Raw genomic sequence first — 257,235 nt, 5'->3', positions numbered from 1 at the left:
CTCATGGCTACATATATTCATCCATGCTACACATATCCTAGAAAGGGCCCCGAGTGGCCGAGTGGTCTAAAGCGCTGTCCGTTACGGATCACTGCCATCTCACCTCTGTCTGCGTGGGTTCGAGACTAGGATTCGGCCAATGTGGGTATGTGAGAAAGCTTGCCAGTAGCTTCTCGTGGGTCGGTGGTTCTTTCCGGGGTTTTCCCGGGTTCTTCCTCCACCATTGATACTGGCAGCCATGCATAGCCTATCGTGTGCTGAAAATGGCGTTAAACCCCACAACAACAACAACATATCCTAGAATGTCTTTTCTTACTAGTGCAAGTTGAATAAGATTAACTATTTTTATTTAATGGAAAACGTATGATAACGACTACTCTTCTTTCCATGTTTATAATAAGTTACCCTCGACAAGTAGCTGTATATTTGAACGCCTGAAGGAAATATGTAAGTAAACTGAATACTGTTATGAGATGCATCAGCAACATGGCCAACTGACACATAAAACAGGTCGAAAGAAAGGAAAGAATATACCCACTGCATGATAAACCCTGCGTTAATGTTCTACTAGTTAAAAAAATAATGAGTACTTCAGTCTGTATTTATTTTCTGCATATTTAACGGTTGATATCACACTGGTTCTTATGTTGGAAATTTTAAGACTAAATTTAGAGTATGAAGATGGTTATGGTTGTAAAGTATTTCTTTATCGTTTGTGCAAACGAAAACTTATGGTATTAGACAACAATAATTTTTTCTGGTTTCAAGTTCGTTACAGTGCAGATTGGTCTGGAACATAGTGTTTTCATCAGGGGATATTGAAAGGTTGTAATATCCATTAGGTTTGCAAAACGATTGTAATCGAAAATAAAAAGTTGCAAATAATTGGTTTCTAATTAGTATCTTGAAGCGCAAGGAACTGGTAAGGCTGTTTTTCTACTGTATGAACAAACTTTAGTTTGTTAAGATCGACGTAGAAATACCTTACAGACAGCCTCAAAAAGTCATGATGCGAATATTTGGCAAATTTGCTGAAGATTTTAATGCACTTGAATTTTAAAATTATAAAGAATACACTACAAAGTATTTTCAGTAAAGTCGTTAGTAGACAATTGAAAGACTCGGTCATAACAAATATACATATTACATGGAAAAGTTCGAGCAAAAATTGCCATTTTCGACAGCTAAAGCTGGGCCGAGATCAATACACAAATTATTATATCACTGAGTTAACAATTATCACCGTACTATTTATTTTTATTTAGAAAAATGGATAATCTGTAAATTGTCATATTTTTCATAAATACATTCTAGCATTTGTTTTCAAATATGGCTGATGATGTTGGCATTTGAAAGTAAAATAGCAAATGTCTTGTAGAGCTTATGCAACCCCAACCATCGCTTTGCCACCATGTTTTACGTTATTCGACCACTGGGACTAACGATTTTGGCCAGTTTGCAAAGCATCTACCTTAGTTTGTAACCGTTCATCGTTACATTTTTACTCTCAGTGACTCTTTCAGTGTGATTCCCACCACATTGAAGTTTGCACATCATCTAATGAAAAAGCACAATACATAAAACATCCACATAACATAATGAAGATTGCACACCGTATGAAGATTGCCACGTCATACAGTAACAAATGCTCAGCAAATATTATTGAACGTAAAGCACACAGAGGGCGCCAGTCAATAAATATAGCAGGCCAGGGTAGAAGAGTGAAGAAAATGTGGTTAACAGACATTGTCGCGCAGAAATCCAGGGGAGAAGACCGATACAAAAGTGAAAAGAAGTTTACTGGGATTTTAACACACATGATGACTGGAATTCGATCTGCATGTCTGAGGACTTATCCAGAGAGGATAACGAGACGGACTTTTCCTAAATTTGTTAAAACCCGTTTTGATAATGCTTCTTCAAACCAAACATTTGACAGTTTTTGAACCGACTTCCAGGAAAACTTTCTCCTCATGGGCCATACAGATCGAATCCCAGCGGATGATGACTTGAGATGAAGGCCACCAAGACAAGTAGGCTGGAATCGTATGGTCTGAGGCGCCTAACCTGAGAGGTTTGTTGGTCAGTAAAGGAACCTGGTGACAGAAAACTCGCAAGTACTTTTCCAAGGAAACCCAGATCACTGGAAAAGATAATATTCTAATCTTTCTTGCCCATCAAGTTTGTATTGTGTTCATGTTTTATGCATTTATGGTTATGTATATATGTATGTTGCTTTCAATTAATGCTTAAAATACCCTTCACCACTGTTTGTATGTAAGGGGATAATAATAATAATAATAATAATAATAATAATGATAATAATGAGGACTTTGTATAGCTCCTAATCTTTAGAAGCTCAAAGCGCTTTACAACATTAGGCAACACCTATAAGATAAAAAACATATAATAATATTATTTCAAAAACAAACACCATGAAATTAGAAAAAACATTTAAAAAAATATAAAAAAAACATGCGGAGAATATTTCAGGTAGGAAACATTATTAGATCTTTAAGTTTGTTCTTGTAGTCGAAATAAGTGAGTTTTGAGAGCACTCTTGAATGTGATCACTGTGTCTTTGTGTCTAAGTTCAGTGGGCAATTCATTCCACGTTGCTGGGCCTTGATATGCAAAAGAACGCTGCCCATATGACTTTGTTTTCATAGTGGGAATACTGCGTATGTAGTGTGTCAGTAAACACTACCTTTGTGTTCCGTAGAATATTTGTATGTTTGTGTATAAAGAGGGTGTGTCTGTGTCATCCAATTACAGTGATATTTGTACGTATATCTGATTGAATTTATATTTATTTTAATTGTATTGTTTGTTTGTGAGCTTAAAATTATTGTATTCTATTATATGCTATTATAATATAATCTTGTTTACGTGATTTGGAATTTGTTTTCAGAAAATAGTTTGACCGTGACTGTTCATTTGTAAACACTTAAAGCTGACCTAGTTCCTGACCTTAGTTCAAGATTAGTAACAGTCACGTGAACAAGTTCTTTTCTTATTTATTTTTATTGTGAGAATAATAAGGGTAAGCTCGAGGCTGTATTGGATTTGTAGGTAGTTTTTAGTGACGTACACAACATTTGTTTGTTTTTATTCTTAGAGTAAAATGATTGGTTTTTGTCAGGTCATGTTGAGAGTACCTGATGTAAACATGATCACGCGACTCTCAACTGGGCATATGATTTGCGCAGTATTCAGGTTTTATACCTTTGTTTATAGAGAATTTAGTCAGTCTGGGCTTAAAACACTTGATGTCAAGTCGTTTTCTTTTGTTGTAGCCATTTCTCGAGTTATATGCTAATTTTCATTCAGATTATTTGGATTCTAAAAGATTAATTTGTTTCTCTGGAAATATTTTGAGTGCTCATACAGAATTCTTGAACAAAGACATTTCTTAAAACTTTTATTCGGATTTCCAACACCGGAGTTTTGTGTCTTGCGTTTCTACAAGGAACTGTAGATAACAGCACTGTACAGAATATAGCATACGTCATCATCTTCCGTCTTAGATTCTTCGACGGGACTCGAACTTGAATTTATTAGAACATTTCACTATTAGGACTTTAAAAAAATTATTCGTGGATTATTCTTTGATTATTTATGGAATTATTTATGGAATTGGTTCTTAAAACCGTTATTACTTTTGTATATTTTACAGAATTTTTAAAAGCTTGTTGTTTTCACTCATTCTTGGGTTACTGTTTTTTCTAGCCTAAACACGTAACATAAGAGTTAAGTGTTCGTCTTCAAATTTTAAAAAAAAAATTTGTTAGAATATTTCAGAAAACTTTGCTTTTTGAAATTTAAATTCCCCTAGTTTTTGAAATATTTAGTGAAATCGGCAAGCTTTTTCTAAAATGTCATCAAAAATGGAAATCTTTCTTCAAAATCTTACCCAGGAACAATTTGACCTTTTCAAAAAAGAAGAATTAATTCAAATTGCCAGAAAATATTATCTTTGTGAGGTAAAGCATTCCTTAACGAAGCAACGAAGCAAGAAACAAAAAAATATTGTGGTCCAGTACTTGGTAGAAAAGAATGTTTTGGATAAACAATGCTTTGGTTTCGATCAGTAGGTCTGTATCAGACTCTGATATGAAAGTAAAGGAATTAGAATTAAAATACAAAATGGAATTGGAGCTGATGAAGCTGGAACTTGAGAAAGATAAAGAAGAAAAACAAATGCAATTGGAAGAAAGAGAGAAAGAAAGAGAAATGCAGTTACAAGAAAAACAAATGCAGTTAGAATATGAGAAAAAGGAGCGAGAGACGAAAAAGAGAGAAAGAAAAATATATGCAAATGTAGTTACAAGAAAAACAAAAAGATTAGGAAGTAAGGGAGAAAGAGAGGGAATATTAATCTAGAATGAAAGAAACGGAACTGTCAAGTACATTTATACTTCAAATCCAAATTTAAGTTTTGATCTTGCAAAGAATATTAGGTTAGTGTCCCCTTTCAGAGCAAAAGAAGAAGACAAATATTTTACTCCTTTTGAAAAAGTTGCTGAAAATTTTGAAATGGCCACGGGGGCATTGACTCAATTATTACAATGTGTACTTAATGGTAAGGCTAGTGATATTTACAATTCACTGTCAGTTCACCAAAGTGGTAACTATAATGTGGTTGAGGAATGCATCTGAAGGGGTTATGAGTTAGTCCCTGAAGCGTATCGGCAAAAATTCAGAAAATAAAGAAAAGAAGCTGGACGAACTCATGTCGAATTTGTTAGAGAAAAAGAGAAGTTATTTGGTAGATGGTGCTTAGCCACGAAAGTTGAACAAGATTATGAAAGTCTCAAATAATTTGTATTACTTGAAGAGTTCAAGAACTGTGTCCATAGTGACATTAAGTCTTATCTTGACGAGCATCAGATCGAATCCTTGGAAAATGCTGTTCATTTTGTTGATGAGTATTATTTAACTCATCAAGTTCCTTTTGTAAGTAAGACTTCTACTCAACATTCTTCTGGCAGAAAAGTATTTCAGCCAAATACAGGCCCTTCTAAAACTCAAACTGGCACAACTTCTAACAATCAAGCTTCTGATGAGCTTGATTCAAGATCCGTGTCTCTACCTACCTACATATATATATATATATATATATATATATATATATATATATATATATATATATATATTGAAAAATAGGCATCAGAATCAAGACAGACCTATTCCAAATGCTCATATTTCTAAGAGGTCAAGGTCACGGTCATGTATTGAGAGCAATACATTCGTTGGGTATAATAAACCCCAGTCTGCCTTAATTATGGAGAATTTAGAGCCATTAATATCGAAGGGTTCTATACTACTCTTGAGTGATTCGGCCAATCTTATCCCTATTAAAGTTTTAAGGGACACGGGAGCTTCTGAGAGTCTTTTATGGTCAGGTAATGTGCATTTTTCTGAAATGTCTTCTGCGAATGAGAGTGTTCTTATTCAGGGAGTATCGTGCGGTTTTTTAATGTTACTCTCCATTGTGGACATTTGTCATCAGATCTAGTCTCAGAACCCGTGTCAGTCGGCACAGTGTTGTTTTACCCGTTGAGGACATTCATTTATTACTAGGCAACGACCTAGCTGGAGACAATGTTGTGGTTAATCCATTTGTAACTGACAAGCCTTGTTTTGATCGAAAAGGTTGATCAAACTGAGAAAGAATTCCCTGATCTTATCCCCAACTTGTGCAGTTAGCAGAGCTATGGAAAAGAAAGCTCTCGAGAATGATGTTGATAAGAAATGTGTTCCTTTAGCTGACACATGTATTGGTCAGGCTTTTGATGAGGTCACTTTCACTCCTCCATTGGATCAATCAGAATGTATTGATCGCAGTGATCCTCTTTATACTACTCATTCTCTTTATTCTAATTAGAGTGACAAACGACACTCACTTGTCGTCGAATAGGGAAAAGATCATCAGATCTCCTGTTTGTTTCAAAAGACCATTTGTGAAACTGAAGCCATTGAAGTTCCTGTGTGTTATTTCCTTAAAATGGTATTCTTATGAGAAAATGGAGACCTACCGATGTACTTGCTGCTGCTGAGTGGTCAGTGAACTATTAAATTGTAGTTCCAAAAGCTTACAGACAGGAAATACTTTGTCTGGCTCATGAAATTCTTTTGGCTGATCATTTAAGAATTGATAAGACTTATCACAAGATCTTTACTCACTTCTATTGACAAAAAAGCAAATGTGATGTTAGATAATACTGTTAATCTTGTCGTACTTGACAAATGGTGGGAAAACCCAATCAGAAGATACCTAAGGCTCGTCAACGACATAGTCCTGCCTTTACGAACCATTTAGTGGAATTATGGTTGATTGTGATGGTCCCTTATCTTAGACCAAGTCAGGTAACCAATACCTGTTGAACATTATGTGTGCGTCAACAAGGTTTCCAGAGGCAATTCATTTGAGAAATATTAAAACTTTAATGAAGGTTTTTACTCAGTTTGGCCTTCCCAGATGTGTCCAATCGGGTCATTGGTCAAATTTTAGATCTGGAACTTTCCAGCCTATAATGCTTGAATTTGGCATTCAGCAATTCAAGTCAGAAGTGAACTTAAGGTTTGACAGAACTACAATGGATAGAACTTTTGAATCTGATAATAGAGTTCTGTCTCTCTTGCTCATTCTTCAAAATTTTCTTCGGATTAGATAGATATTACGGCCCTTACAAGGTTACGAAGAAAATGAATGAGTTAAATTATACTATTAGTACTTCTTGGATCTAAATAAATAATAGGAGTACGAGTTTATTGAAAGAGATAGCCAGGTTAAGCATGCAATTAATTTAGTTGTACTTGTCCCACTCAGTGAAGATTTAAGTGAAGGAATATCATCGGAATATATTGATATTGGAATGACAAATCTTCGGAAGTCAGAAATTATAAAAGACCTGGACCAGAAATTTTCACATTTGCAATTGTAAGAAAGAAATTATTGTTGTTGTTGTATGGTTTAACGCCATTTTTCAGCACAAGATAGGCTATACATGGCGGCCAGTATAATTGGTAGAGGAAGAACCCTGGAAAAGCCCGGGAAGAACCACCGACCCACGAGAAGCTACTGGCAGGCTTTCTCACGTACCCACGTTAGCCGAGCCTGAGACTCGAACTCAGGGAGACAGAGGTGAGATGGCAGTGATCCGTAACGGTGAGCGCTTTAGACCACTCGGCCATTCGGGGCCCCAAGAAAGAAATTAATTGATAGAGTTATTATTTACATATCAGATGGACATTACCAATATAAAGTAATGTCGTTTGGGGTGAAAGGATCGCCAAGTACGTTTCAACGTATCATGAATATGATTACCTCTGGTATAGACAATTGTGATGTTTACATCGATGATGTCATCATCTACAACGACATCTAGAAAGAACATTTAGCAAAATACGGAAATTCTTTATTGTTGCTGTTGTTGTTGGGTTTAATGCCATTTTTCAGCACACGATAGTCTATGCATGGCGGCCAGTATAAAATGTGGAGGAAGAACTCTGGAAAACCCCTGGAGGAACCACCGACCCACGAGAAGAAATTCTTTGACAGACTCACTGATGCATGTTTGACAATTAATTTATCTAAAAGTGAGTTCTGCCGTGCAAGTGTAATTTTTCTAGGACCTATCGTGGGACATGCACAAGTTAAACCTATATATGCTAAGGTCAAGGCTATCTCTGAATTCTCCGTGCCTATTAATAAAAAGCAACTGATACGACTTTTAGGTATGGCTGGATACTATCGGACATTTTGTTCCAATTTTTAAAAAATTGCTGAACCCCTGACAAATTTATTGAGTAAGAAAAACAAGTTCCTTTGGACTGAAAATGTCAGGAGTCATTTTTCAAGTTAAATCCCATACTTAAAAGCGTTCTTACAGCTCCATATTTCAGCCAATCATTTAAACTGTCTGTTGATGAATTGATGTTGGGGATGGATCAGTTTTGATTTAAGAAGATGAAAAAATAGTATTGATCATCCAGTGTGCTATTTTTCTAAGAGATGAAATAAACACCAAAGAAACTATTCAACAATTGAGAAGGAATGTTTGGCTTTGATATTGGCATTACAACTTTTTGAAGTTTACAGTAGTTCAGCTTCTTCGATTATTGTGTTTAGTGACCACAACCCCCTTACTTTCATCGGCAAGATGAAAAATAAAAATCATTGACAACTTAAGTGGAGTTTGTTATTACAGGTATATGATATTGACATCAGGCACATAAAGGGGAAAGATAATTTAATAGCAGATGCAAGTTCCCGTGTATAACTATGTATTATTTCTCATACACTGTGTAATTTATAAGAGTTCTTTTTAACCTCATCTGTAATTAATTAATGGTAAAAAGAAAGCTTTATCATATAAAGCTTCTTTTTTCTTTATGAGGGGGAAGTGTTACGTATATCTGATTTAGTTTATATTTATTTTAACGTTATTGTTTGCCAGCTTAACATTTCTTATTATATTACATGCTATTATAATATAATCTTGTTTACATGGTTTGGAAATTTTTTCCAGGAAATAGTTTGACCTTGACTGTGCATTTATAAACATTTAAAGTTGACATAGTTCCCGACCTTCTTTCAAAATAAGTAACAGTCACGTGAACAAATTCTTTATTTTTAAATTTATTTGTATTGTGGGAATAATTAGGCTGACACCAAGTCTGTATTGGATACGTGACCCTCGACTTTTAAATAGTTTTAAATTGTAAATGAGTGCGTATTGAAACAGCTTTTCCAGTTGGTCTGCAATTGATGGATTTTGTTTTTATGCTGAACTGACTCAACTTTTCGTTTTTGCTTGTGACGGACTGGATTTTGTTTATAGCTGATATAATTCCATGCAATGTAAATGTGAATTTGAGAAGTGGACAGGCATTGAATCAACCGCACCTCTGTTTCTGTTTTGACATTGATTGTTTGGAATCATAATGTGCGAATAAAATATTTCATCATTATAATCGATTCTACATAAGTATAATATACAGGGCAACGGAGGCCAGTGTCTGTTGTTTACAGCCAGTTGACCATTCAGTAAATGAACATGCAGCTTTATTTGAAGGCAGTCAAAGAACCCTCGAACGTTTGCGTGAAAAACAGAACAAAACAAAAAGACCAACAAATAACCAAGCGAAAATAACTTGGATGTGTGGCGGACAACCGTCTTGAATTTTATTAATTAAAGCAAACTTCTCACATAACGGGATCACGTGCAAAAATACTACGTCACTGCGTAGATACAAATTAAAGTCTTAAAAAATAACAAAACAAGATTAGCATGGTTAATTGATCAGCTATTTCGTTTATATGCGTTCCGTTTACGTACATTCCGTAAACAGGTTGCCGGCTGCACGCTGTGCTGTTTATTATTTTATTTATAACCAAATGATGAAATCACTACCACCACCACATACATACAAAGTATTTTCTGGACTGACAGAAAAGGCCAAGGTTGCTCCAATTTTGTTTGAACTGTCAGATAATGTTGTTTGAGTATGTGTAATGTGAGTTTCAGAAGGCTATGTCAAAATCTTGTTATGATTATTTTTAATGAAATAATTTAAGTTAGTATTTGTCCAATAGACCCTTGTCGTAATTTCCAGTAGAAGAATCATTGGCAATTTCTTCTGTGCTAAAAACATATAAAGAAAGAGCCTAAAGGTGTGAAAAACCTCAGATGTGACGCTACAGAGACATTTAATTTTCATTCACAAACAACGAGCATAGCACGTAACAAAACGACGTGATGAAATGCCACTTACCTGTGTATACGAAGTATAAATTACTACTTCATTAAAATAAAATACAAAAGCTGCTTTCAGTTTATTATATATTTTGAAGCTTGAATATTTTTAACTGGCCTGTTATTGGGTCCATATACGTCCAAGAAACATAGCGTCAGACCATAAGCTTTGTCTTACTTAGTTGCGGAAGGATTTTGTGATGCTTCGTGTTTTGTTTTTCTTTGGAATTTTCATTATTATACAGGTCATTTACTTCTGACTTAACATATAAGTTTAAGGAGAATTCTGAAACTAGCATTTAAAAACTGGTCCAGATTCTTTAAAATCTAATATTGTGTGTTCCATCGATTATATAGTATTCACCATGACCCAAACCTCTATCTGGACAGTGGTCGTCTTATTGGTTTCCACGAGGATAACAAATATAGCACCTTTATATAGTTCTTAAGCTTACTTTTATTCATCATACTAAATAGCAAACGACAAAAATATAAAATAAAACCCCTAGAATTTAATATGAGTAGTTGTAAGGACAGATTGGTTAACAGTTCGAAAAGTCTTTCTCCATTTGTAAAGTTTATTAGTTAGATCTAAAGTTGATTCTGGCTGGATTGTATATCTTACCTATATATGTTTGACCGGACGCATAATCAGATAATCAGGTACTTAAGCTTTGTCTGGATGCATAAATAACCTCATTCAGAAAGCCTCTATGTTGAGGCAAATGAAGTATCACTTATCTCAGACAAAAGAATTGGATATTTAGTATTGTACCAAACTATCTTTTAATCCATCTAACCTATCTTTATGCCAAACCTTGTTCACCCAATTCAAACTTCATTCCATCTTTTAGCATACGAATCCACTCTCACGTAAAAGCAGCAATGATAAGTGTTGCAAATATTCAAAAATGATGTGTTTCCAAGTCACAGCAGTGGTTATTAAAATCTCCCCAAAATAATATTTTACCTTGGCCAATTCAAGAAGTCTTCAACAAACGTCATCCTTTTTTAAATTCAGTTAAATAAGAACCTCCTATGATAGCCACACATACAAGAAGGTTGAATTAAAAATAACCATAGGCGATTTTGACATAGCCTTCGGAAAATCACATTACACATACTCAAATAACATTATCTGAACTTTCAACGAATACAAAGTTGGAGTTGATTTTGCAACATACCATGGTAATATCTCGATCCGGTTACTGGAGTAAGTCTCAATATAACACACAGAAATTACATACTGAAAGCTTTAAACACATTGAAATATCTCAAAAACAATTTTTTAAAAAAAATAATCTCGAATTTTGTTTCTATATTAGAGGTTTCTTTAGGATCATAAGTCTGACAACATGTTAAATGTCCCAGATAGAAGAAAAACAGTATGTGCTCATTCAATCTCTGGAAAGTATTCTGTAATGTTGGATGCCTAGCCACATCGCTAATAAAGTGGAAAGAACAAGCAAACAAAACAATCAAAGCTGTCTGCATTCGCTCGCTTGGAGTTTTCGGATGCTGACCTCGGATATTGCCTTAATCACCATGTTCGTCATTCTTGGAAAATCATGTGGAATGAAAACTCCGCAAACAAAATTAGGAACATCAAGCCTACTATTGGATGTCTTGATATTGTACCAACTGCATATAGGACACACATACCTGACTCATGCATGTCTCTTGAAAGGTGAACCTCTTCTGGAATGCATACAATGCCAGCGTACATTGGCAGTAAAACAGTCTTGTCGTTTGTGTCGATTTCCTCCTATATCGTTTCTACAACATAATATACCACCTCATTACAATAAATTCCAAAAGGATGCAGTAGAGGTTGACCAGCACTTTTTCTATATCACAAAAGTAAACTGACGTAGAAAAATATGTCTGGACGATCAGAAAAACAGACATTTGACATTTTGTCAAACTAATTTTTTTTAATAGAAATAAATACAAGCAAATTAAGTTTTTCTTTTCAATCCCATAAAATCTATAGTCTACCCTATCATACTTTTTAAAAGAAGTAACTTGGCCAAATTGGTCAGTAGCATAAAGACAATGCATACAAGTCTTTGTGGTTTTGGGAATATATTCCTGATTGTGGTTAACCCTAAAGGCGTGTGTGCGGTGGTGGTGGTTGTATTTTGGTGGTGGAATAATTGTTTTGAGGCCACTTGTGTGCGGCATAGACAATGAGCCTCGATTTTGACCAGATAATCAGATAACCAAGCGTTTTCATTTGACTATAATCGAATTTGAAACTCGTCCATTAGGGAATGATAGTGTATTTAGTGCGCAAATACACGACATTGAAACATGGTTACTTCCTGAAATCACATTTCTGGTAAAAGCCCAATATCAAACCAAGTTTGGTGTGCTCCACCTCCATTTACATTGTAACTGACGTCCTAAGCAATGCCTTTGCTATGATCAGGAGATAGTTGTGTTTTTTTTTATTAGTAAATATATTCGTTGTTTTTTTTATTCAAAAATGTATTCGTATTTTCAGGGAACTTCAAAGGCTAAATGTCTAAGTATATATTCTCATTCATCAAATGTGTTGTTATTGATTTCCCCATTTTATTTACAGCTCGTGTTGGCAAGACAGTTACACTCGAAACATAAAATAAAGGAAATATGAAAACGCACTCAGATTAATATTGTATGACCTCTCAACATCCTTGTGATGGAATGCTGCTTCAAGTCTGCTTCCACATTCATTAGGTTTGCAATAAATAGTTTTACCTTGTTTTAAATGTACTTCAAATGTTTGGAAAAGAACGCTCAAGGAACTGGTCTCCATCAAGCAGGTTTTTATTAAACCTACGTCATATTACCAACTGCTGTCATCCTGAAAGCGCGCACTAAAACTAAAATTCTCAATTAAATAAGCATACAGATGATCCACAATTTTAGTAACAGCCAATTATTACCCTATACATCAATCGTCCTCGACAGGGCCCGTTAACGAGTTCAGCTAAAACACAGCAAGCCTTTCAGAAAAAACACCTTCTTGAAATCTCTGTTATGATTTCTCGTTATGGTATTGATAGGACCGTTTTTAGACATCCGGTAATTAGCTGTGTTGCTCATTTACAAAGACTTGATATTAGAGTTAAACATTTCATGTGCTACAATAAAAAAGAGATATTGGGTCATTAAAACTTCATGCATATCCCGAGAAATTAGCATACTTAGGTTTAGTCTACGCATTATTTGGACCCTGACCACAATAGTCATAAGACAATGGTTAGTTAAGCATTTATACACTCAACCATTATATTTGCATTAAGTTATCCAAACGGAATTCAGGCTTTATGGGAACTTAACTGTCATTTGTCAGTCACTGGTATTTGCATAAGAACCCTTTCTTTATTAAAGGCCAACCATTAAGAAAGTAACAGACAACAACAGTCACTAAACCTCGGCAACAACAATCACAAAAGGTACTTTATTTCTTTTATGTTGTCTGAATTGCCTGGTTATAATATATTCATTGTGAACATTATAGATTTTACGTATCATTGCATTTGTTGCGTCGAGAGAGTTAGAGCTCCTCATTTATTGTGTTATTTCATATTTCCTTGCAATTGCAATTATTGTATCGGCATCAATCGACTGTATCGATACATTGTTATAGTACAAGACAACAAGGACTGATATAACGTCATATTTCTGGTAATTACATGCTGTGGCCTTTCTCTCTCTTTAACATGTACGTGAATAGTTTCTTCTAAGATGAGAATTTCTCCTTAATTTACTTTTCTGGTACTTCGACAAAATTGATTATCTGTAATGATGTTGAGAGGATCGAAACTGATATAATTACCCCTCTTCAGTGGATCTGAGTGCAAATCATCTCATTTAAACAGCTTATACAGAGAGAGAGAGAGAGAGAGAGAGAGAGAGAGAGAGAGAGAGAGAGAGAGAATATTTTTGTATCATAGATTGTCTGTAGTGTGACAGTTTATAATGCTATCTTGACACCAGGCCGACCAGTCCTAACTCTAACCGCTTAATGCTGGGCACCAACCGAGGCAGCTGTTAGTATCATTTTTTGTAAGTCTCTGGTATGACTCGACCGAAGTTCGAACCTGGGACCTCCCGCGTCCGAGGCGGAGGCTCTAACCACTAGGCCACCAGAGTGGTCTTTCATGAAAAGAAAAAAACAATTTGAAACTCCACACTGAGTAAGACTAGAAGCGCACAGAAGTTCTTCAAAAGTGCATTAAAGTTGCTGCAAAGTTGAATCTTTATGTTCGGTGACTTATTCTACAATGTCTAAAAGAAAGTGAGACTTGGATGAAATTGGAAAGTCAAAGAAATGAAAACTTTTTTCCAAACTTCTTATTGCCTGGAGTTTCCTTGCCAGATTCGTGAAATGATTCATATGCAGCGTTTTGTAAGACATGCAATTCAAGTTTAAATGTTTTAGTGGTGGGGGCAATCATCCTGCCTGAAATAATTGAAATCTCTGAAAATATTTCAAAATCTCCCTCAACGGGTATCTTTGGGGTTGGCAGTGCGTTCAAGTAATTATGTCATTTTTTGCTGCCTACTTTTGGATACTGTTCATACATATCACCAATGACAGTACATGTATATGATGAACAGAAAACAAAGTTTTACAAACATAAAGATAAACAAACACCAGACACGCAACCAGAGTTTATTTGTATAAAAAAAACTGTTAAGCTATTGCCATGGAAGAGGTCATTATTGGCAAGCAATAATATAATGCAACCTTGTTTACCAAGGCCACTTCAGACCAGCATTGAACTTTCCCAAAACATCAATACATAATCCTAACAATAAAGATATTAATTTTCCCGATATGATATACAGGAGAGATGACAGTTTTTATTAGTATATAATCATCCAGACAGAACAGTAATTATTAAATCAATCCAGCTACAGAGAACTTGTACAATTAATGAAAACAATTAGATCAGCCTCTCACACCCAAAATTTGATATTACATGTTATGTTGTCATGTATATTGTGTTGCAGGGGTTTATGCTTCATATTCTTGGGCATTCTGCATCTTACAAGGACTGCTCAGAGCCACTATCCTGGTCATTTAAAATATACAATTTGTTTTAAAAAATTGTACAGTCAACCTAAAATTTAAATAAATAAATTAAAACAATTTAATTTATTAGGTGTGGCTGATCAGCCTCAGACAAATTATGCCAGTGATCTGCGCCATATTCTGAAATCTGTGTTTGACATGAATTGCTCAGACAGCACCAAGACCTTGTCTTTGGTGGTCAATCATGAAGGTGGTCAAGATTCGGATAATTCACAGACAGAAATCAACACTGAAGCACAGCAGAGTCCCCAAAGAAGGCCTCGGAGGTCCAATAATCAACAAAGGCAGGAAGGTAAGAGTTAGGAGTGCTTTTTTGTTTTAGATAGGTCATCTTTTCAGGTTAACATTATTGCTGAGTATATCTGTTATCAAGGATTTTATGGGAGATGTTAGCTGGATACAAGAACAAGAAGACCTCTTCTCTTTTCTATAAATATTGAATAAGCATACTTTATCACTGCCTTGTTTAAAAGTATTTGAGAATAATAGATTTCATCATATGCATGAATATGGAATAGGAAAATCCCATCATATAATCATAATTTGTAGGCTAAAATGAGGCTTTTCCAGTTTTCCTATCCCATGCAAATTCATATTATAGTTATTTTATACCCTTTTGTAACCAGGAAAGAGTGTTGGAAAAGACTGTAGATCATCTGTATGGTTGTGGTCACAGAAATACATAGCATTATAGGAATGCCTGTACATCAAAAGAAACAGCATAACAAGTTTAATTTAGAACAGGATTACTGTTACTAAGTCAGCCAGTTGTCTTGAGTACTAATGCTGGTTGAAGAATTGTGGTTGTTTTGGACATCGTAAGCACAATAACGTGATCTACAGCATCACCGGGTTCATTGATGTAGATTACTTTTTCACATTATAGGCAAATTGTATCACACAATGTAGGAATGAAAAAAATGTCAGGAAGTTGTGTGGGATACACACATTCCATATACACCTCTCCCTCGATAACTCGCTCACAACGGGGTCCACAAACATAGACCACACTATAAGCGAGGCGCGAGTTACCGAGGGACCTCCAAAAATTGAAAAAAATCGCTTTGACGTCGAGAAAACCGTAGAAGCGTGGGTGGGTGGGAAGCGTTAGGGAACTGGTCTGTTTAATGACTGAATCCTCATTTTACAATCACGTCAATAATAACTTTTAATGATGCGCTTTTTCTAATGAAGTTGTTTATTATTCTGTTTAAATAACATTTTTGTTTTCTCAAAATATCCAACATATAAAAGATCGTTCCAACTGGCTTGAACAACCATTACGTGTGCGTGAAATATTTGTGTATTACGTCACTGCTTTTTGTTTTCTTGATGAGTCTGGTTCCCGTAGTGATATTTAATAGTATCTTGCAAAATCGGTAGTTCACATTTTGGAACTGGACTAACTGTTGATACACCACCAAACAATATTCCTTTTTTTTTTCAAAAACACGCGACATCTATTTCGTGACACGTCTACGTCTAAACTCAGTTTTGTATTGTTCAATTAGTAGAATGTTAATGTCGTGATTTCATTGGAAGTAATAAGTTATCTCTAAATGCCAGTTCAATAATTCTCTGAAACTCGCTTGCCCACAATGGTCTGTATCTATGAAATCAAGCTCTTTATTTTACGAAGTATTCTTCTCGCTTTGCTGCCTTGTTATCGTTGATCACAGAAAGAGTTGTTTAATTTAAGGTAGTTTCTGTTACATACACAATAACGTTTATTACAGTGTTCGATTGATCAAACGAAGTGAGTTCACCTCACATACGACAGAGGCCGCTAGATTTTAAGTTAGTCCGATTTTTGTACCTTTTAACTTTTCTTTTATTCCACATCCTTTTTTTATTCAAAAGACATAATTAGCATGAAAATATAAAGAAGCTTTTAATTCAGTGCAACAATCCAATAAATACTTCTGCAAGTCAAGTTATCATAACACGGTCAGCACTTAATTAGGTTCTCAGAGAAACACTGACGGACATAGCTGTTACGGTAGATTAACGCATTTTACGTTTAATTACAAGAGGACACATTGCACTTATGATGATTACACTTAAAAGGAACAAAAAGATGGAACTAGAACACAAATTTCAATTGATACAAAAATCAATTGATTTGTATTTATTTATTAAAGTACTGCCTCCACTCGGCGTAATTGACATTTTCATTGATCGAAATTTCGTTACATATCGTTAATTGCGGTGTACTAGGAATGTCGTTTGGAAAGAAAATGTAAATCAATTGTTTGACTTATTTTTAAATTTGATATTTCATAGTGTTAATTAATAATTTCCAGGTCCTATCTCCCGTTTTCAACGATAAAACGAGCGATACATCAGAGTTTCTGTTATCAATTTTGATCACGATTTTCTTCAAGTTCAACAAATAGGGATACATTTTTGGGGTATTTTCTGGTTTAAAAAATGGGATCCACGCCTGACACCGCGTTATAAGCAGGTTCGCGAGTTATCAGGGCACAAGTTATCGAAGGAGTGGTGTATGTTATCCAGTGACATCTTCTGTCCATCCACCTCTCTATTACCACATCTCTTAAACTGCTTGGTGCGAATTCATTGCACTCGGTTCTTACTGGAGCTGAAACAAATAACAACATTCCAAATGAAAATACCTTTCTTGCAGCTATTTGAATAGCTAGCAAGTGTGACAGCATTTTGTAAGAGATGCATTCAAAGTGAAATGTAAAGAGCAACATTGAACTGGTTGGCAAGTGGGCAACTTTAGTCTTGCATACCACCTAAAGTTTGAAATCCAACTCACAAGATAATTATCATATACAAAAAATTCAGAATGGCTGCATTGTTCATAGGCCCCCATTTCTACTCATCATTATTCAGACACTCTTGAAAAGATTACCTGTAAATAAATCAAAATTGATAAAGAACATGGTATAGAATTGGTATAATAGAAAATGTCACCAAAGCCTTTAAGTCACTTCTAATTGATTTGTACCTCTACTGCTCATAATCCAGAGCATCTATATGGGATGGCTTTTTGTCCATCATCTGCCATTCATCTCATAGGATGGCGTTTTGTCCATCATCTGGCATTCGTCTTATGGGATGGCATTTTTGTCCATCATCTGGCATTCATCTAATGGGATGGCTTTTTGTCCATCTTCTGGCATTTATCTTATGGGATGGCTTTTAGTCCATCATCTGGCATTCATCTTATGGGATGGCTTTTTGTCAATCATCTGGCACTAGTCTTATGGGTTGGTTTTTTGTCCATCATCTGGTATTCATCTTATGGGATGGCTTCTTTGTCCATCATCTGGCATTCATCTTATGAGATGGCGTTTTGTCCATCATCTGGCATTCATCTTATAGGATGGCCTTTTGTACATCATCTGGCATTCGTCTTATGGGATGGCATTTTTGTCCATCATCTGGCATTCATCTTATGGGATGGCTTTTTGTCCATCATCTGGCATTCATCTTATGGGATGGCCTTTTGTCCATTATCTGGCATTCATCTTATGGGATGGCTTTTTGTCATAAGTTGGCATTCATCTTATGGGATGGCTTTTTGTCCATCAATTGCATTCATCTTATGGGATCACATTTTGTCCATCATCTGGCATTCATCTTATGGGATGGCATTTTGTCAATCATCTGGCATTCGTCTTATGGGATGGCGTTTTTATCCATCATCTGGCATTCATCTTATGGGATGGCTTTTTGTCCATCATCTGGCATTCGTCTGATGGGATGGCTTTAGTACATCATCTGGCATTCGTCTTATGGGATGGCTTTTATATCCATCATCTGCCATTCATCTTATGGGATGGCTTTTTGTCCATCAATTGCCATTCATCTTATGGGATGGCTTTTTGTCCATCATCTGGCATCCATCTTATGAGATGGCTTTTGTTCATCTTCTGGCATTCATCTTATAGGATGGCTTTTTGTCCATCATCTGGCATTTATCTTATGGCATGGCTTTTTGTCCATCACCTGGCATTCATCTTATAGGATGGCGTTTTGTCCATGAATTGCATTCATCTTATGGGATGGCATTTTGTCCATCATCTGTCATTCGTCTTATGGTCTTTTTGTCCATCGTCTGGCATTCATCCTATGGGATGGCATCTTGTCCATCATCTGGCATTTGTCTTATGGGATGGTATTTTATCCATCATCTCGCATTCATCTTATGGGATGGCTTTTTTTTCCATCGTCTGGCATTGATGTTATGTCATGGCATTTTTGTCCATCATCTGGCATTCATCTTATGGGATGGCTTTTGTCCATCAATTGGCATTCATCTTATGGGATGGCTTTTTTCCATCATCTGGCATTCATCTTATGGGATGGCTTTTTGTCCATCATCTGGCATTCATCGTATGGGATGGCTTTTTGTCCATGAATTGGCACTCATCTTATGGGATACCTTTTTGTCCATCATCTGACATTCATCTTATGAGATGGCATTTTGTCCATCATCTGGCATTCATCTTATGGGATGGCTTTTTATCCATCGTAAGGCATTCATCTTATGGGATGGATTTTTATTCATCATCTGGCATTCATCTTCGCATTAGCACAAGTTTGTTATCATTGTTCTGCCTAAACTACTTGGAGGAAACTTTACACACACATTTATCCCAAGGTCTAGTTGGTTCTTAATGAAAATTTTGCTCAGACTGCCATAGTGGTCATCTTGAAAATCTTTTTATCACTACTCATGGTCATGTTACTGATCAAGGATGGAAAGTTATATCAGCATGGGATTTTACATGTGTCAAGTTTATCTGAAACAAACATTGTCCCAATCTGACATCAAATGTGGCCACCACAGTTTCTATCTTGAAAAGCTTGTTGTTGCTACTCCTCCTATGTTGAAAATATATAACCTTTGGTTTATACCAAGACTCATGCCGAGTTGGTGTACAATGAAAAAGATGCCAGACTATCATCCATTATGGCTGCCTTGACATCTTTAAAATCTTCTTATTGCTACTTCTCCTAAACAGAACGTCGTATCATTGTTGGGTTTTCACCAGAAGAACAATTTTGATGTCTAGTTAGTTCTAAATAATGGTGCTGATCTGACCTCAAACATAGCCACTTTGGCAGCCATGTTAAAAGTGGTCTTTTTGTTCCTACTCCTAAATGTAAAGTCATATTAAAATGATGTTTTCACCAAAAGACTTTATGGTGTCTAGTTTGTCTTGAATGAAAACGATTCCAGTCTGATATCAAGTATGGTTACCATGGTGGCCATCTTATCACTACTCTTCCAGAACTGATGGCCATTTGACATAGTGTTTTCATCAACAGACTTCTTATGATATCTGATTGGTCGTAAATGAAAATGGTGCCCAGCAGACATTCAGTATGGTTCCCATATTGAACATATTAAAAATCTTGCTCCTGAATGGATGGTCGTATTGGCATGGGGATTTCACCAAATGACTTGAATGATGTTTGGTTCGTCCTAAAAGAAAATGGTGCCAATCTTTCATTTGATATGTCCAACACAGTAACTGATTTGAAAATCTTGTCTTTCAAGCATATCTGAGATTGTTTCAACATTCATCAGTTAAAAAGATGTATTATCTTGAATTCCTGGAAATTCTGTTTGGACAGAGCATCATTCCCATTGAATAACTGTTGGTTTTAATCATTCCTAAATTTAACTGAGCAAGTGATTGAGTTAATGCACTTCTTATAGTTTCTCTATTAAATAGATTACCAAATAACATTAACATTAGGAATTACTTCTGCTACCTCCAGAATCCAGCTGTCCCTCAGATTTTAAAAGTCTTCCTATATTTTGAATAGGCAAAGGGAAGTAACTCTTACAAAATAACTCTGCTAACCTTGTTAGGTGACACTATATATAGGATATCATCAGTATCTGGGACAGGGTACTTACATTGAGGGGAGGGTTAGGAGGAATTTATAGTAATGCGACTGGGTAAGTATTTTCAGAGATATATAATTTCCTATTCAATTTCCTTTCTCTTTTGCATTAGATGAACGTTTTTGAATCATATTGAGTTTGAAGATAAACAAGGAAAATGAAACAATAACAACCTTGAATAAAAGCCTGAGAATGACAGTTTTCAAATGATCTCTACTGCCCTTTCTTCTAGTAATGCTTTCCTCTCTTTTGTCAACAGGTCAGCCTTCATGGGGTTAGTTTTAGTGCAAAAGAAGGGAAAGTTTTGTAGTAAATTATAAACAGTTTTACGACCAAGATTAAGTAAGGGTGTGGCAGATTATTTGGTTGTATATATAGTTTCCAGTCACTACACTCTACTAATACACAATTTATGATACCATACTGGGTCTTAACACATTAACCCCAGGTGGTTTTGGTCGTTTTCGCCTGAAATTCGAGTAGGAAACACATTTTGGAAGCTATTTCTGAAATAATCCTAAGAAAGCAACTTTCAAGTGATTTTCCAATAACATAATGCCTAGTTGTGTTAGAAACCTCGTTTTTCATTGGCTATTTGGCTCGTGCATAAGCAGAAGGGTAAAGTTGGAGTTCTTTTCTTTTTTTTGTTGCTTAACGGACCCATTATTTTCGTATAGAGACCACTCTTTATTCCAAATGCCCATCTTATCCTACTTTTTCCAAAGTTCATCTGTCTGTTTGCAGTTCATACCGGTCTGCTTTAGATCTGAGACCAAAAGTCTAAATTCGGACACAAAATTGGATTCCCTCTGTATTTTGTAGTCCAACTAGAAATTCCAGATTATTTGGCATCATTGTAGAGCTACATCTGTCTACCTTTCTATAATACCACCCACTTTAGTGTATCTTACATGACTTTGATGCTACATAGCTCGGCAGTAGGTTACTACCTCCTGCCATGTAAACTCGTCACCAGGGATTAATGTGTTAATCATCTACATGTTTATGAACCCGCTGAGTGTGCCAAACAGCTTGTAACAAAGACTTAGGATGTGTTGGATTATATGGTGTGTCTAGTCACTATAATTAAGTATTCATTTTAAATAGGCCCAAAGCCTGTAGGCTTTCTCCGGGTCACATAATTTATATTGATGATAAATACACAACAGTAAGACATTGTGGTTATTGGAAGTGAAAAACAATTACATTCTGGGACTAAATACCTTAATCTTTATGCCTATTTTGAATGCATCATCATGCTTTATACCTTTTTTATTCAGAACAGTGACCGAACAAGCTGTTTATATATAGCTGCAAATACAAAACATCACAATTTGCAATTACAGGCAACAGAATATTTATTATTTATGTGATAAATGGTATAAGGCATACTAACCCTTTGAAGAGCATGATAGAAAAAATAATTGAATGATAATTTTTTATTTGTAGTTTTAAATTCAAATAAAACCTTGTTATAGGCAAGTGTCAAGCAACAATACAGAGATTGTAAATATGTTTTTCTGCCACACTTTGCTCACAGCCCAGTTTGGCATACCGTGGATCATGCCCTGGGCTGGCATGTCAGGAGGCAAGTCCCTGGCAGGCATGTCAGAGGTCATGTCCTAGGTTGGCTTGTGTTTGCATGTCAGGGGTCACAAGGCAGGGTATGATGGTGTCATAAAGAAACATTATTAAAGAACTCTCTTAGAGACCTGTGAACAGACATTAACAATTTTCAAAGATAAACAAGAGAAAATTTTGGAAATTTTATCAGAATGTGGTTTATAAAAGAATTTTAACATTTTAAAGAGTTTAAATGTGTTATGGTTATCTTTTATTTTATGCACATTTAACAGAATATTTACATTTTATATTTTATCTTGTTGCATTTATTGATACAATTTTTTGGAAGGCTTTATTTTTGTGCTATTTAATTTTTACATTTTGGGGATATAATCTTTTGTTGGCACTTCACAGCCACTTTTGTGCTGAGGTGATATAAAGTACCTCATGCATGCATCCATCCATCCATCCATCCATCCATCCTTGCAGTTATGCATACATACATACATACACACACACACATACATACACACATACATACAGACACACATACATACAGACACCCTTATATACATACCACTCCTGTGGCCTAGTGGTTAGAGCGTCCACCTCAGATGTAGGAGGTCGTGGGTTCTATCCCCACCCGAGTTATACCAAAGACTTACAAAAATGGTACTAACAGCTGCCTCGCTTGGCATTCAGCATTAAGAGGTTAGTGTTAGGACTGATCAGCCTGATGCCAGGATAATGTGACTGGGTGGGACATCATGCTACATATCTGCGGTATGATGCCCTAGTGCTAGACATCACTATAAACTGCCACACTGCAGACATCATGGCTATATGACATTCAAATTGTTAAAGCTACGTTAAAAATCCAAATAACACAAACACACATTGTACACAAGTTATAGGAAATAAACCAGATTTAACTTGTGTGCAGCAATATAGGGGAGAAATTAAACCTGTGTCCAGAGCACCTGTTATAATGTCTTACAATACAACTCATAGCAAAGACTGGTTACCTGATAATGCCTTAATGTTAAAGTCACTTTTTTATGTACACCACACATTTAAAACCCAACAATAATTGCAAAAATCAGTCACTTTTCTCAGAGGAGGGCTAATACCTAATTATTAATCGATTTACTTATTTTGTAAGTTCCCTCCATGTGTGCCAGATGAGCAATTTGCAACCTGTACATCCTGTAGAGCCCCTTCACTGTATTCAGGCGGAGACATCACTGCAGAAACTGTGGAAAGGTAAATGAATTTCTTTGTTGTACTTTAATCATAAATTCAGATTAATGTAACTTAATGTCGTTTCTTAAAATATTGACATGCATTTCCATTTTCTAACACATCTGACCAATTTAAACCATGGGATGCAAAACCTTTCTTAGTCTTAAACAGGATCACTTGCAGCATGTTTTTCATTTCACCATACATCATACACATAATGTCAGACAAGCTGACAACCATAATAATTCTGTTCAGTTTCAGAAACTTTAGCTTCCACATCATAATGTTCTTAATCAGCAATGATTCATTTTCAGGGGTATATGACTATCCAGATTTGATGATTATGTATTGGCATGTAGCAAACTTATTGTTGTATATTTGACGGGAATTGTCTTTATTCTCCCCCCCCCCATCCCAGCACTTGTACAAGCATTCATCTAATTTTTTGGGTTATTTTTACTATGCTTTTGTTTATCACATAATGCGGTCAGCAGTTATCGACCCCAGCTACCACATTAAAATGAGTTTTCCTCTGTACTGAACCTCACATTGTGTCAAAACACCAGCAGATGTCATTTCCCAACCTCAACCCCCTCATTCTCACTTTAAGTCAGTTCAGTACATAACTTGGTCAGCAGTTATGGGCCCCAACTACTGAATTGTAATGGGATTCCCCCTACAGTGTGATCACAATTTACACGATTTCAATTTACACAAATTCGAAATGATGCGAGATGGGGAAAAATGCGAAAAAGATTGCTACTATTGAGATAACTTTCTCATACATATAGATTGTGCCACCATCGCAGGCAAACATTACCCACAATGCCCAGCTCTTATATCCCCATCATTGTGTTTATTGTAACCTCATTTCTGTGTACGTATGTACATGTACAAATGGTTTTTACAATTTTTGATGTTATTAGTGATGGCATCGAAAAGACAAGCATGTGATAGTCCGAAGAGATCAAGGAAGGCTATTTCTTTAGTGGTTAAACTTGAAGTAGTGAAACGGTATGAAGCTGGTCAGAGTACCGCCATGATAAAGCATGCTTTGAACCTTATTGAAAGTACATGTTGAACAGTAAATATATTTGACAGTGCTGAGAAAATAAAAGCAAGTGTGAAAGCTGGAACCTCCATTTCGAACCAGAAAAGACGAAATACCCGCCCCAGCATAATGGACAAGATGGAAAGGATGTTGGCGATGTGGCTTGATGAACACTACTGTTTAGTACAGCTTTCGTTTTTTAATTACACGTACATATGTTCTGTTGATTAAAATTCATAATTTCATATTTTTATTTTATGTTTCCTATGTTTAAAGTTTGTTTCCCTATGCTTTTTATGAAAAGGTTTGATTTTTTTATTTTAATCTACTTTGCAGAAGCATACCTTTGTTTGAACATACTGAATTTATATGGAGAAAATAATCTCAATTTACGCAAATCTCAAATTATGCATGTGCTTCAAAAATATAACCCTTGCATAAATCGTGATCACACTGTATTGTTAATTACACTGTGTGATAACACTAGCATATGGGATCCCCCCCCCCATGCCCCCAATCATTTTTGCTATATTGTGTGATTGAGTGTTTCAGTGAATAATGCAATATGCAGTTATGGACTCAAGTAACCATGTAATAATAAGATTCTATTTTATTGTATATCTCTCTGTACAGGCATATGGCACTGTCTTTGAATTTTGCAGTGTTTCCATAATGTCAATTAGTTGTGTTTGTTATACATGAAATTTAGAGAGGTCAAATAATGTAATATGCTACTTTCTGCCGGCATCTTATGGCATGCTAAATTTGTTCATTTAATAATTTTACTGTGCACAGAAGATTATCTAATATTTCAGATATTCTGTGCACGATGTTCTGCTAATGCGGTACCTCTGCCTCACTATGGTCACATGAAGCCAGTTAGGGTTTGCAACAGATGTGTAATGTTCAACGTAACACCCTTCACTGTGGATGAGTAACAGGATTATGAGAAGAGTTTGTTAATGATTTCAGTGATATGCCTGATTACCTTGAACAATTTAAAATTTTGTTGGGCAAGTACAGTAAGGTATATCATAAGAGAATATATAGAATGTAGGAATCAAGAAGTCATAAAAATCTCCACATAGTTTGATTATAAATTTTCAGGATGGTCATTCTTTTTCATTTTTGTGCACTAATTTTATGTGCTGGGAATAATATTCTGCGAGTAATTTTGAAGTGAAAACCACTGTATGGCTACTATTAAGAGTAAATTTCATTTATAGATAGTCACCACAATAAGACATCATTAGCTTCCTTAACTGTACATGTATGAGAAGCCACTGAATAGATGAATATACCATGATGGCTCATTAATACATAATCACTATAGATGATACTTCATTCTGTCAGGTTATTACTATATATGCATGGGCTGTTGTATATCTTTTGTTGGATAAATTACCTGGTGCTGTTCTGTAAATATCATGCAAATAAAATATTAATAGTAATGGATTTTCTTACCTTGTATGTCGGTAATAAATAAGTTTTCCAAAGTTAAGTCTCTTGATTATGCCACCTGGCAACTGTTAAAGAGGTGACATCTCAGGTAGAGTAAGTAAGCTATACCAAAAACTTATCCAGTTTTCATAGTTGAGTGACTTTGTTTTTTCAGGCTATCCACCTTGTTAGACACATTCAGTGTCTTTGACCCCATTTTGACAACACTCATGCAGATTAGAACATAGATGTATTTTAAATTTTTAACCCAAAAATGCCTTCAGTAGGACACTGAGACCTAAATTTTACTTCGAGAAACTTTTGTACTTGTTATGCACTTAATATTTTAGACTCAATTTCATCTACACATGATATGTTTGCATCTCTTAGTGAATAACCAAAACACTACCAAATCTAGGTTATGGTGTCATATTTTTTACACTTGTGTGTTTTTCATTTTTTTTTTTTTGCCATTTGTTATACCTCAGCATCTTACTTCCTGTTTAACCTTCACATGTGAAAATGGGTGTGTGGAGATATCTCAGGGTGAGTAATTCAGCTATTTCAGAACTTGGTACTTCTGACCTTAATGGCATGCTTAAATGACATATATTTTTAGATTTTTGTTGATGATAGCCTTTTTATAGACTCTGTTTAACCTGCACTCGTGAAAATTAGTATGTGGATATACCTCTAGTAGAATAACTCAACCATTCCTAAAATAGGTCACAGTTACCAAATATTCATGCTTCAACAATGTTTGTATTATCAGCTGGTTGTTTGTTACATCCCAAGTTTCTTCTTCAAATGCGTTACCAAATCATAAAACCTTAGGAGAGCTACTACTATCAACAAATGCTCTCAAATTTTTCCTTGTAAATGCCCTCTCAGATGCTGCTTTTAGCTAAAGGGAGCTAAAAGTAATCCCCTGGCTATGTAGCAGTCAGGCAGAGTAATTTCCAGTTAGGTATAAGACTTGGTGGCAAAGCCTAAGACCCTCTCAGTTACTACATCCACTTGTGCCAAGAAGCATGCTCTCGTCATGAGACCTATCAAAAGCTAGAATCCATGTAGAGGATATAGTACTACACGTTTAAAGAATTTTGTTTTACTTCTATGGAAAGTATACAAAATCTATATTTCCAACTTTTTCTCTTTCTATAATGACAAAGTTCTGCCTTTACAAGTTGCTAACACTTTGTTATCACACATTTAGGTACTTGTATGTGGACCATAGTTATTTTGTATGTGCAAATTTCCAGCACGTATGTAACTTCACATATGTGTAATTCCATTACAAATGGGTACATATCAGTGAGTTTCTATCCCAAAGCTTTCTTAGTGTCCAGGCATCAACTTCAATGTGTTTACTTTTATGGACAGTCTATGGGCTTTTTTCCCCTGCATATATATATAATATATATATATATATATAAATTGTTGCACCTACTGTGTATGTCTCTATAGCAGTGCCTCAGTTCCCTTTTCTTTGAAGGTTTTTTTGTGTGTAACGTAGACAATTGTGTATATTTCTGTATTTATTCCGCTGTTTTTGGACAAGTACAGGTCATCACTCTGTACATGTTTTATTCAGTTGAATGTTTCAATAGGTGACATTTGAGTTATGTTTTTTTCCATATCCAGTTCATCATATTTAATGAGTACTTAGTTGCTTGGACAGGTAGCCTATGAGACTTTACAAGTTAGGTTTGGGCTACATTATTTTATATGTGTGCATGACTTTATGCTCATAAGAGACTCTTTATATATGTATAATTCTTTTCTGGCACATACAGGGGAGTTTTATTTACACAGTATCCTTGGCCTTGGAATGCCACGCTGTCCTTGACGTTCTCAAAAGGTAGCATTGTATTTAGTCTTCTATTACCTTTTTACCAGGAAACCTTCTTTTGGTATAGCTCTGCACCCACACATTATTCAAACACCCATACAGATAGTATTGTCATCATATACTATACTGTTTTCAATTTCTGTGTCAACTTTTTCGTGCTTTTGCTGTGTTTGGATATTGTGTTCTAAAGACAGGTGCAGGACTACAGTTTGATATATTTTGCTCTCTTTTGTCTTACAGATTAGAACTATGAGCAAAGTATAAACAATAAACACATGAGGCCGAAGAGGTCATCAGTCTGCATGCTAACTTTTCCTCGTTATCAACATTTTATGGGAACAAGGGAGATAATTCAACTTATTCTTTAGTCATGAAGTACTGGACATTGACACGCTTGGAAACAGCTCTGGCACCCAAGTCATGGCCACAGGTTTTAGCATATTTGGAACTCCCTCTACCTTGCCTGCTTGGGATCTGACTTGATTTCTCTTACGGAACGGCGAGAGACAAAGCTAACAAAGAGCCACGTTCCCTCTCATTCAGCAGACATACAGACAGATTACATAGATCAAACATACCATAACCTGTCTCAACTGATAATCCTTATTATATGCTCCTCACACATATGGCCTGTTTCGATTGCGACCATCCTAGGCCATACAATAGGGGTAACGAAGGGTCTAACATCAATATTAGGGGCTCATCCAATAACAGCCCCGCTGCCGGTATGTCGAACCCAATCTTTACAGACATGTGCAGGGACTATTCTAACTCGTACTGCCTCAACACACTCATTTGGCATGATGCCACGAGTAGTTCTCATGCCTCAACAGATGTTTCATTCTGCCTCAAGAAGAGCCTCTTTACTGAGCTACTGTTTTGAAGTCACTGTTTCTAATTTAAGGCCTTCTACGAGTGTAGTGAGTGACAGACCTCATCACTCTTTGCCAGCTAAGTCTCAAGCGTTACAGGGAACCTTAGCCTCACCCCACACATCTAACATGCTGTTGCTTGTTCTCCAGTACTGTGATCTTTTCTACTCTATCTGATGATACTGGAAGATTCAGCCTTCTAAGCCTTCATTGAGGATGTTTTCCACCGCCGGAGCTTTCTACTTCTACCACTATTTCAACAACTCCAGCATCTTTTAATAGATGGAACAGAAGATTCTCATTTCAGTTACTTTTGCAGTCTGGCAGAATCAAAAATGTTCTGAGCTGCCTTCATCATCAGTTCATTGTCGGTTCTACCTTTGCCTCCCCCCGTCTCTCCTTTGGAACTACAACAATTGACCCTGAAGGTCCCTTTCCGTTTCTTCTACTGTCTCTGCTCTGATATTGCCGCTTTCGGGATGACATAGCCACACTCCATATGTATGGATCTTATGGCCTTTGTTGGCAATTGGCAGTTTCGTGTGCAATATCATTGCAGTGACTTTGTTGGACTTTCGTTCTCTCTGGCTATCTTCAACCAATAGAACATAGCCTATCTTCTCCTACTCTGAATACCTCGGGGCATTCATGGAAGTCAGTCTCAAGAATGGCCAGAGTACTGAGCAGAGCCACTATACACACTGGCCATTGCCATAATTGCAGCTGCCAGTCCAGTTGGCGGAACACAATTCAGTGCCCTCTGCTTTCACTTACCTGAAGGACCACTACACAGCCAAGCTAGAGCACAGCCTTTATCCTCTAACTTTTTTAACATCCCGATGGATGAAGTCTGCAAACAAGCAATTTTTCCCTCTCTTTCACAACCACAGTGTCAATACAGTGATAGTAGAGAAATCAACAAAGGGACCCAAGAGCCATTCATTGGACATGAACCTCAGAAAGCTGTCCACCCATCGAAAGTCACATTTTTTATGCATACCAAGCCGATATAGCACCGAGAGGGTTCTATCGTTCATTCCACATCTTTTCTTGATCCTAGTGGCAAATGACTTAATGTCTGGTGATCAGCCTAAGCACCCTAAATGCATTTATTCATGTCCATTGGTTCCCTCTGGAAAGACTACAGCGCATTTAGAGTGCTATCCATGATGGAGACTTAGCCATCACAGTGGACTTAGATGGCACAGACCTTCGTGTCTGTATTCACAAGGCTCCTAGGACATTCCAGTGCTTTTCCTACAACATTGTATACCTTCTCAGAGCAATCCAATTGGGGCTCAACATCAGCCTCTGGGTCTTCACTCATCTGACAAAGGGTGTAATGGTGATTGTCCAGACCATTTCTATGGCAGAAACATCAAGTTACCTGGATGACATCCTGCAGCAACATCAGCGAGGTAGCTCTTAAAAGATATATTAACCTTGCTACCTAGGGTTAAATATCTTGTATACCATCCATTGTCTCCCATCCAAGAGCCAACAGATTGGGCAGTTGATGCCCTTTCACTGCATGGGACCAACCTGATCACATACACCTACCCCCAACACCTCTGATTCTAAATGTGATACAGAAAGCAAGGTAATTGGCCTGTTGGCTCATCCCCATCACACCACTCCGATGGGAGAAGTTGTGGATCAACGACCTCATCAGTCTTGCAGTCGAAATCCTGCAGAAATGGCCCTCCACTCTGAAAGCATATGAAAGCAAATGGCACATTTTCACCCAGTGGTGCACAAACGAACATATACTGCCTCTCCAGGTATTGATACTGCAGGTAGCTAATTTCCTCCTCTGGTTCTTTGAAGAGAGAAAGTTAGCACTGAATACGGTCAAAGGTTACCACTCCATGCTCACTGACATCTTTTGTCATCATGGGAGAGAGGATATCTGGCAAACCCAGGACTTATCTGACTGTCTCATCAACACTGTACATACACTGCCAAAAACGCTGTCCCTGTGCCCAAAGTGGAACCTATCTTGGGTATTAAACTATCTGGACAAGACACCTTTCGAACTAATGTCAAGGGCATCTCTTGCACTCATATACCTACATAACCTGCTTCCTTATGGCATTAGTGATGGCAGGAGGAATTTTTTCATGTCTTATCAGTAGACCCAAATTACATGATAGTTCCTACATGATGGGTCAGTCTTACTCATGACACCATTCTCTTTTCATCACCATGAACTGTCTCCCTTCCACGGGTAACCAAACTTGGTTATAAAGCCTGTCTCATATGGACACGTCAACTGAAGGCCACGTACAAGACCCAGTCTGGGCTTTCATGTGGTGCCATAATAGAACAGCCGTTGCCTCGAGGGTGATCATGCTTCTTTCTACTTCTCTAAAAGGACAGGAGTATCTATCAAAGCAGACTTTTTCCTGAAGTAAATGGGTTATTGGCTCAGCATATAGGAAATAACACCAGCTCAGATGAACTTATTATGCACTTAGGCTCAGTAGGTCACCCTTCCAGATTGATCAACAGCTTCTTAAGATTTAGACTTCACAACTTCCAATGGATTTGCGGGGTTGAAATTTTTTCCCTTCTGACGCCTCACTCCAACAGAAGGAGTACCCTCTAGTAGGTTTACCTACATACCTTAGGGGACCTAAGATGATTTTGCAGGGGTATTGAGATGTACCTCCCTCTACCTCTTACCTATTACCCATAGGTAGTATGATTGGGTAATGTATTTGAAGAAGAAACCAACTTTTCCTAGTAAAATATGTTTCTTCAAGAATACTTGCATAATCACAATACACATATTCCCTCCCAGCTTCCCAGCAGTTAATCCCTAGAGAGTGCCTTCCACTCTAGTAACTGAAAGGTTCTTAGACTTTGCCACCAAGTTTTATACCTAAGGGGAGATCACTCTGCCTGACCGCCATCTAGCTCAGCAGACATTAATGCTCACTTTAGCTTAAAGTAATATCTGGGAGAGCTGGTTTTGCGAGGTAGTAGTAGTTCTCCTAAGGTATTATGATGGGTAAGTGTTCTCGAAGAAACATATTTTACTAGGAAAATTTGGATTGTTTGTTCCCATCTACAGACTTGCCATCCTTTACGGTGTGATCATAAGTCTTATGGAAATGACGCTTAAAATAAAGACTTTGGTTTAAAAGCAAAAATTACAGAAATTTTTGTGTTAAAATCTGGATACTGGCTTTTCTGTGTTTCATTCAGATCTGGATTTTATATTAGATTTGAGGGAGTTGTTCAGGGAACCAGACTGACTTTGTAAAAGTACCTCAAACGTTTTTAACTGATGATATCTTTACATGTAAAATGTCTGCATGATGAAGCTGTTCCTTTTATTTTTGACTTAATATGAAGTCCAACAAGTGATAAATGTTCAAATAGAAAGAGACGTTGAGCGTTGTAAAACAATTTTAGTCAATACATAAGTAAAATAAAGGAATATTCAGATTCTTCAGGAAAAAACAGGAAGGGCAGCAGTTGCATTTATTGGACATCATGTGTTGATTTGAGTATGTCCTATGGTGGGAGTGATGATTAACATCACCACATAAAGCTGATAAAAGACAATTATTACAAAAAGAAGAGAGATAGCAAGAAGTCCTTGCTTTTGAAGCTGCAGTTTGTTAAACAGTGCAGGAGATAATTTAAGTTGAGATGTACTCCGGAAACTTTCTAACTGAACATGATATTTATCATTGCTACATCAGCTGTGAATCACATCTGAAATTTATTCCAACTTGTCGGTAATTATACATGATATTATGTCCCAACTTACTGAAAACTGGTTGAAATTATGCCTTACTGAGAAGTTCTTGTTAGGAATGGCAGGTCTGAATCTAAATTAATTCAACTTCTTTTGGACCCTGCATAGACGAAACTTTATTTGTCGATGCATCTTAATAAATTAAGATTTTATATTTATTTCCGCTACATTATGACTTAATCTTTTGCTATGTCTCAAAACCAGCTTGTAATAGGTGAATCTTATCCAGCTATACCAGACTGAATCAGCTGCCATACCATATCTCTTTGCAAAGCTTCCATTGTCTGGCATCAATGCTCCATACTAGTCTGTCAATTGCGGACTATTCTGACTGGCAATGAAAATTGTTTATGAGTGAATACCTTGTTTATTTGAAGATTATTTAATCTGTGGGGTACAGATATTGTGATCCAGTGATCATATGTATTGCCGCAATTTCCCAAAAGCTCACAATTTATAGAATGTGAATGACTGAAATGAAATGAGTAAGAACATGGTGGGCAAGATCCATGTACATAAACTGTAATAATCTAGTATTACTCTGTCCAGCTGCAATCTTATTATGAACGGGGTCCCCAGGGTGTGCCGAGTGGTCTAAAAGCACTTGCCTTTACCGATCACTGCTATCTCACCTCTGTCTGTGTGGGTTGAGTCTTAAGTGTGTTTATGTGAGAAGGTTGATATTTACTACCCATCGGTCAGTGGTTCTTACTGGGGGTTTTCTGGGTTATTCCCCTTCCATTGATACTAACTGCCATATATAGCCTAACTGGCTCTGAGAAATGGTGTAAAAACCCAAAACAACAAAGGTGTGTTGAAAAGCTTATATAACAATCTATATACGTTTAGGATTTTTTTAAAGAAAGTTTTCTTGTTCACCACTTTGCATTGTTTTTTTTTTTGTTTTCTTTTTGTAATAAAACTTTAGATCATGGCCTGTGCTGTTGTAGTTACTATTTTATGGGAAGTGTAGACCCTGATTTGTTGGCACATTATGCAGTGTTAGATCTAGCTTCATATTCTTCATAGTTGAATGTTTCAAGATAAACACAGTATCATGTTATTTAGAGCAGTTTTGCAATGTTAAGCTTTCTTCATCAGTTTAAAAGGACAGCATGGGTTTATGTGTACATTATTATATTTGAACATTATATTAGAAAGAAAAGTTTTAAGTTTATTTGATGTTTATATAACATATTACATAGCAGCATAAAACTAGCTACTCAGATGCTGACAATATGAGTGAAAATTCAGAGATTATGACAGTGCAGGGAGCTCTGGGTGTTTTACATAATATATATTCAGCATAGTCTGTATCATATGTGTTACAATATATTTCATTATTTTGTAATGAAAAAGGTGAAGCTTGCTATTTAATATAGGATTCAATGTATATTTACAGGCTGCAAGAATCACATGTCTTACAACATAAACGTTTTATATGAATCACCTGCCATAAGCACTAATTATGGTGACAAAAATAGCTGATTACAGGATTTCTGCATATCAGTAACAAAGAGATTTCAAACAAACTTGACAGCATGCCTGCAGAACCAGTTTAATGTCCATATATGTTTGTCATTTTCAGCAAGTAACCGAGTGCATTGTGGTTTATGAATCTGGCAGTTAAGAAAGCATAAGTTGGTATGCTGTTATATTGAAATCACAAGACATTTTTTGGAAATTATAATTTTTGTTTGTCTTTTATAAATTATGTATATTTTATCACTCATTGTCTGGTTTTGTAGCATTTTCTAACCTAAGAATGTGCATACTTTGTTTGCATTCATTACTTGCAATCTTGCAAATGCATGAATGTATGTAAATATCGAAACCAAACAGTGACATGGGCACAAACACAAGGACAGTCATAAAAAATATCCATAAGAAAATAATAACTTTAGTTGCTAGTATCTCATCATTATGTCATATTGACATACTTTTGAGAAAGAAAACAAAAAAGTGTTTTTGCTCACCATTTTATTTTAAACAAAATTTCAAAAATTACTTTTAGAGCTACGTTAGAAGGACTTTGAATTTGATACTTTACACAAACAATTATGCATATTTCTTAACAGCAATTTCTTTTTTTATAAACACATATACCTGCAAAACTCTCTGATAGGTTATTATTTAACTTGGTTCACATATTACCACAGTACAGTACTCCCTGTTTCTATACAAGATTTCACAAGAACTAAAGTTAATATCTCTGTGTAGTGTTCATTTGTATTGCACCATCACCTCGTTTGCTTTCTACCAAATTATACATCATGCATTGCTATTCTCATTTTACAAAGAAAGTGTACCATATGTACTCGAGTATAATTCACATAAAACCTGCTAGTATGTAGACCCAGATTTTCCATTCCATAATGCATTAACAGATCAGGATTTACATGCTTGTTGCACCAATGATTTTAAATTAAGACTATGGATCCATATCTGTCACCTTAGGGTCTGTGTTTTTGTTTTGTATTTGCTCAAGAATGCATATTGTGGACAGGTAAATATGGTATATTGTGATCCTGTGTCAATTAATGATACGGTTTATATAAGTTCATTATGTTGCAATTCATCAAAAAGCAATTTTAAATAGTGACTTTAAACACTTGGATGTACAACATGTTATAATTCTGGATATCCACTTGAATATGTACAGAGCATGTAATAATTCTTAACAACCCTTTTAGATGGGAATAGTGGGTATTGGGTTTGCATTGGTAGACTCATGGGCAGTGAATAGTTGAAATGAAGCATGAGAATAATATTACTTAATTACAGGATTTTCAGTTGCTTTCTTCCAAGATGACATTTTATGATTCATGGTTGTAATTTACATTATATTTATATATCCATTGTCATGACATTGAAACTCTTGATGGCATTTTACTTCATTCTGAACCATTTTGTAGCCACAGTTTTATTTGATTACTATAGTTTCATGTACTTTTTATATCAAATTTATATTAAAAAAATTATACATGTACAAGCAGAGGAATATTTAAATCATTTGGTTGTGTTGTGTAATTTTTATTTGCCAATCTTGTTTTGATGGAGGGATGGGGGGTTGGGTTGGTTGGACAAAAGCATTATTAAACATACTTTACCGTGTATTGCTCACAGAAATATTCATCCTTTGCAATTATTCATGATGCAAAATCGTTATAAAAAAATAGTTTTTCTTTTTGGTTTGGAGGAACTTCAGTCTCCTTTTATCCTACAAGTATACAGGGCAATAGAGTTGTCACTATCTATCAGTCTGTCAGCCCATAACATGTAATTTTAGGGGATATAGCTATCACTGTGTCCAACAGTATGTCAGGCCATAACATTATGCAATTAAGGGGGATATAGCTATCATTAACATTATCTAATTTGGGAGGGATATAGCTATCACTATGTCTGATGGTCTGTAATTCAGTAACATTATGTCATTCAGAGGGATATAGCTATCTCTGTTTGATGTCTGTCATTGACATTATGTAATCCAGGAGGGATATAGCTATCACTATCTCTGATGGTCTGTCAGTCAATAAGACGTAATTCAGTGGGATATAACTATCACTATGTCTGATGGTCTGTCATTCAGTAACATTATGTCATTCAGAGGTATATAGCTATCTCTGTTTGATGTCTGTCATTGACATTATGTAATCCAGGAGGGATATAGCTATCACTATCTCTGACAGCCTGTCAGTCAGCAAGATGTAATTCAGTGGGATATAACTATCACTATGTCTGACAGCCTGTCAGTCCATAACATTTCCCTTTTGATACTGGTATAAATACTATAGAAATTGAAAATGCTGGAACATAGGGTACATTCAGTAGACGTCTTTACATAAGTAGAGGACTGGATGGGATAGGTCATCACTAGCTAACTTGTTAATATTTTTCTGCTATTGGCAATAATTTTTTGGCTTACTGCCTATTTTTCTGCCATTGGTAATATTTTTTGCCTCTAAAAAACATGAACTTTATATTTCGTTATCGAATTGTTTGTTTCAAGGGACATCCTTTTAGCACAAGTGGCAAAAAATTGGACCTTACTATGGTTCCTTCCTCTGGTAGTATCACAGCTTGGAGTAGGGAAGAAAAACTGTCACTAATGGCAATTGGCATTGTTCATATAAGTATGAAAGATCCTTGAATTTGAGGGGTTGCCTTGAAAACTTCACGTATTTAAAAAAAGCTGGTTTTATCCTGAAAGATCCTTGAATTTGAGGGGTTGTCTTGAAAACTTCATGTATTTAAAAAAGGCTGGCTTTTTCAGGATGAATTTGGTGATAAACTCCTTCAACCTTGCAAAAAATCTTTGAATTTATCATACATCAAACAAACTGCTCAAACTGAATAAAGTAAAGCACTTTTTAATTTTGTATTATCTCTAATTAACATATTTTCCCAAAAATAAAGAATAACACAATTGAGATAAAATTGGGTAGATCAAGTGACACATAACATTATTAGTTCTCAGAATGTAAGTAAACTAAATTCAAAGAATATCCTAATTGGTGATATGAATGTATTGTTTCTTCTACATTTGTAATTGCTAATGCTGTGGTGGGAAAGTCCCGTTTCTGTAATGAAAAATACTCATTTAGAACTTCTTGAAGTCCTTAAAAACTTTTTGAAAAGTCCTTGGATGAAACTGCTCAGAGTTGTAGGAATCTGATTGCTATTGTAAGCTCATTGGAGATGAAAAAAGGAAAAGGTTTCAAAGACAGAATGATTAATATTTTTCAGAATATTACTGGTTTGGTTATAATTGTTATTTTAAAACTTGAACATGAATAAATGTGTGTAACTCTCATGTTCATCCCTCTAAAGTTTCTCAAAATATTATTTGTATCAAGCCACCAGAGCCATTATCATTTTGAATACTTTTATTCTTTGACTGATGAAAGTAAATTTATTTGTCTTAGTTTTCATGAAGTACTGGAGGCCAGCAGAATTTTACCCTGCTGCCAAAACATTTGCAACATGTCTGATTAAATTAATGAATGTTTGGATACAGTTATATGTTCATATTAATTGCTCTATACACATTACAGGTCTTTTCACAACCATTATTTATACTCAGTAGAAAGTTTTCTTTCTTGGAGGTATAAAAAGGCCACAGTGACTTCATAATTTTATTTAAATTGCACATTTTGATTACATTTTTTGAATCGCATCGATTAAGTCCACAACTTTTGCGTTCAGATGGTATCTTTAAAAATGTGGTCTTTTTTTAAAACAATTATCACATTGTAGTGCCGGTTTTGCTGTATGTCTTTTTAATCTAAGTGATTCATTGATTCATTCCATGACTTAATCTTTTCCAGTTTCCATATTTCAAGCTCTCTTGTTATATTGCAGTTGTGATCTATATGTATGTTTCATCCATACGTTGACCATGTATTTAATCAGTGCCTGGGAAAGGCAGTATGTTCTTGGCATTTTGTAAATTTTTTAGAAGTATAAACACATCATGTATGTAATGTATGTCATTTTAATATTGTAGTCATGTTGTAAACTGACCTCATTTAATAAATGATACCTTTTAAACCTCGATTATTGTAATCTGTGGAAACGGTATCCTTTATTTTGTGCTCTCTTTAGACTTGTGGTCCTTGTTTTATTCGGGTTCATCGTGGGGTCAAATGTACTACTCATGTATTTGGTTTGCTTAGTGTTATAGCATCAGTGATTGGTTTATATTCCATACATTTGAGAAACTTCATTCCCAAGCTGACAAAACCTTTTAAATTATAAGAAAATTGCATTGGTGTCATTTTTATAGCTCAAGTCATAATATAATACTACAGCAGAATGTAGTCTTTCCTTATCAGTCACAAAATGACCAGATTGTACTATAGTTTCTTAAATGATATATATGTTTTCCCTTGGAACTATTTAAAATATACACAGGTATGTATCAGATATACTTTTTATTCAAGTCCATTTGGGACTCAAGTGCTTGACAAAGGGTACTGTTTTCGCTCAATAGACAGATGATTTGATTTGTCTCCATTTCATTCATAGATTCTATGTTAAATTAATGTGCAGAATTTATTCAGCACAAGTACCAAGTTTTAGGGATGTGTATGGTGACTGGAATTTATAATCAGTGCAAGAGATAGCTGATGCAAGGTGAAAAGGTAAGATCTTGAAATACATATCATGGTTATTGAAAACATCTTATAAGTACACCCCTTCCAGAAATCTGTTCAAAGTGTGACAATTGCAGATACCATATCCATTGCATTTGCTATTGACCGATCAGATGCCTAAATTTTTCTCAAAGGGTAATAAATGACTAGATTTTTTCTCAAAAGGTAATAAATAACTGCATGTTTTTGACATTGTCCCCATTGACAGATATTATCACTATCAACGGACACCGCTCAGGTGGCCTAGTAGTTAGAGCGTCCGTCTCGGATGCGGGAGGTCGTGGGTTTGATCCCAGGCCGAGTCGTACCAAAGACTTACAAAAATGGTACTAACATCTGCCTCGCTCGGCGCTCAACATTAAGAGGTTAGTGATAGGACTGTTCAGCCTTGTGTCAGGATAATGTGGCTGGGTGGGACATCATGCTACATGTCTACAACATGATGTACCAGTGCTAGGCATCACTATAAACTGCCACACTGCAGACATCGTAGTAATATGACTGACAAATTGTTAAAGTTACGTTAAAAATCCAAATCACACGCACACACACACACATCACTACCAACGGAGACCAACATTAAATGGTTGTATTAGTTGCCCATCGATTACCCGCTGTGCAGGCTGACAGTTCCGACGGGTCCTGCTTAACACCGCAAAGTCAGACAAAGGCAGACAAAGTCAGGCAAAGTCTGTTTATTTTTGTTTATGGTATACATATTCATATACATTATGATATATTAACATTGTTTTGATATTTAAATTCATAAAAATGGTACATACGCACCCTTATTTGAGTAGATAGGGTATGACAAAGTCATATAACACAGATAGCGTGTGACAAAAAGAAATCTCAATGTGACAAAGCCAGATTTAATAATTTTATATAATAATTATCTTATTGAGAGACACGTAATAATATTATGAAAGTAATATAAAATACATAAGTTTAATATAAGTATTTAATCGAATATAGTATGCCAACGTGATGTAATAAACTTAAGATATTGTATGACAAAGACAGATTCATTGTGACAAAGTAAGATGTACTAATACTTTTATTAAGAATCGATTATGTTACAAACAGTAACAAATTATTCTGCCGCTGTCTGCAAAATTAGACGATGGTAATTAGTGATATTCCGCACCTGTAGCAGCTCGTGGCTATTTTACATTGTCTCGAGCAGATACACAAATCTATTCATGCAGTACTCTTCAAACAGTAATCATTTAATCAAACTTTAACTATATACCGGAGTCGACAATCTCAAACATAGGTATTTTATTTTACTTTTGCATATGTATTCTTTTAAATTATTTTCGAATCCTTTGAAGAGTTTGTGGATTGGTTCGTTCGTATGTTTCCGTGCATAGTTTTGCATTTCCGTGTGGCACTTCGGATGTAGCATACTGTCCAGTATACTCGACAATGGCAACATCTCTGTTGAATGTACCGTCAACGTGTGTAACCCGCTTTCTATAAGATGGTTGGCGTTTTAATGCTGTGTAGTACCTGGTAAATATGATTATATCAGTCTTCTCTGGTTGTGGAACGACCTGTTTCACAGCTTTTGAACCCTTTTCGTGAGTCTCAGAGTATACTACTACATCGTCTTTCACTATAACCTGCACAATTTTTTTTTCTTCGGTCCGTCGCCTTTCATCATACATTTTGTTTTTACACAACGGCCATTACTTAAATCACCGATGTTCTTACTGGCCGTGGGGGTAGAAACATTGACAACATTTTCTTCATCGTGAAATATTGAATGATTATTTATGCGCGATTCATCGCACGTCATGCTTGCGTCATTTATCGATTTAGCTGGCGTACTGACCTTCTCTGGTTTGCGTGTCATCAACGGTACAAAATGATTTGGAAGCCATATCCTGCCACTGCAACCTAGTCTAGACCACATTACACAAAGCGCTTTAGACGAATTTTCATTATGCCGTGGCTCATGTGTTCTTGTCAGCAATTTAGCTTGAAAGTCCGCTTCGCCATTCACAAACGGATACACAGCGTTTATTGTACACTGCAACGCATCGGATGCGGATTGAATAGTCCATGCACAAGAGTATCCACCAAGTTTCGCACAGTTCGCAGTTGCTTCGGCGAGCGATGGCGAACATAATGAAAAATCCTGGGCGTAAGGTTGCGTGCTATAACAGTCACAATTCACGGACATTTCAATGCACGTGCGTGCTCTAATTTCTGCACTTAACGTTTCACTGCCATAAAGTCCAATAGACAATGCATTAAACAAACAGTTCCCATCACCCGTGGTCATAAACGGTTGGAAAGTATCGGTTTCGTTGCGTGAATTACATTCCAAGAATCCTAGAGCAGTGAAATCTGTACGAAGACTTGAAGTGTCCTTAACATGGCTACTTTTTAGAGGCGGTAAAAGACATTTTTCTCGACGGGCAATAACACGGAGATGATCGACACTCAATGAAGCAGCCTACAATCATACATATATAAATATATATAACTGTTATGAAAATATCTCCTTCCAAGTGACGTGCTATTAAATGAAATGATGTAGTCTAAAATGAAATGATTTAACTCAAGAAATGAAATCATGAATTCACATTCCAAATGATGTGGCATTAAATAAAATGATTTAAAGAACAAAACGGATTGATGAAATCTGCTTCCAAATGACGTTGTATTAAATGAAATTATATTGTCTAAAATGAAATGATTTAACCGCCAAAATGAAAAGATGTATTCAGAGTCCAAATGATCTGGCATTCGTTAAAATGGTCTGAAGAACAGAATGGAATGATCAACTCATATTCCAAATGATGTGGTATTAAATGAAATGTATGGAAAGTAAACGGTCTGATCAAAATGTAAATCAGCTAGCGTAAATCCAAACAAACACAGGGAGGCGCTGTTAGCCAGACTGATAATCGGCAGACGCCATTTAACAGCTAAGGCTAGTGTTTCTTCTCATTTGATATAAACAAGAACTATGTTTTCCAATCAGCATAAAGTGACTATCCACATTAATGAATGTGTGTGTATTTTTTTTTTAAATCTGCCTTGTACTGCACGAGTTTTCAATGCTTCAACTCAGCTAGATCTATCAGCTAAGGAGATTAAATCTTCATGTTATTTGATCAATAGTAATTATCATGTTTAATGACCTGACGTAGCATACACAGTAAACCAACAATCTGTTGTTCGCCACGTTTTGTATGTCTCATGCTACTGGCCATACGTGCATAGGCATTATTCGTCCCAGTTCTATATGTAAGATTTCTTCGTTTTTCCTCCATTTAATTTAGTTTGCCTTGACATATTACTGGGCTTTTTCTTTTAGTTTTCGTCTGGGAGATTGAATATAATTTTATTAAAAATCATGATTCGCGACTTTTATTGCATTTGAAACACCACACTCATTTCTAAACGTAGTGAAATTTGGGGGGGGGGGGGCCTAGTCACACATTTCGAAAGAATTATACGTGAACAATAAACATATGCCTCCTTTGGAGTGTTTTATGGCGAAGAAGAAACACGGATCATGCTTGAATAAACCCAACATTTAGCAAATGATGTATGAAAATAACAAGGAAAGGCGATGGATTCTATCAGAATTTAAAATAATAATAGCATCAACGATTTGTAAGTGATACCATGTAGCCTTAGGGTAAAAACGCTGTCGCTCTCCCTTCCTCCCCCCCCCCTTCTCTCTCTCTCTCTCTCTCTCTCTCTCTCTCTCTCTCTGTCTCTCTCTCTCTGTGACAGAGCGTCCAAGCTTGGGCATTCTGCTTTCTGCTGACTGATGGACCCTTGCTAGATTTTACATGACCTTGTATCCATCGATTTAGGTAGCAACTATTTCGGAATACATAAGGATGATAATGTCCTACTTTAGTTCAAATTTTGAATCATACTACATCATTTTATTAATGTAATTTTGGCGGCGACTGATTGCCCATAGTTATGGTCATATTTTAAAAATGTCATTGAACGTTTGTTTAACATTTAACATGCAAAATTAAGACAGAAAACCTATCGGGAAATTATTTATCTCAGATGAAGCAGTCGTGGGAAGAACAGCATTACAATGAACAAGATAGTATTGTACATGAATAATGACAATTGCTATTAGGTTCACAAAGTACATGTATTACCATACGGAGAAATATATACTCTAACAACGATACATACAACTCTACAACCTAAAGTCTCATTAAAAAAAATTAATATTTTCTTAGAACTTCTTCCGTTGTTCATTTTTAATCTCATCTGGAAAACATGATTTTTCTTCATATATCTGTACATAAAGCAGATATACCACAAACTATACAATTATTACTTACCTCGTTCAGCCGGAAGAGAGCGTTCATGTAGCTATATTCGTCACCATCATTGTTCTTAATGCAAACTCGGCACATAAATTTATAATTCCCGGAAAGAACATTTAATTCACTAAGTTTGATGCCTTCACACAATGCATGTACCCAACTTTTGCAATAACCACAATGGACCGAATCATTGGTACAATTCTGTTTGCAAACAGCGCACGGGTACTGATGGAGTTTAACACGCTTACGAGCACGGGCAGAATGCATTCTGACAAATATACACTTCTTTACCCAATAAAGAATATTATATGTAGAGAATGTTTAACACTTTAACACAGTTGAAACACTATTACACTACAACACCTATGTTTAAACAATACAACACAATATTTTAAATGTACCTCTAGACAACTTATTGTATCCTACACTTAGCATTAATCATTTGAAGCTTATTTTCTTTTTTGGGGCACCAGACAGATGCCCCCCCTTTCCTAATTACATAAATTGTTTATGTGTTTGGGTATTCCTCCCAGATGTGTTGTAGTGTTTTATTCCATCCTTTTTGGAAAGTGAATTTAGGAATTCGGGTATTTGTTCGGTCCTTAGTGTGTCTATAGAGGGGTTTATCCGAGAGTGATTTAGATTATCCTCTCGGTTTAACTTCCTCTTTTCGTTTTCTCAGTGACCTTGCTAGGGTCTCCTATGTCCCATGTATGCTATATGTTTGTGCTATTTGTTATGTATGTTATAATATCTTTCTGTTGGGATAGCTGTTAATCAAATTCTTGTAGTGTATAAGTTTTCCTACTATATTCCGTGTTTAAATACCACGGAAGATCTTGTTTGTACTTTTTGAATTTGGAAGAAAGGTGATTTCCCCTTAATTTTGAATCTTAATGATTCTTATGTATATGCTGTATCACCTTTCTTAATAAGATTAGACTGAGCTCCAGGGAGGGTTCACATTTTTTTTATTTTTTATGTTTCTCCCCCATGGAGCGGTCTATCGTGTAGTTATAATTGTATCTAAATATGTTCCAAAATAATATTTGAGAAATATGTGAGGAAAAAAAAAAAAAAAAAAAAAAAAAAAAAAATTTAAAAGGGTGTTAGTGATAGTATAGAAGAAATTTAATTTTTAAAATTTATTTTCCAAGAGGGGTTCTGTTCCAGATTCTGCCATGGGCCTTTTCACTTCGCGTAGCGCCATGTGACATAGCCCCATGGCCTCATCATCTGTACTTTTCCTCTTGAAATCTAATCTAATCTATTTTAAAATTTAATAGGTCCACATATTTTAATTGTATTTACTATGAAGCTAGAGATTTTGTATAATGTTTCTTTATTAAAATCGCCGTCTAAGTATAGTAAACTCTGCGGCTTAAAAGAGCTATTTTTATTTATTTCATTTATTATTAATGTTCTTTCATTTAATGTTTCTCTACAATGTAAAATAATATGTCTTTTGCTATAAAACCCTATTTTGCACAGCGGACATTTTGGCGGTACTCTGACCATACGCCGTCTCGCTGCCACCTCTCCTGTCAACCACGCATCATGCATGTATTTGAAGGCGAGGTTTTGTACTTTCAGGGACCCTAATCTAGACCAGTGCCCCCATGCTTTCTTCCAGTTCACATATAAGTTTTCTTTCTCTACTTTAGGTATTACATTTTTGGTCAAGTCGTTTCTAATCCAATCGTATGAAAGTTTTTCGTCTAAGTCCCAAAATTCTTTTTTATCTCTATACTTCATTAATAAATCTTTTATACTTCTATATTTTCTTGGTGCTTCTAGTAATTTCATGACATTATTATTTTTGTATATCCCCTCCCTATTTCTTAATACAAACCCAAACCAATATATGTATATCCCTTCCCATGGTAGTTTTGGAGTGTCGCTCAGTCTTTTAAATCTATTTAGTATATTAGTTGTTTTTAGAATTAGTGGGCTTGGTAATCCTAATCCCCCCAATTCTCTAGTTTTATACAAAACTTCTTTTATTACATAGTGTAGTTTGAAATCCCAAATATAATTTATTATCGGTTTGTCTATATTATTCAATACTATATTATTTATGTTTGTTGATTTCATTATATAATTAAGGTTACTATACATATAGGTTCTGGCCACTTGTGCTCGTTCCATTAAGCATAACGGCGTAAGCGCCCAGATATCAATATTCCGTTTAATCTCCCTTTCCATTTTTTTACAGTTGTCTTTCTCATCGTTTTTGCCAAAGCACACTCCGAGTGCTTTAACGGTATCTTTGAATATATGGGCAGGTATGCTTGAGTGCATGCCTCGCCAGTTACCTATCTCTAATATTTCTGTTTTGTCATGATTTATTTTTGATCCGGATGCTTGTCCAAATTTCTCATATTCCTTTATTAGAAGTTCAAAGGAATTTGGATCGTCTATAAAGTTTGTGCAATCATCTGCATGTTGCAGCATTTTCACTTCATCTGTAATATTTGGAACTTTTATACCTTTAATCTTTTTGTTTAGTTTTATACTAATGCTCAGCATTTCAATCGCTATTACGTATAATAGCATAGATAGTGGGCACCCTTGCCGCACTGATCGTTTTATGTCGAATTTATCTGTCATGGCTCCGTTATTTTGTACTCTAGACGTTATGTTATCATATAGTATTTTTGTCCAATTTCGGAAAGGCTCTCCGAATCCAAATTTTTCTAGGACTTTTTGTATGTAATTATGCTCTATTCTATCAAAGGCTTTTTCTTGGTCAAAAAGTACCATAGCAGCTTTTTGTTTCCTATTTTGTAGATAGTCTATTATTGTGCTTATGTTTAAGATATTATGTTGTATGTCTCTATTTTTTGGCCCACAGGTTTGATTTATGTTTATAATGTCCCCATCCCCTTTTCTATTCTATTACCTAGTATTCTACTCAATATCTTGTAGTCTGTATTGAGGAGGGAGATGGGCCTCCAGTTTTTTAAATCTTCCCTATCCCCCTTCCCCTTATATATTAAAATAATGATCCCCTCCTTCATTGTTTCTGTCATTCCTTTATTCCGTAAATAAATGTTGTTATATAACCATTCAAGAATGGGCAACAACTCTCCGCAGAATGTCATGTAAAACTCTGCAGAGAGTCCATCTCCTCCTGGTGATTTCCCCTTGTTCATTAAGTTTATACTCTCTAAAATTTCCTCTTGCGAGATAAACTCATCACATAGTTTTTTAAATTCAGGTTTAATTTTATCACACGGTATTTGGCTTAAGTATTTATCTATTTCATCATCTGCTATTTGCTGGGATTCGTGGAGTTTAGTATAATAGTTTTTAATTTGTTCCATTACTTCTTCTTTCCCCGTAAATGTTGTTGTTGTTGTTGTTGTATTAATTTTAATTTTATTCATAGTTTTATCTCCCCCCAATCTTTTTTCCTCCCTTTTATATAATCCTTCCGCCTTTTTGTAAATTCCCATGTATTTCCCTGCCCTAATTTCCCTACCCCTGTTTTCTAGTTTATTTATTTCTTCCAATCTGTTTTTTAGTCTAGTTTCGGTATCATAGGTGTTATTTAGGTTTTGCATTTGATATCTAATCGCTTCTCTTTCCATTTTTAGTTTCCTACTTTTTATGCTACAGTATTCAATCGCGATTTCTTTAATTTTTCTTTTAAGTTTCTCCCACTCTATAATTATATCTGCATTTTCTATACTTTTAAGTTTATTTATTTCAATTTTTATAGTTTGTATAAATTCTTCATCTTTTAAAATTGAGTTATTTAACATCCATCTACCTTTCCCCCATGTTTCTCTAACTTTAATTATTATTGTCATATTAATGAGTTTATGATCTGATATTTTAAAGTCAATAATATTAGTTTCTTTATACATATCTTTATCATAGTTATTGCAATAAAATTTGTCTATGCGGCTCCCTTTGTTTGTTTTGTATTCATACGTGTATTGTTTCCTTAATAAATTTTGTATTCTGTACACATCTATCAATTTATATTTTTCAATAAAATAGTCCATATCCGGTTTTATTCTGATATCATTAGGTGCTAAGTTCCCTTCCCTATCTATATTATCACCTACCCAGTTAAAATCACCCCCTATAATCATGTTTTCTGTGGCAAATTTCGCTATATATGTATTCAAATGTTCTAAAAATATTTTCTTTTGATCCCTATTTGCTGGCATGTAAATATTAATTATATGTATTTCATCAATTACAACATGTATCATCCTTCCCTTGAAAAAATTCCCTACTTCCATTCTATCCCATACTAGTCCCTTTTTGTTTTTAAATAAAATTGCCACCCCCCCTCTTACATCAGTGTGTACATAATCACTAGTTATCAAAACTCCATTCAGCCTACCCTCTATTAGTGCTTTCATGTTACCTTTAAAACCGTTATGAGTTTCTTGTATAAATAACACATCATATTTAAGATCTTCTGGAAATTTTAATATTTTTTCTTTACTTATGCCATTTACATTTATTGACAGGAGCTGCAAGTTTTTTCCCTCCATTCCTGTCATATACCAGGGTGTTGCTTTCCATTTCTTGCTGATTATTTATCTATTATGATTTATTTATATTATTGAGAAAATTCACTGGAGGGGGCACTGGTTTCCCCACCCCCCTGTATTGAGACCATAGTGCTGCCACTCTCGGCCGTACTGTTGCTTGTATTTTGTATTGTGCTGTTCGTGGTAGTCATTTGAGTTGATTGAGTTGATTCTTGTTTTCCTGTATCCGTGTCCATGTCCGTGTCCGTTTCCATATCGTTTGTCTTCTCTCCACTATCCCCCGTCTCATTTCCTTCTGGTTTCATTGTCTCCTTTTCTTCATCTTCACTATCCAGGTCTGTTTTTTCCTCCCCTGACTCCGTTTCTACCGTTTCCACCTGTTTTCTCTCTTCTTTGTTTTGTTTCCTCTTTGAGCTTGATCTTTCTTGCGGTGAAATTGTGAAGCTTAATACCGTAACTGAATAATGACAAAATGATTTTGATGACGATTTTTAGTCTTGGCCATTTTATAATAATCCACAAACTTAAAATGTCAGGTCTTTAATCAGTCTGCTAATTGATGCAAACAATACATACCTTTAATATTGCCCGAAACCACGGAAGGCGCGACATTTCAGTAACAGTACCTACGTTTGAGATTGCCGACGCTGGTATATAATTGAAGGTTGATGAAATAATTACTCTTTGAACAATACTGCATGAACAGATTTGGATAGTAAAATAGCCAGGAACCGCGTTTGATTTTGCCGACAGCGGCAGAGTAATTTGTTACTGTTTGTAGTATAATCACTTCTTCTCATCGTATACCGCCAACATTAATAACAACAGAAAAGATTTGTATTACCGCTTAAGACACTGTAATGTTTATGCTGAAACAAATTATGATATTAACATGTTAAAAGATGTACTGTATTTGTACTATCAATCCTGTCATGATCGATCTTTTTCGATGAAAGTACATCATGAATTTATGATTATGAATGTTAATAGAATATTTAATATCACTTTCATAATATTATTACGTGTCTCTCAATATGATAATTATTATATATTATTTTTGAATCTGGTTTTGTCATAGTTAGATTGCCTTTGTCATGCGCTATCTGTGTTATAAGACTTCGTCATACTCTCTCTGCCTTTGTTCTACTAAATGTACGTATGCACCAATTTTACTTTCAAACAACATTAAATCACGCTTTTTGAAAATTTAAATATCAAAGCAACGTTAATATAGTATAATGTATACAACTATGTAGAAATAAAACAAAAATTTGTCTGCCTTTGTCTGCCTTTGCCTGACTTTGCGGTGTTTAGTAGGACAGGTTCCGACTCATAGAAGTTTCTTAAAACTGAAAACTGGTATTGTTGCAAGTCACAGACGAAAATCGGCTATGATCTCTTTTCAACCGTGGCTGCCAGTGGTAGGATTTCGTCGTTTCTCATGAATATACATAAGCCAGCTCAACCAATCACTGCGAGCTCAAGAAATTTTTTATCAAAATGTTGATTCAGCATGACCTTCCATGTTGACTAAGGCAGCCTTTCAGATTTTCTCTTACAGTCAGAGTCACTTATCAATCAAGATGTAACTTCATGTATCAGATATTCAATGGCTCCTTGAAGACGTAATTTTGTTTATGCATATTCATGCAGACGGAGGAAATACTATCACGAGCAGCCGCTGATGAAAAGAGAGTGTATAGGAGATTTGCCAATTACTAGTGATGATGGAACATTCGAGACTGTCTCGTTTTTGGGGAAGTCTTTGTGAACCGAGTTTTGGGGTCCCGGGTAGCCGTTCGGTCTATAAAGCTAGCCTTTTTTAATCACTAACATCTCACCGCAGTCTGCTCGGGTTTTGAGAGTCGGACTTGGCTAACTCGGGTATGCAAGAAAGCTTGAATATAGATAGCTTCCTGTGGGTTGGTGGTTCCTCTCGGCGTTGTACCAGGTTCTTCCTCCATCAGACATTGGACGCCATGTATTTGCTGAAAAATGGCGTTACCCCACAACAGTTCACTGACTCTTAAGAGATAGGGAAAGATAGATACTACGTTCGATTTAATTAGATAATATCAGATAAAAATATCTAACAAATTTTTAAAAAAATATTTTTTTCCCTAGAAGCTGTAAGACATTTGTCTTAATCAGAACATCGTTGGCTTAGTAGTGACTGGTTCTGCATGGTTGTTGTCGATAGCTGTTTATCTCGCTATTTACGCTTGGGTAGATTCCACAAAAACACTTGCTTTAATACAGAATCTGTAGCTATCAATGACAAGAAAGAAAACCCGAACTCGGAAACTGTGTAAAAATACTTAAATGCCCAGATTTTTACTGGTTTTTTATATTTATTTTAAATGAAATCTAAGTGATTACTTTTTTTTGTTGATTTAACGTCGATTGTATTATAAATTCTATTTTTTTACGTTGTGTACTAAAGACGGACCAGTTGTTTTGGAGTCTTCGATTTGAGGAATACTGGAAAAAAACACCGAGTCTGGATGAGTTGCAACCTTGGCAGTCACTTTTTCGAACGAGGAACGGAAACATGGATCTCAGGGATTAAAAAAAAACAACAAGACAAAACAAAATACCAACACAAAACAAAACAAAACAAAAACATGCGTATAAATCATATACTGCCTAAACTTAGGTATTACATGCAGTTTAAACACAGGGACACATTCTACATGTAATAATATTTAAAAACAATGAAAAAATTCGAAGCATTTGAATTTTAAAAAAATAAATAATTATTTCCAAAGAATATCATGTACGTTTATTTGTTCAAGGAATCATAAACGTGTGACGCCAGATAACTTGATTAGCTTTGTAACCTAATCACGAGGGTAACTCGTAGACTGGAGCGCATGCTTCGTATTTTTGCTTGTTTGTGTTTTAATTGCAGGGTTTATGTTACCAAAAAGCATGAACTAAGGTGATCACGTCCAGTTTTATTTTACATATCGTTTAATTTGATGATTATTTCGACTTTGAAGCATCTTATATAGTTGTGTGTATAATTATTTTTACATAATATATTAAGCATGATTTATATTTGCATAAATAGAATAATATTTTGAAACAATAAATAAGAGCAAAACAATTGTCATCAATTACGTCCATATTTTTCTAATCAATCATCAAAGCTGCCTTTTCTGACAGTTTTGCACACAAAAAAACAGCAACAAAAAAACATTTGTGGATTCCGTTGTTTGTTTGTTTAGAAAACAAAAGAAACAGGGGAAACAATCTGACAATGTTATCGACCTGATGAGCAAAACATGAGTTCAGGGTTCAATGCATATCGTCCGAAATCTGAATGGTAAAACGGTGTATTTTCCTCCTTTTTGTCCGAAAATCCAAACTGCTCCCCAGTGGACATGGTGAAAAACAAAAACGCCTGTACAGATCTTTTGACGCCATGTTAACGCTTGCTCAAGCTTTGCAATTTACGTATTTTCATTTCCTATTTCAAATTTATAGAAAAGTGAGTATAAACGAGAATGGGCGTTTCTGCACAAAAAGTTGCAGAAATCAACTTATGCCGGTTCTGGCATTTCTATCAATGTAAGTGCGCCAACTGCGGATAAGTTTGTCAAACATTCAGTGTTTTTTTTTTGTTTTTTTGTCCTGATCATTTGCTGTAATCACCGAGAGTGTTCCTATTAATTGTTGAGCTGTTGTTCCCAGGAGCTTTTGCTTCATTAAAAAACGACGTTATAAAGGACATCGCTCCTGATGAGAATACGCAGTAGAGTTGTGGAATTTGCCCATTACTTTATGTATTTAACATCGATTAGGCAAGTGATTTGTAAAGTACTAGTAACTGATATCGTGTTTCCGATTGTCCAGGTACTGGCAGTAACCGGAATTGGCGAGGAAAAATTTAGTTTTGGTAGAGAACTAACCCTTCTTCCCAATAGCTGAATCATACAGGTGTGTGTTACCTGTACAATCAATATTAACATAAAACAGAAATATCTTTTAGAGCTTAATGTTCGAAATCCTAGTTTGCTAACGTGGAAAATTACTTCCTTTCATTGTTCTTTCCAGGATCATGACACAAATCGTTTGGTATATTGTTTCTTTTATACATAGATATAATATAGTCTTAGAAAAGGAACATAATCTCTACGTTATCATACTCTTATTTCTTACGCATCCCTTAAACATATTGGTGAAAATGTCATTTGTAGCAAGAATGAATCTTTGGTTTGGTCGAGATTTCAATAACGAAAACATGTATGTGCGTATTTAACATTTATATTATATTTTGCTGTGAAATTAAAGGTTAAAGATGTGATAAAATCAGCTAATATATCGTCTTTCGGGATTTAATCCTGTATTTTCTGCGTTTGTACAAGTGGAGTTTAAAATGAAGTGAAAAGAAAAGGAATTTAAATTTACAGAATGGAGATGAACAGTTACACTCTACTTAAAGACTTAACGCAACATGAAAATGTAATGCATGAATACGTGCCCAGAGTACTAGGTTCAGTTCCAGACGGAGTATAATCATGTTCAATTTAGATCCAAGATTTTGTGTTTGATTTGGATTTTTAACGTAGCTTGAACACTTTTTCAGTCATGTCGCTACGATGTCTGCAGTGTTGCAGTTTATAGTGATGTCTAGTACTGGGGCATCATGCTGCAGAGATGTTGCGTCATGACCCACCCACATTATCCTGACTCCAGGCTGATCAGTCCTAACGCTAACCTCTTAATGCTGAGCTCCAAGCGAGGCAGTTGTTAGTATCATTTTTATCAGTATTTTGGTATGACTCGGCCACAATTCGAACCCGCGACCTCCCATATCCGAGGTGGACGCTATAATCACTTAGGCCACCGAAGTGGTTCAAAGATTTTGAAATACGCTTATTAAGTATCACCCTTCCTGACCAGACATATTTAGTTATTTCATTAAAGGCGAATACATTCTCGAAAGAAAAGTTTTGCCGACACAAACCCCAAGAGTTATACAGATACAGGTAAGTTTATTGTCCTATGCATCATATTTATGACGAACAATTAACTTACACCATAGCTTCAAGCAAAACTACTGTTTTGTTAATTTATCCCTTCCTCCTCCTCCTCCCTTTATAAGAATGCACCCCCAACAAATTTAACACCCCCTTCCTAACATTAGGATCTCAAACTTGTAAGACTTCTGTGTATGATATATCTTTGTTATTTACAGTGTTATGCAGTTTCATTGGTCATTTTTATAGAACTGTGTATTTTATTGAGATGTTATTTATTTATTCATATATTTATTTATTTATTCATTCATTCATTCATTTTTGTTTGTTTGTTTCTGACTATATTTTTTATGATGTACAATGGTTTCCCTTGCATCCTTTAGTAAAGTTGTATAGTGTTGTAATGTATTGTTTACCTTGTGTTATGACTATGAAACAACTTAATAAAGTATTTTTTTATATTTTATATTTTTTCTTTTGATGCAATATTCCATAAATACCAAATAAAATAATTAAATTTATTGAATCCATCTGTGTATGTCACATTAAGGCTACAAACTGTTATTCAAAGAATAATCCAATATGCATAATACATGTATCCACAGTCATATAACCATTTTAATACGTAATTAAAGCCACAAAATCCTACAAATTAACGGTTATAAAGTTCATGTTATTATTACAAAATTATATGGTTTAAACAGATTAAAAGAATAAAGGTATTTTGCATAATACTTGTGTTATTGGAACAAAAGTACTCCCACATAATACCTTTTATTGCTGTCACATTCATTTACAGTTCATCGTGCAGTTTGGGTTAATTACACCTTTTTCTCAACCAAAGATAATTACCGACTTAAGCTTGCATAACTGCAGTTGTAAAAAGTTAATTGTTTAACTATGCCTAAGTGTAGATTATATAATTAAAAATATCATGCATGTAATAACAATTATATTACTTAGAAAAAATATATATATATTTTCTTATTGTAATCTAGAACTGAAAGTGCGTGATAAAATTGCTGTGAAAACCAAAATACAATTATTTATTGCAAGAAACGAAAACGTGTGTGTGTGTGTGTGTGTGTGTGTGTGTGTGTGTTATTGTCGTCCTCCTGGGTGGCTTTTCTCCTAGAGGGATTTTATCCTACCACTCCTAATGGGGAGGGCTTTCGTCCTATAGAGATTTTGTCTGTAAATTTAACACCCCTTTCGTAGCATTAGGATCTCAAAGTTTAAAGACTTCTATGTATATCTTTAAGCTATCACACCCCCACCCCAACAATGGAATCTCAATTACTTATATCGCCTTATGTTTCTGATATGTTTATATTAACTAAATCGCTTTAAAAAAAAGGAAATGTATGTGTGTCTTTATGTTTAAATATAGGACGGACGTGTCTTTTGCGTCATATTATATTTAATACAGTGCAGTAAGGAAAATAAAGACTGCAAACAATTACCAGATTCATATAATCGTATTCGTTCTATATGTATGGGCACCCAGCCATATAAAATTTCCCGTTTAAATCTATGATGAATACGTCACTAAATCTTGCCCAGTCTCATTGATACGGTATCTTGGGTATCCCTTGTATTCTTTTTCAGTCAATAACTCCACTAAGGCTGACATTTTACCTGTTAGTCTTAATGACGTAAACAACACCATCTATTTTTATAAACAGGTTCGGGCACAATCACCGCTTCTCACCAGGAAGTTTTATTTAGGTGTTTTTTGACTGTCGCCTAACAAGGACCGAGTTGAGCCTATCTTAGTACAGAATTTTAACGAAGCGGAAGATTTTCCTTCATTTATAGACGTATGAAGACCCAACGGTACTTCGGTGGTAAGTTGCTTGCTTGTAGCTAGATTATTTAATAGGTATTTAAGTTGATACCTTTAACAAAGTTCATGAATATGTATTTAGCACATGTGCATTGTATATACATATAAATGTGATATAGTGAACAAATAGTATTTAGAGCTAGATATCATTCTTTGTAGAAATGAATGTCAGTGATATGAAATACGTACTGGATTCAACAACAGATATCTAAAAATAAAAGTGATGGGTTAAAGACACTGTTCACATGGATTTGACAGCAAGTGACCATAGCTACACCGTAAACAAACAATTCTATCCGATAAATGTTTCCGTCATTCCGACAATTTACATACATCTTAGAGGCGTTTTAGCTCATATGTTGGTTCATTGGAATTTACCGTATGGTAGGGTTGAATTGACGAGAATTCGGTGTTCATATGTAGATTGGTAGGCTGGTAGTATATATCATTGTCCGTTGCTTTCTCGTCAATGTCAGCAAACGTTCTGCCTCATGTGGACTAAATATTCATATTATTTTTATGGGCGCGAGAAATAAAAGGACAACAGCGAAGAAGAGAGAGAGAGAGAGAGAGAGAGAGAGAGAGAGAGAGAGAGAGAGAAAGGGTTGGTGGGAGGACAGCCATGCACCTAATGTGTGTGTGTGTGTGTGTGTGTGTGTGTGTGTGTGATTTGGATTTTTAACGTAGCTTTAACACTTTTTCAGTCATATCGCTATGATGTCTGCAGTGTGACAGCTTATAGTAATGTCTAACAGTGGGGCATTATGCTGCAGACACAGCATGATGTCCCACCCAGTTACCCCGACCAGTCCTAACACTAACCTCTTAATGCTGAGCGTCTAGCGAGGCAGCTGTTAGTACCATTTTTACAAGTCTTTGATATTACTCGGCCGGGGATCGAATCCACGACATCTCGCATCCAAGGCGGATGCTTTAACCACTAGGCCACCGGAACGGTTTGCACCTAACGTAGTGTTGTTCTACCAGAAGGGGTAGAAAACAAACATATACCTAATTATAGTAACTTACACGGCACTTTCTCTTTCGTAAAGAAAACGGGTTCTTTTCTGCTCTGACCTGTCTATTTACCTTGGTTAATATATATATATGCGCGTCGAGCATACAAAGTTATGCGTATTCCGTGGATGTGTACGTATATATTTGTCCTTTATTTTGTTTATTGATTTGCACCATGGTGTAAATCGATATAATTCAAGTATGGTATCCAAACGCACTTAGCTGTTAATTATAAACTTACTAAATACGGTAATTTGATATTGTTCATAAGCAACAATAAGGAACTGAGTCGAGTTCAACGAAATCACCCATATCATGGCAATTTCTAGACGATTTTATTTTGATTATGTCGAGTTACAGTTTTATGATTAATTATTTTTCATTATTGAACATATATAGAATCCACTTTCCAATCATAGCACAATGGCGTGGGTAAAATCAAATTTGATAAACATTTTTGGTTTATTAATGAGCGTATATAATTCTGTTGTCTTTGTGTTTCAATATGAAACGAATATTCTTATCTTTGATCTTATTCCTGCTAAACAGCCTTACGTCGATGTATATCTAGGCAATGCTTAAATTTCATGGCAAACAAAAAAGATAACAGGGTGACGGAACAAGTACAAGAAAATAAACTGACACATTATCTGCCCAATGTCCATTCACGGACGAACAGAAAAAGTAATCTCAGTATCTTGGAGATTTTCCCCCCTAATGTATTGAAATCATATAAATTTTGACTGAAATACTCAGGCTCAAAGTAAAGCCTGTATTTATTTGTAATACTACTTAATAGGAACAAAGGTGTCAATACTTATTGCTGTTTTAGATTTAATGCAATTTGTAAGCAAATTATAGGTTATAAATGGCGAAGGAAGAGCCTGGAAAACTCCGGGAAGAACCACCGACCTACGGGAAGCTACTGGCAATCTTTATCACATATTCAAGGAACCCAAGACTCGAACCCACGTAGTTGGGATGTCAGTGATTTATAAGGCTGAGCGCCTTAGACCACTAGGCTATCCCGGGCTCCTGTCCACAAATGAATGTTTCGTTCATTTATTGCTGATAGCGTCTGGAATATTTGAACTGAGCGTGTTGAGTGATTTCCCAGGCTTAGTCTTCAAAGCTTTATGAATTCAAGGCCCAGTCTGCATAAAGTTCGTTCGCCCTCTATTTGTCGAATCGTGTCATACAAAAGTAAAGCTAAAGACGCTATACCAAACTATTACATCGAGATACAGGGAAATATTTACATAACGTGGAAGTTATTTCGGCTGTTTCAAAATACAGACATGTTGATATCTCTAACTGTGAAAGGACAATAAAGTCTCATTTATAGAAACAAAATAACGATGAGAGAGAGAGAGAGAGAGAGAGAGAGAGATATTAAAAGCCCGTCTCATTTTGATAAACAGTAACGATTCGACCAACAATCATGATGCTTTTGGAGCACGATTCGAAAATATCAATCATGATTGCTTAAAATTCGTCACGATCTGTGCAACAATCATGATGGCCCAAAATTTGCCACGATCTGCCCAAAAATCATGATGCCTCAAAATCCGATACGATTTGCCAATATAATCTGCAGTAAGTTCTTCCAATGATAAATGAACCAAAGTATATTGTCTGAACAACAAATAAAAAAAAAATCAGTTTCATACTAGTATGACAGTATTGTGATTGTCTCATACGTATTTCTTCGCGTTGAAATGATTGATGTTTAACTGGATGACATCATGTCTCCAGGATCACACGGTCACTTTATGCATAGATGTAACTGATAACTGATCATAGAAACCGAAGGCTTCCAAATCTATACATCTCCAAATTGATGCAATAGCTTTTTCTGTTGACCTTTAACTTCACTATAATGTAGTGTTCGAATACTATTGATTATTTGTCGTCATGATTTACAGATACAAATGTAAACAAGGAAGTTATATCTTAAGCTGTACTGATAAGTAACATGAAATCGTTGGCTAGGTCAAAGAGACATATATACATTTATACTCCGTTGCTCTTTTCTTGTACCAGTTGAATGTATGCTTATTTTCCTATTACTTCTTACGTCACCTAGTCTAGTCGTCTCATTGTTTGTTATGTGTGTGTGTGTGTGTGTGTGTGTGTATGTATGTATATATGTATGTATGAATGTATGTTTGAAATGTCTCAGGAAACCCGGAAATTACTTCAGTTGCTGAGATACAAACTAACTATAATCGAGAAGAGAAATTTGCGATGACAAGTTTAAGTAATGGCAGGAAATTTAAATACTTAATTGTAATCTCCACTTTTCATCGGATTCTGTCCCACTTAAGTGTCAAGTCTCACACCCAAAGCAATATATACATTGCGATTTTATCACACAGTCTCTAATTATCCCCAAGACAAAACGGAAACAAAATGATAATACCAAATTTAAAACATAAAGAAAAATCCATTTTAAAATCTTTAAATTAGTTATGAAAAGATTTGTTTGATCTCAGAGAAAATTATTGCCTGCATCAAGGCAGCACATGTGGTAGTTACCACCCATGTGGTTGATGGAGACATACAGGCTCACGCGAGGCAGAATACCTTCACTCCCCCAATCTTCTACCCCTGGAGTTTCTTTGTGTGACGGATGTTGCTGCAGCTGTTCATATCTCAGCCATTCACGAACAGCTCGCATTAGGTGACATTCTTCCTGCAAACCTGTTTCTCTTTTTCTTTCTCTGTTTTGAATACCCCCCACCAGTTATATAGTATAGAGTCCGATGGACTTCACAAGTCTTCTTTTATCCGTGATGTAGATCAAGTTTCTCTACCTAATTTACGAGGCTTTTGACATAGTCAGACGTAGTAAATGTTCATTTAATTGGTTTTGAATGCTTAAACGTATGATGGTTGTCTGGTTAGTGTGTAACAGTCGAATTCATCGCTTTATTTACCAGATGCACAACCGTAAAAGAAACACACTCACCCACCCAGAGGGAAAGAGAGAGTATTGTCATATCAAACTTTAATCGTTTACATCATGAAAAGTTCACATAACTGACGACATAAATAAGCAGCTACAACGTTACTATGGGTTGTTTTCACAGACGTCACGATTGAGAACGCAATTACCCACAATGCAATGCGATCGCACTTGCGCCGCCATTATGAGTCTCCAACAAACCTTTATCAACATTAGTCATCACGTATATTCAAGATAATAATCTGATTTAACTGTCGACAAGGACAGTTACTTCATTGAAACAATGCATGTATTAAACTTGAAATTAAGTGCCTTATAGAACGAAAATAAAAATAAGGCTAGAAGTTCCCTTGCTTTTATCGAAAGACATAATAGTGAAGCTGAACCGTAATCATGTATATTGCTGTCAAATAGAAATGCATTCTTATTTTACAAACAGGCAAAATTTACATTTTTAAAAAGTGTGTCGTATCATATCCCTAAGCTTGTCATCTTGAAAGAGTATTTCCGGACAACGATTTTCAGGATACAATATCAGTTATAAATTAAAATTTTACAGCATGTGTTTTATGCCAGAACTTTTATGTACAAATACTTTTGGCGACAACAGGTGTTTGTACCAAAGACAGTTGACAAATCAGTTTAATTAGACTGGTCAAATACTGTATTTGTTGTGGAGATGATGGACGTAGGGTGATACTGAATGAAAGTGATAACCGTTCAAAAAGACGTTACATCTTCACTGTATTCAAACGAAACACATGCAAAACCAAACATGACTTTGCGTCGAATGTCAAAACGAAATATTCCTGAAATGCTTTTAGAAATATTAAATTATATATTAACAATTAGCTTTTTAACTTGAAAGATAACCAAATGATTGATTTCATCCCATGAAAATTAAAACTTATTAAATGTTTCTGCTTGTTTGTGTATCCATTTGTTTATGCGTTTGTTTATCGATCGATCTTTTTGCTTATGAAAGAATAACAAAGATTGTTGAAATTTAAACGTTTTACTTGAAGAAAACAAGTAGAAAAGTCACGCATTGTCTCGTGCGGTTGACATGCACAACAGAATATGATGTATTATTATATTCTTACGCAAAAAATGAGACGCGCCTTTGTAATTATGCGGGAAGAACAATGTTATTAGATGCCGATTTGAGGGGCTAGGGGCTCAAAATGGCGGATATGGAAGTACACACGTTTTGTGACGTGACGTGAAAACAACGGATTTTATCCGGTGTCACCCCGCACTATAAGTGAAGTTTTGGAAGAAAAAGTTAATCATCGTCGTCATCATCAGCATTATATTCCTAAGGCTGAGTCTAGGTCTTCCAAGAAAGAAACTTTGTAGATGTCCTTTGAGGTTTTTTTTCTTCTATTCACTCGACCAGCAAGGTGAATTGCACAGAATTTCGAACGAATAACCAACTCTTACACCATCAAAATTAAGGACTTAAGTTCCAGGTCACCGCGGAGAAAGTGGCTGCGTTTGTTATGAACTGATTATAATTTATTTTGAATGAGACGGAACGATGTTGCCGAGGTGAAGATCAAGGTTGTTTGCGACTCTCTATTACCCATGGCAGTGTGTAATCTCCTCTATGGATAGCAGTTAGTAAATCTGCTGAATTAACACCTTCCGAAATAACCGACAACATTCCACCTGCACAACAATTGATCGGCGAAGTTTTTAATTTCCTATGGAAACTTCATCACCACACGATTGTCCTCTAAATTCATTCAGATAACGGAAATCGCACTCTTTTCTGTGGATTAACTCTCGATCATTAGAGAAAGTATTTTGAAAATTGACAACGACCAAGAACACGTGTGTTAGACCGCGCTATCATGTTGGCTGGTGATCATGCATATAGATGGAATGGAAATGACTACGGATGAACGTTAGAGAATCAAGCAACCTCAAACGGTGAGAAGAAGGAATTTCAACGGAATACAGTCTGTAGTTCCTACGCAATGCAGAAAATTCTAGAAGTAATTAGCCTCTTGATTTAAATTTTAAGTTTACCCTCAAGTGATTCGTGCAGATCTCCTGCTTGTAGGACCCAATTTTCCATACGGAAAATCACCTTGATATTATTACCGGTCTCAATGGATTTCTTATTTACCAATAATACATAGTGAAAAGATGAATATGGTTTTCATCAAACGAGAGGAAAACGTTCGGTGTGTAGAGAGATGTAACGGCTGTTATCATCGAGATCTTCATGACGTTAAACATTTTTATTTCTTCTGTATTATACTTCTATTCGGCGATTTAAGAGTCAAGCCTGTTATGACCGACATAAAATGAAACAATTCAAACAAAAGGCAAGCGTTTGTAAATTACCGGAAACTTGTCCACAAATGTGGATAAAAGGATTTCAATCATTAAAAAGATTTACACAAGGAAAGAAACGACGCCCCATAGGTCACCAGAAAATATCAGTTTGGAGCATTATTGTTACATTCGGCGGTATATTAGCGAACAAGACGATTTACTGGATCAATAAAAAAGAAGAAAAATAAACGGAACCATACCGTAAGCTTATCTTCCTTTACTCTGAATGTTCCTAGCACACTGCCATTCATTTCACTAGCCTTTGTGTCGTACATGAATGTATTCAAGAAACTTAATTTATCAGAACTGTAGAGTGCTCCAGGAGTGGACAACAGAACCTTCATACTCGTGACAGTTTTTTTTTGTAGGACGAGCAAGTGAGACAAATTGCTGTACGAAAAAGATGGAGTACAAATAAAATAAACATAGCAATACGTGTTTGTTGTCCCTTTCGGTCTGTAAACATGCTAGATTTCCAATATCACACCCTGAAATTTTGACAGAAGATATATATGTCGAACAAATTTGTCATTGCCACGATCTGATAAAATGTTAAGTTATTGGACCGACGACCTAGTACCATCACTTGTTGCTTCATCATTTTAAAAGAACACGGATGTTTCTATTATATCGTTACCTTGATGACCAAGAATACCAAGAATGCATGCTACCCTTGGAGTTAAGAGAACGCATTAACTGGAAATTTATATCAACATGAGCCTTTCACCAGAATATGTTGTCTACTTGTTCCTGAATGAAAATCATAATAGTCTGACATTCAGTATGGTCACCATGGCATCCGTCTTTGAAATTTTGTTATCGTTACTTCTTAGGAATTGATGGTCATATCGACATGTGGATTTCACTAATAGACTTCTTCTGATATCTAGTTGGTTCTAAATGTAAATAATGCTATGAAAACATCCAATATAGCTGCCACAAAGAACATATCGAAAGTAATGTCTCTGATTCCCTTGAATGGGTGGTCATATCCACATGGGGGTTTGAACGCAATGTCTTCTGGATTGCTCTAAATGAAATGTTTCCGATCTTGCAATTAATATGATGGCCATGGCAGTCAATTTGAAAATCTTAATACGCAAGAATATCAAAAATGGTTTCAAGACTTGGCAGTTAGGAGAAGATTTGGTCTTATCTTGAATTTCTCGAAAGTCTTTTCAGACAGTAGAGCCACAGTCCCTTCGATGTAATCTCATTTTTAGTCGCCATGAAGTCGTATTCTATGCGTTGTATATTTTTGGAAAACATAAATTAAATTTCGTTTAAGTACAAAATGTTTTGTGCCGTCTCTCTATTTTTCTAAAAATTAAACAACCCTCTAGATTGGTGACTACTACTTCCGTTCGCAAGATGATAATAATAATAATAATAATGAGGACTTTCTATAGCGCCTAATCTTTAGAAGCTCTAAGCGCTTTACAACATTAGGCAACACCTATAAGATAAGAAAGATAATAATATTATTACAAAAACAAACAACATGAAATCAGAAAAACATTAAAAAATAAAAGCATGCTGAGAATATTTCACTTAGGAAACATTATTAGGTCTTTAAGTTTGTTCTTGCAGTCGAAATAAGCGAGTTTTGAGAGCCCTCTTGAATGTGATCACTGTGTCTTTGTGTCTAAGTTCAGTGGGCAATTCATTCCACGTTGCTGGGCCCTTTTATGCAAAAGAACGCTGTCCATATGACTTTATTTTCATACTTGGAATAATGAGTATACGATTGTCAGAAGAGGAGCGTAAGTATCTTGCTGGTGTGTACACATGGGTGAGGTCAGATAGGTATGTTGGACTAGAGTCCGACAGTGAAATGTAGCACAGAGAACACATTTTGTGTTTGATTCTGGATCAAATGGATAGCAAGTATAGGGTACAGAGCAGCGGGGAGGTGTGCTCTGATCGTGGTACTCTAAGTAAGATCCGAGCAGCTGTGTTTTGAACTTTTTGAAGTTTCTGGAGTAGATATTGAGATGAACCAGACAGAATTGAGTTACAATAGTCCAGTCTTGAAAGTACTAATGAACATACAAGTGTTTTAGTGGCATCAACTGAAAGATATTTGCGAATTGAGCTGATGCGTCTCAGCTCAAGATATGCAGCCTTGCGTATGTTCATGACATGTTGGTGCAATGTGAGAGTACTGTCCAGAGTAACACCTAGGTTTCGTACTGATTGTGTGAATGTAATGTTGGCGTTGCTGATATTTATTGTTTGAGGTAAAGGATGTGAATGAGAAAGTCTTTGTGTTGTGATCAGAATGGCCTCAGTTTTATCATCATTCATCTGCAGCTTGTTACAAGTCATCCATGATTTCACATCAGAAATGCACCTCTCTACACCTTGGATGGTAGCATCAACTTCAGTTGGGTGGCTAGATTTGTATATTTGGGTGTCATCAGCGTACAATTGGTGAGGCACTGCATGATGATCTATGACACTTGAGAGCGAATGAGTGTACAGAATGAAGAGAAGATGATCCAAGAAAAGAGAGATCGCGAAAGTTTAGGACAATGTATCTTCTCACTCCCATTAATATGCTCATTGCTAAACCCAGCGATAATGTGAATAAGAATGTTTCAAGCGTTGGATCAACACAAATATTGATTTGTTGATCATCCACAGCAACGCATCATGCAGTGTTACACAAAGTGGCGCTTGCCTTGCCCGTAAATGAGAGAAAGAAGAGCACATTTCGTTTGTTGAAGATAATCCCCGTGAAGACGCCGGAATCGTTTCCGACTCTAGAGAAACACATCTCACCAATTTCAATTAAATATTAAGTGAAAAGAAATTAAACTCTGATTTACACGAACAGGATATAATAACAAAACTAGTATTATTTTCATTACCCAAACATTGTTTTTACAAAGTCCTTCACATCATCCGTCTTAATGTCCGTTATGTGGTGTTTTTTCAAAAGTCTTTGAGACAAATCTCAAGTTCAGTCATGTTGGCTAAACAGTTAGGAGCACAGTGGATGAATTCTGCTTATGACGATACAAAACGTTTGCTGAACATGTATATACTAGTCAATATTAAACATGCTACCAAGATTGCTTCAGATTTGGAATAGATTAGGAGTTATGAATGCAGCGATGTACACGTCACTTTCCTCTTTTTGGCCTACATCCGTAATCCCGCCCCCCACAACGTTTACTCCCTTCATTCCTAACATTGTTCAGTTTCATCTTGCTGCCATATTAATTCGCTTACTGTATGCCATCATGCATGAACAAGATGTACAAGCGCGTTCACATTGCTGGAGGCAAACCTGGAGGAAGTGTTGCGATGGCTTTCTTAGACGATATGCCAGTTGCTACAATGAATTACGCACATTCCTCATGAAAGGCAACGTTTTTGTTTCTCGAAAAGCACGGTTTCCAAAAACGAATAACTAAACCAGGAAAAGAGTTATCTTGAACTCTGGTGGAACTAAATTTCGCACAGAAATGAATATTCGTTAGGTTTCAAGGTGCGGTCCCAATACAGTATCCAGGGTAAAATGAAGCAAAGACAAACACCAAAAGAAAGATGACTAGGTAGAAAGGAGTGGTTAATAGTGCTACCCCACAATCTTCTTCCGGAACAAAGTTTACTCGATTTGTCCAACAAGAACTCAATCGATTTAGTCCATTCCAGTAAATTCGATATCTCGTCATCCGATCTGCATGTCGAACTCGTACCGCGCCACGACAACGTATAGTACCCGCAAAGAAGACAAATTAGAACAGAAGTTACCTAAGTTGTCTGGACAAGATTTCTTCTATCAAGAGTTCACAGCAGTAGCACCGTTGTCTAAAGATTCCATAAAAATAGAGGAAAAAGCGTCACTCTTTAGCAAAACATTGGGGGTATATTATCGATGCTAACCAACGCAAATACACCCATGTGGAAATTGGTAATTCAAAAAGGTCCTAAATTACTTATCGATACGGTATATAAATGTTGTTTGTACGTGTTAAAATAAAATAATTCCTTGACGAAGACACAAAAACAATAATTAGGATAACATCTTCAAATGCTTCGACCGATGGTGAAAATTAAACTCCAGTCAGTCAAAAGAAGAAAAAATGAGATCGTTTACAAGGAGTATTTTTTCCGACGCTGATAGCTCAGTTGTTAGCCTTAAGGTCTGCTTTCGTGTTAGAATAACCAGTCTGTCCTCTATTAAAGAGGAATGTTGTAAATGAAAATATAAACGACTGCCGTTTGTAGGGATATCAGTGATGTCCTACTTGACCTTATGAAAGGACAAAAATAAAATTTTGTCGGACACAAACGGTGGATGGAACTTCTCCGTTAAGATCAACATATATTCCACTTACCACAGAATCCTAAGCTTACGAAGATGGCTCGCTTACTTGAAGACATACAGTCGTTGATGGATCGAACAGACCTGTGAGAGACGGAACATTTGCAAGCGACTCTGACAATCATCGCTACCTCTTCAGACCTTTCAGTAGCAATCTTTATAGTAAACGATTGCACAGACTCTGAGTTCTCTGAAGAAATTGATGTACACAATAGACAAAACATCAGCTACATTACGCTGAGAGAGAGAGAGAGAGAGAGAGAGAAGATTGCCAACCAATATATGCTAACACCTTCACGCAAATGTTTTCAACAACGTTGACACTTTCACTTACACCGATTCGACAAGAAATGAATGGGACAAAGAGATGATAGCAAAGCTCTCTTCAACGAAAGTAAACAATAAAGGATGAAGACAGAAATCAAGGAAAAGAACTGATGATCCCTGTGGAGGCAATATTATCTACTGTTATTGCTCCTGGGACGAATAATAATAATGCTAATAATAATAATAATAATAATAATAGTTATTATTATTATTATTATTATTGTTATTATTATTATTATTATTATTATTATTATAGTTATTATTATTATTATATTATAATAATAGTTATTATTATCATTATTATTATTATTATTATTATTATTATTATTATTTAGTAAAGCGCCTAATCTTGAGAAGCTCTAAGCACTTTTCAGTATTATATAACACTTAAAAACATGTACAACGACAAGATTACAAAATTAAGATTCACGAAATTACAAAACAAAAACATGCCGACAATAGCTAAGGAAGTTAACATTATTAAATCCTTCAGTCTGTTCTTTTAGTCGAAATAGTCGAGTTTTATGAGAGCTCTTGAATGAGATCGTAGTGTCATTGTGTCTAAGAGCTATGGTTAATGCGTTACAAGTTGATGTCCCTGGTACGCAAAAAAAAACGTTGTCCATATGACTTCGTTTTAATTGTGGGTACAGTGGGAATGAGAGTGTCGAAAGAGGAGCGTGGGTTTTTAGATGAGGTGTACACATGAGTGAGTTGAGATATTGGACTGGAGCCAGTCAACGAAATGTTGCATAGTGAACAGATTTTGTATTTGATTCTGGATCGAATGGGCAGTCAGTGAAGGTCATAAAGGAGGGGGAGGTGTCCTCAATTCTTCATAATCTAAAGATGATCCGAACTTTTTGAAGTTTCTTTAGAAGATAATGAGAAGAATCAGATCGAAGTGAATTACAATAGTCCAGTCTTGAAAGTACTAAGGAACACATACGTAATTTAGTGACATTGAAAGAAAGAAAATAAATTGCAAATGGAGCTGATGCGTCTCAGCTCCAGATATGCAGCCTTGCATGTGTTCATTAGATGTTGGTGTAATGAGAGTGTACTGTCGAGTGTGACACCTAGGTTTTGCACTGACTGTAAATTTAATGTTGATATTGCTGGCACTTATTGCTTTAGAGGTAAAGGATATGAGCGAGAAAGTCTGCGTAGCGATGTGGGCATCTTCATTAGCCAAGGTTCTGATAACCCTAGCTACACCTTGGCGGATCGAACAGCTATATCGGTGCTTTGTCCTAGCAACATCTATTGGATTTCATGTGTTGCCCCCTCCCCCCCCATAGTATGTAATGACAACTAACCAATAGCGTGGTGCATTGTACATCGGCCGAAAACGGTGGTGGCAAAATGACCTAATAAGGATACTTTGTAAGTTTAATATCGAAAGTATGACTACGTACCAGAGGGAAGCCATTATAGGTCTAATTTAGTCAAAGCTATTTGTACAAACGCGGACCAGCACTGGAAAAGTACTTATTTATCAGTTCATTCAATTCAAATTTGAACAACTTAATTTTGATTCAAAGACCCGAATCAAAGAAATATCTGCTCGATATGCCAAGGTGTATATAGCTTTATAGAAACATTGGCTAGCGAAGATGTGATTTGGGTGACCTCAGTTTTTTCATCATTCATATTCAGCTTATTACATGTCGTCTGAGTCCCAGTGTGGCTTCTGAGCCGGCCGGTCAACTATAGACATGATCTCACTACGCCATCTGCAGTGATCAGCAGATGCCTCTCTACATCGCCTTCATAGACCTGACAAAGGCGTTTGACCTGCTCAGTTGGAGCGGACTCTTCAGGTTCCTGTAGAATATCGGCTGCCCCCCACGACTGCTCGCAGTGGTCATGTCGTTTCACGAGAACATGCACAACACAGTGTGCTTCAATAACGAAACATCGGAGGTCTTCACAGTCAGCAGCGGAGTGAAGCATGGCTGAGTCGTTGCGCCGACACTCTTTGCCATCTTCTTCTCCATGCTCCTCCAGAACACCTTCAAAGACTTCAGCAAGGGAGTGTACATCCATACCAGGGCTGACGGCAAGTTGTTCAATATCGCCCTTCTCTGTGCTAAGATAAAAGTCACAGAGGTTCTCATCTGTGAATTCCTCTTCGCCGACGATGCAGCTTTTCCATCACACACGGAATATGGACTTTAGCAGCTGGTGGATGCTACGAATTTTGAAACAAGGTCAGGATTTAGATCTACACTTGGTGTTTATAAACTAACAGTCAAGGTCAGACTATTTTCTAAAAGAAAGTATCATCTCTAGTGAATAAATTTATATTACAATATCATGTAATGAAATATTTTTAAGAAAAACATTTAAAACTGACAAACAATTAAATTGAAATAAATATATATTAAATCACATATAATTAAATCAAATATATATAACAGGACTCTTTAGCCACTCGCGAAGGTGCAGATAGGACAGCCAAATGGATAGCTCCACCATCGTCTCCCGAAGACGAACGGTTGCCGAGAGATACATGTTATCCATGACTTAGCATTGGAAATGCACCTCTCTACGCATTGGATGGTAGCTTCAAAATCAACTAGGAAGTTGGTTCTGAGTGTCATCAGCGTACAACTGGTGAGATACCTGATGTTTATCTATAGCTGAGTGTATATGAAAAAGATAAGGGGGACTAAGAACAGAGCCATGTGGAACATAAAAACATGGATCAACTGGGCTAGAATGGTTTCCATTTGCGGACACAATGTATGCCCTGTTGATTAAGTAGGACTTGAACCATAGTAAGTGTCGTGAATACCAAATACATGCTGGAGACAACTATATAATATATCATGGACTTTTGTTGATAATGTTAATAATGAGTGAAGCTTCGCTACTCGAGTTACCTCTTGAATCTAAGAGCTAGGGAATCCTGATATACCTGTATGACGGCACCATCTTAAACTATAAAGAAAGAAGTAGAAACAAAAATCCTTAGACTTAAGATTACGGAGAACAGCTTGGATTTAAAAGTTACATGGTTTTCCCATACTAAGTTTTTCGATTACCTTTAATAATAATGGTTGGACGGATGTGTTTTGGATCCAATATTCAGTTCCCATATACACCCACAATAATAATTCTCATAAGATCCCAAAGTGCTCCACAATGATAAACCTATGGACAATTTTGAAATTAACTTTCCTTTACCTCTATAGTGACATTTTCTCAAAGTGGGAGCATAATGTTCAAATTTCATAACCGTCATTCTAACCTACAGTGTTAAATTCCCATAACCGCCATTATGTCATCAAATATTAATCATATATAAAAAAAAAATCATTAAATTCCCTTCACCACAGTAGGGACATGTTTTCAAAATGGTGGCTTAATGGTAAATTCAAATAGCCACCATAGTGTCAGATTTAAAATCTTAGTGTCCCCAGAATTACTAATGTTGACATTCAGTCATTGGACTTTCATTCAAGGTTTGCAAAATTACATCAGATTTTATATAAACTTCATTTGCAATCACAGGCATTTACATTTCGTAAAGAAGTTTTTAATAGCTGTCAAATCTTGAGCGAGCAATCGATCGTAAATGTCTCCCAGACCTCTGAAACAACTCACCACCGTTCGAAATTAGAATGTGGGCTTGAAGTTATAGTAGCAACTGGTTACTTTATCTTGTTCCATACTATTGCTCGCGGCTAATATACACAAATTCCAACATTATACATTTGTCATGTATTCATCGCAAGGCTGTTGGATTCATAATTTATTAACCTGTTATAATTAATATCAACCAACCATTTGCCATTTGTATCCCATCATACCAACCGGGGTTATTTCTTGGTTTTTTCTTTCATTTGTGAATTCGTTTAGACTTCACTGCAAATATGCACACATGCTAACTTCGTATATTACTTTGTTTATAGTAATATCTCATATGGTTGTTATTGCACCTTGAAGTCTTTATTTATGTTTTGTGTGCATGTCCTTGCAATTTATGGAGCAACGATGCTTCCATTTTGTTTCCAGTTTTTTGCAATTTGTGGACCTGCAATGTCCAACCATACTTGCGATACCTTACCATTATATTGCTCTCTCGTATGACTTTTAAAATCCACATAAACCAAAACTGGGTTAATACGTTCACGTTCACGTGAACCGTGTCCGAAGATACTAGTACAAGTTAATTGCTTGCTTTCCATTTTGGTGACCAGTAGTGGTCACCTTTGGAACTTCATTTTGCTAACTACAGAGATTTAATTTTGGATAGTATGCGTTTCCTCTTATCACTGACATCACGTGAAGTAGTACACCTGATATCGCCTACTCCATCAAGAAATGCCCTCCTGCAGGAATGTTGTCTGATGGAGTCTTAGGTACAGTACGATTCTAGACCACATGATAAATACATATTTAAGTTTCTATTATTTATTTAAGTGTGCAATATATAAACTTATTGGCGTAATACGTTTCATACTTGTTTCATTCTTATATTCTCACATGTGAAAATATAAGTTTCCATCCGTTTGATTGTGTGTACCCACAGAATGTGTAATTGGAGCAGCATTTTGTGAGCTTGAGCAAATAAACAGAAACTGCATTACATTCAGACACGGAGATTAATTGACTCGACGCCGTTCGCATTTCTATGAGGTTATTTCCCCTTACATTGTTGATAACAAGATTGTTTTATGGTCAGTTTTGATCACATAGTTTACAAAATGTCATAAATGTGATTTACTGAGACAGATTAGGTCACTCTAATCCGATGATCTCTTAAATGACTGAAATTTATATTATCAACATATGAAAGTGAAATGAATTTCCAAAATGTCGGGGGTCGGGCTAGAGTTGTCCTGAAGACCGAGTTGAATCTTCTAAGTTTCGATTTGCAGCAAATCTGGTTTCACATATATATATATAATTAGCTTTCTACTGAAAAAACATGGGCAGCAGCCAACTCTAGGAAGTCAAATTGTAACCCGATTTCTCAAGACAGGTGACTGCTTAATACAGATTAATTTTTTCTGAAGTGATGCCATACGCAGAAGGAGAATATAACCTTTGAAGGACAGGTGATTTAATTATAGGGATGACCTTGGAAGGTCATATTATTATTGTTATTATTGTTATTATTATTATTATTATAAAGGCTTTTGAAAACTGATACCATGATTTGCCTTTCACGAATCAAGTAATTAATTTCATTTATTTCTTTATTATTAACATATAAAGTCACGATAATATTGATAAGATTTTTTTTTTCTCAGTTCTAAATTGAAATACGCCGTTTAATTCTAACAGTGTACATGTATAAAACTTGCCAATAGACGGTTGATAATATACTTTAGGCAGAGGAATGCGAGGTACTGTAGTCACCTGGCTGATTATCTTTTATTGATAATATGTGACTATACATATTTATTAAAAGCTATTCACCATGCAATTAGACTAATGAAAGTTATCAGAAAAAAGAACTCTGTCTTGCGTGATTATACTGTAATTAAGTTTAAAACTGTGAACAAATTACATACACTTGAATAAATACGGCATTGTGAGCACCTAATGATAAATATAGTTTTTACCTCACTGTAACTTATCTTATTTACATTTCTGTTCTTAGTGGTGGAATTTGATCTTACCGGATCTTAAAGGACAAAGGTCATTTTACATAACATGATAGCCCAAACCGGCGGGCTTACAATTTCGATGGTTACTTGAGGTAGCTGGCTTGTCAAAACGAAAATCCTTTAGCATCGATTAATAGATATATCGGAAAAATATGTTAAAAACATTCTAAATTATAAAAATTGAGTAAATTAATTTAGTTTACAGTGACATAAGTCTTTTTTACATAAGGTAGTGGTCAGTTTTGTTAAGAGACAAATTATGTATGTATGTATGTATGTATGTATGTATGTATGTCTTGACTGATAAAGTAATCGAAGAAGTCAATGAAAGGAAGGATGAAAAGGAAAAATGCGAGGGGATGTGAAACTTCAGCTACACAATTTATTTAAAATACAATTGATAATTAGCTATTTGTAATCTTCAGATATTGAAAACATCCCTAATTTAAAATTTAAAATATTTTCCATGCACTTTTAATCTATTTTCATTTCTTTCTTTTCTGAGTTAAATATTCTTTTCTGGCGATTATGCGCTAATTTTGTATAATCTACGCTCATTTACTTTCATTTTTGGAATTTAGGCACCACGTATGAAACATAGTAACAATCGTTACAGGTCATTTGTATTAAATAATTTGTTGCATCATGATAATTGTAATTAGTGCAAAAGGAAGTAAGCAATGTATTTTATTTACGAGAAATATTATGAATGCATTTTACTTAAAACAGAGTTGAGGAACTAACAGGAAATGTTAAAAATTAAAACTTAGAACATCCTATCATACTTGTCAGTAATAACACTGTGAGTGTCTTCAAACACAATCTATTGTGTAAGGGAAGGGTAAAAACTATGGGTATTGTTTTAACGGTATCCAAGTATGGTTGTAAGCTATTGAATTGTTGTTGCGGTAATAATTTGTATCGATACAACTTTATTGTTGCCGTTGTATCGATATTATTTATCATTACAAATTAATTTTTAACTTGAGTCGTTGCAACGGTATTTATAATTGTTGAAACAGTAATTATAGGTTACTGCATTTGTATGGGAAAATATGAACGAGTTTTTCGGATGGAAATACTGCACGACCTTGGGAGTGAGGTATATCCATCCGACAAAACCAGTTCATATTTTCTTATACAAATGCAGTAACCTTTTTATTATATGCTTATTTTCCTATTCTACCTAAGACTTAATTATATAAACAAAAATACACTACAAGAAATAAAGTAACTGAATGTATGCCATATTCCAAACTAAATACACAACCGCAGATTCATCATTATACAACAACAACATTATTAATGCGCACATAACTCCGACCAGATAAATTTGAACTTAGTCGCGCGCTAGACATAACTTTCGAAAGAAAATGGCGTTTTGGTCTACTTAAAATTGCAATTAGGAGTCATATTGTGAATGAATGCGCATTACAACAGCTTTTCCATTTGATCTGGAATTAATAAAATTTGGTATTTTTGCCGATTCTACGAAATTTCGTGATTATGGACGCATTTATCTGTGCCAGTTCTACGTGAAATACATCGGATTCAAGCAGAGAGGGAGAAGCGTGTTGACATCTGCAAGTGTGTTTCTGTTCTGTCACTGAATGTTCGAACTCATAATGTGGGAAAAATATGAAGTCTTTCAATTGCAATTATCAAAAAGACTCTTTGGAATTTAATATTTATTTCACTTTGAGTTCAGTACGGAGGATGTAATTGCACTTCGAATATAGTCGAAATTGCAGTATACTTTCGAAATGTGTTATCAAGCTTGAGAACCCATGACATGGCTCATGTAATTCGGATTTGCAGAACTAAGAAAGTACATTTTGAGGAAATTCAGGATGCAAAAACTGTTAAGTATATTTTTGCCATTCTTATTACCAGCTAAAGAAGACAGTTTATGCCTTGTCACTTGCATGTTATTTGTAGATACTCAGCAATTTTATGAAATCTGGCGTCTATCGCCCGCCTAAATCCGAAACATTGTATCAGAAAAGTTAACACGGAATTTAGCAACGCAGCTGGTATGCGGCAGTCCTCGAAACATCTGCTTTAGCTCATTCAGAAACAAATTTAATCAACCAAAACGTAAAGCGTCTACTACGCGAATGTAAATGATTTGTTTTACAAATCAAATGTGTTGGCGTCTGCGCCAATTATTTGTTTACAATAGAAAGTAATTCCTTTATGAGTGCAATATGAAGTGAGCGCGAGTTCAATATCGTAGAACACTAAACGATTATGAGAAAAGTTAACGGAGAAAAAAATGAGCACATAATAATTATAATTATTGCATTGATGTTTATGATTTTGGCAATGATATTTATAATTGTTGCTACGGTATATCGGTATTTATAATTCGTGCAATGGTATTTATAATTTTTGCAATGTTATTTATAATTGTTGCAGCGGTATTCATATACTATTGCAACATTATTCACCAACCATCAAAACAAATTTCAGATACCGATGTAATTGTAATTTTTACCAATTTTGTACAAAGAGTAGAAAAATAGCGGGCTATTATATTTTTTTTTTAAGTTGCAGGTGCTATAAAGATCAATGTATCATAAATTTCGTTATCTACTTTAATTGACCTTTTTCTTGTGATAGGTTAGTTGTAAATACCTTTTAATGTCTCGAGAACTGTAAAACACCAGTAGGGCACTGGCATGTATTTTATCTCGCGATATTTATATTGGAAAGAGGAAAGAGTAAACGTGAACACAGATATATGACTTTTCAGTGTGGACACTCCATGAGTTATCAGCTTAACATTAAAGCTAGATTTCAATGAAGAAGCATAAAATTGTACTTTACAGCATAATTCAAATTCAATTGCTCATGTCAAAGAGCCTCAAGAATATAGTTATGTAAAATGCCAATTATCATTTTCTATTGACTTCCATCAGTTGATATACTATCATTTTTCAATGTCATCGTTTGATTATGGTTCTTCTATCAGTCTGGATTCTTCTGTCGTCCCATACATTCACTTTATTCTGAACGTTTCTCTTCTGTCGGCATTGAAGGTACCATTGTTCAAGGACAATATGTTTTGATTCATTTGAATCCGTAGGCAAGCAAGTAATGATGACAAGATTCATAAAACAGCACTTAGATGTCTTTTCCTCTTTCTTCCCAACTGACCCTCTGATCCAACGCTGATCTTTTATTGTTGTTGTCTCTTCACATTACAGTGATTGTCATGACAAGTCTCGTCATCTTTTAATTCTGTTTTCCAATGTATACTTTTTTATTTTTACTGTAATGGCAGCAATGTTTCCGATGTTTGATTTGTTTTGCTCTTCCTGTTCCTCTAAACAAAAGACCATGGAAATTAATTTATGGTTTGAAGCTTTCTTATGGTCTACATCCAAATTGTATTTTTTATACTATACGTTCTTATGGCCACCTGTAAACAGGGAAACCATAGCTTAGAGATCTTACATCAACTTCTATACACCTACTGTATTTTCACTGTAAGGAGAAATTGTTTTCTCGCTTAATGGAAAATACTGGGAAAATGTTAACAGAGATCGTGGGAGTTAATTTCATGCAGAATGTAAATAAATATTTTAATCGTAAACTTATAAATTTTATATAGATGAGGAATGTGTTACACACACACACACACACACACACACAGATATATATATATATATATATATATATATATATATATATATATATATATATATATATATATATATATATATATTGAAATTTATCATGATGGAAGAATCATATTTGTAAATATAGTTAATATATATATATATATATATATATATATATATATATATATATATATATATATATATATATATATACTGTAAATGAAATCTACCAGTCTACCAGTCTATTTTTACGTCAAGGTCGAATTTATGCATTTACGATAAACGTTTGGCATAGCTATGCCACGTAAGGCAGTTTTGCTCTCAGTGTAGTGGTCTGCACATTCTAGAATTCTTGTCATGAATTGCCTTCTTCAGGAATCGAACGCAAGGATATTATTTTCAATTATGGTGTGCAAGAAACAGATATGAGAATTATTGCTATGATTGAATTTAAGGGGAAATGATTGAGTCTGTCGCACAGATACAAAGGAAATACGGAGTATGATCATGGTCCGAGCTATGAATAAATGCATATTTGTTTTTATTGTCAGCTCACGAATTCCAGCTCAAATGCTTTGTATAAACACACAATATCTTGGGGGTAACTTACACATAGTTTGAAATCACTTAACTTATTGTAGTCAGATTCTTAAAACAGTTCGTCGAAAATGGAACACTAGTTATTGTCTGATTACTGTCAATTCACATTTCCAGTTTATTACAGTATTCGTAGAGAACATATCTGAAGACTTATGCTTATACATATATACTCCTTTTAAGTAGTTTCGAAGGTATTAACTTGAGATAGATTAAACTATATATGTATTGAAATTTTTTGTAATCGTTGTGAAAATTCAATAGAAATTAGTTAACTTATCTGCCTATTCGTCCTAGTTCATGGTTTATAGACCGGTTCTGTTCTAAAGATTTACCTTATGCTGAATTATTTGAGCTATGATGCAAATAGACCGGTTCCGTCCCAAAATTCATCGAGTGCCGAATTCCTAGATCATTCAAGTAGACCTGTTCCATTTGTGAGCTTCATCGGATATCGAATAATTTGATCCATGATGCAAACAGTTTGGATCTGTTAGCTTCATCTAATGCTATCAGAATTACTTGATCCATTGTGCAAATATACCGGTTTTTACGTCCGTGAGCTTCATCGTATGCTAGCAGAAATACTTGATCCATGATGCAAATAACATGCTGAACTAACATTTCTACGTACAAATATACTGGTTCCGCCCTAAAGCTTTATAGCATGTTAAATTACAATATCCATGATGCAAATAACATGCTGACTTTATCTATGAAACAAATAGACTGGTTCCGTCCTAAAGATTTATAGCATGTTAAATTACATTATCCATGATGCAGATAGACTCAGTATGCCCTAATGCTCCATAGCATGCTGAATTAGTTTATTCATGATGCAAATAACATGCTGACTTTATCTATGATACAAATAGACTGGTTCCGTTCTAAAGCTTTATAGCATATTAAATTACATTATCTATGATGCAGATAGACTCATTCTGCCCTAAAGCTTCATATCATGCTGAATTAGTTGATTCATGCTGTAAATAACATGCTGAATTTATCTATATTACAAATAGACTAGTTCGGTCCTAAAGCTTTATAGCATGTTAAGTTACATTATCCATGATGCAAAAAAACTCATTCTGTCCTAAAGACCCCGTAGCATGCTGAATTAGTTGATTCATGCTGCAAATAACATGCTGACTTTATCTATGATAGAAATAGACCGGTTCCGTCCTTAATTTTCATAGCATAATGAATCACGTGATTGAAATTGACCGTTTTGTCCTAAACCTTCATGATTTGCTGAAATAAATGAGTCATGATGCAAACATAGACCGATTTCGTCCTAAAGTTTCATTGTATGCTAAAATAGTTCAATCAAGATGCAAACTTAGACCGGCTCAGTCTTCAATGTTTACAGCACATTGAATTACGTGATTCAAGTAGACCGTTTAGTCCTAAATCTTCATTACATACTAAAATAATTGAATCGTGATACATACATAGACCGGTTCCGTCTTAAGTTTCAGCACATGCTAAAATAATTCAACCATGATGAAAACACAGACTGGTTCCGTCCAAATGTTTCATCGTATGCTGATTTACTTGATGAGTTGCATTTGTCTTTAATGCTTATCACGTGTTATGGATCACTGCCATCTCACCTCTGTCTGCGTGGATTCGAGTCTAGGACTCGGCCAATGTAGGTATGTGAGAAAACTTGCCAGTAGCTTCTCGTGGGTCGGTGGCTCTTTCCGGGGTTTTCCCGGGTTCTTACTCCACCATTAATACTGGCCGCCATGCATAGCCTATCGTGTGCTGAAAAATGGCGTTAGACCCCACAACAACAACATTATTACGTATTATACAATTTTGAATGTCCCGGAAAACATTTAATTTCTTCATAATGTTATATACATATATATATATATATATATATATATATATATATATATATATATATATATATATATATATATATATATATATATATATATATATATATATATATATATATATTGTGAGCCTGACCTTCAACCAAAACTGAGGGTGTTAGATAGAGACTTTACATATCTGACTTTTGCCATAACTGTAAGTAGTAAACAAGATATTTTCTCAAACTTAATTTGAAGGCCTAACCTTGCTTATGAGTTAGTGAAATTTTCCAATATTTTTCCAGAAAATACTATTGCGTCGTAGGTCAAGTGAAATATGTATAAATAGAGGTTTGGTCAACAAATGATTCATTCCTGTTTTAAGATCTGTCTCTAGAATCGATTTACAGTTGTGTTCAGATATAATTTTTGGAGTGATTATTTATTTAAATTATTCATTGCAATTACAATGAGATCAATGACTTTTGGACTTGAACATTATTTTGTAATTATTGAGAGCTCATTCAAAGACATTCTTGATTCCAATATTTTGTACATCAGGACATTTAATAATTTGGTACATCAGGACATTAAAGGCTATTGCTACATAGGACATTCAAGACTATTTGAATTAATTCAGAACAGTAATATACTTTTAAATTTGTGATCGGACATTTAATATTATCTGGAATTTAATTCACAATACTGTAAGTGTCTCTTATTTTTTCAATTTTTAACTTAGAAATAAATTATTTGCTGATTTGACTCAAATTATTGGTTTCGCTTTCTTTCTGTTACAATATAGTTGTCACAATCGAGCGTTTTCTTGTTTCCTTAATATCGCTCTCATCACACGAACTAATTTGTTATCATCTCTCTAGAAATGAAAGCAAGGGGAAGAATAGTTGAAGGAATGCAATTTCTTAAATCGAGAGTAAACGTAATGCGTTTTTTAGGGATAAGATATTGTGGTAACATTTATTACGTTAACACCAATCTAAAAGAAAAAACAACAACAAACAATCACTGTCAATTTAATTTCGTATCTATTCCCTACCCTAAAATAACATTTAAAAGATCATTTACGAATATTTGTAATTTTACGGTATGTGAATACAGCGATTAAGTAGACAATATTGACTTTTAGGAAGGGAATATGATGTATGAGACATTAGTCACTTTTTTATTTGTTGGTGCTGTTATTCCTATGCTGCTAGGAGGAGAACTTTAAGGCCCTTGATGAATTCTGTGTAGGCATGTAACCAAGTGAAAAGGAATTATTCCCTTGAGCGCATGTCAAGCTAGAAAAAGCATGGTGCGGAGAGATAGAACGTTAATGTGCGTGCCATGAAAACATTTATCCGTTGGCAAAGTTATTCCACTACATTCACTCCTTAGTATCTATCCCTTATCAATTAAAAGCTGACACTGTAAACAAGTCAGTGCTTTTTATCTCTGTGCAACGTAAGATTATTTTGTACATAAATGACAATATTTCTTGGCTCGTGCATTAAAATGGAGTCAAGAGTTTGATCTTCTAATTTTCTTGGAAGAGTTCTCAGATATATCTCAGTCTGTCCTTTCCTGATTTTATTTTATGGTCTATAAAGAACATACACGTTCAGTAGATTTTATTATAATCGTCGTTGTCGTTATTTTAGTTGTCGCTGCTGACATGAATGTCATTTTTATGATTAATAAAATTAACTATTGTAAGCTTTCACTCATTTATCTTCTATCCGTATCAGTCCGACGAATATAGCTCGAAGTACATTCGTTATTTGTTGTTGTTTAATTCATTACTCACATTATACCACGTAAGGTACCTCATCATGTTCGATCGTTAATATGTTCTATACCCTCGATGGCGTCTTAATGTCCATTTTTAGTAGTGATTGGCCAATAGTGGATAAACCAATGGTTGTATTGAATGTTTTGTATTTCTGTCATACTCATCTTAGCGTCTTAATGGCCATTTTTAGTAGTGATTTGCCTGTAGTGGATAAACCAGTAAACCAATGGTTTTATTGAATGTTTTGTATTTCGGACATACACATCTTATCGTCCTAGAAGCCAGTTTTAGTAAAAATTTTCCAGTAGTGGATAAACCAGTAAACTAATGGTTCTATTGCATGTTTTGTATTTCGGACATACACATCTTATCGTCTTAATGGCAAGTTTTAGTTGTGATTGGCCAGTAGTGTATAAACCAGGAAGCCGTTGGTTCTATTGAATGTTTTGTATTTCGGACATACACCTCTTATCGTGTTAATGGCCAGTTTTAGTAGTGATTGGCCAGTAGTGGATAAAACAGTAAACCAATGGTTGTATTGAATGTTTTGTATTTCGGACATATGCATTTTAGCGTCTTAATGTCCATTTTTAGTAGCGATTGGCCAGAAGTGGAGAAACCAGTAAACCAATGGTTGTATTGAATGTATTGGATTTCGACGTACGTATCTTATCGTCTTAATGACCATTTTTAGTAGTCATTTGCCAGTTGTGGATAAACAAGCAAACCAATGGTTGTATTGAATGTTTTGTATTTCGGACATATGCATCTTAGCGTCTTAATGGCCATTTATAGTAGTGATTTGCCAGTAGTGGATAAACCAATGGTTGTATTGAATGTTTTGTATTTCGGACTTCGCATCTTAGCGTCTTAATGGCCATTTTTAGTAGCGATTTGTCAATAGTGGATAAACCCGTAAACCAATGGTTGTATTAAATGTTTTGTATTTCGGACATACACATTTGAGCGTGTTAATGTCCAGCTTTAGTATTAATTTGCCATTAGTAGATAAACCAGTAAACCAATAGTTGTATCGAATGTTTCGTATTTCGGACACACGCATTTTAGCGTGTTCGTGTCCAGTTTTAGCAATAATTTGCCAGCTGAGGATAAACCAGTAAACCAATGGTTGTATTGAATGTTTTGTGTTTCGGACATAAGCATTTTATCGTGTTAATGTCCAGTTTTAGCAATGATCTGCCAGTAGTGGATAAACCCGTAAACCAATGGTTGTATTGAATGTTTTGTATTTCGGACATACACATTTCAGCGTGTTAATGTCCAATTTTAGTTATGATTGGCCAGTAGTGGACAAACCAGTAAACCAATAGTTGTATTGAATGTTTTGTATTTCGGACATACGAATCTTATCGTCTTAATGTACAGTTTTAGCAATGATTTGCCAGTAGTGGATTAAACAATGGTTGTATTGAATGTTTTGTTTTTCGGACATAGGCATCTTATCGTCCTAATGGCCGTTTTTAGTAGTGATGTGCCAGTAGTGGATCAACCAGTAAACCAATGGTGGTATTGAATGTTTTGTATTTCAGACATATGCATCTTGCGTCTTAATGACCAGTTTTAGTAATTATTTGCCAGTAGTGGACAAACCAATGGTTGCATTGAATGTTTTGCATTTCAAACATACACATCATAGCGTGTTAATGGCCATTTTTAGATTTTTGTTGCCTGTAGTGGATAAACCAGTAAACCAATGGTTGTATTGAATGTTTTGTATTTCGGACATACGCATCTTATCGTCTTAATGGCCATTTTTAGTAGTGATTTGCCAGTAGTGGATAAACCAGTAAACCAATGGTTGTATTGAATGTTTTGTATTTCGGACATACACATATTATCGTCCTAGAAGCCAGTTTTAGTAGTAATTGGCCATTAGTGGATAAACCAGTAAACCAATGGTTCTATTGCATGTTTTGTATTTCGGACATACACCTCTTATCGTCTTAATGGCAAGTTTTAGTAGTGTTTGGCCAGTAGTGTATAAACCAGTAAACCGTTGGTTGTATTGAATGTTTTGTATTTCGGACATACTAATCTTATCGTCTTAATGGCCAGTTTTAGTAGTGATTGGCAAGTAGTGGATAAAACAGTAAACCAATGGTTGCATTGAATGTTTTGTATTTCGGACATACGCATCTTAGCGTCTGAATGGCCATTTATAGTAGTGATTTGCCAGTAGTGGATAAACCAATGGTTTTATTGAATGTTTAGTATTTCGGACATACGCATTTTAGAGTCTTAATGTCCATTTTTAGTAGCGATTGGCCAGAAGTGGAGAAACCAGTAAACCAATGGTTGTATTGAATGTATTGGATTTCGACCGGACGTATCTTAGCGTCTTAATGTCCATTTTTTGTAATGATTTGCCAGTAGTAGATAAAATGGTTGTATTGAATGTTTGGTATTTCGGACATACACATCTTAGCGTCTGAATGGCCATTTTAGTAGTGATTTGCAAGTTGTGGATAAACCAATGGTTGTATTGAATGTTTTGTATTTCGGACATACGCCTCTTAGCGTCTTAATGGCCATTTTAGTAGTGATCGGCCATTAGTGGGTAAACAAGCAAACCAATGGTTGTATTGAATAACTTGTATTTCGGACATACGTATCGTAGCGTCTTAATGGCCATTTTTAGTAATGATTTGCCAGTAGTGGATAAAATTGTTGTATTGAATGTTTTGTATTTCGGACATACGCATTTTAGCGTGTTAATATCCAGTTTTAGTTATGATTGGCCAGTAGTGGACAAACCAGTAAACCAATAGTTGTATTGAATGTTTTGTATTTCAGACATACGAATCTTATCGTCTTAATGTACAGTTTTGGCAATGATTTGCCAGTAGTGGATAAGCCCGTAAACCAATGGTTGCATTGAATGTTTGTATTTCGGACATACGCATCCTAGCGTCTTAATGACCAGTTTTAGCAATGATTTGCCAGTAGTGGATAAAACAATGGTTGTATTGAATGTTTTGTATTTCGGACATACTAATCGTATCGTCTTAATGGCCATTTTTAGTAGTGATTTGCCATTAGTAGATAAACCAGTAAACCAATGGTTGCATTGAATGTTTTGCATTTCAGACATACACATCATAGCGTCTTAATGGCCATTTTTAGTAGTGTTTTGCCTGTAGTGGATAAACCAGTAAACCAATGGTTGTATTGAATTTTTTGTATTTCGGACATATGCATCTTAGCGTGTTAATGACCAGTTTTAGTTGTGATGTGCCAGTAGTGGATCAACCAGTAAACCAATGGTTGTATTGGATGTTTTGTATTTCGGACATATGCATCTTAGCGTCTTAATGACCAGTTTTAGTAATTATTTGCCAGTAGTGGACAAACCAATGGTTGCATTGAATGTTTTGCATTTCAAACATACACATCATAGCGTGTTAATGGCCATTTTTAGATTTTTGTTGCCTGTAGTGGAGAAACCAGTAAACCAATGGTTGTATTGAATGTTTTGTATTTCGGACATACGCATCTTATGGTCTTAATGGCCATTTTAGTAGTGATTTGCCAGTAGTGGATAAACCAGTAAACCAATGGTTGTATTGAATGTTTTGTATTTCGGACATGCACATCTTATCGTCTTAGAAGTCAGTTTTAGTAGTAATTGGCCATTAGTGGATAAACCAGTAAACCAATGGTTCTATTGCATGTTTTGTATTTCGGACATACACCTCTTATCATCTTAATGGCAAGTTTTAGTGGTGATTGGCCAGTAGTGTATAAACCAGTAAACCGTTGGTTGTATTGAATGTTTTGTATTTCGGACATACTCCTCTTCTTAATGGCCATTTTTAGTAGTGATGTCCCAGTAGTGGATAAACCAGTAAACCAATGTTTATAATGAATGGTTTGTATTTCGGACATACACATCTTATCGTCTTAATGTTCAGTTTTAGTAGTGATGTGCCAGTAGTGGATAAGCCCGTAAACCAATGGTTGCATTGAATGTTTTGTATTTTAACCATATGCATCTTAGCGTCGTAATGATCAGTTTTAGTAATGCCTTGCCAGTAGTGGATAAACCAATGGTTGTATTGAATGTTTTGTATTTCGGACATACGCATCTTAGCGTCTTAATGATCAGCTTTAGCAATGATTTGCCAGTAGTGGATAAACCAATGGCTGTATTGAATGTTTTGTATTTCGGACATACGCATTTTAGCGTGTTAATGTCCAGATTTAGTAATGATTGGCCAGTAGTGGATAAACCAGTAAACCAATGGTTGTATTGAATGTTTTGTATTTCGGACATACGCATCTTAGCGTCTTAATGACCAGTTTTAGTAATGATTTGCCAGTAGTAGATAAGACAGTAAACCAATGGTTGTATTGAATGTTTTGTATTTCGGACATGCACATCTTATCGTCTTAATAGCCAGTTTTAGTAATGATTTGCCGGTAGTGGATAAACCAATGGTTGTATTGAATGTTTTGTATTTCTAACATATGAATCTCATCGTCTTCATGTATAGTTTTATCAATGACTTGCCAGTAGTGGATATGCCAGTAAACCAATGGTTGTATTTGAATGTTTTGTATTTCGGACATACGCATTTTAGCGTGTTAATGTCCAGTTTTAGTAATGATTCGCCAGTAGTAGATAAACCAGTAAACCAATCGTTGTATTGAAGGCTCTGTATTTCGGACATACGCATTTTAGCGTGTTCAGGTCCAGTTTTAGTAATGATTTGCCAGTAGTGGATAAGCCAGCAAACCAATAGTTGTATTGAATGTTTTGTATTTCGGACATACTCATCATTGCGTTTTAATGGCCATTTTTAGTAGTGATTTGCCACTAGTGGATAAAGCAGTAAACCAATGGTTGTATTGAATGTTTTGTATTTCGGACATGCACATCCTATCGTCTTAATGACCAGTTTTAGTAATGATTTGCCAGTAGTGGATAAAACAATGGTTGTATTGAATGTTCTGTATTTCGGGCATACGCATCTTAGCGTCATAATGGCCATTTTCAATAGTGATTTGCCAGTAGTGGATAAACCAATGGTTGTATTGAATGTTTTGTATTTCGGACATACGCATCTTAGCGTCTTAATGACCAGTTTTAGCAATGATTTGTAAGTAGTGGATAAGGCAGTAAACTAATGGCTGTATTGAATGTTTTGTATTTCGGACATACTAATCTTATCGTCTTAATGTACAGTTTTAGCAATGATTTGCCAGCAGTGGATTAGCCAGTAAACCAATGTTTTTTTTAAATGTTTTGTATTTCGGACATACCCATCTTAGCGTATTAATGACCAGTTTTAGAAATGATTTGCCATTAGTGGATAAACCAATAGTTGCATTGAATGTGTTGTATTTCGGACATACACATCACAGCGTCTTAATGGCCATTTTTAGTAGTGTTTTGCCAGTAGTGGATAAAGCAGTAAACCAATGGTTGTATTGAATGTTTTGTATTTCGGACATACGCATCTTAGCGTCTTAATGACCAGTTTTATCAATGATTTTCCAGTAGTGGATAAACCAATGTCTATATTGAATGTTTTGTATTTCGGACATACGCATCTCAGCGTCTTAAAGGCTTGTTTTAGTAACGATTTGTCAGCATTGATTATTTTGTATTTCGGACATACAGTTTTCTAAGATCTGTCGATAGATTGACGGACCACATGAGACCGATACAAAAATACATTGTTTGATTTGTGGATTATTCGTTATTCTTCGATAATATTGCGATGGCATGGAAATAATCTTATAGTTTCGTATAATTCAGATCGTCACCTAGGGTATAATTCGTATTCCTATTGCTTCTTTTAGATCGATAGCTCTAGTACACTCGAGCTTCTTAATCGGAATGTAGCGGATTAGGGGCAAAGTCCAGAAATGCTTCCCAATGATAACACAATCAGTGTGTCATGCAGCTGTTACCTTATTAATGGAGATAAAAAAAAAATTCTACCCATTCGTATGTCACCGCCCCACTTGCAATGATTCTTTGCTCCTTTTTCAGAAGTTATAATCCGATGACTAAGGAAATTCAAAATACTGCTTAAATTGCATCATACTTTTTCAATAAATTCGGTAGTCGATTAATTTTTAATGATTAGTGTGTACAATTGTCCACATTTGTACGTCTATTATAGAATGCTATCAGTAGAAATCATATTTTGAAAGAATACTACATTAATCTGTTGCGAATCTATACTCTTAAGATAAGCAACAGAAAAAGAGTGAAAGACAATAAGCTTTGTAAAATTTAGCAAATATTTTATTTCCCTAGAATACAAAGTAAAAATGAAAGAAAAAAAACTTACCGTATTGAGAATTAAATCCTAAAATAATCTAAAAATAACAGACACAAGTCCTAGTAATTTAAAGTACTGAATAAAATTCAGTAGAAGTCACGAATTAATCCAAATCTGAAGGCGATGATGTTTATAATAGCTCCTAGAAGGTTGATGTGCCAACAGTCGTTTTGTTAAATTACAGTAATTTTATTCCAGGTTTGAATTCACTATACATTTCAGTGAATGTCTTTATCCAAGAATTTTATCAGAGCACTTTTCTATTTCCAGAGAAAATAATCATTGAATTCATTAATTTGAAGAAATAAAATTCATCCCAAATGGACACAACATAATATACAATTTCAAGGTGCTATATCTTAAAGCAACTCATACAATCCTCTCAGTTACACTACATATAGTTCTCTACATGACCTCAGGTCACAATTAGCATGTTCTAAAACAAAACATTATCTGATGGAAAATAACCTTCTATAATGATCCTGATGTTTACAAAACAATGGGGGCCCCGAGTGGCCGAGTGGTCTAAAGCGCTAACCGTTCGAGTTCGAGTCCAAGGCTCGGCTAGTGTGGGTACGTGGGAAAGCCTGCCAGTAGGTTCTCGTGGGTCGGTGGTTCTTCCCTGGGTTTTCCAGGGTTCTTCCTCCACCAGTTATACTGGCCGCCATGTATAGCCTATCTTGTGCTGAAAAATGGCGTTAAACCGTAGAACAAAAACAACAAAACAATAACCTGGATTATGTAAAATTCACTTAGCAAATTCCAAAACATAGACCCTAATTAACATATTTAAATCTTCTATTAATAATAATACTTATTTTACACCCATACACACAGAGAATAATTGAGCTACGCATTAGTTGTTTGCAATGAATAAAATAAAATAGTCAATTTGGGTCAAGCAGAAATTAACTGTTTTGGATAAGGTCAAGTCTAACATTACATTAGCATGTAATGAAACAAAACAAAATAAAATAAAACTAACAAACAAAGCAAATTAAATATAAATAACAAATTGTATGCATTGTCCCTAACGGATATAAGTGTGTGTGTGTGTGTGTGTGTGTGTGTGTGTGTGTGTGTGTTTTGGAACTATAATGTAGCTTTAACAATGTTCGAGTCATATCGCATAGATGTCTGCAGTGTGACAGTTTATAGTGATGTAGAGCACTGGGGAATCATGACGAAACATCTAGCATCATGTCCTGTTCAGTCACATTATGCTGACACCAGGCCGACCAGTCCTAACACTAACATCTTAATGCAGAGCGTCTACCGAGGCAGCTGTTAGTACCATATTTACAAGTCTTTGATATGACTCGGCCGGGAATCGAACCCACTACCTCCCGCATCCAAGGCGGACGCTCTAACCACTAGGACACATAAACGGTTTGCACCTAACTTACTGTTGTTCTACCAGAAGGGGTAGAGAACAAGTATATACCTAATTATGGTAACTTACACTGCACTTTCTCTTTCGTAAAGAAAACGGGTTCTTTTCTGCTCTGACCTGTCTATTTGTCTTGGTTAATATCCATATATGTGCGTCGAGTATACAAAGTTACGCGTATCCCGTGGATGTGTACGTATTTATTTGTCCTTTATTTTGATTTATTGATTTGCACCATGGTGTAAATCGATATAATTCAAGTATGGTATCCAAACGCACTTAGCTGTTAATTATAAACTTACTAAATACGGTAATTTGATATTGTTCCTTATAAAACAATAAGGAACTGAGTCGAGTTCAACGAAATCACCCATATCATGGCAATTTCTAGACGATTTTATTTTGATTATGTCGAGTTACAGTTTTATGATTATTTATTTTTCATTATTGAACATATATAGAATCCACTTTCCAATCATAACACAATGGCGTGGGTAAAATCAAATTTGATAAATGTTTTCGATTTATTAATGAGCGTATATAATTCTGTTGTATTTGTGTTTCAATATGAAACGAATGTTCTCATTATTGATCGTATTCCTGCGAAGCAGCTTGCCGACAATGTATACCTGGTCAATGCTTAAATTTCATGGCAAACAAAAAAGGTAACAGGGTGACGGAACAAGTATAAGAAAATAAATTGACACATTATCTGCCCAATGTCCATTCATGGACGAAGAGAAAAAGTAATCTCAGTATCTTGGAGTTTTTTTCCCTCTCAGATATTGAATTCATACAAGCTTTGACTGAAATACTCAGACTCAAAGTAAAACCTGTATTTATTTGTAATACTACTTAGTAGGAACAAAGGTGTCAATACTTATTGCTGTTTTAGATTTAATGCAATTTGTAAGCAAATTATAGGTTATAAATCTCGAAGGAAGAGCCTGGAAAACTCCGGGAAGAACCACCGACCTACGGGAAGCTACTGGCAATCTTTATCACATATTCAAGGAACCCAAGACTCGAACCCACGTAGTTGGGATGTCAGTGATTTATAAGGCTGAGCGCCTTAGACCACTAGGCTATCCCGGGCTCCTGTCCACAAATGAATGTCTCATTCATTTATTGCTGATAGCGTCTGAAATATTTGAACTGAGCGTGTTGAGTGATTTCCCAGGCTTAGTCTTCAAAGCTTTATGAATTCAAGGCCCAGTCTGCATAAAGTTCGTTCGCCCTCTATTTGTCGAATCGTGTCATACAAAAGTAAAGCTAAAGACGCTATACCAAACTATTACATCGAGATACAGGGAAATATTTACATAACGTGGAAGTTATTTCGGCTGTTTCAAAATACAGACATGTTGATATCTCTAACTGTGAAAGGACAATAAAGTCTCATTTATAGAAACAAAATAACGATGAGAGAGAGAGAGAGAGAGGGAGAGATATATTAAAAGCCCGTCTCATTTTGATAAACAGTAACGATTCGACCAACATTCATGATGCTTTTGGAGCACGATTCGAAAATATCAATCATGATTGCCTAAAATTCGTCACGATCTGTGCAACAATCATGATGGTCGAAAATTCGTCATGATCCGTCCAACAATCATGATGGCCCAAAATTCGTCACGATCTGCCCAATAATCATGATGCCACAAAATCCGATACGATTTGCCCATATAATCTGCAGTAAATTCTTCGAATGATAAATGAACCAAAGTATATTGTCTGAACAACAAATAAAAAAATCAGTTTCATACTAGTATGACAGTATTGTGATTGTCTCATACGTATTTCTTCGCGTTGAAATGATTAATGTTTAACTGGATGACATCATGTCTCCATGATAACACGGTCACTTTATGCATAGATGTAACTGATAACTGATCATAGAAACCGAAGGCTTCCAAATCTATGCATCTCTAAATTGATGCAATAGCTTATTCTGTTGACCTTTATCTTCACCATAATTTAGTGTTCGAATACTAATGATTATTTGTCGTCATGATTTACAGATACAAATGGAAACAAGGAAGTTATATCTTAAGCTGTACTGATAAGTAACATGGAATCGTTGGCTAGGTCAAAGAGACATATATACATTTATACTCAGTTGCTCTTTTCTTGTACCGGTTGAATGTATGTTTATTTTCCTATCACTTCTTACGTCACCTAGTCTAGTCGTCTCATTGTTTGTTATGTATGTATGTATGTATGTATGTATGTATGTATGTATGTATGTTTGAAATGTCTCAGGAAACGCGGAAAGTACTTCAGTTGCTGAGATACAAACTAACTATAACCGAGAAGAGAAATTTGCGATGACAAATTCAAGTAATGACAGGAAATTTAAATGCTTAATTGTAATCTCCACTTTTCATCGGATTCTGCCCCACTTGAGTGTCAAGTCTCATAGCCAAAGCAACATACACATTGCGATTTATCACACAGTCTCTAATTATCCCCAAGATAAAACGGAAACAAAATGATAAGACCAAATTTAAAACATAAAGAAAAAACATGTTAAAATCTTTAAATTAGTTATGAAAAGATTTGTTTGATCTCAGAGAAAATTATTGCCTGCATCAAGGCAGCACATGTGGTAGTTACCACCCATGTGGTTGATGGAGACATACAGGCTCACGCGAGGCTGAATACCTTCACTCCCCCAATCTTATACCCTTGGAGTTTCTTCTTGTGATGGATATTGCTGCTGTTGTTCATATTTCAGCCATTCACGAACAGCTCGCATTAGGTGACATTCTTCCTGCAAACCTGTTTCTCTTTTTCTTTCTCTGTTTTGAATACACACACCCCACCAGTTCTATAGTATAGAGTCCGATGGACTTCACAGGTCTTCTTTTATCCGTGATGTAGATCAAGTTTCTCTACCTAATTTACGAGGCTTCTGACATGTCAGACTTACTAAATGTTCAGTTAATTGGTTTCTAATGCTTAAACGTATGATGGTTGTCTGGTTAGTGATGAATGGTGTAACAGTCGAATTCATCGCTTTATTTACCAGATGCACAACCGTAAAAGAAACACACTCACCCACCCAGAGGGAAAGAGAGAGTATTGTCATATCAAACTTTAATCGTTTACATCATGACAAGTTCACATAACTGACGACAGAAATAAGCAGCTACAACGGATTTTATCCGGTGTCACCCCGCACTATAAGTGAAGTTTTGGAGGAAAAAGTTAATCATCGTCGTCATTATCAGCATTGTATTCCTAAGAGTGACTTTAGATCTTCCAAGAAAGAAACTTTGTAGATGTCCTTTGAGATTGTTTTTTTCTATTCACTCGACCAACAAGGTGAAGTCCACACAATTTCGAACGAATGTCTATTCTTGCACCATCAAATTTAAGGACTTAACTTCCAGGTCTCCGCGGAGAAAGCGGCTGCGTTTGTTATGAACTGATTAGAATTTATTTTGGTTGAGGCGGAACGATTTTGCCGAGGTGAAGATCAAGGTTGTTTGCGACTCTCTTTTACCCACGGCAGTGTGTAATCTCCTCTATGGATAGCAGTTAGTAAATCTGCTGGATTAACACCTACTGAAATAACCGACAAAATTCAACCTGCACAACAATTGATCGGCGAAGTTTTTAATTTCCTTTGGAAACTTCATCATCTACGCGTCTGTCCTCTAAATTCATTCAGATAACGGAAATCGCACTCTTTTCCGTGGATTAACTCTCAACCATTAGAGAAAGTATTTTGAAAATTGATAACGACCAAGAACACGTGTGTTAGGCCGCGCTGTCATGTTGGCTTGTGATCATGCATATACATGGAATGTAAAGGATTGCGGATGAACGTTAGAGAATCAAGCAACCTCAAACGGTGAGAAGAAGGAATTTCAACGGAATACAGTCTGTAGACTCTACGCAATGCAGAAAATGCTAGAAGTAATTAGCCTCTTGATTTAAATTTTAAGTTTATCCTCTTGTGATTCGTGCAGATCTCATTCTTGTAGGACCCAATTTTCCATACGGAAAATCACCTTGATAGTATTACCGATCTCAATGGATTTCTTATTTACCAATAATACTTAGTAAAAAGGTGAATATGGTTTTCATCAAACGAGAGGAAAGCGTTTAGTGTGTAGAGAGATGTAACGGCTGTTATCATCGAGATCTTCATGACGGAAAACATTTTTGTTTCTTCTGTATTATACTTATATTCGGCGATTTAAGAGTCAAGCCTGTTATGACCGACATAAAATGAAACAATTCAAACAAAAGGCAAGCGTTTGTAAATTACCGGAAACTTGTCCACAAATGTGGATGAAAGGATTTCAATCATTAGAAAGATTTACACAAGGAAAGAAACGATGCCCTATTGGTCACCAGAAAATATCAATTTGGATCATTATTGTTACATTCGGAGATATATTAGCGAACAAGACGATTTACTGGATCAATAAAAAAGAAGAAAAATAAACGGAACCATACCGTAAACTTATCTTCCTTTACTCTGAATGTTCCTAACACACTGCCATTCATTTCACTAGCCTTTGCGTCGTACATTGGGGATGTCATGAATGTATTCAAGAAACTTAATTTATCACAACTGTAGAGTGCTCCAAGAGTGGACACAGAACCTTCATACTCGTGACAGTTTTTTTTTTGTAGGACGAGCAAGTGAGACAACTTGCTGTACGAAAAAGATGGAGTACAAATAAAATAAAACATATCAATACGTGTTTGTTGTCCCTTTGGGTCTGTAAACATGCTAGATTTCCAATATCACACCCTGAAATTCTGACAGAAGATATATATGTCGAACAAATTTGTCATTGCGACGATCTGATAAAATGTTAAGTTATTCGACCGACGAACTAGTATCATCACTTGTTGCTTCATCATTTTAAAAGAACACGGATGTTTCTATTATATCGTTACCTTGATGACTAAGAATACCAAGAACGTATGCTACCCTTGGAGTTAAGAGAACGCATTAACTGGGAAGTTATATCAACATGAGACTTTCACCAGAATATGTTGTCTACTTGTTCCTGAATGAAAATCATAATGGTCTGACATTCAGTATGGTCACCATGGCATACGTCTTTGAAATTTTGTTATCGCTACTTCTTAGGAATTGATGGTCATATCGACATGTGGATTTCACTAAGAGACTTCTTCTGATATCTAGTTGGTTCTAAATGTAAATAATGTTCTGAAAACATCCAATATAGCTGACACAAAGGATATATCGAAAGTAATGTGTCTGATTCCCTTGAATGGGTAGTCATATGCACATGGGGGTTTGAACGCAATGTCTTCTGGATTGCTCTAAATGAAAATGTTTCCGATCTTGCAATTAATATGATGGCCACGGCGGTTAATTTGAAAATCTTAATACGCAAAAATATCAAAAATGGTTTCAAGACTTGGCAGTTAGGAGAAAATTTGGTCTTATCTTGAATTTCTCGAAAGTCTTTTCAGACAGTAGAGCCACAGTCCCTTCGATGTAATTTCATTTTTAGTCGCCATGAAGTCGTATTCTATGCGTTGTATATTTTTGGAAAACATAAATGAAATTTCGTTTAAGTACAAAATGTTTTGTGCCGTCTCTCTATTTTTCTAAAAATTAAACAACCCTCTAGATTGGTGACTACTACTTCCGTTTGCAAGATGATCCAAGAAAAGAGAGATTGCGAAAGTTTAGGACAATGTATCTTCTCACTCCCATTAATATGCTCATTGCTAAACCCAGCGATAATGTGAATAAGAATGTTTCAAGCGTTGGATCAACACAAATATTGATTTGTTGATCATCCACCGCAACGCATCATGCAGTGTTACACAAAGTGGCGCATGGCTTGCCCGTAAATGAGAGAAAGAAGAGCACATTTCGTTTGTTGAAGATAATCCCCGTGAAGACGACGGAATCGTTTCCGACTCTAGAGAAACACATCTCACCATTTTCAATTAAATATTAAGTGAAAAGAAATTAAACTCTGATTTACACGAACAGGACATAATAACAAAACTAGTATTATTTTCATTACCCAAACATTTTTTTTTACAAAGTCCTTCACATCATCCGTCTTAATGTCCGTTATGTGGTGTTTTTTCAAAAGTCTTTGAGACAAATCTCAAGTTCAGTCATGTTGGCTAAACAGTTAGGAGCACAGTGGATGAATTCTGCTTATGACGATACAAAACGTTTGCTGAACATGTATATACTAGTCAATATTAAACATGCTACAAAGATTACTTCAGATTTGGAATAGATTAGGAGTTATGAATGCAGCGATGTAAACGCCACCTTCCTCTTTTTGGCCTACCTCCGTAATCCCCCCCCCCCCCCACAACGTTTACTCACTTCATTCCTAATATTTTTCAGTTTCATCTTGCTGCCATATTAATTCGCGCACTGTATGCCATCATGCATGAACAAGATGTACAAGCGCGTTCACATTGCTGGAGGCAAACCTGGAGGAAGTGTTGCGATGGCTTTTTTAGACGATATGCCAGTTCCTACAATGAATTATTCACATTCCTCATAAAAGGCAACGTTTTTGTTTCTCGAAAATCACGGTTTCCAAAAACGAATAACTAAACCAGGAAAAGAGTTATCTTGAACTCTGGTGGAATTGAATTTCTCGAAGAAATGAATGATCGTTAGGTTTTAAGATGGGGTCCCAATACAGTATCCAGGGTAAAATGAAGCAAACACAAACACCAAGAGAAAGATGACTAGGTAGAAAGCAGTTGTTGATAGTACTAACACACAATCATCTTCCAGAACAAAGTTTACTCGATTTGTCCAACAAGAAATCAATCGATTTAGTCCATTACCAGTAAATTCGATATCTAGTCATCCAATCTGCATGTCGAACTCGTACCACGCCACAACAACGTAAAGTACCCGCAAAGAAAACAAATTAGAACAGAAGTTACCTAAGTTGTCTGGACAAGATTTCTTCTATCAAGAGTTCACAGCAGTAGCACCGTTGTCTAAAGATTCCATAAAAATAGATGTAAAAGCGTCACTCTATAGCAAAACATTGCGGCTATATTATCGATGCTAACCAACGCAAATACACCCATGCGGAAATGGGTAATTCAAAAAGGTCCTAAAATACTTATCGATACGGTATATAAATGTTGTTTGTACGTGTTAAAAGAAAAATATTTCCTTGACGAAGACACAAAAACAATAATTAGGATAACATCTTCAAATGCTTCGACCGATGGTGAAAATTAAACTCCAGTCAGTCAAAAGAAGAAAAAGAAGATCGTTTACAAGGAGTATTTTTTCCGACGCTGATAGCTCAGTTGTTAGCCTAAAGGTCTGCTTTCGTGTTAGAAGAACCAGTTTGTCCTCTATTAAAGAGGAATGTTGTGAATGAAACTACAAACGACTGCCGTATGTAGGGATATCAGTGATGTACTACTTGACCTTATGAAAGGACAAAAATAAAATTTTGTCGCTTACAAACGGTGGATGTAACTTCTCCGCTACCTCTTCAGACCTTTCAGTAGCAATCTTTATAGTAAACGATTGCACAGACTCTGAGTTCTCTGAATAAATTGATGTGCACAATAGACAAAACATCAGCTACATTACGCTGAGAGAGAGAGAGAGAGAGAGAGAGAGAGAGAGAGAGAGAGAGAGAAGATTACCAACCAATATATGCTAACACCTTCACGCAAATGTTTTCAGCAACGTTGACACTTTCACTTACACCGATTCGACAAGAAATGAATGGGACAAAGAGATGATAGCAAAGCTCTCTTCAACGAAAGTAAACAATAAAGGATGAAGACAGAAATCGAGGAAAAAGAACTGATGATCTGTGTGGAGGCAATATTATCTACTGTTATTACTCCTGGGACGAATAATAATAATAATAATAATAATAGTTATTATTATTATTATTATTATTATAGTTATTATTATTATTATAATAATAATAATAATAGTTATTATTATTATTATTATTATAGTTATTATTATTATTATTATTATTATTATTATTATTATTATTATTATTATTATAGTTATTATTATTATTATTTAGTAAAGCGCCTAATCTTGAGAAGCTCTAAGCACTTTCAGTATTATATAACACTTAAAAACATGTACAACGACAAGATTACAAAATTAAGATTCACGAAATTACAAAACAAAAACATGCCTACAATAGCTAAGGAAGTTAACGTTATTAAATCCTTCAGTCTGTTCTTTTAGTCGAAATAGCCGAGTTTTATGAGAACTCTTGAATGAGATCGTAGTGTCATTGCGTCTAAGATCTATGGTTAATGCGTTACAAGTAGATGGTCCCTGGTACGCAAAACAACGTTGTCCATATGACTTCGTTTTAATTGTGGGTACAATGGGAATGAGAGTGTCGAAAGAGGAGCGTAGGTTTTTAGATGAGGTGTACACATGAGTGAGGTGAGATACGTATATTAGACTGGAGCCAGTCAACGAAATGTTGCATAGTGAACATATTTTGTATTTGATTCTGGATCGAATGGGCAGCCAGTGAAGGTCATAAAGCAGGGGAGGCGTGCTCAGTTCTTCGTAATCTAATGATGATCCGATCAGCCGTATTTTGAACTTTTAGAAGTTTCTTTAGGAGATAATGAGAAGAATCAGATCGAAGTGAATTACAATAGTCCAGTCTTGAAAGTACTAAGGAACATGTATTTTAGTGGCATTGAAAGAAAGAAAATAAAATGCAAATGGAGCTGATGCGTCTCAGCTCCAGATATGCAGCCTTGCATGTGTTCATTAGATGTTGGTGTAATGAGAGTGTACTGTCGAGAGTGACACCTAGGTTTCTTACTGACTGTAAATTTAATGTTGTTTTTGAGGGAAAGAATATGAGCGTGAATGTCTGCATAGTGATTTGGGCATCTTCATTAGCCAAGGTTCCGATTACCCTAGCTACACCTTGGCGGATCGAACAGCTATATCGGTGCTTTGTCCTAGCGACATCTATTGGATTTCATGTGTTGCCCCCCCCCCCCCCTTAGAATGTAATGACAACTAACCAATAGCGTGGTGCATTGTACATCGGCCGAAAACGGTGGTGGCAAAATAACCTAATAAGGATGCTTTGTAAGCTTAATATCGAAAGTATGACTACGTACCAGAGAGAAGCCATTATAGATCTAACTTAGTCAAAGATATTTGTACAAACACGGACCGGCACTGGAAAAGTGCTTATTTATCAGTTCATTCGATATGCCAAGGTGTATATAGCTTTATAGAAACATTGGCTAGCAAAGATGTGATTTGGGTGACCTTGTAGACTTGATCTCACTACGCAAGCTGCAGTTATCAGCAGATGCCTCTCTACATCGCCTTCATAGACCTGACAAAGGTGTTTAACCTGGTCAGTCGGAGCGGACTCTTCAGGCTCCTGTAGAATATCGGCTGCCCCCCACGACAGTTCGCAGTGGTCATCTCGTTTCACGAGAACATGCACAACACAGTGTGCTTCAATAGCACAACATCGGAGGTCTTCACAGTCAGCAGCGGAGTGAAGTAAGGCTGGGTCGATGCTCCTCCAGAACACCTTCAAAGACTTCAGCGAAGGAGTGTACATCCATACCAGGGCTGACGGCAAGTTGTTCAACATCGCCCTTCTCTGTGCTAAGACCAAAGTCACAGAGGTTCTCATCTGTGAATTCCTCTTCGCCGGCGATGCAGCTTTTCCATCACACAAGGAATATGGACTTCAACAGCTGGTATGCCGCCTCTTCCACACCTGTAATGAGTTTAATGAGTTTGGAGCTACCATCAGTCTGAAGAAAACGAACGTAATGCCACAGGACGCAGACTCCAGACCCATCATCTCCATCGATGGCTACAACCTAGACGTTATTGAGAATTTCACATACCTCAGGTCCACCATCTCCAGCTCGCTCTTAATTGATTCTGAGGTGAACGGCAAGATCGCCAAGGCAGTACCAGTTATGGACAGACTAAACCAGAGGGTCTGAAACAACCCCAACCTCACCGAGAAGACCAAACTGCGGGTCTACCAGGATTTCGTGGTCAGCACACTCCTCTACAGTAGCGAGACATGAACCACCTGTGGGAGGCACAAGAGGAAACTAATCAGCTTCCACCTGAGATGTCTGCGTCGCATTCAGCACATCCAGTGGCAGGACAAAGTACTCAACACAGAGGTTATGGAAAGCGCCAACATGAACACCATGTTCTCTATATTCTCAGTGCCTATTGCGGCGAGAAATACCTTCGCTGGCCAGGCCACGTCAAAAGAATGGACCCAGGCCCCATTCCCAAGTACCTGCTATAGGGCGAGCTAACAGAAGAAACACGATTGACTGAACGGTCACGTCTGCGTTACAGTGATGTCTGCAAGAAGGACATTAAGACGGAAAACATCAACGTCAACGACTGGGAGAGTTGCTCTGACGACCGCTTCACCTGGCGCCTAGCTGTCAGACAGGGTGTTAAGAAAGCCGAGGGAGCGAGAAACACAAACCTCGCTGAAAAGAGAGCCAAGAGGAAGGCGAAACAACAACAGCCTCAACAAGCATCGACGTTAACCTGCAGCAAGTGCAACAGAGACTGTCACTCTAGGGTCGGACTCTTATCTCACGTGTTAAGCCCGAATTTACAGGAACACAAGAAAGAGTGAAAACAACAAGCTTTAAAAAATATACAATAATTTATTTCCTTGGAAAAATTCTGTAAAAATAAAAAAAGAACTTACGGTTTTATATAATCAAATCTAAAAATAATCCAAAAATAATCTAAGAATAAATTTTCAGTAGTCCCAATAACAAAATGTTCTACTGATTTCGCGTTCGAATCCCGACGAAGAATCTAAGATGGAAGACGATGACGTATGCTGCAATTTGCCGTGTTGAAATCTACAGTTTCTTGTAGAAACAGGAACTATCACTCCTGTTTCTGATAGCTGAATACATTTTTATAAAAAACTGTCCTTGTTCGTCAATTTCACATGAGCACACGTATTTTTCATAAAAATAACAGAATTAGTCCTTTTGAATCCAAATAATTTGAAATAACTCCAAACAGCACAACATGCAACTTCTTATGTAAAAAAAGCCCAGCCGCAACTGAGAAAAATTCTCCAAAGCAGAGGTTATATGATCTGGTGAAACGTAAACAAGGGACTACGTGATCATCGAAAAGAAGGTTATAGAAAATAAGTACTTGTTATGGATCACGTCTACCCAGTGTGACCCTAACGAAAACCAATCATTTTACTCTAAGAAATAAAATAAAAAATACATTGTTAAGGACTAATTCCCATCATGACCTTGACAACAACCAATCATTTTAAAATAAAATAGAACTTGTTTACGTGGATGCTACGAGTTTTGAAACAAGGTCAGGATTTAGATCAACAATTGGTGTTTATAAACTAACAGTCAAGGTCAGACTATTTTCTAAAAAAAGTATCATCTCCAGTGAATAAATTTACATTACAATATCATGTAATGAAATATAAAAAAAATTAAAACTGACAAACAATCAAATTGAAATAAATTTATATTAAATCAGATATAATTAAATCAAATATATATGACAGGACTCTTCAGCCACTCGCGAAGGTGCAGATAGGACAGCCAAATGGATAGCTACACCATCGTCTCCCGAAGACGAACGGTTGCCGAGAGATACATATTATCCATGACTTAGCATTGGAAATGCACCTCTCTACGCCTTGGATGGTAGCTTCAAAATCAACTAGGAAGTTGGATCTGTATACTTGAGTGTTATCAGCGTACAACTGGTGAGACACCGGATGTCTATCTATCGCTGATTGTATATGAAAAAGATAAGGGGGACTAAGAACAGAGCCATGTGGAACATAAAAACATGGATCAACTGGGCTAGAATGGTTTCCATTTGCGGACACTATGTATGCCCTGTTGATTAAGTAGGACTTGAACCATAGTAAGTGTCGTGAATACCAAATACATGCTGGAGACGACTATATAATATATCATGGACTTTTGTTGATAATGTTAATAATGAGTGAAGCTTCGCTACTCGAGTTACCTCTTGAATCTAAGAGCTAGGGAATCCTGATATACCTGTATGACGGCACCATCTTAAACTATAAAGAAAGAAGAAGAAACAAAAATTCTTAGACTTAAGATTACGGAGAACAGCTTGGATTTAAAAGTTACATGGTTTTCCCATACTAAGTTTTTCGATTACTTTTAATAATAATGGTTGGACGGATGTGTTTTGGATCCAATATTCAATTCCCATATATACCCACAATAATAATTCTCATTAGATCCCAAAGTGCTCCACAATGATAAACCTATGGATAATTTTGAAATTAACTTTCCTTTACCTCTATAGTGACATTTTCTCAAAGTGGGGGCATAATGTTCAAATTTCGTAACCGCCATTCTAACCTACAGAGTTAAATTCCCATAACCGCCATTATGTCACCAAATACTAATCATATGGAAATTTTTTTCATTAAATTCCCTTCACCACAGTAGGGACATATTTTCAAAATGGTATCTTAATGGTAAATTCAAATAGCCACCATAGTGTCCGATTTAAAATATTAGTGTCCCCAGAATTACTGATGTTGACGCTCAGTCATTGGACTTTCACTCAAGGTTTGCAAAATCACATCAGATTTTATCTAAACTTCATTTGCAATCACAGGCATTTACATTTCATAAAGAAGTCTTTATTAGCTGTCTAAACTAGAGCGAGCAATCGATCGCATATGTCTCCCAGACCTCTGAAACAACTCACCGCCGTTCGAAATTAGAATGTGGGCTTGAAGTTATAGTAGCAACTGGTGACTTTATCTTGTTCCACACTATTGCTCGCGGCTAATATACACAAATTCCAACATTATACATTTGTCATGTATTCATCGCAAGGCTGTTGGATTCATAATTTATTAACCTGTTATAATTAATATCAACCAACCATTTGTATCCCATCATACCAACCGGGACCGATATTACATCCATATTTAAGGCAATTCATTCTTTATATTTATAGTCTTTCTTTTCTATTTACCTTGATCTTGAATAATATCGTTTTAAAACGATACTATCTCCTTGAAATGATTTTCTTGTAATTCTTATAATTTAATATTTGTATTAAAAACAAGAGGATTGAAACTCATTATGTTATTTTTCATAATTAATGACCCACAATAGACTTGTCTGCTACGACTCATTGATTCACAGCCTATACAGAGAGAGAGAGAGAGAGAGAGAGAGAGAGAGTTGTTGTTGTTGTTTAACGCCATTTTTCAGCACAAGATATGCTATACATGGCGGCCAGTATAACTGGTGGAGGAAGAACCCTGGAAAACCCAGGGAAAGACCATCGACCCACGAAAAGCTACTGGCAGGCTTTCCCAGGTACCCACGCTAACCGAGCCTTGGACTCGAACCCACGCAGACAGAGGTGAGATGGCAGTGATCCGGAACGGTGGGCGCTTTAGACCACTCGGTCACTCGGGAGAGAGAGAGAGTTCTGCTGATTTTTATTTAGCAAAGATAACTCGTACTGCTGCTGCTGCTTAAGATACTACTGCTGTTACGTACACGACCACTACTGTTACAGACATTACCACTACTGTTACAGACATTACCACTATTGTTACAGACATTACCACGACAAGTATTGCATCTTATTCTACAGCTAGTTTTGTAACTGCTTCAGCCGATGCTACCACTTCTACTATTTTTGCTGCTGTTTCTGTTAGTACGAGCACTATTACTGCAGAATTATATATCTTCTTTGTCGATAGGCAGCAGAGAAACATTTGGCATGTTATCAAGAGACGTACAAAAATATGTTTGGTTTGGTTGAGATAAGCAGGCGTTAAGGTTGTTGTTGTAGGTTTAATGTCAGCACATGACAGGCCATACATGGTGTCCTTTTTATCTGGTGAAGGGAGAACCGGAGAAAACCCCGGGAAGAATCACTGACCCACTGGAAGCTATTGGTGACCCATACCCCGGACAGATATGAGATGTTACAGGGATTTTCTTTCTTTGCTTTTGGGATGGGATGGGGGTGGGAGAGCTATATGTGTAAAGTGCATTGCCTAATAAAACGACGCAGACGAACAGGCAAATGACTACAAAATGTGTGATTTGGATTGTTAACGTAGATTTTCAGTCATATATCGCTACGATGTCTGCAGTGTGGCAGTTTATAGTGATGCACTGGGGCATCATGCCGCAGACAAGTAGCATGATGTCCCACACAGTCACATTATTCTAACACCAGGCCGACCAGTCCTAACACTAACCTCTTAATGTATGTATGTATATGTGTATATATGTGTGTATGTAGGTATGTACAGGCACGCAGGTATGTAGATAGATAGGTCGGTACCTATGCAGTGTAAGCACTGACCTACTTCTCTGATATCCAAGAGATCAGTGATATTTGCTGAGAAGGGAATACATTTAAATCGACCTTCGTCCCTCCTCAAAGAAAAAAAATCATATATAAAAATATAAAGTAAGGGAAAAGAACTATTACAAACAACATCAAAATTAGAGGTTTGTTTATGATTCACTTTGTACCTTTACTTTGAAACACCCCCTCCCCCCCAACAAACATATATTTTAAGTGCCTGCTTATCAAACTGCACTCCCCTACTTCCGTGACGAAAATCGACCAAGGAAAGTTAGAAATTAAAAGCGACACACCAAAGAATATATTATATTATTCATGATTAGGTATTTTTCGCGTTTTCAACTGAAGATTCCTTTTATTTTCTTTAAATTATATCTTTGATTTATTCTATATTTTAATTGCTCCACCAGCTGTCACCCCTTTATCATGCCTTATTACGATCGATGTATCCATGAATAAATCCACCATTTAAGTCAGATAAATTGGGAATCGATCGGAAATTGAGTTATTGTGCCACAGAACACAGGAATGATCTAACTGAAATTCCGTTGAATGACCTATATTGGGCAGTAGTGACATTTTGAGACTGTTGAAAATGTCAGGTACTTGGCGGTATGGCCGTCTCCTTCTCCGTCTTTTCTTACGGTGTTCATTTATCTGTCAACGACGATAAATGTATTCTGATGTCACACCGTCACTACTTTGTCCGGCTTGTAAAGAGGTTATTGTTGTATTGGGGTTTTCAGCACATTATAGGCTATACATATCGGCCACTATATCTGGCGGATGAAGAAACCGAGAAAACCCCAACAAGAACCACATACCCACGGGAAGCTACTGGCAAGCTTTCTTAAATACCCATATTGGCCGTGCGCGTGACCCGAACCCAAACGGACAGAGGTGAGATGTCAGTGATCAGCAAAGCGGGGGGGGGGGGGGGGGGGCTCCCTTCTGTAAGATATTTTGACAAGTGGCTTTGGTTAGGTTTTTGTTCTTTGCTTCGGTGGTAGGGGATGGGGGGGACTAGTGGTAGCAATGTGTCCTGCCTATGAAAACGACTCAGCCAATCAGGCTTCGTCTGCGTATCAAACCCGGTACCCACACGTAGTTGTGCAACTCGTTAAGTACTGAACTACCCTAACAGAACATAATGTAGGTTGAAAATGAACGGAATAAGCTAGGCAAATTTGCATAGTGGTTTTTAGTCGCCCGGTAAAAAAGTAAGTTTCCTTAGCACAGTGAGGTAAATGTACATTTTAAATGAAATCAATAGTCCCAACAAGCGGGTAAATACAGGTACATATATATATATATATATATATATATATATATATATATATATATATATATATATATATATATATATACATATCATAGACTCAGTCTCCTTGATTTCACCAGGTTGGTTTAGATATGGACCGAAGGCTTGTTTAATATTTTGTCCTGATTCAACATCCTTCCATGAAAGATAGTTATACATGTTGTAATCAACATGAACGTTCGGTTATTGAGCTAGGACGACTGTTCGCTCTCATGGTCCGTCTGTTATTAAACTCCAAATACCATTAAGATTTTTTATTGTGGTTTTCTTGGTTGTTTTTATACATAAAAAGTATGATGTATTTATTCTCCTCGTGTTTGTATAGGATTCTCCGAAGCAAAACAATGCCATGAATTTTTTAAAGTTATTTTTATTTCGTTTCATTTCACACTTGAAGGGAAATCACTACAAAGCCATGTTATTTCTTATTTTTTTCTTTCATTTGTGAATTCGTCTAGACTTCACTGCAAATATGCACACATGCGAACTTCGTATATTACTATTTATAGTAATATCTCATATGGTTGTTACTGCGGCTTGAAGTCTTTATTTATGTTTTGTATCCATGTGCTTGCAATTTATGGAGCAACCATGTTTCCATTTTGTTTCCAGTTTTTTGCAATTTGTGGACCTGCAATGTCCAACCATACTTGCGATACCTTACCATTAAATTGCTCTCTCGTATGGCTTTTAAAATCCACATAAACCAAAATTGGGTTAATACGTTCACGTTCATGTGAACCGTGTCCGAAAATACTAGTACAAGTTTATTGCTTGCTTTCCATTTTTGAGATGAGTAGTAGTCACCTTTGGAACTTCATTTTGTTAACTACAGAGATTTGATTTTGGATAGTATGCGTTTCCTCTTATCACCGACATCATGTGAAGTAGTACACCTAATATTGCCTACTCCCTCAAGAAATGCCCTCCTGCAGGAATGTTGTCTGATGGAGTCTTAGGTACAGTACGATTCTAGACCACATGATAAATACATATTTAAGTTTCTATTTTTTATTTAAGTGTGCAATATATAAACTTATTGGCGTAATACGTTTCATACTTGTTTCATTCTTATATTCCCACATATGAAAATATAAGTTTCCATCCGTTTGATTGTGTGTACTCACAGAAGGTGTAATTGGAGCAGCACTTTGTGAGCTTGAGCAAATAAACAGAAACTGGACTACATTCAGACACGGAGATTAAATTTTGCCGAAAACATTTGACTCGACACCGTTCGCATTTCTATGAGGCTATTTCCCCTTACATTGTTGACAACAAGATTGTTTTATGGTCAGTTATGATCAAATAGTTTACAAAATGTCATAAATGTGATTTACTGAGACAAATTAGGTCACTCTCTTAAATGACTGAAATCTATATGATCAACATATGAAAGTGAAATGAATTTCCAAAATGTCGGGGGTCGGGCTAGAGTTGTCCTGAAGAGTGAGTTGAATCTTCTAAGTTTCGATTTGCAGCAAATCTGGTTTATATAATTAGTTTTCTACTAAAGAAACGTGAGCAGCAGCCAACTCTAGGAAGTCAAAATATTACCTAATTTCTCAAGACAGGTGACTGCTTAATACAGATTAATTTCTTCTGAAGTGTTGCCATACGCAGAAGGAGAATATAACCTTTCAAGGACAGGTGATTTAATTATATGGACCTCCTTGGCATGTCCGATTATTATTATTTTTATTATTATTATAAAGTCTTCTGAAAACTGATACCATCATTTGCCTTTCACGAATCAAGTAATTCATTTAAATTATTTCCTTATTATTAATATATAAAGTCACGATAATATTGATACGATTTTTGTTTCTCAGTTCTAAATTGAAAGAAGCTGTTTAATTCTAACAGTGTACATGTATAAAATTTCCCAATAGACGGTTGATAATATGCTTTAGGCAGAGGAATGGTAGGTACTGTAGTCACCTGGCTGATTACCTTTTATTGGCAATATGTGACTATACATATTTATTAAAAGCTATTCACCATAGAGTTAGACTAATTAAAGTTATCAGAAAAAGAACTCTGTCATACGTGATTAAACTCTAGTTAAATTTAAAAGTGAGAACAAATTGCATACACTTGAATAAATACGGCAATGTCAGCACCTAATGGTAAATATAGTTTTTACCGCACTGTAACTTATCTTATTTACATTTCTGTTCTTAGCGGTGGAATTTGATCTTACCGGATCTTAAAGGACAAAGCTCATTTTACATAACATGACAGCCCAAACCATCGGGCTTACATTTTCGATGGCTACCTGAGGTAGCTGGCTTGTCAAAACGAAAATCCTTTAGCATCGATTAGTAAATATATCGGAAAAATATGTTTTAAAACTTTGTGAAGCATAACAATTGAGTAAATTTATTTAGTTTACAGTGACATAATATTTTTATACATAAGGTAGCGGTCAGTTTTGTTAAGAGACAAAGTATGTATGTATGTATGTATGTATGTATGTATGTATGTATGTCTGTCTGTCTGTCTGTATGTGCATGTATGTATGTCTTGACTGATAAAGGAATCGAAGAAGTCAGTGAAAGAAAGGGAGAAAAGGTAAAATGCGAGAGGATGTGAAACTTCAACCACATGCTTTATTTAAAATACAATTGATAATTAGCTATTAGTAATCTTCAGAAAACATCACTAATTTAAAATAAAAAATATTTTCCACGCACTTTTAATCCATTTTTATTTCTTTCTTTTCTGAGTTAAATATTCTTATTATCTGGCGATTATTAGCTAATTTTGTATAATCTACGCTCATTTACTTTCATTTTTGGAATTTAGGCACCACATGGTAACAATCGTTACAGGTCATTTATATTAGATAATTTGTTGCATCATGCTGATTGTATTTTGAATGCATTTGACTTAAAACAGAGAATTATTGCTGCGGTAATAATTTGTTGTTGTTGTTGTTATCGTAGTAGGGTTTAACGCCATTTTTCAGCACACGATAGGCTATACATGGCGGCCAGTATTAATGCTGGAGGAAGAACCCGGAAAACTCCCGGAACGAACCACCGACCCACGAGAAGCTACTGGCAAGCTTTCTCACATATCCACATCAGCCGAATCCAAGACTCGAACCCACGCAGACAGAGGTGAGATGGCAGTGATCCGTAACTGAGAGCGCTTTGACCACTCGGCTCCTCGGGGCCCCGTAATAATTTGTATCGATACAACTTTATTTTTACCGTTGTATCGATATTATTTATCATTACAAATGAATTTTTAACTGGACTCGTTGCAACGGTATTTATAATTGTTGAAACAGTATTTATAGGTTACTGCATTTGTATGGGAAAATATGAACGAGTTTTTCGGATGGAAATACTGCACGACCTTGGGAGTGAAGTATATCCATCCGACAAAATTAGTTCATATTTTCTCATACAAATGCAGTAACCTTTGTATTTTATGCTTATTTTCTTATTCTACCTAAGGCTTAATTATATAAACAAAAATACACTATTAGAAGTAAAGTAACTGAATATATGCCGTATTCCAAACTAGGTACACAACCGCAGATTCATCATTACACAACAACAACATTATTAATAAATTTGAACTTAGTCGCGCGCTAGACATAACTTTCGAAAGAAAATGGCGTTTTGGTCTACTTAAAATTGCAATTAGGAGTCATATTGTGAATGAATGCGCATTGCAACAGCTTTTCCATTTGATCTGGAATTAATAAAATTTTGTATTTTTGTCGATTCTATGAAATTTTGTGATTATGGACGCATTTATCTGTGCCAATTCTACGTGAAATACATCGGATTCAAGCAGCGAGGGAGAAGCGTGTTGACATCTGCAAGTGTGTTTCTGTTCTGTCACTGAATATTTGAAATCATAATGTGGGAAAAATATGAAGTTTTTCAAGTCAGTTATCTAAAAGACTCTTTGGAATTTAATATTTATTTTACTTTGAGTGCAGTAAGGACGATGTAATTGCACTTGGAATATAGTCGAAATTGCAGCATACTTTCGAAATGTGTAATCAAGCTTGAGAACCCATGACATGGCTCATGTAATTCGGATTTGCAGAACTAAGAAAGTACATTTTGAGGAAATTCAGGATGTAAAATTGTAAGTATATTTTTGTCATTCTTATTACCAGCCAAAGAAGACAGTTTATGCCTTGTCACTTGCATGTTATTTGTAGGTACCCAGCAATTTTATGAAATCTGGCGTCTATCGCCCGCCTAAATCCGAAACATTGTATCACAAAAGTTAACTTGGAATTTAGCAACGCAACTGGTATGTGGCAGTCCTCGAAACATCTGCTTTAGTTCATTCAGAAACAAATTTAATCAACCAAAACGTAAAGCGCCTACTACGCGAGTGCAAATGATTTGTTTGCAAATCAAAATTGCTGGCGTCTACGTCAATTATTTGTTTACAATAGAAAGTAATTCCTTTATAAGTGCAATAAGAAGTGAGCGCGAGTTCAGTATCGTAGAACACTAAACGATTATGACAAAAGTTAACGGGGAAAAATTGAGCATATAATAATTACAATTATTACATTGATATTTATAGTTGTTTCTACGGTATATCGGTATTTATCATTCGTGCAATGGTGTTTATAATTTTTGCAATGTTATTTATACTTATTGCAGGGGTATTCATATACTATTGCAACATTATTCACCAACCATCAAAACAAATTTCAGATACCGTTGTAATTGTAATTTTTACCAATTTTGTACAAAGAGTAGAAAAAATAGCGGGCCATTATATTTTTTAAGTTGCAGGTGCTATAAAGATCAATGTATCATAAATTTCGTTATCTTCTTTCATTGACCTTTCTCTTTTGATAGGTTAGTTCTAAATACCTTTTAATGTCTCGAGAACTGTGAAACACCAGTAGGGCACTGGCATGTATTTTATCTCGCGATATTTGTATTTGGAAAGAGGAAAAGTAGATATGAGCAGAGGTATAAGACTTTTCAATGTGGACACTTCATGAGTAATCAGCTTAACATTAAAGCTAAATTTCAATGAGGAAGCATAAAATTGTACTTTACAGCATAATTCAAAATCAATTGCTCATGTCAATGAGCCTCAAGAATATATTCATTTCAAATGCCAATTATCATTTTCTGTTGACTTCCATCAGTCGATATACTATCATTTTTCAATGTCATCGTTTGATTATGGTTCTTCTATCAGTCTGGTTTCTTCTGTCGTCCCATACATTCACTTTATTCTGTACGTTTCTCTTCTGTCGGCATTGAAGGTACCATTGTTCAACGACAATATGTTTTGATTCATCTGAATCCGTAGGCAAGCAAGTAATGATGACAGGATTCATAAAACAGCACTTAGATGTCTTTTCCTCTTTCTTCCCAACTGACCCTCTGATCCAACGCTGATCTTTTATTGTTGTTGTCTCTTCACATTACAGTGATTGTCATGACAAGTCATGTCATCTTTTAATTCTGTTTTACAGTGTATACTTTTTGATTTTTACTGTAATGGCAGCAATGTTTCCGATGTTTGATTTGTTTTGCTCTTCCTGTTCCTCTAAACAAAAGACCATGGAAATTAGTTTATGGTTTGAAGCTTTCTTATGGTCTACATCCAAATTGTGTTTTTTTTATAGTAGTATTGTCAACTATACATTCTCATGGCCACCTGCAAACAGGGAAACCATAGCTTCGAGATCTTACATCACCTTCTATACACCTGCTGTATTTTCACTGTTAGGAGAAATTGTTTTCTCGGTTAATGGAAAATGCTGGGAAAATGTTAACCGAGATCGTGAGAGTTAATTTCATGCAGAATGTAAATAAATAATTTAAACGTAAACTTATCACTTTTATATAGACGAGGAATATGTTATACACACAAACACACACACACACACACACACACACACACACACACGCACACACTCACACACACGCACACATGCATATATATATTGTAGTTCAAATTTATCAGGATGTTACAATCATATTTATAAATATAGTTAAATATATATATAATGTAAATGAAATGTACCAGTCTATTCTTACGTCAAGGTCGAAGTTATGCATTTACGAAAAACGTTTGGCATAGCTATGCCACGTAAGGCAGTTTTGCTCTCAGTGTAGTGGTCTGCACAATCTAGAATTCTTGTCATGAATTGCCTTCTTCAGAAATAGAACGCAAGGATATTATTTTCAATTATGGTGTGCAAGAACCAGCTATGAGAATTATTGCTATGATTGAATTTAAGGGGAAATGATTGCGTCTGTCGCACAGATACAAAGGAAATACGGAGTATCATCATGGTTCGAGCTATGAATAAATGCATATTTGTTTTTATTGTCAGCTCACGAATTCCAGCTCAAATGCTTTGTATAAACACACAATATCTTGGGGGTAACTTACACATGTTTAAAATCACTTAACTTATTGTAGTCAGATTCTTAAAACAGTTCGTCGAAAATGGAACACTAGTTATTGTCTGATTACTGTCAATTCACATTTCCAGTTTATTACAGTATTCGTAGAGAACATATCTGAAGACTTATGCTTATACATATATACTCCTTTTAAGTAGTTTCGAAGGTATTAACTTGAGATAGATTAAACTATATATGGATTGAAATTTTTTGTAATCGTTGTGAAAATTCAATAGAAATTAGTTAACTTATCTGCCTATTCGTCCTAGTTCATGGTTTATAGACCGGTTCTATTCTAAAGATTTACCTTATGCTGAATTATTTGAGCTATGATGCAAATAGACCGGTTCCGTCCCAAAATTCATCGAGTGCCGAATTGCTAGATCATTTAAGTAGACCTGTTCCATTTGTGAGCTTCATCGGATATCGAATACTTTGACCCATGATGCAAACAGTTTGGATCTGTTAGCTTCATCTAATGCTGTCAGAATTACTTGATCCATTGTGCAAATATACCGGTTTTTACGTCCGTGAGCTTCATTGTATGCTAGCAGAAATACTTGATCCATGATGCAAATAACATGCTGAACTAACTTCTCTACGTACAAAGATACTGGTTCCGTCCTAAAGTTTTATAGCATGTTAAATTACAATATCCATGATGCAAATAACATGCTGACTTTATCTATGATACAAATAGACTGGTTCCGTCCTAAAGCTTTATAGCATGTTAAATTACATTACCCATGATTCAAATAACATTCAGACTTTATCTATGATACAAATAGACTGGTTCCGTCCTAAAGATGTATAGCATGTTAAATTACATTATCCATGATGCAAAATAGACTCATTCTGCCCTAAAGCTCCATAGCATGCTGAATTAGTTGATTCATAATGTAAATAACATGCTGACTTTATCTATGATACAAATAGACTGGTTCCGTCCTAAAGCTTTATAGCATATTAAATTACATTATCCATGATGCAGATAGACTCATTCGCTCTAAAGCTTCATATCATGTTGAATTAGTTGATTCATGATGCAAATAACACGCTGACTTTATCTATGATACAAATAGACTGGTTCCGTCCTAAAGCTTTATAGCATATTAAATTACATTATCCATGATGCAGATAGACTCATTCTGCCCTAAAGCTTCATATCATGCTGAATTAGTTGATTCATGCTGCAAATAACATGCTGACTTTATCTATGATACAAATAGACCGGTTCCGTCCTTAATCTTCATAGCATAATGAATCACGTGATTCAAATTGACCGTTTTGTCCTAAACCTTCATCATTTGCTGAAATAATTGAGTCATGATGCAAACATAGACCGATTTCGTCCTAAAGTTTCATTGTATGCTAAAATAGCTCAATCAAGATGCAAACATAGACCGGTTCAGTCTTTAATGTTTACAGCACGTTGAATTACGTGATTCAAGTAGACCGTTTAGTCCTAAACCTTCATTACATACTAAAATAGTTGAATCGTGATGCAAAGATAGACCGGATCAGTCTTAAGTTTCAGCGCTTGCTAAAATAATTCAACCATGATGAAAACACAGACTGGTTCCGTCCAAATATTTCTTCGCATGCTGATTTACTTGATGAGTTGCGTTTGTCTTAATGCTTATTACATGTTATACAATTTTGAATGTCCCGGAAAGCATTTAATTTCTTCATAATGTTATACAGATTTAATTTATATTGTGAGCCTGACCTTTGTCCGTGACTGAGGATATTAGATAGAGTTTTTACATATCTGACGTTTAAGGCCTAATCTTCCTTATGAGTTAGTGAAATTTTCCGATAATTTTCCAGAAAATGCTATTGCGTCGTAGGTCAAGTGAAATATGTATAAATAGAGGTTTGGTCAACAAATTTTTCATTCCTGTTTTAAGAACTGTCTGTAGAATCGATTTACAGTTGTGTTCAGATATAATTTTTGGAGGGATTATTTATTTAAATTATTCATTGCAATTACCATGTGATCAATGACTTTTGGACTTGAACATTATTTTGTATTTATTGAGAACTCATTCAAAGACATTCTGGATTCCATTATTGTTGTACATCAGGACGTTTAATAATTTGGTACATCAGGACATTCAAGGTTATTGCTACATAGGACATTCAAGTCTATTTGAATTACTTCGGAACAGTAATATACTTTTAAATTTGTGTTCGGACATTTAAGATTATCTGGAATTTAATTCACAATACTGCAAGTGTCTCTTATACAGAAATAAATTATTTGCTGATTTGACTCAAACTGTTGGTTTCGCCTTCTGTCTGTTACAATATAGTTGTCACAATCGAACGTTTTCTTGTTTCCTTAATATCGCTCTCATCACACGATCTAATTTGTTATCATCTCTCTAGAATTGAAAGCATGGGGAAAAGTAGTTGTTTCTTAAATCGAGAGTAAACGTAATGCTTTTTTAGGGATAAGATATTGTGGTAACATTTATTACCTCAGCACCAATCTAAAAGAAACAATAACAACAAACAATCGCTGTCAATTTAATTGCGTATCTATTCCCTACCCTAAAATGATATTTAAAAGATCATTTACGAATATTTGTAATTTTACGGTATGTAAATACAGCGATTAAGTAGACAATATTGGATTTTAGGAAAGGGATATGATGTATGACAGCAGTCACGTTTTTATTTGTTGATGCTTTCATTCCTATGCTGCTAGGAGGAGAACTTTAAGGCCCTTGATGAATTCTGTGTAGGTATGTAACCAAGTGAAAAGGAATTATTCCCTTGAGCGCATGTCAAGCTAGAAAAAGCATGGTGCGGAGAGATAGAACGTTAATGTGCGTGCCATGAAAACATTTATCCGTTGGCAAAGCTATTCCACTCTATTCACTCCTTAGTATCTATCCCTTATCAATTAAAAGCTGACACTGTAAACAACTCAGTGCTTTTTATCTCTGTACAACGTAAGATTATTTTGTACATAAATGACAATATTTCTTGGCTCGTGCATTAAAATGACGTCAAGAGTTTGATCAGCATATTTTCGTGGAAGGGTACTCAGAATTATCTCAGTCTGTCGTTCCTGAATTTGTATGGTATAACAAGAACACACACGTTCAGTAGATTGTATTATCATCGTCGTTGTCGTTATTTTAGTCGTCGTTGCCGACATGTCATTTTTATGATTAATACAGTTAACTATTGTAAGCTTTCACTCTTTTGTCTTCTATCCGTATCAAACCGACTAGTATAACTCGAAATACATTCATTATTTGTTGTTGTTTAATTCATTACTCACATTATACCACGTAAGGTGCCTCATCACTGTTCGATAGTTAATATGTTAGGTACCCTCGTTGGCGTCTTGATGTCCATATTTAGTAGTGATTAGCCAGTAGTGGATAAACCCGTAAACCAATGGTTGTATTGAATGTTTTGTATTTCGGACATACGCATTTTAGCGTGTTAATGACCAGTTTTAGTAATGATTTGCCAGTAGTGGATAAACCAGTAAGCTAATGGCTGCAGCAGCAGGAAGGGCGTACAGACCAGTTGGTTGAAATATAATTTGCTTAAAACAAAACATCATACGAAAAAAAATAAGGTCACAAACATCTTAGGGTTTATTCTTCGTATGTACTTTGTTTACATATATGAGGTCGCGCTGTCCCTGCTGCTATTATTTAAAAAATTTATTGTTATAATAAAATGGTACATCCGGAATCTTATACTGCAAGAATAGCTCCAGAACGATTAGAAGCAATCAGAAACGTTCTTCCTGTTAGAGATTCATTTAGAAAAAACCTACAAGCGCAGCAGGAAGCACAAGTTGAGTACGAAGAAGACACTAAAAAACTATTTAAACCCATAACCACAGTTACTGAAAAAATAGCAGGGAGAACTAAAAAAATAAAAGGGATTTTACGACATCTTTCAACTGATATAGCTGCAGCTCATCCTTCACCCCAACCTCCACCTACTGTTACTGACCCTGTTGAGGGTAAAGAAGAACAAAAAAAAAAAGATATTACTTTTATAGAAAAATTTACTGATGAAGGTATACAGGCAATGAAAAGTAAATTTGAATTAAAAACTCATGACCATATAATTGATCTTGGTGTGTTTGCTACTTCAAGTTTTCCATATAAATATAATTTTTTACAACTTGAATATGTTAAAAGTACTAATCGTGAATCATGGATTGATTGGGTGTATAAAATAAACAGGGGTATTAGCCGGATAACTAAAGATAGATTTTATGATACTTTTAAAGAAGGAGTATTATTGCAAGAAAAATTTTAACGAGAAGAAAAGGAAAAAAAGAAAAAGGAAAAGTTGGAAAAAATTAAACAAAAAAGAGGAAAAATGGCACAAGAAGAGGAGGAAATAACACAAGAAATAAGTAAATTAATACAAAAACTTAAGGAGGAACTGAAAAGTGGGCTAGAAAAGCAAGAACCTTCATATCAACTTATTGTAGGACCCAATTTTCCATATGGAAAATCACCTTGATATTATTACCGATCTCAATGGATTTCTTATTTACCAATAATACTTAGTGAAAAGGTGAAGATAGTTTTCATCAAACGAGAGGAAAACGTTCAGTGTGTAGAGAGATGTAACGGCTGTTACCATTGAGATCTTCATGACGGAAAACATTTTTGTTTCTTCTGTATTATACTTCTATTCGGCGATTTAAGAGTCAAGCCTGTTATGACCGACATAAAATGAAACAATTCAAACAAAAGGCAAGTGTTAGTAAATTACCGGAAACTTGTCCACAAATGTGGATGAAAGGATTTCAATCATTAAAAAGATTTACACAAGGAAAGAAACGATGCCCTATTGGTCACCAGAAAATATCAATTTGGATCATTATTGTTACATTCGGCGATATATTAACGAACAAGACGATTTACTGGATCAATAAAAAAGAAGAAAAATAAACGGAACCATACCGTAAGCTTATCTTCCTTTACTCTGAATGTTCCTAACACACTGCCATTCATTTCCATAGCCTTTGTGTCGTACATGAATGTATTCAAGAAACTTAATTTATCAGAACTGTAGAGTGCTCCAAGAGTGGACAACAGAACCTTCATACTCGTGACAGTTTTTTTTTTGTAGGACGAGCAAGTGAGACAAATTGCTGTACGAAAAAGATGGAGTACAAATAAAATAAAACATATCAATACGTGTTTGTTGTCCCTTTCGGTCTGTAAACATGCTATATTTCCAATATCACACCCTGAAATTTTGACAGAAGATATATATGTCGAACAAATTTGTCATTGCGACGATCTGATAAAATGTTAAGTTATTGGACCGACGAACTAGTACCATCACTTGTTGCTTCATCATTTTAAAAGAACACGGATGTTTCTATTATATCGTTACCTTGATGACCAAGAGTACCAAGAATGCATGCTACCCTTGGAGTTAGGAGAACGCATTAACTGGAAATTTATATCAACATGAGACTTTCACCAGAATATGTTGTCTACTTGTTCCTGAATGAAAATCATAATGGTCTGACATTCAGTATGGTCACCATGGCATCCGTCTTTGAAATTTTGTTATCGCTACTTCTTAGGAATTGATGGTCATATCGACATGTGGATTTCACTAAGAGACTTCTTCTGATATCTAGTTGGTTCTAAATGTAAATAATGTTCTGAAAACATCCAATATAGCTGCCATAAAGAATATATCGAAAGTAATGTCTCTGATTCCCTTGAATGGGTGGTCATATGCACATGGGGGTTTGAACGCAATGTCTTCTGGATTGCTCTGAATGAAAATGTTTCCGATCCTGCAATTAATATGATGGCTATGGCGGTTAATTTGAAAATCTTAATATGCAAGAAGACCAAAAATGGTTTCAAGACTTGGCAGTTAGGAGAAAATTTGGTCTTATCTTGAATTTCTCGAAAGTCTTTTCAGACAGTAGAGCCACAGTCCCTTCGATGTAATTTCATTTTTAGTCGCCATGAAGTCGTATTCTATGCGTTGTATATTTTTGGAAAACATAAATGAAATTTCGTTTAAGTACAAAATGTTTTGTGCCGTCTCTCTATTTTTCTAAAAATTAAACAACCCTCTAGATTGGTGACTACTACTTCCGTTCGCAAGATAACCAAGAAAAGTCAGATTGCGAAAGTTTAGGACAATGTATCTTCTCACTCCCATTAATATGCTCATTGCTAAACCCAGCGATAATGTGAATAAGAATGTTTCAACCGTTGGATGAACACAAATATTGATTTGTTGATCATCCACCGCAACGCATCATGCAGTATTACACAAAGTGGCGCTTGGCTTGCCCGTAAATGAGAGAAAGAAGAGCACATTTCGTTTGTTGAAGATAATCCCCGTGAAGACGACGGAATCGTTTCCGACTATAGAGAAACACATCTCACCATTTTCAATGAAATATTAAGTGAAAAGAAATTAAACTCTGATTTACACGAACAGGACATAATAACAAAACTAGTGTTATTTTCATTACCCAAACATTGTTTTTCACATCATCCGTCTTAGAGTCCGTTATGTGGTGTTTTTTCAAAAGTCTTTGAGACAAATCTCAAGTTCAGTCATGTTGGCTAAACAGTTTGGAGCACAGTGGATGAATTCTGCTTATGACGATACAAAACGCTTGCAGAACATATATGTACTAGCCGATATTAAACATGCTACCAAGATTACTTCAGATTTGGAATAGATTAGGAGTTATGAGTGCAGCGATGTAAACGTCACCTTCCTCTTTTTGGCCTACCTCCGTAATCCCCTCCCCCCCCCCCACAACGTTTACTCCCTTCATTCCTAACATTGTTCAGTTTCATCTTGCTGCCATATTAGTTCGCGCACTGTATGCCATCATGCATGAACAAGATGTACAAGCGCGTTCACATTGCTGGAGGCAAACCTGGAGGAAGTGTTGCGATGACTTTTTTAGACGATATGCCAGTTGCTACAATGAATTACGCACATTTTTTATGAAAGGCAACGTTTTGTTTCTCGAAAAGCACGGTTTCCAAAAATGAATAACTAAACCAGGAAAAGAGTTATCTTGAACTCTGGTGGAATTGAATTTCTCAGAGAAATGAATATTCGTTAGGTTTTAAGATGGGGTCCCAATACAGTATCCAGGGTAAAATGAAGCAAACACAAACACCAAGAGAAAGATTACTAGGTAGAAAGGAGTTGTTAATAGTACTAACCCACAATTATCTTCCAGAACAAAGTTTACTCGATTTGTCCAACAAGAACTCAATCGATTTTGTCCATTACCAGTAAATTCGATATCTCGTCATCCAATCTGCATGTCGAACTCGTACCACGCCACGACAACGTATAGTACCCGCAAAGAAGACAAATTAGAACAGAAGTTACCTAAGTTGTCTGGACAAGATTTCTTCTATCAAGAGTTCACAGCAGTAGCACCGTTGTCTAAAGATTCCATAAAAATAGAGGAAAAAGCGTCACTCTTTAGCAAAACATTGGGGCTATATTATCGATGCTAACCAACGCAGATACACCCATGCGGAAATTGGTAATTCAAAAAGGTCCTAAATTACTTATCGATACGGTATATAAATGTTGTTTGTACTTGTTAAAAGAAAATATTTCCTTGACGAAGACACAAAAATAATAATTAGGATAACATCTTCAAATGCTTCGACCGATGGTGAAAATTAAACTCCAGTCAGTCAAAAGAATAAAAAAAAGAGATCGTTTACAAGGAGTATTTTTTCCGACACTGATAGCTCAGTTGTTAGCCTAAAGGTCTGCTTTCGTGTTAGAAGAACCAGTCTGTCCTCAATTAAAGAGAAATGTTGTATATGAAACTACAAACGACTGCCGTATGTAGGGATATCAGTGATGTACTACTTGACCTTATGAAAGGACAAAAATTAAATTTTGTCGCGCACAAAGGGTGGATGGAGCTTCTCCGTTAAGATCAAGACATCTTCCACTTACCACAGAATCCTAAGCTTACGAAGAGGGCTCGCTTACTTGAAGACTTACAGTCGTTGATGGATTGAACAGACCTATGAGAGACGGAACATTTGCAGTGGACAATCATCGCTACCTCTTCAGACCTTTCAGTAGCAATCTTTATAGTAAACGATTGTACATATTCTGAGTTCTCTGAAGAAATTGATGTGCACAATAGACAAAACATCAGCTACATTACGCTGAGAGAGAGAGAGAGAGAGAGAGAGAGAGAGAGAGAGAGAGAGAGAGAGAGAGAGAGAGAGAGAGAAGATTGCCAACCAATATATACTAACACCTTCACGCAAATGTTTTCAGCAACGTTGACACTTTCACTTAGACCGATTCGACAAGAAATGAATGGGACAAAGAGATGATAGCAAAGCTCTCTTCAACGAAAGTAAACAATAAAGGATGAAGACAGACATCAAGGAAAAGAACTGATGATCTCTGTGTAGGCAATATTATCTACTGTTATTGCTCCTGGGACGAATAATAATAATAATAATAATAATAATAGTTATTACTATTATTATTATTATTATTATTATTATTATTATAGTTATTGTTATCATTATTATTATTATTATCATAATAGTTATTATTATTATTATTATTTAGTAAAGCGCCTAATCTTGAGAAGCTCTAAGCACTTTTCAATATTATATAACACTTAAAAACATGTACAAGGACAAGATTTCAAAATTAAGATTCACGAAATTACAAAACAAAAACATGCCGACAATAGGTAAGGAGGTTAACATTATTAAATCCTTCAGTCTGTTCTTTTAGTCGAAATAGCCGAGTTTTATGAGAGTTCTTGAATGAGATCGTAGTGTCATTGTGTCTAAGATCTATGGTTAATGCGTTACAAGCAGATGATCCCTGGTACGCAAAACAACGTTGTCCATATGACTTCGTTTTAATTGTGGGTACAATGGGAATGAGAGTGTCGATAGAGAAGCGTAGGTTTTTAGATGAGGTGTACACATGAGTGAGGTGAGATACGTATATTGGACAGGAGCCAGTCAACGAAATGTTGCATAGTGAACAGATTTTGTATTTGATTCTGGATCGAATGGGCACTCAGTGAAGGTCATAAAGGAGGGGGAGGTGTGTTCAGTTCTTCATAATCTAATGATGATCCGAACTTTTTGAAGTTTCTTTAGGAGATAATGAGAAGAATCAGATCGAAGTGAATTACAATAGTCCAGTCTTGAAAGTACTAAGGAGCAGCCTTGCATGTGGTCATTAGATGTTGGTGTAATGAGAGTGTACTGTCGAGAGTGACACCTAGGTTTCGCACTGACTGTAAATTTAATGTTGGTATTGCTGGTAGTTATTGTTTTTGAGGTACAGGGTGTGAGCGAGAAAGTCTGCGTAGTGATGTGGGCATCTTCATTAGCCAAGGTTCCGATAACCCTAGCTACACCTTGGCGGATCGAACAGCTATATCGGTGCTTTGTCCTAGCAACATCTATTGGATTTCATGTGTTACCTCCCCCCCCCCACGTATGTAATGACAACTAACCAATAGCGTGGTGCATTGTACATCGGCCGAAAACGGTGGTGGCAAAATGACCTAATAAGGATACTTTTTAAGTTTAATATCGAAAATATGACTTCGTACCAGGGGGAAGCCATTATGGGTCTAATTTAGTCAAAGGTATTTGTACAAACACGGACCGGCACTGGAAAAGTACTTATTTATCAGTTCATTCAATTCAAATTTGAACAACTTAATTTTGATTGGATGCGGTGGCTTGCCTCCGCATCCAATGAAATTCAAAGACCCGAACCACAGAAATATCTGCTCGATATGCCAAGGTGTATATAGCTTTATAGGGACATTGGCTAGCGAAGATGTGATTTGGGTGACCTCAGTTTTTTCATTATTCATATTCAGTTTATTACATGTCATCTGAGTCCCAGTGTGGCTTCCAAGCAGGCCGGGCAACTGTAGACATGATCTCACTACGCCAGCTGCAGTGATCAGCAGATGCCTCTCTACATCGCCTTCATAGACCTGACAAAAGCGTTTAACTTGGTCAGTCGGAGCGGACTTTTCAGGTTCCTGTAGAATATCGGCTGCCCCCCACGACTGCTCGCGGTCGTCACATCGTTTCACGAGAACATGCACAGCACAGTGTGCTTCAATAGCGCAACATCGGAGGTCTTCACAGTCAGCAGCGGTGTGAAGCAAGGCTGAGTCGTTGCGCCGACACTCATTGCCATCTTCTTCTGCATGCTCCTCCAGAACACCTTCAAAGACTTCAGCGAGGGAGTGTACATCCATACCAGGGCTGACGGCAAGTTGTTCAACATTGCCCTTCTCTGTGCTAAGACCAAAGTCACAGAGGTTCTCATCTGTGAATTCCTCTTCGCCGACGATGCAACTTTTCCATCACACACGGAATATGGACTTCAGCAGCTGGTATGCCGCCCCTTGCACACCTGTAATGAGTTTGGACTGACCATCAGTCTGAAGAAAACGAAAGTAATGACACTGGACGCAGACTCCAGACCCATCGAGATGATGGGTCTGGAGTCTGCGTCCTGTGTGGCTTACGATGGAGATCATCGATAGCTACAACCTAGACGTTATTGAGAACTTCACATACCTCAGGTCCACCATCTCCAGCTCGCTCTTAATTGATTCTGAGGTGAACGGCAGGATTGCCAAGGCAGTAGCAGTTATGGCCAGACTAAACCAGAGGGTTTGAAACAACCCCAACCTCACTGAGAAGACCAAACTGCGGGTCTACCAGGCTTTCGTGGTCAGCACACTCCTCTACAGTAGAGAGACATGAACCACCTGTGCGAGCCACGAGAGGAAACTCATCAGCTTCCACCTGAGATGCCTGCGACGCATTCAGCACATCCAGTGGCAGGACAAAGTACTCAACACAGAGGTTATCGAACGCGCCAACATGAACACCATGTTCTCCATTCTCAGTGCCTCTCTCAGCGAGAAACACCTTCGCTGGCACGGCCACATCAAGAGAATGGACTCAGACCCCATTCCCAAGTACCTGCTATAAGGCGAGTTAGCAGAAGACGCTCTACTGATTGGACAAACAAGTCTGAGTTATAATGATGTCTGCAAGAAGGACATGAAGACGGCCAACATCAACGTCAGTGACTGGGATTGTTGTTCTGACGACCGCTCCACCTGGCACCTAGTTGTCAGACCGGGCGTTAAGAAAGCCAAGGGTGCGAGTAACACAAACCTTTCTGAAAAGAGAGCCTAGAGGAAGGCGAAACAACAACATCCTCAACAAGCATCGACGTTAATCTGCAGCAAGTGCAACAGAGACTGTCACTTTAGGGTCGGTCTCTTATGTCATGTCTTTAGGTTCGAATAAACAGTAACACAAGACAGAGTGAAAACAACAAGCTTTAAAAATATACAATAATTTATTTCCCTGGAAAAATTCTGTAAAAATGGAAAAATATGAACTTACGGTTTTATAGAATCAAATCTAAAAATAATCCAAGAATAATCTAAGAATAAAATTTTAGTAGCCCTAATAACAAAATGTTCTACTGATTTCGCGTTCGAATCCCGACGAAGAATCTAAGATGGGAGACGATGACGTATGCTGCAATTTGTCGTGTTGAAATCTACAGTTTCTTGTAGAAACAAAAATTATCACTCCTGTTTCTGATAGCTGAATATATTTTTATTAAAAAACTGTCCTTGTTCATCAGTTTCAAATGAGCACACATATTTTCCAGAAAAGTAACAGAATTAGTCCTTTTGAATCCAAATAATTTGAAATAACTCCAAACAGCACAACATACAACTTCTAATGTAAGAAAAAGCCCAGCCGCAACTGAGAATAATTCTCCAAAACAGAGGTTATATGGTCTTGAAAAACTTAAATAAGGGGCTACGTGATTATCTTCTTGAAGGTTATAGAAAATAAGTACTTGTTTAGGATCACGTCTACCCAGTGTGACCCTAACGAAAACCAATCATTTTACTCTAAGAAATAAAAAAAATAAAAACGTTTTTAAAGACTAATTCCCATTATGACCTAGACAACAACCAATCATTTTAAAATAAGATAGAACTTGCTTACATGGTTGCTACGAATTTTGAAATAAGGTCAGGATTTAGATCTACACTTGGTGTTTATAAACTAACAGTCAAGGTCAGAATATTTTCTAAAAGAAAGTATCATCTCTAGTGAATAAATTTATATTACAATATCATGTAATGAAATATTTTTAAGAAAAACATTTAAAACTGACAAACAATTAAATTGAAATAAATATATATTAAATCAGATATAATTTAATCAAATATATATGACAGGACTCTTCAGCCACTCGCGAAGGTGCAGATAGGACACCCAAATCGGTAGCTACACCATCGTCTCCCGGAGACGAGCGGTTGCCGAGAGATACATATTATCCATGACTTAGCATTGGAAATGCACCTCTCTACGCATTGGATGGCAGCTTCAAAATCAACTAGGAAGTTGGATCTGTATACTTGAGTGTTATCAGCGTACAACTGGTGAGACACCGGATGTTTATCTAAGGCTGAGTGTATAGAAAGAAGATAAGGGGGACTAAGAACAGAGCCATGTGGAACATAAAAACATGGATCAACTGGGCTAGAATGGTTTCCATTTGCGGACACAATGTATGCCCTGTTGATTAAGTAGGACTTGAACCATAGTAAGTGTCGTGAATACCAAATACATGCTGGAGACGACTATATAATATATCATGGACTTTTGTTGATAATGTTAATAATGAGTGAAGCTTCGCTACTCGAGTTACCTCTTGAATCTAAGAGCTAGGGAATCCTGATATACCTGTATGACGGCACCATCTTAAACTATAAAGAAAGAAGAAGAAACAAAAATTCTTAGACTTAAGATTACGGAAAACAGTTTGGATTTAAAAGTTACATGGTTTTCCCATACTAAGTTTTTCGATTACCTTTAATAATAATGGTTGGACGGATGTGTTTTGGATCCAATATTCAGTTCCCATATACACCCACAATAATAATTCTCATAAGATCCCAAAGAGCTCCACAATGATAAACCTATGGACAATTTTGAAATTAACTTTCCTTTACCTCTATAGTGACATTTTCTCAAAGTGGGGGCATAATGTTAAAATTTCATAACCGTCATTCTAACCTACAGTGTTAAATTCCCATAACCGCCATTATGTCATCAAATATTAATCATATATAAAAAAAAATCTTTAAATTCCCTTCACCACAGTAGGGACATGTTTTCAAAATGGAGGCTTAATGGTAAATTCAAATAGCCACCATAGTGTCAGATTTAAAATCTTAGTGTCCCCAGAATTACTAATGTTGACATTCAGTCATTGGACTTTCATTCAAGGTTTGCAAAATTACATCAGATTTTATATAAACTTCATTTGCAATCACAGGCATTTACATTTCGTAAAGAAGTCTTTATTAGCTGTCAAACCTTATGCGAGCAATCGATCGCAAATGTCTCCCAGACCTCTGAAACAACTCACCGGCGTTCGAAATTAGAATGTGGGTTTGAAGTTATAGTAGCAACTGGTGACTTTATCTTGTTCCATACAATTGCTCGCGGCTAATATACACAAATTCCAACATTATACATTTGTCATGTATTCATCGCAAGACTGTTGGATTCATAATTTATTAACCTGTTATAATTAATATCAACCAACCATTTGTATGCCATCATACCAACCGGGACCGATATTACATCCATATTTAAGGCAATTCATTCATTATATTTATAGTCTTTCTTTTCTATTTTCCTTGATCTTGAATAATATCGTTTTAAAACGATACTATCTCCTTGAAATGATTTTCTTGTAATTCTTATAATTTAATATTTGTATTAAAAACAAGAGGATTGAAACTCATTATGTTATTTTTCATAATTAATGACCCACAATTGACTTGTCTGCTACGACTCATTGATTCACAGCCTATACAGAGAGAGAGAGAGAGAGAGAGAGAGAGAGTTGTTGTTGTTTAACGCCATTTTTCAGCACAAGCTATGCTATACATGGCGGCCAGTATAACTGGTGGAGGAAGAACCCTGGAAAACCCAGGGAACAACCACCGACCCACGAGAAGCTTCTGGCAGGCTTTTCCCACGTACCCACGCTAGCCGAGCCTTGGACTCGAACCCACGCAGACAGAGGTGAGACGGCAGTCATTCGGAACGGTGAGCTTTAGACCACTCGGCCACTAGGAGCCCCCAAGAGAGAGAGAGAGAGAGGGAGAGAGAGAGATCTTATATATTTTCTGTGTCGATATGCAGCTGAGAAACAGTTGGCATCTATCAAGAGATGTACAAAAATATGTTTGGATTTTTTGAGATGAGCAGGCGTTAAGGTTGTTGTTGTTGGCACATGACAGGCCATACATGGTGTCCTTTTTATCTGATGAAGGGAGAACCGGAGAAAAGCCCGGGAAGAATCACTGACCCACGGGAAGCTATTGGTGACCCAAACCAACGCGGACAGATATGAGGTGTTACAGGGTTTTTCTTTCTTTGCTTTTGGGATGGGATGGGGGTGGGAGAGCTATATGTGTAAAGTGCCATGTCTAAGGAAACGACGCAGATGAACAGACAAATGACTACAAAATGTGTGATTTGGATTGTTAACGTAGATTTTCAGTCACATCGCTACGATGTCTGCAGTGTGGCAGTTTATAGTGATGCACTGGGGCATCATGCCGCAGACAAGTATCATGATGTCCCACACAGTCACATTATTCTAACATCAGGCCGACCGGTTCTAACGCTAACCTCTTAATGTATGTATGTATGTATGTATGTATGTATGTATGTGCAGGCACGCAGGAATGTAGATAGATAGGTCGGTACCTATGCAGTGTAAGCACTGACCTACTTTTCTGATATCCAAGAGATCAGTGAATATTTGCTGAGAAGGGAATACATTTAAATCGACCTTCGTCCCTCCTCAAAGAAAAAAAAATCATATATAAAAGTATAAAGTAAGGGAAAAGAACTATTACAAACAACATCAAAATTAGAGGTTTGTTTATGATTCACTTTGTACCTTTACTTTGAAACACCCCCTCTCCCCAACAAACATATATTTTAAGTGCCTGCTTATCAAACTGCACTCCCCTACTTCCGTGACGAATATCGACCAAGGAAAGTTAGAAATTAAAAGCGACACACCAAAGAATATATTACTTTATTCATGATTAGGTATTTTTCGCGTTTTCAGCTTAAGATTCATTTTATTTTCTTTAAATTATATCTTTGATTTATTCTATACTTTATTTGCCCCACCAGCTGTCACCCCTTTATCATGCCTTGTTACGATCGATGTATCCATGAATAAATCTACAATTTAAGTCAGATAAATTGGGAATCGATCGGAAATTGAATTATTGTGCCACAAAACACGGGAATGATCTAACTGAAATTCCGTTGAATGACCTATGTTGGGCAGTAGTGACATTTTGAGACAGCTGAAACTGTCAGGTACTTGGCGGTATGGCCGTCTCCTTCTCCGTCTTTTCTTACGGTGTTCATTTATCTGTCAACAACGATAAATGTATTATTATGTCATACCGTCACTACTTTGTCCGGCTTGTAAAGATGTTGTTGTTGTATTGGGGTTTTCAGCACGTTATAGGCTATACATATCGGCCACTATATCTGGCGGATGAAGAAACCGAGAGAACCCCAACAAGAACCACATACCCACGGGAAGCTACTGGCAAGTTTTCTTAAATACCCATATTGACCGTGCGAGTGACCCGAACCCAAACGGACAGAGGTGAGATGTCAGTGATAAGCAAAACGGGGGGGGGGGGTCTCCCTTCTGTAAGATATTTTTACTAGTGCTTTGCAATGTGTCCTGCCTAAGAAAACGACGCAGCCGATCAGGCTTCGTCTGTGTATCAAACCCGGTACCCCCACGTAGTTGTGCAACTCATTAACTACTGAACTACCATAACAGAACAAAGTGTAGGTTGAAAATGAACGGAATAAGCTAGGCAAATTTGCAAAGTGGTGTTTAATCGCCCGGTAAAAAGTAAGTTTCCTTTACACAGTGAGGTAAATGTACATTTTAAATGAAATCAATAGTCCCAACAAGCGGATAAATACAGGTGCATATATATCATAGACTCAGTCTCCTCCTTGATTTCACCAGGTTGGTTTAGATATGGACCGAAGGGTTGTTTAATATTTTGTCCTGATTCATTATCCTTCCATTTATTAATATTTTGTCCTGATTCAACATCCTTCCGTGAAAGATAGTTATAAATGTAGTAATCAACATCAACGTTGGGTTATTGAGTTAGGATGACTGTTCGCTCTCATGGTCCGTCTGTAATTAATCCCCAAATACCATTAAGATTTGTTTTTGGTTTTCTTGGTTGTTTTTATGCATAAAAAGTATGATGTATTTATTCTCCTCGTGTTTGTATAGGATTCTCCGAAGCAAAACAATGCCATGAATTTTTTTAAGTTATTTTTTATTTCGTTTCATTTCACACTTAAAGGGAAATCACTACAAAGCCTTGTTATTTCTTGTTTTTTTCTTTCATTTGTGAATTCGTCTATACTTTACTGCAAATATGCACATTGGCGAATTCGTATATTACTATTTATAGTAATATCTCATATGGTTGTTACTGCGGCTTGAAGTCTTTATTTATGTTTTGTATGCATGTCCTTGCAATTTATGGAGCAACGATGCTTCCATTTTGTTTCCATTTGTTTGCAATTTGTGGACCTGCAATGTCCAACCATACTTGCGATACCTAACCATTAAATTGCTCTCTCATATGGCTTTTAAAATCCACATAAACCAAAATTGAGTTAATACGTTCACGTTCACGTGAACCGTGTCCGAAGATACTAGTACAAGTTAATTGCTTGCTTTCCATTTTTGAGACCAGTAGTGGTCACCTTTGGAACTTCATTTTGCTAACTACAGAGATTTGATTTTGGATAGTATGCGTTTCCTCTTATCACCGACGTCATGTGAAGTAGTACACCTAATATTGCCAACTCCCTCAAGAAATGCCCTCTTGCAGGAATGTTGTCTGATGGAGTCCTAGGTACAGTACGATTCTAGACCACATGATAAATACATATTTAAGTTTCTTTTTTTTTTTAAGTGTGCAATATATAAACTTATTGGCGTAATACGTTTCATACTTGTTTCATTCTTATATTCTCACATATGAAAATATAAGTTTCCATCCGTTTGATTGTGTGTACCCACAGAAGGTGTAATTGGAACAGCACTTTGTGAGCTTGAGCAAATAAACAGAAACTGCATTCCATTCAGACACGGAGATTAAATTTGGCTGAAAACATTTGACTCGACGCCGTTCACATTTCTATGTGGTTATTTCCCCTTACATTGTTGACAATGTTTTATGGTCAGTTATGATCAAATAGTTTACAAAATGTCATAAATGTGATTTACTGAGACAGATTAGGTCACTCTAATCCGATGATCTCTTAAATGACTGAAATTTATATGATCAACATATGAAAGTGAAATGAATTTACAAAAGGGTCGGGTGTCGGGCTAGAGTTGTCCTGAAGAGTGAGTTGAATCTTCTAAGGTGACTGCTTCATACATATTCATTTCTTCTGAAGTGTTGTCATACGCAGAAGGAGAATATAACCTTTCAAGGACAGGTGATTTAATTGTAGGGATGACCTTGGAAGGTCTGATTATTATTATTATTATTATTATTATTATTATATAGGCTTTTGAAAAATGATACCGTGATTTGCCTTTCACGAATCAAGTAATTAATTTAAATTATTTCCTTATTATTAATATATAAAGTCACCATAATATTGATAATATATTTTTGTGCAGTTCTAAATTGAAATAAGCTGTTTAATTCTAACAGTGCACATGCATAGAACTTGCCATTAGACGGTTGATAATACGCTTTAGGAAGAGGAATACGAGGCACTGTAGTCACCTGGCTGATTACCTTTTATTGCTAATATGTGACTACATATTTATTAAAAGCTATTCACCATACAGTTAGACTAATTAAAGTTATCAGAAAAAGAACTCTGTCATACGTAATTATACTGTAATTAAGTTTAAAACTGTGAACAAATTGCATACACTTGAATAAATACGGCAATGTCAGCACCTAATGAGAAATATAGTTTTTACCTCACTGTAACTTATCTTATTTACATTTCTGTTCTTAGCGGTGGAATTTGATCTTACCGGATCTTAAAGGACAAAGCTCATTTTACATAACATGACAGCCCAAACAAGAGGGCTTACATTTTCGATGGCTACCTGAGGTAGCAGGCTTGTCAAAACGAAAATCCTTTAGCATCGATTAGTCTATATATATTGGAAAAATATGTTATAAAACAATATGAAATATAAAAATTGAGTAAATTAATTTAGTTTACAGTGACATAAGTTTTTTTTTTACATAAGGTAGCGGTACGTTTTGTTAAGAGACAAATTATGTATGTATGTATATATGTATGTATATGTGTATGTATGTATGTATGTATGTATGTATGTATGTATGTATGTATGTATGAATCTCTTGACTGATAAAGTAATCGAAGAAGTCAATGAAAGGAAGGATGAAAAGGAAAAATGCGAGGGGAAGTGAAACTTCAACTACACACTTTATTTAAAATACAATTGATAATTAGCTATTAGTAATCTTCAGATATTGAAAACATCACTAATTTAAAATATAAAATATTTTCCATGCACTTTTAATCTATTTTCATTTCTTTCTTTTCTGAGTTAAATATTCTTATTATCTGGCGATTATTCGCTAATTTTGTATAATCTACGCTTATTTACTTTCATTTTTGGAATTTAGGCACCACGTATGAAACATGGTAACAATCGTTACAGGTCATTGATATTAGATAATTTGTTCCATCATGATAATTGTAACTAGTGCAAAAGGAAGTAAGCAATGTATTTTATTTACGAGAAATATTATGAATGCATTTTACTTAAAACAGAGTTGAGGAACTAACAGGAAATGGTAAAACTTAGAACTTAGAACATCCTATCATACTTGTCAGTAATAACACTATGACTGTTTTCAAAGACAATCTATTATGTAAGAGAAGGGTAAAATCTACAGGTACTGTTGTAACGGTATCCAAGTATGGTTGTAAGCTATTGAATTATTGTTGCGGTAATAATTTTGTATCGATACAACTTTATTGTTGCCGTTGTATCGATATTATTTATCATTACAAATGAATTTTTAACTGGACTCGTAGCAACGGTATTTATAATTGTTGAAACAATATTTATAGGTTACTGCATTTGTATGGGAAAATATGAACGAATTTTTCGGATGGAAATACTGCACGACCTTGGGAGCGCAGTATATCCATCCGACAAAACGAGTTCATATTTTCCCATACAAATGCAGTAACCTTTTTATGATATGCCTATTTTCCTGTTTTACCTAAGGCTTAATTACATAAACAAAAATACACTACAAGAAATAAAGCAACTGAATGTATACCATATTCCAAACTAAATGCACAACCGCAGATTCATCATTACACAACAACAACATTATTAATACGCACATAACTCCGACCAGATAAATTTGAACTTAGTCGCGCGCTATACATAACTTTCGAAAGAAAATGGCGTTTTGGTCTACTTAAAATTGCAATTTGGAGTCATATTGTGAATGAATGTGTATTGCAACAGCTTTTCCATTTGATCTGAAATTAATAAAATTTGGTATTTTTGTCGATTCTACGAAATTTCGTGATTATGGACGCATTCATCTGTGCCAGTTCTACGTGAAATACATCAGATTAAATCAGAGAGGAAGAAGCGTGTTGACATCTGCAAGTGTGTTTCTGTTCTGTCACTGAATGTTTGAAATCATAATATGGGAAAAAATATGAAGTCTTTCAATTGCAATTATCAAAAAGACTCTTTGGAATTTAATATTTATTTCACTTTGAGTGCAGTAAGGAGGATGTAGTTGCACTTGGAATATAGTCGAAATTGCAGTGTACTTTCGAAATTTGTAATCAAGCTTGAGAACCCATGACATGGCTCATGTAATTCGGATTTGCAGAACTAAGAAAGTACATTTTGAGGAAATTCAGGATGCAAAACTGTAAGTATATTTTTGCCATTCTTATTACCAGCTAAGGAAGGCAGTTTATGCCTTGTCACTTGCATGTTATTTGTAGATACCCAGCAATTTTATGAAATCTGGCGTCTATCGCCCGCCTAAATCCGAAACATTGTATCAAAAAAGTTAACTTGGAACTTAGCAACGCAGCTGGTATGTGGCAGTCCTCGAAACATCTGCTTTAGTTCATTCAGAAACAAATTTAATCAACCAAACCGTAAAGCGCCTACTACGCGAGTGTAAATGATTTGTTTACAAATCAAAAGTGCTGACGTCTGCGTCAATTATTTGTTTACAATAGAAAGTAATTCCGTTATGAGTGCAATATGAAGTGAGCGCGAGTTCAATATCGTAGAACACTAAACGATTATGAGAAAAGTTAACGGAGAAAAAAATGAGCATATAATAATTATAATTATTTCATTGATATTTATGATTGTGGCTATGCTATTTATAATTGTTGCTACGGTATATCGGTATTTATAATTCGTGCAATGGTATATATAATTTTTGCAATGTTATTTATAATTGTTGCAGCGGTATTCATATACTATTGCAACATTATTCACCAACAATCAAAACAAATTTCAGATACCGTTGTAATTGTAATTTTTACCAATTTTGTACAAAGAGTAGAAAAAATAGCGGGCCATTATATTTTTTTAAGTTGCAGGTGCTATAAAGATCAATGTATCATAAATTTTGTTATCTACTTTCATTGACCTTTTTCTTGTGATAGGTTAGTTGTAAATACCTTTAAATGTCTCGAGAACTGTGAAACACCAGTAGGGCACTGGCATGTATTTTATCTCGCGATATTTATATTTGGAAAGAGGAAAGAGTAAACATGAACACAGGTATATGACTTTTCAGTGTGGACACTTCATGAGTAATCAGCTTAACATTAAAGCTAGATTTCAATGAAGAAGCATATTGTACTTTACAGCATAATTCAAAATCAATTGCTCATGTCAATGAGCCTCAAGTATATATTTATGTAAAATGCCAATTATCATTTTCTATTGACTTCCATCAGTCGATATACTATCATTTTTCAATGTCATCGTTTGATTATGGTTCTTCTATCAGTCTGGTTTCTTCTGTCGTCCCATACATTCACTTTATTCTGTACGTTTCTCTTCTGTCAGCATTGAAGGTACCATTGTTCAACGACAATATGTTTTGATTCATCTGAATCCGTAGGAAAGCAAATAATGATGACAAGATTCATAAAACAGTACTTAGATGTCTTTTCCTCTTTCTTCCCAACTGACCCTCTGACCCAACGCTGATCTTTTATTGTTGTTGTCTCTTCACATTACAGTGATTGTCATGACAAGTCATGTCATCTTTTAATTCTGTTTTCCAATGTATACTTTTTGATTTTTACTGTAATGGCAGCAATGTTTCCTAAGTTTGATTTGTTTTGCTCTTCCTGTTCGTCTAAACAAAAGACAATGGAAATTAAGTTATGGTTTGAAGCTTTCTTATGGTCTACATCCGAATTGTTTCTTTTTATGGTAGTATTGTCAACTATACATTCTTATGGCCACCTGCAAACAGGGAAACCATAGCTTAGAGATCTTACATCAACTTCTATACACCTGCTGTATTTTCACTGTTCGGAAAAATTGTTTTCTCGCTTAATGGAAAATGCTGGGAAAATGTTAACAAAGATCGTGGGAGTTAATTTCATGCAGAATGTAAATAAATATTTTAATCGTAAACTTATCAATTTTATATAGATGAGGTATATGTTACACACACACACACACACACACACACACACACACACACACATATATATATATATATATATATATATATATATATATATATATATATATATATATATATATATATATATTCAAATTTATCATGATGTAAGAATCATATTTGTAAATATACCTCAAATATATATACTGTAAATGAAATCTACCAGTCGATTCTTACGTCAAGGTCGAATTTATGCATTTACGATAAACGTTTGGCATAGCTATGCCACGTAAGGCAGTTTTGCTCTCAGTGTAGTGGTCTGCACATTCTAGAATTCTTGTCATGAATTGCCTTCTTCAGAAATCGAATGCAAGGATATTATTTTCAATTATGGTGTGCAAGAAAGAGATATGAGAATTATTGCGATGATTTTAAGGAGAAATGATTGAGTCTGTCGCACAGATACAAAGGAAATACGGAGTATGATCATGGTCCGAGCTATGAATAAATGCATATTTGTTTTTATTGTCAGCTTACGAATTCCAGCTCAAATGCTTTGTATAAACACACAATATATTGGGGGTAACTTACACATGTTTAAAATCACTTAACTTATTGTAGTCAGATTCTTAAAACAGTTCGTCGAAAATGGAACACTAGTTATTGTCTGATTACTGTCAATTCACATTTCCAGTTTATTACAGTATTCGTAGAGAACATATCTGAAGACTTATGCTTATACATATATACTCCTTTTAAGTAGTTTCGAAAGGTATTAAATTGAGATAGATTAAACTATATATGTATTCAAATTTTTTGTAATCGTTGTGAAAATTCAATTGAAATTACTTAACTTATCTGCCTATTCGTCCTAGTTCATGGTTTATAGACCGGTTCTATTCTAAAGATTTACCTTATGCTGAATTATTTGAGCTATGATGCAAATAGACCGGTTCCGTCCAAAATTTATCGAGTGCCGAATTGCTAGATCATTCAAGTAGACCTATTCCATTTGTGAGCTTCATCGGATATCGAATAATTTGATCCATGATGCAAACAGTTTGGATCTGTTCGCTTCATCTAATGCTATCAGAATTACTTGATCCATTGTGCAAATATACCGGTTTTTACGTCCGTGAGCTTCATCGTATGCTAGCAGAAATACTTGATCCATGACACAAAAAACATGCTAAACTAACTTCTCTACGTACAGATATCCTGGTTCCGTCCTAAAGCTTTATAGCATGTTAAATTACAATATACATGCTGCAAATAACATGCTGACTTTATCTATGATACAAATAGACTGGTTCCGTCCTAAAGCTTTATAGCATGTTAAATTACATTATCCATGATGCAGATAGACTCATTCTGCCCTAAAGCTTCATATCATGCTGAATTAGTTGATTCATGCTGCAAATAACATGCTGACTTTATCTATGATACAAATAGACCGTTTCCGTCCTTAATTTTCATAGTATAATGACTCACGTGATTGAAATTGACCGTTTTGTCCTAAACCTTCATCATTTGCTGAAATAATTGAGTCATGATGCAAACATAGACCGATTTCGTCCTAAAGTTTCATTGTATGCTAAAATAGTTCAATCAAGATGCAAACATAGACCGGTTCAGTCTTTAATGTTTACAGCACATTGAATTACGTGATTCAAGGAGACCGTTACGTCCTAAACCTTCATTACATACTAAAATAGTTGAATCGTGATGCAAAGACAGACCGGTTCCGTCTTAAGTTTCAGCGCATGCTAAAATTATTCAACCATGATGAAAACACAGACTGGTTCCGTCCAAATGTTTCATCGCATGCTGATTTACTTGATGAGTTGCGTTTGTCTTTAATGCTTATTACATGTTATACAATTTTGAATGTCCCGGAAAGCATTTAATTTCTTCATAATGTTATATATATTTAATTTATATTGTGAGCCTGACCTTTGTCCATGACTGAGGATATTAGATAGAGTTTTTACATATCTGACGTTTAAGGGCTAACCTTGCTTATGAGTTAGTGAAATTTTCCGATAATTTTCCAGAAAATGCTATTGCGTCGTAGTTCAAGTGAAATATGTATAAATAGAGGTTTGGTAAACAAATTTTTCATTCCTGTTTTAAGAACTGTCTGTAGAATCGATTTACAGTTGTGTTCAGATATAATTTTTGGAGTGATTATTTATTTAAATTATTTATTGCAATTACCATGTGATCAATGACTTTTGGACTTGAACATTATTTTGTATTTATTGAGAACTCATTCAAAGACATTCTGGATTCCATTATTGTTGTACATCAGGACGTTTAATAATTTGGTACATCAGGACATTCAAGGTTATTGCTACATAGGACATTCAAGTCTATTTGAATTACTTCGGAACAGTAATATACTTTTAAGTTTGTGTTCGGACATTTAAGATTATCTGGAATTTAATTCACAATACTGCAAGTGTCTCTTATACAGAAATAAATTATTTGCTGATTTGACTCAAACTGTTGGTTTCGCCTTCTGTCTGTTACAATATAGTTGTCACAATCGAACGTTTTCTTGTTTCCTTGATATCGCTGTCATCACACGAACTAATTTGTTATCATCTCTCTAGAATTGAAAGCATGGGGAAAAGTAGCTGTTTCTTAAATCGAGAGTAAACGTAATGCTTTTTTAGGGATAAGATATTGTGGTAACATTTATTACCTCAGCACCAATCTAAAAGAAACAATAACAACAAACAATCGCTGTCAATTTAATTGCGTATCTATTCCCTACCCTAAAATGATATTTAAAAGATCATTTACGAATATTTGTAATTTTACGGTATGTAAATACAGCGATTAAGTAGACAATATTGGATTTTAGGTAAGGGATATGATGTATGACAGCAGTCACGTTTTTATTTGTTGATGCTTTCATTCCTATGCTGCTAGGAGGAGAACTTTAAGGCCTTTGATGAATTCTGTGTAGGTATGTAACCAAGTGAAAAGGAATTATTCCCTTGAGCGCATGTCAAGCTAGAAAAAGCATGGTGCGGAGAGATAGAACGTTAATGCGCGTGCCATGAAAACATTTATCCGTTGGCAAAGCTATTCCACTCTATTCACTCCTTAGTATCTATCCCTTATCAATTAAAAGCTGACACTGTAAACAAGTCAGTGCTTTTTATCTCTGTACAACGTAAGATTATTTTGTACATAAATGACAATATTTCTTGGCTCGTGCATTAAAATGACGTCAAGAGTTTGATCAGCATATTTTCATGGAGGGGTACTCAGAATTATCTCAGTCTGTCGTTCCTGAATTTGTATGGTCTAACAAGAACACACACGTTCAGTAGATTTTATTATCATCGTCGTTGTCGATATTTTAGTCGTCGTTGCCGACATGTCATTTTTATGATTAATACAGTTAACTATTGTAAGCTTTCACTCTTTTGTCTTCTATCCGTATCAAACCGACGAGTATAACTCGAAGTACATTCATTATTTGTTGTTGTTTGATTCATTACTCACATTATACCACGTAAGGTGCCTTATCACTGTTCGATAGTTAATATGTTAGGTACCCTCGTTGGCATCTTGATGTCCATATTTAGTAGTGATTAGCCAGTAGTGGATAAACCCGTAAACCAATGGTTGTATTGAATGTTTTGTATTTCGGACATACGCATTTTAGTGTGTTAATGACCAGTTTTAGTAATGATTTGCCAGTAGTGGATAAACCAGTAAACCAATGGCTGTATTGAATGTTTTGTATTTCTGACATACGCATTTTAGCGTCTTAATGGCTAGTTTTAGTAATGATTTGTCAGCCTTGAACGTTTTGTATTTCGGACATACACAGTTTTGTTAGATCTATCGATAGATTGACGGACCAGATGAGACCGATACAAAAATACATTGTTTGATTTGTGGTTTATTCGTTATTCTTAGATAATATTGCGATGGCCTGGAAATCATCTCATAGTTTCGTATAATTCATATCGTCACCCACGGTATTATTTGTATTACTATTGCTTCTTTTGGCTCGCTATCTATAGTAAACTCGAGCTTCTTAATCGAAATGTAGTGGATTAGGGGCAAAGTCCAGTAATGCTTCCCAATGATAACACAATCAGTGTGTCATTCAGCTGTTACCTTATTCATGGAGAGAAAAAATAGCTACCCATTCGTATGTCACCGCCCCACTTCCAATGATTCTTTGTTCCTTTTTCAGAAGTTATAATCCAATCACTAAGGAAATTCAAAATACTGCTAAAATTGCATGATACTTTTTCTGTAAATTCGGTAATCGATTAATTTCTAATGATTAGTGCGTACAATTGTCCACATTTATATGTCTATTATAGAATACTATCAGTAGAAATCATATCTTGAAAGAATACTACATTAATTTGTTACGAGTCTGTGCTCTTAAAATAAGTAACAGAAAATAGTGAAAGACAGCAAGCTTTGTAAAATTTAACAAATATTTTATTTCCCGACAATACAATGTAAAAATAGAAAGACTTACGGTATTGCGAATTAAATCCCAATTCTCTCTCTCTCTCTCTCTCTCTCTCTCTTATATCCTAGGAAAGGAAGAAGATTGTACTGCATATTGTTATGCATATTTTACTAAAATATTAATTGGAATTATATTGAATTCAGATATACATAATTGGATTATAGTTTGTGATGCACAAAACTGCTGTTAACATATCACCACATTTCAGGCCATTGGTACATTAACGCATTTGCGACTACATGCACATTAATGCATTCAATATCGGAACTGATAATGGAATTCGATTGGAACTTTATGGTTTGGACTTTTGATAAAACTTTTAGGACTGTTTGGGATTTAATTCACAATACTGTAAGTTCCTTTTAAATTTTCATTTTGAATTATAGGGAAACGTTATTAGTTGAATTATACAAAACTTGTATGTTTTCGCTTTTTCTGTTATTTAGTTTAAGACCACAGAGTTGTAACAACAGATAAATTATTGTTTCGTCCCTTAAGTATGCGTTTTGTGTTAGCTTCACTTAATACCATTTTATTTCATTTCGGGCGCTCCTTATTGGACATTACGACTGAACTTTGCATTTCAGGGTATTGAAATTATTAGTTCGTGAAAGGGATTATGTCAGTATTTGTAATTTGAATACAGTGTGGAAGTTAATTGATAAATAAAAGAAAGAGGAGGACACCCTATACAGAGCACTGAGGAACCAGGTGCCTTTGATAAAACAGGATAGATTATACATTTCCTATAGAGACTTGTTACATCTTTTTACCAGAATATGAACTGAAACAATTACTGAGTCATTGCATAGTCATGAAATCTATAACATTGTAACTTGCTATCTTCCAGATTTGTTGTGTGTACGAAATGTCTTTGAGCTGATCATTCCCAGTGTAGTAGTATGAACTAATCCTTACTAGATTGGCAGGGTACATTAAATATGTCCTAATGGGACTTCATGCGCAATTGTTGCCGTGGACTGTTGTACACACCTTTTTTATGGGTCGCATCCAAAACCGATTCGGCACTTTCGCATCGAGATTTTGTAATGAATGAAAACATGCAATCCAGTCGCACAGAAGAGGTCATTTTCTTAGTAGAGAAATAAGACGTGCTCTTTTGTAGAAATAGAGATGCACGCAAATGGGGTTTTCAACTCGTCTGATTCACAGGAACCGGCTTTTGAATTGCTGTTCAGAATAAGAGTAATTTCACATAATTTCCGTCCAAACATCTGGTAGTTCTTCTATTCCTCAAAAGTGACAGTGATTATGCCGAACAATTAGCAAAGTGGTTATTTCTCTGCAGATCTTAGAAGGTGGCTATCACAAGTTTTAAGGCAACGTGGGAAAGGGTAATTTCTAAAAATAATGAAATGTTTCATTTAAACCACTACGGGGAAACATTACTACCAATAAGAAAAGAAAATATTCTAATAACAGTTACAGATGACACTTGTATATAGACGAGAAGTAATACTTTTCACCTTAGTCCTGATGCAAATAGACCGGTTCCGTCCTAGAGTTTCATTGCATGCTGAATTACGTGACATATCCTCTTTTGTCTACAAGGTGTAGAACATGTAGGGACATTTAGAAAGACAATCAAAGCATTTAATTTCTTCATAAACAATTTTTAGTCAGCATAAAATTGTGATTTACGTCGAGAGAAAATGTTTTATTAAAAAGTTAAACAATGTTTTGTTCTGTAGAAAATTTCACTTGTATGCAAACGATTTGCCATTTATTTAATAAACTCTGAACACCTGATTGAAACTGTTTTGTTTAACTCTGAAAAGTTGAAATTGAGACGTACACATCATAATTTAAATTGTTGATACTAAGGAATAATTAGAAAGAAATGTTTTGCATGACATCACTTGTATTAGAATGTAAAATAACATCCATGTTTGAATTTCGAATATGGATAAAATATCACAGTTCTATATTTACATTATGTTAATAGAAACTGTTATATATCCAATAATAACCTATCTAGACTTAGGTTATTTTCGTAGGTAACGCTGTTGAACTTACATGTAATTTGAAATAGTGGAACCTTTGAATAACGCAAGCTTTTTGAATCTGTTACTTAATCTGTATTTGCCACAAACGAACGTACTCTTGCTTACTTAATATCGTTCAGTTTACACCAGCTAACCCAAGCATCAACCTTGAATAATATACTGCAAATAGTAATTTCTAGAGATACAGTTTGCAAACCTTTCTAGACTGGTATAATTTCGTGACCATTTACTAGGCTTAAATACAGTAATTATTTCCAAGTGTTGTCATTTTGCAGTATTATGTGAAGACTGTGAGGAGTACATGTTAGTGAGATATAGGAAGAGGTAATTATACAAGAAACAGCATTTTTGTGTTATCATTCTTTAGTTGCTAGTGGGAGACATTTAAAGGCTCTCGACGGCTCCTACGTAGATAGAGCAACTACATAAAAGATTATTTTTTTGATATCATGTAAAGCTATATGAGCCACAGTGAGAAAGAAAGAGATCTTTACTTTGTGTAGTTTGGTTCTGTTTGTTTTGACTGAGCAATTTTCTCTCTTCAATATCTCACACTTATCAAAGAAAGTTGATGTGTATATACGATTCACTGGTCTCTCTAATCTAGATAAAAGGCACAGATTATCTTAATCTTTTGTTTGCTTAACCATAAGTGTACTAGCGTGAGCTTTATGTCTAACACGAATGCGTTAGATGCACAGTAACTTGTATTATCATAGTTGTTGTCAATTTTGTTGTCACCACTGCCGCATATGTCAATTGTAGGCGGAATAAATCCATCCGTATTCTCTTCTCTCGTTTGTCTGTGTTTTCCGTATGAGTCCACAGCATATCGTTAGTAGAGCACCAGTTTCTTTAACTTCATTATTCTCATTACACAGTGTAGATAACTGCATTTCTGTTTTGTAATAAAACTGTATAGTGTCGCAGTCGACATCAGTTTGTTCAGCTTCACTAATCATTGGTATGGCTTAGATAAAAGAGTAAAAATGAAGATGAAAGAAAAGAAAATCGAATTCGTGTTTTGTTCCGAATCTGAGAAAGAAAATGTTTTTATGGCTTATAAATATCCCTACGCCATAGGAAACTCATTCTTTTACCAAATTATTGAATGACGTTTCGTGTGCGCTTACATTTCCTTGCCTAAGAACCTATTCGAAACATCATTTCCCTTAACTTCGACTCTCTGAAAGAGACTACGAGGTATCGCAGTGATATTTCTCGGAATAAGTTTCTTGCGGATGAAGATCTGACTCGATATACAAGGAACATATTCGCATTAATTGATTTACATTGAAAATAAAACTGGACGATGTTTAGCAATCAATGATATTCGTGCAATTTTGCGATGAAACAAATTGAAGAAATTGTTCAGTTTCTATAGCCTTTAATAAATGCTTCCATTCTGTTTGTGATCATCATCTAGTTGTCTTGACGTCATTAATGACGTACTAACGATAACGTACATGGGGGTCGGTCAAAATGGTTACGATTTCAATAATCTTTAGAACAAAACCAAAACCAATATCATCAACAGGTAACTACAACAACTGCTTAAAATGCGACTTCAAAAATTGTACGTTAATTGGTCAGTGCTAATCGGCCTTTCTACTGGTTACTAAATATAACCGATACACCCTCTAAGATGAAAATGTGTTCGCAAAGTGATGACAGAACTCTTGGGCTTTTGCTAGATTGTGTGCATCATGATCACTTTAGAAAGTCATCAGAGGAAATAAAGCAGTCACGTATATAGATATTTTCCCTTTATTCTGTTACAGCAGTTGCAGATTTACTCCTTACGGCTTTGGTCTTCAAAATAGTTGACTTTGATGATAAATACAATATATTCAAATAGTTCCATCTAGTGACAGAATGGAAGAAGTAACGCTAATAATATATAAAATCCACTGATTTCCAAAACTTTTCTTTAGTGTTTAATTTTTAGGAATTTTACGACAGTATCACATGAGGGTCTGTATAAGACAAACAAGCAGGCTCGAGTTTCACGCTCGGCTAACGTAGGTACGTGAGAAAACCTGCCAGCAGCTTATCTTGGGGTCGGTGGTTCTTCAAGGGGTTTTCCATGGTACTTTCTCCATCAGTTATACTGGCCGTCATGTATAGTCTATCTTGTTTGTGCTGAAAAGGGCGTTAAACTCTGTAACAACAACAAGAAGCAAGCGAACAAACAAATACTACTACTACAACTACTACTACTAATAATAATAATACCCACATGAACTAACTTTTGTCACCACCAGGAAGAAGCCCCACATTGGAGCCATGAAAAATTATTTATTGGCAATACAGTACTTATGAACTGTTTTTGTTTTATTTCAATTAAACAAGTGCTTCCAGCTGTCAATGTTCTTAGCATGATGGGGTCATTCGTTTCTGATATAATCGGAACACGCAGAGAAATCCATAAACTTTCAATTGCCAACAATCTAATCAATACATATAACAACGTTCAGTATTAAACCCGATACCATAGAGGTGCAAAGAAAACGCACCACCGCTGTGTTGGCTATATCCCTGCATATATGTTTTAGCAACCATTCTTCTGTACCTCCTTGATGAATGTTAACTAGCCGTTTTTATCTTTTAGTCCGTTTCTGAAATAGTTTCAGTGTATATAAAACAAGGGCCATGAAAATAAAACAATTTGGCATAGTCCAAATATCAATGCAAATTGCAATAAGTGTTTTCTGTTGAACATTATCATTCAATTAAAAAAGAAAGGAAAAATTTATTACCTTGTCATGAACTCGGTATAACAAAGTGTAGCAATAAATTGTTCATCTATGAGGGTTGACGTCCAAACTTCCAAACTTATATAATTCGTTACAAATTCAAGAGAAAACAAATTGTTTCAATACAATGTTGAACACGGACACACTTAATGAGCATCAAAAAGAAACAACAGAATGTGTTACGAAATTTGGCAGTTAAAGTCAAATATAAATGATTGTGACTATATGGCAGGTCGAAGTGATTATCGAAATGCAGCTGTACATTATGCCGATACCGTGGTATGTGTGGTGTGTTGGGTGCTTCCAATATTTATTTAAATTATTATAGAAGTCCCACTCATGCTCGATTTTGGTTGGAAGTTAAATTAGTGAAAGATAGATGTAAAGCTCCGAGCCCCCAGTCAGAAATGCCGACGGTTAAATGATTGAATATACAAAAAGGTGAAATTCAACTAATAACAATTTAATGACCTTTCAATAATCAAACGATTAAAAGTTCCCAAGTACTCTCCTTCCGCTCGACCATGTGATAGTCTACTGCATCATTTGATTAATAGTGTGAGATAGCTTTCCAGCTGTCATTGTATTATATTCATCTGTGTATTCTTCGCTCCTATCCATTCAATTCCGTCTCCTCTTCCTCCCGACTTTCTCCAAATTCCTTTTTTCCACTGACTCCTCCATACTCCTCCTCCTTATCTACTTTCTCCTCCTTGACTCCTTTTCCTCCTCCTCCTCGACTCTACAGTGACTAGACTTATCGACTCCGACTGCTCTGCTAGTCTTACTTCCGTCTCCCCTCTTAGAGACTCGGGACTCGTTGAACCAGAAGTTCTGTCCCCCCAAAAGCTTCCTGTGAAAATACAAGGACGGTACAATATTCTCTTAAGCCCTCTCGTCTCACACTACATCCAACCTATCATCAGATAACGGCTATTACATTTCTTAGGTCAAGCATTCATTCACATCGAAATACTCATACGTTCTTGTATGATACAACAATGTGGTAATAAAAAACATGATAAATTGCGTCACATCAGTACATATTCCAAATCCTATTATACTAAACAATATCACAACAAACATACACATTTCTTTACATTGCAACTCATACAAAGTACACATATATTCAAATATCCTTGCTATGATATATCCATATTAACTAATCTTACACACTTCAACCATTTTCCAAATTCACAATTCAAGCATGTGTAAATTCTAACATATCACATGAATAAATGTACTAGTTTACTATGAAGTAACCTATTAGCGAAGTACAAAATTAATTCTGACCATAAGCTAACAATCTACAGAATTCTCTACATAATACTCAAATAGATTTCTCAAATAGGCATGTAAATTAAACACTCCAAAGGTAATTCTACGTACTAAACGATCCTTGTAATTAAGTATACATAAAAACATAATAACAATTACAATGCCGTTATATTCTGCAAGAATCGAGCAAATACCTTACTGACTTTACAAAGCTTTGTCTTTCCTGAGAATCTTGTAAGTTTTCCCGCCAAATTACGAGTGGCTTTCTCGGAGCAATCCTATTTGCTCAGCAATCTTCACAGGATAACTTAATTTCGCTTGCTGGTTAGAAGTTATAATTCGGATCGAGATTGTTACCACACCCTCCCTCTCAATTCTGATTGGATGTCTCTTTGATTCAATCCATTCAAACTTAGCTGACAATGTCCTTCTTGCTGTCTGTCCACGTAAGGACGGATTTAGATCACGTCCCGGTCCTCGCGGGTTCCTCTGATCTTTGTAACACATAGGTGGGAAGTCGCTCGATCTAACGCCTATGCCGATTTAAGATGCCGGGTCGTCTCTCTGGTCACGGTTACCTTGTGTAAGAAATTAACTAGCCTGCGACATGGTCAGACACATGGCTTGTAATAATAATACCTTAGTTTATACACGACTTACCAACTGGGGCTGACCAACGTGACAATTACGCTATCCATTGTACTACTGTTTGTTTTCACCATTATCAAAATTATTTAAAATGTGACATATAAATTTACAAGCCAGATCAAATGTGTTCCAGTCGAATAAATGTGACATTTTACTTGATAGCTGTAAGAAATTTTGAACTTCATTTCTTCTTTGTAACATATCTGATTGCCAGACAAAAGCTACGATGGAGTCCCTGCACCAAAGCTTTATCGGATTATCACAACCAGTGATATTCTCTTCTCATTCGTCCCTGATCACTTTATAGGAAGGATACTTGCAAGTAAAAAAACACCCCATTCTCATTAAAGTTACTATGAGGGTCTTTAGTAGCAAAATATTCACAAATTTGTCCACATCTAAATAAATCAAGTTTCAGGTCACAGGGCACTCGTATAAATTAGAACTGCTTGCTTGACAATTAACAATTTATTTCCGTCTACAGATACTGCAAAGTAATTTGGATGTCAGAACTGAATACCAATAATAAAGAAATATTGAGCACAGATTTAGAAAATACTTTTAAAAAATGGAGCAATTTGTTAGAAATATAATTGATAATAGCTGAATAATGTAACACCAGTAGGAACATTAAATTTTTATTTTGATTTCAGAACTAAGAAAGCAATTACTGAGATAAGGTTCGATATGTTGGGATAATAAGATACACTTAAAGAAAAATGCTGCATTAACATGATAAAGATAAAGAAATTTAGGAATGATATCGACCGTTGATTTAAAACTAAGTGCTTGCGGGTACAGGATAAAAGTTTGGGATATGCTGCCAACACGTACTCATTTTGAAGTGTCAAAAATCATTCAAACATGTCCAAGTTACTGCGCCGAAATACTAACCGACACGTTGACTCGTCAAAATTATAATTGGTTTTTTAGTAATTTATAGGTCCAAAAATCAGTCATGTTTCACACGAAGACTCTCCTCCAAAACATTGTTTTTCTTCACTTAATGGTGTGTGCAGTTTGATTTAGAGCCTATGATATGCTTTGTTTTTATATATGTTTTCAACTTAAAAATAATGATTGGTCAGTATATTCCCATCTTCTAAACTATTTGTTTACAAGAGACAAAGTCATCTCACTATAAATATAATTAGGCCATGATCGCTGAAATGTTTCCCCGAACTAAAATAAGCAATGATAATTAATACCTTTGCTTACAGTAGTAACCACTACTTTTGTTTCTTAAGTGTGTACCTTATAAGTAGTTAAATCTTTGAGGAAAACAAAAGAACTGATTAAAAAAATTTACTAAGTGTTATATAGATCCTTTTGAATAATAAAGTTAGTTGTCATAAAGATTATCTTGATTCTGTTTCTTATGATATTTATTTGAGCATTTTTTTGGATCTCTTATTACTAGGCTTCTTGTATATTGTATTTGACTAATGAAAAAAATTTCTTTTTTCTTCTGTGCTTGAGAAGTCAGATTAAACAGGGGAATAAAATAATTTATATTGAGACCATTGTTACCAACACCTTCAGTCTTTGTAACGTGCAACCACTAGCAGTAAGAGTCAATGCATGGGACATCTTACTATTGCAGTTGGTGTAATGTTTAGTCAGTTAGTCAGTTGTATTTACAATTGTGTTTTACTAAATAACTAAGTATGAGTTTTAGTCGTTGTGGTTTTGTTGCTTGAGTGTATACATTTGTGTATTTATTAGTGTTCTCTATTCTGATATTTCCATTTCTAAATTCTTTAAGGTCATACTTGGTTGCTTTATACCATATATGGCTGTTCTCATGTTAATAATCTTTGAAATAATAAACAAATTCTTTTTTGTACAAAAACATGCAAAACACATGTATATCACTTTTAGTATTACAAGTTGTTGAAAGATAAGTTTCCATTATCTCTGTGGTGATTCCTTTCGATTACTGTTTTAATATTCAAAATATGATAATGCCATCTTATATTATTACAGGTGTGATTAAAGTTAAAATAGGCTCTGTTGATACACAGCGTTGATTAAATCAGAATTAACCGAGCAATTATTGTTTCATTAATATTTAGTTTTGTTCCAATTGTGGGATAGGTGAATAAGGTAACATTATGGAGAAAAATGATTCTGGGTTAAAAATTAAAAAGTTAACGTATCCACTGCTGATGTTTTCTTATAAGAGTTCGTAAAATATGTTTACTATTTTTCTCCAATAATTCATTAACTTTCCGTTCACAAACTTATTTTTCTTCACCATATTGTAATTTTGTAGGTTCTAGCTCTGTAAAGAAGCTTTTTAATGCGCCATATATATATGGTCACCTTTTTCGACTTTACTTGTCGAGCCTATGTCTATTTAGAGAAAATATTTATCATAGTCATACTGTGTGTTTATATCCGTTACGATCCTTCTCGTCTATATATATATATATATATATATATATATATATATATATATATATATATATATATATATATATATATATATATATATATGCAACTGTGAATCAATGTCATTTACGTAAACCCTTTTATATTAAAATATTTCTCGCTTCTTGGATAACGAGTATGTAAATGGTCTGCTAACCTTTTTTTTACAAAACATTTACTTTATTATTTTCTTTTTTCTCTTAATTGAGTCTCATAATTATTTAATAACAACTTGCAGTATATATGCCAATCATATTGCTTGTATGTTATTCATTTTAATGATCTATGCTACTTTTAAACAAAAGGTTGGAATTAACTATTTTATCTTTGAAGAGGTGATTTTTCAACAACTTGAACGTAAAGCAGTGTACCTTAATTAATAAATGAATATGTTAGACTGAATATGTTAGACTAAATTCCTGTTGGCAAATATAGAAATTCTAGCCTCCTTATGGATCTGAATAAACTTCCTCCCTCCATTTGTCCATCTGAAAGTAATTTATTAAGTGTAATAGGGTGACAAAACATTGTTGTAAAAATCTATAAATTCACAAAAAGTTGATAATAATCATGAATTTGAATAAGTTGTCAATTAAAACAAATTCCAATCATTAAAACTGCAAAGTATGAAATACGTAAACATTGCATATTTAATATATTACACTTAAAAAACCCAACTTTGTCTTCTTTGATACCTGAAGAATTTTTTTCTAAATCTTTTTGCAATTGCTCTGAAAAAGTTGGAATTTACCAATATTAAAACCAGTTTTTAAAACAGTTTTTGACACTTCATTATTTGAATTGTTTCTGAAAAATTCAACGTTGAAAACAACAAACATAATAAAAAATACAAATCATTTATAAGCATAAAGACGCGCTAGAATATTTAGATGTGAAAGTTCCGGTATAAGCGACCAAGCAATTGGATGATTGTTTTCCATACATGATAATATGTCTGCTGTGAAATATCCATTTCATGCATTTGTTCCGTTTCCCTCTGTCTCTCAATCCCCGTCACAACAACACATACAAACAAAACAAAACAAAAATAGTCCCATAGTTTTGAAAATACAAATTATATATATATATATATATATATATATATATATATATATATATATATATATATATATATATACCAATTTCGTTATGCCACAATTGAATCAATTAAATATACATTGAAATATTAGTAGTTGATGTACATTGCAAATTCATTATCAAGACAATTAACGCTGAATGGATGATGAGTGAATAATCTGACCTAATTGACCTAATTGTTAGTGTTTTTGAAAAACCTGACCTCTTTAATTCGGAAATTTGAGAATTGTTTTACCCGATAAGCATTTGTGTGTCTCATGAGACTTGATTAACACTATATTGATACAGTGGTTTTGTCCTAAAGTCAGTTAAGTGAGAGCTTTGATACTCTGCTGTAATTCCTGTATTTAAATAGTGGTTCGTCAATAATAGCGCTTCAAGCAATAGGTATAGTATTTTACAAGTCGCCATTCAAACGGAATATTCATGATGACCTAAAGTGTTGGAAGGCTATTACGTCATAACTCCATTGAAATTAATACCAACCAGCTGTTTCTCAAAATGATGTATTTTCTAAGTATGTTAAAATGGCATGCATTGTGTTAAATTTGGAAAAAAATTGGTTGAGACACATAAAATGCTTCTTTGGAATGTAAATTTCCACCAATTTCCTCGTGTAAAGTAATTACATACCCTATTACATATTTATTAATGTCTTCACTTTGCCGAGACAATGTATCAATAAAGCTGTGGTTTCGAAAACTCCCGTGACATATACAAACTGTTAATATTCTTTGGCTTTAAACTTATCACAGGTCTAGTACATCATGATGTGAGATAGATAATTGCAAAGGAGCAGTTCTCCACATTAAAATAATGCCTAGACTTCCTAAAAGTGTCAATGTAAACACGAAGACAATTAAGAGATCAGAGTTTGGTGTGAAACAACGGATTCTTAATTTAGTATAGAACCATTGAGTCTCCTTACATGTGCATCTAAGAGGCCATGAACAAGAACCCCACTGTCTGCAACAATGTTTTCACAATGTGGACCCATTTTAGTACCAAGTATGCAATGTGTATAAAGCAAAGTTGGCTTCCTTTTGCAACATGTTCTGCACTGACAAGTAGACAGAATAGGCACAAATGATGAATGATTGACGCACCGTAACTGTTAAGCAATGGCGATTGTATCGAACTCACATCGGTTTGTACTCAGTGTATGAATCTGATTCAGCTTAGCCCAGAGACGACTAACAAAAAATGTTTCCTCTGCCATGCTATTATTTACCCTGTCACGACGAAAAGACCATGGCTTTAATGAGTCCTTAATCGAAACGTTTAAGATTTAGTCAATTTGGTTTAAAGTTTTAGAAACTAATACAAAAAAAAATAATAAATGTTTATGAAATATTTTACATATTAGGAATTACCACAATGCAATCTAGGTTCTCTTACCAGTTATAAATACTATTGTAATGCATAGTTTCTATTGCGCTCATTAACAGTCGCATGGCCAAAATATATGTCGCAGGGACTAAAGTGCAGATGTACACCGTGAATAAGAAATCAGTGAAATGACTTGCACACTCTCATAAGAGAGTATGGTCATGACAAGTCACTAACAGACAGTTCCACTGAAGATATTTTACCATCCATTTTTGTTTCATATAGTCAGTGAAAAACTTTATTTTTCGTCTTTTCAGCTGCACTTTCTTGTAATGAATATTATATTTGTACCGCAGTCATATAACATGCATTGAACCTTTTATATATTCAGCGATTAAAACGACAATGATAAGAGAACAAACCTCCTAAGCTTATATCTGCTATAGTGTGTAAGAAAAAGTTTTCATGCCTTTATAAATATATCTAGGAGGTATCCTATCAAGACCATATTTAACTTCCAATGAAGATTCAGCTGTACTATCTGCTAACACAAATTATATAGGTCACATGGTACTCTCTTGTAAGATAATATATCGTAATCTCACCTATGCGTCAGAGAAATCTAGCTGCTTAACTAACCTTGCTTTCCTTATCTCAATCTCGTTGTCTCTTTTAGGTCGCCTCAGTCAATGTGTTCAAGCGCTAGAAACTATAGAGCCTCGTAGAGAGTAGAGTAATATAACCCGTTGACTGGGATTTCCTTGTCTTGGTGCAAACCCCAACATAGCTTTTATTATATATATGGTCACAGATCGAAAATCACTTCCCTTCAGGTTACAAATGAATGTGTTAGATTTATTTGGATTTGCTCCGAAACACGAAATCTTTTTCTTCTTCCTCTTCTTCTTCTTCTTCTTCTTATTATTATTATTATTATTATTACTATTTCAGATGAAAGAAGCATGTACTTCTCTACCCAGGGAGTAATCAACCGTTTCACGTGAATATATCTTCTCGGAAGTTGAATGTGCCATTGACAAGGGAGAAAAGATCGTTGTTTTGTTTTGGACTTTGGAAAATATCTTCCTCCTGGATCGATGTTGCTTACAGATCACGTAGCCTTTCATATGCAACATTTCATGAATTGTCTATTTATGATGAGCTGAAATCGTTGTGATATCTTAAATCAATTCAGTGATTGGGAGTGAAATATTAAAGTAACGATTACTCCTCGTACAGATGTTTTCTTCTCTATGTATTGACATTAATACCAAACATGCCATATTCATGGAATATTAATGAGCATTTTCGTTGTGTAACTATTATTTAAAATTTGCTTTTAGCCATGGAAAAATCTTTTTGTGTGGTACTTGTATTCATTTCTTGTGTTACTACTGCAATCTGGACAGACTTGGCTCAATTTGCTAACATTAGTACGTCAAATACTTGTAATGCAAATAAATCAGACCCCTTTTGCAATGATACTTGTCAGGTCACAGATTCTACCGATAAAGGATACGAGAAACCCTTATTAAATGTAACAACCGACGAGTGTGTTCAAATTTCTGTTTCTGGGATACCTACTGCAGCAAAACCGATAAATGGTAATATTACATTTGGCGGTGAAAACTGCACACATACGAAGAATACTACGTTTGATGGGACTTCATGGACCATATCCTTTTGGGTAAAATACAATGGAACTTACACGAGGTAAAATTGACTACTACCACTACTTCTACTACTTCTGCTACTACTACTAATAATAATATGCTAAACTACCTTCATACATTAATATGCATCAGATAGATAATAATGATAATCTAAGCAACCATCATATATTAATATGCCTCAGATAATCAGTCCATCCATCACAGATAAAGCTGAAAACATCTGCGCTTGTGTCTCACTTATTTGACGGAGAAATACCAGAAGAGTGTGATTAGCATGTGTCGTACAGTTCACACGCATAGGCTGAGAACAAGGGAGGTGAATGGGACATCCATGTAAAGGGTGGGGAAAGAGCTGTATAGCAATTTAAGCATAATGCATACCATGTGGAGGCAATCCATTTAGTGCGAGTCTTTATGGATAACAACTAGGTCGAGGAACAAAATGAATTTGGTTTGTTGCGTTCAATAGAGGCGTGAACATACATTATATCTGTATGAATTCAATAGAGGTGTGAACATACATTATATCTGTATGACTAATATATAGACGAACTTGGAGCTCTACTTGAGTTGTATCAAATAATTTAAACAGACCGCCAAGTTCTCAAAATAGCGTTGTAGATCTTCAGTCAAACTTCTCCAAAGAAAACAATTCACTCACATCGTATACAAATCCTATAAGCGACTTCGAGTCGTTGTCCGAGTGTGACAATGTAAAAAGTCAATGGAAGAGTCAATGCAAGAATACCTTGAGGATATCTACACGATTTGGCCAGTGCAAACAACGCCGCAATTGTGGTATTTATGGCTTGCACGCAGACCAGTAAGAAAGTGGTGCAAGTCCGCCAAGCCTTTATGGAATTTATGTTGTCATGGCCTATATCCACATCACGTGCAAGCTGCCAGTCCTCTTCCACTGGTATCTACAAGTGTGACCGGAGACCCAACCAGGTCGCATCGCTTCTCCCTTTTCGAGGTAAAAAAAAGACAGGTTATATCCTGTTTCCCCATGATCTGATCTCGTGGAAAACATTGCAATACACACCAGTTATGCAGTTCCTACATTGATGTTGGCATGCTTATACCCCACTGGAGTGTTTATCAGAAAAAGTTCGCAGATTTTGGCTCAGATATAATATATCGACATTCTGAAGCAAGGCACAACATATGTTTTACCAGCCATCGCTACATCAAGGCCATTTCGGGAGCAGCTCTACAAAGACTCCATAAAAAATACATGCATATGTGAACATGAGATGGCGCCATACCACACTGTTGACGTCTACCATTTGAGATACAAGCTCTCTTCGAAGTATTATAGACCACTATCTCGACTGATTCTCGATGGTATCATTGTGCTCTTATACCGATTGGTCGTACTGAGGTGGCTAAGCGACCGGACTACATCTATACGATCCTCTAGTTCCAGAAAGCTCCTGAGCGCCTACTTTAGCTTTCGACCAAATTAACAGTGGTGTTGGTGCAACGTGTACCTTCTGCGCGTTGTCTAAATTAGGTATCCTTTTGTAAACGTATTTGACCAAGAGCCTCCAGGAGTTTCCCTGCTCCTATAACCCGACCATTCTTTATCAGCAGTACCTACTGAAAATAGACGACGGCTCGGATGACTCTAAGATCGCACGTCTTTTAAAAGCAAATTCCTCAAGATGACGTGAACTGCTACATCACAGAGCTGCTCAGTGTGACGGTGGTCATAACAAAAGAAATGCATTTCAGCGACCCCACTTCTAGCATATAACTGATACTGATGAATGAGTATTGCAATAAGACGGGATCTGATTGCATGTTCGCGGCTGTCTGTAGTTTTATCATGGGATTACATCTGCGACGAGATGCCTATATGTAGGCCGTTATGCTACATGTTTCTCGGTCGCTGCCAACGTTGCCACGTTTCAACCAACAATGTCTCGCCATACGCAGCGATCCTCTTCTATATAATGTATCTACACAACGTGCGCGAGCTCGAGTGAATTTGTAGGATCGTGGAAAAACAAGACTTTTACAACATCCCTGCGAACTGCATTTCGCACCAGAGCACTGTAGAGCAAGCGCTCAACGTGAACAATAAAAACCAAGTTTTCCGAATTGTTTGTCAGCATCTTGCCGATGATGTTTGAAGTGTAAGGACCCCAACATCAACGCCGACAAATACTCTACTGAGGTAGGTATCGCCTTCTGTGATGAGCTGATGACCTGCCCTGACGAAAAAAATCTTGTTCGTAGCATTGGCTATTATCTCAGCCATATGGTCATACGATATGCATGATCATGCCGCAGACGTTCCACAGATCATCGTCGTCACGGTATATCACGGTGTGATATACTCGCGTTTCCAGAAACGGAAGAATAATTCGAACGTCCAACTCACAACACAGACGGTCTTGGATACTCACCAAGGTGTGCCCTGACATTATCGATGGCTCAGCCTCAAGCGGAAGTATGAGCGGTCTCTCTGACTTCTTCTGGTGTCGCACAGGCTATGCAGTCTGATTCAAAATTCTAGGCGACACGCTTTAATCTATAACTCCAACACTCTTCTGATAATCGATAGAAGGCTTCGAGCAGCCATCACACGCTGGACGTCTTCCGTGCAATCCATATCGAAACCATGCCATTCTTCCAGTGGATCATATGTAATGACATCTGGAGCCACTAAACTGTGAACAACAACTTTTAGTGCGAAATATTGGTTCCTTTTCCGATACTGCATCACGTTTGAAAGCATTTAATGCCATGATCGTGTGACTTGAGTAGAGGTCCCTGGAAGTTATCACGTGACGTAAGAAACTCGCGAAATTGCATAATAGACGGATTGACTGAGAGTATTCTGGACAATTTTCAATGTAAATTACGCGAGTTTCATCAGTTTCACCCAAACCAGCACTACAAAGTGAGGAAATGTCATTGGCTATTATTCCCCTCTACTCATGCGTGAAATGAACTGATCGAAGAGTCCACTATAACGGATAATTCGAAATAGTCCTACTTGTCATTTATAGATTCCTACTTTTTTGCATCACGTGAGAGTCGCATGCAAAAATCCAGGGAAGTTCAAGTCGAGTCATATGGCTAAAAGCAACTGAAACGTTCATATAAAGATACGAGTGGAAGTTTCATCAGATATGTTTGTTGTTTCGAATAGAACAGCCCTATGCAGCCCCTGCAATTTCTTGTGATTATAAAGGCAGAATTGTGTTAATTCTTGTTTATTTAGAAATTGTCAAACACGATTTGATACTGGAATATTATGTACATATTGCCGAAAGGGCCCTTCAGCTGACCGAACTCAAGAGCCGCGATAAATACCGATAAGTGTCTCAATGCACACTGTTGTGTTGCGGATGGTTTTATTTACACCAATTGCAATATTGAATGAATAGATATGATTAGGCCATAATTTATTCATCAGTATTAATACAATTTTTGGGTTGCTTTATCTGCCCGGTCTTTTCTCTGCTTATGTAAATTTAGGCATATAATTTGATGCTTTTAGTTTACTTATTTTCTATCGTTGAGATGTTTGCTTTTGACATGTTCCTAAAGATTTCACTTTCTCTTCAATCAATAATCTAAGCTGGGATGAAGTTATTAATAGCTACTTAGCTGAGGTCGCTAATAGCAGTAATATGTACTGAACGTCAAAGTAAGTAACTAATAGTCACCAAAATTTACGAATAAGCACGAACTGAAAGCCGTTAATTGTCACCAACTAATTAATACTAAATTTAGTGAGAAACAAATCCTTATCGGAATAGTTTTAGTCAATATATACATACGTGTCTAAATGGTCGATGAAACAAAGGTTATTCTTAACAATATTGTGTCATAATGGAAAGTTACCAAATTGTCTTGTAGAAAGTGCAGTACGCAAAAGTTATCAGATGAATTTTCAAGGAAAGATAAATGTTTTGTAAACATTGCTCTCATAACGAAAAGGCTGAATGCAAAGGAAATATCAAAACACGATGAGGACAAAACAGTTTAGTGGAGAAGTTGAGGAATAGCAAATGTTCATTTTATGAGAATTCGCATAAAATTATATTTAATAATAAAAAGATACCAATTGCTTGCAAAATGAAAAATTAAATAAATGTACAGTTAAACATAATTTTCGCAAGATTCTATAACGTCCAGTAAATAATTTCCAGTGTCCCTGACACTTGTTTCATTTACGTTTTCTTTCCAATATTGATGAAATGTTTACTGCCTTATTTAGAGGACATCGACGTGGACAATACAGTTAAAATAATAATAGTTCATCCCTTCAAATATAGAAGTAATTTTAACTTAAAATTGATACGGCTGAAATATAAAATACTTCTGTAGTGCTAATATTGAAGAAAGATTAACTATATAAATTAACTATATAAATGAGAAGAATTAACAAATAATATGGCTGCTGGTTCAAACAGTTCTTTGGTAATAGTGACTTCTAAAATTCCTATAACTATTCACTGCAGATTAATACAACAGATTCATAAACTCAAGAGGAAAGAAGACGCGTCTGCCATTATTCATGGAATGTTTAAAAGGATACGTGAAGATTAACTACAATAAAGCAGAACAAAACAATAAAAATTAATGGTTTGAAGAGGAATATATTGCATTATGTTATATTACGCATTTTTGATGTAAACTTGCAAAACTACTGTACGAAAAATTAAATCCGCAAAAATGAAACATTTAGGTGTTCACATATGCAGATACAAACATTTTAACTCGACCGACATATTTCAGAAAAAGTATCTTGTGAGCGTGAGAAATACGGACAGTGTCCCAGACACGTATACAATTAAGCATGAAACTTAAAAATATGAATAGAGTTGCTCTTTTATTTTTTCTTTTTAAACAAATTGTCTGCCAACTTCTCAGATAGTGTATATATGTATGATTTATTATATGACATATTTTAGGTTTCATTTATGCAGTGTAAGTTTTCCTAATTGATAAATTGTAGATTACAATATACAAAGTAAAAGTTTATGGCGCAACTGATTTAATGGTTTGGTTAATTTGTGTGATAACAGTTAACTTAAGTACCAGCTTCTGTGATCCCTCACCTTCTAAACTAAGGCCTTGACGATGCATTATGTCGTATGAAACATGGAAGAGTGAGATAATTGCATTACAGAATTCTGCGGCTTTTCCTTTAAGTAAATAATACTTCAAACAAGATTTACCGAGGTCATGAAAAAATGGCAAATCCGATTGGTAAAGTATAATGATTGTTTTTAACCATGTTCATTACAGAACTTTGACAATTTAGAAAGCGAGTCTAATTATCACCCACCCCACCCCCGCAGGTTATTCGTGTTATCGAGCACTCCGAACAATACGAGTTACTAAAATTAAACAATCCAAACTATACGACCTGGATAGGTTCTGGTGGTACGATTATAGTTGTAAGATGCTAGATCCCGCAAAGAACGCACTCGCAGGTAAAACAAATAACAACAAAAACATTGGTTTTGGGAATGAAGGGCTCAGACAATGAACACTACTACTTCCATGCGAGATAAAGAATGCACATTTCAGAATATGTGCACTACTACATTCATGCAAGATAAATAGGGAATGCGGCGTTCAAACAATGTACACTACTGCTTCCATGCGATATACATAAGGAGTTCATCAGACGATAGGCAATACTGCTACCATGAATGATAGATATGCTTCTTTATTAGTTGCAGACAGAAGCAAACTTCTGGCATACTTACACGGAACTCGAGCATGTGCGGTGAAGCAATAATCTGTAAAGGCGACCATGTAACTTGATAACTGAGCTTGTGTTATTAATTATTAATTTTTATAAAGGTCATGTTGAGCAGTGAATCTGTACTTTTTGAAAATCGTTAATAGGCACTTGCTTTTCACATAGGAGAAGTATTCCATATAACTGCTTCAATTTATATTTTATCTGGAGAACCATTGTTCTTTTAATGATTGCAACATTTAATCATTTTCTCAAGACTGATGCATTTGAACTTATTAGTTTTCCTGTTGTCCTGGCTGAAACTCAAGCCTTTGTTATTCAAGAATAATTCCTTAAATGTTTACCACAGTTCTTCTGGGTATCCATTGTAACAGCATTTTTGGAGGTACTTGAGCTCTTAAATGAATAGTCACACAATGTGCTTTTTAAAAACGTTTAAATTTGCGTATTAGTACAGTCCCTAGAAATGAATTGTATGGACATTTAAAAATAGTTTTCGGTATGATGCCATAGGTATGGAAATTTGCTAATGAGAACTTCCACATTGCTATGAAGTGTTTGTATCTGCATCATTATTATGAAGAAACAAAAACCCAAATATGATCTGAAAAAAGGGTCTTCATTTGCAATATCATGGGGTGAATTTTCTTATCATTTCTCCATTCGATGTTTTTTTTACAGTAAGAAACTATCCTTTCTAAGCGTGCTTCCTAAACGAAGAAAAGTTGCCGATTTTGATGACAGCATTCTGTATGACTAGCAAAACCCTTAGGTGAATTAAGAGTCGTTGAAGAGAAAAACAATGAGTACAGACGTGATAATTGTGGATGAACATAGGACGTTTGAGATAATCGCGTGATAATTGCTTATATTAGAAACATTCTGAGCTGCCTAACACAATATGCCTTTGAATCATACTTTTCAGATTACGCGATGGAGTGGTGTTGTCGTTTATATAAATGTTACATTTTTATTGTCAACGAGACTGATAAAAATAAGGTTGAATAATACATTTTGTTTAACCTAACGATGGCTATTTATTTTTCAGAACTCTGTTTGAAGTGCGAAATAACAGTGCCACATTTGTGTCAATTAACACAAGCTATTATCAAATAGGGGTGAATAGTGGTGGCATGACCCTACGTGGTGATGAATGGACGTTGATAGTGTTACGGGTAAGATACAATATATGACAACTACTACTTCTGGTACTACAACTATCGGAACGGATGCTATCATCGTCTCCACAAATAAATATCTTAGCCGTTCATTTGTTCCATATAACCTCATATTGCTCCCACAACAAAATTTATAACACTAAAACATTACTAATGTCACTGTTATGAGCAATTCTGCTCCTACTAAAATCTGCTTGACATGTATTTCAAACTTGACTTTTCTACAGAAATCTTTGTTCAATATTATTCCATCTGTGCTTAATGCAATAAACGTTTCCAATGATTTTGACCCCATTCACAAAATCCAAATAGTGTTTTGGAAGGTTATAATAAATAATTGACGAAAGACAGAAAGGGATCTAAACTTGTAGTTAGCTTGAACTGGCCTCTTATAAATATTGTATTAATTAGCAACCAAACATGTAGCATTAATACACTCTGGAGGGTATGTGTAAGTAACGTCTCTTCCAGCGTTTGCTTAGAATATAATACACCAGACCTATTACCAAATTCTTGATCTTATATTTCTATTTACTTTTTACGACCAGTGTTCTCCTGGTTTTTTTTAATTAAAAGAAACAAACACTGGAATGGAAGGTTACTAATCTAAACCAAGCAACGACTTATCCTTGCTGATAATAATAATAATAATAATAATAATAATAATGAGGAATTTGTATAGCGCCTAATCTTTAGAAGCTCTAAGCGCTTTACAACATTAGACAACACATATAACATAAAAAAACATATATAATGATATGATTACAAACCGATACACACTGAAATTAGAAGAAGAAAAAAACATGCTGATAATATATAAGGTAGGAAACATTATTAGGTCTTTAAGTTTGTTGTTGCAGTTGAGAAAAGTGAGTTTTCAGAGCACTCTTGAATGTGACCACTGTGTCTTTGTGTCTAAGTGCAGTGGGCAATTGATTCCATGTTGCTGGGCCCTGGTATGCAAAAGAACGTTGTCTATGTGACTTTGTTTTCATAGTGGGAATAATGAGTATATGATTGTCAGAAGAAGAGCGTAAGTATCTTGCTGGTGTGTACACATGGGTGAGTTCGGATAGGTATGTTGGACTGGAGTCCGTCAGTGAAACGTAGCACAGAGAACAAATTTTGTGTTTGATTCTGGATCGAATGGATAGCCAGTGTAGGGTACAGAGCAGCTGGGAGGTGTGCTCTGATCGTGGTACTCTAAGTATCATCCAAGCAGCTGTATTTTGAACTTTTTGAAGTTTCTGGAGTAGATATTGAGATGAACAAGACAGAACTGAGTTATAGTAGTCCAGTCTTGAAAGTACTAATGAACACAAAAGTGTTTTAGTGGTATCATCTAAAAGATATTTGCGAATGGAGCTGATGTGTCTCAGCACAATATATGCAGCCTTGCATATGTTCATGACATGTTGGTGCAATGTGAGAGTACTGTCCAGAGTAACACCTAGGTTTCGTACTGATTGTGTGAATTTAATGTTGGTGTTGCTGATATTTATTGTTTGAGGTAAAGGATGTGAATGAGAAAGTCTTTGTGTTGTGATCAGAATGGCCTCAGTTTTATCATCATTCATCTGCAGCTTGTTACATGTCATCCATGATTTCACATCAAAAATGCACCTCTCTACACCTTGGATGGAAGCATCAAATTCAGTTGGGTGGCTAGATTTGTATATTTGGGTGTCATCAGCGTTCAATTGGTGAGACAGTGGATGATGATCTATGACACTTGTTAGCGCCTGAGTGTATAGAATGAAGAGAACAGGTCCAAGAACAGACCCCTGTGGAACACCACAACAGAGATTAACTGGGCTGGAGTGTATTCCATTTGCAGACACAATTTGTGTCCTGTTGACCAGGTAGGACTTGAACCACAATAAGGCTGTGTCATGAATGTCAAATACATGCTGGAGCCGGTGAAGTAATATATCATAGTCTATTGTGTCAAATGCTGCAGACAAATCAAGGAGGGTGAGGACTGTAATCTTTCCGCCATCCAAGGCAGAGAGAATGTCATTAACTACTTTTAGAAGAATAGTTTCAGTACTGTGGCAAGGGTGATATGCAGATTGTACATTGCTAACAAAACTGTTTGAATGCAGATGAGATAAATCTAGGATAGAACAACCTTTTCTAAGATTTTTTATATGAATGGGAGATTAGAAACTGGGCGGTATTTCTTTAAATCGTTATGGTCTAGTGTTGGTTTCTTCAGCAGAGGCTTTACAGTGGCAGTTTGGAAAAATGATGGAAAATTCCCTGATGAGAGAGAGGTATTAATAACATGAGTTAGTGAAGGCAATACTGGATCTCAGCACTAAAGCAGCAGTGATGTTGTAATTGGATCAAGTTCACATGACTTTGGTGCACTCTTCATTAGGATTGTACGTATGAAATCCATAGAGACAGGTTCAGTGCTGATAATGGTTGCCGCTGAAATTCTGTATCCCAACTGTATGGTGACGACGAGTCAATTGAATTGTGGTGTCAAGCTTGTCTCTAATGGTTTGTACTTTGTCACGGAAGAAATTTGCAAACATGTCCGGAAGGTCGACTGGAGAGAAGGTAGTTGGAATTGGTGTGGATTTGTTCCTTGACATTAGCTTGTTAGTAATCTCGAAGAGGTCTTTGCAGCTAGAACTTTCCATGATCTTAGGAGTGTAATGAATAATATACTGACTTGTAGTACTTATGTAGGTCAGTCTCTGTTAAAAACAAATTATAAATGAATACATATAATTTTATGAAGGCACCTTTCCATCGGATGGCTTTGTTACAGATTTACAATGTATAACACTTTACACTGCTTAATATGTTGTAATATAGCAGCTCTCAAAGGCGCAAAACGGTTCTAACTTTTAATGGTACAACAAACTGAATAGTATGGTATTAATACTTTAATGCCATCCATTAATACTATATATTCGATATGGTATTGGTCATCGTGGAACTCAAATGACGTCATAGCAACACAAGTAGGTCATAAAGGTGCCTAGATAATTGGAGTAATATGCTTAACATCAACACAATGTTTCCCACAAAATTTATTAATATTCTATAATATACCACAAAGCGAATGTGGGAGCTGCAACACACGAACCAATATACCTTTTACAGCCTGTAACTCAAAAGTGTGATGGTCCCAATAGTCATATGTAGCGTTATAGTCTTCCAATGCTTAAAAGCCGATTCAGAAGATTACTTACTGTTGAGCTGATATAATCTTAATTGAATAATATTGCAGTACGATTCAGAGTCCCACAAGCAGCCCTACCATGGTACTGTTTTTGTTTGGTCTTAAAACAAGTAATAGAAAAGGGTGTGAAGTAACAAGCATTGTTAAATTGAACAAATAATTTATTTTCATAGAATACAGTAAGAAAATTTAGAAACGGTATTTATGGTATTGCAAATTATATCCATTCAAAAAATCCCAGAATTACAAACACAAGTCCAATAATTAAAATTCTGAATAAACTTTAGTGGAAATCCAATTATAATCCAACACCCAAAGTATTCATGTGCCTGTTCTAGCCCGTGTAGTGATGATGTGCCAACATTCTTTTGTAGGATCACAATAATACAACCCAATAATATATCCTTCTTTGAAACTTCACTATAAATTCCAGTATCTATTTCCAAGAACGTTTTTCAAGAGCACTTTGTGTGTCCAGTGAATGAATGATTTGAATAAATAAAATTCCAGACTCAATAATATTTCAACTGGTTCAAGTAAGACATAAAACGAGAACGAAGAAAATATAGAAAAATAAGATTATATAGTCCTCTACTTGACCTATTAGCATTTTCGATTACAAAATGCTATCACCTAATGTAAAATAACATTCTAGAAGCTTCTTAATGTTTACTAGATAAAATTTCAGTTATAATTATAATATAAACTGTGCTAAACACAATGTCGTTGACTCAGGGAAATAAAATAAACCTGATAGTTAACCCGTACACAAAGATATCATATTTGCTATGTATTAGTTGTCTGCAATAATTTTTAAAAAAAAACTTAATGATACAGTCAAGTAGAAATTGGAATTGACTTTGGACAAAGTCAATTCAAACATTGTTGCATAATGAATAGCACTAAATGAAATTTAAAGAAAAATTAAGAAAAAAATATCAAAAATGCAAATTAAGTATACATAACAGTCAAATACTAATACTAATCCCTCGTTGACTTTAAGCTGAGATTTAAAGTTTGTTCTCTTGTCTTATATAGCGTTGCATAATGTAATATGTTATTTTAAGGAAAGAAGGTTGACTTTATTCCATTGTTTCTGTGAATCTAACTTAACCTTTTCCCCACCAATTTCTTATCCACAAGAAAATTGTGATGTGTTTTCAAAAGAGCCTTTTTCGTTACTGGAAAATGGCTCTCTACAATTTTTTTTTGGAGAGATAGAAAAAGATATAGTTGCAATTGCTTCCGATAGCAGCTTGATGGCTTAAGTATCATTTAAAAGCAAAGACTACCTGGTATATTAGTCTACAAAATAAACGTTGAATAAGCTGCGAATCATGTAAGAATGGAATCAATAAAAATATAGCATATGGCTTTCGTATAGATTGTGTTGGCAACAGCATTGATCAGTTAATATTTGCTCTTATATTGATTACCGTCAATTCCTATCCAAAAGAAAATAATTCGTATAGTCATTATCAGGGGCAAAACTTTGGGAATTATATTTTGCAGTTAAATGTTAAATTATTCACAGGAACCTCTATAATCAAGATTAAGATTAGCAACAAACAGCATCAACAAGATGCAAACAGTTTATCCTATAGACGGGCAAAATGTTAGAAAGTCATGCACAGTCATGTATGTGAAGATGGTTTTAACATTTTTAAAGTCCTTGGTCATTGCAGAACCTAGTTATTCCAGAATCTCGTTAATTACAAAAATAAAATAGTCACACATATTCCTTTGAGCCTACTGCAGTATGTCAGCCTTAAACATTTTATAGTTTGGTAATGCAAAGTAGGCGACACGAATTATTTACTAAAGAGTGAAAAATAATGCATCAGTTAACTCTCCAAGATACTTCAGTTCTAAAATTAAATAATACAGTGTAAGTCGACAATTTTTCGTGTCTACTACCTCATTGAATTTTGAATGTTAATTGTGTGCATAACAAATGTGTGAACCGTTTTCAAGTTTGTTTTTGTAACACGTTTTAAATGCTATATTTTCTTAATCAGGCGGTATAGGGCTGTTATTTTACACAGGTTTTTGTTCTTGCATACTAAAGTTCGGTGTTTTGTAAATAGCATATCAGTCTCCTACCCTGTAAGTAGTATAGACCATCAAGCCTGTCCAGTCTACATATCCATTGATAATTCTCCTGTCTATATTTTGTAATAAATTTAAATTCATTTAAATTCTTCAAATCCGCAGATGACGGTTCAAAAAGCAGTTTACCTTAACATTAATGGCAACAACAGGTTCGTCGGATTGGTGCCAAGTATTTCAAGGAATATATACATATTGTTTGGGCCGCAAACAAGTAAGATACATACATACATGCATGCATACATACATACATACATACATGCCTCCCTGCCTGCCCGCCTGCCTACCTATCTACCTACCTACCTACATACGGACATACATACATACATACGAACGTACTACATACTACGTACTTATGTATGTATGTATGTATGTATGTATGTATGTATGTATGTATGTATGTATGTATGTATGTATGAATGTATGTATGTATGTATGTATGTATGTATGTATGTATGTATGTATGTATGTATATGTGTGTGTGTGTATGTATATATGTATCTATGTATCTATGTATGTATCTATGTATGTATGTAATACATTATTGGGTTCAACATAAATTTCGTAGGTACATTCCTCAAAAACTGGTTTGATGTCAACATATTTTCTACTGAAATATCATTTTTATTGAAACAGTTAATTTCTCATATTCAAACATTACCTATGTTTAGTTTGTGTGAAAGGGTTTATTTGCTCTTCATCTCAGCTGACATTTGAACTAAGAGGGAGAGGTGTGTAACTAGTACCTCTCAAGAGTTGTATGTCGAAGTCATATGTTTAGTATCTCTTTCATTCGCATCAATGGTATGAAAACACAAAAAGCAATGTCATGTTCGTTGACTGAGATATACATCTAGGAAATGTTTGTAAAGACTAACAATACAGCTGTAAGTCACAAAACGCTTTGTAGACTTGACATTACAGGGCAAAACTGTAATATATTCAACGTCTGAGAAATATATTAGCTGATGATCCTTACATTAGAAAAATTCAGGCCTGAACTAATTTGAAAATGCATCATTTGTGTCGTTTTGTTGTTTAGGTTTTCGTGTATTGGATTTTCACTGATCTATTTGTTTATTTTAAGATTCTTCTGCGTATGTGGAGATGGTTGATGCTCGTATATACAACCATTCCCTGACTGACAGGTTAGTCTTTGTTGTCATTTTGGAAATAATGCTTATATCATATATGTGTTGGGCTTTTTAAAATCTGATTCATGTTTCGTTCTCTCGAGTAATTTTAATGATAGCCACAATGGCAAAATACATTGTGGCAAAGGGCGAATAAAACGATTTTGAATTAACTCCAAAATGTTTGATAAATTGAATCACTTTATTTGTAAACGTTTTTGTACTATTTTATCGGCAGCTTTTGCTTGATACAAAAGTTAGAAGGAATACAACGGTACATTAATGTAATTAGAATGATTTTAATGTTCCTGATCTCATTCACGTTATTTGTTTGTCTTGCACGAGCACAGTCAATTCGCCTTTTTACAATTGAAAATGAAACTACTCCTGAAGTGAAATATATTGTTATGTCGTTGGTGATCACGCACCACAGACTGCGCACTTTTTTTAATTTACAGCTTGTATATATCGAACTTCATACACGTTAGCCATGACTAATTGTAAAATACAAAGTATGTAGTATTTTTTCAGAGAAATCAAGAAACTTTACAAGGGAACCTTAGAGCCAACTCTAGCCCTTCAAGATAATTGCTTGTGTCCAAGAGACTTTCCAACAGTGCTTCCTGGTTCGCTAAACTATGGCATATTCTGCCTGGATTACACCAATAAATCTGTGTATCGACTTAATAACGAAACTTACCATCCTGTTCAATATGCTGCTGATGGTGACGAAGACACGTACTGGAAGTCAGCGACAACACAATCAGCAACTATTACGCTTTATTTGAAAAACGTATTTCAGGTGAGAGTTGACATACAGGACACTCTTCTTAAAGTATAATATTATCGCTATCATTGCCCTGTTAATTTTCAAGAATAATGATGAGAAATGACCTATACACATATACATTATGTTGTTTTATGAGAAGTAATGGAAATTTGCATATTATTTGTTTATACCATAAAACAGACTCACGAACTCACATGCGCTTTTCTTGAAGATGTTATTGCTGAGAAAATGAAGAAATATTATTTAATATGCATTTCTGAATCAACAAGTCAGAATGTATATGTGGAGTAACTATAACTTAAGAGAAGTTTAGACTCGTATAGTAAAGTCCCAAACCTTTGTAATATCATTCAGCTTAATATGCCTGAAATACAAACATTATATGCGAGGATTTAATAATGTTATTGATAAATTTAAGTGATTCTTCAAAGCTAAGAATCGTAACATAGTCTTAAAGCAATGAAAAGAAGAAGAAAATAAATAGAATAATCGCCGTTAGAATAGTGGTTGATTGTACTCATTTTGGAATATTTACATTTCACTGGGCCAAAGGGACTGAAATACAGCCTTTAATTCAGAGATCAAACTTATGTTTGCTTAACATTGGCTTCAAAGGGGAACAAATAATTTCGTTTAAACAATAGAACACAGCAAATGCACATTTAACTCAGAAGAGAATTCCTTCCAGACGAGAGAGACCGTTAGAATATGGTTAAATAATGTAAATTGCAACATATTATGAAGTCTTTTTTCTCTGTAGGTTTGTTCATGGTATATGCATCCGCGTTTTTACTTTATTAAATAGTTCCCCATGATTTTCTACCCTCTAGTTTTATAGGATGGCGTCACTAAAATCGATTTTAGGATGGCGTCACTAAAATCAATTTTGCAGTGCTCAAGTAATATCTAGTAACATCTAATATGTATACAGAGTTTAAATAATATTTTTTCTCTCCTTCTTATTATTCAATCTATAAAGTAAAACTTAAAATCAGTAAATTTGAAATGAATTTATATAATTTAAAAATTCGCACAAAGTTTATCATATTTAAAAAACAAATTTTGTTAGGTATATTGAATTTGCATTGTTTGTTATTTGTACTTTTTTAATTTTTTATTTCATGATGCTATTTTAATGTAATACTTTTGTTAGACTTAACATTGACCAAAATCAACCCTATTTCCTACATGACATGAATGATCGATTTTTGTTTTTGTATTTTATTCTGTAAACAACTAACACACATCTAAAACATTCTCTATGTGTATAGGTCATTATCAAGATCATTATTAATAGAAGTAAATATTATTATTTGTGTCTGGGTCTAGGTTATTGGTATACCTCTACAATTTAGCTGGTGTATCCGACATTGTCCAGGTTATATAGCATAACTTTAATAACAGACAGCTAATTACAGGTAAGATATTTTTGCAGACGTTACGAACATTCTGGAGGGTGATTTTCCATTCGGTAATTTTTGTGTGAAAATATGAATTGTGACTTGGGGTCATGTAAAAGACTATATAATCTTGTTACTGTAACAAATATTCATTCGTGCGTAATATTTAGCGGAATCAATTTGTATTACTGTATTGTTGTCTTGATGTTCTTTAGGGTTGGAATTTATTTCTTCAAATTATTCAAGTTATTTTTCTATAGAAATACAAACGTTCTTTGGTTACATTCTTGGAAAAAAGACTTGGATTAATAGTGAAGTCAAACCTGAAATTATATTACCGTGTCTTAACAAAAGTCTGTTGACACATCTCCATGATTCAGGTCATCACATGCACATCAACGCTTCAGCATTGGACTTAAATTGGATTTATATTTAAGTTTATTCAGAACATTAAATTATTAGGACTCGTACCTCTAATACTAGGCTCATTTTGGGACTTCATTCGCAATATATTATTGGATCAATAAGACGTATCATTAGATCTTGAATCACTTTTATAGGCCAAAAATTAAAATTGATGTTTGTAAATATTGTAGAGCTTGTCATTCTTGTAAAATGGTCGAAAAACCCAGTCAGAAAATGAATAAGGTTCATCTGCAACCAATTCCTGCATTTGACGAACCATTTAGCAGAATCATGGAAGATTTTGTAAGTCTTGTACCTAAGACTAAATCAGGCAATCAATAGTTGTTGTCCTTAATGTATGAGTCTTCAATATTCCTATATTTAAATCTTTTGAGGAATATTAAAACTAAAACATTAGTAAAATCTTAGATAAATGTTTTTGCACAATTTGGCCTTCCAGAATCTACCCAATCTGATCAAGGATCAAATTGTATGTATTAAGTTTTTTTTTTTTTCATTTTCACTTTATATTCAAGAAAAATCAGTTATTTGTTGAATTTTACAAAGCGTGTTGCTTTTCAGTCGTGTTACGGATTTTAAGAGCACAGACTCGCAACAATCAGAAAAGTCCATGTAAATCGCATAACTATTTAAGCTTATATATTTCCTTTGAAACTCACTATAACCTTATATGTTGTTTGTTTCAGCTATCGTCTATAGAGATAAACTTTTTGTTCGACACAAATCCGTCTGAACTGGTGCTTACTTTGACATATAATGGTAAACTCTCCATGCGTAAAATATGTGGATGTAATTCCTCCCTGCCGTGTAAACGTCTTGGGTAAGAATAAATGCATATTTGGCTCTATTATATCTAATCAGATTCCTCGAAGAATGTGTACAAATGTATCATCCATAATACGGTACTATACCGTACTGTAGTCTACTGTACTATACCGTACCATACTATACTATATTACATACCCATTTGATCTTACATGACTGATCTGGCGTTCGATACATATGTTCCAATATGTAATTCTGTATCGCACTCTTCAAATTTCCGTATCGCACACCCAGCATGAGATTACTTTTGCAAGGTAAAATGTTAAATAATAGGCCACTTCAATCATTTTCGATACAGGATGATCAAGTTTTGCTGTGACTATTCATCTATTCAGTCTTCTTTGTCCATAATCTGTTTTGATACAAATTTCATTTCAAAATATATCGTAAGCTTACTCAGTTGAACCTTTTGTATGCTTTTCTAACTTTTCCTCTACTCCTTTTTAAACTCTAGTTGTTGAATCTTTATTTCTTGTTTTCTTCATCTGGTACATTAATAGGTTTTAGCATCGCTTGAATAGTTAACTTATACGTGTCTCTAGATGTATGATGATAGCAATGACATTGTTTAGAGATTGATAACTATTTGTCTAGGCAAACGAAACATGTCTCTAAATGTTAAAAATACACAGTTAATCGCATTTTACATCACTGAAAATAAAAATAAATATAAATCTTACTTAATTAGACCTTTGTCTATAAATAGACAATTAGACAGAAATGCGTGTAACAGTCAATAACCAGAAGAAACTGTATCATCAATGCGCCAAATGGACAAATCGTGGGGAACGGTGTAACTAATAAATACAAGATATGATAGCGGATACTGTTTTTATTTTCTCTCCCATGGGTCAGAGCATCGTGTAATATGCTAAACATTAAAAATCCTAAAGTGCGATGAGCTTAAGGACAAGCGGTACGAATGGTGTAGAAAATTGGGCACCGGTTTCTGGAAATGGGTGTAATTAAAAGTATAAATGGGTTTGGCTGGCCAGGATTGGTTGATAATGAAAGATATATATCAGTAATAAAGAATCTTTTTAGAGATTATCCTTGATGTAAATGAAAACAAAGAGTCTTTGCTTTATTGATGGAGTTTCGGTCCTTAAACAGTATCTATTTGGAACACTCATTATTGAAATTAATACCTAACTCTTTTTTAGCAAATTCGAAAGCACATGTTTGAAACACACGTAAGCCCAGAAAATGCCGCGACCCATGTCCTTTTCTCTACACAGAAGCTGCCATACACGATGCATCTATACTGATAAATAAAAATTTGATCATGAGCATTCAGAAATTTTAAGTAACTGAATTTTTAATACCATATAGTTTGTGTAGGTTTAGAATGGGAACTGACTTAATACTGTCAGACCTATAATTCCAAATGAATTCCATAAAACGAATGATTGCTGAGAGTGGTGCAAGCAAAGTGCAAGAAAGAAATGCTGCATAGGTTAACTAAAATAAGGCTGTTGTAGGAGGAAACTTTACAATGTGGAGGTGTGGACATTTCTTTACGGGCTTATAGTGTGTTCACTCTTAAGCTAAAATATATTTAACATATCGGTGTCTGAATTCTTGGGAAATATATTAACAGTTTCTTTGTACTGATTGTAAAATAATCTCAGCGATCATTAAATTCTGGTAAGAAAACATCGAAACATATCAAGGTTTTGACAGAAACATATCTGAAAGTTTATTTTTAATTAAGTGGAAGTGATAATGGGTATACTTGTTACCTGAGGTTGAAAAGACAGAGTAGCTAAGACATGCTCTTGTCAAATGAGCAACATGGAAAATAAAACAGAAAACCTAAAAGGGGAGAAAATAAAACAAGAGACTGAAGACAGTACAGACGGAAAGGGGTTAAAACATATCAATCACTCAAGGAAACAAAGAACTTGCACAAATTCACAGGCGTAACGATCAGTATCTCTTTATCTTTATTTCAATCACACACAAAGGCAGTCATCACTATTAAACTCTGTATTTATTAAACAAATTCTCTCTCTCATGATTATTCTTAGTAAATTTAAATTAGAGAGGAATCAATTTATTTTTATTTCTCAACAAGTTTACATTCATCATCAACGAGCTTAAGATCGTTAGGTTGTTCAATACTCTATACAATACGTTCATCACTCTAAATTAAACATCTGAAATGATTTATTGCTGTAAACTTTGAATTATTCAAAAATACAACATACTTTTGTAATATTAAGAGATGCGTTTAAATTTGGTGAAAATGATCGCTTTTTGCTATGAGGAAAACGTAAGAGTGTCGTAGGTAGAGAATGGCAGATGCATTTAAATTTGGTGAAAATGATCGCTTTTTGCTATGAGGAAAATGTGAGAGTGTCGTAGGTAGAGAATGGCAGATGCGTTTAAATTTGGTGAAAATGACCAAAATTTGCTATGAGGAAAACGTAAGAGTGTCGTAGGTAGAGAATGGCAGTTTATGTGCATTTCTCGGTATCTAGTCCGAACAACAATACACTGGACATACTATTTAACAATAATTTCTCAAATAATGATTGTGTTAAAAGTGACATTAAACATAATAGAAAGAGAGTACTTTGCCACTGAAATTTTCTATTTAAATCTTTAAAAATCCAGACAAAGTAAGAAAACAAATTAAATCATGTTTAGATTAAAGTCATTACCACATGTTTAATTCCCAAGAGACATTCCACAATATCAATCATCTAAAATACCAAACATAGCTAAATATCCATTTTAGTTCAAATATATATCTGCTGAACTATATTTTTTTAAGGAGCAAGTTTAAGTCGTGGGATTTAAACATGTTCCATTAACATTAGCGAGGAATCGAATTTGTTTACTAAATCTGAAGATAACATTGACAAACATTTGCAGCATAAAGGTTGATGCGTCATAGAGAAGAACAAGTTTATTTGATTGTCGGGGTAGGTTGCCATTAATTGTTTAAGGTGGCAATGGCACATAAAAACTATTATTTAGAGTGTCTGCCCAAAAAGGTCGAGAACCAATGGTTAGATAACGAGATCGGTGGGGCACAAAGAGAAATGTAACTTTACTTTTTAAATTCTTGCGACTGTTGAAACAGAAAATAAAGTGAAGAAAACAGATTAATACTACAATATTGTTTAAAATGTTCTGATTAAAATATATCCTAATGAATATCAAAAATCTAGTCTCGGTATTAGAAAGTGTTTGATTTCTTAATTTTATGCTTAAATTATCCCTTTTCGTTCAATGCATCAAACATGTTTTGTATCAATTGAAAACATAAAAATAAAGACTAATTACTGTAGATGTTTGAGCTTTATGCTTTCGCTTAAGTGGAATTAATTACTGTTAGTATGTAAATATTGCTCTAACATTTGATTGGAAGTATAGTGTCTCTTCAGGAAATAGATTGTAAGAGAAAAGCCAAAAGGTCAGTTACTGGTCCGGGACTTATTTTACATTTGAGAAGTAAGGAAAAAAATCACTTGCCTGTGACTGCATATTAAATTAAGTCAAATGTCCCATACACATATTTAAATATTCAATGCCAAATAGTAAAAACATATATATAATGCAGAGTGACCGATGAATCAGCTGTACAGTATATATATATATATATATATATATATATATATATATATATATATATATATATATATATATGCTTAGCCCGAGCTACCTACACTTATTTTCTGAATGTGGATAATGCTAGATAAAAGTGAACAACTAAACCAAGGTCGAATTCAGCGCTTAAATACTCATTATGTTCTTAATTCCTTCAAATGATCATTATCTGTTTATTTTTCTTTCTCACAATCTAGCAATGATCATTACGAGTCTATGTTTAGGATTAGACCTTTATATTTCTTTAATTTCCACAAGCTCGCTATTTAATAACCAATTACAACTTTCCTGCACTATACCCGCAACGTTAGCAAATTCTTTGTCAAAGTAATACGTCACTTCCGCATGCTCATTTTTAAAGTTTGAGAGAGGCATACGTTTAAACATTCATATTTGGTTACGACGCAGTAAAAATGGATTCAAATGATGGATGTGAGTTTCTTATCTACGGATGGTTAACAGTGAGTTTACAGAGAAGTCCTCCACAATTGACCTTTACGTCGAAACATGTATTTTGTTATCATTCACTTCATTTATTTTATTATAAACACCATAATTCTGAAGTAAGCATAACATGCAAGTTTCGATTATACTGCCCTGGTGCGCGATATAAACTAATATCGAGTCAATGTAGTTTGATAATTCTTTATTAATGATTTTTTGCAAACCTCATAAAGGTAGTGTCATTTGGCAGGACTAAATTGCATTTTTGGTTCATACAAATGTAAAACACAAGCTATTGAAAAAATCCCTACCAATCAGATCACTGGAAATCATAATGTAAAGAAGAAAAATTATATTATTCCTTAGTGTCTTTCGTTCATTGCTTGTTGTGAAATAACAAAATTCTTATATATGCGGTATGTATTCATGATCAGTGTAGCTTTCATTGATTTTCTTTCAGGGGAACGTTCACGTACGACCTAACGAATGGAACTGACCTGACAAACAGGACAAGCTACAGCACTCTTTTGGCTGATACGGTTAACATACAACTGAACGGAAACTGCAGCAACAAGACATCATTCTACGCTATTAGTGAAATAAATATCACAGGAAGGTCAGATGCAACATGAGCGCTTTACCAAATGTATTATAATAATAGCAATAATATTCCTAAGCACACGTTTATATGCACTGTACTTTATCAGACAAATATAATTAACATATCTTTAAAATCGGCACATTCCATAAAGTGTGTATGTTTTCTATTAAAAGTACTTTGCAATGAAAATGTATGAAAAGCTGTCTAAGAAGTCTTCTGAAACTAAGACTTTGAGGTTAACTAAAACTCAGCAAATGACGTTGTGAGTCCACTTACATGTGTATTTACGGTGACACTATAAGTAACATGATCATGTCCTAGAATATTCTTTTAGAGCATGACACGTGAGACTTTAGTGTCATAAACTGCTTGCAGCGGGGCACTCTTTAAACTGAAATCGCTTGAAGAAACTTACGCCATCATAATATCGAGTCACATGAACTGACACTAATATGACCTCTTATTGAGGAAATAACGTTTATTTCAAAATGATAGGAAAGGACGTTACTGACAGTCTTATTTTGCAAGATTAATTTATATTTGGAGCTCTTGAAGTTCATTAAGTTGAAAAGATAAGAACATCTTTGTCTTTTATTATCAATTATTTAGGAACAATACTTTATTGTTTTTATTAAAGAATAGTAAAGAACAAATGGGGCGTTATTTGCTGTGATTCGGCAACTGTCGGTTTATACCACGATAAACTCTGAAGAAAATATCATTAAACCCTAAAATGAATGCATTATCAATTTTGCCATTTTTGCGATCACAAAGTTACGAATCGAAAATACGATCGTGCAACCAGAGGAATCGTATCCTGGTATATTCGTTATTCAGCTGTCATTGTTCCTGGAATCCAGATAATTGCAGAAAAAAGCATTTGCTATCATAATACTGGGACACAAGAAGGAAATCGATATTAATTGGTCTCGGCTTTAAGATGACGTAGTAGTTTCAAAATAACATAAAAGAAAGCTACTTTAGGTTATAGGCATGAGTGTTAAAAGATAAATGGATATATGGAAGTTCGTTCATTTAAACATATAAAACACTGTTTGTTTTTGTAAGTCAAGTATCAAGAACAAGACTTTAGTGTTCGTCTGTACCATGCTTATATTTTTAAATGTGCCGTATTATTGAAAGCATCCAAATATCCTCCAGAGGTTATTGTGTAGTACATTGTTCGCAGTATTGGAAATTTAGGATTATTTTGCGATCATAAGGTTCTGAATTGAGGCTGCCATCAAAGAACCAGAGATATGATATATTTCTTTGTTCGTTTCCAGCTGTCATTGTTCAGGTAATTCTGGGACTTGCACAGTGTTGAATACCACTGATAGGAAGTACAGTTGCGACTGCAAAAATGCGTCCCATACAGCTGGAAGCAACTGTGAAACCTGTAGCAACGAATTTTGGAGAAACAGTACTTTTGATTTAAGCTGTCAGAATCCGTGCATTTGTAATATAACTGGGAGTTCCAACAAATCTTGCAATGAGGTAAACAAATCAATAAGTTTATCATAAAATACAATTTTTTACTCAAGAAAGTTCTTAACTAATACGATACTGGTGCCAGTTCTGACCTTATATGTGTATGTACGTAACCTTTAGTAATTATTGATTAAAAAATGGTTAATATTTATTAAATATCAGTTACATAAAAGACAGTCATACATTATACTTCGAGAAATAACAGGAAATGTTTGTGAAAATGTAGTCATATAATGTATTTAGTGTGTCACTTTTGCTTGGAGGTATTTCCAAATTCAAATGCTATTTATTTCCTGGCCCCATATAAAGTGGGGAAAAAATATTTTTCGTATGTAACAAAATTTCCTCCTGAATCACCTATAGGTCTGAATCTTGAATGAAAAAAATCTTTTAAAAATTTAAAATTCATCGTTCTTTGGTATAATAATATTTCATTTGGGTATACGCTCGAATTAAGGAACCTATTGTATATGGGGCTACGCAAAAAGAATCACAGTTACACATATAAATATCATATTCATTTATATGACAAACATATAGTAAACTGTTTCTGACTAAATCAAATGTGCAGAATAGTCACATATTCTCTGAAGAATATAAATAAAACGTCGTATGAGACTTATAGAACTTGAGAATGTACGGGACAATGCAACGCAATACTCTAAGTTTTTATATAGATATAAGCAATAACTTCTTTGGCACCTTGAGAGCATTGTTCTTGCTCAGATCTAATTCCTGTAAATAACTGCATGACCTTCTGTTCTTAATACATTCAACAATTCAATCACGGGGTCATTTTTTAAAAATTTAAACACTCAACTCTGGTATTAAGGAAGACATAAGGATGTCTACATATTAACTAACCATTATACATCTGCACATCAAGGTTCTACACTGAAAGATGTAATGAAGGATACCTCGATCTGTCACAAGCTGAATATGTTATTGTTTACAAACTTTCCTCCCCTGTTATCGTTATCTTGATCAAAGGACAAATGAGAATTCTACAAGTGTGTGGTAATATTCAGGATCATTGTCTACTGATGCCAAAGAGTAAAATTTTCACAACAGTTACACCGATATGAATTATCTAGGTAAATCGTGCAGGAAAAAATTCAGGAAAGCGCACCCCACACGGTTCATATGCCTCCTCTTTTACGCCGCCAAGTTTATTTTAATTCTTTTACGACTCCCTGTTCGGTTTAATTCTGACACGAATCTCTTGTCATACAATGGTCGTCTGCTCACTCAACAAAACAAAGTGATGTTTTCACAACGATCCTTTTTATAATGTTGAATGAATTATTTTCAATGTAAAACACATCATTAGAAAGAATTAGAAAGAAATACGAGATTTAATGCTTGACCTTGATTTTAATCGTAGATCAATAAATGCAGATGTGAAGCGATTGAGAATGTTTCATTGCCAAATACAGTTTCTTGTATTTATAAAGCAGACAAAACGTGAAAATCTTTTACGATACTTCTATCCTGCACCTTTGGTAAATGATACACAGAACGGATATTGCTCAATCAACAATTTTTATGTTATCTTAAAAACTGAGGATTTCCTTAGCCATTTCATTGTTTGAACTCAGATAGAATAATTAGCTTACCAGTGTAATACGAATTTGTTTTTCAGATTGACGGCCAGTGCTATTGTAAATCGAATGTTACAGGTGTATCATGTGATCGATGTAAGCATAATTCGTATAACTTCTCCAGCAATGGTTGTAGAGAATGCAGGTGCAATCCGGATGGAATAATCGAATGCAACTCTACAGGACAATGTGTTTGCAAATCAAACGTGGAAACAATATCGGGAAAGTGCGAATATTGCATACAAAAATACTATGGATTTCACAATACATCTGGATGCATTGAATGCGGATGCAATGAAATTGGAGCTCAAAACCTTCTGTGTAATGACACTTCTGGACAGTGTGATTGTAAACCATTTTTGACGGGTAAATATTTATTGTTCTTATGGTTTTTTATTATAGCTGTTTTCATTGTAATATTTTCTTTTATTATACTCGTTTCTTTGAGTAAATTTTCACTACATGTTATATGGTTATCCACTGAACCCAAATATCAAAATATATCTTGTTTTAAATAGATAAAATATGTTAGAAAAATGTGTTTAGAAGCAGTTACATATTGAAATGCCAGGTTGAAAGAAAGACGGGAGAAGAGCTTTTTAGTCAGTAAATACCATTATGCAAGGAAATGAATAAATAATATGATAAATGTATTTTTATGTATGTATGTATGTATGTATGTATGTATGTCTGTATGTATGTATATATGTGTGTGAGTGCGTGCGTGCGTGCGTGCGCGTTGTATGGATGTATGTATGTATGTATGTATGTGTTAAGACCATGGTTTTGAGCTTAAGTAAAAAAACAATGTAAACTCCAACATGCAATTCAAGTTTCCAATATATAAACTGATTTAAATAAAAAATAAAATCAAACAAAGCAAAATAATTAAAAATACTTAAGATATGTCCTAGACTATAATTTTAATAATGTATTATACATTTCTGACTAATGCAGAAACTGCTCTAAGATAAATAGTGCAAAGCTATTAGAGTTCGTATGTGTCACCATGATAACACAATTGAATTCAAAAGAATTATTAATACAGATGGTATTACTTCAGTGTAATCTCGTGAACAAAGAATATCAAAAGTGACCTGATGAAATTAGACATTGAAGTCGGTGAATGTAATCACTTAATCCTCAAAAGTTCTGGCTGTTTAAATAAAAGACTATTCACTCCACTAGATCCAACAATATGGAAATCACAAATTTCGCTCTGATTAGTACTAATGATTTGTATAACTGAAACAATAAATTTGGTGTCTGTATCTTCATTATAAAGTATCCTTTTGATTTTGAAATAAACAAATCAAATTCACTAAAATTTCTGAACAATCAAATCTTGTTATTTCAACAGAACTCAAAGTCTTCAACAAAAACAATCCTGTTCTGACCTTGAAATCTCATTAAACCAATAACATGTTAGGACATGCGTGATAGCTATCTACAAGGGTACTATGAATCGCCCGCTTGATTACGTAACCAGCATGCAATACGCGCGTGCTAATCATAACCTGCGTAATGGTTGATTTCAAGTTAGATCAACCTCGTCATGAATGAAATAAATACAACCGATTATACATGTACTTTCACGATATAATTAACCATTGAGTTAAATATATCTTCATAGACTCAAACGACTCAAATAAAAATAATATTACAAATTCAAAAGATAGTGCATAATTCCTTGTATGTATGTATTAATGTATGTATGCATGCGTATGAATGTATGTATGTACGTACGTACGTACGTACGTATGTATGTATGTATGTATGCATGTATGTATGTTTTGAAAGACGAATTGATAATCAAAGAAACGAAAATAGATGATTATTTGGATGGGCATGGGCTATATAAGCATGGATTTGAAAATAAAATAATTTTTATGAAATATATAAATAATGACTATTTAACTTTGTCACTTTCGCTTTCCTTGGCGTAACTGTCACTTTTCAAATAAGTTTGCTGTTTATTCGCAACAAAGGGTCAATTGATTTAAACTGTTCCTGAAATATATCGGAGTTTTTTACCTTGACTAGACAAGAAAACACAGATACACCTTTACCAACTTTTTGAATGAGGGAATTAAATTAGGTTTCTAGGCCCGTCGCAAAGCGGAAGTATATGTTTCTTTTCTTGTTCATCGGCACGCGTATAAGCAGTTATTCACTAGCATCAGTTTCAAACCTGGTGGCTGGTTCATACTTGGTTTAAAAAGAAAGCTATCAATTTCGGGAATTTTATTTTTTGAAGGTCAATGTCATTTTGACTGAAAGAAGAACAGTGTTTTAGCATAATGCGTCGATTTTTTCCATTGTGTGCAGTTACTAAAGGTTGAGGATGGCTCTCGATTACGTTAAGGTTAAAAGGTCAAGGTCACTGTAATTTAAAGAATAATAATCATGTCCGCACAGATCATCGAGGTTTGCATAATATATGAATACCATACGTTGTAACGGCTTGAACATTGGTGCTTGGAATAATCCCCTTTATTTCAGAGTGTATATGACCATGCGAAGGTCAGTGCGGTTCAATGAAGGACATGTATTTCCGCACACTAGCGTTAGTTCTACTTTACGAACACTGACCAAACTTTGTGAATTGTTACACGTGTGTATATAATTTAAGATCAGTGTGATTGAATGAAGAAAAGTAGTTTTAGCAAATTAATTTTAGTTATCTACGTCGAAGTCTATTAAGGACAGACAAGGAGTATAATTTCACGATAATCTTGGTTGAAAATGAAAGCGAGCACAAATATGAATGTTATTTGCTCTCATTTCAGGTCGAACTTGCGATAAATGCAAGGAGCAATACTGGAACTTTGATAAACTCAATGCAAATATATGTAAGGCCTGTGAATGTAATATCGTGATTGGATCAATTAATAATGTATGTGACAAAATCTCTGGCCAATGTCCATGCCATAATGATACGGTAACAAACAGACAATGTGTAAGTAGCAAATGAATATCTCTTTTCTTCTACTTTGCATTTTTGTTTGTGGTGCGATTCTTCTATGACTTAACTTGTCGTGGGACGCTTAGAGTTTATATAATAAACTTAGGGTTTATATTATGAACATACGTAAATAGTGTTGTTTCATATATATATATATATATATATATATATATATATATATATATATATATATATATATATATATATATATATATATATATATATATATATATATATAAGTGAATTCAAAGGTACTACTATCTTGCATGCATTAAATTTTATAAGGCATAAACTTTTGACGTGGAATGTAGATACAGCCATTGTATCGCAAATTTACTTGTGCAATTATTCGATAACGATAGGAAGATTAGAAAGATTCCTGACTGATCACGAGTGTAAATATATACAATGCTGTAAAGAAAGAAAGATTTGCTAAATGTTCCACAAATTTAAACCAGCTAAGTTTTGTTGCCAACTGCGCTTACAGAAACATACATCTTCTACTGATTTAAAGAAATGAAAGATAAATGTTCTGTTTATATTGATATTTCCTTCCAATCAAAAGTAAAATCAAATTATAATTGATAATGAAAGATACCTGCTCTGTTTATATTGATATTTTCTTCCAATCAAAAGTTCAATCAAATTACAATTGATTTATGTCTTTACAATTTTCAACATGCTCTCATGTGAGAGAGAGAGAGAGAGAGAGAGAGAGAGAGAGAGAGAGAGAGAGAATGTAGCATGGCTTGTCCCGAGCATTAGGGAGGGGTAGATTTGTTTTGAGCATAAGGGAGCGGTAGGTTTGTGGGTTAGATTCTCTCTATGTGGACTAGAAACAACAGCTATATCCGTACAAATGTATTTTCTCTGAGTCGGAAATAATTAGAAAGAATATCGTTATGAATTACAGAAAGCAGTCTTGAGAAAGTATTCTTAAATGTACGGACTTTTTAGACGTTAAAAAGTGGATTTGATAAATTTCTATTTTAATACTTTGACTCCGTAAGCATTTAGTAATGTTGGCGATATTTATATAATTCTTTATCGAAATAACCTTAGCAATAATTCCAAATGTTGTAGTGTGCGTATAAAAAGGGATGTTTGTCAGCCAAATTACAGGTTGAATAAAAAATTAATATTTCTGTATATCCGAGTTTACGAAAGCCAACATTGTTTAAAAAAGACAAAGCTAGCACTTGTTGGAATATTACAGTTGTAGGACGACTGGAATATAGCTAACATAAATTGATATAATGACATAAATGTAGCAATTAACATGAAACAGGATGCTCAATTATGAATGCGGATGCGGAAGGTTACGAGTTCGAGTCACACCAAAGACTTATAAAAAATGGTACTAGCAGCTGCATCGCTTGGCGCTCAGCATTAAGAGGTTAGTGTTATGGCTGGTCGGCCTGGTGTCAGGATAATGTGTTTTGGTGGGACATGATGTTGCAATGCTGGACATCACTCAAAACTGCCACAATGCAGACACCATAGTGATGTCACTTGAAAATTGTTAAGGCTAGGGAAAAAAATCAAAATCACACACACACACACACACACACTTATAAACGTACGCTGAGATATTGGTGCAATCCTTGTCTTTCTATACAGGTAATTTAATTTGATAATCATGTCATATTGCACAAAATAATATATATATATATATATATATATATATATATATATATATATATATATATATATATATATATATTTATATATATATATATATTAGGACCCAGAGTTAGCAGCCACCAGCATGACACCAACATTTGGGCCTGTAGCAGGAGGAACAAACGTTACTTTGTCTGGACGACAGCTTGCAAACCAAGAAGAAAATGTCACGATACTTTTGAGTCGTGTACCAGCGAATATCATCACACGGTAGGAATACTTCAAATAATAATATTGTTATGGTATTTAGTCTTGTAGAACAGACTGTTATTATGGGATACGTGTTATTGGTCTGAAAAAATAGCACGTTTTTTCGCACGAGATTCCAAACAATTGCGGTCTGCCTCTATATCTTGGTGGGTAACGCTATCATTATTTGCGATTAATACTTTTATATTTTAACACGAATTATGCTATTATATTAACATAGTAGAAGATACGATTTTCATACGTACGTGATGTTATTGGATCTGAACTCAATTAAAATTGTTCAAAAGCTCCATAAATTTCCTATCATTACTCCACTGTCATCGTGTTTACTTTCGGAATGTCAATGTGAAGAATTTGGATGCGTAAACTATCAGATTAAAAGCAATGATTGTTTCAAGTTGTCATACCATCGTTTGAGCATTATATGAACGACTGTTAATACACCCTTGATTGGCTTCACATACCAATGTTATCAGATACTAGGCTTGCAAAAAAGAACTAAATAAATAAAGGCAACGTTTACATCTATTTGCTTTATGTATGAATGTGGAACAATTTCTTCTCTTAGAAACTTAACTACAATAGTATTCGAGACCATGAACTCAAGTATTGGGCCAGCAGATGTAATGATTACCTGGGTCAAGGGGAAACCACCCTACAATGAGTACACATTTCCAAGTCCACTGAAATTCGAATACCGTGCCAATGCAATTATACAAGAGCCGTCATCAAACCTACAATCATTTTCCAGGCAAGTTCAACTAGTCATCACAGGATGAATTTTTTTATTTTACCCATTTGTCTTTATGCAAGTTTATCCATCTATCTTTCCAACTTTTTTCTTACAAACAAAGTAGTCTTCAACTACTTCCTTAAATTGCCACGGTTGTTTTAGCGATTGGAGTTCTAAGACAACTTCGCCAACAAATAATCGGCTTTCTTGAGCGATTTTAGGAGTTGTTAAATATAAGTTGTAATCCAGTCTTCGTATTATTTTAACGTTCTCTTTTGAAACTATTTCTTTTGCTTTCTTGTCTTAACAAATCTAAATTTTACAATTGAAATTTTACCATTTTCAATTCCTGCTGCTCCCACAACTTGTGGAAGTTTATAATTAATTAATGATTTGTGATGTCTTTATGATGCCTACATTTACGTTTTCAGGTTCTGACATGCAAAATGTGAAATGCAATGTAGTGTTTATAGGTTACTGCATTTGTATGGGAAAATATGATCGAGTTTTCGGATGGAATACTGTACGAGCTTGTGAGTGCAGTATATCCTTCCGAGGAAACGAATTCATATTTTCCCATACAAATGCAGTAACCTTTTTATTATATGCTCATTTTTTATTCTACCTAAGGTTTAATTATATAAACAAAATACACTACAAGAAACAACGTAAATGAATGAATGCCGTATTCCAAACTAAATACACAAGCGCAGATTTGACATTACAAAATGACATCATTATTAATGCGTACATAGCTCCGCCCAGATAAATTTGAACTTAGTCGCGCGGTCGACATAACTTTCGAAAGAAAATGGCGTGTCTAGCTAAAATTGAAATTTGCAGTCATAGTGTGAATGAATGCGCATTGCAACGACTTTTCCATTTGATCTGGAGTGAATATATTTTGGCATTTTGTTTCGATTCGACGAAAGTTTGTGACTTGGACTGGATTCATCTGTGCAAATTATACGTGAAATACATCGGATTGAAGTGGCGCGCGAGAAGCGTGTTTACGTCTGCAAATGTTTTTCTGTTTCTGTCATTGAATGTTTGAAATCATAACGTGGGAAAAATATGAAATCTTTCAATTGCAATTTTCAAAAGACGCTATGGAATTAAATGTGTATTTCATTTTGAGTGCAGTAAGGAGGATACAATTGCACTTATCATCGAAATTACAGCACACTTTTGAAATGTAGCTAGCCTAAATCCGTAACATTGTATCAACGCGGAATGTGCCAAAACAGCTGGGGATTTTTTTTTCAGTCCACGAAACATGTTTTGGTTCATTCAGAAACAAATTTAAATAACCACAACGTAAAGAGCCTCTTACGCGAGTGTATATGATTTGTTTACAAATCAAAAGTGCTGGTGTCTGCGTCATTGTTTGTTTACAATAGAAAATAGTTCCTTTATTCACGTGAATGCTATATGTGTATTGTCGCGCTCGTTCAGTATCGGAGAATATTGAACGATTCTGACAATGTAAAGTTAACGGGGAAAAAAAATGAGCATATCATAAATATTATTTGCTGCACTTGTGTTTTGTCGGAAACAATCTGGCGTTATGGCACCGATAAAATCTGTACGTTTCAAGGAAAGATACTTTTTTAAAACCTATCTTCTAGCATTTAAACTTTGTGCTATTGTTGAGTCAGATCCTAATCTTGTGGCAATCAAAGCAAAGACTATAATGTATCGGAATTTTTTGCAGTAAATGACGATTCCTTAAACTTGTGTGACAGAGCATGAAGTTACAACCTTCCTCCATTTTTCATCGCTGTGTAATTATACTAGCAAGAAAACGTCCATATAATATCAATGTTTGTTATTTTCTAGATCTAAATCCTGGTTATTTAATCATTGTGAAACGGTTTTAAATAGCCAGAATACGACTCGAAAGGCTGATTGCTATTGCAAAAATTCAAAGCCACATAATTTGTTTTGATCAAATATTTCCAGAAGCAGAGCAAATATATTGTCATTGTATTTATTTAGTATCGAGAACAAATGCAGCAGCATGTCCCGATTCAACGATCGTTTAGTCAGCTGTTAACGGCATGATCGCGCAAAGAGGACAGTGAACTTGATGATGATTTCCAAACATTTTCTTCGGCTACATTCACCACTTTAGTTTGAAGGAATACGCCCAATTCAATACGAGTCTTGCAATTACAAGAAAAATGTTTGGGAACAATCACCTATTTTACTACTATTTCTTTCTATTTCTATTTGTAAATTTAGTTCACCAAAGAAATGAATACTGTAAAATGTAGTCGTCATAAACAAATGGAATACGATACAACTTTTGAACAGAAAATAAAGGTAAAACAAAAATATTTTCACCAAACTCAGCGAAATGTTAAAAACACATTGATGCTCGTAATAAACAATATATGCAAAGTGGAAATAAAGAACTACTCAAGCAGATGGAAGATGAAACAATAAACAGACCAGCGAGCGGTGTAGTAGGAGCATATATGTGTTGTTGTAAATGATTAAATTGAAACCTGTGAAAGCTAAAAATCTGACGAAATGAAAATGAATACATCTGATTGTATAGGTACGGAAACGCATGCTAATTATACATATATTTGAAATCCATAATCTTGGTATATGAGTTGTTACTATTTTGTCGATGAACGTTTGCTAGGGTGATCTGTTATTCTTGGTTTTAACTTTGAACATTATTCTCTAGTTTATAGCTTTCATACCACCCACCCACCCCAAAATCAGTGATATGTACGGTTCTTTATGTTTAATCTTATATACTGAGATATTAAATATATAACAAATCGATAAATACATTTACATTATTTGTATCAAGAGGTGATCGACTAAGATATATAAATTTTAAACGTGCCCCAACCCCATATATAACATTATTACAAAACAACAAAAAGAGTCAATTAAATTCATATAGGATACATGCATTAAGTTGTATTTGACAATAAAATTAACTAAATTAAAAAGGTTTACATTTTAGTGCTTAAGTAGTATAATCGACAAACTGCTCGATTTAGATCTCGGCTACTCTAATAGTGCACGTTAGAGTCCCATAGTTGGTACGCAAACATTAAACGCATATACTCTGTCTCTCTCTCTCTCTCTCTGCGGTTCGGATATTAGTATCATATGAAATTGGCGCCAAGCGACTTGAGGGAAATTTTAATAAGGTAACAAGTGATGCCAGTTCCTCGTGCGTTTTAATACCTCCCAGGAGAAAATCACACCACTGTAGGTTGGTTACCTAAGCAGTTCTTAGATTTCTTGTCTTACCTAGGGGATCCAGTAGGGATTAATGTAATATGTGATGGAGTAAATCGAAGCGACATACAGTCTACGTAGGAAAATTGAATCAAACTCCGAGGACGGACAAGTACACTGAAAGACACTAAGTTGTTCATTTTCGGGAATGAATAGACAAGTCACAGGAAATGTGTTGTTGCAAACGTTTAAAGTCAATGTCCAAGGTTCTGCAAACTGGGATAATTATGAACTTATTTGTATTAAATCGAATGAATACATGAACTAAACATTAGACACGTCACAGTTAACACAGCAGCGACAATAATAAATCATCAAGTTGTTTTCTTATAACTGATGTTTTGAACACAAAATTAAATTTGCTTATACAAGTATCATTCGATCTGTCCAAGCTATTAAAGATGGAGAAAGAATTATATATGCTGAATTCAACGAATGGGTAACCGATCACATACATAATAAAGGCATGCGAGTTAACTTTTTTTCCGTATGAAATGGCTTACCTCACGAATCCGGAAAATTAATTTAATTTCGGCATCATACACAATGATTCATACTACGGAGAAGATAGCATATATAATTCATTTTCTTTCTTTGGTTTACGTTTCATCACTTTGGCTGGGAAAGTCGAGTCTAAAGGTTTGACATAGATTGCGCATTTAGATAAATGTTAAAAGGAGGAAGTTAGAAACAGTAATATTCAATGAAAGGAAAGCGTTTTATAGCCGCAAGGTTAAGGAGTTATCCAGGAAGAAAACATGAAATCCTTCTCTATTGACTCTAATAGGAGAAGATATGTAAGAGAAGGGTTTAAAAGAATTTAGAAACCAGAATTTGACATACTGCAGTGTAAATGAAAGTAGAAAGTAAGCTGATGATTGCCAAAGCTACATGATTACTATAATAACACTGAGGTACTATTATACATAGTGTAAATACTGAGAGTATAGGGTAGGGCACTATCATAAGTAGTATTAATACTGACAGTCTTGTGCTTTTTAAGTCTTAACAGTTGTGGGTGACCAAGGTGATATATCATTTATAAATGACTCTTGTTTACCAATTTTCTTTTCTTTCAATAATTTATCTGATCATAGCTCAGTATGTTTAATTTTGATGTTAATCTGAGGAGATGATTAATATAGTATTTATTACAATCTCTTCCTTTAAGTGGTATTATCGTTAAATGTTACATCTCACACAATAATCATGTATGAGTAATATTTGTATTTTTATCGAACTGTAGCGGATGGTGCAACATCGAACTTAAAGGACGAGCCCTCGACAGTGTGTATCGCCCCGAGATTATTTTGTATGGAATTGATGGAGCGCCAAATATTAACGGGGTTGGTAACTTGTCTCTTTTCCGGGCTGTTGGCTGCAACATGACTGGTTTTTTTAACAAATGAATTGTTTAGAAATGTGCTGGCCTAATTCACTTCGTCTAATGCTATATACGTAACGTTTCAACCAAACGTTAATTGAAACTAGTGACATCTTGTTTGGCACCCCCGACTACCCACTCCCAAACAAATGGTGTACATTAACGATGAATACTTTGCTTAAAGTTATCGTTTGCTCCTCTAAATTCTTTCCCATATAATACATTATTGACGCCTTGTACTACACCTGATAACTTTCTAAAAGTCATCTATTTCCTTGTTTTCCTTGATGAGTTTCTAGGTATTGCTACCTAATCGATGCTTCTTTTTCAATCGCTTTAAATTAGGATCTGATATCTGTTTTAAAATTACATTTTTAAGACTTCTACTTAGTGGTAACCCGTTTCTGCCACTAATGGCAAAATAGTAATGTTTGTTTGACGTGATAAGTATTGAATAAATTGGAAAATGTAAATATTTTTGTTCTTTTGTTTTACGCTTAACTATTAACGTGCCTTTGTATTTGATTACTTGTAATTGAATTTCGCTTTCTTCAGATGCAAAGCAGTTTCTTGTGTAAATGACAGTCCTAGAACTTTGACATTGTCATTTATTTTTTTTTTAAACAAAAAAAAACCCCACCGGTTAGTATATAACAGTAAAATATTCTTACCCATAGACTTAGAATTTTTCAGCACACTTAGATTCATGGAGTCTGTGTAACTATTTCAGACATGCAGTCATACCGGTGGTGGTACATCAATTCTTTGTAAGCCACCTAACGTGTCTCCATGGGTCACAAATGGTACTTACAGATATGGCGTCGTCCTTGATGGCATTACAGACTTCCTGAACATTACCACCTCAGTGATAGAGATTCAACCGGATCCAACGTTTCATACGAACGAAGACATCGTTTACAGGAATGTATTTGATAAGCTTATAACTGTTCGTGTAAGTTTTAGATTTTTTAATGTCGGCGCTCTTTTGTCGGCGCCCTTTTATCTGTGCCCTTATGTCGGCGCTCTTTTGTCGGCGCTTTTTTGTCGGGTCACCGTTGTTGTCACTTGGAAATTGTTAAGAGATAGAAAAAAATGCAGAATTACCAAACTAAGCTGAAATGCATTAAAAGATCATCAGTATGTAAGCACAATAAAACAATTATTATAATTGTGTTAGTAAAACGAAGACAGTTTTTTAAATTCCCATGATTATATCCTAAAAATAAGAAGCATCATTCTCCGAATTTATAATATTTTTAAAACGTGGTTTAGAGTTTGATCTTTTTTGTACGGTAAGATAAACAAAATGCTGTCTTAATTCAGCTATTAAATACTGACTATACTATTAATAAAATCACACAACTGCTTCTGTCGGTAATTAAGTCTTTAATTAAATTTCTGAAACCACGCACACATACATACAATTGTTATGTTTATATTAATGAGTCCTAGACAGAGTTTTCTTCGTTATCATGTAATATGTTATAGCAAGGTTAGTAATATATAAAAATAGTTTCTCTTGTATAATTTATTTCAATATCACTCTTTAGAATATTAGTATATCATTTCAGGGTGAAGGATTCAGTAGAGCTTGTGATAAAAGAGACTTTCGCCTTCACTTAAGTAAACGGGGAGACTGTGAGATTAAAGACTTCACCGATACACAAATAACATGTGACCCTAAAGAAACCTTTCCGGGGACAGGAGAGAAAGAGTCATTAAAGGTAACTTTGAAACTTTTATAATAATGGATGCATATTTCAAGAGTATTGGTCTGGTTTCAAGTTTATTAAACGAATATTTCTTTTGATTGTGAGTTTCAGCAAGATGAATTTTTTTGCTAAAGACTTCATGTGAAATGTTGCACAAATGAAAATTCTGGTCATATACAATAGCAAGGCGATTAGGATACTACGAGAAAAAGTTCCATAATGTAAGTGTGGTATAAATGAGAGCAGTACAACCCAAAATATGGTCATTCTGTTTGTGACCGGATGACTTCACCGAATGCTTCCGAATATAGATTTATAAATTCCATATATATTAGTTTGAATGATGATGAGTATAATTGGTGCCAAGATGTCATATTCATTTGTCAAAATTCAAAACTATCATAGGATCATGCATATTTCACGAAATATATAAGGCTGGTACCTTAACAAATACCATTTAAACTTTCGTCAATTTCCATAGTAGCGTAACATCCCAGAGTAGTTTATTTCTTTTGTTTTCATGTTTTTATTTATTATAGAAATTATGTATATGTATATATAAGTTCATTAAGCAGGAACAAGTTTAGAAATCCTCCAGCTCATTTCGTTTTCTGAATGTTGTACCAACTTGATAACACACATTTGATTTATACAATTCTGAACTTAGGCTTGTAACAGTTTTTGACAGTTCTTGTAAGGTCGTTTATGAAGATGCATTGCTTGTACTTTCAGATATATATTGGATCTTCAGAAAAAGACATTGGAACGGTGGAGTTCCGTACGTTCTGGAAATTGCAGGAATTCATTTATATATGCATCGGAGTCGGAGCATTTGTGCTTATTGTCATTATTACTATCATCGTTTGCTGCATATGTCGTCGGCGGTACAGATACGAGAAACCAGAGGATGCAATTGGATTGGAAAGTATGAGCAGTAAGTTCGATAGATAGAGCAGGAAATTAAACCAGTCTACAAAGTGTACATGCATTTTGTATTTCCTTGCTATTCCTGTACGTTATCATAAGTTTACCTGATTTTGATAAATATAATTAAGTTGGTTCAGATACATTTCCTAGCTATATACAGTTCATATTTTCAAATGGATGAATCATGTGATATATTTGTTATATCATATTTTACTTGCTACATTGTTTTTTCCTGAAGAAAATAGAAATATTTACACTAAAGACAATGAGCAACTTTAAGTTATGTACTAATGAGCTTTGATTACAAAAGTTTAAGTATGGAAAAACGGTTACAGAATTAGTTGGAAATACTGTCCCATAATTTAAAAAACATTTTGCCAATATATAGGTACAGAATAGTCGAAATTAAATTTTATTTAACATGTTTCGGGGGTATTTTTATAATGGAAACGCGATGGGAAAGATTAACTTAATTCAAATGTATGTAATTAACACTAATTCCATTATACAAAACAATCTATGAAATTCGAAGGATTCATTATGTTGATTTTTCCACATATAAGTATCATCTAAGGGCGTATTGTTTTGCCTTTTCTCACTATTAATTTCACATTTAATAGATCCAAGCCAGAAGAGGCAGGAAAACAATTACGTTGGAGTGGTAAATCCAATGATTCTCCAGGCAGAGAAAGATCTTGACAAATCCTATTCTGAACTCTTTTTGGAAAGACTTCCACATAATGTGTCTGAACTCGTTGCTTCCTCTATAATAGATAAATCCCATGTAGAAATAGGACATATTTGCACAGTGAAAGGTAAAAGATACTTCAAGTGAAATATTTATATCAAAGAAAATGGAATATATATTCTAGTTTCCATCTAGTTGTTTCTTTGAAAGGGATACATGTCAGTGAACCTCTTAATTGAACAACTTTTAATTCCCTGTAGCATTCTAAATTTTTTTACATACATACATGGAATTACTCAGTCTCAGTTTATTTCTCCTCTCAAGGTCATTGGCAATAGTTGTAATCGGTTTTATAGCCTCCACAACTCATCAGGTAGATAAGATGTGTATCTTTCAACAGACATATACACTAGTTGTTTATTCTAGGTAAAGTTTTGGGTTGTTAGAAGAAACATATTGATAAGTATACGCCTATTACAAAAGGCTGTATAGTATGCGCCTATATTTCATGGCTCGGTGACTTTGTTGACATTTTGCGTTTAAATGTCATTTAATTGATGTTTGGATCAAATTTGTCGGTATGTTTTTATCAACTCGTTATGGTACCTCTATTTTAGTGTTATAACACAGAATATTGATTTTATTGTATTATGTCTTTATGTACATCTTTGACAATATTCGTTGTCAAGATCACTTTAGTCTGAATTTCTTGTCTGCATTATAATTAATGTTTGCAATGGCTAATTGGGACTGCTTAAAGCTTTTTAGATGCGATCTGCGTAATTTTAATTACACTTTGATTTTATTTTTCAGGAACTTATACACGCGTTATCAACGGGACATATGCTAGCAGTTCCTCTACTCCGTATGCTGGTGATTATAACACAATCAAGACTCTAGTAGAGAATTACCCAGGTATAATGTAATTACCATTTTATGCCCGGCTTATCTTCATATTACGTGTTCTATCTGTTCTCATATTTATAAACTATATTCCATTTATAAGTTTAATAACGTCATGTTATAAATAATGTATGACGCGGTTTGATATAGCAACACATCTATGCAAATTCAAACTACTCATATATATATATATATATATATATATATATATATATATATATATATATATATATATATATATATATTATCCGTCTGAACTTTAAGTATCCTTGTAATCAAGTTATAAAACAAACATGCATAGAACCTTTCCGTTTCTCTTAATTTAAATTTGAATAACTTCAAGATATATCTTGATTATTTTTCAAGCATACCATTAGAAAAAAAAACAGAATACTTTAGTAATCTGGTATCTATAGAATAGTTTCCTCTACTATCGATTACATTACAGTGCGGAAGGATGAGGGTTCAAACCCCGGTAAAGTCATAACAAAGACTTATAAAAATGGTATTAGCAGCTGCCTTGCTTGGCGCTCAGAATCAAGAGATTATTGTTAGGGCTGAACGTCATGGTGTCAGGATACCTTGAGCAGGTGGAACATGATACTACGTGTCTGCGGCAAGATGCCACCAGTGTTATGTATAATTATAAACTGATTTACAGCAGACATCATTGCGATATGACTAAAATTGTTCAAGCTACGTTACAAATTCATATAACACAAAGCACACACACTTACTTTAAAGTGGTAAAAGCTATATCTTGTTAAGAAATAAAGAATCCCGATTAAGTTATATGTATGCAACTGATTCATTTAGTATACTTATTTGCTTATACCTCCATACCTTAGTAATGAGGGAATTAGCAGACGGCCTGTGAAGTATATCCAAGATGAACGCAAGAAAAGTTCGATTTTCGTTGAGGTTGCTACTCGTTTTCGTTACGTATATCTGATTTAATTCATATTTTTTAATTTAATTGTTTGTCAGTTTTACATTTTGGATTCTATTATATGCTATTATAATGTAAATTTATTCACTGAAGATGATATATTTCCAGAAAATCAGTTGACCTGAATCATTCTTTGTGTAAACTCCAGGTGTTGATCTAAATCCTGACCTTGTTTCAGAACTTGTGGCAACCTTCGTAAACAAGTTCTGTTTCATTTTAAAATGATTGGTTGTTTCCAAGGTCATGATGGGACTTTGTCTTTAAGATGTGAACAATATTATTTTTTTATTCTCGGAGTAAAATCATTGGTTTAATCAAGGCCATATTCTGTGGACGTCATTTTTGTATGTGTAAACACGGTCACGTGGCCCTGTGTTTCGCAATTCCGGTTTTTCCATTACTGCACATTAGTTAGTTTTAAAGAGAGATTTCTCCGTTTTGGGCTTTTTACACTGATGTCAAGTTATTTTGTTGTAGCCAGAGTTTTAGTTATAATTTTCTTCAGATCAGTTGGATTTCAAAAGGATTAAAAAGAAAAGTTTCTGGAAATATTTTTAGGAGTGCTTACACAGAAATTTTGGAAAGACATTGCTTACAAATTTAATTTGGATTTCCAACACTGGTGTGCTATTATTTGTATTTATACAAGGAACTGTAAATAAGCACGGTACTGACTACAGCATACGTCATCGTCATCCATCATGAATTTTCCATTAGGATTCGAACTTGAAATTATTATAACATTTCGTTGTTCGGACTACTGAAATTTTATTCAAATGATTATGTTTTGATCATTTTTGGATTTGATTCGATAAAACTATAAGTTCATATTTTTCTCTCATTTTTACAGATTTAATTTCCCAGGGAAATGAATTATTTGTTTAATTTTAAAAAGCTTGTTGTGTTCACTCTTTCTGTGTTGCTCTTTATTAGAGCCTAAACACGTAACAAGTCGTATTTCGAGATATTATAAAGCATACGAAATATAACCTCTTTGCGTGAAGTGGGTCATTGAAAGTTTGAAGGCCGACACAGTATAAGAAATTCAACCCACATTTTGTACTAAAATATCGGTTGGCTGGTATATTTGATCGTTGTATAATAGGTGCTTACATAAACATAAGAAAATGGGCGGAGTTTGAAAATTAACCGACCTATAAAATAGACAAGGAAAAGAACAGTCATGCGCAATGTTTTATTTAACCAGTTTTTTGGGTATATTAGATAACGTTTGTGTTCCGTTTTCTTTGTATAACTTGTATATATGTGTTCACCGTCAGAAAATTCATTCTGAGTGCATTTCTTTCGCGTTTCCGTTATTCACTCGACCTAATGTCTATATCGATATTGTTCTGTTCCGCTGTCTTGTGCTTTCGTAATGAATTAATTCCAACATTACCAATATAATCCTAACATTTCGTTTGAAAATCTCCGTTTATATTACTATATGGTTGTTGAAACATGCCAGTCTTCAAAATCATTTGATGCATATTAAATGTACATAACATGAATACGCCTTCAAGAGAAGTAGGTCTATGACAGTACGAGAGTAGGCGTAGTGTGAGAAGCGATCCATCATTCCCATAAATGTTCGGTGATCAGTAATGCGCATTGCATTATGAAATTAGTTGATATTAGCAAACGTAAATAGGCGGATCTTGAAAATGTCATTGATCATATACGTCATATGGAGAACAGACAATCGCATTATTCAAATTAGCCCGAATCATTGGCCCATGCCTATTTCATAGAGTCAAACTGGATAATTCTTGGGCCCCATTTTCTCCTTATATAAAACTCATGGGGTTTACCTTATTGCTTAAAACTTGTTGCTTAAAACGATTTTTGTTCTAATCATATTACAGTTTTGTATACAAGAAAGGGACACAAATGCCTCTGAAGAGCCTGTTTTGAAATAAAATGTAGCAGCAGGGAAAATACGAATGGAAACCTGGCAACATAAATTTGAACATGTACGTCCCTATCAAAAAGAAATAAGAACCCTTTACAAATGTACTTTTCAATTTACTCATTCAAAATTCCGTTTTTCTTATATACAAATACTGACAATACAAATTGGATAGGAGACAAAGAAAGATAAAATCCTTTAAATTTTCGAACAAAGGGGGATCACATTGAAAAAAACTTGGGGGCGCTCACAGCAATAATATAAACGACTTTGTGACTCATCACGATGGAATTGAGTATTTGTAAGGAAAGATTTGCAATCTTATCTCCTTTTTCTGTATGAGCTTTATCCGGTTATTACAGCCTAAGGAAATCTGACAAAAATTATACTTCATGTCTTGTTGAGTAACGCGTTGCATGCTACATTTCGTAGCAGCCTTGGATAAGAAATAGTTCACAGAAGAAAAAATGCATAATATGGATTATTGTTATTATTATTATTATTATTATGAAGTGACTTCATATCTTTCTTATTATTCCATGCTAAATCTGTAAAGTAATTTAGGACATTAATCATTAGTTATTTCAAGCTGGACTAGTATATTTTGTTGATATTAAAATCTCAGATCTCTGTTATAGAGAAGAAAACACTCTGATACATACTAAACTCTTCTTTTAAAATATTTTGACGTCAGTTTGTTTTCTTTTCTGTAACAGAGATCTGATCAATTTTAATATTAGCAAACAGTACTATTACGGCTTGACAGATCGTGAGAGGGGTTGATTTTTCTATATTCCAACATATAAAATTGCCAAATATAAAAGCTTTCACATATTATGATTAAATTTCTGCAGAGACTTTTGTCATTTTAAGAACAATTCTAGTCTGTCGGGTCGATGATATTGCTGATTCGAATGCTGTTTTTTCCTTTAATTAGAGATTGTGCAGTAGGTACCAGTAATGAAGCTGTTACATATCCGATATATAGAGTGCTGAATTCTGTATCAGTGAAGTATATAATCATGTAGGGTCCCCGGGTGACAGTACGTTCTAAAGCGTTCACCTTTACAAATCACTGGAGTCTCACCTGAGTCAGTCGCACGTCATACAATTATTCGAAACATTAGAAAATGGGGAGGTCTAATATATATGGCACTTTTGTAAAATGATTAAGCTCACCGCAGAAGACATTAATCCAATTCTCACGTTTAATTTATGTCGAAATATTATAAAGGTTCTTTCTCCAGTAATATAGAGTAGTATAACATGATCAAACTAATTATACAAGAATTTCACATATAATTATACCAAACAAGATTTTACCGAGGATTTTGTGTTGTAGGGAAATCACAGGCAGGATTTTATCAGTGATACTCAGCTACTGAAATTATGTTTACGCTCCAAGCTGTCATCCTAAATTATTAAAGTAAAGAGGCAGGAAAACTTGGTTTTCTCTTTGTGGATTTTATTAAGGCCTTACATTTTATTGACTAAAGTCGCTATTGAAGAGTCTTTTAAAGACAGCTGGGCGAAAAATATTTACTCATATTACATTCTATGTACAGTAATTTGAGTTCATGTTTATGGTAGACAGTAACAACACCTTTTATTTTGGATGTAATGTTGGAACAAGACAAGGGTGTACTCTCAGCTTACATTTATTCACTCTGTTCATTAATGATTTTATAACATAAATACATTCAATAGTATACAAAGTATCCTTGTAACATGAAATGTTTGGCTTGAAAACAAAGTTTGATGAAAAGGAAATATTTAAAAGGTACAGGCACATGAAGCTGTTATTTTTGTTGGTTTGATACAAGAAAAAATATTAATGTTTCAATTGTAAGTTCTTGCTAATTATTTAGTGCTATCATTGAACCAATTGTACTATACGGCACGAAAATATGGTGATTTAAATGTACTCAAGAAATTGGAAAAGAACAAAAGTCACTTTTACAAACATTGTCTATCTTCCGCGCGACACTACTTCGTACTTGGTCAGAGAAGAACTTGAACTATACCTTCGGTGCATGAACTATTTCTTAACCGGTCTAAAATATTGGATTAAATTGATACAACTAGATCCAAGTCGATGTTCAGCTCAATATTATGTTGCTAAAAAGGTTAGAAGATGCTGGAAGTCAAACTGATTACATAATGTTAAAGTTTTGCCACATAGATATGAACTGGGATCATGGGCGCCTGCAGCATAGGTCAAAAGGGGGTCACGTGACCTCCCCCAAAATCATGCTGCATATATATATATATATATATATATATATATATATATATATATATACCGACAAGTTTAATCATGCCATTGAAGATGAAAGTATGTCACAAGATCCTGTTCAAAACGCTTAGTAATTATTAGCTATAGTTTCAGACTGCTTACTATACTAGCTTACTCTCCCGGCCGTGACTGACTGACTCCGTCCCCACCCCCACCCCCCGCAAAAAATCCTGCGGGCGTCCATGACTGGGATATGTATATTAGTCTCAGGATATTGGACAAAGTAAACTCTTCTTGTCGTTAGTTCGGTATTGTACGCAATATCATTTATTGCAAAACTGGTTGAATTAGGTAACACACTTTGTAAAATTTTGTATATTGAAATTTTACATTTCAGATAGACATACATTTTTACCTTTCTATGGGATTAACCGAAAATTACAGACAAGCGCTGTTCTAAAATTTCTTTCTCTGCTCACGATTTATTGGTGGAAAAGGGGAGACAATTCTAATTCAAATAACGGTTATGCTGCTTATGAAATAATAATTTGATTCAAAATCAGATTTCATGCAATTATGAGATGTTCATTTATTCAAAAGTAGGAGGGAAACATTTACCAACATATTCTGTGGCGAATCATAATGCTAAGCTATTCACTAATGTAAATAGGTATATTTCATACCGTGGGTAACCATGCGGTCTTTGTATATCATGCACTAAAGGAGCGGATAGTGTCCGAACAGGTATCTTTGGTAGAGAACCCACCATTAATATATGAGTTAAACATCATCCAACTTTAACTGTTTATACAATCACTGTACTCTACATTACAACATTGTATAATAATATACTTTGAGCCGGTGGCCTTGACTTGCCCAATACATATTTTTCTTTTGTTTCTCTTCTCTGAATTTATGGAATAATAGCAGTAACAAAACATGTGGACATGTATATTAATTAAAAGATAAAAATATGTAAACAATTTCGTATTATTCTTCGACACTCCCCCTCGAAGATATTTATTGCCACCTTTGTATGTTTTATGCACATGTTTATATCAAATATTGGAAAGAATTTGAATAGTACATGATAAATGGTAAGGCAAACCTATCCACACATGTTTCGGTTAAACTGCTCGTACATTTAATATTTAGAATGCGTTCAATGTCGAACGCTCCGGTGGCTTAGTGGTTAGAGCGTCCGCCTCGGATGCGGGAGTTCGTGGGTTCGATCCCCAGTCGAGTCATACCAAAGACTTACAAAAACGGTGCTAACAGCTGCCTCGCTTGGCGGTCAGCATCAAGAGGTTAGTGTTAGGACTGGTCGATCTGATGTCAGGATAATGTGACTGGGAGGACATCATGCTACATGTCTACGGCATGATGCCCTAGTGCTAGACATCACTATACACTGTGAAACTGCAGACATCGTAGCGATATGACTTAAAAAAGCTACATTAAAAATCCAAATCACACACACACACACACACACACACACGGTCAATATCGTTATTAAAGCTTTGTTTGAAATTGCCGAGTTCCAGTCGAAGTCAGGCACGTGCTGACGCATCCATACTATGCCTATAAATATTATTAGGCATTGTATTATCACAGGCACAGTGGTAAGCTTGACGGACATTCTGGTCTAATGACCGTCACCTAGCTGACTGGCACTGACACTATATAATATATACAGATTCAAACGTACATAACTGTATCAAGTCTCAACCCATTAATGTTGAATTTTCAGTTTATACTTTGTTTTATAGTTCATATTTTGGTTGAATTGTCAAATGAAGCAAATCTTTATGTATGATGGGGTAAGCTATCAAAGATACCGTGTATATTCGCTTATAAGTCGTTTTTAACTACAAACAACAAAGATCCTGACCTGCAGACCAGCGTGTATGTTGTTTGTTCTACTGATTATTCCTAACTAACTGTACAAACCCAGATCTGCCGGAGCAATATTCAACCGCAGATCACGGTCTGTGCAGTTTACAGTTGGACATGATTTATAAGCGAGTACATACGGTACATGGTTATATCTGCTCTGGCAATATATTAATTGAGACTATCCTGTTTGTCCTCAAAATTCTGAAACATAATAAGTAACATGAGAAATGTTTTATCAGACAGAATTTTCAGTTCAGTACCCTAGATGTTTAATATTCCTCAATATTTGAAAGAATTCCTTTACTCTATTGTAGCACATGGAGAGATACCAAAGTGGCTGAGCCTAGGTCTTCAAGAGTGTACCAGACTAAGGGATGTAGTGCATGACAAGGTTCTGCGCCTGCGCGGAATAGCAATTGATGAGAAGAAAATTTATGTTGTATATCCTGCAATGGAAAGAACTCTGAAGGACTATATAAAGAAGAACTATGACTCACAGGTGAAGTACAGGAAACGTCTACCATTTAATGATAACGCTGATGTCTAAAGAATGCATTGCTATTTTTTTTTAATTATTATTATTTTGTTTTGATTTTAAATATGTATCTTGTCTTTGTTGATGTTCAGTAGAAATACTCATGTGCGAGAGCTAGATGGTAAATTAAACGGGATATAGAAAAGTCTGTGAAATATATTTGAAGGACAATCGATTTCTGAAAATTAAAGTATTATAGGAAAATGCACTCTCTATAAATAGACCAAATAACTTCTGTTTTGTTATCAGTTCACATTTACATGATTTTTTTTTGTATAGAGTGTCATGAAATTTCTGTAATTTTAATACTTCTACGTGATCTTTGGCTTCAAACTGGACTCTACAAGTCTGTTTCCAGTACTTTCCTTTATAGTATTTTCCTAAAAACGCAATCAAGAGTATTCTAAGTAAGAAGCTAAATGAATCTGTGGTGGCTATTTATGATAGAAAGTATTTGTTATATACAAAATTTTCTATTTAGCTTGGAATGATTTCAATCTTTCCATGCTTAATAATAGTAACAAATTGTACGTTCCTACTTAAATTAGTCAACTACCGATTCACGTGCCTTCAGGCCAGTTTTATATCTCAAGGGCGGCAACTTAACTTTGTTTACGTTATTTGATCTTGTAAGAGTATTCTACCTTGGGGATTGTTCCAATGATAGTACTGAGATTCATAGCAGAAAATGCTTTTAAATAAAATCAATATAATACTTCGTCAAATAACATTTTAAACGTTAATATAAACCCTCTTGTGAACTAATAAGTAAAAGATATTTTGAAACAATTATAAAATTTATTAGTACTGAATGTACAGGGTGCTGAAATGTACCTTGAATAGCAAAATCTCTGTAACTACGCCATCAGCGTTCTAGATACTTTGATCGACAATCCTATTATACTTTATGCCGTTAAGAGTAATATGAAGAGGCAGATGCAACAGCTGTATGTATTCTTTGACAAAGACATGGTGTCTCCCCATTCCACGCTCCCACCCCCCACCCCACGAATATAGTCAAGTGATACTTTGTAAGTCTACAAAACACAAAGTGTACATGTACGGTGAAGAGAATACATTACTTACCAAAGGAATTTCATTTCTCTCTTGACTTTGATTACATCATTTTAATTCATGTAGATCTTGCTCGTTCTAGTGTGAATATAGTTGTCCTGGTGTGGATTTATATTTTTCTTTTATAAATTTTAGAGTTGCTGTTCAGCTTGTGTGTGTGTGTGTGTGTGTGTGTGTGTGTGTAATTTTTAACGTAGCTTTAACAATATTTTAGTCCCATCGCTACGATGTATGCAGTGTGGCAGTTTATAGTGATGTCTAGCACTTGGGTATCATGCCGCAGACATGTAGCATCATGTCCTACCCAGTCACATTATCCTGACACCAGGCCAAACCAGTCCCAACACTAACCTCATACTGCTGAGTGCCAAGCGAGTCAGCTTTTAGTGTCATTTGTATAAGCTTTAGGTACGACTCGGCTGGTGTTCAAACCCGAGACCTCCCGCGTCCGATGTGTGTTCAGCATGTTAACATGCATGTTAGATGATAACACACAAATATGTTCAACAAGATATCTAGGTGCCCTACTGTTTTTACTTTAGATTACAGATTCATGATAAAATGTATCTTTCTATGTTCCTCGTGTTGTATTAGCTCGCCATACGTCCCTGAACAGGAGGTATGCAAGGATAGGAATAATAAAACTAGGTAATTTGTAATTTATATCAAGTTCTACCTCCTCTTTAATGCGTTTAGAAATATAATTTAATATACAAACATGAGCCGGGTAGATATAACATAGCACTTGGTACTTAAAACTTTAGGTACCTTCAAGTAGTCATTAGATAAGCATCCTAACAAAACTGCATTCATTTTATTTTTAAATTATGCTGAAAAGTTGTCATAGAGATGGAAAACGCTGTATTGGAAATATTTTCAAGAGCGCAGCTGTTTGAAATATATTAAATTAAATATTTTCAAGAGCGCAGCTGTTTGAAATATATTAAATTACTGTTTTTCAATTCCAGATACCATGCAATTGGTTCGAAAATGTATAGATGTAATAATTACACTATGGATTATCTAACTGCAGGTAATTAACGTCGATGATGTCATAGCATTCTGTTTTGATGTTGGAGAAGGGATGAAGGAGGTACATCGCCAAGGAATTGTACATAAAGACCTTGCTGCCAGAAACTGCATGTTAGTCCTCTATCTTTGTCTCCTCAGTGAAATTAAACAACTGCCATCGGCATGGCTCATAAAGTTCCATTATTTTAGTAGTTGCATGCAGTGCTAGGATATTGTTGCCTGACTGCGATATCACTGTTTTAAGTTCTATCAGTAAGGAAAATTATACTGATATATTAATATTCGTGTAACATGTGTAGGAAAACAACACAACTTTTCTCATCTTAATCTTGTTGAAAGTTTTAAAACGTTTTATCAAACACAAATCGTGATTTAAACGAAAATACACGCCAGTAATAAACTGACTATAAAATGTGTATGGCTTCAGTGTGCGTGTAAAATTTAAATAATTTGAAACAAACAAATCTTACAATTGTTTCTTTATAAAGATTATATTATTTTAAAAATGCCTTTATTGATGATATAAATACAGAAAACAGCACACGTATTTTGTTATGAGTCGGCGGAAAGAACGAGATTAATATGGCGTAGATATACGTCGAGGCTCTCGTACCGAGACGTATTCATATGCCATATCGAAGGAGTTATTTCCCCCTGACTCAGAACAAAACACAAAATGCAGTCTTATAGTTTTTACGTTTCTAAAAAGTTTAGCTTAACTGTAGGATTTTTTTAAAAAAAAAAAACTAACAGGAATTTATTAACGTTCGATTCTCTGCGTCTTAAAACATCTACACGCAGACGTCAAAGAAGGCAACTTCGTCTTCGAATGTAGGTGTGCGATACAGAAATACGGATTGAACAGCTGTATCTAACGCCAGATCAATCATGTAAGACTAAATGGGTATGTAATAATGACGTGAAAGTATCGATATCATGATGTATCTATGCTACGTATATCAGTAGCATCCATAAAAATTTTCAAGTATACCGCAGTCAAGGTAGCTTAAAAAAAAAATCCCGTTTATGCGAATGTGTGATTTAGGCCAACTTTAAATAATGTGACAGGTCCGTAATAAGTGGAAAGAACAGGTATCCTATTTTCATTCCCAAATCGGGAAAGTATGCATAGGATTCCCAACCATTAAAGCTGCCAGATCTTTTATCCAGTTCAAACTAAGAAGAATTTTCAACACAGCAATATATCATAATACCGATTCTGTTTGATGTTTAAAATAAACGGAATCGATTTAGCGATGTATCGATATGGATAAACTGTATCGACATAGTGTTATATGGACCTTTAATTTAATTATTTAGCAGTATCTGTATCGTGATATGCTAAAGGATACTGATATTTTCAAAGGATTGACAGCGGAAGGGTGGCAAAAGTGGCGGACGCTTCCTTTGCTTCGGACTTATATCCCGAAGAGTATATGAAACAACAAAACAGGGATCTTCCAGTGCGGTGGATGGCAGTGGAAAGTCTACAGCAGACTGGGTTCTACGACAAGGCATCCGATATGGTAGTTATTTTTTAATAATTTGCTAGAACTCAAGGTTTCCTCTGTCGTAATATTTTACTTAACATTTCTAGTAGTAAATGTTAATCCAGACTTTTAAAGATTTCACTAATTGCATATATACAGCCTTTGAAGTAAATCTTTTGACGTGGAACTTTTAGAATGGAAGAAAGGTTTATGACATAGGGACCCGCATATGCTATTTTAAGGGTACCTGTTTACAGGGATGGATAATACGATTATAATTATATCGTTAGAATTGTAAGGAAAATAAAATTTACGCTATTGATGTCATTATTTTTTCAATTTACAATGTATCAGGTCTGATGCCTGTGTTTCCTTTAAGAGACAAATGGTGGGTACGTTATGACAAAAAATGCAGTCTATAAATAAGACAGGTTGTACAGTTTGAAGTGTCTTGTACTGAATTATCAGCATGCATCTTTTCATGGAGGTAAAGTGATTACACTCTAGTATTTCTTAGAAGTCATGCAACTGTTCTTGATGCTTTTAACTGAAGTGTTTCAAGCTTTTGGACCGAGTAGTTTCATATTCTGATATAGGTCTAATATATGGTTTTTTTTTTAAATCTTGACAAAGTTTATTTATCTAGTCCGTGTTTCAGTTCTCTAATTAGCAGTGTGAATAGCTGCCGACTCATTTATAAGGTCAATACGGGAAGTCTATTTCGTATTTGCTACAATTAATATTCCGAGATGACGGTAATATTGCACCTGGCCTGACTTGAATATTCTTAGCCCTTATAAGCATATCAGCAGGTTATTTTTTTAAATTCTGGAATAAACTTTCCACGACATAGGATCAATTGTGCAATCTAAGAAGTGTTATGAATCTATAGTCTTAAACTAAGTAACAGAAAAGATCAATAATCAACAAATTTTGTAAAATTCAACAAATAATTTATTTCCCTAGAATAGAATGCGATAATTTAAAAAGATCTTACAGTATTGCGAATTAAATCTCAAATAATACAAAGGTTTTATCAAAATTCCAAATGTATAAAATTCCAACTGAAGTCCAGTGGCATTCCTATTAAACTCCAGTATTGAATATGTTGATGTTCCTGTAGTATCGAATATGCTAGTGTGCCAGGAGCCTGAATTGTATGCTAGTGTGCCAGGAGCCTGAATTGCTAAGTAGCCAAGAATCTTTTGATGTATCACATTAATGTAATTAAAATATTGTCTTAATTCACTATAATTCCAAATTAAAGTTTCTGTCCATGAATATTATAGATGAGCACTTTGTATTTCCAGTTAATAATAATTTGAATAAATAATTTCGCCCAAGAGAAATAATGAACACAACAAAAATACTGATTTGGGTAACGATTTTAATGCAAGAATGAGAAATTTCTCAAGTGAGCAACATTATATTAACACTAAGACACGTAAATAGAACCAGGATGAGGGTCAACAGTTCATTTGTGTAACATTCTAAGTTGTAAACAAGATAAGGTGTTTTGCTAAAATTATAATAAAGAACATGACAAACATCAGGTAGACCAGATTTTCATGGGAAATTTCCAATGTCCTAGAACCACATCCAAATAAACATGTTTATTCATAATGGTCATAATATTTAATCCAATCTCACTAATAATATTAGCTATGTATTATGTTGTTGACGAAATTAATGGCCTTAGTCAGGTACCCAGTGAACTTGATTTTGAACAATGTCAAAGACAAGATACAGATGTATATAACATATAATCATTACGAAAAGCCAAGAAATAATACAAATTATATATATATATATATATATATATATATATATATATATATATATATATATATATATATATATATATATATAACAGAAGATAATTTGTCATTGTTTATTCAATCTAAGAACATTAAAGGGTAAAGGGATGAATATTGTAAGGAAGAGGAACACGAGATCTCGTGCCGTCCACAATATCGGTAACGAAGATTAAAAGATAACGGCTAAATAAATAGACTTGAGAAACTTCCGCTTTAAGAAGCTTTTCCCTGAATAATTGTAATTAACATTTTGCTATTTGAATCGTATTTTTTAAAACTAGTTAGCAGATTGGAAGAAAGTCCATATTTTTAAAATGTAAATATTAAACTTCTCTTCCATGCCCTGGCAAAACCTTTTGAGAAATTGCACAATATAATACAATAACTTGAAGTATATAGAGTTTCTAATATAGAGGAAGAACACTAGAAAGTTTCCAAGTATCGCCAAATAGTTAATCTTTCAATTATAAATCAAAATAAATTTTACCGGTATCCATATCAATTACCTAACACCTTGAAGTTTTTTGTGACTTATACAATCAAGTCTAGATACCTTAATAAAAAAAATCGATTTGAAAATATTTATATTTTTTTCTTGGCAGGGTAATTTCGTTCAAATTGTCGAACTTTGGAATTATTGCAAATGACATCTTAATTTTGAGATAATATATATTGCATTCACAAAAAGTTTTGTGAAAGGAAAAAAATTCAGATTTAAGGAGAAACTCGACCCAAACATTAGGTCTTATATTAGAAGTATTTGCGATCTTAAAAACCTCTCGATTAACGACAATTTCATTTAGTCGCTCGCTGATACATTTACTAAAAATACAGATGCGACCGGTTGCTATGATAAACTACCATATAGATGCGACCGGTTGCTATGATAAACTACCATATAGATGCGATCGGTTGCTATGATAAACTACCATATAGATTATAGTTTGTACAGATCAAGAATATGCATAAATTGTACGCAGATTTAATCTGCTTTAGATTTGGATAGCTATCACACAGGAAATATGTGCTTATGAATGTATGGATATATAAGATTGCTGTTTCCAGTGGTCCTATGGAGTATTACTGTGGGAGGTATTTACCGGATGCCGTTACCTACCTTATCAGGATCTACTCGATAGCGATATACACCTCAATGTTGCGATGCAAGGATATCGGCTTGGAAAACCTGAAAATATTCCCAAGGCATAGTAAGTATTACAAGAAGGACTGTCAATGTAGTTTAAGAGTCGGATTTCAGAACTTTGGGGTAAGGCGTTTTATTATAGATTGTACAATAGTGAAGGAGTCAAATGCAAAAGTCGCGTTCGTCTCATCTACGCCATAATAGATAAATATTAGTTAAACCAGCATTGCATGAAACCGATTACTAAAGGGATTTAATGTGTTGTATAATACAATTGTTCCTCGAATGTTTTATTTATTTGCATTTACCCAGTCTTTACCCAGTTTGTTCCTCGTCTTCACTCGAGTAATGAACTTAAATGACATTTGTTCTCGTTGTGTATTTCCAAAATTGTTTCATACATTCAGAAGAAAGAAAGCTATTGCTTTGACGGAACTGTACAAGCTTAATAAGTGAACACTTTTGACCATTATATAAATGTTGCAATTAGCAAAATTAGTCTGCATCTTTGCTCGATAGGAATTTTTTTAATATAGACTAAGATTTAATTATGTGGTGGTCGATTAAGACCGAATTGCATTCACATACATGCTCAGAAATCTTCGATTGCATGCATTTCAGCCATGACATACTTGACCAGTGCATGAATACAGACAGCAACTTAAGACCAACGTTTGAAGCTGTGCTGTCCCTCATGAACAACGCCTTAGAAATTCCTGGAGACGTTATCTACCAAAACCAAGAGGAGAACTATATAAACAAACCTACTATAGACCACTATATGAACAAATCTGCTATTGACCAGTCAGTCCAATCAGACCAGCCTGCCCCTCCACCGAGGAAAAGAATAAAATAGCATTCCCTTCGGATAACTAGTCACAAGTTTTAAATTAGTGTCCTGTATTTTTATACTTTTGAAATACATAAAAATTAAAGTTTTCAATTTCAATAGAATGTTTCATCGTACACAACGAGAACTGTGATGTAATGTTGCAATTACGTTCATTTTTGTTTCACAGTCAAATCGGCAATAAATTTCGACGCAGTTATATATATATATATATATGTGTGTGTGTGTGTGTGTGTGTGTGTGTGTGTGTGTGCTTTAATTAGTGGCTTATGAATGTAAACAACTGGAATGTTACGTTTCGTGCGCGTATGGAATCTCACATTTAAACTCAGTAGGAACTTTGTGCGTTTCTGTGCATACATATGATATGAATACTAACTGGTCTGCCGAGGAAAAATTAATCAGTTATGGAAATACGGCTACAAAGCCGTATAAACAAATTTATGACTACAAACATACAAGAGCAGACAGAGAAGCCCAATGCTGACGGTTTTTGCATTCTAATTTCGAGAATGCGCCGAATGTTAATTTTATGAATTGATCACTCCAATATTGTAAATAATACAACTACATCTATAATCTGAATCTATTGATTCGCTTCAGTATTAGTTGTCTCTCAGGCAATATGTGTCGCATTAGTGTGATCCTAACCAATGGATTTATATCCCAAGCAATAAATATCACATTAGTGTGATACTAACCAATGGATTTGCATCCCAGGCAATATGTGTCGCATTAGTGTGATCCTAACCAATGGATTTATATCCCAAGCAATAAATATCACATCAATGTGATACTAACCAATGGATTTGCATCCCAGGCAATATGTGTCATATTAGTGTGATACCAACCAATGGACTTGTCTCTCAGGCAATATGTGTCGCATTAGTGTGATACAAACCAATAGATTTGTATCTCAGACATTATGTGTCATATTAGTGTGATACCAACCAAAGGACTTGTATCCCAAGCAATACATATCACATTAGTGTGATACTAACCAATGGACTTGCATCCCAAGCAATATGTGTCATATTAGTGTGATACCAACCAATGAATTTGTATACCAGGCAGTATATGTGATATTAGTGTAATACCAACCAATGGACTTGCATTCCATTCGATATGTGTCATGTTAGTGTGATACCAACCAATGGACTTGCATTCCATTCGATATGTGTCATGATAGTGTGATACCAACCAATGGACTTGCATTCCATTCGATATGTGTCATGTTAGTGTAATACCAACCAATGGACTTGCATTCCATTCGATATGTGTCATGTTAGTGTGATACCAACCAATGGACTTGCATTCCATTCGATATGTGTCATGTTAGTGTAATACCAACCAATGGACTTGCATCCCATTCGATATGTGTCATGTTAGTGTGATACCAACCAATGGACTTGCATTCCAGGCAATATGTTTACTATTGGTGTGATACCAACCAATGAATTCGTGTCAAAGACACTATGTGTCATATTAGTGTGATACCAACCAATGGATTTGTATCCTGTGCAATACGAAAACATGGAAGATTATATTTGTATGTAGCATAATAAAACTAAGGAATGTATCGGTTCATCAGGATTAATGGCGAAATCCACTTAAAAGCATTGAATGTAAAAAGGATAATGCAATAAATTTATATGTAATATCACATAAAGACAACTATTATATATATATATATATATATATATATATATATATATATATATATATATATATATATATATATATATATATATAAAATCAGAAATAATTCCTGGGTCGATATTCGGGTGTGTCTGCTACGCACGGATGCCAATGCGAGCGACTGTGTATCATCATTTTCAGTGATGTGTACCTGGTCCAGATGGTAAAGGGTTGGTGCGTGCAGCAAGGCGTTGGGTGTTTTTTAACGTTGTCTGGGATACAAATCCATTGGTTGGTATCACACTAATACAACAAAAGTTGTTTGGCTATGTATTCATTTCATGCATGTGCTCTATAATGATTTTTTTTATATAAAGGTATTTTTGAGTGATAATAGTTTTGCAAAGTAGATTGTATTTCAACTCTGTAATACATTTGGTAGCAATTAAAATAGAAATTAATAATCAGAATCATTTTCAGGGCGATACATTAAAGAGTTACTTGTGTTTTTCTTCTTAGTCATATATTTCAAACTGTATGCAGTCGTTTGTTTGCCTACACAATTGCTGATAAAATGTACATATTTTCATCATAGCTAAACATAAGAATGAAAGCGGTGAAACGCTTTATTTGTTAAAAAATAAAATAACAAACCCATAATCAATAATTCGCATTTTTGTGGTACATTATTGATGGAAAGATGAAACTGAATTTTTTTGAAGTTTTGCACTTGCCAATCACTAGATATGCCGACAATCACTTTCAAATAGAGAGCATTAAGTCAGTCAGTCCAATGATCTCTCTCTCTCTCTCTCTCTCACACACACACACACACACACACACACACACACAAACACACATAAACGCACACAAACCACAAACACACATTGTCACTGTGATCAAGATTATATATATATATATATATATATATATATATATATATATATATATATATATATATATATATATATATATATATATATATATATATATATATATTCATCAATCTATGCTGATGTATATGTAAGATGGTGTCCGTGTGCAGCATATGCTAAAATCATGTACTTTAAATAATCATTCCAAAACTAAGCAGATTTTATGTTTTTATTTTGTTTTAATCTTTATTTTTTCATTATACATACTCTATGAAATCAAATAGCGTTGAACAAGACAGTGAAGATTTCAAGAGACTGTTATTGACAGATGATCGTGGCTGTAGATGGTTTCAAGATGAGCCAGAATTTTTGTATGATTCATAAAGGTAAATTAAAATTATAAGAAATCTGTTTCGAAAGAGACTGAGGAACATACGGATTTTGTTGGAGCTCAAGGGATTTTATTTATATTGTATAAACACTAAATTTAAATATATAATAAAGAAACAAAATGTGATGTAGGAGAAAGAAGTGTATGATCACCATGGAGATAGAGTTTAGTGATATCTTATTATTTGATGACTTATTTTGCTTGATTTAGAATATTTTTTTTAACCTGCATTTGATTTTCTAAATTAAAATAATTTCCCTATGGTCTTCCATTATAATCCTAGAGACCAAATTATATATTTTTCTGTAATAATTAGTCACGTTTCATTCAAACCCATTTTGTTTGAAATGATGCACATATATTAATTACCAATGAAACCTTCTGTGTAAAGTACAGTAACATTGTGAAGCTATATACAGTTTGCCTTTGTAATAAATTGTCATTTAATACACATTTTTGTTGGCTGCATTAATAAAGAAACAGATGAAAGAATTACGGGGAAATCGTAATGAAAGAATGTTTCACAATTATCTGGGAATGCGAATTTTGATATATCAAGGAGAGACATTTTTTTTCTTCATCTTAACAGTGTGAGTGTGGCGGGGGTGGGGGGCGAAGATGAGGTAATGGGATTATAAAGCAAAAGCAAAGTATTTTCTAAACATTTATCCGAGTTGAATTGGCAAGAATCATATATTTCGAAAGCTAATTAAAATAAATATTTAGATTGAAGAAAGTACTATGTTTCCAAAGCCAATTGAGATATACAATCAAATTTACGAAAAGTCATACGTTTCAGAAGTTTATTAAATATGTAAATTATTCTGAACACAGAGAGAGAGAGAGAGAGAGAGAGAGAGAGAGAGATTTCTAAATCATCATTGTAATCAAAATCTCTGACGTAACACAGATCCTGCGGACGCCAATATGATTTTGTGTCCTGTCAACGTTTCAATTTACTGTCATAGTTCATAACAAGAAATGCAAATATGTATATAATGGGTTACAAAAATAATTATACTTAGGGATTCCATAATGGTCAGAATATGTACTTTCCTGATTTGTATCATATTGCTCTACTTAAAATTTCAATCTCTTTTTTTTTAACAAAGTGAATATATTGAAACTTTTACAGTAGAACTGACTACGATATTATCTGCTTGATGACTTCCCTTGGAGCGGTAGTCTTTGGTTTGCTTTTCATGGGCTTCCCCATTCCTCCACCCTCTTTTATATATTGCCAACAATTTAATAATTTTGGGTATGTCGCAAAAAAGGTACATGCCTTGTTGGTACTCGTTTGTACAAAGATCTTATTAATACTCATCCCTCATCGTGTCTCAGGAAGGCACATTCGACTTGGATGATAGAGCCCCCCGCCACCGATTACCGTCGGTAGCCTTAGTGGTGATGGCGTTACACTACAGGCCACATTACGTCGTCTCTTTATCCACGGTTCTCCTCCATCTGTCTTTGGGACGACCCTAATTTCCTCTCCCGTGTAATGTCCAGGAAAGGGCTATCATGGACTGTGCATCTGGTGAAATTTAGCACAAATGTCTCAGCCATAGCCATCTTGAACTTCTTGTTGGTTCTGTAATTTGATGAAGATCTTCACTTTTTGATCCTTTTAGACCGGACGATTCAAATAATCTTCCTCAGCCATTTATTAAGAAAGGTTTCAAGCGTTTGTGTTATCCTTAAAGCTAGCTTGCAGCATTATGAGCCGTACAGTAGACGACATTGCTTTGGTCAATCCTCAGCTTGGCCATCTCTACATTATCATATTTTACTGACTTTAGTACTGCGTGTAGCCCATGTCCACCTAAATGTTTTATTTGTTGCATCACGTATACATATTGTTACATATTGAATCATTACAATTTGCACCTTAATAAATTATGCACAAAACTGAGTCACTGTCTGCCGTATGTCACACTTCTCTGATTTTAGCAAAATTTGTGTATAACTAGTCATGCATCCGTAACGGAGAGCGCTTTAGACCACTCGGCCACTCAGCCCCCCCTCCCCAAACAAAATTGAGTCACTGTCTGCCGTATGTCACACTTCTCTGATTTTAGCAAAATTTGTGTATAACTAGTCATGCATCCGTAACGGAGAGCGCTTTAGACCACTCGGCCACTCAGCCCCCTCCCCCCATACTCAAAACTGAGTCACTGTCTGCCGTATCTCACACTTCTCTGATTTTAGCAAAATTTGTGTTTAACTAGTCATGTTTGAGTTATTGAACTAGATGACTGTATGCATTCCTATTATTACCACATGTATGAAAATGAAGTTCAGTGTGCGCTACATTTCGCAAGTTTCTGGCCTAGAGTAAGTTATGGCGTTTAACTCGTGACCATATGTGTTCCTTGCCTGCTATTAACATACTGTCCTATCTATAATTACGAAACTGCATAGGGGATTTAAACTTGGTAAGTAATACTACCCATTTATAGATCATTATGTCCATACTTTTCACTTGCTTGAGTTACATTTTGTGTTTGATGTTCATTCCTCCGCCACTGCTTGTTCTAGAATTGTGCAACTGATGATGATATGCATCTCTATAGCGTCACACTCTTGCAAAGAGAATATGATCGTGACCTATATTTCATCTTTTACTGGGTTTTGTTTCTCCGTTTAGCTCGTAACCACGTGGTTTTTTGATATGCTCTATTCATACTATTCTGCCTAGAATACTACAACTTGGTGCCTCAATGCAAAAAATAATTTTAAAGCCATATTTGATGCTTGGTGACTTTGTCTACATTTTGTGTTTAAAGTTAAGTTATTGGTTTCTGCTTATGCAAGAATGACAAAACTTGATTACTTGGCTCATCTGTCTTAGGACTACTTTATACCAAAGAAGGTCACTGTGACCTACATCTAATCCTTCTCTAGCGTATGTTAAGAACTGTGTTAAGTTCATGGCCACATATATTCATCCATGCCACACATATCCTAGAAGGGGCCCCGAGTGGCCAAGTGGTCTAAAGGGCTCTCCGTTACGGATCACTGCCATCTCACCTCTGTCTGCGTGGGTTCGAGACTAGGATTCGGCCAATGTGAGTATGTGAGAAAGCTTGCCAGTAGCTTCTCGTGGGTCGGTGGTTCTTCCCGGGGTTTTCCCGGGTTCTTCCTCCACCTTTGATACTGGCCGCCATGCATAACCTATCGTGTGCTGAAAATGGCGTTAAACCCCACAACAACAACAACATACCCTAGAATGTCTTTTCTTACTAGTGCAATTTGAATAAGATTAACTATTTTTATTTAATGGAAAACGTATGGTAACGATTACTCTTCTTTCTATGTTTATGATAAGTTACCATCGACAAGTAACTGCATATATGAAGGACTGAAGGAAATATGTAAGTAAACTGAATACTGTTATGAGATGCATCAGCAACATGCTCAATTGATACATAAAACAGGTCGAAAGAAAAGAAAACTTTAGCTAGAAAAATAATGAGTACTTCAGTCTGTATTTATTTTTTGCATATTTCACGGTTGATATCACACTGGTTCTTATGTTGGAAATTGTAAGACTAAATTTAGAGTATGAAGATGGGTATGGTTGTAAAGTATTTCTTTGTCGTTTGTGCAAACGAAAAGTGTTATGGTATTAGACAACACTAATTTATACTGGTTTCAAGTTTGTTACATTGCAGATTGGTCGGGAACATAGTGTTTTCATCACGGGATATTGAAAGGTTGTAATATTCATTAGGTTTACAAAAAGATTGTAATCGAAAATAAAAAAGGTCGCAAATAATAGGTTTCTAATTAGCATCTAGCGCTAGGAACTGGTAAGGATGTTTTTCTACTGTATGAGCAAATTTTAGTTTGTTAAAATCGACCTAGAAATACCTTACAGACAGCCTCAAAAAGTCATGATGCGAATATTTGGCAAATTTGCTGAAGATTTTAATGCACTTGATTTTTTAAAAAAATAAAGTATACACTACAAAGTATTTTCAGTAAAGTCGTTAGTAGAGAATTGAAAGACTCGGTCATAAAAAATATACATATTACATGGAAAAGTTCGAGCAAAAATTGCCATTTTCGACATCTAAAGCTGGGCCGAGATCAGTACACAAATTACTATATCACTGACTTAACATTTATCACCGTACTATTTTTTTTTTTTAGAAACAATGGATATTCTGTAAATTGTCATATTCGTCATAATAAATGTTAGCATTTGTCTTCAAATATGGCTGATGATGTTGGCATTTGAAAGTAAAAAAGCAAATGTCTTGTAGAGCTTATGCAACCCCATCCATCGCTTTGCCACCATGTTTTACGTTATTCGACCACTGGGACTAACGATGTTGGCCAGATTACAAAGCATCTACCTTAGTTCGTAACCGTTCATAGTTACATTCTTACTCTCAATGATGCCTTCAGTGTGATTCCCACCACATTGAAGTTTGCACATCATCTAATGAAAAAGCACAATATCTAAAACATCCACATCACATAATGAAGTTTTCACACCGTATGCCACAGCATATAGTAACAAATGCTCAGCAAATATTACTGAACGTAAAACACACAGAGGGCGCCAGTCAAGAAATATAGCAGGCCAGGATAGAAGAGTGAAGAAAAGGTGAGTAACAGACATTGTCGCGCAGAAAACCAGTGGAGAAGACCGATACAAAAGTGAAAAGAAGTTTACTGGGATTTTAACACACATGATGACTAAAATTCGTACTGCCTCTCCGAGGTCTTATCCGGAGAGAATAACGAGACGGACTTTTCCTGAATTTGTTAAAACCCGTTTTGATAATGCTTTTTCAAACCTAACATTTGACAGTTTTTGAACCGACTTCCACGAAAAATTTCTCCTCATGGGCCATAAAGATCGGATCCCAGCGGATGGTGACTTGAGATGAAGGCTACCAAGACAAGTTGGATGGAATCGTATGGTCTGAGGCGCCTAACCTGAGAGGTTTGTTGGTGATTAAAGGAACCTGGTGACAGAAAACTCGCAAGTCCCTGCTAGTATAATATAATCTTGTTTACGTGATTTTGAATTTTTTTCCAGAAAATAGTTTGACCGTGACTGTTCATTTGTAAACACTTGAAGCTGACCTAGTTCCCGACCTTAGTTCAAGATTAGTAACAGTCACGTGAACAAGTTCTTTTCTTATTTATTTTTATTGTGGGTAAGATCGAGGCTGTATTGGATTTGTATATAGATTTTAGTGAAGTACACAACTTTTTTTGTGTTTTATTCTTAGAGTAAAATGATTGGTTTTTGTCAGGCCATGTTGAGAGTACCTGATGTAAACATGATCACGCGACCCTCACCCGGGCATATGATTTGCGCAGTATTCAGGTTTTATACCTTTGTTTATAGAGAATTTAGTCAGTCTGGGCTTAAAACACTTGATGTCAAGTCGTTTTCTTCTGTTGTAGCCAGTTCTCGAGTTATATGCTAATTTTCATTCAAATTATTTGGAATCTAAAAGATTAATTTGTTTCTCTGGAAATATTTTGAGTGCTCATACAGAGTTCTTGAACAAAGACATTTCTTAAAAATTTTATTCGGACTTCCAACACCGGAGATTTATGTATTGTGTTTCTACAAGGAACTGTAGACAACAGCACTGTACAGAATATATCATCTTCCATCTTGGATTCTTCGACGGGACTCGAACTTGATTTCATTAGAACATTTCACTATTAGGACTTCTAAAATTTTATTCGTGGATTATCCTTGGATTATTTTTGGAATTAATTCTTAAAACCGTTAAGTTCTTATTTTTTTATATTTTACAGAATTTTTAAAAGCTTGTTGTTTTCACTCTTTCTTTGTTTTTTCGAGCCTAAATACATAACAAGAATTAGGTGCTCATTCTCGGATTTTTTTAAAATTTTGGCTAGAATATTTCAGAAAACTTTGCTTTTTTAAATGTTTATTCCCCTAGTTTTTTGAAATCTTTAGTGAAATCGGCAAGCTTTTTTCTAAAATGTCATCAAAAATGGAAATATTTATTTCAAATCTTACTCAGGAACAATTTGACCTTCTCAAAAAAGAAAAATTAATTCAAATTGCCAGAAAATATTATCTTTCTGAAGTAAAGGATTCCTTAACGAAGCAAACAATAAAAAATATTGTGGTCCAGTACTTGGTAGAAAAGAATGTTTTGGATAAAAAATGCGTTGGCTTCGATCAGTATCAGACTCTGATATAAAAGTAAAGGAATTCGAATTAAAATACAAGATGGAAGTTTAGTTGATGAAGCTGGAACTTGAGAAAGATAAAGAAGAAAAACAAATGCAATTGGAAGAAAGAGAGAAAGAAAGAGAAATGCAGTTACAAGAAAAACAAATGCAGTTACAATATGAGAAAAAGGAGCGAGAGACGAAAAAGACAGAAAGAAAAATATATGCAAATGCAGTTTTAAGAAAAAATAAAAGATAAGGAAGTAAGGGAGAAAGAGAGGAAATATTAATGTAGAATGAAAGAAATGGAACTGTCAAGTGACAAGTACATTCATGCTTCAAATCCAAATTTAAGTTTTGATCTTGCAAAGAATATTAAGTTAGTGTCCCCTTCCAGAGAAAGAGAAGTAGACAAATATTTTACTCGTTTGGAAAAAGTTGCCGAAAATTTTGATATGGCCACGGGGGCATTGGATTCAATTATTACAATGTGTACTTAATGGTAAGGCTAGTGATATTTACAATTCACTGCCAATTCACCAAAGTGGTAACTATAATGTGGTTAAAGAATGCATCTGAAGGGGTTATGAGTTAGTCCCTGAAGCTTATCGGCAAAAATTCAGAAAATATAGAAAAGAAGCTGGACGAACTCATGTCGAATTTGTTAGAGAAGAAGAGCAGTTATTTGGTAGATGGTGCTTAGCCACGAAAGTTGAACAAGATTATGAAAGTCTCAAACAACTAGTATTACTTGAAGTGTTCAAGAACTGTGTCCATAGTGACATTAAGACTTATCTTGACGAGCATCAGATCGAAACCTTGGAACATGCTGCTCGTTTTGCTGATGAGTATTATTTAACTCATAAAGTTCCTTTTGTAAGTAAGACTTCTACTCAACATTCTTCTGGCAGAAAAGTATTTCAGCCTAATACAGGCCCTTCTAAAACTCAAACTGACACAACTTCTAAAAATCAAGCTTCTGATGAACTTGATTCAAGATCCGTGTCTCTTCCTACATATACCTATTGCAAGAAAAAGGACACGTTATTTCTGATTGCTAAATATTAAAAAATAGGCATCAAAATCAAGAAAGACCTATTCCAAATGCTCATATTTCTAAGAGGTCAAGGTCTCTGTCATGTATTGAGAGCAATACATTTGTTGGGCATAATAAACCCCAGTTTGCTTTTATTATGGAGAATTTTGAACCATTAATATCGAAGGGTTCTATATCAATCTTGAGTGATTCGGCCAATCTTATCCCTATTAAAGTTTAAAGGGACATGGGAGCGTCTCAGTGTCTTTTATGGTCAGGTAATGTGCCTTTTTCTGAAAAGTCTTCTGCTAATGAGAGTGTTCTTATTCAGGGAGTATCGTGAGGCTTTTTTAATGTTCCTCTCCAATGTGGACATTTCTCATCAGACTTAGTCTCAGAACCCGTGACAGTCGGCACAGTGTTGTTTTACCCGTTGAGGGCATTCATTTATTACTAGGCAACGACCTAGCTGGAGACAAGGTTGTGGTTAATCCATTTGTAACTGACAAGCCTTGTTTGGATCAGAAAGTTGATCCAACTGAGAAAGAATTCCCTAATTTTATTCCCAGCTTGTGCAGTTATGACAAAGAGAGCTCTTGAGAATGAAGTTGAAAAGGAAAGTATTCTTTTAGCTGACACATGCATTGGTCAGGCTTTTGATGAGGTCACTTTCACTCCTCGATTGGATCAATCAAAAGGTATTGATCACAGTGATCCTCTTTAAACTATCCATTCTCTTTATTCTAATCAGGGTGACAAACGACAATCACTTGTTGTCAAATAGGGGAAAGATCATGAGATCTCCTGTTTGTTTCAAAAGGCCATTTGTGAAACTGAAGCCACTGAAGTTCCTGTGTGTTATTTCCTTAAAATGGTATTCTTATGAGAAAATGGAAACCTACCTATGTACTTGCTGCTGCTGAGTGGTCAGTGAACTATCAAAGTGTAGTTCCAAAACCTTACAGAGAGGAAATACTTTGTCTAGCTTATGAAATTCCTTTGGCTGATCATTTATGGATTAATAAGACTTATCACAAGATCTTGACTCACTTCTATTGACAAAAAATCAAAAGTGATGTTAGTAAATACTGTTAATCTTGTCATACTTGACAAATGGTGGGAAAACCCAATCAGAAGATACCTAAGGCTCGTCAACGACATAGTCCTGCCCTTGACGAACCATTTAGTAGAATTATGGTTGATTGTGATGGTCCCTTATCTTAGATCAAGTCAGGTAACCAATACCTGTTGACCATTATGTATGCGTCAGCAAGGTTTCCAGAGGCAATTCCTTTGAGGAATATTAAAACTTTAATAAAGGTTTTTACTCAGTTTGGCCTTCCCAGATGTGTCTAATCGGGTCATTGGTCAAATTTTAGATCTGGAACTTTCCAGCCTATAATGCTTGAATTTGGCATTCAGCAATTCAAGTCAGAAGTGAACTTAAGGTTTGACAGAACTACAATGGATAGAACTTTTGAATCTGATAATAGAGTTCTGTCTCTCTTGCTCATTCTTCAAAATTTTCTTTGGATTAGATAGATATTACGGTCCTTACAAGGTTACGAAGAAAATAAATGAGTTAAATTATAATATTAGTGCTTCTTGGATCTAAATAAATTATTGGAGTACGAGTTTATTGAAAGAGATAGCCAGGTTAAACATGCAATTAATTTAGTTGTACTTGTCCCACTCATTGAAGCTTTAAGTGAAGGAATATCATCGGATTATATTGATATTGGAGTGACAAATCTTCGGAATTCAGAAATTATGAAAGATCTGGACCAGAAACTTTCACATTTGCAAGTGTAAGAAAGAAATGAACTTAAACAGTTATTATTTAAATATCAGATGGACTTTAGCAATATAAAGTAGTGGCGTTTGGGATGAAAGGATCGCCAAGTACGTTTCAACGTATCATGAATATGATTACCTCTGGTCTAGACAATTGTGATGCTTACATCGATGATGTCATCATCTACAACGACACCTGGAAAGAACATTTAGCCAGAATTCTGAAATTCTTTGTTGTTGTTGTTGTTGGGTTTAACTCCATTTTTCAGCACACGATAGGCTATGCATGGCGGCCAGTATTAATTGTGGAGGAAGAAACCTGGAAAACCCCGGGAAGAACCACCGACCCACGAGAAGAAATTCTTTGACAGACTCACTGATGCATGTTTGACAATTAATTCAACGCTCGATAAGGCATGTTTGGCTTTGATATTGGCATTACAACTTTTTGAAGTTTACATTAGTCCAGCTCCTTCTTCGATTATTGTGTTTAGTGACCACATCCCCCTTACTTTCATCTCCAAGATGAAAAATAAAAATCATTGACAACTTAAGTGGAGTTTGGTGTTACAGGAATGTGATATTGATATCAGGCACATAAAGGATAAATATAATTTAAAGCAGATGCACTTTCCCGTGTATAACTATGTATTATTTCTTATACGCTGTGTGTAATTTATAAGAGTTCTTTCTAACTTCATGTATAATTAATATATGGTAAAAAGAAAGCTTTATCATATAAAGCTTCTTTTTTCTTTATGAGGGGGAAGTGTTACGTATATCTGATTTAATTTATTTGTATTTTATCTTTATTGTTTGTTTGTCAGCTTAAAATTTCTTATTATATTATATGCTATTATAATATAATCTTGTTTACATGGTTTGGAAATTTTTTCCAGCAAATAGTTTGACCTTGACTGTGCATTTGTAAACATTTAAAGCTGACCTAGTTCCCGACCTTATTTCAAAATTAGTAACAGTCACGTGAATAAATTCTTTTTTAAATTTATTTTCATTGCGGGAATAATTAGGCTGACATTAAGTCTGTATTGGATACGTTATCCTCGACTATTAAATAGTTTTTGTTCTTAGAGTAAAATGGTTGGTTTTTGTCAGGGCCACGTTGAGAGTACGTGATGTAAACATAATCAAGTTACCCTAATCCGGGAATCTGTTTTGCCCAGTATTCAGTAACATGATCACGCGACCCTCACCCGGGCATATGATTTGCGCAGTATTCAGGTTTTATACCTTTGTTTATAGAGAATTTAGTCAGTCTGGGCTTAAAACACTTGATGTCAAGTCGTTTTCTTCTGTTGTAGCCAGTTCTCGAGTTATATGCTAATTTTCATTCAGATTATTTGGAATCTAAAAGATTAATTTGTTTCTCTGGAAATATTTTGAGTGCTCATACAGAAGTCTTGAACAAAGACATTTCTTAAAAGATTTATTCGGAATTCCAACACCGGAGTGTTATTTCTTGTGTTTCTACAAGGAACTGTAGACAACAGCACTTTTACAGGATAGAGCATACGTCATAGTCTTCCATCTTGGATTCTTGGATGGGACTCGAACTTGAATTTATTAGAACATTTCATACTATGACTTCTAAAATTTTATTCGTGGATTATTCTTGGATTATTTTTGGATTTGATTCTTAAAACCGTAAGTTCTTTTTTTAATGTTGAAATAAATTATTTGTTAAAATTTTAAAGCTATTTGTTTTCACTCTTTCTTGCGCTACTGTTTTTTTTTGTGTGGCCTAAACACATAACATAAGAATATCACTATCGTATATGATGTTATATTTGTACGTTTATGTGTATATGTTTATCAAAACTTCCTACCCTCGTTTGATGGTTGGAGGTGTTAGTGTTTTTGTAATTAAAAAGTTGGTGCTGTATTGTATATGTGCTAAGCGTTTAGAATTTGCACAAAAGCTGTGTCTTGGATAGTATCTAAAAGTATTAACATTACATTTTCAGTTCAGCTAAATGCGTTTTCAACATGGAAATGTCATATAACAATCTCCAAGCCAAAAGGTAACACAGGATTTCACGTTTGACTCTCAAGTAGCATCCCACATCTTAATCCTATGTGCAGTGTTTACATACAATACCCGTTTGTAAACCTTGGCTCTATGAATTGAACTAAAATGTAAACCTGCAACAATGTTAAAGTCTCGTTCGGCTCTAAAAGCACTTGGATCATTAATACTATTTCCTTTGTTAAGGTTATGGACCAGTGAATCATAGGATTTCCCTTTTAACTGGATGGTGAGCTCCGTATGTTAAACTACGGCATAACGCAAATAACCCCAGAGATCTATAGTGGCACATACAAATACTGGTGTGCGTCTTGCATAGGAATGTGACCTTTCCCTCCCCACCTCCAAGCAATCATTTATAACACCAAAAACTATCACTGGGCACTTGTTTCTATTTCTCTGTGTGCCTTCACTATTGCACAAAGTTATCCCTAAATATTTATTGTGAAAGCTTAAGAAAACAGGTTTACCTCAGCACTACATTACATGCCCATTTTCCTTGGTAAATACGCTAATCAAATCGGAAATAATAACCCTAGTCAATGACACAATAATAAAATACCAGCCTGTGTATAATTGAATATTTTCGCAAAAAGAAGTATTTTATTACCTTACTGTTATATATGTTACTTGTCAAACCCATTTGTCCTCCTTTTCTTTCTCTTGTATATATTCATGGATCAATCAATTTCTGTCTGATTCTGTCATCCTGTGTGTCTCTGTCTCCGTATGAGTCTGTCTTTCCATCTCACTATGTCGTTATATATATATATATATATATATATATATATATATATATATATATATATATATATATATATATATATATATAATATCCTGTCTTGCCAATATATATGTATGTATGTCAGTACATATCAATATATATATATATTGGTCAGACAGGACATTTACAACTGCTGTATATTAGGACATTCATGGCTATTGGAATTATCTAATAATATTCATTATTCCTTATTCCTGGACTTGTGATGGGACATGTGGAATTATTTCTAATTTAATTCACAATGTTAAAAAGTGTCTTTTGAATATTCACTCTGTATTCAAGGACAATAAATGGTGTATATTATTATATCGTTTTGAGTAAGTGCATACATCCAGATGTAATGCTACATGACCTTTGGAGTAATACAAAACGAGTTCACATTTTCCAATTTAAATGCAGGAACCTTTTATTATATACTCATTTCCTTTTTATACATATACTTGCTAATAAAACAATGCACTACAAGAAATCAAGTAATTGAATTTAAACAGTATTCCAAAATAAAAAAGCAACATTACACTCATCAATACACAGTAACATTATTAATGCTTATATATCAACGCCCAGCGACCTTTGAACTTCGTCGCGCGCTCGATATTATTTAAACAAGATGCTCGTTTTGGTCCACTTAAAATTAAAATTTCTGTCCATATTGTAAATTAATACGTATTGAAACAGCTTTTCCAGTTGGTCTGCAATGGATGGATTTTGTTTTTATGCTGAACCAACTAAAGTTTTCGTTTCTGCTTGTGTTTATAGCTGAAATAATTCCATGCAATGTAAATGTGAATTTGAGTACTGGACAGGCATTGAATCAATCGCACCTCTGTTTCTGTTCTGACATTGATTGTTTGGAATCATAATGTGCAAATAAAATTATTTCATCATTATAATCGATTCTACATAAGCATAATATACAAGGCAACGGAGGCCAGTCTCTGTTGTTACGGCCAGTTGAAAATTCAGTAAACGAACATGCAGCTTTGTTTGAAGGCAGTCAAAGAACCCTCGAACGTTTTCGTGAAAAACAGAACAAAACAAAAAGAACAACAAATAACCAAGCAAAATAACTTGGATGTGTGGCAGACGACCGTCTTTAAATTTAGATACAAATTAAAGTCTAAAAAAATAACAAAACAAGATTAGCACGGTTAATTGATCCGCTATTTCGTTTATATGCATTCCGTTTATATACATTCCGCAAACATATCGCCGGCTGCACGCTGTGCTGTTTATTATTTTCTTAATAACCAACTGATGAAATCATTACCACCACCACATGCATACAAAGTATTTTCTGGACTGACATAAAAGGCCAAGGTTGTTCCAATTTTGTTTGAACGGTCAGATAATGTTGTTTGAGTATGTGTAATGTGAGTTTCAGAAGGCTATGTCAAAATCTTGCTTTGATTATTTTTAATGAAATAATTTAAGTTAGTACTTGTCCAATAGACCCTTTCGTAATCTCCAATAGAAGAATCATTGTCAATTTTTTCTGTGCTATAAGCATATAAAGAAAGAGCCTAAATGTGTAAAGACATTGCCAATCGGAGCATCGTCAGCACTTTCCGTCAAAACCTCAGATGTGACGCTATAGAGCCATTTAATTTTCATTCACAAACAACGAGCATACCAAGTAACAAAATCACGTGATAAAATGCAACTTACCTGTGTTTACGAAGTATAAATTACTGATTCATAAAAATAAAATACAAAAGCTGCTTTCAGTTTATAATATATTTCGAATGTTGAATATGTTTAACTGGCCTGTTATTTGGTCCATATACATCCAGGAAACATACCGTCAGATCATAAGCTTTGTCCTACTTAGTTGCGGAAGGATTTTGTGATGGTTTGTGTTTTGTTTTTCTTCGAATTTTCATTATTATACAGCTCATTTATTTCTGACTTAACATATAAGTTTAAGGAGAGTTCTGAAACTAGCATTTAAAAACTGGTCCAGATTTTTAAAAATCTAATATTGTGTGTTCCATCGATTGCATAGTATTCACCATGACCCAAGCCTCTATCTGGACAGTCGTCGTCTTATTGCTTTCGTCATCTTATTGCTTTCCACGAGGATAACAAATATAGGACCTTTGCTATGATTAGGAGATAGTTGGGGTTTTTTATATTAAAAAATGTATTCGTATTTTCAGGGAACTTCACCAGCTAAATGTTCAAGTATATATTCTCATTCATCAAATATGTTGTTATTGATTTCCCCATTTTCTTTTACAGCTCGTGTTGGCAAGATAGTTACAATCGAAACATAAATAAAGGAAACATGAAACCGCGCTCAGATTGATACTGTATGACCTCTCAACATCCTTGTGATGGAATGCTGCTTCAAGTCTGCTTCCACATTCATTAAGTTTGCAATAAATAGTTTTACCTTGTTTTAAATGTACTTCAAATTTTACATTAACGTTTGGAAATGAACGCTCAAGGAATTGATCTCCATCAAGCAGCTTTTCATCAAACCTACGTCATATTACCAAATGCCGTCATCCTGAAAGGGGGCACTAAAGCTAAAATTCTCAATTAAATAAGCATACAGATCCTCCACAATTTTACTAACAGGCAATTATTACCCTGTACATATATCGGCCTCGACAGGGCCCGCTACCGAGTTCAGCTAAAACACAGCAAGCCTTTCAGAAAAACACCTTCTTGAAATCTCTGTTATAATTTCTTGTTATGGTATTGATAGGACTGTTTTTAGACATCCATAGTTAGCTGTGTTGCTCATTTACAAAGACTTGAAACTAGAGTTAAAAGTTTTATATGCTACAATAGAAAAGGGATATTGGGACATTAAAACTTCATGTATATCCCTAGAAATTAGCATACTTAGGTTTAGCCTACGCATTATTTGGACGCTGACCACAATAGACATAAGACAACGGTTAGTTAAGCACTTATACACTCAACCATTATATTTGCATTTAAGTTCTCCAAAGGGACTTCAGGTTTTATAGGAGCTTAACTCATTTTTCAGTCACTGGTATTTGCAAAAGAACCCTTTCTTTATTCAGGGCCAACCATTAAGAAGGTAACAGACAACAACAGTTACTAAACCTCGGCAACAACTATCACAAATGCTACCTTATTCTTTTATGTTGTCTGAATTGCCTGCGGATAATATATTCAATATGAACATTATACATTTTACTATCATTTCATTTGTTGCGTTGAGAGAGTTAGAGCTCCTCATTTATTGTCTTATTTCATATTTCCTTGCAATTGCAATTGATGTATCGGCATCAACCTGCTGTATCGACACATTTTTATAGTACAAGACAACAAGGACTGATATAACGTCAATATTTCTGGCCTTTCTCTGTCTTTAACTTGTGCGTGAATAGTTTTCTTCTGAGACGAGAATTTCTCCTTAATTTACTTTTCTGGTACTTCGACAAATTGATTATCTGTAATGATGTTGAGAGGATCGAAATATATAATTACCCCTCCTCAGTAGATTTGACTGCAAATGGACTCACTTAAACAGCTTATACAGAGAAAGAGAGAGAGAGAGAGATAGATAGAGAGAGAGAATCTAAATATACATATTTTTGCATCATAGATGAAATAATGCGCAATGATCATAGTTTGCTGTCACGTTCCTCTTTCCTTCCTCCTTTTCCTCTTCAGCTTCACAACTAGAGCAATTGCTGTTGTTACCTCTGCTAGTGATACCTCTGCTAGTGCTACGTCTACAACTAATAAAGCTGCCCTAACAACCATGTTATTTGGTAGTTTTGTTTTACTGTTTATTTGCACTTGGTTCAACTCTGACCTAGTTGTTATCTCTCAAGAACACGATTTAAGGTGACATTCATCCGGACCATAATCGATACACTTTTAGCAACACATGATGTTTATGATTCTGATAACATACTATCAAACAAAAACAAGTATTACATTCTTTAATCCTTTGCAGACTAAATGTGTGTGTGTGTGTGTGTGCGCGCGCGCGCGCGCGCGCGAGCGAGAGAGCGAGAATATCTAAATATACACAATTTGTATTATAGATAAAAACAATAGTTAATGATTATGGTTTGCTGTCACTTAACTCCTCTTTCTCTACTACATATTCAGCTTTACTACTACTACTGCTTTTATTGTTGCTAATGCTAAAGCAAATAGTCCTGCTGATTCTCCAGCAACTACTACCACTACTATCTCGGCTAATGCTTCTAGAGATTCAACCACTTCTGCTATTGTTGCAACTGTTTATAACAGAACAAATACTAATACCGTAATTGACAAATATTTTCTTGTTATTGGTTTCTTATCTGCAAAATAAATGATGTTTTACTCGATGTCATGATACTTTTCCATGTATCTATGCTCACGTAGTTACTGCTGGTATGTATGTAAAGAACAGCCTAGCCTAGAAGGCCTCCTATATCCCGAATCCATTTAACTCATTTTTTCATTGACCTTTAACTTTACAGTTTTTAAGTGTTATATGCTATTGATTTCTTGTCATCCCAATAGGCACAAAAACTAGCAATGAGGAAGTTCTGTCAGCGATTATAGGCTGTACTGATAGGATAAATGACTTTGGAAAGTGTTGGCTGGGTCAAAGAGACCCCTATCAATGTATTCAGGGTGTCTTAGAATGGATATTTATCGATAAGAAGTCTATATCTTTTCCTTTACTTGTTCAGTCTTGCTGTTGTCTCCTTATTTGCTATGAAGTTTATGTCGGCAAGTAAGTAGTCAGGTGAATATGAAATCTAGTAAGTATATAAGTATTGATGGACTAAACTGATGTCAAAGACAGCTGTGAATATTTTCTGCGATTTAAATCTTTTTGCACAGAACGTACCTCACCCCCCAAAAAATAAAATAAAAATGGATCATATGTTCTTTGTACTATTACTTTGAGGCCCAAAATATCCCGTATGTATGCATTTTAATGAGCAAAAGGTTTAGTCATGGATCATACTACATAAACGCTCGAGTTTCTAGCTACACTATTGATATAATAGGCAGGAATAAAATCATCAGGGCAAGGTATTTATTAGAAAACGCCAGTAAACATCAAACACATAACCTAAAAATCGAGACAATATTTAGCTGACATAAGAAATTATGTATGAATCAGATAGCACACAAGTGCGCTCCTGAAAAACGTAGAATGATTTGCAGTCATACAAAGGAATAAATGTACTTAACACATTCACATAAGTTGGTAAATAGTTAAACATGACATGTGTTGTTGTTTTCTGTTGCTTTTTTTTCTTAATTCTTAATCCGAATTATTTTCTGGAAGTCGGGTTTTTGACCAAATGTTCAATAACAATTCATTTAGCCACCGCGCTGGCATACGTGACTGATGTCAACGATGTGATTAAAGGATCGTAAATAAAATTATATTTGTCACCACCAGTTTGTGACAGATAAAACCGTTTTGTAAAAATTGGGACCTATTTTGTCATGAATATCTTTAAAGACGCAACAAGATTCCTTGGGAATTTTCGTACATTTTTTACTGATGGAAGTTTCGTACGTTCTTTACTGACGGAAACTACCGACGTACTGGTAAAGTGAAAAAATACCACAGTAAACCATATATATATATATATATATATATATATATATATATATATATATATATATATATATATATATATATATATATATATATATATATATTGATTCAAAAATGAAGTACTATGTCAATGAAAACTTGACAGCAGCTATATTAGTAACATGGTAAACAACGGTCTGTATGGGACAGTACTGATATTTAGGAGAAATGTGTTGTCGCAACGGCTATACCTGTCAGGTGCTTGACGAATTATGGCTGTTTCGTTCTCTGTCTTTTAATTACAGTGTTCATATATCTGTCAGCAACAATTGCTATTTTGTAATGTTATGTCCTCACTAACATATATACTTTGGCAATTGTACTTAGAAAACAGGTATCTTACGATTTTGTTGCACAGTATCTACATACACATTTCCAAGGTATAATTAACAATTCAGGGATCTTTTTTTCTATGAAGAGTTACTGGATATTTCATTTTGACCCAATATGAATCTCAAAAAGGTAGTAAATAATGTCTCTCTTACTTGTTCTGTAATAATATCTATTGAGAACAATCGTTTTTCTTTAACCTGTTATTTAGTCTCTGTAAATGACAAGAACATATTGAAGTTATATAATTATTTCTCGAAATTAAAGGGCCTAGATTTGACGTATATGACTCATTCTATAATACAGCAGAGAGATAGAGAGAAATCTATGTATACACATGTTTGTTTCCGATATATAAACAATACGTAATAGCCATGGTTTGCTATCACTTTCCTCCCTTCTTCGACTTTCCAGCTTCATCACTAGTACTACTACTAATACTGCTTTACACGCTACAGCTGCTAATGCTACTGTAACAACTAATAATGCTGCTCTTAGAACCACTAATACTGCGATAAATGCTACTACTAATAATATTGTCTTCTGTTGCTTGTAGAGCTAATACTATATTTCTGCTTTTACTAGTATTAATATTACTGTTGCTGCTACTACTACTACCGCTTGGATGGGGTTCGAAACCCAGCCGAGTCATGCCAAAGACTTATACAAATGGTACTCACAGCTGTTTCGGTAGGCGCTCAGCAAGAAGATTCATTTTAAATCATGAAACCACTCATCAGCACAACACTCTTAAGTACCTATAACATAGTTGGTCTCGTGCCATCCTTGATCTACCGAAGCTTTTTCTCGAATCAGCTGTATGCTTTTTAGTGGACACTAGGGCGTCTTCTTTATTAAAATAGTTTGTAATATACAGGTATTATTGTGCTGGCTTTATTTCCTTAAGTAAAAAAGTACTTTCCTTTTTTTACTTACTCGCCTTCATGAAGAACGGTATATCATCATTGTGACATGGTGTACGAGGCATGTACCTTGTAAACAGAATTGGTCTTGTTTGTGGACATTTTTCTTCAGTCTGACATGGAATTTATTGCGTCTGCACAAATGCATCGTCCACTTTGTTGGGTCGTTAAAAAAATAGATTTTGCACATTTTCATAAATTTGTTATGTATATTTAATTTAATTGTTTGTCTGTTAGTTTTACGTTTTGTAATTCATTACATGTTATTGTAATGTAACATTGTTTGCTGGACTTGACCTTGCCCAAAATTTAGTTCATTTCTGCTTAACGTGATCGACTTTTTAAAAAAAACTTTTTTATTTCATTTATGTAAACAACTAATAATAGCTAAATTAATCTCTATGTGTATGAGCTTATTAAAAAAATTATTATTCAGGTGAACAAGAGGGAGTAAATATGTTGACACATTAGCACTTCGCAGGCCATAAGAGGCACGTCATCGCCTTCAAATCTCTTCGGGAATTGAACTGTGTTTTATTCAGGACTTTTTACAATTGTGACTGGTGTCTTTAATTCTCTGATTTGTTTTCTTTCTTGCATTTAATTCGCAATACCGTAAGTACTGTTTCCTCATGTTTCACTTTATATTCTAGGGAAATAAATTATTTGTTAAATTTGCAAAGCTTTATGTTTTTGCTCTTTCCTGTTACTTATTTTATGAGCATTGACTCGCAACTGAAAATTGGGGCTCGTCCGAGATACGAATTTTGGCTAAAATATTTCAGAAAACATTGTTTTTGAAATTTTAAATTCCCCTAGTTTCGGAATTATTTAAATCCCAATTATTATTTCACATTTGTGAGACCGTTAGTGAAATCAGCAAGCCTTTTACGATGTCATCTAAAGTGGAGATCTTTATTTCAAATCCTACCAAGGAACAGTTAGATTGCTTGATGAAAAGATGAATTGATTCAGCTTGCCAGAAAGTATGATCTTTCTGAGGCAAAAGCTTCTTTAACGAGGCAAGAAATAAAAATTATTTTGGTACAATATTTGGTGGAAAAGAATGTTTTGGATAAAGGTGTTTTGGATTTGATTAGTAAGTCTGTATCAGAATCTAACATAAAATAAAGGAATTAAAATAAAAATACAAGACGGAATTCGAGCTAAGAAAGCTTGAGCTTCAGAGGAGAATGCAACTGTAGAAAGGAGAAGCAAATGCAAATGCATCTAGATAAGGACGAAAGAGAGATGAAACTTCTGTTGGAGAAAGAGGAGAGAGAGAAAAATAAATGCTGTTGGAAAAAGAGGAGAGAGCGAGAAATAAATGCAAATGCAATTGAGAAAGAAGAGAGAGACAGATGCAATTGCCAGAAGAAAAGGAAGAACGTGAATTACAATTTAGATTAAAAGACGTAGAGCTGGAAAGTGAAATTTATATCCCCACTTTACATAGAAATTCAAGTTTTGATGTTACTAAGAATTTTAGGTTAGTGCCCCTTTGAGAGAAAAAATTAGACCAATATTGTCCTGGTTTTGAAGAAATTGCTGAAAATTACAAATGGCCAAGGGAGCAATGGACTCTATTAATACAGAGTGCACTTTTTGGTAAAGCCCGAGACATCTATAATTCCCTCTCAGTACAGCAAAGTGCAGACTATGATCTGGTTAAGGAATGCATCTTAAAGGGTTAAGAGTTAGTCCCTGAGACTTATCGACAAAATTTCAGGAACTATAAAAAGGATGCTATACAAACTCACGTCGAATTTGCAAGAGTAAAAGAGCAGTTATTTGATAGGTGGTGATTAGCCAAGAAAGTTGGTCAAGATTACGAAAATCTCATACAACTCGTATTACCTGAAGAATTCAAGAATTGCGTCCATAGTGACATTAAGACTTATCTTGATTAGCATAAGGTCGATCCCTTGGAAAATGTTGCTTGTACAGCTGACGACTATTCCTATGCTCATAAACTTTCTTTTGTAAGTAAACCTTCCACTCGGCAGTCTTCTGGTAAAAAGGTATTTCAACCTTATACGAGTTCTTCCAAATTTCAATCTGGCACAAGTTTCTGATAAGATTGATCAGAAATCCTGATTTCTTCCTACGTGTACATACTGCAAGAAGAAATGACAAGTTATTTCTGATTGCTACAAATTGAAAAGAAGCTCCAGAATCAAGACATACCTATTCCAGTGCTCTTATTTCTACGAGATTAAGGTCACGGTCATGTATTGAAAGCAATACATTTGTTGAGTCTAATAAACACCAGTCTGATTTTATTATGGAGAATTATGAGCCATTCATGTCGAAGGGTTCTATATCACTCATAGATGATTCGGCCAGCCTTATCCCTATTACAATTTTAAGAGCTTCTCAGAATATTATATTATCAGGTACTTTGCCCCTTTCTGAGAAGTCTTCTTCTATTGAGAGTGTTTTTATTCAGCGAGTAGAGTGCGGATTTCTTACTGTTCCTTTCCGTTGTGTAAATTTATCATCAGACTTAGCCTCAGGACCCGTGACAGTCGGAACAGTGTTTGCTATACCAGACTGAGGTTGTGGTTAATCCACTTGTAACTGACAATCCTTGTTTGGATCAGAAAGTCGATCCTGTTGAAAAAGAGTTCCGTGATTTATCACAGCTTGAGCAGTTAATGAGAGTGTTTTTATTCAGGGAGTAGAGTGCCGTATTGTAAATGTTCCTCTCCATTGTGTAAATTTGTCATCGGACTTAGTCGCAGGACCCGTGACAGTCGGAACAGTCTCTTTTACCCGTTGAGGCATTCGTTTATTACTAGGTAACGACCTAGCCGGAGACAAGCCTTGCTTGGATCAAAAAGTCGATCCAATTGAAAAAGAATACCCTGATGTATTTCCAACTTGTGCAGTTACCAGAGCTCTTGAGAATGATGTTGATCAGGAAAGTATTCTTTAAGCTGACACAAGCATTGGTCAGGATTTTGATGAGGTCAGTTTCACTTCTTGTTTGGATGAATCAAAGGGTATTGATCACAGTGATCCTCTTGCAACTACTCAGTCTCTTTATTCTAATCAGGGTGACAAACAGCAATCACTTGTCGTCGAACAGGAAAACAATCCTGAAATATCCTGTTTGTTTCAAAGGGCCATTAGTTAAACTGAAGCCACAGAAGTACTTGTTTGTTATTTAAATTAAAATGGAATTCTTATGAGAAAATTAAGACTCCCGAGGTAGCTGCTGGTGACGAATGGTCAGTGAACTATCAAATTGTAGTTCCAAAATTGTACAGACGAAATTCTTAGTCTGGCCCATTAAACTTGTTTGACTGGTCATTTAGGAATTAACAAGACCGATCACAAAATCTTGGCCCACTTCTGTTGGCCAAAAAAATCAAAAGTGATGTTTTTTGCATATCTTTTCATACTTGTCAAATGGTAGAAACACCCAATTAGAAGGTACCTAAGGCTCATCTGAGAGCTATTCCTGCATTTGACGAACCATTTTAGCAGAATAATGGTAGATTGTTTTGGTCCCTTGTTGACCTTAATGTGTGCGTCAACAAGATTCACAGAGGGAATTCGTAAACGTATCCACTGCTGTCGTTTGTTTTATAAGAGTTCGTAAAAATATATCTGCTACTTCTCTACAATAATTCATTCACTTTCCTTTAATATACTCATTTTCCTTCACCATATTGGAATTTCTTTTGTTCTCTCTCTGCAGAGAAGGTTTTTAATACGTCATATATATAGTCATAGTTATACTGTGTGTTTATATCCGTTACGATCCTTCTCGTCTGCATATATATATATATATATATATATATATATATATATATATATATATATATATATATATATATATATATATATATATATATATATATATAATGATAATAATAATAATAATAATAATAATGAGGACTTTGTACAGCGCCTTATCTTGTGAGGTAAGGTTTAAGCATTTTCCAACATTAGACAACACCTTTAACATTAAGAAACATATATAATGATATGAATACAAAAACAAACACCGTAAAATTAGAAGAAAAAAAAACATGCTGAAAATATTTAAGGTAGAAAACATTATTAGGTCTTTAAGTTTGTTCTTGCAGTTGAAATAGGTGAGTTTTAAGACCACTCTTGAATGGGATCACTGTGTCTTTGTGTCTAAGTTCAGTGGGCAATTCATTCCACGTTGCTGGGCCCTGGTATGCAAAAGAACGTTGTCCATATGACTTAGTTTTCATATTGGTAATAATGAGAATACGATCGTCAGAAGATGAGTGTAAGTATCGTGCTGGTGTGTACACATGAGTGAGATCGGACAGGTATGTTGGACTGGACTCCGCCAGTGAACATAGCACAGAAAACAAATTTTGTGTTTGATTCTGGAGAGCCAGTGCAGAGTACAGAGATGAAGAGCAGCGGGGAATTGTTCTCTGATCGTGGTACTCTAAATATGCTTCGAGCAGCTGTGTTTTGAACTTTTTGAAGTTTCTGGAGTAGATATTGAGATGAACCAAACATAACTGAGATAACATAGTCCAGTCTTGAAAGTACTAATGAACACACATGTGTTTTAGTGGCATCAACTGAAATATATTTGCGAATGGAGCTGAAGCGTCTCAAATATGCAGCCTTGCATATGTTCATGACATGTTGGTGCAATGTGAGAGTACTGTCTAGAGTAAACCTAGGTGTCGTACTGACTGTGTGAATTTAATGTTGGTGTTACTGATATTCATTGTTTGAGGCAAAGGATGTGAATGAGAAAGTCTTTGTGTGAGAAAGTCTTTGTGTTGTGATCAGAATGGCCTTAGTTTTATCATCATTCATCTGCAGCTTGTTACATGTCATCCATGATTTCACGTCAGAAATGCACCTCTCTACACCTTGGATGGTATCATCAACTTCAGTTGGGTGGCTAGATTTGTATATTTGGGTGTCGTCAGCGTACAATTGGTGAGACACTGGATGATGATCTATGACACTTGACAGAGACTGAGTATATATAATGAAGAGAAAAGGTCCAAGAACAGACCCCTGCGGAACACCACAACATATATTAACTGGGCTGGAGTGTATTCCATTTGCAGACACAAGTTGTGTCCTGTTGACCAAGTAGGACTTGAACCACAGTAAGGCTGTATCATGAATGCCAAATGCATGCTGGAGACGGTGAAGTAAAATATCATGGTCTATTGTGTCAAATGCTGCAGACAAATCACGGAGGGTGAGGACTGTAATCTTTCTGCTATTCAACGCAGAGAGAATGTCATTAAATACTTTTAGAAGAGTAGTTGCAGTACTGTGGCAAGGGCGATATGCAGATTGCACACTGCCAAAAAGACTGTTTGAATTCAGATGAAACACAAGCTCGGATAGAACAACCTTTTCTAAGCTTTTTGGAGATTAGAAACTGGGCGGTAGTTCTTTAAATCGTTATGGTCTAGTGTTGGTTTCTTCAGCAGAGGCTTTACAATGGCATTTCTGAAAAATGACGGGAATTCCCCGGATGTGATATAGATATTAATAACATCAGTTAGTGAAGGCAATACTGGATCTAAGCATTCAAGCAGCAGTGATGTTGGAATTGGATCAAGTGCACATAACTTTGGTGCACTCTTCATCACGATTGTACGTACGAAATCCATAGAGACAGGTTCAAATGCTGATAATGTCTGCCGCTAAAATTCTGTATCCAAACTGTATGGTGACGACGAGTCAATTGAAATTGTTTTGTCAAGCTTACCTCTAGTGGTTTGTACTTTGTCATGGAAGAAATTTGCAAACAGGTCCGTAGGTCGACTTCTCCAGAAGGTAGCTGGAAGTGGTTTACATTTGTTCCTTGATATTAGCAAATTAGTAATCTCGAACAGCTCTTTGCAGCTGGAACTTTCTATGATCTTAGTATTGTAGTGGGCTGATTTCGCTGCATGGACTATGGGTGTGACTTTTTTCTTAGCGGCTTCATAGATTTGCTTGTGAATAGTGAGTCTGGTAGAAAGCCAAAGCCTCTCAGCTTTACGGCGGTCTCTTTTAGCAGTGAGAAGCTGATCCTCAACAATGCTATACCATGGAGAACACTTTTGAATTGATACTCTGTACTTTGTGGCTGGGGAATGTTTGTTGAGCAATTATCGCAGGCAGTTATCGAGTTGTTCTGCTGTAGGAGGTAAGCAAATTGTTAGGTTTGCTTGGATCTCATGCATTAGTTTGGTTCTATTTATCATACGGAGGTTTCTCTTAGTAGCAAATAAAGTGGGAGGGTTAGGGACTGATACGTCAAGATGATATATAATGCAGAGGTGATCTGATGCAAGTTCGTGGGATACCAGGGAGGACCGTAGAATATTATCACCAGGTCTATGAAGAATCCAGTCTAAAATGTGACCATGTTTATGGGTGGGTTGGTTAACTGACTGAGGTTGAAAACATTAATGGAATCTAGGAGTTTTGATGTGTTTGGGTTTCCGGGACAGTCAAAGTGAAAGCTGAAATCTACAAGAATAATCAGGTTGCCACCTACTGAATTTCCATACTCCAGAATCTGCTCCAAAAAGAGAGATTCAGTCAGCTTGTTATTTCTACTAGGAGGAGGACTGACCTTTGTTCCAGTGTGAGTGTGGTTTGTACTAGTTCAAACGATTTGTGGTAGAAACTGAAACTTGTGGTGTGGTCAAGATGTTTGATCATTGTGTTCTTTGTAATGACAGCAAATCAACCTCCTCGAGAGTGGTGGGGGAATGACTTGATGGAGTAACTGGTGGTTGTTAGATCCGCGCACTTGGGCTCATCGGCTGATGTTTTTAGCCATGTTTCTGTCAGGAAAAAGACGTCGATATTCTGATCGTTAATAAAAGTAACTATTTATGTGCGCTTTTTCGGTGGTCCTACTGACTGGGCATTGAATAATGCTATACGCAGAGGTATCTCTTGGATAGTTGAGAGAAAGGTTGACTATTTAATAGGGATTTGAATTAGGTTATCTAAATTAACGGTCGAATTTTTAAATTGTTGAGCCGGAAAGGGCATAAGGGAGATAAATGGAATTCTTCTTCCTGTTCTACGCGGGCCAGTTTTGAAACAACGTTTAATTTTTCGCTTCTGTTTACATTAAAGTAATGATGAATGTAGTCCCAGTTCTTTTAGTCTAGAGCACAGTGTAGTGTGGAGAGCCAAGGAGTGGTTATTTAAAGCAATTAATGGTGGGTCCATCATAGTATAAACGGGTTGACTGGCGAGTATCACGTGATGGCGGTTTGTTCAACAACAAAGGAGCTTGTAGCAGTGGAGCAAGACAGCTGAGAAAAAGTCTAATTGTTCTCGTTTCCAAAACAAGGAGATGAAGAAATGCATACGAACTGAATAGCCAATGCATGATGAACACAAAAACGTAGACAAAGACAGACAACAAGCACATATATCATGAAAAACGGCTCACAAAAAACGGAACAGCTGCTTCAAACTGGTTAAGCGATAGCGGCCATCTTGAGAACAACATATATGTATGTATATACCACATACATTAGGAATAATTTGGCTTTTAAAGTGTTGGTATAAAGCAATTTGATATACGAGTACTGTTGGTATATCAAATTGTCCTCTGCCCATGGCGCAATAATACGCATAGATAAACATTCTAGCGACCGTGTGCAGTTGTCTAGATCAATGATGAATTTCCACACATTAATCATTAGTGACGTATGAAAAGAACTACAAAAAGTATTAATAATCCCCTGTTTTTAAATGAATTTAACATGTCACACATTTTCATCGTAATCCATTCTGCTTTATGTTTCCCTTCCCCCTCTCATGCATAACGGACAAACTATGCAGAAATGTGAAGTGAGAGAGAAAAATAATGTGGGCTGGATTGAAACCTTGAAATAGAAGTTACACTAAGCTACATAAATGTAGTACATCGTAGCGATATGTGTACATTTTCCTTGGGATTTATCTGCAGCGTTTATCAATGATACAAAGTTGAAACCATGTCGACATCATATGATACATTTCTGGGTTAGGTTGGCACATACTGTAATGTATTTTACGTTTTGTTGTTGCTGTTGTTGTTTCTTATTATAATGATATTACTATCAATTATTACTAAATAAATATGAATATGTCCAAAGCGCCCCCCCCCCCCGCCCGGACCATCGTAGCAAGACACATGCTAAAAATCTCTGAAATGTGTGATTTTCGTTTATATCATCTCTCATCTCACCATGCATCTAGACTTATAAATGATGGTGCAAATTAAGTCAAACCGATCAATGGATGTGTGTGTGTGTGTGTGAGAGAGAGAGAGAGAGAGAGTGTTTTATGGTCGGTGGTACTGTTAATAAAGCTGAATAATGAGTTAGATCAACTGTAAATATATTAAAATATTTTGATTATCTCTTGTAAGTTCGTCATTTTGCTTCGTTTCTATTCTATATTATTATCCATCTGCCGGCACTTAAATGTCTAGCGTTGATGTGAATGGCATAGCTGAGCAAGTATTTTGCAGTGATCTACTTTCATCATTAAACTGGCCGCCATGTATATCCTATCGTGTGCTGAAAAATGGCGTTAAACCCTACAACAACAATAATCATTAAACCATCTTTCATGCTTGAATCATAAGTATGTATTATATCGATTAAATCAATGTGAAGGAAATTAGAAACTCAAAAAAGGAAAAGAATCAACTTATCAATATGCAAAGATGATTATGAATAGCCACAAACGGCATAGAACTACATTTTGTAGAAGACACACTAGCGGGTTGAAAGAGTTCATTCATTCGGTCAGTACACAGCTGCCTGTAGTAAATCTTAGCTCCGTTCAAAGGGCAAATATATGTATTTGAATGTGATATAAATAAAATATATGTATAGTATACACGCTGTGTCAATGATATACCACTCGTTGTATAAACGTTTCGTTAAAAGGAAACTTGGCAAGTCTCGTTTCCTCTTAATGAAAAATTTAGACATCAAAACATAGATACATACATACATACATACATACATACATACATACATACATACATACATACATATATGCAACTGTGAATCAACGTCATTTACGTAAACCCTCTTATATCAAAATAATTCTCGCTTCTTGAATAATGGGTATGTAAATGGTCTGCTAACTTTTTTCCAAACTATTTGCTTTATTTTTATCTTTTTACATATTGTCTAATAGAGTCTCATAATTGTTTAATAGCTATTTGTATTATATATGGCAAAAGCATTGCTCGTCTGTCATTAATTTTAACAATCTATGCTACTTTTAAACAAAAACTTTTTAATCAACTATTTTATCTTTGAAGAGGTGATTTTTCAACAACTTGAATCGTAAAGCAGTGTACTTTAATTAATAAATGAATATGTTAGACTAACAACTGGCTGGCAAATATAGAAATTCTAGCCTCGTTATGGATCTGAGTAAACTTCCTCCCTCCTTTTGTCCATCTGAAAGTAATTTACTAGGTGTAATAAGATGACAAAACATTGTCGTCATAACAAATGCGAGAAAACGTTTGAAAAATCTGTAAATTCACAAAAAGGTGATATTGAACATGAATTTGAATAAGTTGTTAATTAAAACAAATTCCAATCATTCAAATTGTGAAGTATCAAGTAGGTAAACATTTCATATTTGACATAATACACTTTATTAAAAAAAAAAAAAAACTTTTAATTGAAGAATTTTGTTTACATATTTTTGCAATAACGGGGAAAAAGTTGGAATTTACCCAAATTAGGATCAGTTTTAAAACTGTTTCTGGCACTTTAGTATTCGAATTGCTTCTGATAAATTCAACGTTGAAAATGACAAACATAATACAAATTTAAAATCATTTAAATATTTAGAAAGCGTAAAGGCGCGCTAGAATATTTAGATGTGAAGTTCCGATGTAAGTAATCATGCAATCACATGATTGTTTTCCATACATGATAATGTGTCAGCTGTGAAGTATATATTTCATGCATTTGTTTCGTTTCCCCCGTCTCTCAATCCCCGTCACAACAACACATATAAAGAAAACAAAAATAGTCCCATAGTTCATGTTATTTAAATAAGACACGCTAATAATACAAATAAAATTCATAACATTTTTAACGCGTACTATTACATGGGACATATACGGTAAGAAAAATTTCTGAACTCATGATTTAAGCATAAAAACTTAGTTGTTATACTAAATGTCTTTATTGGCGTCAACATTTTCACTGCGTGATCATTTCTGGAAAATAAATATGCAGAAAAATGTTCTTGTTGGCAAGAAAGGACAGACCTTTAACCTATGATGTGTACTATGAGTCAACTATTCTATGCATATTATTTTCCAGTCGACGAACAAGATATAAATAAAAAACGAGACTGTTAACATATTACGACACTATTCTATGTCTTTATAAATGTATCTAGCATGTGTCCTATCAAGACCTTATCTTACTTCCAATGAACATTCAGCTATACTACCTGCAAACACAAATTATATAGGTCGCGTATATTGTTAGATAATATATCGTATTCTCACCTATGCGACAGAGAAATCTAGCTGTTTATCTAACCTTACTTTTTCTTATCTCAGTTTCGTTGTCACCTTTTGGTCGTCTCAGTCATTGTGTTCAACCGCTAGAAAACATAGCGCTTCGTAGAGAGCAAAGCATTATAACCCGTTAATATAGCTTTTATTCATATTAGGCCACTTGGATTTTCTCTGAACACGAATTGTTATTATTATTATTATTATTATTATTTCAGATGAAAGAAACTTGTACTTCTCTACCGAGGGAGTAATCAACCGTTTCACGTGAATATAGCTTCTCGGAAGCTGAATGTGTCTTTGAGAAATTGGAAAAGATCTTTGTGTAGTTTTGGACTTTGGAAAAATATCTTCCTCTTGGATCGATGATGCTTACAGATCACGTAGCCATTTCATATGCAACATTTCGTGAATTGTCTATTCAAGATGAGCTGAAATCGTTGTGATATCTTAAATCAATTCTGTGATTGGGAGTGAAATATTAAAGATTATTCCTCGTACAGATATTTTCCTATCTATGTATTGGCATTAATACCAAACATACCATATTCATGGAATAATAATGAGCATTTTCGTTGTGTAACTATTATTTATAATTTGCTTTTAGCGATGGAAAAATCTTTTTGTGTGGTACTTGTATTCATTTCTTGTGTTACTACTGCAATCTGGACAGACTTGGCTCAATTTGCTAATATTAGTACGTCAAATACTTGTAATGCAAATAAATCAGACCCCTTTTGCAATGATACTTGTCAGGTCACAGATTCTACCGATAAAGGATACGAGAAACCCTTATTAAATGTAACAACCGACGGGTGTGTTCAATTTTCTGTTTCTGGGATACCTACTGGGGCAAAACCGATAAATGGTAATATTACATTTGGCGGTGAAAACTGCGCACATACGAAGAAAACTACGTTTGATGGGACTTCATGGACCATATCCTTTTGGGTAAAATACAATGGAATTTACGCGAGGTAAAATTAACTACTACCACTACTACTACTACTGCTACTACTACTACTACTAATACTACTAAAACTACTACTACTACTACTACTACTACTACTAATAATAATAATAATATGCTAAACTACCTTCATATATTAATATGCATCAGATAGATAATCAGTCTATCCATCACTGATAAAGCTAGAAACATCTGCGCTTGAGTCACACTATCGGAAGATGTGTATTAGCATGTGTCGTACAGTTCACACGCATAGGCTGAGAAGGAAAGAGGAGTGTGGGACATCCATGTAACGGGTGCGGAAAGAGCTGTGGAGCGATTTAGGTATTATGCATACCATGTGAACGCAATGCATTTTTTTGTGAGTCTTTACAGAGCCGAGGAACACCGGCGACAGGCGGAGGCATTACAGCAGGTGATAAATGATTTCCCTTGGTTGCATTCAATATAACTTTGAGCATACATTATATATGTATGACTAATACAAAGACGAAATTGGAGCTCTACTTGAGTTGTATCAAAGAATTGAAATAGACCGCCAACTTCTCAAAATAGCGTTGAAGATATTCAGTCAAACTTATGCAAAGAAAACACATCCCCCACATCGTGTACAACTCCCTCAAATGATTTCTAGTCGTTGTCCGAGTGTGACTAGGTAAAATGTCAGTGGAAGAGTCATTCCACGGATACCTTGAGGATATCTACAAGATTTGGCCAGTTCAGACAAAGCCGCAATTGCGTTATTTATGGCTTGCACGCAGACCAGTAAGAACGTGGTGCAAGTCCGCCAAGCCTTTATGGAATTTATGTTGTCATGGCCTATATCCACATCACGTGGAAGCTGTCAGTCCTCTTCCACTGGTATCTACAAGTGTGACCGGCGACTCCACCAGGTCGCATAGCGTCGATTTTTTCGAGGTCAGGAAAACAGATTATATCGTGTTTCCAATGATCTGATCTCGGGGAAAACGTTGCAATACACACAACAGTTGTGCATTTTCTACATTGTTGTTGGCAAGCTTATACCCCACTGGAATGTTCCTTTGAACTATTTCGCAGGTTCTGGTTCAAATGTAAGATATCGACATTCTGAACCAAGGCAAAATATAGGTTTGACCAGCCATCGCTTCATCAAAGTCATTTCGGGAGCAGCTCTACAAAGACTCCATAGAAAATTACAGGCATAAGTGAACATAAGATGGCGCCATACCTCATCGTTGTCGTCAACCATTTGAGATACCAATACCTCGACTGATTCTCGATGATATGCTTGTGTTCTTATACCGATTGGTCGTACTCCTAGTTGACACTAGGTGGCTATGCGACCGGGCTGCATCTGTATGACCCTCTAGCAACAGAAAGTTCGTGAGCGCATGCTTAAGCTTTCAACCAAATGAACGGTGGTGTTGGTGCAACATGGGCTACCTGTGCGTTGTCTAGATTAGGTATCCTCTTGTAAATGTATTCGACCAAGAGCCTCCGCTCCCATAACCCGACCTCTCTTTATCAGAAGTAGCTACTGAAAATTGACGGTGATTTGGATGACTCTAAGATAGCACGTCTTATAAAAGCAAATTCCTCAAGACGACGTGAACTGCTACATCACATAGCTTCTCAGTGAGACGGTGGTCATAACAAAATGAATAAATATCAGCGACCCCATTTATAGCCTATACTTGATACTGAGAAATGATTCTTGCAATAAGATGGGATCTGATTGCATGTTCACGGATGTTTGCAGTTTTGCCATGGGATTACATCTGTGACGAGATGCTATATGTAGGCCGTTATAACATACGTTTCTCGGTCGCTGAGGACGTTGTGACGTTTCAGCCAACAACGTCTCGCCATATGACGCGATCCTCTTCCATATAGTGTTTCTATACAGCGTTGGCGAGCTCGCATTTGCGGGATTGTGGAAAAGCCGGACACCTACATCATTCCTGCGAATTGCATCCAGTGCCAGAGCACTGTAGAGTAACCGCCCAACGTAAACAATAAAAACCAAGTTTTCCGAATAGCTTGCCTGCATCTTCCCGATGATGTTTGAGGTGTAAAAACCCCAACCTCAACGCCGACGAAGACCCTACAGAGTTATCGCCCTCTTCGATGAGCTGATGATCTGACCTGACGAAAAGACCTCGGGCTGAGCATTGGCTATTATCTCAGCCATATGGTCAAACGATATACGATATCATGCCGTAGACGTTTTACAGACCACCGTCGTCAACGATAGCGTAGGCCGTGTGAAAGCGTGTGCTCCCCAAATTTAACACGGCACAGGCGAGTTTCAGCTTGGCGACGGTGTGATATGCGCGCGCCTCCAGAAACGGAAGAATGATTTAAGCGTCGGTCTTACGACGCAAATGGTCTCAGAAACTCACCAAGAGGGGCCCTGTCATTATCGATGGCCCAGCCTCACGCGACTGTATGAGCGGTCTTTGTGACTTCGTCTGGTGTCACACAAGCCATGCATTATGATTCGAAATTTATATCTATAATGCCAACGCTCTTCTGATAATTGATAGATGGCTTCGAGCAGCCATCACACGCTGGACGTCATTCTTCCGATGGATCATAGGTAATGCACATATGGAGCCTCAAACTGTGGACAACTACTTTTAGTGCGAAATATTGGTTCCTTCTCCTATACTGCATCAAATTTGAAAGCATTCGATACCATGATCGTGTGACTCGTCTAGAGGACCCTGGATTTTGTTATGTGACGTGAGAAAATCGTGAAATCACATAATAGACGGATTGTCTGAAAGTATTCTGGACAATTTGTAATGTAAATTATGCGTGTTTCATCTGTTTCACCCAAACCAGCAGTACAAAGCGAGCAAATGTCATTGGCTATTATTCCCCTCTTCTCACGTGCTAAATGAACTGATTGAAAAGTCCACTATAAGGGATAATTCGAAATAGCCCTACTTGTCATTTATATATTCCAATTTTCTTGCATCACGTGAGAGTCGCATGCCAAAATCCAGGGAAGGTCAAGTCGAGTCATATGGCTAAAAGCAACCGAAACTTTCATATGAAGAAATGAGCGGAAGTTTCGAATAGAACAGCCCTAAGCAGCCACGAAATTTGTTGTCATTATAAAGGCAGAATTGTGTTAATTCGTGTTTATTTAGAAGCTGTAAAACAAGATTTGATACTGGAATATCTAAGAAAAGTAGAGAAATCAAGAGAAATTTCGGGAGGAATTAGAGCGTAGAGGAAACGTTCGTAAAGTGGAATAATCTCTCCGCTGAGACTTTGCAAAGAACAACGGCAAAAGTTCTGCAAAGCTGAATTTTAACGATAGTGAATACGACTGCCATAGGCTCCATCAACAAAACAAATAAGAACAATCTTATTAGAATGGAAAGGACATTGGCAATTAGGAACAATACATTATCGAATATATTAGTATATTTGAAGATGAACTCTGTCATGTTTACGTGACATTGGAATATATATACCTAATGTAGGTGAGGCTAATAAAAGACGAGTAATGAACATGTTGATATGTTAATAGCTTTTTTTTTAAAACGTTCTAGTAAAGTTGGCTACCCCACCCCAAAAAAAAAATGCAAAGGAAATACCATTTAGGTGAAATTATAAGTTTCAGACAGTTCCAGTAAAAGACGGCTACAAAAAACAATGAAAGGTCTTTAAAAATTCTATTCAGCTAGATAGACAAACAGAATGGACAAAATAATATAAGTCCCTAAACCAGAAGAAAAATACCAGTACACAAGTTATTATGCTAAGATAAGACAATAGACAGTTAAGTATGATCTAGAGTCTGTCATTAAATTCAAAGCCTGTAAAGTTTAAATAAAGGTTCCATGCCATATTTACGGTGATTTGTAAAGCGTGGTGATCAAGCCCACTCGGAGGATACAACTGAAGAAAAAGAAACACAAAATCTAGTAAAGACTTTCCATATTTACCTCATATGTATCCAGTGAAAAAAAATAGTAATGTTTTGAAGATAAATATATTGCATTAAGCTATGTTATCCATGTGTAAAATTGCAAACCTACTGTGTGAAAAATTAAAGCCGCAAAATAAAACACTTAGGTATTCACATAAGCAGCTAAAAACATTTTAACTCGACCGACATGTTTCAGAAAAAAAAAATCATGTCAGCGTGCGAAATACGGACAGTGTCCCAGACACGTATACAATTAAGCATGAAACTTAAAACGCTGCATAGAGTTACCCTTTTATTCTTTCTTTTTAAAAAAATTGTCTGCCAACTTCTCAGAACGTGTAGATATGTATAATTTATTATATGACATATTGTAGGTTTCATTCATGTAGTGTAAGTGTTGCTAATTGATAAATAGTAGATTATAATATACAAAGTAAAAGTTTATGGCGCAATGGATTTAATGGTTTGGTTAATTTGTGTGATAACAGTTATCTGAAATAACATCTTCTGTGATCTCTCATCTTCTAAACTAAGGCCTTGAGGAGGCATTCTGTCGTATGAAACATGGAAGAGTGAGATACTTACATTACATAATTCTGTTGATTTTCCTTTAAGTAAATAAATACTTCAAACAAGATTTACCAAGGTCATGAAAAAAATGGCAAATCCGATTGGTAAAGTATAATGATTGTTTTTAACCATGTTCATTACAGAACTTTGACAATTTAGAAAGCGAGTCTAATTATCACCCACCCCACCCCCGCAGGTTATTCGTGTTATCGAGCACTCCGAACAATACGAGTTACTAAAATTAAACAAGCCAAACTATACGACCTGGATAGGTTCTGGTGGTATGATTATAGTCGTAAGATGCTAGATGCCGCAAAGAACGCACTCGCAGGTAAAAGAAATAACAACGAAAACATTGGTTTTGGGAATGAAGGGCTCAGACAATGCACACTACTACTTCCATGCGAGATAAAGAATGCACATTTCAGAACATGCGCACTACTACATTCATGCAAGATAAATAGGGAATGCAGCGTTCAAACAATGTAAACTACTGCTTCCATGCAAGATAGATAAGGAGTGCATCAGGCGATAGGCAATACTGCTAGCATGCATGATAGATATGCTTGTTTATTAGTTGCAGACAGAAGCAAACTTCTGGCATACTTACACGGAACTCGAGCATGCGCTGTGAAGCAATAATCTGTAAAGGCGACCATGTAACTTGATAACTGAGATTGTTTTATTATTTATTAATTTTTATAAAGGTCATGTTGAGCAGTGAATCTGTACTTTTTGAAAATCGTTAATAGGCACTTGCTTTTCACATAGGAGAAGTTTTCCATATAACTACTTCAATTTATCTTCTATCTGGAGAACCATTGTTCTTTTAATGATTGCAACATTTAATCATTTTCTCAAGACTGATGCATTTGAACTTATTAGTTTTCCTGTTGTCCTGGCTGAAACTCAAGCCTTTGTTATTCAAGAATAATTCCTTAAATGTTTACGACAGTTCTTTTGGTTATCCGTTGTAACAGCATTTTTGGAGGTACTTGAGCTCTTAAATGAATAGTCACACAATGTGTTTCTTAAAAATGTTTAAATTTGCATATTAGTACAGTCCCTAGAAATGAATTGTATGGACATTTAAAAATAGTTTTCGGTATGATGCCATAGGTATGGAAATTTGCTAATGAGAACTTCCACATTGCTATGAAGTGTTTGTATCTGCATCATTATCATGAAGAAAAAAAACCCAAATATGATCTGAAAAAGGGTCTTCATTTGCAATATCATGAGGTGAATTTTCTTATCATTTCTCCATTCGATGTTTTTTTTTTACAGTAAGAAACTATCCTTTCTAAGCGTGCTTCCTAAACAAAGAAAAGTTGCCGATTTTGATGACAGCATTCTGTATGACTAACAAAACCCTTAGGTGAATTAAGAGTCGTTGAAGAGAAAAACAATGAGGAAAGACGTGATAATTGTGGATGAACATAGGACGTTTGAGATAATCGCGTGATAATTGCTTATATTAGAAACATTCTGAGCTGCCTAACACAATATGCCTTTGAATCATACTTTTCAGATTACGCGATGGAGTGGTGTTGTCGTTTATATAAATGTTACATTTTTATCGTCAACGAGACTGATAACCTAACGATGGCTATTTATTTTTCAGAACTCTGTTTGAAGTGCGAAATAACAGTGCCACATTTGTGTTAATTAACACAAACTATTATCAAATAGGGGTGAATAGTGGTGGCATGACCCTACGTGGTGATGAATGGACGTCGATAGTGTTACGGGTAAGATACAATATTTGACAACTACTACTTCTGGTACTACAACTATCGGAACGGATACTATCATCGTCTCCACAAATAAATATCTTAGCCGTTCATTTGTTCCATATAACCTCATATTGCTCCCACAACAAAATTTATAACACTAAAACATTACTAATGTCACTGTTATGAGCAATTCTGCTCCTACTAAAATCTGCTTGACATGTATTTCAAACTTGACTTTTCTACAGAAATCTTTGTTCAATATTATTCCATCTGTGCTTAATGGATTAAACGTTTCCAATAATTTTGACCCCATTCACAAAATCCAAATAATGTTTTGGAAGGTTATAATAAATAATTGACGAAAGACAGAAAGGGATCTAAACTTGTAGTTAGCTTGAACTGGCCTCTTATAAATATTGTATTAAATAGCAACCAAATATGTAACATTAATACACTCTGGAGGGTATATGTAAGTAACTTCTCTTCCAGCGTTTGCTTAGAATATAATACACCAGACCTATTACCAAATTGTTGATCTTCTATTTCTATTTAGTTTTTACGACCAGTGTTCTGCTGTTCTTTTTTAATTAAAAGAAACAAACACTGGAATGGAAGGTTACTAATCTAAACCAAGCAACGACTTATCCTTGCTGATAATAATAATAATAATAATAATAATAACGAGGACTTTGTATAGCGCCTAATCTTTAGAAGCTCACAAGCGCTTTACAACATTAGACAACACATATAACATAAAAAACATAAATAATGATATGATTACAAACCGATACACACTGAAATTAGAAGAAGAAAAAAAAACATGCTGATAATATTTAAGGTAGGAAACATTATTAGGTCTTTAAGTTTGTTCTTGCAGTTGAGAAAAGTGAGTTTTGAGAGCACTCTTGAATGTGACCACTGTGTCTTTGTGTCTAAGTTCAGTGGGCAATTGATTCCACGTTGCTGGACCCTGGTATGCAAAAGAACGTTGTCTATGTGACTTTGTTTTCATAGTGGGAATAATGAGTATATGATTGTCAGAAGAAGAGCGTAAGTATCTTGCTGGTGTGTACACTTGGGTGAGGTCGGATAGGTATGTTGGACTGGAGTCCGTCAGTGAAACGTAGCACAGAGAACAAATTTTGTGTTTGATTCTGGATCGAATGGATAGCCAGTGTAGGGTACAGAGCAGCGGGGAGGCGTGCTCTGATCGTGGTACTCTAAGTATCATCCAAGCAGCTCTATTTTGAATTTTTTGAAGTTTCTGGAGTAGATATTGAGATGAACAAGACAGAACTGAGTTACAGTAGTCCAGTCTTGAAAGTACTAACGAACACAAAAGTGTTTTAGTGGTATCATCTAAAAGATATTTGCGAATGGAGCTGCAATATATGCAGCCTTGCATATGTTCATGACATGTTGGTACAATGTGAGAGTACTGTCCAGAGTAAAACCTAGGTTTTGTACTGATTGTGTGAATTTAATGTTGGTGTTGCTGATATTTATTGTTTGAGGTAAAGGATGCGAATGAGAAAGTCTTTATGTTGTAATCATAATGGCCTCAGTTTTATCATCATTCATCTGCAGCTTGTTACATGTCATCCATGATTTCACATCAGAAATGCACCTCTCTACACCTTGGATGGAAGCATCAAGTTCAGTTGGATGGCTAGATTTGTATATTTGGGTGTCATCAGCGTTCAATTGGTGAGACAGTGGATGATGATCTATGACACTAGTTAGCGCCTGAGTGTATAGAATGAAGAGAACAGGTCCAAGAACAGACCCCTGTGGAACACCACAACATAGATTAACTGGGCTGGAGTGTATTCCATTTGCAGACACAATTTGTGTCCTGTTGACCAAGTAGGACTTGAACCACAATAAGGCTGCGTCATGAATGTCAAATACATGCTGGAGCCGGTGAAGTAATATATCATGGTCTATTGTGTCAAATGCTGCAGACAAATCAAGGAGGGTGAGGACTGTCATCTTTCCGCCATCCAAGGCAGAGAGAATGTCATTAACTACTTTTAGAAGAGTAGTTTCAGTACTGTGGCAAGGGTGATATGCAGATTGTACATTGCTAACAAAACTGTTTGAAGGCAGATGAGATAAATCTAGGATAGAACAACCTTTTCTAAGATTTTTTTATATGAATGGGAGATTAGAAACTGGGCGGTAATTCTTTAAATCGTTATGGTCTAGTGTTGGTTTCTTCAGCAGAGGCTTTACAGTGGCAGTTTTGAAAAATGATGGAAATTGCCCTGATGAGAGAGAGGTATTAATAACATCAGTTAGTGAAGGCAATACTGGATCTCAGCACTCAAGCAGCAGTGATATTGTAATTGGATCAAGTTCACATGACTTTGGTGCACTCTTCATCAGGATTGTACGTACGAAATCCATAGAGACAGGTTCAGTGCTGATAATGGTTGCCGCTGAAATTCTGTATCCCAACTGTATGGTGACGACGAGTCAATTGAATTGTGGTGTCAGGCTTGTCTCTAATGGTTTGTACTTTGTCACGGAAGAAATTTGCAAACATGTCCGGAAGGTCGACTGGAGAGAATGTAGTTGGAATTGGTGTGGATTTGTTCCTTGACATTAGCTTGTTAGTAATCTCGAAGAGGTCTTTGCAGCTGGAACTTTCCATGATCTTAGGAGTGTAATGAATAATATACTGACTTGTAGTACTTATGTAGGTCAGTCTCTGTTAAAAACAAATTATAAATGAATATATATAATTTTATGAAGGCACCTTTCCATCGGATGGCTTTGTTCCAGATTTACAATGTATAACACTTTACACTGCTTAACATGTTGTAATATAGCAGCTGTCAAAGGAGCAAAACGGTTCTAACTTTTAATGGTACAACAAACTGAATAGTATGGTATTAATACTTTAATGCCATCCATTAATACTATATATTCGATATGGTATTGGTCATCGTGGAACTCAAATGACGTCATAGCAACACAAGTAGGTCATAAAGGTGCCTAGATAATTGGAGTAATATGCTTAACATCAACACAATGTTTCCCACAAAATTTATTAATATTCTATAATATACCACAAAGCGAATGTGGGAGCTGCAACACACGAACCAATATACCTTTTACAGCCTGTAACTAAAAAGTGTGATGGTCCCAATAGTCATATGTAGTGTTATTGTCTTCCAATGCTTAAAAACCGATTCAGAAGATTACTTACTGTTGAGCTGATATAATCTTAATTGAATAATATTGCAGTACGATTCAGAGTCCCACAAGCAGTCCTACCATGGTACTGTTTTTGTTTGGTCTTAAAACAAGTAATAGAAAAGGGTGTGAAGTAACAAGCATTGTTAAATTGAAAAAATATTTTATTTTCATAGAATACAGTAAGAAAATTTAGAAACGGTACTTATGGTATTGCAAATTATATCCATACAAAGAATCCCAGAATTATAAACACAAGTCCAATAATTAAAATTCTGAATAAACTTTAGTGGAAATCCAATTATAATCCAACACCCAAAGTATTCATGTGCCTGTTCTAGCCCGTGTAGTGATGATGTGCCAACATTCTTTTGTAGGATCACAATAATACAAACCAATAATATATCCTTCTTTGAAACTTCACTATAAATTCAAGTATCTATTTCCAAGAACGTTTTTCAAGAGCACTTTGTGTGACCAGTAAATAAATGATTTGAATAAATAAAATTCCAGACTCAATAATATTTCAACTGGTTCAAGTAAGACTTAAAACGAGAACGAAGAAAATATAGAAAAACAAGATTATATAGTCCTCTACTTGACCTATTAGCATGTTCGATTACAAAATGCTATCACCTAATGTAAAATAACATAGAAGCTTCTTAATGTTTGCTAGATAAAATTTCAGTTATAATTATAATATAAACTGTGCTAAACACAATGTCGTTGACTCAGGGAAATAAAATAAACCTGATAGTTAACCCGTACACAAAGATATCATATTTGCTATGTATTAGTTGTCTGCAATAATTTTAAAAAAAAAAACTTAATGATACAGTCAAGTAGAAATTGGAATTGACTTTGGACAAAGTCAATTCAAACGTTGTTGCATAATGAATAGCACTAAATGAAATTTAAAGAAAAATTAAGAAAAAAATATCAAAAATGCAAATTAAGTATACATAACAGTCAAATACTAATACTAATCCCTCGTTGACTTTAAGCTGAGATTTAAAGTTTGTTCTCTTGTTTTATATAGCGTTGCATAATGTAATATGCTATTTTAAGGAAAGAAGGTTGACTTTATTCCAATGTTTCTGTGAATCTAACTTAACCTTTTCCCCACCAATTTCTTATCCACAAGAAAATTGTGATGTGTTTTCAAAAGAGCCTTTTTCGTTACTGGAAAATGGCTCTCTACAATATTTTTGGAGAGACAGAAAAAAGATATAGTTGCAATTGCTTCCGATGGCAGCTTGATGGCTTAAGTATCATTTAAAAGCAAAGACTACCTGGTATATTAGTCTACAAAATAAACGTTGAATAAGCTGCGAATCATGTAAGAATGGAATCAATAAAAATATAGCATATGGCTTTCGTATAGATTGTGTTGGCAACAGCACTGATCAGTTAATATTTGCTCTTATATTGATTACCGTCAATTCCTATCCGAAAGAAAATAATTCGTATAGCTATTATGAGGGGCAAAACTTTGGGAATTATATTTTGCAGTTAAATGTTAAATTATTCACAGGAACCTCTATAATCAAGATTAAGATTAGCAACAAACAGCATCAACAAGATGCAAACAGTTTATCCTATAGACGGGCAAAATGTTAGAAAGTCATGCACAGTCATGTATGTGAAGAAGGTTTTAACATTTCTAAAGTCCTTGGTCATTGCAGAACCTAGTTATTCCAGAATCTCGTTAATTACAAAAATAAAATAGTCATACATATTCCTTTGAGCCTACTGCAGTATGTCAGCCTTAAACATTTTATAGTTTGGTAATGCAAAGTAGGCGACACAAATTATTTACTAAAGAGTGAAAAATAATGCATCAGTTAACTCTCTAAGATACTTCAGTTCTAAAATTAAATAATACAGTGTAAGTCGACAATTTTTCGTGTCTACTACCTCATTGAATTTTGAATGTTAATTGTGTGCATAACAAATGTGTGAACCGTTTTCAAGTTTGTTTTTGTAACACATTTTAAATGTTATATTTTCTTAATCAGGCGGTATAGGGCTGTTAATTTTCACAGGTTTTTGTTCTTGCATACTAAAGTTTGGTGTATTGTAAATAGCATATCAGTCTCCTACCCTGTAAGTAGTATAGACCATCAAGCCTGTCCAGTCTACATATCCATTGATAATTCTCTTTTCTATATTTTGTAATAAATTTAAATTCATTTAAATTCTTCAAATCCGCAGATGACGGTTCAAAAAGCAGTTTACCTTAACATTAATGGCAACAACAGGTTCGTCGGATTGGTGCCAAGTATTTCAAGGAATATATACATATTGTTTGGGCCGCAAACAAGTAAGATACATACATACATGCATGCATACAAAGATACATACATGCCTCCCTGCCTGCCTGCCTGCCTGCCTACCTACCTACCTACCTACCTACATACATACATACATACGGACATACATACATACATACGAACGTACTACATACTACGTACTTATGTATGTATGTATGTATGTATGTATGAATGTATGTATGTGTGTGTGTGTATGTATGTATGTATCTATGTATCTATGTATGCATCTATGTATGTATGTAATACATTATTGGGTTCAACATAAATTTCGTAGGTACATGCCTCAAAAACTGGTTTGATGTCAACATATTTTCTACTGAAATATCATTTTTATTGAAACAGTCAATTTCTCATATTCAAACATTACCTATGTTTAGTTTGTATGAAAGGGTTTATTTGCTCTTCATCTCAGCTGACATTTGAACTAAGAGGGAGAGGTGTGTAACTAGTACCTCTCAAGAGTTGTATGTCGAAGTCATATGTTTAGTATCTCTTTCATTCGCATCAATGGTATGAAAACACAAAAAGCAATGTCATGTTCGTTGACTGACATACACATCTAGGAAATGTTTGTAAAGACTAATAATACAGCTGTAAGTCACAAAACGCTTTGTAGACTTGACATTAAATGGCAAAATCTGTAATATATTCAACGTCTGAGAAATATATCAGGTGATGATCCTTACATTAGAAAAATTCAGGCCTGAACTAATTTGAAAATGCATCATTTGTGTCGTTTTGTTGTTTAGGTTTTCGTGTATTGGATTTTCACTGATCTATTTGTTTATTTTAAGATTCTTCTGCGTATGTGGAGATGGTTGATGTTCGTATATACAACCATTCCCTGACTAACAGGTTAGTCTTTGTTGTCATTTTGGAAATAATGCTTATATCATATATGTGTTGGGCTTTTTAAAATCTGATTCATGTTTCGTTCTCTCGAGTAATTTTAATGATAGCCACAATGGCAAAATACATTGTGGCAAAGGGCGAATAAAACGATTTTGAATTAACTCCAAAATGTTTGATAAATTGAATCACTTTATTTGTAAACTTTTTTGTACTATTTTATCGGCAGCTTTTGCTTGATACAAAAGTTAGAAGGAATACAACGGTACATTAATGTAATTAGAATGATTTTAATGTTCCTGATCTCATTCACGTTATTTGTTTGTCTTGCACGAGCACAGTCAATTCGACTATTTACAATTGAAAATGAAACTACTCTTGAAGTGAAATATATTGTTATGTCGTTGGTGATCACGCACCACAGACTGCGCACTTTTTTAATTTACAGCTTGTATATATCAAACTTCATACACGTTAGCCATGACTAATTGTAAAATACAAAGTATGTAGTATTTTTTCAGAGAAATCAAGAAACTTTACAATGGAACCTTAGCGCCAACTCTAGCCCTTCAAGATAATTGCTTGTGTCCAAGAGACTCTCCAACAGTGCTTCCTGGTTCGCTAAACTATGGCATATTCTGCCTGGATTACACAAATAAATCTGTGTATCGACTTAATAACGAAACTTATCATCCTGTTCAATATGCTGCTGATGGTGACGAAAACACGTACTGGAAATCAGCGACAACACAATCAGCAACTATTACGCTTTATTTGAAAAACGTATTTCAGGTGAGAGTTGACATACAGGACACTCTTCTTAAAGTATAATATTATCGCTATCATTGCCCTGTTAATTTTCAAGAATAATGATGAGAAATGACCTATACACATATGCATTATGTTGTTTTATGAGAAGTTATGGAAATTTGGATATTATTTGTTCATACCATAAAACAGACTCACGAACTCACATGTGCTTTTCTTGAAGATGTTATTGCTGAAAAAATGAAGAAATATTATTTAATATGCATTTCTGAATCAACAAGTCAGAATGTATATGTGGAGTAACTATAACTTAAGAAAAGTTTAGACTCGTATAGTAAAGTCCCAAACCTTTGTAATATCATTCAGCTTAATATGCCTGAAATACAAACATTATATGCGAGGATTTAATAATGTTATTGATAAATTTAAGTGATTCTTCAAAGCTAAGAATCGTAACATAGTCTTAAAGCAATGAAAAGAAGAAGAAGAAAAAAATAGAATAATCGCCGTTAGAATAGAGGTTGATTGTACTCATTTTGGAATATTTACATTTCACTGTGCCGAAGGGACTGAAATACAGCCTTTAATTCACAGATCAAACTTATGTTTGCTTAACATTGGCTTCAAAGGGGAACAAATAATTTCGCTTAAACAATAGAACACAGCAAATGCACATTTAACTCAGAAGATAATTCCTTCCAGACGAGAGAGACCGTTAGAATATGGTTAAATAATGTAAATTGCAACATATTATGAAGTCTTTTTTCTCTGTAGGTTTGTTCATAGTATATGCATCCGCGTTTTTACTTTATTAAATAGTTCCCCATGATTTTCTACCCTCTAGTTTTATAGGATAGCGTCACTAAAATCGATTTTAGGATGGCGTCACTAAAATCAATTTTGCAGTGCTCAAGTAATATCTAGTAACATCTAATATGTATACAGAGTTTAAATAATATTTTTCTCTCCTTCTTATTATTCAATCTATAAAGTAAAACTTAAAATCAGTAAATTTGAAACGAATTTATATAATTTAAAAATTCGCACAAAGTTTATCATATTTAAAAAACAAATTTTGTTAGGTATATTGAATTTGCATTGTTTGTTATTTGTACTTTTTTAATTTTTTATTTCATGATGCTATTTTAATGTAATACTTTTGTTAGACTTAACATTGACCAAAATCAACCCTATTTCCTACATGACATGAATGATCGATTTTTGTTTTTGTATTTTATTCTGTAAACAACTAACACACATCTAAAACATTCTCTATGTGTATAGGTCATTATCAAGATCATTATTAATAGAAGTAAATATTATTATTTGCGCCTGGGTCTAGGTTACTGGTATACCTCTACAATTTAGCTGGTGTATCCGACATTGTCCAGGTTATATAGCATAACTTTAATAACGGACAGCTAATTACAGGTAAGATATTTTTGCAGACGTTAAGAACATTCTGGAGGGTGGTTTTCCATTCGATAATTTTTGTTTGAAAATATGAATTGTGACTTGGGGTCATGTAAAAGACTATATAATCTTGTTACTGTAACAAATATTCATTCGTGCGTAATATTTAGCGGAATCAATTTGTATTACTGTATTGTTGTCTTGAAGTTCTTTAGGGTTGGAAATTATTTCTTCAAATTATTCAAGTGATTTTTCTATAGAAATACAAAAGGGCTTTGGTTACATTCTTGGAAAAAAGACTTGGATTAATAGTGAAGTCAAACCTGAAATTATATTACCGTGTGTTAACAAAAGTCTGTTGACACATCTCCATGATTCAGGTCATCACATGCGCATCAACGCTTCAGCATTGGACTTAAATTGGATTTATATTTAAGTTTTTTCAGAACATTAAATTATTAGGACTCGTGCCTCTAATACTAGGCTCATTTTGGGATTTAATTCGCAATATATTATTGGATCAGTAAGACGTATCATTAGATCTTGAATCACTTTTATAGGCCAAAAGTTAAAATTGATGTTTGTAAATAGTGAAGAGCTTGTCATGCTTGTAAAATGGTCAAAAAACCCAGTCAGAAAATAAATAAGGTTCATCTGCAACCGATTCCTGCATTTGACGAACCATTTAGCAGAATCATGGAAGATTTTGTAGGTCTTCTACCTAAGACTAAATCAAGCAACCAATAGTTGTTGTCCTTAATGTATGAGTCTTCAATATTCCTATATTTAAATCTTTTGAGGAATATTAAAACTAAAACAATAGTAAAATCTTAGATAAATGTTTTTGCACAATTTGGCCTTCCAGAATCTACCAAATCTGATCAAGGATCAAATTGTATGTATTAAGTTTTTTTTCTTCATTTTCACTTTATATTCAAGAAAAATCAGTTATTTGTTGAATTATACAAAGCGTGTTGTTTTTCAGTCGTGTTACGGATTTTAAGAGCACAGACTCGCAACAATCAGAAAAGTCCATGTAAATCGCATAACTATTTAAGCTTATATATTTTCTTTGAAACTCACTATAACCTTATATGTTGTTTGTTTCAGCTATCGTCTATAGAGATAAACTTTTTGTTCGACACAAATCCGTCTGAACTGGTGCTTACTTTGACATATTATGGTAAACTCTCCATGCGTAAAATATGTGGATGTAATTCCTCCCTGCCGTGTAAACGTCTTGGGTAAGAATAAATGCATATTTGGCTCTATTATATCTAATCAGATTACTCGAAGAATGTGTACAAATGTATCATCCATAATACGGCATTATACCGTACTGTAGTCTACTGTACTATACCGTACCATACTATACTGTATTACATACCCATTTGATCTTACATGACTGATCTGGCGTTCGATACATATGTTCCAATATGTAATTCTGTATCGCACTCTTCAAATTTCCGTATCGCACACCCAGCATGAGATTACTTTTGCAAGGTAAAATGTTAAATAATAGGCCACTTCCATTATTTTCGATACAGGATGATCAAGTTTCGCTGTGACTATTCATCTATTCAGTCTTCTTTGTCCATAATCTGTTTTGATACAAATTTCATTTCAAAATATATCGTAAGCTTACTCAGTTGAACTTTTTGTATGCTTTTCTAACTTTTCCTCTACTCCTTTTTAAACTCTAGTTGTTGAATCTTTATTTCTTGTTTTATTCATCTGGTACATTAATAGGTTTTAGCATCGCTTGAATAGTTAACTTATACGTGTCTCTAGATGTATGATGATAGCAATGACATTGTTTAGAGATTGATAACTATTTGTCTAGGCAAACGAAACATGTCTCTAAATGTTAAAAATACACAGTTAATCGCATTTTACATCACTGAAAAAAACAAAACAAATATAAATCCTACTTAATTAGACTTTTGTCTATAAATAGACAATTAGACAGAAATGCGTGTAACAGTCAATAACCAGAAGAAACTGTATCATCAATGCGCCAAATGGACAAATCGTGGGGAACGGTGTAACTAATAAATACAAGATATGATAGCGGATACTGTTTTTATTTTCTCTCCCATGGGTCAGAACATCGTGTAATATGCTAAACATTAAAAATCCTAAAGTGCGATGAGCTTAAGGACAAGCGGTACGAATGGTGTAGAAAATTGGGAATCAGTTTCTGGAAATGGGTGTAATTAAAAGTATAAATGGGTTTGGCTGTCCAGGATTGGTTGATAATGAAAGATATATATTAGTAATAAAGAATCTTTTTAGAGATTATCCTTGATGTAAATGAAAACAAAGAGTCTTTGCTTTATTGATGGAGTTTCGGTCCTTAAACAGTATCTATTTGGAACACTCATTATTGAAATTAACACCTAACTCTTTTTTAGCAAATTCGAAAGCACATGTTTGAAACACACGTAAGCCCAGAAAATGCCGCGACCCATGTCCTTTTCTCTACACAGAAGCTGCCATACACGATGCATCTATACTGATAAATAAAAATTTGATCATGAGCATTCAGAAATTTTAAGTAACTGAATTTTTAATACCATATAGTTTGTGTAGGTTTAGAATGGGAACTGACTTAATACTGTGAGACCTATAATTCCAAATGAATTCCATAAAACGAATGATTGCTGAAAGTGGTGCAAGCAAAGTGCAAGAAAGAAATGCTGCATAGGTTAAATAAAATAAGGCTGTTGTAGGAGGAAACTTTACAATGTGGAGGTATGGACATTTCTTTACGGGCTTATAGTGTGTTCACTCTTAAGCTAAAATATATTTAACATATCGGTGTCTGAATTCTTGGGAAATATATTGACAGTTTCTTTGTACTGATTGTAAAATAATCTCAGCGATCATTAAATTCTGGTAAGAAAACATAGAAACATATCAAGGTTTTGACAGAAACATATCTGAAAGTTTATTTTTAATTAAGTGGAAGTGATAATGGGTATACTTGTTACCTGAGGTTGAAAAGACAGAGTAGCTAAGACATGTTCTTGTCAAATGAGCAACATGGAAAATAAAACAGAAAACCTAAAAGGGGAGAAAATAAAACAAGAGACTGAAGACAGTACAGACGGAAAGGGGTTAAAACATATCAATCACTCAAGGAAACAAAGAACTTACACAAATTCACAGGCGTAACGATCAGTATCTCTTTATCTTTATTTCAATCACACACAAAGGCAGTCATCACTATTAAACTCTATATTTATTAAACAAATTCTCTCTCTCTCATGATTATTAGTAGTAAATTTAAATTAGAGAGGAACCAATTTATTTTTATTTCTCAACAAGTTTACATTCATCATCAACGAGCTTAAGATCGTTAGGCTGTTCAATGCACTATACAATACGTTCATCACTCTAAATTAAACATCTGAAATGATTTATTGCTGTAAATTTTAAATTATTCAAAAATACAACATACTTTTGTAATATTAAAAGATGCGTTTAAATTTGGTGAAAATGACCAATTTTTGCTATGAGGAAAACGTAAGAGTGTCGTAGGTATAGAAGTGCAGTTTATGAGCATTTCTCGGTATCTAGTCCGAACAACCATACATTGGACATACTATTTAACAATAATTTCTCAAATAATGATTGTGTTAAAAGTGACATTAAACATAATAGAAAGAGAGTACTTTACCACTGAAATTTTCTATTTAAATCTTTAAAAATCCAGACAAAGTAAGAACACAAATTAAATCATGTTTAGATTATAGTCATTACCACATGTTTAATTCCCAAGAGACATTCAACAATGTCACTCATATGAAATACCAAACATAGCTAAATATCCATTTTAGTTCAAATATATGTCTGCTGAACTATTTTTTTTAAGGAGCAAGTTTAAGTGGTGGGATTTAAACATGTTCCATTAACATTAGCGAGGAATCGAATTTGTTTACTAAATCTGAAGATAACATTGACAAACATTTGCAGCATAAAGGTTGATGCGTCATAAAGAAGAACAAGTTTATTTGATTGTCGGGGTAGGTTGCCATTAATTGTTTAAGGTGGCAATGGCACATAAAAACTATTATTTACAGTGTCTGCCCAAAAAGGTCGAGAACCACTGGTTAGAGTGATAACGAGATCGCTGGGGCACAATGAGAAATTTAAGTTTACTTTTTAAATTCTTGCGACTGTTGAAACAGAAAATAAAGTGAAGAAAACAGATTAATACTACAATATTGTTTAAAATGTTCTGATTAAAATATATCCTAATGAATATCAAAAATCTAGTCTCGGTATTAGAAAGTGTTTGATTTCTTAATTTTATGCTTAAATTATCCCTTTTCGTTCAATGCATCAAACATGTTTTGTATCAATTGAAAACATAAAAATAAAGACTACGTACTGTAGATGAATGAGCTTTCTGCTTTCGCTTAAGTGGAATTAATTACTGTTAATCTGTAAATATTGCTCTAACATTTGATTGGAAGTATAGTGTCCCTTCAGGAAATAGATTGTAAGAGAAAAGCCAAAAGGTCAGTTACTGGTCCGGGACTTATTTTACATTTGAGAAGTAAGGAAAAAAATCACTTGCCTGTGACTGCATATTAAATTAAGTCAAATGTCCCATACACATATTTAAATATTCAATGCCAAATAGTAAAAACATATATATAATGCAGAGTGACCGATGAATCAGCTGTACAGTATATATATATATATATATATATATATATATATATATATATATATATATATATATATATATATATATATATATATATATATATGCTTAACCCGAGCTACCTACACTTTCTGAATGTGGATAATGCTAGATAAAAGTGAACAACTAAGCCAAGGTCGAATTCAGCGCTTGAATACTCATTATGTTCTTAATTCCTTCAAATAATCATTATCTGTTTATTTTTCTTTCTCACAATCTAGCAATGATCATTACGAGTCTATGTTTAGGATTAGACCTTTATATTTCTTTAATTTCCACAAGCTCGCTATTTAATAACCAATTACAACTTTCCTGCACTATACCCGCAACGTTATCAAATTCTTTGTAATACGTCACTTCCGCATGCTCATTTTTAAAGTTTGAGAGAGTCATACGTTTAAACATTCATATTTGGTTACGACTCAGTGAAAATGGATTCAAATGATGGATGTGAGTTTCTTATCTACGGATGGTTAACAGTGAGTTTACAGAGAAGTCCTCCACAATTGACCTTTACGTCGAAACATGTATTTTGTTATCATTCACTTCATTTATTTTATTATAAACACCATACTTCTGAAGTAAGCATAACATGCAAGTTTCGATTATACTGCCCTCGTGCGCGATATAAACTAATATCGAGTCAATGTAGTTTGATAATTCTTTATTAATGATTTTTTGCAAACCTCATAAAGGTAGTGTCATTTGGCAGAACTAAATTGCATTTTTGGTTCATACAAATGTAAAACACAAGCTATTGAAAAAATCCCTACCAATCAGATCACTGGAAATCATAATGTAAAGAAGAAAAATTATATTATTCCTTAGTGTCTTTCGTTCATTGCTTGTTGTGAAATAACAAAATTCTTATATATGCGGTATGTATTCATGATCAGTGTAGCTTTCATTGATTTTCTTTCAGGGGAACGTTCACGTACGACCTAACGAATGGAACTGACCTGACAAACAGGACAAGCTACAGCACTCTTTTGGCTGATACGGTTAACATACAACTGAACGGAAACTGCAGCAACAAGACATCATTCTACGCTATTAGTGAAATAAATATCGCAGGAAGGTCAGATGCAACATGAACGCTTTACCAAATGTATTATAATAATAGCAATAATATTCCTAAGTACACGTTTATATGCACTGTACTTTATCAGACAAATATAATTAACATATCTTTAAAATCGGCACATTCCATAAAGTGTGTATGTTTTCTTTAAAAAGTACTTTGCAATGAAAATGTATGAAAAGCTGTCTAAGAAGTCTTCTGAAACTAAGACTTTGAGGTTAACTAAAACTCAGCAAATGACGTTGTGAGTCCACTTATATGTGTATTTACGGTGACACTATAAGTAACATGATCATGTCCTAGAATATTCTTTTAGAGCATGACACGTGAGACTTTAGTGTCATAAACTGCTTGCAGCGGGGCGCTCTTTAAACTGAAATCACTTGAAGAAACTTACGCCATCATAATATCGAGTCACATGAACTGACACTAATATGACCTCTTATTGAGGAAATAATGTTTATTTCAAAATGATAGGAAAGGACGTTGCTGACAGTCTTATTTTGCAAGATTAATTTATATTTGGAGCTCTTGATGTTCATTAAGTTGAAAAGATAAGAACATCTTTGTCTTTTATTATCAATTATTTAGGAACAATACTTTATTGTTTTTATTAAAGAATAGTAAAGAACAAATGGGGCGTTATTTGCTGTGATTCGGCAACTGTCGGTTTATACCACGATAAACTCTGAAGAAAATATCATTAAACCCTAAAATGAATGCATTATCAATTTTGCCATTTTTGCGATCACAAAGTTACGAATCGAAAATGCGATCGTGCAACCAGAGGTATCGTATCCTGGTATATTCGTTATTCAGCTGTCATTGTTCCTGGAATCCAGATAATTGCAGAAAAAAGCATTTGCTATCATAATACTGGGACACAAGAAGGAAATCGATATTAATTGGTCTCGGCTTTAAGATGACGTAGTAGTTTCAAAATAACATAAAAGAAAGCTACTTTAGGTTATAGGCATGATTGTTAAAAGATACATGGACATATGGATATATGGAAGTTCGTTCATTTAAAAATATTAAACACTGTTTGTTTCTGTAAGTCAAGTATCAAGAACAAGACTTTAGTGTTCTTCTTTACCATGCTTATATTTTTTAATGTGCCGTATTATTGAATGCATCCAAATATCCTCCAGAGGTTATTGTGTAGTACATCGTTCGCAGTATTGGAAATTTAGGATTATTTTGCGATCATAAAGTTCTGAATTGAGGCTGCCATCAAAGAACCAGAGATATGATATATTTCTTTATTCGTTTCCAGCTGTCATTGTTCAGGTAATTCTGGGACTTGCACA

General features: G+C 34.9%; 2 protein-coding genes across 2 annotated transcripts in view; both read left to right on the top strand.

Moving 5' to 3' along the window:
* Positions 1-54,202: 54,202 nt before the first annotated feature.
* On the top strand, positions 54,203-205,589 carry LOC149770156 (uncharacterized). The gene is made up of 24 exons (XM_089949322.1): positions 54,203-54,355; positions 147,560-148,321; positions 155,064-155,190; positions 160,607-160,715; positions 161,589-161,649; positions 162,166-162,436; positions 164,937-165,070; positions 169,598-169,753; positions 171,025-171,235; positions 172,872-173,196; positions 175,620-175,789; positions 177,540-177,688; positions 178,257-178,439; positions 182,935-183,034; positions 183,803-184,024; positions 184,644-184,796; positions 185,517-185,718; positions 186,332-186,526; positions 187,213-187,314; positions 194,607-194,791; positions 196,935-197,044; positions 198,300-198,459; positions 201,306-201,448; positions 202,006-205,589. The coding sequence occupies exons 2-24, from the start codon at positions 147,954-147,956 to the stop codon at positions 202,238-202,240; spliced, it is 4,071 nt and encodes a 1,356-aa protein (XP_089805448.1). The 5' UTR covers positions 54,203-54,355; positions 147,560-147,953; the 3' UTR covers positions 202,241-205,589.
* Positions 205,590-234,523: 28,934 nt separating this feature from the next.
* The window catches only part of LOC149770155 (usherin-like), a gene marked incomplete at its 3' end in the record, with an annotated part of 22,889 nt that continues 177 nt past the window's right edge, over positions 234,524-257,235 (top strand). The window contains exons 1-8 of the mRNA XM_089949321.1: positions 234,524-235,339; positions 241,455-241,581; positions 246,982-247,090; positions 247,895-247,955; positions 248,471-248,741; positions 251,241-251,374; positions 255,767-255,922; positions 257,202-257,235. The exon at positions 257,202-257,235 is cut by the window's right edge and continues 177 nt beyond it. Of these exons, the coding sequence (XP_089805447.1) occupies positions 234,972-235,339; positions 241,455-241,581; positions 246,982-247,090; positions 247,895-247,955; positions 248,471-248,741; positions 251,241-251,374; positions 255,767-255,922; positions 257,202-257,235 (1,260 nt within the window). The remainder of the gene's footprint in view (positions 235,340-241,454; positions 241,582-246,981; positions 247,091-247,894; positions 247,956-248,470; positions 248,742-251,240; positions 251,375-255,766; positions 255,923-257,201) is intronic.

This window comes from Sinohyriopsis cumingii, unplaced genomic scaffold (genome assembly GCF_028554795.1).
Source record: "Sinohyriopsis cumingii isolate HCF-2022 unplaced genomic scaffold, ASM2855479v2 utg002596l, whole genome shotgun sequence".
NCBI lineage: Eukaryota > Metazoa > Mollusca > Bivalvia > Unionida > Unionidae > Sinohyriopsis > Sinohyriopsis cumingii.
The sequence above is the reverse complement of the archived record's forward strand: the minus strand, read 5'-3'. Positions and strand labels throughout refer to the sequence as shown.

Coding starts and splice junctions, on each gene's coding strand:
- LOC149770156 (XM_089949322.1), top strand. CDS start 147,954: ATGGAAAAATCTTTTTGTGTGGTACTTGTATTCATTTCTTGTGTTACT. Junction 165,071..169,597: donor CTGCCGTGTAAACGTCTTGG/GTAAGAATAAAT, acceptor ATTTTCTTTCAG/GGGAACGTTCACGTACGACC. Junction 194,792..196,934: donor AGAAGAACTATGACTCACAG/GTGAAGTACAGG, acceptor ATCTAACTGCAG/GTAATTAACGTCGATGATGT.